General features: G+C 48.6%; 7 protein-coding genes and 2 long non-coding RNA genes across 13 annotated transcripts in view; 4 read left to right on the top strand and 5 right to left on the bottom strand.

Annotated features, from left to right (window-relative positions):
• HNRNPUL1 (heterogeneous nuclear ribonucleoprotein U like 1) overlaps nucleotides 1–11,225 on the top strand; it is a 23,731-nt gene extending 12,506 nt beyond the window's left edge. The window contains exons 10-15 of the mRNA XM_081019546.1: nucleotides 890–1,018; nucleotides 3,696–3,864; nucleotides 5,114–5,452; nucleotides 6,124–6,359; nucleotides 8,205–8,402; nucleotides 10,088–11,225. Of these exons, the coding sequence (XP_080875672.1) occupies nucleotides 890–1,018; nucleotides 3,696–3,864; nucleotides 5,114–5,452; nucleotides 6,124–6,359; nucleotides 8,205–8,402; nucleotides 10,088–10,210 (1,194 nt within the window). The 3' untranslated portion in view covers nucleotides 10,211–11,225. The remainder of the gene's footprint in view (nucleotides 1–889; nucleotides 1,019–3,695; nucleotides 3,865–5,113; nucleotides 5,453–6,123; nucleotides 6,360–8,204; nucleotides 8,403–10,087) is intronic.
• Nucleotides 11,226–16,974: 5,749 nt separating this feature from the next.
• Nucleotides 16,975–27,983, top strand: CCDC97 (coiled-coil domain containing 97). Its single transcript, XM_081018983.1, has 5 exons — nucleotides 16,975–17,133; nucleotides 18,284–19,237; nucleotides 22,505–22,753; nucleotides 25,817–25,946; nucleotides 27,307–27,983. Exons 1-5 carry the CDS (start codon nucleotides 17,091–17,093, stop codon nucleotides 27,419–27,421), a joined length of 1,491 nt encoding a protein of 496 aa, XP_080875109.1. The 5' UTR covers nucleotides 16,975–17,090; the 3' UTR covers nucleotides 27,422–27,983.
• Nucleotides 27,984–102,770: 74,787 nt separating this feature from the next.
• TGFB1 (transforming growth factor beta 1) lies at nucleotides 102,771–128,701 on the bottom strand. The gene is made up of 7 exons (XM_081019075.1): nucleotides 127,491–128,701; nucleotides 113,337–113,491; nucleotides 112,191–112,317; nucleotides 109,539–109,616; nucleotides 106,141–106,291; nucleotides 103,895–104,051; nucleotides 102,771–103,105 (listed from the first exon to the last, which is right to left on the bottom strand). The coding sequence occupies exons 1-7, from the start codon at nucleotides 127,876–127,878 to the stop codon at nucleotides 102,947–102,949; spliced, it is 1,215 nt and encodes a 404-aa protein (XP_080875201.1). The 5' UTR covers nucleotides 127,879–128,701; the 3' UTR covers nucleotides 102,771–102,946.
• A 21,375-nt stretch (nucleotides 128,702–150,076) lies between these two features.
• Nucleotides 150,077–163,852, bottom strand: B9D2 (B9 domain containing 2). Of its 3 annotated transcripts, none has more exons than XM_081019463.1 (4): nucleotides 163,832–163,852; nucleotides 160,740–160,848; nucleotides 159,670–159,795; nucleotides 150,077–150,879 (listed from the first exon to the last, which is right to left on the bottom strand). In XM_081019463.1, exons 2-4 carry the CDS (start codon nucleotides 160,825–160,827, stop codon nucleotides 150,566–150,568), a joined length of 528 nt encoding a protein of 175 aa, XP_080875589.1. In that variant the 5' UTR covers nucleotides 160,828–160,848; nucleotides 163,832–163,852; the 3' UTR covers nucleotides 150,077–150,565. The 3 variants fall into 3 exon arrangements, with proteins under 3 accessions (XP_080875589.1, XP_080875587.1, XP_080875588.1); XM_081019461.1 differs by having other exon boundaries at nucleotides 163,761–163,845; XM_081019462.1 differs by lacking the exon at nucleotides 163,832–163,852 and adding an exon at nucleotides 162,262–162,561.
• Nucleotides 163,853–171,812: 7,960 nt separating this feature from the next.
• Nucleotides 171,813–176,857, bottom strand: LOC308482632. Its single transcript, XR_013989367.1, has 2 exons — nucleotides 176,155–176,857; nucleotides 171,813–173,707 (listed from the first exon to the last, which is right to left on the bottom strand). It is a non-coding gene; the product is annotated as an uncharacterized lncRNA (long non-coding RNA).
• Nucleotides 176,858–193,108: 16,251 nt separating this feature from the next.
• TMEM91 (transmembrane protein 91) lies at nucleotides 193,109–219,226 on the top strand. 2 transcript variants are annotated; one of them, XM_081019323.1, is made up of 4 exons: nucleotides 193,109–193,710; nucleotides 210,247–210,741; nucleotides 216,769–216,912; nucleotides 218,448–219,226. In XM_081019323.1, the coding sequence occupies exons 2-4, from the start codon at nucleotides 210,328–210,330 to the stop codon at nucleotides 218,604–218,606; spliced, it is 717 nt and encodes a 238-aa protein (XP_080875449.1). In that variant the 5' UTR covers nucleotides 193,109–193,710; nucleotides 210,247–210,327; the 3' UTR covers nucleotides 218,607–219,226. The 2 variants fall into 2 exon arrangements, with proteins under 2 accessions (XP_080875449.1, XP_080875450.1); XM_081019324.1 differs by lacking the exon at nucleotides 193,109–193,710 and adding an exon at nucleotides 195,208–195,429.
• Nucleotides 219,227–221,517: 2,291 nt separating this feature from the next.
• Nucleotides 221,518–223,777, bottom strand: LOC308484632. The gene is made up of 2 exons (XR_013990060.1): nucleotides 222,543–223,777; nucleotides 221,518–222,510 (listed from the first exon to the last, which is right to left on the bottom strand). It is a non-coding gene; the product is annotated as an uncharacterized lncRNA (long non-coding RNA).
• Nucleotides 223,778–227,777: 4,000 nt separating this feature from the next.
• Nucleotides 227,778–268,178, bottom strand: EXOSC5 (exosome component 5). Of its 2 annotated transcripts, none has more exons than XM_081019356.1 (6): nucleotides 267,402–268,178; nucleotides 265,263–265,376; nucleotides 260,977–261,098; nucleotides 251,026–251,166; nucleotides 246,845–246,934; nucleotides 227,778–228,367 (listed from the first exon to the last, which is right to left on the bottom strand). In XM_081019356.1, exons 1-6 carry the CDS (start codon nucleotides 267,511–267,513, stop codon nucleotides 228,275–228,277), a joined length of 672 nt encoding a protein of 223 aa, XP_080875482.1. In that variant the 5' UTR covers nucleotides 267,514–268,178; the 3' UTR covers nucleotides 227,778–228,274. The 2 variants fall into 2 exon arrangements, with proteins under 2 accessions (XP_080875482.1, XP_080875483.1); XM_081019357.1 differs by having other exon boundaries at nucleotides 267,453–267,577.
• A 1,698-nt stretch (nucleotides 268,179–269,876) lies between these two features.
• On the top strand, nucleotides 269,877–281,819 carry BCKDHA (branched chain keto acid dehydrogenase E1 subunit alpha). Its single transcript, XM_081019031.1, has 9 exons — nucleotides 269,877–270,032; nucleotides 274,369–274,548; nucleotides 274,712–274,798; nucleotides 276,328–276,436; nucleotides 277,038–277,199; nucleotides 277,614–277,820; nucleotides 278,511–278,652; nucleotides 278,781–278,952; nucleotides 280,668–281,819. The coding sequence occupies exons 1-9, from the start codon at nucleotides 269,922–269,924 to the stop codon at nucleotides 280,836–280,838; spliced, it is 1,341 nt and encodes a 446-aa protein (XP_080875157.1). The 5' UTR covers nucleotides 269,877–269,921; the 3' UTR covers nucleotides 280,839–281,819.
• Nucleotides 281,820–283,885: the final 2,066 nt, after the last annotated feature.

Here is a 283,885-nt window from a genome sequence, read left to right as displayed (position 1 = left end):
AGGTTTAAACTGGTTCCCATCTCTTTCTGTGAAGGTCATGCTGACTATAAAATTAGGGCCAGAAGGAGCCTGGACTTCCCTTTCTCTTTTACTTCTGGTGTGGTGTTCTGTATGCTTAGTGTTAAGCTTTAGACTTATTATAAGTTATTTTAAGTTTTAAGTTTAATTTAAATCTGCGGCAACTGGATTTCTTATGGACAGAGCCAATCCTGAATGTACCGGATATGTAACCATTGTGCTCATTTGCCTTCAATAGCAGTAAAGCTCTGCTGGATGAAATATTAATTGCCCCTGGTCTATTGGGGGGGGGGGAGAATCCTGCAACGTGTTTTAAGTTTTTACTCCGCTAACTATATGTTGGAGTTCTGCTCTAGATCATTATTGAATAGAATTTCATGACACCCATTGTATCATTCATTCCTTTTCCTGCAGTGACAGTATTGCTGTCAGACCTTGGGCGCGCTAGGCGGATCAGATCTTTCTGATTTATAGTAGCTAATATATATGTACAGTATATATCTTTAGAAAAAGAAAAAAGCAGTGGAACGCTAGCAGTATGCGATCACAAAAATGCCCCATCTACATTCCATTTGCAGGGCACTTTCATTATTTCAGATATGTTATATGCGTGCCAAGTATTGCTATATCTACAGCTACTCCGTCCATTTCCAAGATTTTGAACAGAAGCCTCCCAGACCCATTGAATGGCTCTTTTCTCCTTTCGGGACTCTGTAAGCTTTCGTGGACAAAACATTTGAGTGTGATGCATACGTCATGCCGGTCCTGCAGTGGCTAGGGCTTATGGGAGTTGTAGTCCAAAACAGCCAGAGAGCTGAGCCCAATCATTTGAGGCCGCCCCAGAGATATTAACCAGCCTGCTTTCCCTCAGGTAATGGGACTCCGACGCCAACGCAACTACGCTGGCCGCTGGGACGTGCTCATCCAACAAGCGACACAGTGCCTGAATCGCCTGATCCAAATTGCGGCACGGAAGAAGCGAAATTACATCCTGGATCAGGTACGGAGCTATTCTTCCCTTGAGCAGTTTCTCTGTCCACGTCTTTTGAAGACGCCCCACTACTCCAAGCAGGGCAGCAAACGGGTCGTCTTCTATTCACCGCTGGAGCTGTTTAACAAGCATTGTGCACATGTGTGTGTATTGCACCAGGAATTTTAAAGGCACGTACCCCTGCCTCTCTTCCCCTCCAAACCTGTCACATGAAAACGGACCTATATAGTAAGCAGCAGCTGTTAACCACATTAAGCAAGACGGCAGACTGCTTTAAAATGGATGCAGGTAAGACGGGAGTTCAGCTGTGGGGTTTGGGGCTTCTGAATATAAGCTAAGGTAAGTGCATGAGAACCAGGTGGGTGACTTTCGGGAAGACCCCAAAGAGCCTGGTTCTGAGAAGCAAATGGCTACATTGCTTTTGCACAACATGCAAACAGTTGGGTCAAATCAGGCTTAAAAGGAAGAAGACAAACTTTGGGTTAAAGTGCTTCTGCCTCCCCACCCTAGTCTTTGTTTCGAATTCTGAGCAGCAACGTGTTCTAAGTAGCACAGCGAAGAAATCTTAAAAAAAAACAAAAAAACCTTTCACTAGTGGTACAGTACTAGAGTTTACACTTATCAGTCTGCGGCAGCTTCTCGCACTTTGTCATGGTGCTTGGGTTTAAAATAGGGATGAGGATGATTTTGATAATATATTATTTATATGACGCCCATCTCACTGGGTTCCCCCAACCACTCTGGACAGCTTCCAGCAAATTAAAACACAATACGACATCAAACATTAAAAGCTTTCCTGAACAGATAGCAGTTCAAAGATGCCCAAAGCCACGTATACGTAATACTCCATATAGCTACCATGTAGCTGAAATATATTTAGAAAAGGAATTAAAATTGGCCTGTGCTGAGGCTGATGGTAGTTATAATCCAAAGCATCTATAGGGCACCAGGTTGGGGAAGGCTGGTTTAATCCTTTCATATGAAAATCACTAAGGCAGAAGAAGGCAGTGGGGAGGTCAGCCTCAGTTTTAAAAAATCTTATTGTGTAGGACCCTGCTGCAGTCAAGTGGTCTTTTCTCCTTTTGTGATAAAGGGATTTGATAAAGGGCTTTGATTTCATTTCACAAGTGGCTTCAAAAAGAGATGGCAGATATTCATGGAGGCTAGGTCTGTTGACAGCTATTAGCTGCGATAGCTAAACTAAACCTCTGTGTTGGCATTCAGCCCCTCCCTAAGTGTCAGATTCTGGTACAAACAGGAGAGGGCTGCCGCCTTCACCCACTGCTAGTGAACTTTTTGGAAACATCTGGCGGGGGGAGGGGTTTGCCATCATTGGAAACAGTGCTGGATAGTGGGGTAGGGGAGCTGAAAATAATGTCAACTTATATCACGTCTGGCAACCAATGCATCCCTTTGGTTTCAGATAATACATAGGTAGTAAAGGTAAAGGGACCCCTGACCACTAGGTCCAGTCGTGGCCGACTCTGGGGTTGCGGCGCTCATCTCGCTTTATTGGCCGAGGGAGCCGGCGTACAGCTTCCAGGTCATGTGGCCAGCATGACTAAGCCGCTTCTGGCGAACCAGAGCAGCGCACGGAAACGCCGTTTACCTTCCTGCCAGAGCAGTACCTATTTGTCTACTTGCACTTTGATGTGCTTTCGAACTGCTAGGTTGGCAGGAGCAGGGACCGAACAACGGGAGCTCACCCCGTCGCGGGGATTCAAACCGCTGACCTTCTGATAAGCAAGCCCTAGGCTCTGTGGTTTAACCCACAGCGCCACCTGCGTCCTGATAATACATAAGTAAGCGAGTCTAAAAAGCCTGGGACTCTGGCAGCTATGGTGGCTCATTTACCAGAAATAATGTATTTAGCATTATCTCTGGAAGTGTATGCTGGATTCTCGACTAGACCAAACTTCCTGGTGTATGTTGTGCTTTAGGGGGTCTTAGTTTGGTCGGAATTGAGCACACACTTCCAGAGTTAACACTAAATACATTGCTTGAATTTGTGTCCTGGGCTTTTTAGATTCATCTACCCAGGTAATACCTGAAACCAAAGGGGCACATTGGTTGCCAGATGTGAAATTTTGTTCAGCTCTCTCACCCCTCTAGGAATAGATGGGCCTTTTGATTTGATTCAGCAGGACAGTTAATGTGTGCCCCCCACCCAAAAGGACCTAGAGGTCAGAATTGAAATGTGTGGGGGTTTTTTAACCAGCCTGCTAGGCTTTATTAACTCTAGCGCTTGGGTGACTGTACCTCAGAGGCTTAAATAACACATCTAAATGGATGGGTCCGAACACTCCTTTTTTGCCACTTGTGTTTAAGCTGTCCAAATCTGTGTTTTTAAGCTTGTAAATTGCCCCCTTTCCCCCCTGAACAAAGCAGACTCTGTTCTGTTAGCCTGGCACCCCAGGAGATCTCATTTGAATTGCAAACGGCTGCAAATTACTGGTGTGCATTGCTGTTTTTATCCTTTAAAACTGGGGAGGAAAGCCTTAAAGGTAGGTTAGTAGTCAGGGGATGACTCCCAATCGGGTGTCACACACAGCCAGTGATCCACACACATCCTTCTGTATCCATAGGTGGGTGGGGGGTCGTTTAAAAACACTGACGGACATCGCAACAGACTTTGACAAGTAACGACCCGATTTTATTTTTGCCTCTTCTTTTTTGCCGTTGCTAGACAAACGTTTATGGATCTGCCCAGAGACGAAAAATGCGCCCTTTTGAAGGTTTCCAGCGCAAGGCTATTGTAATTTGTCCCACGGATGAGGATTTAAAAGATCGAACAGTAAAACGCACGGATGAGGAGGGGAAGGATGTGCCGGATCACGCAGTGTTAGAAATGAAAGGTAGGATCCTAGAGGGGGGGACCCCCATCGCTTTCCTCCGCAGGACCCAGGTGATAAGGGGAGATACCCAGCATGACCGTGCGCATCGTTTGAGGATTTCTTTAAAGTGATCCCTTAGATCTTTCCCTTTTGGCTCCCTTCCACCTGCTCTATCTACCCCATAGTTATCGCTTCATCTTCTCTGCCCACCCAGAGATGCCGCAGATGCCCACGCACACGGCTGCTGTGGGAGAGGATAGATGCAGAAGGCAGATCACGCCTCGAGGCAGTGTTTATCTTGTTAGGCTCACCCCCTTCAAAATCGGTCAAAACCAGCACACACAAAACCCCCAAACGAGACAGCCTGCGCCACAACTGCTGCCTTTGAATCGCTGGAACTCCAGGGTCAGGGGTTTTGCACATTTTCTTGGAGGCAAGTCCCCGTATGTTCAGTGGGACTCGGCTCCCCAAGGAAATGCGATTAGAAATGTAAGATTTGGCGCTTTTCCGGTGGAAAGCCTTTACCTGCTACACCGTAGCTGGGTAGCCTTTGCCAGAGTGCAGCAGGCCTTGACATAAAGGCAGCCAAAATCTCAATGGAGCAATATTCACTGAGAATATTGTGTGACAGATGGGTAAAGCCCCTGCTCAATGGTTGCCCCGGAACGGGAAAACCGATCCTCGCAGCAATCCTGTGTTGCAAGATAGGCAGAAATGGGCTGTTGAGCCAAGTGGGAGGTTTGATCCTGGCTCTCCAATTTCTAAGGATGAGACACGCAGCACTGGCAGCTGGTCTCCCCAACTCCCAGCAGGTTGGATTAATGTAAGGGGGTGTTTATAAAGTAGCGTGTGGGACGGAGGGGGGGCATAACTTCTCATTCTCTCATGCAATCAGATATGAGGTCCTGCACCAATGCGATCCTCTGCACGAGACCAGTGGGGCACCCCCCTGACCGTAGCCTGGCAGGAAGGGAGGAGCTAATCTCTCTCATGCCATTCAGTTGGGATTCTTGCTTTGCCGGGGTTTGGACTAGATATCCCTCGAGTTCCCTCCCAGCTCTACGATTCTATGCATCAATGCTTTTGGCTTATTGCTTCTGCTTCCTCAGCGTTTCCCACTTGTTCCTTTTTTCCCTCCCATTCTTCTCTCCTGGAGCCCCGGGACGCAGCTCCCGCTCCCTCCCTCTTGCCCCCCTCTCCTCTTCCACTCGGCTTTTCTCCACCGGGGACTGACGCGCGCGTGTGTGTCTGTCTTCTCCCTCTGCGCCAGCCAACTTCACGCTGCCGGAAGCCGGCGACTTCCTGGATGCGGTGGTCTACATCGAGCTGCAGCGGGACGAAGCGGAGAAGCTGGTGAGGCAGTACAACGAGGAAGGCAAGAAAGCTGGCCCGCCACCCGAAAAACGCTTTGACAACCGCGGGGGAGGCTTCCGTGGCCGTGGAGGAGGCGGCGGCGGAGGAGGAGGTGGCGGCGGCGGAGGTGGCTTTCAGCGCTTCGAGAACCGAGGTCCGCCTATGGGCAACCGGGGTGGCTTCCAGAATCGAGGTGGCGGTGGTGGTGGAGGAGGGTTCAGAGGTAGTGGCGGCGGCGGCGGCAGTGGAGGAGGAGGTAAGCTGACACCAGTGGACCCATTGCATGTGGGAATGTTTGTTATTCTGTGCTAGATACACGGAAAAGGATTCTGAGAGTCGGGAACGCTGTTTCGGGTCTCGCCTTTGTCATAAACCTGGTCCCTGTGCAGACATACAGTGAGGGGGGTGGAAAGTATTTGATCCCCTGCTAACTTTGCCCGTTTGCCCTGTGACGAAGAAATGACCGGTCCATAATTTTAATGGTAGGTTTATTGTAGCTGTGAGAGACAGAATAACAACAGGAAAACCCCCAGAAACCCAGAAGACAAAAGCCAGAGAAAGTTAGCAGGGGATCAAATACTTTCCCCCCTCACTGTACCTCTGAGCCATGAATGAATGAATGAATGATTGATTGATTGATTGAATAAATAAAATAAAATTAAATAAATAAATAAATTTTTACACCACCCTATACCCGTAGCTCTCAGGGCAGTTCACAACATAAAATCACAATATAAAAAAGACAAAAGACATCTTTTGACTAAGGTTGATATATAAATCCTGTAATGATGAAAATAGTAAACGTTGTTGCAGGACGCTAGCTCTGGCGCCTGCTTGAGAATATTCCCGATCCAGTCGTTCACCACAAGGCAGGGCTGTAAAATACTGGCTTTAGCTTGACCTCCCACCTGTGGCTTCTTCATCCAGGCTTCAACAGGGGCGGTGGTGGCGGTGGCGGCTACAACCAGAACCGCTGGGGAGGCGGAAACCGAGACAGCAACAACAACAACCGGGGCAACTACAACCGGAGCAACCAGCAGCAGAGCAGCTACAGCCCGGCGCGAAACCAGAATACGTACAAGAGCAGCAGCAATATGCCCCCCGCCCCTGCGCCCGCCCCGGCCCCAGCTGCACCTCCCAGTACATACAACCCAGGACCACAGGTGAGGCGGGGGGGGGTGCCTTCTGTTTTGGGAAACACAGAAACCTTCCTTGGGAGGCCAAAGAGGAGGGGAAAGTTCTTCAGTCCAAACTGTCCTATAAGATACTTCTCTATTCATTTTATGTACAATCTTTACAACAGAATACTTCACACCCAAGACAAAACAGTATATAACAAAACCTTGAGTCTCATATTTTCGTTTGTACTGATTCTTCTCAGATTGCCTTTTTTTACTATTCCTTAATATTTGTCTCCTTCTTTTGGTTCCTTATCCTTCATCTCTTAGGTCCCATATATATCTTTAACAATTTTTCAGTTAATGCCCTCACCTCCCTCCCCCTAAACCTGTTGCTTCCCTTCACCCATGTGCGATCTACTTTACGTACTGTTGTTGTTGTTTTTTCTTGCGTTAACAGCTGTTTATAATTGTTGCTCCATATTCGTTTTAATAACATCCTATAACCTTGCGCCCTTTAAACTATTGCATATTAATTTTAGGCTCCGAAGCCAACTCTCTTTTCATGTAATGCTTGACGCATTCCCACTCTGTATAAATTTTTTGATTAGAACAGCCTCTAATTGATGCTGTTAACTGTCTGCCCCTCTTCTTTTTTCTTCTGCTTGTGCCATCGCAAACAAGTCATTTTCTTCCTCCCATATCTCTGGGGCAGGGGCAGCCAATGTGGTCCCCTCCACAGACCGTGGACTACAACTCCCATCGCCTGCAACTGTTGGTCATGCTGGCTGGGGCTCTCTCCCCCCCCCCCCCATTCTAGTGCAAGGGATGGCCAAGCTTCTAGGCTCCTTAGTCCACGAAACCTTCTGCTTGTTAGCAGCTCCTCCTCTGATGGGGATTCAAGGAAGGAGCAGCGCATCAGGCATGTCCTTTGGGCTGCACAAGAAAAGGCATAGGAACAGTGGCTGAGACCAGGGCGGGTGGGACCCATCTACCAGTCTAGTTTAACTGCACAGTCCTGTGCATGTTTACTTCGAAGTAAGTGCCATTGGTTTTCAGTGGGGCTTGCTCCCATGTAAGTACACCTAAGACCAGAGGTCAGCAAACTTTTTCAGCAGGGGGCCGGTCCACTGTCCCTCAGATGTTGTGGGGGCCTGACATTATTTCGGGGGGAAAAAACATTAATGAATTCTTATGCCCCACAAATAACCCAGAGAAGCATTTTAAATAAAGCACACATTCTACTCATGTAAAAACATACTGGTTCCTGGACCATCCGCGGGCCAGATTTAGAAGGCGATTGGGCCGGATCCAGGCCCCAGGCCTTAATTTGCCTACCCGTGCCTAAGACGGTAGCCTTAAATAGGCTTGTGTTCCCTCCCTGAGAATCATAGTCCTGGGCGTGCGAACTCGGGGTGCTTTGGCAGGGAGTTTACTGGCTGCATTTCTCAAGAACTGCATTTTGGTGGAAGGCACGGTAGTGAAACTGGGAAAGCAACAGAGTTTTAGAATCGCTTTCCGTGGTGAGGAGGGAGCCCCTCCTCAGGTGGGGTTGGACATTGTCATGGAAGAAGTTTGTAGGTGTGTCGTGGTGCCCTGTGGAGGAAAGGGGCAGACAGGGTGTGCCAGTGTCAAGAGTATTGTGGGGGACTTTTTAAAGCGAGGTGCCTGCCATGGTGGTGGATTTTGCAGGTGCAAAAAAGAATGTCGGAGCCCTTGAAACGAAAACAACCTTTTCCCCATAATGAAAGCTCCGGGACAGGAGGGTGTCATTTATCCCAGGGTATTCTGCATTCACTGGGTCTTCGCTTGCTTCTCTCTGTGGTTTTTTTGGTGTGTTTGCATGGGTAGAGCACAATGCGTAAAAGGATTCCTTTGTACCCTCTGCAGCAGAGCTACAGCCAACCCTACAACCCCCCATCCAGCTACAGCCAAGGGGGATATGCCCCTAGCTACAACTATGGGAGCTACAGTGGTTACAGCCAAAGCTACAGCCAGCCCCCGCCTGCACCAGCTCCGGCCCCAGCCCCAGCCCCAGCCCCCACCCCACCAGCCTACAATCAACCCAACTACAACCAGTACCAACAGGTGAGTGAGAAGGAAAATCTGGGAGCAAGTTCCGTTCAGCTCAGCGGGGCATACCTCTGTGATGCTATCTATAGGATTGCACTGTTACCTGTCTCGGCCTCGCAGCCTCACTTCCATAAGCTCCTCTGGGAGCCTTTTTGGCTTAAAGAGCAGGGCGAAAACGCTGTTAGATCATAATAACAATGAGGCAGGTTAGGCGCCGGAGTTTCAGATTTTATAGCTCCTACCCCGATTGTGGAGAAGGGATGAATTTGTTGCCTTCATGTTTCTGGGGAACTGCTCAGGGCATTGTGGCATCAGGTGTATTGGACTGGGAAGACCTGAGGCTCCAAGCTCTTGCTCAGCTAGGAAGTATTTCATTTATTGAAGCTTCGCAGAATCGCCAGGTTGGAATGTTGCTCCATACCCCTGGCTGGGAGGTGGGAAAGAAGAGAGGGACCCAGAGGTCAGAAATGAAAAACATGGCGCAAGGGGTGTTTAGTGCAGTGGTGGAAGTCTTCCACACTTAAACCAAGAGAAATTCTGTGGCCTGTATATTTTAGATGAAGCTGCTCAATTCTGCTTTTGTATAGTTCTGTATAAGTTTTGTATAAGTTCCCTGGTGGATTAGCGGGATACAAGTGGTGCTGTGTCTAAACCACTGAGTTTGAATCCCCCCAACAGAGTGAGCGCCCGTTGCTCTGTCCCAGCTCCTGCCAACCTAGCAGTTTGAAAGCACACCAGTGCAAGTAGATAAATAGGTACTGCTGCGGTGGGAAGGTAAACAGCATTTCCATGTGCTCTGGCTTCCATCACTGTGTTCTGTTGCGCCAGAAGCAGTTGTCCTGCTGGCCACATGACGTGGAAAGCTGTCTGTCGACAAACCCCGGCTCCCTCGGCCTGAAAGTGAGATGAGCACCACAACCCCATAGTCGCCTTTGTCTGGACTTAACAATCCAGTGGTCCTTTACCTTTTTTTTTTTTTACCTAGTGGGCTGCAGTATCTGGTATACCCCCCCTCCCCCTCCCCCGAACTTTCAGAGCCAGATTAAATTGTGCTTCATCTGCCTTACTTTGGACAGGTTGACAGCTCAGAACCTTGGCTCCCCGAAATGCGGAAGTCTTCCCTCTCGTTCCTCACCCCATAGCGATGGAGTACACATAGGAGCGAGCATACCCTTTTGGTTCTGCTTTAAGCAGAGAAGGGTTCGTTTAGCAGCCCTCCTTAAAAAGAGAGCTTGCAAGGGAAAGATCAACCTTGTGTAATTTGAGATGCATCGACAGGGATTCTCCAACCACCCATTTATTTTAAATCGGGGCCTGGAGGCTTTTTTCCCACATATCCCAGTGGTGGGCAGAGACAGAAACGCAAGTGGGCGCAGAGGGCTGCTAGCCTTGTACAGAAGGCTGTATTCCAGCCATTCAGAAGCCAGAGGTTTCTGCACACCCACCAGTGCATTTTTATGGTTCCAGGATCTATTCCAGACGGCCACAGCACCCTGGCAGGATTCACACCAGGGGGTGAGGGGCAGTCTGGGGAGAGAGGGCTGGCTATAGAGGCTTGGAAGGCTGCATTCACCCCGGGGTTCTCTGCCTCTGTTTTAAGTCATGCATAAGAAATACCGGTTGGCGCATTGGATTGGAATCTTTCAGTTCTCCGGTGTCAGGATATCTGCATTGACAAGCCTTCTTCCTTCTCCCTGCAGTACGCCCAGCAGTGGAACCAGTACTATCAGAACCAGAACCAGAACCAGTGGCCCCCGTACTACGGCAGCTACGACTACGGGAGCTACACGGGCACCTCGCAGGGAGGCTCCAGCACTCAGTGATGGCAGCGTGCCATCCTCGGAGGGGGGGGGCGCGAGCAGCTTGGCTGCGCTGCTTTTGGCAAGTTTTTAAACTTGGCAGTGGGCATTTCTGTCTCGGGAAACCCAGGAGGGAAGGAGCCTCTTCCCATGTTTCCTCTCTGTAGTTTAGCCTTCCTCAACTTATTGTGGGAGGAAGGGGGGCTCCAGGGGTTTGAGACTACAACTCCCATCAGCCCCAGCCCATCAGCTGGGGCTGATGGGACTTGTAGTCCAAAACCCCTGGAGGGTTTCCCCCAGTTGGGGAAGACTGCTGTCGTTTCGGAAGGTGGCTGCGTTTTTACCTGTACAGCTAGAGGCATGCTTCCTTTCCTTTGTACCATCCCTCACGAGGAAGTTGCATTTATCCCTTTTCTCTCCTTGTTGAAGACAATTCTTTTTTCTCCTTTTTAAAAAAACGATTCTGGACAAAGAAAAAGCTAGAATGTTCAGCCTTACATCCTTGTATTTTTGTAGGCCCAGATCCACCTTAGCACACTAGCCTTTCTACAGTAGTTGGGTGGGTGGGTGGAGCTGTGCAAGGGGCCCCTCTTAGGATTTTACCACCATCCTCTCTCTCTTCACCCCCACCTCGCACAAGTCTGCTAGTGATCATAAATTCCAAGCATTTTGGAAACTCTTCCTGCAGTTCAGTGTCACCCGTCTTTGAGGTGTTTTTATCTTGTCTTTTTCTGCAAATAACTATTAAAACTGGAGGGAGAAGAGATGGCTGTCTTATGGTAATTATGAACTTTTTTTTTTAGACTTTTATGTAACTTTTTACCGTGGGTCAGCAGCTGTTAATATTTTCATCAAGGTAACAATTCCTTTTTGCTCAATACAGGAGAGAAGAAAACAAAAAGAGGGGGAAATCATCTTAAATGTGTAACTTTTTATACAATGTCTCAGTTTCTGTAACTTTGCACATGCTTTGTGTTGAGTTGAATTGTAACAGCTTTTTGTATTTGGAAGAAAAAAAGAGTGAATATTGAACTTTAAATCTTTGTTTGGCGTCTTGTGTTACCTACACCCCACCCCCTCTTCTCATTGAAACATTTAAAAGCTATAACCTGCACACGGAATTCCTCTCTTTAAATTTAAAAACTTTTAAACTGAAGTCGTCCATTGATGCAGCAGTCTCTCATTTGGGGTCCCTCATTGATGTCATTCTCCATTTCAATATCACCTTGGATATTTTGGTCAGAGGACAATATTAGGGCCCCAGTCCTAAATTGCTCTTAGTGACCCCCCAAATAGTATAGTTCTCCGGCCTTAATATTGTCCCTGTCAGGAGCAGGTCAGCAATAAATCACACAGATCAAGTGACCTTAACTCTTTATTAGAAGATATGGTGTAATGTGAAAGCAGGGTGAATCTTGGATTTGGCTGGCTTCCCTAGGGCCCAGGGGAGCGAGCTCAGATCTCGGAGGATCTAAACTATACAGTCACCAAACAATTAGTGAAATATACCTCACGGCATTGCTTTTCTATGGAAATCCACAATTCATAGAATCATAGAATTGGAAGAGACCACAAGGGCCATCGAGTCCAACCCCCTGCCAAGCAGGAAACACCATCAGAGCACTCCTGACATATGGTTGTCAAGCCTCTGCTTAAAGACCTCCAAAGAAGGAGACTCCACCACACTCCTTGGCAGCAAATTCCACTGTTGAACAGCTCTTACTGTCAGGAAGTTCTTCCTAATGTTTAGGTGGAATCTTCTTTCTTGTAGTTTGGATCCATTGCTCCGTGTCCGCTTCTCTGGAGCAGCAGAAAACAACCTTTCTCCCTCCTCTATGTGACATCCTTTTATATATTTGAACATGGCTATCATATCACCCCTTAACCTCCTCTTCTCCAGGCTAAACATGCCCAGCTCCCTTAGCCGTTCCTCATAAGGCATCGTTTCCAGGCCTTTGACCTTTTTGGTTGCCCTCCTCTGGACACGTTCCAGTTTGTCAGTGTCCTTCTTGAACTGTGGAATGCTGACTTGGAACATTAATTTGGAACACTATGGAACAGTAACTTATTAGAAGAAGAGAAAGAGGAGGAAGAAGAAGAGGAGGAGGAGGAGCAGTTTGGATTTGATATCCCACTTTATCACTACCCGAAGGAGTCTCAAAGCGGCTCACATTCTCCTTTCCCTTCCTCCCCCACAACAAACACTCTGTGAGGTGAGTGGGGCTGAGAGACTTCAAAGAAGTGTGACTAGCCCAAGGTCACCCAGCAGCTGCATGTGGAGGAGCGGAGACACGAACCCGGTTCACCAGATTAGGAGTCTACTGCTCTTAACCACTACACGACACTGGCTCTCTAGAAGACTGAAAGACTGCTGCGCCATAAATCTTATCAAAAGAAGGAGCGTTGGCGTGTGTTGAAGGACTTTATTAGAAGAAACAAGGTCCACTCGGGAGTGCCAGGTCTAATGAACACACCAACTCTTCTTGGCAGGTAATGCCCCTATGAGGCAGTTGTGGAGACTGAAGGTGCCCGTCTTCCCACAGCTGCCTAAGCTGCCTCCTTTCCTGGGTCCGTCCCAAGCAATCTGAGACTATACTGGTGTGTCTGTCTTTGCTCCTCCCGCGTCATACCTCTCTTAGTTCTGGGAGACCAGGAGGGAAGGAGAGCTTATTCCAGCAAGAGGGGGAGAAACCCTGTCTTTCTTCTTCAGCCCAACTCAACTCTGCCTTCATGGCCTCTCTCCTCCTGCTTCTGATTCTGGACTTTTCTCTGCCACAGACTCTCCTCACTCACCAAGCCCTGTCACCTCTCCAGTTTCTGACACCTCCCTTTCTTCTCCCTGTGACCACTCATCATCGTCCCACCACCACTCCCCGGGCTCTGAGCCTTCTTCCTTTGGGGTTTCCCAGTTTGTTCCTCCCACCATCGCTCTGCATCCGTCCATGACAGCCCCCCTGTCCAAAATACCCAGGGTGATCTTGAGATGGAGAATGAAATCAAGGATGCACCTGAAGGAGGAAGTGTTGCAGTTACGGGTGATTTCAGTTCCCCTCACATCACTGGGGACAATTGTGTTCCAGTCACAACGTAGAGGTAAAAATTCTAGATAGCCTGAGCTGCTGTTATTAAGCAAAGGTATGAATTGCTACACAGCAGGAAGCCAAAGTGGAATACAGTGGTACCTTGGGTTACATACACTTCAGATTACATACACTTCAGGTTACAGACTCCGCTAACCCAGAAATAGTGCTTCAGGTTAAGAACTTTGCTTCAGAGGTGGAGACCCATTGAAATCACAAGCGGGAGAAGCTTGTGAATCTGGGATTCGGCTGGCACCTTTTGCGCCTCCCCTACTCACAGGGAAACCCTGTTTTGGGGATCCGGAGCGACGTGGGGTGAGTGGCGCGGTGCTTTGAATCGACTGCTTCTTTCACGGAGTGAAGCCGCATTGCCGTTGCCGGAGAGCGCTGACTTTTTCCTGTAGACAATTGGATTTTAAACAACTACGCGTGAGTAAAACGGAAAATTGGATTTTTAAATACTTTAATTTGGCATTGAAATGGGAAGGTTGTAAACAGGAAGTCCGCCTCCCGTTTTTGTAAATAGACTGAAGCAAAGATGTTACAAGTTAAAGCCTTTGAAAGCTTTTGGCAAAGGATTAAATTTCCACCAGTTTAAAGTACAAAACCCCCCTTGGAAGCAGGAGAAGAGGGGGGAATTTTGGATCTAGTGAGCCTGCAGGAGAGAGTGAAAAATCAAATTACCACTGCTCTGAACCTGGGAACGGGCTGCCAGATGACGTTTGGAGAGAGTGCATTTGACAGAACGGATTTGACAGCTAGCTAAATAAGAGTAAGATACTGTTTCCATTGTCCTTTTCTGCGCTTAAAAAAGAGGAAAAGTAACTGAAAATTTATCTTTAATGCTTGAGTTGTGCCTGAAAGAACTGATACAAGAGGAGACTGTTTCCCTCTAGAGGGAGCTTTTGAAACTGTAACAGGAGTGTAACTGGGGGATTCCCAGCTGCAGATAAGGATTCTGAGAACCAGAGAGCGATCTTGGACCATTTAAAAATGTTGACAGGAGAGGCCATTGTGACTGTTTTATGTAAGATAAGCTGTTCGCTGGGACAACTTCACAAGAAGATGGATGACATGACTTTTAAAGTTGATAATTTGGAACAGAAAGTGACCAATTTGAGTCAAAAAGCGAACACCAACACAGAAATAATTCAGGACTTGGTACAGGAATCCATTTTGGCAGGACAAATGGTGGAGGAGAAGGAGGAGAAGGAGAATGCTGCTGTTGTTGAACATAAAATAATACAAGTGAGATCTGTGGCTTTACAGAAGCAAATTGAGGACTATAAGTCGAGGCCTTTTATGATTGAATCTAGGAAAAGTCAGACTCTGAGGAATGGATCCCGGTTTGGATTAAAGAAGGAAAGTTGGAAAGAGCCCTCTATGCAGGGATTAACTGACTTTTGGGACATGGACTCGGGCCTGGAGGAGATTGAAGTTTGGGGGCCTTTGGACTTGGAGGAATCCTGAAATATGCCCTGAAATACTTTATGGACTGTAGCTTTAACTATGGAAATTTAGCTGATTTGTTCAGAAGGAAGAAAAGGATTGACAGGTTGGAGTTTCCCCGAGATTTGCTCTTTAGCATTAAAGAAAATGAAGAAGACCTGCAGAAGGGATTTGGAAAAGAGTTAAGAGCCTCGGACATAAGATCACCAGGTTGATGGACTTTATGGAGCTGACGGAAAGGACTGGCAGAATCCGAAACCTGGGAGAGGAGGTGGTGGAAGAAGATTGGAAAATTTAAAGTTTATATATAGACTTATGGTAAAACTAATGAGTGATAGAAAAATGGTGGAATTATTTTTTATGGGCTTAGCAGAAATGTTATAAGGAGTTAAGCATATATAAGTATTTTAGTTTTAATGGAAAATAAGGTTAAAAAATACGTTATTTACAATATTACAGAAAATGGAGAAAGATGGAAAGGATTTGCTGAAACAATTAATAGAAGTGGAATACAAAAAGGGAGGTGAGAGGAGGTCGAGGAAACAAGGGAATGAAAGATAGAGTATGGAAAAGAGATGATGTATGTTTTTAAACTGTTTTTGTTTTGTTTCATTTAGGGTTAAGGTTAGGGAGTGGGATTTGTTTAGTTTAGTTTAATGTGTTTAGTTTTGAGTTTAGGGTGTGCTTTGTATTGTCTATATATTGTATTGTATTGTTTTTTTCTTTTTGCTTTTCTCTTGTTTTTTTTCCTGTTTTTTCTTTCTTGTTCTTTTTCTCTTTTTGTAATCTATAAAAGTAATAAATATTATTTAAGAAAAAAAAAAAGAACTTTGCTTCAGGATGAGAACAGAAATCGTGCGGCGGCAGCGAGAGGCCCCATTAGCTAAAGTGGTGCTTCAGGTTAAGAACAGTTTCAGGTACGGACCTCCGGAACGAATTAAGTACTTAACCCGAGGTACCACTGTACCAGACAAAAAGAGACTACAATTGTACCCTGGATCCCGAATGCCTTGTTACTTGGACGTTTGGGCTCCTAAACGCTGCAAACCCAGAAGTGAGTGTTCTGGTTTGTGAACGGTCTTTGGAACCTGAACAAGGCTTCTGGGGCTTCCGATTGGCTGCGGGAGCTTCCTGCAGCCAACCAGAAGCCGTGCTTTGGTTTCTGAACGTTTCGGAAGTTGAACGGACTTCCGGAACGGATTTCGTTCGACTTCCAAGGTACAACTGTACTGTAAAATGCAAGCTCTAAAAACAATAAAAGCAATTCAATGAACTAAATCCCTACAAACTCCAAAACAGCAAAACAGTTTCTTCAGATGTAAAATTGATATTCTGTAAACGGCTGGGTCCTACTCCTCAGAGGAAGCCTTCTGAAACAAAAATGTATTCCGTAGGTGCCTAAACATCACGAAGGTCGACACCTGCCTGATTTTGTTGGTAACAGATTCTAGAGAGCTGGAGCTGCAGCACTAAAAACTTGGTTTCTAGTATAGACTCAGTGCACCCCTGGCTCATATGGTTCTCTCAGCACTGCCCCATCTGAGTAGTGCAGCGGCAGGGCAGGGAAATAATTTCCCAGCCAGTGGGCAAACCTGGGACCTGCTGCATGCAATCACATGCTCTACCTCCAAGCTAAGACCGTTCACAGCTTCCTGCCATAGAAATTGTCTTGCTGACGGGGGGCATTGAAGCCCAATATTTCCTCAATTTCCTATTATTTTTTTTGAAAAGTTGCGGCTCCCCTTCCCTTATTTAATTTATTAAATTTGTTAGTTTATCTTGCAACCCAAAAGCATCTGGCGGCTCCCTCACTGCGAGAAGTGAGGTTACAGGGAACCAGGCAGAGGGCCTTCTCGGTGGTGGTGCCCGCCCTGTGGGATGCTCTCCCATCAGATGTCAAGGAAATAAATACTATCTGACTTCTAGAAAACATCTGAAGGCAGCCCTGTTTAGGGAAGTTTTTAATGTCGGGTGTTTCATCGCTTTTTAAAAATTATTAATTCTGTTGGGAGCTGCCCAGAGTGGCTGGGGAAACCCAGCCAGCTGGGTGAGGTATAAATTATTAGTATTATTAATATTATTATTATTTTCTAAGCTGACCAGAGTGGCTGGGACAACCCAGTCAGATGGGCAGGGCAAAACTAACCTAATCTAACCTAACAAACAACACAGCCCGCTATTGCGAGGGTTCTTCTCCCCTTAAATGCGCTTCCAACCCTCGCCCTGTGGGGTGGAATTCTCCCCGGAACCAAAGCCTCTCGGCGCCGCGGAGGAGGATCCCGTTCTCTGGCGCACCGCCGGAACCGGAAGTTCCCGCTAGCTGGTGTTTAGGCATCGGTTCGCCTTCCCCCGCGATCGGAGACGGGTGTCGCGGCATGGAGGCAGGAGGGGCCGAGCCCCCAGAGCCGCCTTCTCCAGGTGAGCGCCCCCGTTCCAGCGTACTGAGGACGAGGCGGTGTTGCACTCAAATGGGCCCCCACGCCCCTTGCCTTCCTCTTCTTGCTCCCTGATTCCCCCACCCGCCTCAGTTCTTCTTTCTCCCCACTTTTCTGTCTTCTCTTCTTCCCTGAGTGGCGGGGGAGAGTCCTAGTCTCTGGAGAGAAGGGAGGAGAAAGTGCGGGAAGGCGGTGATTTGGAGGAGAACTTCATCTGGGCAAAGGTGAATTCGCAGAGGTGCAGAAAGCTTATTCTCCACGTGAAACGACAGTGTGCACGAGCCTTTGGGCTGCCATCCTTTTTATTGTGCGATCCTTATGAGAGAGAGAGAGAGAGAAGGGTCTTTATTTGCATCATCCACTAGCCATAGCAATGAAATGAAATGCTTGGGCTGTAAGACACCGTTCACCCCCTTCAGTGATCTTGCATGCCCTCCAACTTTTCTCTGATGAAAACAGGGACATCCTGTTCCAGGGGTCAGCAAACTTTTTCAGCAGGAGGCCGGTCCATTGTCCCTCAGACCTTTTGGGAGGCCTGACTATATTTGCGGGGGGGAATTGAACGAATTCCTATGCCCCACAAAAACCCGGAGATGCATTTTAAATGAAAGCACACATTCTACTCATGTAAAAACACGCTGATTCCCGGACTGTCCGCAGGCCGGATTGAGAATGTAATTGGGCCAGATCCGGCCCCCGGGCCTTAGTTTGCCTACCCCTGTGGACCTATTCCATCATAATGACAATGATGATGGTAGTAATTTTATTATTTGTACCTCTGCCCATCTGACTTTGTTGCCCCAGCCACTCTGGGCGGCTTCCAACATATAGATAAAAAACAAAACATTAAACGTTAAAAAACTTCTTCAGGGCTGCCTTCAGATGTCTTCTAAAGGTTGTATAGTGACCTATCTCCTTGGCTCGGGGGTCGCGTAACTCCACATCCTCTAACATTTCTCCGCTGAAAATAGGGACATCGTAAGGAAAAGCGGGGCATTCTGGGGTCAAATCAGAAACCAGGACGGCTTCAGTAAATCCGGGACTGTCCCTGGAAAATAGGGACACTTGGAGGGTCTGAATGATGTGTGGTAGCAGTTTCACTGGTACTAATTGGAATTTCTCTGTCTTTCCAGTCGTCGGCTCCCGAGCTGATGTAGAGGAAGGCAGCCCAGACAGAGGGATGCTTGAAAGCGGTCTTCCGGACAACATTGAGGCTGCAAAGCCACTGGACTCTGCAGAAGAGATGGTGGGAATCCTAGCACCCGCAGACTGCCTCCCAAAGGACAGCGGTGCTCCCAGTGAGGCTTTACAAATGGTCCACAGGGGGGAACAGAAGCCAGATGCTTCAGGTGCTAGTGGCTGTAGGGTGACTAAGAGCTCTCCGCTGCGCCGACCTCTCTGGGGAGAAGAGATGTCAGGGGTCCCAAACCCACAAAGCTCCCCGTTGAACTGGAATGGGGCATCTAAAGCACCAGGAAGTCGGGAAGAGCACTCGTGGAACCCTGGTTCCAGCCTTCCTAGTGGGACGCACGAGGCCATCAGTGCCTTTATTTCCTCCTGCTGGAGTGAGTTGAAGACTGACCCCTCATCTGCAAATAACCCGAGCAAGCCGTCTCAGCAGGGCAGCGGAGAATCAGAGGTTATGGCTACTGAAGACATGTCCCCTAATGGCGGGGAGGCCTCTGACACCAAACAGCCCCACTGGGGCGGCGGAAAGCCGGAGTCTGTTGGCTCCAATTCGTCGCCTGCTGGACCCGCAGAGGACGATGACCCTGCTGTCCTAGCCATGTTCCATGCCGTGGCCAACAGTCGCTTGCCTGTGCGGAGCCAGCAGAAGGACGAGCCGGATTTCACGCCCGCGCAGAAGCTGGCTATCTTGCGGGATTTGTATCACAGCAAGCCGCTGGTGTTTCTGGAGCGGTTCCGGACGGTCCTGCGAGAGGAACACCTGCCTTGCTTCCGCCACCTCTCCGGCAGCTACGAGGCAGACTTCTACTGTGCCGAAGTGCGCAGGGCCGGCCTGGGCAAGACGCGCCACACCCGGGTGCGGAACAAGCGCTACGCAGCCCTGCAGCAGCTCATCCAAGGTACTGGGCCTTCAGATCCTGGTTCCATTCTGGAAGGGATTAGATTACAGGGGTCAGCAAACTTTTTCAGCAGGGGGCCGGTCCGCTGTCCCTCAGACCTTGTGGGGGGGCCGGACTATACAGTGGTACCTCAAGTTAAGAACTTAATTCGTTCTGGAGGTCCGTTCTTAACATGAAACTGTTCTTAACTGAGGTACCACTTTAGCTAATGGGGCCTCCCGCTGCCACCGCGCCACCGCTGCGCGATTTCTGTTCTCATCCTGAAGCATCCTGAAGTTCTTAACCCGAGGTACTATTTCTGGGTTAGCGGAATCTGTAACCCAAGGTACCACTGTATTTTGAAAAAAATATATAAATGTATTCCTATGCCCCACAAATAATCCAGGCATGCATTTTAAATAAAAGCACACATTCTACTCATGTAAAAACATGCTGATTCCCGAACCTCCACGGGCCGGATTTAGAAGGCGATTAGGCTGGATCCAGCCCACGGGTCTTAGTTTGCCTACCCATGGATTAGAATCATAGCATTGTGGACGGGAACACAGAGCTCCTCTAGTCCAGCCCACTGCAATGCAGGAATCTTTTTGCTCAAACCCACAACCCTGAGATGAAGAGGCTCATGCTCTGCTGAACAAGCTCTCCCAGTTGTGCTCATGCTTAGAGTGTCTCTTGAGTAGCATGACGTTGGCGGTGGGCAAGATAGAGCCAGGATCCCTGGTTTGGCCACTGATCTGTGGAACCCTTTCATCCTCTTCTTTCTCTCCCCCCTTTGGTTGCCTGGCTGCCAAAGAGCAGAGGAGGAGGATGGGCAGCATCTATGTTAGCCTAGCGGAGAAACAAGGGAAGTTGAGGCAGGAGCTGTGAGAGGGAGAAGAGAGGCTCTCAGAGGAGCTGCTACTTCCCTGAGGCCCAGAGTTCGGCCTTTGCTCCCGTCCCGCACCCAGCATCCCAAAATCCAGGAGAGGCCTTTGATGGAGCTTGGCACACTTTGCTCTGAGCCAAGTGGAAGACCCCCTTCCCATACCTTCTTAGGCAGGAGTGGGAAACCCAACTTCCACCATCCTCAGCCTGCATGAGGGAAGATGGGGGAATTGTGATCATTCTTATTATTTATTAAATATCTTCATCTGAAGATCTCACACAGAATAAAAATAACAAATAAATAAAAACATGCTGTAGAAACAAGAAAAAGGGAAACCCATAACCCCCTCTCCCACAAGCACTTTTTCTTGTTAGATCATTTTTATTAATTTTTCCAATAAAAGACATCCAATTAACATATCAAATCATAATCCAATAAAGAAACTAAAATAAAAAAGGTCAAATTATCTTCCGAATTGTAATTTTAATTTTTACGACTTCCCGCAGTCTGAACCTTGAAGCATGTCCAAATCTCAACTCTGCCTCGCGTCGATATTTCTACATCTTGATTTTAACTCTCCAAACTTCTTTGTCTCTGGCTCTGCGATCCTCAATCACGTCAGAAAACATATAACCTTTCATCCGTCGAATACAGCTTTATTGTGTAATATACTTTTCCAACTGTCTTTTTGCTGGCATAGCTGCATCTGGCTCCATTCCAATCCGGGCTGTTATCCACCCACAAGCACATTTTAATAGGAATCGGCCCTCCGGATATTCCTAGAACTGTAGAATTGGAAGGGACCCCGAGGGTCATCTAGCCCAACCCCCTGCAATGCAGGAATCTCAGCTAAAGCATCCATGGCTGATGTTGTTGGACTACAAGTCCCATCATCCCTGACCACTAGCCATGCTGGCTGGGGCCAATGGTAGTTGGGATTCCAACAGGACCTGGAGGGCCACAGCCTCTCCACCCCTGCTCTAAGGTCTTGCAGGAGTAAAAAAAGTGGAAGGGGGAGATGGATGCTTTGGCGGCCATTATTTTGCAGGGGGGATGGGGTGTACATCACACAAACCTGTTAAGCAATGGATCCCTGACCTCTCCCATGCCCTTACCGCACATGATGGGCTGGTGCCCTCTGCCCCAGTTGTCATTCTCCCCACAGGAGGCTGCAGTAGCCTTGATCCCCTGAGCTCTGGCCTGCAGTTGTTGTTGTAGTTGTCCTATACCCTGCCAATCAGACTGGGTTGCCCCATTGACTCTGGGTGGGCTTCCAACAAAAAACAGGGAATTCCACAACAGCTCTTGGCAGAATTAGACTGATCCCTGTATTGTATAAATATAGGTTCGTAGGGAGGTAAAAAGAAATTATATAAGAAATATGTAATTGTGCGGTATAAAGTACAGTGGTACCTCGGGTTACAGACGCTTCAGGTTACAGACGCTTCAGGTTACAGACACCGCTAACCCAGAAATAGTACCTCGGGTTAAGAACTTTGCTTCAGGATGAGAACAGAAATCGCGCGGTGGCGGGAGGCCCTATTAGCTAAAGTGGTGCTTCAGGTTAAGAACAGTTTCAGGTTAAGAGTGGACCACCGGAACGAATTAAGTTCTTAACCCAAGGTACCACTGTAATGGATAGATTACGTACAGTGAGATTAATTGGAAGTCAGTATTAAATTTCTTCTATATAAGTTTTATAATTGTGTTCAGTATCAGGAGTATATATGATGATAATTATACAGTGGTACCTCTGGTTATGTACTTAATTCGTTCCGGAGGTCTGTTCTTAACCTGAAACTGTTCTTAACCTGAGGTACCACTTTAGCTAATGGGGCCTCCCGCCACGTGATTTCTGTTCTCATCCTGAAGCAAAGTTCTTAACCTAAGGTACTATTTCTGGGTTAGCGGAGCCTTTTAACCCGAAGCGTATGTAACCCGAGGTACCACTGTATTAATCTTATTGTATCTTATAGTATGGTGGTTTGTTTGATTCTTCTGTTATTTGTTTGTTTGTTTGATTGATTGTATGTATGTTTCTTTACTTGTATGTACGTCTGTTCTTTCATAAATGTATTTACAGTGGTACCTCTGGTTACGTACTTAATTCGTTCCGGTGGTCTGTTCTTAACCTGAAGCACCACTTTAGCTAATGGGGCCTCCTACTACCGCTGCGCCGCCAGAGCACGATTTCTGTTCTCATCCAGAAGCAAAGTTCTTAACCTGAGGTACTATTTCTGGGTTAGCGGAGTCTGTAACCTGAAGCATATGTAATCCAAGGTACCACCGTATATTTTAAATTAATAAAGCTATATTATATAAAAAAAGGAAATTCCACAACACCAAGTATGGAAAGCTTCTCGAAACAAGCCCCATGCCTGCTTCTCTCTTGTTGCCCGCAGGTGGGGAGTACTTCAGCGACGAGCAGATGCGCTGCCGGGAGCCCCTTCTTTACGAGCAGTACATCGGGCAGTACCTGAGCGACGAGGAGATGCAAGCCCTGGGCAGCGGCAAGCTGGAGGCCTCCTGCTCTCTCTCGGGCGTCCTCCTGGACTCCTACCAGGAGCAGGTCATCCAGCGGCGGCTGCAGGTCCAGCAGGAGCAGGAGGAGGCCTGCGAAGAGGAGGAAGAGGAAGACAGCGATGATGAAGGTTGGTCAAGAAGAGGGGTGGGATCTAGCAGAGGGCGGGGAGACCTTCCCAGCCTGGGGGAATACAGTGGCGCCCCGCAAGACGAATGCCTCGCAAGACGGAAAACCCGCTAGACGAAAGTGTTTTCCGTTTTTGAGTTGCTTCGCAGGATGAATTTCCCTATGGGCTTGCTTCGCAAGACGAAAATGTCTTGCGAGTCTTGAGATTTTTTTTTCGCTTTCCCCCCCCTTTATCTAAGCCGCTAAGCCTTTAATAGCCTTTTAGCAGCTAATCCGCTAAGCTGATAAGCCTTTAATAGCCGCTAAACCGCTAATAGCGCTAATCCGTTAAGCCGCTAATAGGGTTGCTTCGCAAGACGAAAAAACCGCTAGACGAAGACACTCACGGAACGGATTAATTTCGTCTTGCGAGGCACCACTGTAGTTAAGACTATGAAACTCATGGCTCCAGGAGGTAGCGATGGCCTCCAAACTGGATGGCTTTAAAAGACGACTGGACACATTCTTATTTTTTCCTTTTTTTTTTTACAAATTTATTTATTAGATTTTCCAAATTAAAATTTACATTCACATAACAACATACTATGGGGACATGGGCGGCGCTGTGGGTTAAACCACAGAGCCTAGGACTTGCCGTTCAGATGGTCGGCGGTTCGAATCCCCGCGACGGGGTGAGCTCCTGTTGCTCAGTCCCTGCTCCTGCCAACTTAGCAGTTCGAAAGCACCTCAAAGTGCAAGTAGATAAATAGGTACTGCTCCGGCAGGAAGGTAAATGGCTTTTCCCTGCGCTGCTCTGGTTCGCCAAAAGCGGCTTAGTCATGCTGGCCACATGACCCAGAAGCTGTACGCCGGCTCCCTCGGCCAATAAAGCAAGATGAGCGCCGCAACCCTAGAGTCGGCTACGACTGGATCTAATGGTCAAGGGTTCCCTTACCTTTAGCTAACAACATACTATATAGACACAAGATTCCTGAGAGTCTCCTAGACTTCCCTCCTCCCCTTTGTGGGTCTTTTTGTTAGTCCTTTCCTTCTTCATCTTTTATAATGATCCAAATTTTTGTAGCTCCATTATGTCCATAGCTACACTGCAAGTGTTATTGCAATCCCACTAACGATTTTAACCATTTGCAGTTGTTTTTAAGATAAATTGTGGATATCCCCCATTCCCTATTAAAGTTTTGGTCCTTCTGATTTCTGATTCTTCCGGTCATTTTTGCCATTTTGGCATAGTTCATCAACTTGATCTGCCGTTCTTCTCTGGCAGGGACAGTATCTTCTTTCAACCTCTAGGCTAGTAATAATAATAATAATAAATTTTATTCCCCCCCCCCGGCCAGAGCCAGTAAAATTACAGTAAAAACATAATGGGGGGGGGGGGACCAATTTAAAATACAGGTTAAAATGCAGTTTAAAATACAGCCTCATTTTAAAAGTAGCCCATAGATCAAAACCATAAGGGGAGGGAAACATAAGGGTCAGACTGAGTCCAAACCAAAGGCCAGGCAGAACTGCTTTGTCTTGCAGGCCCTGCAGAAAGATGTTAAGTCCCACAGGGCCCTAGTCTCTTGTGACAGAGCATTCCACCAAGTCGGGGCCAATACTGAAAAGGACCTGGCCCTAGTTGAGACCAATCTTGCGACTTGGGACCTCTAAAATGTTGTCATTTGTGGACCTTAAGATCCTCCGCGGGGCATACCAGGAGAGGCGGTCCCGTAAGTATGAGGGTCCTAGGCCATATAGGGCTTTAAAGGTCAAAACCAGCACCTTAAACCTGACCCTGTACTCCACCGGGAGCCAGTGGAGCTGGTATAGCACCGGGTGAATGTGGTCCCGCGGCAAAGACCCCGTAAGGAGCCTCGCTGTGGCATTCTGCACCCGCTGGAGTTTCTGGGTCAGCTTCAAGGGAGCCCCACGTAGAGCCAGTTACAATAATCAAGCCTGGAGGTGACCATCGCATGGATCACTGTAGCACCCTCGCAGCCGTAGTTGCATACATAAATTGTCTTTTCTGCTCCCTTGGGATTTCGGCTGGACAAATTCATGGAGGAGGGAGGCTATCGATGGCAACTGGCCCTGATGGCTATGCCCTGGCCTCACAGTCAAAAGGCAGCAAAGCTTCTGAACATTGCTGGAAATCACAGGGCGGGGGGGAGAGATCTCGGGTCCTGCTTGCGGGTTTCCCACAGCCATCTATCGTGAGACCGGGATGCTGGACTAGATTGGACAGTGGCCTGATCCAGCAAAGCTATTCTTATGTTTGTATGGGGGCAGCATGCCAGGGGTGGGTGCCCGAGGCTAACGGGTGCCAGGGGTGGGAGCCACTCACCTTTAATAATAATAATAATAATAATAATAATTTATTATTTATACCCTGCCCATCTGGCTGGGTTTCCCCAGCCACTCTGGGCGGCTTCCAACAGAATATTAAAATACAATAACCTATTAAAGATTAAAAGCTTCCCTAAACAGGGCTGCCTTCAGATGTCTTCTAAAGGTCTGGTAGTTGTTTTTTATTTGACATCTGTTGGGAGGACATTCCACAGGGCGGGTGCCACTACTGAGAAGGCCCCCTGCCTGGTTCCCTGGTTTCCTTTCTCCAAGGAAAGTCACAGGTTTCTGTATGCGCTCGCCCTGCCCCTTGCGAACATCTCTCCTTCCTCCCTTCGGGCAAGGAAGAGGCATCAGCGCTGTCCAGGGACCCTTGCCAGCCTGAAAATGCATCTGAGGAAGGCCACTGAGGAGCATAGATAGGGATTGTGGCCTTGGGAGGCGTCTCAGGGGCCCTAGAGCAGGAGAGGCCTGGAGGTCTCATCCGGTGATTTGAGCAGCAGAGCATGAAATCCAGGTCTTTGAGAGGAAGAGCAAAAGCGCCTTTGATATGAGCATGAGGACTGGAGGACCGGTCTCTTGGGCTCATTTGGGTTCCTGAGAGATGGAGGTAGAAGACCTGGGACTGTGGCATCGTCTGGACTGGGAATGTTGCTGTTTTTTTAAGGGTGCGGGGAGGAAGGGTAGCTTATCTCCAGCTCCAGAAGGCTCACTGATCCTGCTCTCACCTCTCTAGACAAGGCCTCTGACCTAGACATGGAGGATTGGGTCCCTGAACAGGAGGAGAAGGCCTACCTGCGGGAAGAGTTCACCAGCCGCATGTACCAGCGCTTCCTCGACGGCAAGGATAGGGACTTCAACTACAGGTGAGGAATCAGGGCGGGACATCAGTGGATAGGTCCTTTCACTCTTTGCTGTGGGCGTTTCTCTGTATCACTTTGGTGACAAGCCGTCATTAGATTATCCTCCACCAGGGCCAGGGCCTTCTCAGTGATTGCTCCGACTTGGTGGAATGCTCTGTCCCATGAGACCAGGGCCCTGCAGGATTTAACTTCCTTCTGCAGGGCCTGTAAGACGGAGCTATTCCACCTGGATTTCAATTTGAACTTAGCCTGATCTTTTATTCCCCTTCCTTCCCTCCCCCTCCCCTTTTTATGAAGATTACCCGCTCTGGGATCCCACAGCTAATTCTCCCCTGGTCTCCTCGCTGGCCCAAATAGAACTAATTTAGCCAGCTAGCCCTGGTGATCATCTAATGTTTATTGGATGGATTTCCCCCCTAAATTGATTTTTGATTTTATTCACGTTTTATACCGTATTGAATGCTGGTTTTTTTGTAGCATCAATTAAGTGTTTTAAATTTGTTGTTAGCCGCCCTGAGCCCGGTTTTCTGAACCGGGAAGGGCGGGGTATAAATTAAAAAAAAATATTATTATTAGTATTGTTACACTGGTTCAGTGATTTCTGCCTGCGAAGCAGTTTATAAATGGACAAATAAAGAAACGAGACCATTCGTGGCCCAGCCAGCATCTCATGTCTCGCATTGCACAGAACTCAGAGGTGGAGAGGGTCCCTCACTTCCACGCTGGATGAGACAGAGAGACCCAGGTCCCTCTTCCGTTACCCTGAACAACATTCCTGCCCCACCCCAGTCCTGTGCCCTCCAATTGTTGCTGGACTCAAGCTCCCCATTCGGCACAACCAAGATGGCCACAGGTCAGGTGCGATGGGAGTCGTCGTCCAAAACATCTGATGGGCTCCAGAACACGGAAGGGCGATCTAGAACATGCAGAGAGTGTGGGGCAAGGGAGAGGGGCATTCTCTTCTTGCTAGGTTTGGAGCAGGAGCAGCCAATGTTGCGAGACTCCAAATCCCATCAAGCCCCTGTGGTCAGGGATGATGGGATCTGTAGTCCAACAATGGGTGGAGAGCACAGATTGGCCACCCCTGCTTTGGAAGCTCCCACCGCTCTGGGCTTTGGAGACTCTGAGGAGCAGTGGAGATCTTGCATTGCTTCCCCTCTGCCTTACACTCTCTGGACATGCCAGGGGGCTTGTGGGGGCATGCTGAGCAGCAGCCACAGATTGTGGCTGGCTCTGTGGGTCAGCCAAAACTTGCGGACCCCTCTCCCTCCCACAGAGCAAGCTGGTTCCTCGGTGCCAGCTCCGCAGACCTGAAGCCGCTTCCGGGTTTGTGAGCGTAAACCCGTACCTTTCCTCCCTCCAGCGAGGTTGACGAGAACCCCGACTTTGACAACCTGGACATCGTGTCGCGGGATGAGGAGGAGCGCTACTTTGATGGGGAGGAGCCGGAAGACGCAGACGCTATGGAAGCAGAGTAGATGGGGCTGAGATCCTGACCCCCCAAGGTGCCAGGATGCAGCAGCAAGAAGGATGTGTTGGCTATTTCCTTCCCACCTTGTGCAACCTCTCTCCTGCTGGACTGGGCGGCTCCGCCGATAGGGATCAGAATGGCACTGGAGTGTAGGGTGAGTTGTCTTGGAGGTCTATGGCAATGGACGGTCTGTGATGCCTGCAGCATCTTCTGCACCCCACCACTCCTGAGCTCCCCACTTCCCAGTTGCTAAAGAGGGGTAAGGAAGGGAATGTCGCTCTCTGGGACTGGTCATCGGCCGTTTGGATCGGAAGCACCTGGGCAGATCTTGGCTTCCCTTCTGTGGCGCCGCCTTTGCTTTTGGACATTCCTGTTGTAGAGATGTGTCTCTGTCTCTTTCCTGTAAGAAATGGGTCTTCTGTGTTGGAGATGGGGCTGGCCTGAAGCCCAGACCCTCCCGTGCGAGGGACATTGCTGGCTGGCAAGTTGGCTTTTTGCAGTATCTATGTCCGATTGATCATTATTTTTTGCAGCGTTGGACAGCTGAAAATAAACAACCTTTTAAGTAATTTGTTGGGTGGTCTCTTAAAAGCGAGAAGGACCTTCGCCCCATCTTGATTTTGTTTTGCGTTTCCTTAACTGACTTGCTCACCGTTCCCAGTGGATCGAGGCCACATTTATCTCTGCACCATATCAAAAGTCCATTATTATTATTTGGTTTCCCCAGCCACTCTGGGCAGCTTACAGCGTATGTAAAATAAGATGCCCCTAAGCCAGGGATGAGGAACTTGTAGCTCAAGTGTTGCCAGACTGCAACTCCCATCGTCACTATTCCTTTGTCCTCATCAGCTGGAGCTGGTGGGAGTGGAGCCCAGCACCAGTTTCCCATCAATGCCCTGAAGGGTTAGGAAAAGGGAGGTGGGAATAGGGAGCAAGTGATCCTTGGAATCAGAGCTTTCCTTCTGCTGGATGGGCTCCCTTCCCAGGTGGATGAGTCCCCTCTGCCCATCACTTCTCTCTACAGCATGCACAGAAGCCGCCTTCTTGACCATGGGCCCCACTATTGGTCTTGTCCGCTCCATCAGCCAGAGTCTGTGAGTCCCTAAGTCACTGAGGGTTTGAGACCCATCGGCTACCCTCACCTGGTTTAGCCACAACTCGAAGACTTCTCATGGTGTTGCTGTCACATGCTGACAGCTTTTAGGAGCCCCAGGTGAGAGCTGAGTGCAGGATGGGGACCAAAGATGGACAAACTACCCCTAAAGGAGTATGACGTGTCCCCCACCAGAAGTACCACCCCTCCCCTAACACCCAAGATATACTCCTCCAAAGGCACACTTCTCCATTGCCTCCTGAGACAGACAGGTGTCAGCCATGATCTTTGTAACTCGTTCTTTACTTCTAGCTGTGGAACTCGGCATTCTCATAGCCTCCTCCTTGTAACATTCCCCTCGTTGATAGACAAGCGTTGCTTGACTCTTTGCTGTGTTTTCTGCCCAACCCAGCCACTGCGTTGGCGTCATTCTTCTATGCTGCAGCAGCTGAAGGGCCCTCCGTCTCCCTGACAGGGAAATCTTTGAAGACTCCTTTTTTCCCCACCTGGCAGGCTCCTTCCAACAAAAGCTCAGGAGCCAGGCTGTTTGAAAAATTGGCGATCCTGGTTTGATCAGAAGGACAGGGGATTTAATAATGATAAACCACAGAGTCTAGGACTTGCCGATCAGAAGGTCGGCAGTTCGAATCCCCACGAAGGGGTGAGCTCCCGTTGCTCGGTCCCTGCTCCTGCCCACCTAGCAGTTCGAAAGCACATCAAAGTGCAAGTAGATAAATAGGTACCGCTCTGGCGGGATGGTAAACGGCGTTTCCGTGTGCTGCTCTGGTTCGCCAGAAGCGGCTTAGTCATGCTGGCCACATGACCCGGAAGCTGTACGCCGGTTCCCTCGGCCAATAAAGCAAGATGAGCGCTGCAACCCCAGAGTCAGCCACGACTGGACCTAATGGTCAGGGGTCCCTTTACCTTTACCTTTACTAATACTAATAATTTATTATTTATACCCCACCCATCTGTCTGGGCTTCCCCAGCCACTCTGGGCAGCTTCCAACAAAATATTAAAATACTATAGTCAAACATTAAAAGCTTCCCTAAACAGGATGTCTTCAGATGTCTTCTAAAAGTCTGGTAGTTGTTTTTCTCTTTGACATCTGACAGGAGGGCGTTCCACAGGGCGGGCGCCACTACCGAGAAGGCCCTCTGCCTGGTTCCCTGTAGCTTTGCTTTTCACAATGAGGGAACCGCCAGAAGGCCCTCGGAGCTGGACCTCAGTGTCCGGGTAGAACGATGGGGGTGGAGACGCTCCTTCAGGTACATTGGACCACGGTTGTTTAAGCCTCTTAGGTGCTGCCTTCAGTTGCAGCAGTGGAATAAGACCTGGTTAGAAGAGGGCAGAACGAAGGCTGGAATCCCTGGGTGGCGTTTCTTACTCTGAGGACGAGGGGTGCTAGTGATGTCTGTTGAGCTGGGAGCTGAGAATGTGCTCAACGCTCCCCTTTTGAAAGCAAATGACAGGAACTCAACCTCGACCAGCTGTGGCCAGCAGGGGGCAGCAACAACTAAGTAATTCAGCGCCAGGATTCCTGGGTTCTCTCCCCTGCTACTGGCGTAAGTGCTGAGAGATGGTTTGGGAGATCAGTCTTACAACAACCCAGGCCGAGTCGATCGTCGCATCTCAGTTCCATAATAGTCAGCGTTCCTCCTTTAGCTATCGTAAAAATAATTCAGTGCCGTGTTTCCAGGGCAGTTTGCAAAAACAAAATAGCAAAATCACAACGGTGAACTAAAATGATGTATGCATGACAGTAGGGAACAGCAAAGAACTGGAGATTAAATTACAGCAGTTTAAAGGATATAACTTGAGAAGCCTGGGTCAAATAACCACTGGAAATAAAACGTGGTAGCTCCAGGCCTACCTTCCAGGGTTGGCGTGGAGAGAATTCCATTTCCCCAGTTGCTCCTTGCCTCAGCTCAGGCTGGGCTGCGTCTGTGGCAATCTTAGAGCACAGGAAGTTTGATGATGAGAGCCTCCCATCGTCTTCCTCACTTCCAGGAAATCCAACTTTTATGACCTGATATCATAACTCATGGACTGCAAGAAGATCAAACCTATCCATTCTTAGGGAAATCAGCCCTGAGTGCTCACTGGAAGAACAGATCCTGAAGCTGAGGCTCCAATACTTTGGCTGCCTCAGAAGAGAAGACTCCCTGGAAAAGACCCTGATGTTGGGAAAGATGGAGGGCACAAGGAGAAGGGGACGACAGAGGACGAGGTAGTTGGACAGTGTTCTCGAAGCTACCAGCATGAGTTTGACCAAACTGCAGGAGGCAGTGGAAGACAGGGATCATGAGGAGCTGGACACAACTAAACGCCTAAACAACAACAACAATCCTAACTTTAGGACATGGGTGGGGGAGCCTGTCTGACCCTGTGGGCCGGATTTTTATCTACCCCCCACAGTCCAACCCAAGTGCTGGGGACTTCAGTTCTGCCTTCTCCAGGCTCCACATGTCCCAGGAAGCTCACATCTGGGGACCTTGTTCATGCACCTGAGTCAAGCAGGAATGAACTCCCATCAGCTGATGTGCAAGGAGTTTGATCCTGCTTTCTGCAGGCCTTTGGCCGCATCTCTGCATGCCCGACAACCTTATTTAAGGGGACACGGGTGGCACTGTGGGTTAAACCACAGAGCCTAGGACTTGCCGATCAGAAGGTCGGCGGTTCTAATCCCGCGACGGGGTAAGCTCCTGTTGCTCGGTTCCTGTTCCTGCCAACCTAGCAGTTCGAAAGCACGTCAAAGTGCAAGTAGATAAATAGGTACAGCTCCAGCGGGAAGGTAAACGGCATTTCCGTGCACTGCTCTGGTTCGCCAGAAGCGGCTTAGTCATGCTGGCCACATGACTGTACGCCGGCTCCCTCAGCCAATAAAGCGAGATGAGCACCGCAACCCCAGAGTCGGACACGACTGGACCTAATGGTCAGGGGTCCCTTTACCTTTTACACCCTTATTTCAGGCATTATGATATATCAGTAATGTTTAGCTGGTGATATATTGCGATGTTGAAAACCAGATATTGCCCAGCCCTAGTGTCTTCTTCTTTGGTGATCCCTCGTAGCCGAGTAAGATTGTCTTCCATAAACACGGTATTAACAATGAGTCTGTAAGTTACTGTGGAGGCCAGTTCTGGATCCACACGTCCTTCTACGGTGGGGACATTGGTTTCCGAGCGGGAACTGATCACGGTGAGGGGTTTGCCAAACATGCCTTCCTCTTAGCACCTTTCTCCCTTGCGTCCTGAGTTCGAATGTCTTCAAAGCCCATGACACCTTTGGTAAAGGCTGTTCTCCAACTGGAGCGCTTGCAGGCCACTGTTTCCCAGTTGTCGGTGTTTATACTACATTTTTTTAAATTTAGTGTGGAGCCCACTTGACATAGGCTGTGCGACTGCCCTGTCATGTCATGTTTATGAATAGATTTACTGCTGCAACTAAAGAGGTCCTGTGCCGAATATTGAGAAATAGCAAGGAGGCAGAGTGTTGCTGCACTTGACACTTGGACATGACTGTAGGTCTCTAGGCTCTGCATAAACTGTCCCCCCACCCCATAATATCTCCGTAAAATCCTCCTCCTGCTGCTGCTATTGATGCCAGTCCCTACAGAGTTTTCCGATGGCAGAAAAAGGGCATTGCAAGGGATTTCGGGTGGCGAGAACCAAGCGTGTCCAGATGCCAGTGGCTGACTGAATGACATCCGTCACAGCAGTCAGGAGCTCCCACTCTGTTTTGTCTTTCCGCCCTTTCCCGCTTGGCTCAGCTCTGCTTTTTCCATTTTCCAAACGACTCACAAACGTCTGACTCAGCTCCACCTACAGCATGGGGATTTCCATCGAAATCCTGGCTACGTTTTCCTTGTTGGCAGGAGCCATGGGCTCTTCTTTCCTTCCCCAGACTCCTGCCTCTGTTGATCCTGCCCACTCCAAATTAATAGCTTGGCTGGGAAGCAGCTGGACCCAGCAGGAGGAAGGATCCCCCAAACTGGGGCGTTATAGTGTAACGCAGATGGGCTGCCGTTTACAGAGTTGCCACTAGGTGGCTCCCTTCTACTATCAAATCACGGGAACGGGATTCAGTATCCCTGCATATGGAAAGCATATGCATATGAAGGCTGAAACTCATCTGCTTGGCGTACTACCTTTCCACATGCAGGAGACTTTGTTTAAACTTGTGCTTTTTCACACGGGCAGTGCCCCTTTTGCATCCTAAAGCGGTACATTCAAGTCCCACATTCAAATTTCAACTTACTCTGGGTGTGTAACAGATGTACATAAAAAACAGCGGCGGCTGTACACTTGCTACGTTGTTGACAGACATATTTATCGCTATTCAGGAACCATTTAGGGAAAATCACGTCTGTATGTTTTGCACAGTAGGCAGCTTTGCACAGCTCTGATTGCCTGGCGGCTGTGACGTCAGAAGCTCTCTTCTCTCTGGGACCATTTTACAACATCTTAAAAAGCAGAGACATCACCTTGCCAACAAAGGTCCGTATAGTTCAAGCTCTGGTTTTCCCAGTAGTGATGTATGGAAGTGAGAGCTGGACCATAAAGAAGGCTGATCGCCGAAGAATGGATGCTTTTGAGTTATGGTGCTGGAGGAGACTCTTGAGAGTCCCATGGACTTTAAGAAGATCAAACCTCTCCATTCAGAAGGAAATCAGCCCTGAGTGCTCACTGGAAGGACAGATCGTGAAGCTGAGGCTCCAGTAGTTTGGCCACCTCATGAGAAGAGAAGACTCCCAGGAAAAGCCCCTGATGTTGGGCAAGATGGAGGGCACAAGGAGAAGGGGACGGCAGAGGGCGAGATGGTTGGACAGTGTTCTCGAAGCTACCAGCATGAGTTTGACCAAACTGCGGGAGGCAGTGGAAGACAGGAGTGCCTGGCGTGCTCTGGTCCATGGGGTCATGAAGAGTCGGACATGACTAAACGACCAAACAACAAACATGTTTTGCACAGTAGGCAGCTTTGCACAGCTCTGATTGCCTGGCGGCTGTGACGTCACAACCTCTCTTCTCCCTGGGACCATTTTACAACATATTAAGTAGCTGGATTTTCTTTTTAAAATAAATAAGGGATGTTTGAATATGCTCTCTGCCTTCGCCTTCCTTTGGACCAAAAGAGTTGCTCTGCTTTTAGGGTGGGGGGTTTCTAACATAATACATGTACACCCCCCCCCCAAAAAAATACTGTTTTACGAGCTGGCTCCTGTTTATGAGAGTTAAGGTGGTGTGAAAGGCAGCGTTAGTGGAGTTTCAGCAGTTTGATTTAATGAGTTGCACACTTCAAATCTTCTCAACAGGCCATTCCAGGAATCACAGAATTGTAGAGTTGGAAGGGACCTCCTGGGTCATCTAGTCCAACCCCTGGCAATGTAGGAATCTCAACTAAAGCATCGAAGACAGATGGCCAACAAACTCTGCTTAAAAACCTCCAAGGAAGGAGAGTCCCCAACCTCCTGAGGGAGAGCCGTTCCACTGTCAAACATCTCTTACTGCCATAAAGTTCTTCCTCATGTTCAGTAGTCAGAATCTCCTTTCCTGTACTTTGAAGCCATGGGTTCGAGTCCTACCCTCAGGAGAAGGAGAAGACAAGCCTGCTCCATCTTCCACGTGACAGCACTCTGGATATCTGAAGATCAAACTACCGTATTTTTCGCTCTATAGGACGCACCCAAGCAAAGGACGCACCTAGTTTTTAGAGGAGGAAAACAAGCAAAAAATATTCTGAATCAAATCAGTGTCGGGGCTGAAGGGGGAAGCCTGGGGTTCCCCCATAAAGCGAGGTCCCGCTGCGCTCCAAATGCTTCAGGCGGCTATCCCTGAAGCCTGGAGAGCGAGAGGGGTCGGTGCGCACCAACCCCTCTCGCTCTCCAGGCTTCAGCGAAAGCAACGCGTAGCCTCCGGAGCGTGGAGGGAGCGCTCCTTCTGCGCTTTGGAGGCTTCGCATTGCTTTCGCTGAAGCCAAGGAGCCTGCATTCGCTCCATAGGACGCACAAACATTTCCCCTTCATTTTTGGAGGGGGAAAAGTGCGTCCTATAGAGCGAAAAATACGGTAACTTCCATTCTCGGAGGAATCCAGCCCCTTCCCTACTTTGTTGCCTAATAGATTACCATAGCTCAGTTGGCAGAGCATGAGACTCTTAACCTCCAGGTTGTGGGTTCGAGTCCCACGCTGGGCAAAAGATTTCCACATTGCAGGTTGTTGGACTAGATGATACTCGAGGTCCCTCCCAGCTCTACAGTTCTATGAAAAAGACTTGTTAGGCCCCCTTTCCTAGGCACAAAACTTCAGGCTCTTCCATAGGTACCATGTGGCTGGACTTAAATGCAACTACTTGGGAGTATAGACAGCTCTCAGTGTGTGTGTGGCTTTTCCCCCTAAGCACTCTCTCACATTTTGTGAAAGACTCTCTTCCACGATGATTCTCCCGCCCACAGTGCGATTAGTAAGGGAGATTAGTTCTTTCTTGGTATCAATGAGGCTTCTTTGAAATAGATGTCAGTTTGTACCAGCTTTAACGTCTTCTCAGAATATGTCTCTCTTGCGTGTAATATAGATGCACCGCCCCATTATTATTATTTTGGGTTGCCTTTTACATCTTCAAAACAAGAACGCCCGTAGCTTATTTGGCGTGGTACTGTTGAAAAGTTGCAATGGTGAGGGAGCTTTGCCAACGTGCCCCTAGGCCACGAAACTTTGTGTGAAAGGAAATGCTTGGGCGTTTAATTATATTGTTAAAGTCAGCAGCCCAGGGGTGGAGCATTTTTCGGTTCGTGTAAGCTGTGCGTCGCCGAAAGCCGGAATTCTGCAATGTGTAAAAATCCAGCAAATTTAGCAAGCAAGGGGCTTGATTCATGTATCTTGAACTCAAACGCCTGCAATGGGGAGAGAATTCAGAGAAGATCTCTTGAAATTAATGGTCGTGCCTAACCTAGGCCTATTAATTTCAGCCCAGTCTACTCTGACAAAAAGTTAGCTGAAGGTAATCCTTTGCTGTTATTAATTTCAGTAGGTCTACTCTGAGTAAGGCCAGCATTGTGTACATCCCACACCTTTTAGTACCCCAGTCCACAGGTCCTTGTGATTTCATACCTTCGAACAATGACAAACCTAGACAGCATCTTAAAAAGCAGAGACATCACCTTGCCAATAAAGATCTGTATAGTTAAAGCTATGGTTTTCCCAGTAGTGATGTATGGAAGTGAGAGCTGGACCATAAAGAAGGCTGTCTGCCAAAGAATGGATGCTTTTGAATTATGGTGCTGGAGGAGACTCTTGAGAGTCCCATGGACTGCAAGAAGATCAAACCTCTCCATTCAGAAGGAAATCAGCCCTGAGTGCTCACTGGAAGGACAGATCCTGAAGCTGAGGCTCCAAGACTTTGGCCACCTCATGAGAAGAGAAGACTTCCTGGAAAAGACCCTGATGTTTGGAAAGATGGAGGGCACAAGGAGAAGCGGACAACAGAGGACGAGATGGTTGGACAGTGTTCTCGAAGATACCAACATGAGTTTGACCAAACTGCAGGAGGCAGTGCAAGACAGGAGTGCCTGGCGTGCTCTGGTCCATGGGGTCACGAAGAGTCGGACACGACTAAACAACAACAACAACAACAACAACAAACATTTCTCCCATGAAAATAGGGACATCCTATTCCATAATAATTTTATTATTTATACCCTGCCCATCTGACTGGGTTGCCCCAGCGACTCTGGGTGGCTTCCAACACATATAAAAATATAATAAAACATATATTTATTTATTTTTAAACTTCCCTATACAGGGCTGCCTTCAGATGTCTTCTAAAGGTTGCATAGTGACTTATCTCCTTGGCTCGGGTCGAATAACTCCATACCCTCCAACATTTCTCTGATGAAAATAGGAAAAGTGGGATGTTCCGGAATCAAATCAGAAACTGGGATGGCTTCTGTAAATCCGGGACTGTCCCTGGAAAATAGGGACACTTGGGAGATTTTAACACACTTTCCTATGAACTAGAGCATGGGTAGGCAAACTAAGGCCCGGGGGCCGGATCCGGCCCAATCGCCTTCTAAATCCGGCCCGCAGACAGTCTGGGAATCAGCGTGTTTTTACATGAGTAGAATGTATCCTTTTATTTAAAATGCATCTCTGGGTTATTTGTGGGGCCTGCCTGGTGTTTTTACATGAGTAGAATGTGTCCCTTTATTTAAAATGCATCTCTGGGTTATTTGTGGGGCATAGGAATTTCGTTAATATTATTTCTTTCCAAAATATAGTCTGGCCCACCACAAGATCTGAGGGACAGTGGACCGGCCCCCTGCTGAAAAAGTTTGCTGAACTAGAGAGTTAAATTCAGGCAGGCGGCAGTTTTTTTAAAAAAGCGCAGTGTCTCTCTTTTTAACGGCATGTGGAGTTTTCCAAGTGGTTTGTGTCTGTGGCAGCAACCTGGATGTGCATATGCTCCCGGCCCCCCAGGGATGAGCTTCCACATGCTTGGCTTGCAGAACGCTGCCTGCCAGTAGTGATGATTCCCATGTGCGGATGAGCCCTGGCAGCTGCTACACCACTGGCCAGAAGGCTCCTATCACAGGGACGCAGTCATTGGGGGCAGCTCACGCCCCGAGCAGGAAGTCGAAGTGACGGGGTGTTGACTGATGGCCCCGTAGCGTGTGAATCAGCGTCCTCTGGTGTACGTGTGAATCAGCCTGAAGTTCGAGTGAAATGGGAGTCTTCAAAGAACCTTCTTTCCTATTCCTGAACTGCTTCCCCCTTTCTCAGCGTGACTCGTATGGCCTCATCTGCATTGCGGAACAGAACCACTTTATTTTTATTTTGTATATAATTTCTATTAAATTTTCTGTATTACAATTTAAGATGTTCACCTAAACAACCTTAAAAGGTCTGTGACTTCTCTTTCCATGGTTGAATTTGCATATCATAAATCCCTGCATATTTTACATAAACTACTGTATTTTTCGCTCTATAGGACGCACCTTTCCCTCTCCAAAAATTAAGGGGAAATGTGTGTGCATCCTATAGAGTGAATGCAGGCTGCGCGGCTAAGCCCAAAGCCAGAACAGGGAGACAGAGCACTGCGCAGTGCTCCGTCTCGCTGTTCTAGCTTGGGGATGGCTGCGCATAGCCTCCGCAGGGCAGTGGGGTAAAGGCATCCCGCTGCCCTGCAGAGGCTTCGAAGGCTGTCCCCGAAGGCTGCACAGCGCTCCGTCTCCCTGTTCTGGATTTGGGCTTAGCCACGCAGCCTGCATTCACTCTATAGGACGCAATGCTGTTCATTGAAAGAAAATTATATGAAAATGGTGCACCCCTGGTAAAATTGCACCTAGTAAAATTCCAAAAATGTACAGAACCAGTTCAAACGTGTGCTGGAAAAGTAAAAGGAAAGAGGGTATGTTTTATCACATGTGGTGGTCATGTGGGGTGGTAAAAGCTTTTCTGGGAAATGATATATAATGAGTTGAAAAAAATGTTTAAGATAACTTTTGTTTAAAAAGAGAGAGGCTTTTTTGTTAGGCATTATAGGTGCAGAACTACCAAAAGAGAACAAAAGACTGCTTATGTATGCAACGACAGCAGCAAGGATGCTTCTTGCCCAGAGATGGAAAGAAGACAAAGACCTGACCAGAGAAGAGTAGCAGACCAAGCTGATGGAATATGCAGGAAGACCAAGTATTCTTAAAAGACTGGAATAACTTTCCAGCATATTTAAGAGACCACTGTAAACAGCTGAAATCATTGGCAGGAATACAACGACGCTTGCAATGTAACATGGATTTTGGAAACTATGATTATATAACAGATAGATGACAGTGAAAGATGCAGGAATAAAATTTATAATTGGAACCCCTGGAGGGAAGGAAGGAGGTCTCACGGTTCGAAAGAACCCCCTTTTTTAATGTGTGAAAATGTTACGTTTATGGTGTATCGCTTTTATGTAAAACCAATATATATATATATATATATATATATATATATATATATATAAAGAAACATCACTCCTCGCTTATCCATGATGGATAAGTATCAGCCAGATGTGTCTTTTGCAATGCTGCTTTGTATATCAGAGCTTCCCCAAAAGCCCTGGGGTCCAAGCAGGCACGTTTATCTGCCCAGGAATGCCCGCCCAGATGCCAGGGGCACCGGAACCCAGGAGTCCTGGCATTCAGCCATGCATTCCTGCTTCCTGCATGCCAGCTAGCGCCATGCCAGCTTCCAGTTGTTGTTCTTCTGCAAATCCCACAGACGCAGGGCACCGGGCCGACTCTGCTGGCAAGCTGGAGCCGCGCACCGTGGGTGCGAAAGCCCAGCCCCATCCTGCCGCCTCGGGGGCAGAGCGGAGGGCGCTGCCAGCTCCCTTCTCGATCCCTCGCCACTTTCCCTCTCTAGACAGAGAGACCTGGGGAAACCCCCTAGTGATTAATCTGCTGCTAGGCAACCGTCAGGCCTCGGCCTGCTGCTAGGCCCGGACTGAACCTGCCATCGTAGGCATTTTCCTTCAGAGAAGACGTCGTTTATTCATTCATTTGTTGAACAGGATGCAGCCCGGGCCCAAACAGAGGGCGTCCCCCTAAGGCTTTGAGCTCTTTCCTGACTCACAGAGTTTTGGCAGAACCAGGCGCACTTTCAAGTTTGTATCTGCGGCCATGAGGGCTAGAAACCTGCTGTTTCCAACGTGAAATATAGGGCACGATTTTCAGGGTGCTAAGTTCTGCACCCCTGAACGCATGCTGCAACTTTAGGAACAGAGAATACGGCAGAAGTCCTTCCGGAGGCCAAAGGAGGCGTGCAGAACCGTAGCAAAGCATGGAGGTTGCTGTGTCTACTCTTCCAGGGCTTTGCATGCCAGGGATCCTGGGAGCGGGAAGACGTTTTAGCCCGCTGAGGTCACAGCTAGGAAGATTGCAGGGTGCAATTGGCCTGGAAGACGCTTGCGGTTTGACACAACTGTTTGTGTTTCTCCGCTTGTCGCCCTGGGCCCTGTTTCCCGGGAGCTTGTGGGAGGTTGGTTTGGCTCCTGTACAATTTCCAAGGCCCAATAAACTTTCCCAACGGATGGTCTCTCTGTGCGTGAGGATCGAAAAATGAGACTGAGCAATCCACCTACGTAATTTGAGAGAGTCTTCTCTCTGTCATCTTTTCAGGAGCCAGGAGCCAGGGCTTTTATTATTAATAATAGCTGCGTCCTGAGCCTCTTAACAGGTCGTTTATCTTGTAATCTTTATGGCGAGTGGAGAACTTGTGGTACTGATCATCTTCCATGTTGGTTGCTGCTGATGTGTGTTGGAGATTAACGACATTTGGAGGGTCACAGGACCCCTATTCCTGCTTTATGACAATCCTAAAGGGAGGTCAGCACTATTATACCCATTTTACAGATAGGAGTAGCTTGGGTAAAGCTGCTTGGATGGCCAAGGTGACACTTGAGCTCGTGACTTTCCAGCTCACAAATCCTGCTCTTAACTGCAATGCCGGCTCCTGAGTTTTGAAGGACCCTCTCTACTGAAAGGTTCTGGGTCAGTAAGTAGTTCTTAAGTGGACAGTAGTGATTAAAAGTAGAGAGGGTGATAGTTGCTTTAAGTTATCACAACGCATAATCTTAAAATACCCTCTCCTCTTCCTCTTTTTCCCCCGCAAGTGGGTCTTTAAGGCTTGCTAAGAGTCAGCTGTCATTAACAACAGTAAAGAATGTCTCTATTCCTTATGACTGCAATTTAACTGTGCATGGGCAATGTCTGCTAAATTCTCAAAAGCCAGAATGGTTGTTGGAATAAGGTTTCTAGCAGCTTAGATGCCCTGGGTAGCACCTTGCCAGACCTCCAGGGCTGACCTGAAGTCTCCACGTTGGCCTGGCCCCTTCCAGGCGACAGGTGGAGGTTTTGATTCCCCAGCTGGGCAGTATTTAATAAAATAAAACAAATGTTGCTAATAAAGCTGTACATGCAACTTGCAAGCTTCAGTCCGGCAGGAGCTGACTGCAGATTCTAGCAGTCACTTGGCAGGAGATCTGTGCTCCTCCTCTCCCTTCTCCCAATTAACTTCTGTCTCCAGGGCTTGTCCCATCACATCACCAGGAATTGCCACTGTGATATCATTTGGAACCACCCTTAGGTCTCAGGTTTGGGCCCTGAAATCCCATCTGGGATGCTCTTGACCAGCCAACCCACAGCTAGCAAGACCAAAATTCACAAAGCACCCACAACTGCGAAACAAATTACGCAGAATTGTTTCATTTGCCATAACCCGCTAGTCGCGGAATTCACCTTTTCTGTGTTTGAATGCTTGTATATACTAGAGCCTGGGACGCGGGTGGCGCTGTGGGTTAAACCACAGAGCCTAGGACTTGTTGATCAGAAGGTTGGCGGTACGAATCCCCGCGACGGGGTGAGCTCCCGTTGCTCGGCCCCTGCTCCTGCCAACCTAGCGGTTTGAAAGCACGTCAAAGTGCAAGTAGATAAATAGGTACCGCTCCAGCAGGAAGGTAAACGGTGTTTCCGTGTGCTGCTCTGGTTCGCCAGAAGCGACTTAGTCATGCTGGCCCCATGACCCGGAAGCTGTATGTCGGCTCCCTCGGCCAATAAAGTGAGATGAGCGCCGCAACCCCAGAGTCGGTCACAACTGGACCTAATGGTCAGGGGTCCCTTTACCTTTATATACTAGAGCACACACTACCTTCAGAGTTTCATCATCCAAAATGTGAAGTCCCCGCCCCAAAGAGCTTACAAACGAACTCTTACCTGTAGCAGGATAGAACAGAAAGAAGAAAGGGAAAGGAGAAGTCTGGCCAATAAGTGAGAGCATTAGGGCATTCCCCATATAGTCAGAATTTTAGGTGCTGGGTTATCTGAGGCCGGCTTCTCTATCATGATCCTGCCCCTTTTGTTTAGGCCCTGTCGTGTGGCTGGCACGAGGTCAGGAAGGCCCTGGGGCTATTTCGATCTTCCGTGGGCCGTTTTAATGATACCTCTCTGCGGCCTGAAATTACACGGCAGGCCCTGAGTCACCTGTCCCATCGCTAAGTCTTCCCAGCCCCTCTCTCGGCCAGTCTGAGCCCCCACCCGGGCTGTGAATCACGCCTCGGTGAGTGGGTGCCATGCCACACTTTGAGCAACCTTCCCTGGGCAGCTGTGTAAACACTGGTGCCAGGGCCGTTCCTTTGGGGGACAGACGGAAAAGGATCTCTCCCAAGCAAGGCTGCCTTTCTCCAAAAAGGCCCTTTCTGCGGCTGACTCAGAGGTGCAGAAACCTAGCTCCCGTTTCAAATGCAGTCATCCAAGCTGGGGGTCAAGTACACAAACTGTTGCCAGCGCTCTCCAGAATCCCGTGTTCTTCAGAGAGGAAGACATTAAACGTTAAAAGCTCTTGATGGGATTACGGTCCATAGCCGTCAACCGTCCCTTATTTGGCGGGAAAGTCCCTTACCCCAGCGCTGTGTCCCGCTGCTGTCCCTTATTGATGATGTCCCTTAAATGTCCTGGGTTTCAAAAGAAGTAGCTCCTCTCCCTCCCTCCCTGCCGGCCAGGGAGGAGGGAGGCTCCAACTGGGTTGCTTGGCTGCGTTGCTCACCCAATAAGGAGTCTAAGAACGACTGGGGGGAGAAGCTTGCAAGCCTTGTGCTGATCAAATCGGCCACGTTGCCTGGGGACTCGCCTTTGCTCAGCGCTTCCCAGCGGAGAGGTGACGGTGGTTTCCCTTGCTGCATCCCCTTTGCTGGGTTGCTGCGCTGTGGGAACCACCACTTGAGGCTTCGTTTGGCTGCTGGCTGGGTTTTCTGCCTTTGGCTGGGAGGGGCTCAGAAGTTGAACATACCTGTGCTTGGAAAATCCCTTATTTTGGCTGCTGATCCCTTATTTTCGAGGCTGCTGGTCCCTTATTTTCAAATCTGTAAGTTGACAGCTATGTTACAGTCCCTCTGAAGGAGCGGCTACCTTGGGGATAGCACCGCATCCTTTGCTGTCACACGAGTCCCAGGTGGCCTCGGTGGCGCAGAGACACTTCCATCAGCTTCAGCTGGTGGCCCAGCTGCCCCCCTATCTGGGCAGAGATAGCCTGGCTTCTATCCTCTATGCTCTGGTAACCTCAGGGTTAGGTTCCTGCAACACGTTATACGTGGGGCTGCCTCTGAAGGCTGTTTGGAAACTTCAGCTGGGGCAGAATTTGGCGGCCAGGTTTCTCACCAGGGCAAAATAGGTTTGAGCATATTACGCTGATCCTGGCTCGACTGCACTGGCTGCCAGTTCATTTCCAGGTCGGAATTGGTTTTGACCTCTAAAGCCTTAAGAGTCCTACAGACTGTCTCGCCAGAGTGGTGCATGCTCTAGTTATCTCCCGCTTGGACTACTACAATGCGCTCTACGTGGGGCTACCTTTGAAGGTGACCTGGAAACTACAACTAATCCAGAATGCGGCAGCTAGATTGGTGACTGGGGGCGGCCGCCGAGACCACATAACACAGGTCCTGAAAGACCTACATTGGCTCCCAGTATGTTTCCAAGCACAATTCAAACTGTTGGTGTTGAACTAAACGGCCTCGGCCCAGTATACCTGAAGGAGCATCTCCACCACCATCATTCTGCCTGGATGCTGAGGTCCAGCGCTGAGGGCCTTCTGGTGGTTCCCTCATTGCGAGAAGCAAAGCTACAGGGAAGCAGGCAGAGGGCCTTCTTGGTAGTGGCACCCGCCCTGTGGAACGCCCTCCCATCAGATGTCAAAGAGATAAACAACTACCTGACATTTAGAAGACATCTGAAGGCAGCCCTCTTCAGGGAAGTTTTTAATGTGTGACATTTTAATGTATTTTTAATCTATGTTGGAAGCTGCCCAGAGTGGCTGGGGAAATCCAGCCAGATGGGCGGGGTACAAATAATTATTATTATTATTATTATTATTATTATTATTATTATTAATGGCTCAGGGCCACAATACGTCAAGGACCGCCTCTCCATATGAACTGACCTGAGATCATCATCAGAGCCCCTTTCTTGTGTTCCTCCTTTGCAAGAGGTCTGGAGGGTGGCAACTCGAGAGCGGGCCTTTTCTGTGGCTTGTGGGATACTCTCCCCAAGGAAGCTCACCTGGTGCCTTCATTACCTGAGATTTTACCTTCTTGGGCTCCATGATCACTGCAGATGGTGACAGTAGTCACAAAATTAAAAGACGCCTGCTTCTTGGGAGAAAAGCAACAGAAAACCTAGACAGCATCTTAAAATGCAGAGACATCACCTTGCCAACAAAGGTCTGTATAGTTAAAGACATGGATTTCCCTGTAGTGATGTATGGGAGTGAGAGCTGGACCATAAAGAAGACTGATCGCCGAAGAATGAATGCTTTTGAATTCTGGTGCTGGAGGAGACTCTTGAGAGTCCCATGGACTGCAAGAAGATCAAACCTATCCATTCTGAAGGAAATCAGCCCTGAGTGCTCACTGGAAGGACAGATCCTGAAGCTGAGGCTCCAGTACTTTGGCCACCTCATGAGAAGAGAAGACTCCCTGGAAAAGCCCCTGATGTTGGGAAAGATGGAGGGCACAAGGAGAAGGGGACGACAGAGGACGAGATGGTTGGACAGTGTTCTCGAAGCTACCAGCATGAGTTTGACCAAACTGCGGGAGGCAGTGGAAGACAGGAGTGCCTGGCGTGCTCTGGTCCGGGGGTCATGAAGAGTCGGACACGACTAAACAACTAAACAACAACAAAATGCACCAGGCAAAAAATATCCTCGATAACCAGGCCTTTGGCTGATTAACATTTCTATGGCCGTTTCAATGGGTTTGTGGGTGGGTGGGTTATTGTTTTGTTTTAGTTTTATTATGTATTTTGTGTTCTCATTTTGTATTTTCACGTTACTTAACAACAAAACAAAAAAAAACCCTCCTCCCATCATTATGGCGGCCCACATGCCACACTTCTGGGGTCACTGTGCATGTGCAAAATTTTAATATGAAAACCATATGTGGAATGACAGATGTTTTGCACACACACGAGTTTATAGACCTGAGGGCTATAGAGATGAGTTGGCCTGAAGGAGCCCTTTGAAGCTTCTGTGTCATTAGCCGAAACAGAATTAATTATGGAAAATAAGGAAATACCATAGTTAGATGCACTCAGTTTGCGTGTTTTTTACAAGCTGCAGAATTTACATCTTTTAGGTCAGGGATGGGTATCCTGTGGCCATCCAGATGTTGAGCCCCGGCCCCCATCTTCCCCTTCCATTGGCCATGCTGCCTGGGGCTGATGGGAGTTGGAGTCCATCAACATCTGGAGGACCAAAGTTCCCCATCCCTGTTCTTTGTACAGGACACAGATTAATGTTGGCCTGTTTTTTAATCGGACAAAAAACTGTGCTCATAATCATGCTAGCGAGGAAGCAACCTGGGCAAACTTACTTCTTGGGGCTTATATCAGACCCTTTCCAAGGTCTGATTTGAGCCTTGGGGTAGCTCAGTTGGTAGAGCATGAGACTCTTAATCTTAGGGTTGTGAGTTCAAGTCCCACGTTGGGCTAAAGATTCCTGCATTCCTGGATGGTCCTTTCCAACATTACAATTCTTCAATTTTTAATGTTTGATGTTTTACTGTGTTTGCTGTTTAGCTGCCCAGAGTGGCTGGGGCAAGCCAGTCATATGGGCGGCATATAAATAATCACATTATTATTATTATTATTATTATTATTATTATTATTATTATTTGATTCTACAGCACCAGAACATCAGTTTGGTGCCCGCAGGTCTCAGTGCTGGAACATGTACAGAAATAACGGAGTCCCTTGGAGCATGTACAGAGTGTTTTCCTACCAATGGGCAACCATGGTTGACTATCTCACAAGGGTGGGACACAGAAAACACACTCCTCGGCCCCCGAGTCAGGCAAACCTAACTTTTCATGCCTAAGAGATGGCTGTTCAGACTCACACCCTCTGAGGAACGGTGTGTTCTGCATGCCAGGAATCTCAGCTATTCTAAACAAAGCAAGCAAGGAACCTCGGAAGGGATGGGTGCGCATGTGTGCCCATCTGTGAGGGCAAGCGCATGGCAGGGTGATGCTCGCTGCACCTTGAGCTCCTGGTTTCTGAGGCCCACTGGCATGGCACGTGGTCCCCCTCAGAGGCCAGTGAGGGGAGGTACCGTTACTAAAGAGTTGTTGCTTGAGGACATGGATTGCTGTGCAGTGCCTAACCATAATCGTTTTCTTAAAAAAAGTTTTCTTAAGTCTTTAAATTGTCCCAGAGACCCCCAAAACACATGATGCAAAAGCTGTATTCCTGCCCATACATGCCAGAGCTCATAACATCTGCAAAACACATCCTTATTACGTGATCCTCAAGTTAGTTACAAACCTTTGGAACTGGCCTTTGGTTTTCTGGAGAATTTGTGGACGAAATTACTCAACAAGGGGGAAGCATCCATAAGTTTGGAAGGTGGCGTGTTGATGCTTAGCAGAGGAGAAGATTTGCACAGATTTAGACTCCTGGTACTGCTGGTAAGATCTTTGCCAGAAGTCTTGGCGATGCCTTATCCAACCCGGTGCCCTCCAGGTGTGTTGAACTACAACTCCCACCATCCCCCTGCCAGCATGGAGGGCACCAGCTTGGCGAAGATTGCTTCAGAAAGCCTCTGAGAACTCAGCGTGGATGTAACTGACCAGCAGTCCACCTCTGTATACACCAACTGAAACAAGGAAAAGACCTGACAAGTTCAAGCTGTTACCATTACTATATAAACTTGAGACCAGTTTACCTATAAAATTGCCTTACCCCCGCGCATGTCCCATTCCTCCGCTTTGATTGGCGGGATTGGCACTATGACACCTGCCCCATAATACCCGTTCCACATTTGCAACAACTCAATCGTTTAGTGCTGCGGGGTTAAACCTTGGAACTCCCTGCCTCATGATACCAACCAGACGCCTTCCCTGTACTCTTCTCGGTGCCTGCTAAAACATTCTTGTTCAGGCAAGCCCACCCCATACGCTTAGAAAGTCAAGGCGATTCCAGTCTGTTTGGGCATTTGAGCTTTTCGTACATTTTTAAAGTACAGTGGTACCTCAGGTTACATACGCTTCAGGTTACAGACTCCGCCAACCCAGAAACAGTACCTCGGGTTAAGAATTTTGCTTCAGGATGAGAACAGAAATTGTGCTCCGGCGGTGTGGCAGCAGCAGGAGGCCCCATTAGCTAAAGTGGTGCTTCAGGTTAAGAACAGTTTCAGGTTAAGAACAGACCTCCGGAACGAATTAAGCACTTAACCTGAGGTACCACTTTACTGCACTGTGAACTTTGCTTGGTTTTATTATCTTTCTGTAAACCCAGGGTTATTTTTTACGACCGAGCGGTGTATAAATTTTCTGGAAGTAAGGAAGGAAGGAAGGAAAAGAAATGGGGCCCAGAAGCCAAATGCAGGGGGGAGTTTTAGCTGGTGGGGGGCCTTCAACATGGGGGGGGGGCCTTGCCAGAGTGCGTTCAGTGAGCAGCGATGAGCTGTGCAGGAAGCTGCCATGACTCTATGAGCGAATGCATCACCTCCACCCCTCAGGCGGCCAGCTTCTTCCCATTCAGCATTTACAAGTCACCTGCACCCCCTTCCGAATCTCGAGGGGCCTGCCTCACTTTGATGTGGCTTGGCCTGCGAAGGATCCCGGCTTTGCTGACTCCCCACTGGCCCATGTCGCCCCCACTCCCACCCCCTCACACACTCTCCAAGGGGGGTCTCTGATGTGGTCGGTCCAAGCAGCTGGTCTGGGATACCCCCGGTCTTGCTCCTGCAGCCTGTTCCAGGAATTCCATCGCTGGCACCCCTCCCAGTTAAGAGCAACCGTTCCTTGTACAAGTATAAACTTCTCCGGACAAACAAGGGGTCAATAGGGGGCAGGAATTCAGGGGAGGGAGTGTGTCTCTGCATTAGGCTGGGCGATAGAGTGAGGGTTTTTTTTTTTTTTGCTGACCAAACTCCTCGCTAGGACAGGGCAGGCCTGGAAAGAGGTTAAAAACAAGAGAATTATTTTGGGGGGGGGGACCCCCGTTCCCATATCTGGATTCAACTGGGGCAGAACGCAGCAGAGAAGGCTCTTTTTAAAACAACCCTGCATCTAAAACAGGGGTCAGCAAACTTTTTCAGCAGGGGGCCGGTCCACTGTCCCTCAGACCTTGTGGGGGCCAGACTATATTTTGGAAAGAAAAAAAAGGAACGAATTCCTATGCCCCACAAATAACCCAGAGGTGCATTTTAAATAAAAGCACACATTCTACTCATGTAAAAACACCAGGCAGGCCCCACAAATAGCCCAGAGATGCATTTTAAATAAAAGGACACATTCTACTCATGTAAAAACACACTGATTCTCGGACCATCCGCGGGCTGGATTTAGAAGGCGATTGGGCCTACCCATGATTTAAAATACAGTGGTACCTCGGGTTACATACGCTTCCGGTTACATACACTTCAGGTTACAGCCTCCGCTAACCCAGAAATAATACCTCAGTTTAAGAACTTTGCTTCAGGATGAGAACAGAAGTTGTGCTCCGGTGGCACGGCAGCAGCAGGAGGCCCCATTGGCTAAAGTGGTGCTTCAAGTTAAGAACAGCTTCAGGTTAAGAACGGACCTGCAGAACGAATTAAGCACTTAACCCGAGGTACCACTGTATAGCTCGTTCCCAGGCTTCAAATCGCCTCGGATGCATTTTCTCAATAATTCTCACAGCAGTCCTGTAAGGTAGGCTGGCATTAATAATCAAGGCCAAGATGAGATTTGGTCCCTGCTCTCTTGCATCTCACATTCTCAGCTGCTGGGGTCATCAGCTCTTGCAGCCGAACTGTTTTTTCTCAGCCAGTGCAGTGAGGAAGGTTGGAAGGTTAACTTCCCAGCTCAGGAGAAGGGGAAATTCTTGCTTGCTAGGACAGGGAGCCAGAACCCTTCCTCTCCTCTTTTTAACTCTTAGCAGGGCCATTGTGCAGCTTCACCCTCGTCGCTACACCTTGGGAAAAGATGTAAGGATATATAACAAGAGCCCTGCCGGATCAGGCCCAAAGGCCTGTCTCATCCAGCCTCCTTTCTGTCACATTGGCTGTTATGTACTGAGTTCAATAGGATACAAAATGCAGCAGTCTGATTGGTTCTAGAACAATAGGATTCAGAATGCAGCAGTCTGATTGGTCCTAGAACAATTGGAATCAGAATGCAGCAGTCTGATTGGTCCTAGAACAATAGGCTCCAGAATGCAGCAGTCTGATTGGTCTGCTGGAGCCACCCAATCCAGCTCCAGGTGGAAGTGAATCCGCGACCCGATTGGCCTACAGGAGAATCCTGGAATGAGCCAATCACGTGGGGCCCATTGTGTAAATAATGTATATAAAGCAGACATTCTGGGGGAACTGCCATTCCTCCTCACCACTATGAGCTGAATAAAGAGCATGAAATCCACACTCAACTCCGAGTATATTTCATTGGCTTAACCCCAGATGCCTCTGCAAAGCTTGCAAGCAGAACACAAAGGGGAGAGCCATCGTCTGGGGTTGCTTCCAGTATTTGAAGCCCTCGGGTATAGCCGGCATCGCTGACTGCAGACACACAGTACATGTTAAGCACACTTAAAGCAACTGGCTTTCCCTCAAAGAATACTGGGAACTGTAGTTTTCCCTTGACCAGCCCCAGGTGGAAGCTGTAGTGCAAAAGATCCGAAGAGCCCCAGTTTGGCAAAAGCAGCTCCCCAGCCTTTTAATTTGCGACCAGCTGCCAGCCAGATGTTTTCGGGAGTACCACGAGGGCAACAGCCCTCTCTTATCACATCCCTAACAACTGGCACGAACGAATTAACGGATTGATAACTCGATTGGTTGCGGCACTTGATATCCTGCCCTTCGCTCCGAAGTTCGCCCAGAACGGCTAAAAACGAGAAATGGAGCGAAGCGATGTCAAGAAATCAAAACCAAAAAGTAAATCCAAACTTCGAAGGGGTGCTGGAGACACCAAAGCAGGGGGTCAGAGGCACTTCCAGGCTGTCTTGTAGAAAGCGGTTTTCTGGGGGTGTCGTTGGGGGTGGCGCAAAGCTTATTGTGGGGGCCACGCCTCCAGTTCCATACTTGTAATTTTTCGCCGGGGTAAGGTGTGTCAACGATGCACTGATTAGCTCAATAGTTTTTATCAAAATAAAAATATTCCTTCCAGTAGCACCTTAGAGACCAACTAAGTTTGTTATTGGTATGAGCTTTCGTGTGCATGAACACTTCTTCAGATACCTGTAACTAGTTTTTATCAGAGAGACTTATCTCAGAAGGGACTGTCGCCCAGACGCATGTCATGAGATGGGATTATTTTGGGGCTCGGGAATAGCTCCTTACCAGTTATGGTTGGAAAATAGCCGCTGAGATAGCTAGGGAAGCAACTGGGAACCTCAAGACTGGGTTACTGCAATGTACTTTATCTGGTGGGAATCCTGGTAGAAATTCCTGCCTTTTTGGTCCAGGTAAGAGGACTATTGGGACGCGGGTGGCGCTGTGGGTTAAACCACAGAGCTTAGGACTTGCTGATCAGAAGGTCGGCGGTTCAAATCCCTGCGACGGGGTGAGCTCCCATTGCTGGGTCCCTGCTCCTGCCAACCTAGCAGTTCAAAAGCACCTCAAAGTGCAAGTAGATAAATAGGTACCGCTCCAGCGGGAAGGTAAACGGCGTTTCCGTGTGCTGCTCTGGTTTGCCAGAAGCAGCTTAGTCATGCTGGCCACATGACCTGGAAGCTGTACGCCAATAAAGCGAGATGAGCGCTGCAACCCCAGAGTCAGCCACGACTGGACCTAATGGTCAGGGGTCCCTTTACCTTCAGGTCCCGAATAGCATGCCAAACAACACAACTCTGTGTCCATACAAGCCCTGGGAACCTTCAAGGTGCTGTGACGGAAGGATGGAGCAAAGTTTAGCTCTTCTTTCCTGCCCCCAAATAGTGAATCTCTCTCGCTCTCTCCGTCTGCTCCACCCTGTCATATAATCCGTCACTGTCTGACCCACAGCAGAATCCATTCAGGCCTGTGGGGCGCTGGGTGTCTGGTCTTCTGGGTGTGTGGAGGGGGGAAACACCCAGGCATTGGGGAACCCCACCCAAGGCAGACAGGGCAAGGGGTGCGAGGGGTGGTGGTGGAAGCAGGTGCCCACCTCGGTTGCCAGGCTGTGGGATTGGCGTGAAAAGGGCCAGACATCTGAAGAGGCAGGCTGGTTTTGCTCAGCCGGGGTTTTAAAATATCCCAGCAGCGAGGCCTGTCCACCCACACTAGGCTGTATGAAAACACACACATGGAGCAAATGTTAGAGAGGGCCAGAAAGCATTAAAAAGAGGGAGGGAGAAAGGAGGTGTATTTAGAGGATACAATTTCGTGGGGAGGTGATTTCCCCCTCCCTGAGTGACACCTCATAGGTATGTCTAGGCCAGGAGTAGGGAGCCTAAGGCCCGGGGGCCAAATGTGGTCCAATCGCCTTCTCAATCTGGCCCGTGGATCCAATCCAGAGTGTTTTTACATGATTAGAATGTGTGCTTTTATTTAAAATGCATCTCTGGGTCATTAGTGGGGCATAGGAAGTCATTCATTTTTTCCCTTCAAAATATAGTCCGGCCCCCCACAAGGTCTGAGGGACAGTGGACCGGCCCCCTGCTGAAAAAGGTTGCTGACCCCTGGTCTAGGCCATAGCTGTCAACTTGCCCCCTTTTTTTGCGAGGAATCCTATTTGGAATAAGGGAATTTCCCTTTAAAAAAGGGAACAGTTGACAGCTATGGTTAGGCTGTGCACACACCATCCATTTAAAGCACATACATACACCCCAGAAGAATTCTGGGAACTGTAGTTTTCCCTATGCAGACCTACAATTCCCTTAGCACCAGTAACAAACTACAGTTCCCAGGACTCTTTGGGGTGTGTGCTTTAAATACATGTGGCGTGTACGCAGCTGATACTGGCAGTAGTTGTGCAGATCAGCGACCCACATCCAAGACCTCTTTTCCAATTTCACTCGTCGCAACTGGCAAAGAGGCAAGCCAGAGCCACGACTCACGCAGAGACACAACAGGCAGCCTCTTCTGAGAGCGTTTAAATCACCTGTATCGGCATCAGGGATGACTAAGCGATGCAGCCGCAGCTGCTACTGATTCGGACCATCGGCAAAAGCCAGTTACGGGAGTCATACAGAGAAGCAACGGGCAGCCTCCTCTGGGATAAGTGCTTTGGGCTCCATCCATTCACTCATGTGCTCTGGCATTTGGGAAGCAGGGTGCAAAAAGTTCAGGTTAAATGGCTCATAGTGTCCCTTTCCAAGACTTACAATTTCGAAAGGAGGTTTGGAGAGTCAGCAAGTCCTGGAAATGCCCAAGACTTTACTTAGGTCGCTTCTCTAAATTCTTGCCTCCCCACACAGGAGCCGCCGCACTCTAGACTAAACAGACAACTCAAGCATTTTAGTAGCAGCTTGGAAATCCGAGCTATTTACTACCTGGTTCGTTTTCTCTGCTGGCAATGGGTTTCGTTTCACTTACAGATTCTCTTCTTTAAAAGGGTACTTCTCTCTGAGGAAACTCCCGTGTACCTTTCCTGATATAAAAGGGGAAAAGAAGCATTATTTTTCCCTCTTGAGGAGATCGATCAAGTTTTGTCACTTGATGTAGCTAATAAATTGGTTTATTCTATATCCCCCATAGATCATGCTAAACGAGTGTTCTCCAAAGACACCATACATTTAAAGCGCACGTGCCATAAAATCCTGAGAGACGTAGTGTACCCCTCTCTGAGCTACAATTCCCAGGACCCTTAATAAACTACACTTCCCAGGGCGTGCTTCAAATGTATGGTGTGTACACAGCTGACTGTCTTGTCTTGCTTTAAATCAGGGATTATTGACCTTCAGGTTCCAAATTAAGCCTCAGCTGAACACAGCAGAAAGACGTACCAATACATTAACTTATTTGGCATCAAAACTGCACACTGTGGTCAGGGAAGATGGGAATTGTAGTCCCAAAACATCTGGAGGGCCGAGTTTGGCCATGCCTGGACTAGATTATCCGCAGGGTCCCTTCCGACTCCACAATCTTATGCTTCCATGTGCTTATGTCAGTCTGTGTTCAATGATCTTGAGCATATGTGGTTTCCTGGTAATTCTGAAGCTTTCCTGCCTCCCGCCGTTGATAACCTTCTCCTCCGTGAATTTGTCCAGCCCTCTTCTGAAGCCGTCCAAGTTGACTCTTGTGGGAAAACGTTCCCCGTCGTTTAATGAGAAGATTCATTCGCAGAGCAGGCATGCCCTCATTCTGCCAGAGAGGATGACCCACACCGATAAGGCCTCCTGTGGGGACACTCATGCTGCAATCGCAGAATTACTCCCTTGCCACGGGCATGAGTGTCTCCTCCTTTGAGTCACTGCTCTTTGGGGTTACTCGCATCCTGCAGGGAGAAAGCACCAGACGGTGTCTGCGCCCCAAGGTTGAGGGCATGAACCCAGGAGTCCTGGCTCCCGCAGATCCGTTTTCGGGAGTGAAAGTGGAGCTGGAGAGGATTGTCTCCTGCCATTCCGACAAGCTGGGATTATCTGAAACTTGAATCAGCTTTGAGAAGAGCTCTCTTCCTGGTTTAGACCCACCTGAGTCACAGACATTTCAAGCCCTGTGGTCCCACTTTAAACAGTCATGGCGTCCCCCTAGGAATTCTGGGAGCTGTAGTTTAAAGGTGCCGAGAGTTGCTAGGAGATCCCATTCCCCTCACAGAACTACAGTTCCCAGAGTGGTTTAACCATCAGTCCCTCTTCCCAGGGATACCTGGGACTTGTAGTTCTGGGAGGGGAATGGGGGGTCTCCTAATCTCGGCACCTGTAACAAACTACAGCTCCCAGGATTCTTTGGGGGTGGCCATGTTTCCTCTTCTTTTGTATAATATTTTTTATTGATTTTTTTAAAAAGTATAAACATGTAACAAAAAACAATTCCAAATCCAAATATCGAGATTACTCTGAATCTTCTGATTTCCATGGGTCTACCGACAACATTTACAACTGCATATCAATACTTAACCAAATTTTTATCCTTCTAAATTATCCATACTTTCTGTTACTTTACAAGTGTGATTAAAATCCTGCTATTGTTTTGACATGCTTACAGTAGTCTCATAAATAAATTATTAACTTTTCCCATTCTTTCTTAAAGTTCTTGTCTTCTTGATTTCTGAGTTTCCCTGTTAATTTTGCTATTTCGGCATAGTCCATCAACTTAATTTGCCATTCTTCTCTGGTCGGGGTTATCTCTTCCTTCCATCTCTGGGTTAGTAGCATCCATGCAGCTGTTGTCGCATACATAAACAATCTTTTCTGGTCCTTAGGTATCTCGGTACCTATAATTCCTAATTAAAACGCTTCTGGTTTTTTAGCAGAAGTTATTTTAAACATTTTTTTTCATTTCATCATATATCATCTCCCAATTTTTTTGTTACTTTACATGTCCACCGCATATGATAAAAGGTACCTTCTTTTTCTTTACATTTCCAACAGATATTTGAGCTTGTTCTATACATTTTTGCTAACTTAACGGGCGTCAAATACCACCAGTACATCATTTTTATGTAGCTTTCTTTCAGTGAACAACATGCCGTAAATTTCAGTTCAGTTTTCCATAACCTCTCCCAGTCTGCAGTGTGTATATTATGTCCAAAGTCTTTTGCCCAGTGTATCATCGCTGATTTGACCTGTTCATCTTTTGTATACCATTCCAGGAGCAAATTATACATTTTCGGGGGAGGGCATGCTTAAAGTGGTAGCACAGTGCTTTAAATGTACGGCATGAGTGTGGCCCCAGTTTGGCATCCCGTTTAAGAAAAACCTGCTGGATCAAAAGCAGAGACATCACCTTGCCAACAAAGGTCCGTATAGTTAAAGCTATGGTTTTCCCAGTAGTGATGTACGGAAGTGAGAGCTGGACCATAAAGGCTGATCGCCGAATAATTGATGCTTTTGAATTATGGTGCTGGAGGAGACTCTTGAGAGTCCCATGGACTGCAAGAAGATCAAACCTCTCCATTCTTAAGGAAATCAGCCCTGAGTGCTCACTGGAAGGACAGATCCTGAAGCTGAGGCTCCAATACTTTGGCCACCTCATGAGAAGAGAAGACTCCCTGGAAAAGACCCAGATGTTGGGAAAGATGGAGGGCACAAGGAGAAGGGGACGACAGAGGACGAGATGGTTGGATAGTGTTCTCGAAGCTACCAGCATGAGTTTGACCAAACTGCAGGAGGCAGTGGAAGACAGGAGTGCCTGGCGTGCTCTGGTCCAGGGGGTCACGAAGAGTCGGACATGACTAAACGACAAAACAACAACAGCTGGATCAATGCACCGTTGAGTCCTGTTTCCCATAGCCGTGGGCATCCGCAGGAATCCCCTAAGGAGCAAGTCATAGAAGCAACAGCCCTCTCTAGCTATCCTGTCCCATCCCAGCACCCGAAACCCAGAGTTAAACTGCTTCTGAGCCTGGGCAGCACCTATTTAGTCGACACCAGTAGGCCTCTCCTTGCCCGGAGTCATGGGTGCTATGCTTGGCCCTGGCACTGAAATCTGTGGGTGCCAAGCCCCTTAATGGGGAATTTTGTGGGTGCCCAAGGCCCCAGGGAGTTGGCCCCTATGCTGGTGTGTGAGGTCTGTTGGTGTGTGTGCCCAGTCTACATGTAGAACCCTACTTCCATTTCCTCAGGCTGAAATCTGCTTCCCTCCCTGCTCCAACCAAACCTGCACATCTAGCACTGCGACTGAAACAGAGGCCACATCCTCACTTTTCCTTTGCCCCTTAATTTCTAGTCAAGGGTCTGAGACGTCGTGTTTTGTCCCACAGCTCTGGGGGATGCTCACCCCGATTCAGCAGTTCTTACATACTGAGTTGAATAGGATCCAAATTGCAGCAGTCTGATTGGCCCTAGAACAATAGGATTCAGAATGCAGCAGTCTGATTGGTCCTAGAACAATAGGCTCCAGAATGCAGCAGTCTGATTGGTCCTCAGGAGCCACCCAATCCAGCTCCAGGTGGAAGTGAATCCGCAACCTGATTGGCCGACAGGAGAATCCCGGAATTAGCCAATCACGTGGGGCCCATTGTGTAAATAATGTATATAAAGCAGACATTTTGGGGGAACTTCCATTCCTCACTACTATGAGCTGAATAAAGAGCATGAAATCCACACTTGACTCCGAGTATAATTCAGCAATAAACAGCAAGTTTTCCTGGGGAAAGCGGCCCGACAAAAACAAAACGTTCCCTCTCGCACCCATGGCGTACAAACGGTCAACGGCGGATGGGCCCAGAATGTGGGGCGGCAGGGGTTCCTTTTGCAGTGGGGCAAAAGGCCCAGCCATCCTCTTCCCTCCTCTCAACCACTGTCCCACGATGCCCTCCCAGGGAACCCAGGAGTCCTGGAACCTGTACTGCCCTGTTGGTCTTCCGTCTGATTCCATATACAGCCTTGCTCCCCCTCAGCAACGTTATTGTGTGTGTGTGTGAAACCACATTTCTTCCCGGTGACCTCACTGCCTTCGGGTGCGTTAGTTAACAGCTTCCCTCCATCTCTCCTGGTGGGCCCCCACCAAGTGAGCCTGGCCCTCCCAGGCCTGAGCTGGGCTTGCATCATAGGAGTCTGTGGCCGGGCCTGGATTCTAGCTTACCCCCCTTCTGTTTTGCCCTTGACAGCTCCGTGGAGAGCAGCCAGGAACCCGTTCCCTGACCCGGCTCTCTAACTTCTTGGGTGGTGACGCCTCAGGAGCGTGACTCCCGAGGAGTCGTGCTCCCCCGGAGCTCGTGCATGTTCGAGAGACGGGCCTCACCAGCGCAGGGCTAAAGGGGGAGATCTGCTCGGGCCCCATCCACACTACAGATTTAAAGCAGTGTAATACAGTGGCACCTTGGGTTACATACGCTTCAGGTTACAGACTCTGCTAACCCAGAAATAGTACCTCGGGTTAGGAACTTTGCTTCAGGATGAGATCAGAAATTTTGCTCCGGTGGCGCAGTGGCAGCAGGAGGCCCCATTAGCTAAAGTGGCGCTTCAGGTTAAGAACAGTTTCAGGTTAAGAGCGGACCTCTGGAACGAATTAAGTACTTAACCGGAGGTACCACTTTACCAGTTATGAGCAGCCGTGGTTTCTCCCAGAGAATCCTGGGAAGTGTAGTTTGTTAAGGGTGCTGAGAATTTTCAACAGGCCCTTTGCTCCCCACCCAAAGCTACAACTCTCAGAGCGGTTTTAACAATCTGCCCCACTTCCCAGGGAGCCCTCCGAATCATAGCTCTGTAAAGGGGATTCAGGGCCCCCCCAATAACTCTCATTGGACTTAAGAAACTACACTTCCCAGGATTCCTTGGGGGAAGCCATGACTGTTCAAAGTGGTAAAGGTAAAGGGACCCCGGACCATTAGGTCCAGTCGTGACCGACTCTGGGGTTGCGGCGCTCATCTCGCTTTACTGGCTGAGGGAGCCGGCGTACAGCTTCCAGGTCATGTGGCTAGCATGACTAAGCCGCTTCTGGCAAACCAGAGCAGCGCACGGAAACGCTGTTTACCTTCCCGCCGAAGCGTTACCTATTTATCTACTTGCACTTTGAGGTGCTTTCGAACTGCTAGGTTGGCAGGAGCAGGGACCGAGCAACGGGAGCTCACCCCGTCGTGGGGATTCGAACCGCCGACCTTCTGATCGGCAAGTCCTAGGCTCTGTGGTTTAACCCACAGCGCCACCCGCGTCCCATTCGAAGTGGTACGATGCTGCTTTAAATGCATTTTGCAGATGGGGGTCTCTGGACCCAAATCTCTCATCTTCAAAAGTTTCCGGGGGCTCTCCAGAGTTACAACCTCTTTGTTTAGCATTCTTCCTGATCTGTTTGCGCTAACTCTTACATGGAGGTTAGATTATATTTGGTCGTTAATGAGTGCTCACTCTGATTTGAGAGGACTTTATAGGACAATGAGCGTTTGTCCTGGTTTGCTTACGTTGCATGTTGCCTTATAAATAATTGGTTCATTCCACTCTTTCCCGCATCACTTTCCCAACCACAGAAAGTCTGTCTTTTGTTTAAAAGTGGATTGGTTGCGCTAGGGCAACAGAGCGTTGTAATCCAGTTTAATTGTGCAAGAGAACGCCAAAAGCCACTTTAATTGTGCAGGCCCTAAATCCCCCCAGTATGTGCCGAAATCCCTCCTGCAAAATACTGACAGTCTCTGGAGACGCTTTTGGCAGAAGTCAAAGAAAAGGGATGTGCTGGACTCAGCCCTAGGCAAGTCTCTCGGTAGTGTTGTCATGTCATGTGGGGACAAGTGCATGGATTTATTTGGGTGGCAATTTCGGCCACCTCCATTTCACCATTCACTGCTAGGCAAAAAAACAGGAGAGAGGAATCTTTGCGGCCTCCAGATGTTGCTGAACTACAACTCCCATCAGCCCCAGCAAGCACAGCCAATGGCTGGGAATGATGGGTAATGTAGTTCAGCAACATGCAGCTAGCTCAGCTGGTACAGCATGAGACCCCTTAATCTCAGGGTTGTGGATTCGAGGCCCACGTTGGGAGAAAGATGTCTGCCTTGCAGAGAGCGTTGGATGAGAAGGCCCTTGTGGCCCCTTCTAAAACTACAATTCTGTGATTCTAGGAACACCTGTAGGGCCACAATTTCCCCACACTTGGCATAAAGGCCGTGGAAGGGAGAAGGGCCTTGACGGGGTGGCCCCACGGCCATTTCCAAAACATCCTGTTTCTTCTCCCACAGCAGGATCAGTATGATTTCATTTTCATTCTTAGATTCCTATGCTGCCCTTTTTTCCAAAGGAGCCCCAGGGGAGCAAATAGCAAAGCCGGTAGACAACACTGTCATGAGTACAATAAAAACATTTATTTTTATTTTAATCTAGAAACATTAAAAATGGTGCAGTCCTCTTTTAAAGCCGTCCCAGTCGGTGGCCATCCCTGCCTCATGTGGCAGCAAGTTCCACAGGTTAACTAGGCGCTGTGTGAAGAGATATTTTCTTTTATCTGTCCCGGACCTTCCCCCGTTCGACTTTCTTGGATGTTCCTGATTTGGTAGGGAGAAACGCGCTTCTCTCTCCCCTTTCTTCATGGCATGCGTAATTTTTAAAGTTCTATCATGGCGCCGCTTACTCACTTTTGCTCTCAATTAAAAAAATCCCCAAATGCTTACGGGCTTTCCTCATAGCTCCTCCACCCCCTTGACCATTTGAGTCGCCCTTTTCTGAACCTCCCTGAAAGCTCTTTGGGTGGCCCTGGAGTCAGTCACCATATTTCAGCCTCAACCTACCTCACAAAGTTGTTGTGAGGACAAAAATTGGAGAAAAAATAATCTGCTCAGCCTTTTCTTATCTCTGGGAGACAGGGAGGAGCTAGTGCATTTGTACTATCTATCTCCTGTACCATCTATCTCCTTGGACAGGGAGCGGCATAAACAAAATTGTGGTGCATGTTTTGCCCCCTGATGCTATTTTATTACATTAAAAAAAAAAAACACCACACAATTCTGCCCTTCCTGCATGCAAGTATCATTTGTTGCTCCGCCTCAGGCAGGCTGGGTGCAAACCATACATTCGAAGCGCATTTCCCTCCCCCAAATAATCCTGGGAACTGTAGTTTGCCCTCACACAGCACCCTTAACAAACTGCATTTCCCAAAATTCTTTTGGGGAAGTCACAGTTAGATTAAAGCACTATCACAGGGCTTTATGTCAAAATCTCAGATGGGATTCTAGAAATATATATAAAAAGTAAAAAAAAAAATTGTCCAGTAGCACCTTAGAGGAGAGCAGCACACATCCCAGTGAGTAGCCCAGTTGGCAGAGTATAAGACCCTTAATCTCAAGGTCGTGGGTTCGAGCCCCATATCGGGCACCGCAGGGGGTTGGACTAGATGACCCTCGGGAACCCCTTACCAATTCTACGATTCCTGCCTCCTCCTTTAACCCCCCATGCAGTCAATTAGGCGAAGAAATGGTGAGTGGATGAGTCTGGTGGCTGAGCAAGGAATGTGACCCCAGGCCTAGCCTGGTGCAGACCTCGCTGAGGTCTAGCCCCTTGCAATGCCTCCGGAGGCCTTCCTTGCTCTCTGCTTGGGGTAGCCAGGCCAGATGGAGGGGGGGCTTTCTCGATATCCCAGCCGTTGTGCATGACAGAGGCTTCCACCAGCAAGCCCTCTCCCTTGTGCATCATCCTCAGCTAGGCCTCTCCTCAGCCTGGGAAAGTTGAATTGTGGTTTCCAGGCGGCTATGAACTTCTCCAACTTTCACCCCCTCGTCGCTGGCGAGAGCAGGAAATGCCTTCTGGATGGGTCAGCAAAAACAGACAGTAAGCACACTCACTCTCACACGTGTACACACACACCCGGAGGAGAGGCAGAAAAAGAGGGTGTCGTATGTTACAAGCCGCAACACACCATCCCGTAGGGCCTGTCAGCGCCGGGAGTGACCCTACCATTAGGCAAAGGGAAGAGAGATAATTTGGGGCATCACTAAAGGGCTGCAAATTGTTAGTTTAAGATCTGAACGCTCTTGAGAGCTTGCATTCAGAGCCTCAAAATGTCCCTGTTTTCCAGGGACAGCCCTGGATTCACAGAAGCCGTTCCAGTTTCTGATTTGATCCCAGAATGTCCTGCTTTTTCTTAGGACGTCCCTATTTTCATCAGAGAAATATTGGAGGGCGTGGAGTTATTTGACTCCTGGGCCGTCTGAAGGCAGCCCTGTATAGGGAAGTTTTTTAAAAAATATATTTAATGTTTTAGTATGTTTTTACATATGTTGGAAGCCACCCGAAGTGGCTGGGGCAACCCAGTCAGATGGGCGGGGTGTAAATAGTAAAATTATGATTATAGAATTGGATGTCCCTGTTTTCATCGAAGAAATGGGGTAGGGAGAGGGTGTTTGTGGGATTTCTGAGGAGATTTCACCCCTCCCATACCCAAGAATCTCCTGATCATCTCCTGATGGTCTCTGCTGACTCTCCAGAGAGGAGGAGGCGTGTCCTGCCTATCTACTTATTCTGCCCAGCAACATATCTGAGTGTGTGAGAGAGAGTCAGTCAGTCAGTGTATCGGAGAGAGTGAGAGTGTTAGAGATCTTAGAGATAAGATTGCTGCTAAGTGCAGCTGCAGACTCTCAGTGTAGCATTGATTTATGCTTAGAATATTCAGCTCTGTATATAGTTTTGTATCATAGTTGTAGTTACAGAATAAAAGGAAGATATTCTACAGAGCTGCTCTCCGAGTGGTTTATACTCTGCAAGACTCTGCAAAACTCTGCTGCGCAACGACTGTATTATTGAGACAGTGAATCCGGTGCTCTCAGCTCTAAGCTGTGAGTCCACAGCACTGTGACCTGTTCCTGTGAGAAAGGAGGTCTCTGGCGGTGCTACCCAGCTCGCCTAGCCCAGTCGGGGTTGAGGTGCATGAGTCCAGTTGGTGCACTGGCTCTAGGGCGATGCTGACATCGGTTATGGGCCCAGTCGTTGTTCCAGTCGTCTGACCTGGCGTTGTTCCAGTCATCCCAGGCGTCCCAGTCGTCCCAGTCGCCAGAGGTTTCTGTTGCTGATTGCCGGACGGTGGAACGGACGCTGCATGCTGGACTGATTTGCGGTGCCCAGAAGCAGAGCTGTTTTGGAGCAGAGTGTTCAAGCTGCCGCTGTTGCTGTTGCTGCTGCTTGATTTATGGAGGTATGTTGCTGACTGCCAAAGGAAGAAGATAGCATCCCTGTTTGCCTGTTAATTGCGCTCTGAGTGGGAGAGAGAGTGGCTGAGGGAGTCAAGGCTTTATCTGTGTTGCACGAGGGAAGTGTCTTGCTCTAAGTAATAGCAGACATGGCCTGTGCACATTCTGGCCAGATGGCTCTGTCCTTTCCTCTCCTCACGCCTGAAACCTATGCAGTTTGGCAAGTAAAGATGAAAGCGCTTTTACAGAGGGAGAAGCTATTTCACACGATAGAAGATGACCCTCCAGATAAGGATGATGATGATTGGGCTGAGTGGCATGCTGCAGATATGAAAGCCCGAGGGACAATTGTTTTGAGTGTTTCAGACCACTTGCTGGTGAACTTAGAGGGTCAAGAGACTGCACAAGCTGTTTGGCATAAGTTGAGAGATATGCATCTGAGGCAGAATGCTGGTTCCAGTGTGATTTTCTTTAAGAAGCTGTGCAGGCTGCAGTTGGAGAAAGGTGGTGATTTGCCTAGCCATCTATCTCAATTAAAGCGTCTCAGACAGGACCTTGTTCAGCGAGACCTGGCTATTTCAGAGGCTGTGTTTGCAATGCTGATGATCAATAGCCTAGATGAGTCTTATGATGGAGTAGCTGCCCAGATTTCCACAATGCCTTCTGACCGGCTAACAGAAGATTATGTGTCTAGCGTGCTCTTGAATGAGTGGGATCGCAGACAGGCTGTTAAAGAAAGCCGGGACTGTGCTGTTAAAAATATGCTTGAAAATGTGCCTGAGTCTTCAGCAGGGGAAAGTGAAAGTGAAACTGCTGCTGTTAAAGCTTTGAAATTGAAGCGGTGCTTTTCGTGTGGAGCACAAGGCCATTTGAGTTTCCAGTGTAAGAAGTCTTCAAAGAAGAAGGGAAACTTCAGAGGCAGAGGGGGAGGAGGAAGAAATCCCCAAGCACCTGCTACTTCAAAGGCCTTGATCTCTCGCTGTTCCAGTCAACGTGGGCGGAGTTTCTTCGTGGTCGACTCTGGCTGTTCAAACCACATGGCCAAAGATAAGAATCTCTTTGTTCAGCTTGAGAAGCAAGAGAAAGAAATTCATCAAGCAGATGGGACAGTTCTCACGAGTGTGGCTCAGGGAACTGTGTTCTTAAAGAGCCTGAATGCAACTATTAAGAATGTCCTGTATGCACCTGATATTCAGGACAATTTGTTGAGTGTTTCCCAGCTTGATCGTCAAGGGTTTAAGGTGGTGTTTGCTAAATCTCGCTGTGAAATTCTTAGAGGTGGCAAGCTCATTCTGTATGCAAAATGTGTAAATGGATTGTACCAATTGCCTTTTGTTTCAGGTACAGGCACTGCAGAAGCAACTGAGAAAGAGTGTTGCAATTTATCTGTGGATAAGAATGAGAAGTTGCATGACCAATGTATTCATTATTACCATCGCGTTTATGGTCATCTGAATTTCCAGGCTGTGGCAAAAATGCCTGATATGGTTCAGGGTATGAAGTTGAAAGAATGTCCCTACCACATGAAATGTGTTTCTTGTGCTGAGAGTAAGGCAAGGCAAGCTCCCAAAGGTACAGAGTCTGGGAGAGAGGCCAAGAAACCATATGAAGTCATTCATGCAGACTTAGTAGGGCCTCTAGCGCTCTCTAGAGGCAATTCAAGGTTTTTCATGGTTCTGATAGACTCCTATTCAAAATATGTTTGGATCTATATGCTGCAGAAAAAGTCTGAAGCCTTTACCAAGTTTCGCCAGTTTTGTAAATGGCTCAGAAATGTACATAATGAGAATGTACGTTTTCTTTTCACAGACAAGGGTGGAGAGTTTTGTTCAGAAGAGTTTGAGAGTTTTCTTTCTGAACAGGGCATTGAGCATAGGACGGCCACGCCCAGATCACCCTGGCAGAATGGTTTATGTGAGAGAGTAAACCAGACCCTGCAGCAAGGAATCAGAACGCTGTTACATGACTCGGGGCTACCCAATCCTTTTTGGGCTGAAGCTCTTTCGTTTTTCTGTCATGTGTATAACAGGAGATACCAGTCTAGTGTAAATTGCACCCCATATGAGATGCTTCACGGAAGAAAGCCATGTGTAAAGCATTTTAAAATTTTTGGTTCGGAGGTTTGGGTGCACACCTCGCAGGGTGACAAACTGAGCAAGCGTGGAGAACATGGTGTTTTCCTAGGATATGAGAAAGGGTCTTATCGTGTTCTGATCACAGACACGAAAACCATAAGGCTGACCAGGAGTATTGATGACAATCCACAATGGGACAGAGTTGGCGTTTTTCAGTATCATCCCATTTGTGATGATGGTGCAAAAGGGGCAAAGAAAGTTAAGAGGGAGGCAAGTGTTGTTGGTGGTGATAATCCTGATGCCAATGTAGTTCCAGATGATGGCACAGATTATCAGAGCCCAAAAGCCTCAGGTGAGTCTGACGCTGACTCAGACTTAGCAGCTTCATATACTTTAGCTCCCCATTCTCCCAAAGAGGAGGAAGCACCAGAACTAGAGGATCAAAGAGTTCTGCGCAGGTCCGAGAGAACAACCAAGGGTGTACCACCGAAAAGGTTTTCTGAAGAGTTTGCAAAGACTGCGGTCACGAGCAACTCTGGTGGGGTTTTCAAACCTAGCATGAAGTGTGCTGAGAGTAGTAGCACAAAACGCTTTATTTATTTCCTTACCTGATATTTGAAGGAAAGCGTGTATTTGAGTTCTGAAAGATTGTTCAAATCTGCCTAATTAGAGATGTCAATTTGCATTTGAGAGGAAGAAATGTGTGTGAAGATTTTTCCAGAAGCTGCTTATTCATTTGTATTGTCACAATGTGTAGTGTGTGTAAGTTGCAGTTATGTTAAAGATTCTTGAATGGTCGGATGAAATGGGGGAGGATGAGGAGATTTCACCCCTCCCATACCCAAGAATCTCCTGATCATCTCCTGATGGTCTCTGCTGACTCTCCAGAGAGGAGGAGGCGTGTCCTGCCTATCTACTTATTCTGCCCAGCAACATATCTGAGTGTGTGAGAGAGAGTCAGTCAGTCAGTGTATCGGAGAGAGTGAGAGTGTTAGAGATCTTAGAGATAAGATTGCTGCTAAGTGCAGCTGCAGACTCTCAGTGTAGCATTGATTTATGCTTAGAATATTCAGCTCTGTATATAGTTTTGTATCATAGTTGTAGTTACAGAATAAAAGGAAGATATTCTACAGAGCTGCTCTCCGAGTGGTTTATACTCTGCAAGACTCTGCAAAACTCTGCTGCGCAACGACTGTATTATTGAGACAGTGAATCCGGTGCTCTCAGCTCTAAGCTGTGAGTCCACAGCACTGTGACCTGTTCCTGTGAGAAAGGAGGTCTCTGGCGGTGCTACCCAGCTCGCCTAGCCCAGTCGGGGTTGAGGTGCATGAGTCCAGTTGGTGCACTGGCTCTAGGGCGATGCTGACAATTTCTGCCTTGGGTGCTACGCTACTTGATTTTGGCAATGCCGTACGTGCAAGTATCATTTCTCGCTCCCCCTCAGGCAGGCGGGGTGCGAACCACACATTCGAATCGCATTTCCCTCTCCCCAAATAATCCTGGGAACTGTAGTTTGCCCTCACACAGCACCCTTAACAAACCGCATTTCCCCAAATAATTTTGGGGAAGCCACGGTTAGATTAAAGCGCTGTCCCAGGGCTTTACAGTGGTACCTCAGGTTAAGTACTTAATTTGTTCCGGAGGTCCGTTCTTAACCTGAAACTGTTCTTAACCTGAAGCAACACTTTAGCTAATGGGGCCTCTTGCTGCTGCTGCCGCGCCGCCGGAGCACGATTTCTGTTCTCATCCTGAAGCAAGGTTCTTAACCAGAGGTACTATTTCTGGGTTAGTGGAGTCTGTAACCTGGAGCGTATGTAACCCGAGGTTCCACTGTATGTCAAAATCTCAGATGGGATTCTAGAAATATAAATATAAAATAAAAAAATTGTCCAGTAGCACCTTAGAGACCAACTAAGTTTGTACCAACAACAAACTTAGTTGGTTTCTAAGGTGCTATTGGACATATATATATATATATATATATATATATATATATAGTTTCTACTGCGTCAGACCAACACGGCTACCTACCTGAATCTCAGATGGGATTTGTGAGTCCCAGCATCTAGAGCAGTTTTTGCCAACCTGGTACCCCCCCCCACGTGTTTGGGGAAAGCAGATTTCGCCTCTTCTTTGTCTCCACTCTAACCACTAGGCCCTACAGCCCTCAAAGATCTGCGTAGCGTAGTCTGCTGCTGGCTGGCAGCAGCCTTTGGGGTGCCTGCCAGATGTTGGAGGGGAGAATCCCTCAGGCCAGTGGGCATGCATGGGAGAACGAGAGGTCCACCCAGCCCCGGTGTGGGAAATGCTTACAAAGATGTGTCATTTCCTGAGGAGAGAGTGAGCAGCCCTGAGCCCAAAATCTGCAGCTGTCCTCACCACAGAAGAGAACATCTTTCTGAGCCAGCAGCAGGCTGACCAGGAGGAGAGCTGGCTCCAACGTGGGCCCCAGAAACCCCTGGTGCAAAGCCCATCCAGCTAGATTTCTCTCCCCTTAAACGGCGAGCCACACGCCTCTTGTGCAAGCCAGGCATTAAAAACGACCCCCTGTCATTTGTCCCTGGCGTCTACTACTATGAGAGATAGACTGCCCTTGAACGTGGAGGTTCTCCTTAGGTAACGAGCGAGCCTCCATTCATCTATCCGGCCCGTTTTTTTAAAAGTCGCCTGAGTTCATGGCCATTGCTATACCCCTGTTGCTATGAATTCCTCAAGTTAATTATGTTTACGTCCCTCACCGCTGAGTAACCACAGCCCATTAAAGCACTTTGAGGAGAGAAAGGGGTGGGAGAGAGACTCCCAAAAGATGCAATTTGAAGAGAGCATCAGTGCTGGCCTATTTTCTGACAGCAAGAGCCATTCGGCAGTGGAGTGGACCCCCTCAGGAGTTTGGGGACTCTCCGTCCTTGGTTTGACTATCGCTTCCATAGGGTTCTTGGCTCACATAATCACTCTCACCAAATTATATTTCCTGGGATTTTGGGGGGAAGCCATTATAGTTATACTGCAGTAAAACCAATACAGCCTTGGAAGTACAGTGGTACCTCGGGTTACATACGTTTCAGGTTACATACGCTTCAGGTTACAGACTTCGCTAACCCAGAAATAGTGCTTCAGGATAAGAACAGAAATCGTGCTCCGGTGGTGCGGTGGCAGCAGGAGGCCCCATTGGCTAAAGTGGTGCTTCAGGTTAAGAACAGTTTCAGGTTAAGAACGGACCTCCGGAACGAATTAAGTACTTAACCCGAGGTACCACTGCATAGACTCAGGGCCCGGGTCATCATAACCACCTTAAACGACGAAAGGTAAACATTAAAAATTTCCAGATCACCTGCGGACAAAAAATCTACCAGCTTAAATATCCCCAATCTCTTTTTTTAACCTGTTTGTTTTAAAGTCTTGTATCACCTCTGGAAAAAATCCCATGCTTTCCTCCTGCCAGAGAGGAACAAACATATCCCTATCATTTAACACCTAAGATTTGCTACGAGACCATTTTTAGCCATGTGTAATCGGGGATCTAATTACCCAGAAATTCCACATATGCTTTTGTAAAAGGATTCTTCTCCTGGTGTTTACCTGTGCAGCTGTGAGGCATGTAGTTCCCCTGGTACTTACCAGCACTCTCAGCTCTGGATTTCACTCCTGATACCTATCCAAGCAGATGACTCAAATTTCCACATTTCCTGGGAATTTACCTGTGTATTCTGTTGACATATCCCTGGACCATTAATCTTAGCGTGGTGAATGCTCAATTGTTAAAATTAATAAAACCCACATTCCTCCCCAGGGCAACTGGAAAGCTGTGCTAAGAAAAGCACATTCCGGTATTTGAATTAAGCGTATTTATTTACCTATCTCCCCATGTAAAGTTCGCCAGTTCCTGTCGCCACCTTCTTGCCCTGTGTCTTTAAAGGTCAGGCTGCTGGTGAGCGATACTCATGCCAACAAAAGTGTGGTGTGTGTGTGAGATTCCTGCACACCACACTGTTGTTAAAACAGACCAAGGGCCGAATTCCCTCCTGAACAATTTTCTGAGGGCCGCATGCCACTGGTGGGAGGGGCCAGAGGAAAAAGTGGGCGGAGCAGCCGCTGCGAATTCTGTACACTCCTGCGCCCCTCTCTATCCTCAAACCCAAAGGCATGGTCAGAGTTTGAGGGCAAATCCCAGCCAGGCAAAAACCCTCAAGAGTGCAAAGAAGGGCTAGTGAGGGATGGTGTCTGGCGTGCGGCTGACAGGAGTGAGCCAGCAGTAAATCACACTGAACAAGTGGGGGCTAACTCTTTCTTAGCCAAAAATGGATCTGCACGGGAGTGTCAGGCTTACTGAGCAGAGCAACTCGTCTCTGCAGGACTTGCCCCCATGAAGCAGTTGCCGACACTGAAGGTTCCTGCTTCCCACAACTGCCTAAGTGCACTTCTCTCCAGGGTTTCCCCCAAGCAATCAGAGACTGCGCCTGCATGCAGCCGATCTCTCCTCCGCCCTTTTCATCCCTCCTCTGGTTCTGGGAGACCAGAGGGGAGGGGAGATTGTCGCAGCAAGAGAGGGAGACACCCCTGACTCTTCTCTGCCTCTTGGCATCCCTCCTCTCCTGATTCAGCTTCTGCCGCTGATTCTGGACTGCTCTCTGCCACAGACTCTCCCTGCTCACTAAGCCCTGTTACCGCTCCAGCTTCCGACACCTCCTCTTCCCAGTCTTCTCCCTCTTCTCCCTCTAACCCAGTGCTTTCTAAACTGTGTGTGGCGACACATTAGAGTGTCAGCTGCAGTGTGTAGGTGCGTCGTGCGAACGCTCCCCACACTCCTCCAGGGGGTTGGAAAGGGGTTAGTTTAACCTTCGGTTTGCTAGTAAAGCTGAATTACTGTGTCGTGAAATGATGCATGTAAGCATGATGCCAACATGAAAAGTTTGGAAAGCTCTGCTCTGACCGCTCATTGTCAACCCACCACCAATCCCCGGGCTCTGAGCCTTCATCCTTTGGGGGTCCCTCAGCTTCATCCTTTGGGAGTCCTCCCACCATCCCTCTGTGTTCAACTGGCCCATGACTGTGGCTTGGGGAAAATTCAGAGGGCCAGCCAGACAGGTACCTCCACAAAGGCCTACCTTAAGAAATATGGCAGCGGGTGGCGCTGTGGTCTAAAAACCACAGAGCCTAGGGCTTGCCGATCAGAAGGGCAGCGGTTCGAATCCCCGCGATGGGCTGAGCTCCCGTTGCTCGGTCCCAGCTCCTGCCCACCTAGCAGTTCGAAAGCCCGTCAAAGTGCAAGTAGATAAATAGGTACCGCTCCGGCAGGAAGGTAAACAGCAACCGCTAGACTGGTGACTGGGAGCAGCCGCTAACACCATATAACACCGGTCTTGAAAGACCTACACTGGCTCCCAGTATGTTTCTGACCACAATTCAAGGTGTTGGTGCTGACCTTTAAAGCCCTAAACGGCCTCAAAGGCCCAGTATACCTGAAGGAGCGTCTCCACCTCCATCGTTCTGCCCGGACACTGAGGTCCAGCACCGAGGGCCTTCTGGTAGTTCCCTCACTGTGAGAAGCCAAGTTACAGGGAACCAGGCAGAGGGCCTTCTCGGTGGTGGCACCCGCCCTGTGGAACGCCCTCCCACCAGATGTCAAAGAGAAAAATAAATACCAAACTTTTAGAAGACATCTGAAGGCAGCCCTGTTTAGGGAAGCTTTTAATGTTTGATAGGTTATTGTATTTTAGTGTTCTGTTGGAAGCAGCCCAGAGTGGCTGGGGAAACACAGCCAGATGGGTGGGGTATAAATAATAAATTATTATTATTATTATTATTATTATTATTATTATTATTTCCATGCGCTGCTCTGGTTCACCAGAAGCGGCTTACTCATGCCGGCCACATGAACCAGAAGCTGTACGCTGGCTCCCTTGGCCAGTAAAGTGAGATGAGTACCGCAACCCCAGAGTCGTCTGTGACTGGACCTAACAGTCAGGGGTCCCTTTACCTTTACCTAACAAGGAAGGCTGGCCATAGGGCTGCCCCAGACAGAGGCAGATTGATCCCCTAAGCCTACCTTTGCTTATTACTAAATGCTCTGGGCGTTGGTAAGCTCTGCTACAACTTCCTGCTCCCCTTTCTTGCTAAGTTTCCACGGAGGGCAAGAAACCTTTTTCTTTCATTCTTTTGCAACAGAGGGTTTTCTCCCGCCTGGACGCGGAATTTGCACTTGTCTAAGTTTACACCCACGGCACGGAATAATATGTTTGCGGCTCTTTCAGGTTATTATTTTGTTTTCTGCAGTGAGTCATCCCGGCGCTGCTACAAGGACCCACGCGAGCCTGTACCTAAGACCCAGACACATCCAGACTTTGAAACTTATAATCCGACGCACATTTATTTTTATTCTTCAGAGGGGAGAAAGGGGGGAAGCCTAGCAAATCAGAAGAGCGGTCTTCTCCTGCGCATATTGCTCAACATCTGGATCCAATCGCAGCGCAGGCTTTGGTGGTTAAACGGGCCGCGCGGGGGAACAGTCACCCCAGACAGTGACCCCCATCTATGATTAGGTCCCAGGACTCTTCTGGGCATAAGGCGAGAGAGATCTTATTTCTTGGCATGAAACGGGCATAGTTTTGAATTAGTTTGCTGGGGGTGTTAGTCACTTTCCACCCTTCGTGCACATCAAAGGAGACCCCCCCAAAGGAGCCGATTTTGGCCAGAGTCCTGCAGGGGAGCGGAGGAGTGGGGGAACTTAGGGAGAGTTGTTACACAGCAGGTGACTCAGTTTTTTATTCCCCCAGCAGAGCAGCCTGGCTGGTCCGTGGCCAAGGCTACGCAGCCAAATTGCTTTTTTAGGTTGCGAACATTGCAATGTTAAGTCTGGGTCAAATCGTAGCTACGTTTTAATCGGGTGCAATTGTTGGTTGGAAGCTGCCAGAGTGGCTGGGGCAACCCAGGCAGATGAGCAGGGTATAAATAATAAATGTTTATTATTATTATTATTATTATTATTATTGCATAGGATGTCCCTATTTTCATCAGAGAAATGTTGGAGGGAAGGCATTCAATTCCATCATTTAGCTACGCACTATGGGGAGAATGTGCTTCCTTTTGATCACCTCAGAAGATAAAAGAGCCCCGCTAGATCATTTATTTCATTGGACGGCTGTAGCTGGATATTATTTTTATTTAATTATTAGATGTATATACTTCCCTTCCTCATAGGCTCTCAGGGCGGTTCACAGAATAAAACACAGGATAAAAACAAAGTAAACAAGTAAAACAAAACAGCAATACCACCACCCTCTTCCTACAGACACCTTTAAAAGGCCACAGAATGATAGGACTCAGCTGCAAATATAAAGTTTCAAGTGCATTCTACAAATGCAACACTAGATGGCGACGGTGAGCTAATGGCAAATTCAATGTATATTTTAAAAATTGCTTTTATGTGTCTAGATTCCACCTTAATCAGCTTAATGCCCGGTTGAAGAGGAACATTTTTGCTGGCTCCTAAAGATATGTAACGAAGGTGTCCGGCAAGCCTTCCTGGGGAGAGCACTCCACAAATGGGGAGCCACTGCAGAGAAGGCCATGGTCATGTTGCCACCCTCCAGACCTCTTGCAAAGGAGGCACACAAAGAATCACCTCAGAGGATGAACGCAAGAGTCAGGGACAGTTCATACGGGCAGAGGCGGTCCTTGAGATATTGCGGTCCTGAGCTGTTGAAGGCTTTATAGGTCCAAACCAGCCCTTTGAACGGTGCCCGGAAACTAATTGGCAGCCAGTGCAGTCGGACCAGGATCGGAGCAATATGCATTATGATAGCGGGAGATAAACCTCTCCCCCTGAATCACATAATTCCCACCTCATCTTTTTTTCCCCTAAACCAAATAGCCCCAAATGTTTAAACCATGGGTAGGCAAACTAAGGCCCGGGGGCCGGATCCGGCCCAATGGCCTTCTAAATCCAGCCCGCGGATGGTCCAGGAATCAGCGTGTTTTTACATGAGTAGAATGTGTGCTTTTATTTAAAATGCATCTCTGGCTTATTTGTGGGGCATAGGAATTCGTTCATTCCCCCCCCCTGCAAAAAATATATAGTGCGGCCCCCCACAAGGTCTGAGGGACAATAGACTGGCCTCCTGCTGAAAAAGTTTGCTGACTCCTGGTTTAAACCGTTCCTTGTAGGGGAATTTATTCCCCCCGCCCACCGCCTTGATCATTTTGGCTGCCTCTGACTCTTGAACGCATAAAAAGCCGCTTTATAGGATGAGTAGCCCATGGGTGTAAGCCACACGCTGCGTCTGCGATGCCTCAAGGCAGCAGGAAGAGAGCGGCCGCCCCGTGGGAGATGTGGTCGAAGGCGATCGAGCGGGGTGGCGATGGGGCTCGCTGACCCATGGTTTATGGAGGCTGTTGCGAAAGACAGTGACACACAGTTTGGAAGAAAGGGGAGAAGGCCTCTGTGCGGACGGGATCGCTTTTAGGAGGGAAACAAAGTTCAGAGCGCATGAGTTGAAGACTGCGCAGAGGCTGCAGATATGCTCTCTTGGGAACTGGTTGTTCGCAGCCGCAGTGGTGCTGATTTGGGGCAGAAGTCCAGGGCAAAATGGACAGGAGGACCCCCCCAAAAGGCAGCTGGCCTCTCTTGCCCCATGTTGAGAGTCTGTGAGGTGTTACCCACGGGCCTCAGAATGGAGCCAGGAGCAGTCGGTCCGAGGGGATCGTGTCCTTTCCTAGAGGCCAGATTCCGACAGCTCCTCCGGACTGGTATCATATCCTGCAACGTGAACCGCAGTCAGACCATACATTTGAAGCCCAGCGACCCCACTTTAAACTGCCATGGCTCCTCCTGAATAATTCTGGGAGCTGTAGTTTGTGGAATTGTTGTTGTTGTTTAGTCGTTTAGTCGTGTCCGACTCTTCGTGACCCCAGGGACCAGAGCACGCCAGGCACTCCTGTCTTCCACTGCCTCCCGCAGTTTGGTCAAACTCATGCTGGTAGCTTCGAGAACACTGTCCCACCATCTCGTCCTCTGTTGCCCCCTTCTCCTTGTGCCCTCCATCTTTCCCAACATCAGGGTCTTTTCCAGGGAGTCTTCTCTTCTCATGAGGTGGCCAAAGTATTGGAGCCTCAGCTTCAGGATCTGTCCTTCCAGTGAGCACTCAGGGCTGATCTGAGAATTGTAGTTTTGTGAGGGGAATAGGAGGGGGGCGGGTTTCTCCTAACAAATCTCAGCATCGTTAAACTACAGGCCCCAGAATTCTTTGGAGTAAAGACATGACTGCTTAAAGCAGTATCCCAGTTGTCAGGAGCGAACCGGCATTAAATCACACCATCCCCAATAGGTCTGGCCCCATGGATCAGTTGCCGAGACTGAAAGTCCCCACCTCCCCACAGCTGCCCCCTCCTCTGCAGAGTTTCCACCCCCAAAAGCAATCAGAGACTGTGCCTGCATGAAGCCAACCTCGCCTCCACCCTTTTCATGCCTCTTCTGGTTCTGGGAGACAAGGGGAAAGGAGAGAGGGAGACAACTCTTTCTCTTCACCAGCCTGACTCATCTCTGCCTCTTGACCTCCCTCCTCTCCTGTTTCAGCTTCTGCCTCCGTTTTTGGATTTCTCTCTCTGCCATGGTCTCTCCCAGCTCACTAAACCCTGCTTCGGTTTGTTCTGCAATGCTTCTCCAATGCCACCTCATCGTTGCTGACCCCTCTGGCACAGCGCCATGAAAGCAGGACACAAATGCGGTAGAACATTTCCATGTATTAAAAAGTTATTTCTGCGAGAGGTCATGGGATAGGCACTATTTGGACACGAAACAGTATGGAAAGGAGGATCACATATAGCACCTTGAGCACAAATCATTACAAATGCAGAATGGTGATGATGATGTCTGACGGGGCCCTGAAATGACCTCAGTGCACAGGGTGTTATGTACTGAGTTGAATAGGATCCAAAAGGCAGCAGTCTGATTGGTCCTAGAACAATAGGATTCAGAATGCAGCAGTCTGATTGGTCCTAGAACAATAGGATTCAGAATGCAGCAGTCTGATTGGTCCTAGAACAATAGGATTTAGAATCCAGCAGTCTGATTGGTCCTAGAACAATAGGATTCAGAATCCAGCAGTCTGATTGGTCCACAGGAGCCAACCAATCCAGCTCCAGGTGGAAGTGAATCCTCACTCTGATTGGCCTACTGGTGATTCCCGGAATTAGCCAATCACGTGGGGCCCATTGTGTAAATAATGTATATAAAGCAGACATTCTGGGGGAACTCCCATTCCTCCTCACCACTATGAGCTGAATAAAGAGCATGAAATCCACTCTTGATTCCGAGTATATTTCACAGACTTAGGGGAGGGATCCTGGTCTTTTGCTCAGGGCAGTTTTCAGACAGAGATCGCAATGAGCGGCTAAGGATGGGGTGTCTCAAAACTGCTCTGTCTTATTAAGTAAGGCCAGCTTGCTTCAAAGAGAATAAAGCACAGAGTGAGAGAAAAGTTGATAAAACGAAGAGGAAGGCATGTGGGAGATAACGAAGAGGAAACAAGCAGATGTGTCTAAAAATATGGGGTCAAATGTGGTAGATCAGAAAAGTGGGGAGAGGAGAGGGAGGGAGAGGGAGATGTTTGATACGCAGATGTAAGATCTGGAGGAAGTGAGAGCTGGACCATAAAGAAGGCTGATCGCCGAAGAATTGATGCTTTTGAATTATGGTGCTGGAGGAGACTCTTGAGAGTCCCATGGACTGCAAGAAGATCAAACCTCTCCATTCTGAAGGAAATCAGCCCTGAGTGCTCACTGGAAGGACAGATCCTGAAGCTGAGGCTCCAAGACTTTGGCCACCTCATGAGAAGAGAAGACTCCCTGGAAAAGACCCTGATGTTGGGAAAGATGGAGGGCACAAGGAGAAGGGGACGACAGAGGACGAGATGGTGGGACAGTGTTCTTGAAGCTACCAGCATGACCAAACTGCAGGAGGCAGTGGAAGACAGGAGTGCCTGGCGTGCTCTGGTCCCTGGGGTCACGAAGAGTCAGGCACGACTAAACGACTAAACAACAACAACAAGATCTGGAAAGCAGAGTGACCGAGAACGGGTGGGGAAGGGCTAACACAACTGGTCCCTGTGTAGGTCTACTCATATTGAGTTCAGTGGGGCTTGTTCCCAGCCTGGTCCGGGTGCAAAGGGTGGCAGTTTAAGCAGAAAAGCTGTGCACCAGGGAGAATTACTTCTGAACTGCCTCCTTTAACAGCAGTTTGATTTTCTTCTGCAGTGAGCTAGCAGCTGGTGTTGTTCACTTGCATCCTGTGGCTCAGTCCTGCAGATCCCAGCTTTATTAAAGGCAGAAGAGTTACTCAGGCTGTTGCTGCTGTTGTTTTTGTGTCCGCCTGGCCACCTGGGAAGTCCCTGCTCAGGTCATCGGACTGCTGTGATGTAATACTCTTGCTAGACATAGCCTTAGGCTGCCTGCTGTAGTTGTACTAGAATGTAGCTTTCACATGATGCCGAATTCATTTTCTCAGTTTTCATGTTGTTGTTTTAAAAATCAAGTTTCTAGACCTTATGGTTGTGTGGGGGCAATGCCCAGAGCAGTCTCGGAAGACGTAGGTATGGTTGAATAAGATTTCCAGTGGATGGGGAACTTTCGCCACTCCTTGACTAGCAAAGCTTGATATCACCATGGTGAATTACAGTGGTACCTCAGGTTAAATACTTAATTCGTTCTGGATGTCTGTACTTAACCTGAAACTGCTCTTAACCTGAAGCACCACTTTAGCTAATGGGGCCTCCTGCTGCTGCTGTGCCGCCGGAGCACGATTTCTGCTCTCATCCTGAAGCAAAGTTCTTAACCCGAGGTACTATTTCTGGGTTAGTGGAGGCTGTAACCTGAAGCGTATGTAACTTGAAGCGTATGTAACCTGAGGTACCACTGTATACAAATTGTACAGAGAATATACACACACATGCACACACCAATTTTGTGGAGCACATATGATCCTTTAGTTAGGGATAGGATTTGAATAAATTCATATTGAAAGGTGGACCTACCTAAACCACGCTTTCTGAAGCAACGCAAGATCCGAAGCCTTCAGAATTTGCACTTCTCCGAATTTTGTGATTGGGGTAATGTGTCCCTTTTTTAAAAAATAAAATAAAATTTAATGCATGTATTAGTGAAAACAAACATGCAAAAGGGCCTGTTTTTATGGGGCATTGCTTTGCAGAGATTTGTATGATAGACATAAATTTTACGCAACATGTGTGTATTTGGAGAAATTTGACTGGAAAAACGAGAAACTGATAGAAACCAGAATGGACAGATTTGCCGATGACTACCTTTGGCAAGCCAGTATTTTCTCAGCCTCTGTGTAGAATTTAAATAAATAAATAAATAAATGTAATTAATAATAATAATAATAATAATAATACGGGCCTACCTTCCATGGTAGTTGTAAAGATAGCTGAGGTAATAACTCACTTGGTAGAGCAGGAAACTCTGAATCTCAGGGTTGCGGGTTCGAGTCCCGCGTTGGGCAAAAGATTCCTGTACTTCAGGGGGTTGGACTAGATGACCCTTGTGGTCCCTTCCAGCTCTACAGTTTTATGATTTTGTGTGACTGAATGCACATCAATTGCTCTGAACACAGAGAAGTGCTATATAAATGCTAAGGAGTCTTTCCGGTTGCCCAACACCTCCTCCCTGCCCCCACTGTATGTGGGAGCTTCCTCTCCCCATATCTCTGTTCCCCATTGACAGACATCCTTCTAGCAAACCGAGAGCTGTATTTGTGGGAAGGCTGGACTGGGCTTTTCTACCAACCGGCTCAGCATCATTTAGTTTGGATGCTGGCTGATGGAGACGGCCACATTTTTTAAAAATAAGAAAAAAGCAAGTACAACTCCCTGCAATAGGAAAGCCAGGGCATCAAGTACTAATCCTGCTGTGCTAGATTTCTACCTGAAGGGAGATTTAAACCCAGGGCAGCATTTAAAAGGAGTGATTCTCTGCCAACACACCCGAATTCTGCAACCTGGCGTGGTAAAGCCTTCTCCTGCCACCTCCTTCTGTCGCAGGCCCCAGTTAAACCCACACATGAATTTCAGGTCAGGTGTATCTTGTTGTGGTTGTCGTTTAGTCGTGTCCAACTCTTCGTGACCCCATGGACCAGAGCACGCCAGGCACTCCTGTCTTCCACTGCCTCCCGCAGGTTGGTCAAGCTCATGCTGGTAGCTTCGCGAACACTGTCCAACCATCTCGTCCTCTGTCGTCCCCTTCTCCTTGTGCCCTCCATCTTTCCCAACATCAGGGTCTTTTCCAGGGAGTCTTCTCTTCTCATGAGGTGGCCAAAGTATTGGAGCCTCAGCTTCAGGATCTGTCCTTCCAGTGAGCACTCAGGGCTGATTTCCTTAAGAATGGATCGGTTTGATCTTCTTGCAGTCCATGGGACTCTCAAGAGTCTCCTCCAGCACCATAATTCAAAAGCATCAATTCTTCAGCGATCAGCCTTCTTTATGGTCCAACTCTCACTTCCAGGTGTATCTTACAATGGTATATAAAGCTAGCAGTGCATACTTTGTGCCCAAAAGCCCAGACTTTCCTGCATCAGAGGGGAAGCTCAGATTCTGCACTCAGATTAAATTGTGCAAATCCGGACGTTTTGGGGTTATTTTACTCAAAAGCAGGCCTTTTGCCTCCGGCTCTACAGGAGATCAAGGGCCTTGTTTCCAAACCCAGCTCTTGAGATTCCACAGACATTCTCTCCCCCTGCTCACCTGAAATCTCTTCCGGGCCATCAGAAGTCAAATAAATTACAGTGTGGTAGAGATGGAATAAGGAGGGGAAATGGGCTCAATCTGCATAATTGACACAAACGCTGTGGTTTTCTTTGGCGCAGCGTTCCGATTACCTTGGCAAATAATACTTTTATCCCCCCCCCCCCCTTTTTAGAGCAGGGTACATAACCACCCGCCATAGCTCAGCGGATGAGTGAAGGCTTTGTGTATAGAAAGGTCCCATTTCAGACTTTTGGTGAAAGATCTGAGGCGTCAAAACTGGCCTCCGGCTGAGATCCTGCGCAGCAGCCTTCCCCAGGCTGGATCCTGTTGTGGTTCTCTCCAATGCCCCTCAAGCTGGCAGCGCTGGCTGGGGCTGATGGGAGTTGTAGTCCGGAAACATCTGGAGGGCCACCAGATGTTGGGGAAGTCCTGTCTCAGGGCAGGCCCAAGACATTTTGGCACCTGAGGCGGACTCCAAAATGGCGCCCTCTCTCCCTGACAGGGAGGTGAGGGAATATCTATATCGGGGACAAGAGGGGGAAGAACGGTTGACATGGGAGTCTCGTGTCCCAGTGAAACTTGCCGCCCGAGGCAGTTGTCTCACCTTGCCTCATGGGTGTGCCGGCCCTGACCTGCCAGTGCAGAGCTTCAGGAAGCAAAGGCTGTGTACACACAAACTCCCGTTTACTCTGCAGCGCCCAGGGTGCTCCTGTTGCTGGTGTAGACGTTAGCCACGATCCAGATCAATCCTGCTGTTTCTTGACTGCCCTTTGATGCATTCCATCCACCTCAAACCAGCTTCAATTCAGATTGAGAATAATAATAATAATAATAATAATAATAATAATAATAATAATTATTTATTATTTGTACCCCGCCCATTTGGCTGGGTTTCCCCAGCCACTCTGGGCAGCTTCCAACACAGATTAAAAATACATTAAAATGTCACACATTAAAAACTTCCCTGAACAGGGCTGCCTTCAGATGTCTTCTAAATGTCAGGTAGTTGTTTATCTCTTTGACATCTGATGGGAGGGTGTTCCACAGGGCGGGCACCACTACCGAAAAGGCCCTCTGCCTGGTTCCCTGTAACTTGGCTTCTCGCAGTGAGGGAACCGCCAGAAGGCCCTCGACGCTGGACCTCAGCGTCAGGGCTGAACGATGGGGGTGGAGACGCTCCTTCAGGTATACTGCTCCTGTGGACATGGCCAAAGTTCTAGATTTCATGATAGTGTGGCCCCTGCCAAGACAGCTTCGGAAATTCCCCAGGCACATTTTGCGACTGGCGCGGGTCCCATTGCGACCACGACGTGGAGATCTCTGGAGGCCAGGTTAGCAACAGTCATCTCCATCTGGCTGACCCCTCCAGCTCTCCTAAGCAGGTCAGCAGAAGAGCTTATTCATCGCATTTTCATCCCACCTTTTTCTGCAGTAAATTCATGGTTCCTCCACCCTCTCCTCAGTTAATCCCTACAACGACCCTGTGAGGTAGATTAAGAGGCCGGGCCTGACTCTAAGGTCACCCAGTGAGTGCCATGACTGAGTGCGGATTTGAACGTTGATCACCCAAGTCTGACACTCTAACCACTACCTCACACTGCTTTCTTAGAGTCCTTCCGCCCGGCCTTTGGCTTAGAATCAATTTGATTCCCTGCCCCTCTTTCTTTTTTCCTTTCTCCTCCTGTGACAAGGCTGCCTTTTAATGTTTTAATGTTGCATTTTAATCTTGTTTTTTATTTCAATCAACTTGTTTTTATTATTGGTTGTTAGCCACCCTGAGCCTGGTCTTGGCTGGGGAGAGCGGGGTATAAATAAAATTATTTATTAATTATTATTATTATTTATTTTTATTATTATGCAGTTCTATAAGCAAAGTAGTTAAATAAATAGGGAGAAAGCAACATGTCACTTAGAGAAGGATCTGAAACATTTTCCTTGAAGCTTGAATTTGTTTTTTCTCTCCTGGATTTTTGGTTTTGATGTTTTAATGTGCTGTAAGCGCCTTTGAGATTCTTTAAAATATAAAGTGGTATAGAAATTAAATGAACAACGATAATAAAGTTGGTGCCCTCCAGATGTGCCGCCGGGGGCTGATGGGAACTGTTGCTTCCAACATCTGGAGGGCATTGGCTGGGCAAAGGCCTTGCTGGACCCCTGAGCTGTGCCCTGCTGCAAGGCTGGTCCTTCTGTCTGTGAGAAGGCAGGCAGAGGTTTTTCCCAGGCGATGGCACTGCCCGGCCCTAGCTTGCTCTCCTCCCAGTGGCTTTTTTCTCTGCTTGGTGCCCGTGCCCACGCCCTGGGCCTGCCCACTTGCCCGTCACTGTTTTGCCACTTGTTATTCTTTCCCTTGACTCAGCTCTTCCTTGCGGCCACCCAGCCTCTCGTCCCGGGGACCCCGCCTTGGCTCCCTCCTCGGTCTCGCAAGAAGCGACAGAAGGAAGTTGCTAAAAATCCCAAGACTGGTGCCAGGGATCTGGGTGGAGATGCTGGAATCAGGTGGTAGTTGCCGGAGGGTGGTCCTGGGTTTGGGGATGCATTCTCGTCCCCACTAAACAGAGTGGTCTTCTTCTCTTCCTCCTCTTTGAACATCCTCAACCCAAATCCCTCACTGGCTGCGAGTCTTAAAAATGTATATGTGTAGGGGGTGCAGAGTCGGGGATTTGAACCCTGCTGTCTCCCAGGTCCTAGTCCGACTCTCTAACCACTGCACCACACTGCCTCTCTGGATGAAATTTGCATGTGCATAGATTGCAGGGTTGCCGTATTTCAGAAAGTGAAAATCCGCACACAAAAGTTGTGTGAATCCCGGATATGTCCAGGAAATCCCATGCGTATGGCAGACCTAATAATATATTGTTGGCATCTGTCTGTCTTGTGAGACAATGGAGGAGTGCGGCTTGGGGAGAGAAATGTTTTGTTGCAGCTGAGGCAGAGGAAGGCGTCCGGTTGCGCTGCTGCAGATGCACCATGGCGTTACTTCTCTCTGAGCTCTTCCTGGTGGTCATTCCTCCTCTGGTCACTAGAGGGGATGCACAACTGAACATCTATCCCCACACTGCGAGGTTGATGTTGGCAGTCTTCATGTCACGTTTGGAGACATTATTGTAACTCAGAGTTGGTCTGCCAGTGAGCCTGGTGCTTGAAGGTAGTTCCCCATAGGCCACATCCTTGGGGATCCCGCAATCCGTTCCGGAAGTCCATTCGACTTCCAAAACGTTCGGAAACCAAAGCGCGGCTTCTGATTGGCTGCAGGAAGCTCCAGCAGCCAATCGGAAGCCGCGGAAGCCCCGTCGGCCGTTCGGCTTCCAAAAATAGTTCGCAAACTGGAACACTCACTTCTGGGTTTGCGGCGTTCAGGATCCAAAACGTTCAAGAGCTAACCTATTCAAAAACCAAGGTACGACTGTCCAGTGGTTCCTAATTAGCTAAATACTGCGGACCCCCTACTTTTGAAAATGTTGATAGCTCTACGGTAGTTTTTGTCATGTGAATGGTGCTACAGACCCCTGGGTGGGTTACGTGAACCACCCATTGAAAACCACTTATACAGCTGACTATTATAAGTGTGTACAGTGGTACCTCGGGTTAAGAACTTAATTCATTCTGGAGGTCCGTTCTTAACCTGAAACTGTTCTTAACCTGAAGCACCACTTTAGCTAATGGGGCCTCCTGCTGCTGCCACGCCGCTGGAGCACAATTTCTGTTCTCATCCTGAAGCAAAGTTCTTAACCCGAGGTACTATTTCTGGGTTAGCGGAGTCTGTAACCTGAAGCGTCTGTAACCTGAAACGTATGTAACCTGAGGTACCACTGTATTAGGCAAGCAGGCCAGAAAAAGATTTTTCATGAAAATGAGAATCGAACTTTTATATTTTGTTTTTGTATTTTGTATTATGCAAATTAATAAAAATTATGCATGAAAAAAGAAAAGAAAAAGATTTTTCAGGCTAGTAACCTTTGCAGGACGCGGGTGGCGCTGTGGGTTAAACCACAGAGCCTCGGACTTGCCGATCAGAAGGTCAGTAGTTCGAATCCCCACAACGGGGTGAGCTCCCGTTGTTCGGTCCCTGCTCCTGCCAACCTAGCAGTTCGAAAGCACGTCAAAGTGCAAGTAGATAAATAGGTACCATTCCGGCGGGAAGGTAAACGGCGTTTCCGTGCGCTGCTCTGGTTCGCCAGAAGTGGCTTAGTCATGCTGGCCACATGACCCGGAAGCTGTATGCTGGCTCCCTCGGCCAATAAAGCAAGATGAGCACCGCAACCCCAGAGTCGGTCATGATTGGACCTAATGGTCAGGGGTCCCTTTACCTTTACTTAACCTTTGCAGATTTATTTGCACTTTCATCCAACTGAGATGGTCTCTCTTCTCTCTCTTTCCCCGACACTAAGCGAAATGAGAACTAGAAACATGTCCCTTTCTCTTTACCGAAAAGGGAGATTCTCTTGTGGTCGGTGGGTGCGGCTGACTCACCCGACAAACCAAGGAGGTCCCTTTTTCTGGGGAGAAAGCTATGCCAGTGCAATATGGGAGAGACCTCTGCAAGCGCTACTCCTCGCCTTCTCAGCATGGCAAATGAACCTGTCTGCTCCCTCCAATATAGGCAACCTGTGTGGAGAGCCAGCCAGGGCCAGCCCCTCTTCCCTCCGGCCCTTCAGGCCAAGCCTCTGGGCGCACACAGAGATGGGCTTTTGCCCCAGGGCCTGTGACTGGAACAGCAGCAGCAGCAAACCAGCTGTGGCAAAGCCATTGGAAAAAGTCTGTCAGAGGCCGAGGACTTAAGTATGGCAGCATGCTTGCTCACACACACAAACACATTTACATGTTAGCGGGCACAGATTTAACCCATTATGGTTGTCTCTGCAGCAGAGGCAAGAGCCAGAATTTCTGTGGGAATGGAAGAGGAACCAAGATAAATGAGAATCATAGAGTTGGAAGGGACCCCAATCTAGGCTTCTAGCTGTACAGGCTTTAAAGTTATAAATATATCAAGATTAAGGATTAGGATTAAAAAGGTTAAAAGAATGGAAAAATTGGTTTTTAATAGGCAAAAACTTAATGTTATACTATATTAAGATTAAGGATTGGGACTAAAAAGGAGGGAAAGGAATTGCTGGACTAACAAACTGAATTGGAATACAAAAGAGGGAGGTATGAGGAGGTCCGGGAAACAAGTAAATGTAAAAGTAGTGATGAAAAGAGGGAATTGTTTTTAACTGTTTTTTCTTTTTTCCTTTTGTATTTTCTATTGTGTATTTTTCTTTTTATTCTTGAATTTTTCTTTTTTTGTTGATGTGATTCTTTCTTTGTGAAACTTTAATAAATATCATTTAAAAAAAAAAAAAGGAAGGGACCCCAATCTAGTCCAACCTCCTGCAATGCAGGAATCTCAGCTAAAAGCGTCCATGACAGATGGCCGTCCAACCTCTGCCTTCTCAGGTTTGGGGAGGCGTGCCTCCCAGCTCCCCGCCAAGTCCCTGCTCTAACCAGTAGTCCCAGCTACCCAACGGTTCATTTTTGCTTGAGTTTCCAGCTCAGCCATGAAGCTTGTTAGGGGACCTTGTGTTTTACCTCACAGGGTTGTTGCCGTGAGCACAGATGGCAGGGAAGAGGGATACTGTATTGTGCCCTGCCCTGAATTCCTTGGAGGGCAAATGGAACAAGCACGTGACAAAGCCCATTACATAATGCCCATATTATAACGGCAGATACATGAGGGACTAGGATAGTTCAGTGACGCAGGGAAAGCGCTCTGCACGTGATCAGAGGAACTGGTCTCGGCAACGGCTTCCTGTCTTCTGGGGCTCAGCCTTTTCTTTTCGAATCTTGCCTCTCTTGCGATAACCACTAGTCAGCGCACGGATCCCATCCCCCATTTCCCACAGATACAACCTTATTCGAGCATCCTTGGTTTGGTAAGGCTCTGGGAAGCTGTTCTGCCCGCCAGTCACACCCTCTTCCTTTGCAGCGGCAATGTCTAATGATCCCAGATGCGTGTCCAGCTGGTTGCGATTACTCAAACGGGCGAGAGAAAGTCACTTCATCCATGTTCAAAGACACTTTTCTCCCCTTTAATCTGCTTTGAAGAGCAAAAAATGACCCGTCCTCGGATGAGTCACCCGTTCAGAGGGTGCCAAGGCTCACAGAGACTGAAGTGGTAACTTTGCTACATCGGGAGGGAGGGAACTGGCCGAAGATGATCGGGAGGAAGCAACCCCCGAAACAGCAACTCAGGCAGAGACACAACAGGCACCTGCTATATCTTTGAATGGGGAACAACGGAATGGCAGAACAACTTTCCTGAAGCAGCAGAAGCAGCAGGTTGGGGAGAAAGTCAGCCAAGCGGGAGTGACTCACACAGAGTTGCAACGTGCAGACTCTTCTATGGACAAATGCTTCAGGCTCACAGGCACTGCAAATTATTTTGTTTGCTTCTTTGCAACGTTGCAAGAGTAGAACTTCCCAGCTCCGCCTTCTGCCGTTGCTTGAACCCAGTTTCACCAACCTGGGTGTTTCAGGGACTACAACTCCTGGTGGCTGGCGCTGATGGGAGTTGTAGTTCAAAGCACCCACAAGGCACCAGGTTGGCTAAGGCTGCTTTAACTTCAGGCTACAGTGGTACCTCAGGTTACATACGCTTCAGGTTACAGACTCCGCTAACCCAGAAATAGTACCTCAGGTTAAGAACTTTGCTTCAGGATAAGAACAGAAATCGGGCTCTGGCGGCGCGGCGGCAGCAGGAGGCCCCATTAGCTAAAGTGGTGCTTCAGGTTAAGAACAGTTTCAGGTTAAGAACGGACCTCCGGAACGAATTAAGTACTTAACCCAAGGTACCACTGTATTTATTTCCAACCCCAAATGGTTTTGAGGCAGAAAGAATCTGTGTGTGTGTGTGTTGTGTGTGTGAGAGAGAGAGAGAGAGAGAAAGGGAGAGGGGGAGAGAGAGGAAAGAAGGGAGTTGTAGTCCAATTTTGGGGTGAGTAATTCCCAGAGCCTTCCCCACCCTGGCCCTGGGAGGATTACGTCAGTGTTTGTTTGCAATCTTGCTCAGAGCCCAAGGAAGGATTTATAGCAGGGACAGGAACACAGGCCACAGAGGGAGGGAGGGAAGACAGCCGCAAACTTTTGCAACCCGGCTGCAGGCGCCTGGCCGGACCGTGCCGGCCTCTCCTCCCACTACCTCTGGGGAGCCTTTCGACGGGGTAGGAAAATGGTTAGAGTGTTGGACTGGGAGATCAGGGTTCAAATCCCTACTCGGCCAAGAAGCTCGGGCCAATCTTTCTGCCTCTAACTCTCCACCCTCTAGTCTAAATCTACCTCACAGGGTTGTTGTATGGGGAACTGAGCGAGGAAGAGGGGGGAAGCCCATGCACACCAATTCTATTTCCTTGGACAAGGAAAAGGATAGAAATGCAGAGAATAAATTGCTGCCATTATTATTATTATTATTATTATCATCAGTGCTTTTTTTCTTAAAAAAAATGTTTAGGGGTGCTCTCGTTTTCCTGCTCATATTGAAATACTGACCCTCAATGAGGCCAAACTTAGATTCACAAAATGTTTAGGGGTATGCGTACCCCTGCGTCCGCCCAGAAAAAGAGCACTGATTATTATTAATTAAATTTGCATGCCGCCCTGTACCTGTAGATCTCAGGGTGTTTCATGACAAATCTCGACCGCGGTCATTAAGACAACACGGACGAGACAGGGCGATCCTGTGACTCTGGAACGTAGTCGCACGATCTTCTGCGCTTGACAGAATCAAAGGATGAAAAAAGGTAACGACACCAACTTAAAGAAGAGCATACTGATAAGACATACCACGCCTGCCAGGTTCTGTACAAAGGGTGCCGGGTCCTGAGATTTTAGGGCCCAAACCCGAGTCCCACGGGACAGCCTCTGGTGAAGTCACAGGCTGAGTCCTGGAGACGGAAGTTAATTGGGAGAGGGGAGGGGAGAAGAACAGACCCGCCCACCGTGTGTCTATGGTATAATTTTCATCCATCTCCTGCCCGACTGAAGCTTGCAGTCTTCTTAATGATGATGATGATGTGGTGGCACTCTGGCCCACCTGGAGACTTCAGGACTGTTATGTACTGAGTTGAATAGGATCCAAATTGCAGCAGTCTGATTGGTCCTAGAACAATAGGATCCAAATTGCAGCAGTCTGATTGGTCCGCAGGAGCCACCCAATCCAACTCCAGGTGGAAGTGAATCTGCAACCTGATTGGCCTACAGGAGAATCCCGGAATTAGCCAATCACGTGGGGCCCACTGTGTAAGTAATGTATATAAAGCAGACATCTCGGGAGAACTTCCATTCCTCACTAGTATGAGCTGAATAAAGAGCATGAAATCCACACTCAAATCCAAATATATTTCAAGGACAGACCTGGAGGCCTGACAACTCTCTTCTGCAAGGACTCCCCTACACGACTCATGTGCAGAAGTCTCCAAACAGCAAATGGCGAACTGGAAGTATGACCTCATGGGTTCGTCCTAACCAGGAAGCACCCCCAGAGATTATGTGGGGAAGGCACAATAGCCCCCCCAGCACCGTCCCGCCCCCAGCACAGTTCACCATGGCACAGCGTGAGAGCAGAAGGGGACATATCTAGTCCCGTGGGATTCTCCCCGGACAGGGCGCCCGTCCTCTGTGCCCCCCAACAAAGGTAGGAGCAAGGCTCCAGTTTGCCATCTCCACAGTTTAGCGCATTGGGTGCGCCTGGAGAACATGCACGGGGAGCGTGCATGGGCAATGCTCCCACGCAGGCGTTCATCGCAGCACCCCACGCGATCCCAGTTGTTTCATCAGTTCCTCCTCTTGCAAGGGAAGAGAGGGCCGCGTGCTCAAGGAAGATCAGAGACCACAACAGGAAGCTCCTGGGGAGAGAAGCTCAGCTCCGACAGTTTTGGTGGCGGCGGGGGGCACGTTTCCTTGAAAAACAGGAAGGTGTGTGTTCGAGTCCTGCCATGAGGGAACATTGTGGTTTGGTAAGGATTGTAGTTTCCAAGTTGTCAGGACGCCAGTGTCCCATTCCCCACTGCCCCACCCCACAGAGTTACAATTTGCAGACTTCGCTGTGAAGAGATTGTCAAACCATTCTGGAAACAGCAGCTCTCTGAGGGGAATCGGGGGGCTCCTAGGTCCATTTAGTTAAAGCTATGGTTTTCCCAGTAGTGATGTATGGAAGTGAGAGCTGGACCATAAAGAAGGCTGGTCGCCAAAGAATTGATGCTTTTGAATTATGGTGCTGGAGGAGACTCTTGAGAGTCCCATGGACTGCAAGAAGATCAAACCTATCCATTCTGAAGGAAATCAGCCCTGAGTGCTCACTGGAAGGACAGATCCTGAAGCTGAGGCTCCAATACTTTGGCCACCTCATGAGAAGAGAAGACTCCCTGGAAAAGACCCTGATGTTGGGAAAGATGGAGGGCACAAGGAGAAGGGGATGACAGAGGACGAGATGGTTAGACAGAGTTCTTGAAGCTGCCAGCATGAGTTTGACCAAACTGCGGGAGGCAGTGGAAGACAGGAGTGCCTGGTGTGCTCTGGTCCATGGGGTCACGAAGAGTCGGACACGACTAAACGACTAAACAACAACAACAATCTCTTCAGAAAAAAGCACAGCTCCCAGAATTCTTTGCGGGGAAGCCATGACTGTTGTGGGTGGCATCGTAGTTCTGAACGTGTTTGGTGTGGACGTGGCCTAGCAGCAGTTGAAATAAAATAGATATAACACCTCTCCTCATTCCTTTCAGCCGCTCCCTCTTCTAACCCTTCTTCCCTAGACCTCTCTGCTCCCCTTGGCCAGAATTCCCTTTTTTTTTTTTTTTGCTGGCAGCTGGTCCTGCACTCCATCAGCAGACATTTAACAGGTAATGCACTGGTATCTTCACACGAAGTGAAGCTTTCTCAGGCTAGCTGAGGCGTAGGGTCAAGCCGGGCTGACCAACGATGCAGTCCAAGAAAAGCCCTCTGTCCGCCAGCTGCTTTTTGGTTGCCAGGATAGTTAGCAGATGTGCTCTCTCTCTCTGCCCCCCTCCATCACAGCCTTACCTTAGCTGGCTTCAAAATGGGAAGAGAGTAGGGGAAAGGCTCCGCTCTTTCAAACAAAGCAGGCCTGGCCCCAAACAGCCTGAAATTCAGAAATCGGGAAGCCACAACAAACTGGCAGGGCCGCTCCACAATTTCAGACACCGCAAGCCTTACTAGAGATGCAAGGGACCCTCTGCATGCAAAGGAAACTGTGCTGGTCCCATGGGTTATCCGAGAGGCAAGGTCCAAGTCCGGTCCGTGGTCTAAGGTGCAACGTGGAGGCAGTCCATAATAGCTGAAGCTGGGTGCAGGGCAGGAAGTCGGGTGAAGTCAGGAACAGGCAAGCAAGCAGGGAGCTAGGGCAGGTCAGGAGCTCTGGCAGAAAAGCAGGACAGGGTTCAGGCAGGAACTAGCAACCAACAATGTTGCTCCCGCAACTTGGGACTGGGGCTGACCGGCTTTTATCTGCCCCGAGGCATGGGGCAGCCCCGGTCCACAGGTGACTCGCCTCTCCTGGCCTGGAGGCGAGCACTCCTCCTGTGGGAACTTAGTTCCCTCCGCCTCTCTGACCTGAGCCTCTGCAGCTCAGGAGAGGCTGGAGGGTTACCGGACCCAGAGGCAACCTCAGCTTCCTCTGACAGGGCTGAGAGTGGAGCACCTGCAGGCAATGGGTCCTCCATCACCTCAGGAGCCAGAGCAGACTCAGCTGATGCCTGCACCTGAGGATCCAGCACAGCTGAGGACCCTTCAGGCTCAGGCCCCAGCCCCGGCTCAGCTGGTTCTGGAGGCGGGGAATCCTGTGCAGGCTGGGATCCCTCAGGGTCAGCATCTGAGTCTGAATCCCAGGCCATCACAGAAACCCTCTCCCTTTGAGTCACAGCCCTTTCTCAGGGCTGGCCTGGCAAATTAAGCAGGTGAAGCTTCCCCCCCTCACTTTAGGTCCTTGCCAGGAAAAGCTTCACCTGCCTGCTTTCCTGTGTGTTGTGGTTCTCCGAAAGGCAAAATAGCACAGCTAGTTAAGAGAAGCAACGCTAGGGGTTATAAACAGAGTTGCCGTAATTTCTGGCAGGCCTTTTGTGTTTCTAACAGCAGTATCTGGGGAAAAAACCCCACAGAAGGCTGGGATGCAACAGGTACAGCCTTCCTCATTGCCTCATCTCCACGCCAGGGGAATCCACGCTCGCTGAATTTCCACTTGCTACCGCAGAACCTTTCATCGGGAATAAAAGTGGCAAGGCTAGCTGCAAAAATGAAGCGACGGCAGTTGCAAAGGAAGTCAGCGAACTTTCTTTTCTTTCCCAACACACACACAAAAGGACGTTTCTGCCCTAAGTCTAATCCCAAGAGCAAGATCTCATTCCCATTTTACAGAGGGGGAAACTGAGACACCGCGTCTCTCCCACAGGCCTTGGCAACGGAACATGTCGCTGAATGGACGCACTCATCCCCACGCACTTGTCTGCCTTCTGGCTGCATCTCTGCAGGGGCTGTTTACGCCTCACGGCTGCACCGCATGAAAGTGTGCCGATGTGGTTTATGCAGCGAAGGCCCGGAGCTTTTTTTGGAAGCTGGTTTTTGGCTCCCGCCTCCCTGTCCGGACGCTCGGCTTGGATGGGCCCGGGGAAAGGTTTGCACACCAACGTGGCGAAGAAATGGCAGGGGGATTGCTAATTGGGGTGGGAGGGATGGAAAACACAACCTACAGTAAGCCGTGGAGGGAGGGATGTTGTGGCAATGGAGGTGAAGACAAGCTGGAACCCACACGGTTTGCATGGTGTTTTTGTACCATCGGCTATCTTGGAATAACCAGGCCTTTCAGCTGCTGATGGAAAACAGGCCTTCTTGGCAGCACCGGCTCTACCATGAGGCAAAAGGGGGCGGCTGCCTCAGGCTTCTGGGCTTGGGTGTCCTTAGGGGACGGCAAGCAATTATTCAATTTAGTTTAACATATTTCAGCAGGGAAGGTCCAGGATTTGAAAGGTCTGGGCATTCCTGGATTTCACCAGCGTATGGTACTCTTTAGAGCCTCTGTGCCACACGCGCTCATGCACCATTGTAAATAGTCATGGCTTCCCCCAAAGAATCCTGGGAGCTGTAGTATGTTAAGGGTGCTGGGCGTTGTTAGGAGAACGCTATTCCCCTCAGAGAGCTACCGTACCCAGAGTTCCCTGGGAAGAGGCGTCGACTTGTTGAATTGCTGCTGAGGGGAATAGGGACTCTCCTGACAACTCTCAGCACCTTTTGCAAACTACAGTTCCCGTGGTTCTTTCGTAATAGTGCTTTAAATGCTCCAGGTGTTGGCCAGGTCAGGCCCAAGGCATTCTGCTGCCTTGGACAAAATCGACCTCAATTCCAGATAAGACACTGTCCTGACTGAACTGCCGTTGAATCTTACTTCGGCACCTAGGAAAAGGAGGGGACATTTTACCATATGTGGTGGGATTGTAATGAAATCATCAAGTTTTGGGAAATGATATACAATGAACTGAAGAAAATGTTCCATCTAACATTTGTTAAGAAACCTGAAGCATTTCTGTTAGGGATTGTAGGAAAAGACCTGCCAAGGAAGTTGAAAAATATCTTCATGTACGCGACAACGGCGGCAAGAGTCTTAATAGCACAAGGATGGAAGAACGAGGAAATCCCGACTAAAGAACTATGGCAAGAGAAACTGATGGACTACGCAGAACTGGCAAAATTGACACATAAACTACGGGACGAGGATAACTGTGACTTTAAAGATGAATGGGAACCCTTTACAAAGTATTTAAAGATGCAACAAGGTGAACTGGACTCCTTAGCAGGCTTTGAATAAACACTCACAAACTTTTTATTGATAATAACCAGTCAGATAAATTAAAGATTTATACAATCTTGTAACATGCGGAGAATAGCATTTATAGAGAAACCAGAGATTGGAACTGAGGGAAGTCAGGGGGGGAGGGGTGGGTTGTTTTATGGGGGGGGCGGATTAAGGATGATATGTTTTAAGATAATATGTTTTGTTTAAATTCCTAATTAAAAATACTTTTACTTTGGCACCTAAAACCACAAATTCACAGGGATCTCTGGGAACTGTAGCTCTTGAAGGGGACTGGCACGCTTAACAAACCTCTGCTCCCATAATCCTTTGGGGGAAGCCATGACGGTTTACTGAGGCATCATATTGCTTTGAAGGTCTGGTGTGAACCCTAGTCAGAGATGCTGTGGGAAACAGCTGTGACTCCGTGGCAAGGCACACGTACTGAGGTCGCAGGTTCAATTCTCGGCACGTAGGAATGGAAATGGCTTGTCTGTGAGCTGCTACTGGTCAGGTAGACTGCCCTGAGCAGATGAACCAACGGTATGATTCAGTACACAGCAGCTTCCTGCCTTCATACCGATATCCTTTCTGGTGTTTTTTTTTTTAATAGCTGCTTCGCGTCAGAAGGAAAGAGCAAATGCACTCTGCACGTGGCTTGAGGCGCTGTGGCCATAGGCCTATTATACCAACGACACAGAAGGTTCTCTTCACAAAGGAAAGACACTCTCTTTTTAGGTTCTTGGCTATTCCCACACTGTCTACAAGTGGTTGCAAGCATGTGGCGACGGGGGGTAGGAAGGAACTCTGCACATGCACAGAGGCGCTCAGCCGGGAGTTTTCAAAAACAGCAGATTGGCAGTTCCGGGGGCCTAAATTGTTTGGGGCACAGCAAGGGGCCTGTTTGCAGCTGCCCAAGGCCTGCGAACAGGAATCCCGGGCCTTTGTACTTTGCACAAAAAAGCCATTTCTGCTGGTGTCACTTCCTGCACCAGGATGGGGGGGGGCGGCGGTTGTTGTTGGGGGGGGATACGAAGCTGTGTCATTTCCTCTCCCCATGATACAGCTATTTCTCCTTTTTAGAATTCCTTTCCGGAAATATATATTTATCTGCCATCTGGGGGCCTTCCCCTCTTCACCCCCCCGCCCCCATTTCTGACGGGTTTCCGGTTCCATGCTCTGTTTTTATCACACCAGGGAGCCACAAGCCAAACAGTCGAGGCGGCTTTTTCCTTGTGTCCCCTGCCCTCCAACGCTCCCCCCCAAATAAGAGCTATAAAGGAGAAACTAGACATTCAGGTATCAGAATTTAAGAGGGACTTCGGCCACGCTTCGAGGATCGGGGTTTGCACCCTCGCTGTTAACTTTCAAAACCTTTTTGATGCTGACAGGCCAGTTCAGTTTGAATTTAGCCACTTCAGGGATTGTTTTGTATTGCTTTTATGGCATTTCATGCCTGTGTATGTTGTTGCAAACTTGAGGGGCTTAGTCTTGATGATGCCCCATGGGCCCTGAAATACACTTGGAGTCAAGAGTGGATTTCATGCTCTTTATTCAGCTCATAGTGGTGAGGAGGAATGGACGTTCCCCCAGAATGTCTGCTTTATATACATTATTTACACAATGGGCCCCACGTGATTGGCTAATTCTGAGATTCTCCTGTAGGCCAATCAGGTTGTGGATTCACTTCCACCTGGAGCTGGATTGGGTGGCTCCTGTGGACCAATCATACTGCTGCATTGTTCTAGGACCAATCAGACTGCTGCATTCTGAATCCAATTGCTCTAGGACCAATCAGACTGCTGCATTTTGGATCCTATTCAACTCAGTACATAACAGGCCCCTTCCTTAGTTGCGATCCTGAGAGGCTGTTTCTCAAACGCGGGTCTCCAGCTGTTGTTGGACTACAACTCCCATCATCCCTGGCCACTGGTCCTTCTAGCTAAGGATTATGGGATTTGTAGTCCAACAAGAGCTAGAGACCTACGTTTTGAGAAACACAACAGGAAACCTGTCAAACCACAGCAACATTTCATCCTAGGATGGAGAACAGTCGCATACTCTCCAATATTTCTCCGATGAAAATAGGGACGTCCTATTCCATAATAATAATAATAATAAATAATAATTGTATTATTTATACCTCACCCATCTGACTTGGTTGCCCCAGCCACTCTGGGCAGCTTACAACATATTTAAAGCACAATAAAACATTAAACATTTTAAAAAACAAAAAAAACTTCCCTATCCAGGGCTGCCTTCAGATGTCTTCTAAAGGTTGTACAGTTCCAATATCACCAGTTATTTGAAAAATTTAAATCTGACAAACAAAAGGGGTTCTCAACAGAAATTTCCCGATTTGAATCCGGTCTTGTAAATTCTAAAAGAAAAGCTCTTTCCAAAACTTATCGAGGAGGTAACAGGTAACAGTGGCAATGGTGAGGTGGTCACAAGATTTTGGCCATTCAAGAACCATGGCCCAATGGAAAAACTTATGGAAGATCAGTTGGAAATTCACAAATTGCTATACGATTAGAGAGAACTTTCAAAAAATGCAACATTTCTCCGATGAAAATAGGGACACCCAAAGGAAAAGTGGGACATTCCATGATCAAATCAGACACCGGAAACTATGGGAACGGCAGATCTCTTTTAAAGTTTTTTTTTAAGCTTCAGTATTCATTGCACAGCAGCAGCCTATGCAAACATTATTATTTCCCTGCTGTAATAAATTGGATGTTTCTTGATTTATTTTTCAAAAAATGCCTGTATGGTATTAGTGCTCCCTGCTGCAGCATCACAGCGTGTGCTCATGTTGCTGCTGCAAGTTATTATGACCCTTGCAAGTCGCTTATTTGGGGGGGGAAAGATTTCCCATCTGTGGATTGGAATGCAAGCAGAGTAGTGTGATTCATACATTCTGTGTATGATTTTCCTCTGTCAATGCTCCCATCCACTTACGTCTGTCAGGGTCAAAGATGTGAAGCTCCCGTCTTAGCCTCTTCTTGGCTCCAGAGGAAGAAGGAACAACATGAGGCTATTTTGGGCCCAGAAATAATTGTTGATGTTGTTTATTTTTCTGGAAATATATATATACTGTTGCTTCACAACAGCTCACAATGCTGAGCGCCACTTTCACAATAGGTGAACTGCTGGGCGTCCCGATACACCCTCCCTTCTTCCAGATGTTACTGAGAATATATCCCACTTCTAAGATCTCTGCCTGCTGCTACCGGTCCCACAATCTGACCGGGAAACTCTCCTGGAGGGAGCGAAGGAACTAGACTCTTTTCACTGAATCTGCAATTGTTGTTTTAAAAAGCTATTTAGCCCAGGCCTTCCCCCCCATCCCAGACCACCAGTACAAACTAAAGCCAAACAAGGCATTTTAGAATATTCCTTTAAACAACCTTAAATGCCAGTGACTTCCATTCTTCTCTTTCCATGCCATAAATCCCTGCATATTTTATATAAACTAAACCATTCAGTATTCCCTTATTACACCCATCAAAACTTATTTACACTGCTGAAGTTATCTTAATGCTGCCCACGTTTTCAAATATACACAATTTCCCCCCATTTACTCAATAAACATTTTCCAATCTTCTTTAAACGTATGTTCTTCTTGTTCTCTTATTCTATATGTTAGGTCCACAAGCTGCCCATATTCCATCAGTTTAAGTTGCCATTCTTCTTTAGTTGGGACTTTGCTGATTTTCCATTTTTGGGCTGGCAAAACACAGGCGGCAGTAGAGGCAAATATAAACAACCTTTTTTGACACCTGGGAATTTCCGTCTCGATTATTCCCAACGAAAAGGACTCTGGGTTGTTGTTGTTTTTTTTGGGGGGGGGGGTTCTTTATAAACATTTTTTTCAATTCATTATGAATTATGTCCCAATACTCTTTTACCCTTTTGCAGGTCCACCACATATGATAGAACATAAAGGTAAAGGTAAAGGGACCCCTGACCATTAGGTCCAGTCGTGGCCGACTCTGGGGTTGCGGCGCTCATCTCGCTTTACTAGCCAAGGGAGCTGGCGTACAGCTTCCGGGGCATGTGGCCAGCATGACTAAGCCGCTTCTGGCAAACCAGAGCAGCGCACGGAAACACCGTTTACCTTCCCGCCAGAGCAGTACCTATTTATCTACTTGCACTTTGACGTGCTTTTGAACTGCTAGGTTGGCAGGAGCTGGGACCGAACAACGGGAGCTCATCCCGTCGCAGGGGTTCGAACCGCCGACCTTCTGATCGGCAACTCCTAGTCTCTGTGGTTTAAACCACAGCGCCACTCGCGTCCCATGATAGAACATACCCTCTGTCTAATTGCATCTCCAGCACTTATCTGATGCACACAAGCATACTTTCTTTTGCTCTGGAGTGTTCCCTGCAAAAACCTGCTCTTTAAAGTAGAATCGGAGCAAAGGACAACCGACCGAAAACCTAATTCGCCATTTGTTGCATTTCAGCTATAAAGAGTAAGTTTTTGTGGGGAAAGCTCCAGGGTGGAGGGGTGGGGGTAGGGAGTGTGGCTCCTGTGGCTGAAAAGAGCAGGGCAAAAGATATGTGTAGATAAGCCCTAAGTCATCCCCCAGCAGTGGGCCAGAGAAGCGAATGAGAATAATAGAATCGTAGAGTTAGAAGGGACCCCTGTGGTCATCTAGTCCAACCCCCTGCAATGCAGGAATCTCAGCCAAAACATCCATGGCAGATGGCCATGCAACTTCTGCTTAAAAATTTTCAAGGAAGGAGAGTCCACAACTGCCTGAGAGAGACCATTCCACTGCCAAACAGCTCTTACAGTCAGAAAGTTTTTCCTGATGTTTAGTCGGAATCTCCTTTCTTGTAATTTGAAGCCACGGGTTCGAGTCCTACCCTCCAGAGCGGGAGAAAAGAACTTTGCTTCACCTTCCATGTGGCAGCCCTTGAGATATTTGAAGATGGCTCTTCTATCTCCCCTCGTTCTCCTCTTTTCCAGGCTAAACATCCCCAGCTCCTTCAACATAGCTGTCAACGTTTCCCTTTTTTTAAGGGAAATTCCCTTATTCCGAATAGGATTCCTGGCAAGAAAAGGGAAAAGTTGACAGCTATGTCCTACAACAGTTCCTCATTTGGCTTAGTTTCCAGACCCTTGATCATCTCCATCGCCCTCCTCTGCCCACCTTCCAGCTTGTCAACACCCTTCTTAAACTATGGCGCCCAGAACTGGACACAGTATTCAGGTGTGGTCATATGATTCTATGAGTCTATGAAAGGTGCCAACCCTAGGAATTTGATTTGAAGCAGGAAGAAGGAGTCGCTGAACAGCAGTTAGGAATGGCCACCTCTCCTTGCAGAACGCAAGCCCAATTTAGCAGCGTAAATAGACTGCGCCTTCTTGGCACCTGCTGCAGATGTGCCTGTCGAGAAGGTCAGCAGGTGGAGGTGGGGCCACGGCCTTGAACCTGCTCCCTCCGGGTCCCAGCCAGATGCCCAGGGCTCCACTGGCAACGTGGTGATGCCACAGGCGGCAGCCTTTCAGAAATAGCCCACGTTCCCCCTCCGCTGCCTCCTTGCCTCTTCGTTTACCACGAACCTCCCCAGAACCAAAAACTAAAAATAAAATAAAATTCAAAAGCTTCTGAATTCACCCGGCTGCTCCTTGCAGCCAAGCTTCTGTTTACAGTTCAGATGCTTGAACCGAAATCCGGCCCTGGCAACGGAAGGAAACTCCCCTCGTGTGTTTACAACGAGGGATATTGGCAAGAGCTGCAGGAGCCTGGGATTTTTCAGCCAGGAGGGGGGCACATTGCGCATGAATGAAGGCGAAAAGGCTCCGAGGCTTGGAGGCTTGCGCACTTGAAATGCTGCGTCCAGTTTCTGGCTGCCGCACCTCCGAAAGGATATCGCAGAGCTGAAGAAAGAAGGCTCCGGAAAGGGCTGCCAAAAAGTTCCAGGGGATGGAGCAGCTCCCCTGTGAGTCAAGGCTGCAACATTTCACAGAATCACTTGTGGAGTTGGAAGGGACCACGAGGGTCATCTAGCCCAACCCCATGCAATGCAGGAGTCATTTGCCCAGTGTAGGACTCGAATCCATGACCCCGAGATGAAGAGTCTTCTGCTCTGCCGACGGAGCTATCCAAATACTGTGCTCTCCAATTCTAAAGCTTGGGTCCACGCAGTGACACTGAGGGCTCAGCCACACTGCCACTTGTCCCTTGATTTCTAGGCACACATCTCATTGCCAAATCGAAATAATAATACCCCGTCCATCTGGCTGGGTTTCCCCAGTCACTCTGGGTGGCTTCCAGCAAAATATTAAAATACAATAATTCATCAAATATTAAAAGCTTCCCTAAACAAGGCTGCCTTCAGATGTCTTCTAAGAGTCAGATAGTTGTTTATTTCCTTGACATCTGATGGGAGGGTGTTCCACAGGGTGGGTGCCACCACTGAGAAGGCTCTCTGCCTGGTTCCCTGTAACCTCACTTCTCGCAATGAGGGTACCACCGGAAGGCCCTCAGCGCTGGACCTCAGTGTCCGGGCTGAACGATGGGGGTGGAGATGCTCCTTCAGGTATACTGGGCCTTTGAGGCTGTTTAGGGCTTTCAAGGTCAGCACCAACACTTTGAATTGTGCTCGGAAACATACTGGGAGCCAATGTAGGTCTTTCAGGACCGGTGTTATGTGGACAAATGTCAACTCACAGAAAAACCGATTGCTGGTGGTTCCAATTCAGGAGCCAGCAGCAACTTTTCCTGGGGAAAGTGGTGGGACAAAGCAAAAACCTCTTTGACCTGCACCTAGAAAGCAGGGAACAAGCAGGAGTGTGGATTACCAAGTGCCGGGAGATTCAGGACAGACCCCCAAAAGCACTTCTTCCTACAGTGCATTGTTTCTTCCCACGAGATGCAGTGGCCGCCAACTTCGAAAGGTGTTTGGAGAAATGAATGGAGGACGAGGCTACTAGCATGATGCTCCAGATACCCGTGGATGGGACTCGCTAAAGGAGGACTGCTGTGCTCAGGTCCTGCTTTCACCTGTTTGTCCACAGGATGCTGGACCAGGTGAGCCTTTGGTCCGATGCAGAGGGGCTCTTTGTATGTACTTCCCAGGTGCAGAAGGAGATTGCCTCTGAGCGTGTGCAGAGTGCATCCCTCATTCCTGCCATCATGAGCCCTGTCCGATTCCCACCTATTAAGGAGGCACGGATTCCGGTGAGACCGAAAGCCTGGGATTTAACCAATTGTCTCTCCGCTCTTTGGACAGATTAGTGCAGATTCTCTGAGTTGCTTCCTTTCCCCACTGAGAGCTGCGGTGCATGGACTACATCATGGATCTGATGAAAATAGGAACGTCCTGACATACCCTTCCAACATTTCTCCAATGAAAATAGGGACGTCCTAAGGAAAAGCAAGGGACACGGGCGGCGCTGTGGGTTAAACCACAGAGCCTAGGGCTTGCTGATCAGAAGGTCAGCGCTTCGAATCCCCACAACAGGGTGAGCTCCTGTTCTTCCGTCTCAGCTCCTGCCCACCTAGCAGTTTGAAAGCATGTCAAAGTGCAAGTAGATAAATAGGTACCACTCCGGTGGGAAGGTAAACGGCGTTTCAGTGTGCTGCTCTGGTTCGCCAGAAGCGGCTTAGTTATGCTGGCCACATAACCCGGAAGCTGTACGCCAGCTCCCTCGGCCAGTAAAGCGAGATGAGCGCCGCAACCCCAGAGTCGGTCATGACTGGACCTAATGTTCAGGGGTCCCTTTACCTTTAAGGAAAAGTGGGACATTCTGGGATCAAGTCAAGAACCGGGACGGCTTCTGTAAACCTGGTAAACCTGGTGTTCTGAAAGGACTGCCTTTGGGACTGTGTTTTCAGTAGGAAATGTGCCTTTTCTGGCTTCTGCCTCGGTGTCCCGTCCTCGAGAGCATGGAGGCAGCATGGAAAGGGACAGGCTTGCTGGCTACCCCCTCTGACCCACTGACCCTATCGTTCCAGCTGACCTGTTGCAGGCCTGCTGAGCCCAGCTGCCTGACTAAGCCACGAAGGGAGCAAGATCTGCATCCAGGCGTTTGCTGCTGGCAGCAGAGGGAAGGCAGTGAACTCTCCTTGCTCTGTCTGCTGAGCATCCTGTGCGGGGGCTGGTACCACAGAGCGCTTGGAAATTGCCTCCGCGAAGGCAAACAGCCCTGGCTCCGGAGGCCGAGGAGAAGTCCGGGGAATCTGGCTCCGAACATCTCTGCTGCTCTCGGTGCCCAGCCAAACTCTGGCTGTGTGCACACCCAATATTTAAAGTGCATTTGCCCCCCACATGCCCCCAAAAGAAGAATCCTGGGAACTGTAGTGTCTTGAGGGTGCTGGGAACCGTAGCTCGGCGAGGAGTAAACTGCCGTTCTCAAAATTCTTTGCAAGGGGGAGGAGATGTGCTTTGAATTTATAATGTGCTCTCTTGGGTGTATACAAGCAAGGAGGGGAGTTTCCTCTGCTGTGGATGACCCATAATTGCCAACTTTCATTCTTTTAAAAAGAAAGTTTCTGGCATTTGTAGAACCTGAGAAACGAGGGAAAAATGCACAGGCAGTGTTCTTCCCCTATCTAGCCCCTATCCATTTCTTTTCTGTAAAGTCTCCCCCTCCACCGGCACCCCTTTTATTTTAGCAAATGTCCATCCGTCGGTCCTCCCCTTGGTCTTTCTCCTTGACCACTTAGGTTTCCATCTTTCTCTCTGGCTATCCACCTACCACAGTGGTTTGCAAACCAGGTTAAAAGGTTTCTGGAGTTACTCAGAAGCTGGTCGGGGGTTTCCTTGAGGAGATGGCGGGCAGGCAGACCTCCCTGAAAGTCTGCTAGCTGCTGGGTGCCTTGCAGGACTTAATTCTCAGCTCACACATAGTTCTGACCAATAGTTAGCCCTGTGTAAGAACTGTTTGTATGCCTTCTACAACTGGTGGAGATTTCTCTGTAGATAAGCTGACATGGAAAGCGTGCAATTTAAGCTAACCTAATCCAATTATGTAGTGATGTATGGAAGTGAGAGCTGGACCATAAAGAAGGCTGATCGCCGAAGAATTGATGCTTTTGAATTCTGGTGCTGGAGGAGACTCTTGAGAGTCCCATGGACTGCAAGAAGATCAAACCGATCCATTCTGAAGGAAATCAGCCCTGAGTGCTCACTGGAAGGACAAATCCTGAAGCTGAGGCTCCAAGACTTTGGCTACCTCATGAGAAGAGAAGACTCCCTGGAAAAGACCCTGATGGTGGGAAAGATGGAGGGCACAAGGAGAAGGGGACGACAGAGGACGAGATGGTTGGACAGTGTTTTCGAAGCTACCAGCATGAGTTTGACCAAACTGCGGGAGGCAGTGGAAGACAGGAGTGCCTGGTGTGCTCTGGTCCATGGGGTCAGGAAGAGTCGGACAGGACTAAACGACTAAACAACAACAATAGGTTGGAAGGGAACCCAATAATCATCTAGCTCAACCCCTGGCAATGCAGGAATAAGCAGGTTGATCGATCCTGCGACCTTGACATTATCAGCACCATGCTCTAACCAACCAAGCGAAGCAGGCTGGATGTTCAAAGGGCTTCACATATATCATTTTGTTAAGGAGACAGTTCAGTCAGTAGAGCATGAGACACTTAATCCCAGGGTCATGGGTTCGAGATGCATGTTGAGCAAAAAGATTCCTGCATCGCAGGGGGTTGGACTAGATGACCCTCACGGTCCCTTCCAACTGTACAATTCTATGGTTCTAAGGTAGATCGGCACTCCCACATTGTCCGATGCTTGTGGAGCTCCAGTGTAGAGGCAGGGCACACATTCAGGGTCTTCAGAAGTTGAATGACCAAGTTATAAACAGCTGGTGCCGGCGCTTCTCACCAGAGCCAGCTGCATCCCACAACTGGCCTAGGCTCCCTGCTTTGTGCTGTTGTTGTAGTGTATAGTAACAAACAGGAAGCTTCCATAAGGTCACCACAGAGCAGCTCCGGTCTCCATGGTCTCCGGCCAAGAACGTGACACTCGTAAATATTTACGCTACGGCATCAGGGGAATGCAACCCCATCCATTGGGCTTGGAGCCACGGAGCCTGGGAGGCTGTAAGCTGGGAATGGTGGGTGGGATGGCGAGGCAACCGTGCAAGATGCAGAAGGCTCTGGGTCCACCTGAGAAAAGCTTTGGTGGAACCTCTACAAATGCTAAGAACTGCCCTGTTGGATCAGGCAAAAGATCTGTCCCCCAAAACTCTGCTTTGATCCAGAGCCATCTCCACCTCCATCGTTCTGCCCAGACACTGAGGTGCAGCCTTCTGGTGGTTCCCTCACTGCAAGAAGCCAAGTTACAGGGAACCAGGCAGAGGGCCTTCTTGGTGGTGGCGCCCGCCCTGTGGAACGCCCTCCCACCAGATGTCAAGAGAACAACAACTACCAGACTTTTAGAAGACATCTGAAGGCAGCCCTGTTTAGGGAAGCTTTTAATGTTTAATAGACTGTTGTATTTTAATATTCGGTTGGAAGCCACTCAGAGTGGCTGGGGAAACCCAGCCAGATGGGCGGGGTATAAATAATAAATTAATATTACCATTATCATTATCTATCTGCCCCTGGGAACCTCGCAGGCAGGGCCCGAAAGGCAAAGCCTCCATTTCATTTGTCCCAATACTGGGTAAGAAAAGGGTTTACTGCCTCTGTATTATACAGTTTCGCGCAGCTAAATAGCCTTAGAATTTGTCCAGTTCTCTTTGTTCAAAGGTGTCAAAGACAGTGGCTGTGTCTCTCTTGGGACAACGTTCTGTAAGACTGATAGACCCACAGAATTGTAGAGTTGGAGGGGACCACGAGGGTCATCTAGTCCAACCCCCTGCAATGCAGGAATCTTTTGCTCGAACCCACGACCCTGCGATTAAGAGCCTCACACTCTACCAACTGAGCTATACTTGTGTGCTTGCGAAGCACCTAGTTTCCTCCGAAGCTGCGGCTGCTCTACTTTATTAGTTTATTAATCCACATTCTGGAATTTTTTTGGGGGGGGGCAATTGATCTCGGTCCCCTCTCTTCCCCCTGACCCTAAAACCCCCTTCTTAACTGAAATATACTCAGAGTCGTAAAGTGATTTCATGCTCTTTATTCAGCTCATAGTGGTGAGGAGGAATGAATGAAAGTCCCCTCAAAGTATCTGCTTTATATACATTATTTACACAATGGGCGCCACATGATTGGCTAATTCCGGAATTCTACTGTAAGCCAATCAGGTTGTGGCTTCACTTCTATCTGGAGCATGATTGGGTGGTTCCTGCCAACCAATCATACTGCTGCATTGTTCTAGGACCAATCAGACTGCTGCATTCTGAATCCTATTGTTCTAGGACCAATCAGACTGCTGCATTTTGGATCCTATTGTTCTAGGACCAATCAGACTGCTGCAGTTTGGATCCTATTCAACTCAGTACATAACATTAACTCTAAGATACCAGGAGGAACAGTCTAGCTGCTTAAAACTGGAAGGAAGGAGAATGGAGCAGCTGGATTTTAGCTACAGCTGTAGGAAAGCAACAAACATTCCTCGCAGAACAAATCTTTGCAGTCTGGAGATCCAGGTGAGAAAAATCTTATTTAATATAACACTCAGAAATGACAGTGACATCCAATTTCTCCCCTCTGGCCCTGCAACAGCCCCCTCCCTCCCTCCACCCCCATGGCTGACTTGGCACAGAATGAGTACATACATACCCCCCCCAAAAAACCAAGAAATCCAGGAACCCCCTGAACATCCTCGTTCCTTGTGCAATCCTGAGGTGGTATCTGGGTAGCAGTTATATGCGATTCTTGCTTTCCATGCTGTTTTGTGTCTGCAAATGTTTCAGGGCAGTCACACTGCATCGTTTTCCATCTGTGCATGTCCTGTAACTTCCTGCCGAAATCTTGTAACTTTTTAAGACCCCTTTTTCATCCCGCTTCTGTTGCTCTAGAGATACCTAGCAGAACAGCTAATAAAAGTGGGAGGGTTTGTGGACGGCCCAGTCTAAATTCACTATTATTGTTCCAAAGACATGTTGCAGAATACAGTGAACCACAAAAAAAAACAAAAAAACACCTGTCTGGAGGTGCCTGCAGACTGTGTCGCCCATTTCTGTGCCATCCCCCCTTTCTTTCAGCTGGTAAGCCAGCAGTTGGCTGAGGAGCGAAGTAGCCAAAAGGCAGAGACCAGCAGCTAGAGGGAGAATTCACTCCCCATCGCCTGGCTATTCCTTGCCTGCTCCCACCTGTTGCAAATATCTCTGTGCAGAACACATGAGGAAGGACACAGAGATCAGAGTCACAGCTGAGCAGGGAAGAGGCCTACCAATCGGCAGCCAGCGGTCAGGTGGAGGGAGGCGGGGTCGACCGATATGTGGGCGGGGCTCTCTGAGAGTGGGCGGAGTTCCGCTCTGCCATCTTCCTGGGCATCCTTCAGGTGAGCCGGGCGTTGTCCAGCGACCCTGGCATTGTGCACTTTCGTACCGTCTGGAGGGCAGCAGTTCTGACCGACTGAAATCTTAACCCTGGCACCCTGCGCCCTTCGCTGCTTTTGACTCACTTTGCATTCCTCGACCAGAGCTAGAGAGTGTTTCAGATGCCCTGCCACGCCTCTCCTCCTGCCAGTGTTGGAAATTCAAGGGCCAGCTCATTTTTTCAACACATTCTTTATGGCAGGAAAATGTGGCTCTCTTTTTTTTCTTCTTCCTCCCCCACCGCAACTCCCATAAAATCGCAAATTATTGATTTGGGTACAGGGCAAGCCGGGTAGGGCAGCAGGGCAAGGAAGAGATAACCTCTTTAAATAATTCTCTCTTAATACACAAAGCAAAATAATTAAAAGGAATTGAAAGATTCTCAACGCCTGCCCCCGCAAAAACAAAAACACCCCATAAATTCACAAAATAATAATAAATTTCACCAAATGAGGGTTTTTATTGTTTTTGTTTTTTTGTTTTGGAAAAAGATTTTGTTAGAGGGGAAGGGGAGTCTGTGTCCCTCTCCAGTCCTGACTCCTTCCCCGCTCAGATTGATTTATTTTTTAATTCCAACTCGCCCAGAAGAGACATCCCAAGTCCACAAGTACTTTTCTCTCAGCTGCATTGACAGGATTTGACCACCATGTTGGAAAGCTGCTCCACCTTGGCTTGGCGGCCGACGTAGTACACAATCCCCAATGGCTCGAGCTCGTATGGGACACAGCAGGGCGTGGCTGAGGCAGATGGGTTGTGTTGGGTGTACAGAGACAGGACCTATCGAAACAAAATAAGAAAATACGTCTCTGGAAAGGTAACAAGGCGGATTGATCACCCTAGGGAGCGGGAGGCCAAGTTTTCAGGAAAGCAGAGGTCACGTTTATAATGGCTGCCAAGTTTCACTCATGGCACTGCACGAGTACCGTATTTTTCGCTCTATAAGACGCACCAGACCACAAGACGCACCTAGTTTTTGGAGGAGGAAAGCAAGAAAAAAAATATTCTGAAAGTCAGAAGCCAGAACAGCAAGAGGGATCGCTGCGCAGTGAAAGCAGCAATCCCTCTTGCTGTTCTGGCTTCTGGGATAGCTGCGCAGCCTGCATTCGCTCCATAAGACGCACACACATTTCCCCTTACTTTTTAGGAGGGAAAAAGTGAGTCTTATAGAGCAAAAAATACGGTCATTTTTATTGCAGCAAAGCACATCACAGGACAGTGGCATTTTCTGTCGTTGCTCCCGGCCTATCGAATGCCCTTCCCACCTGCCGTCCTCAAAGAATTGGCTACCAGTTGCTTCCAGATGCCTTGTAGACAGTTATATTTTTCCCCCAGGCTTTCTCTGACCCAGAAGAACAGTTCATTGCCGAATTCTGTCTTTGCATCTGTTTCTATGAAACCGTTCTGTTGCTTTCCTTTTGTATCCTGCTTTTGAGATTTTTTTAAAGCAGTTTTTGGAATGCTTCAGAACAAACCCCAAAGGAGGGTTGTGTGTGAGGAAGTGGGGTGAGATGCAAGAGTCAGAAGCCTTTTGGGAGAGGGGGGCTGAGGAGCTTTTTACGTCCTCACCTGGCTGTACTGAGTGTCCATGCTCCAGAGATAAGGGCAGGCACCCATGCATAAGTTGGCATAGTAGCCCTTGGGTTGGGAGATCCATCGCCACTTTAAGTCCTTGCGGAAGTCGATGTACAAGGGCCTCACGCAACATTTCTTCTCCTCTGGTGACCTGGAGCAGAAGAACCCAATAAGAGTTGAGAGAATAATAATAATAATTACAGTGGCACCTCAGGTTAAGTACTTAAATCGTTCCGGAGGTCCGTTCTTAACCTGAAACTGTTCTTAACCTGAAGCACCACTTCAGCTAATGGGGCCTCCCGCTGCTGCCGCGCCGCCGGAGCCCGATTTCTGTTCCTGAAGCAAAGTTCTTTTTATTTTTTTATTTATTTTAAGACTGGCAAACTGCCACATGCAGCGCCTTACTTGGATGTGTCTGGAGTCTTGGAAGCTTGACTACCCTACGTTCTCCTACAAATGGACCTTGAGCTTGTTTGGAGGTTCTAGCAGGGGAGCGCAGCTATCGTATACCCTTGACCGAAGAACGGTACACTCCTTCTATCTGGGATGGTCGTCCTCTTCCACCGAGCGCGCAGCTTCGGGAGGGACGCACATGGAGCGGTGAGGGAGGAAGGGGACACCCACCTAGCCAGCCAGATCAGCCGAATCAACCCTGGCGATCAATGGGGTGACAGATGTCGCAGCCAGATCGCCCTCACATCCCTGAAGCAAAGTTCTTAACCTGAGGTAATATTTCTGGGTTAGCAGAGTCTGTAACCTGAAGCGTATGTAACCTGAAGCGTATGTAACCCGAGGTACCACTGTATTATTATTATTATTTATTTATACCCCACCCATCTGGCTGGGTTTCCCCAGCCACTCTAATATTCCAACAGAATATTAAAAAACACGATAAAACATCAAACATTAAAAACTTCCCTAAACAGGACTGCCTTCAGATGTCTTCTAAAAATCAGATAGTTGTTTATTTCCTTGACATCTGGTGGGAGGGCGTTACACAGGGAGGGCGCCACTACCAAGAAGGCCCTCTGCTTGGTTCCCTGTAGCCTCACTTCTCGCAAGGAGGGAACTGCCAGAAGGCCCTCGGAGCTGGACCAAAGTGTCCGGGCAGAACGATGGGGGTGGAGACCTTTCTTTGGGTATACTGGGCCAAGGCTGTTTAGGAGTAAGGTTACCAAACGTCCTCGTTTCTACGGGACAGTCCCCGGATTTATAAATCAGTCTCCTATCATTTCCACTATCATTCCGACTGAAGTTGAAAAGTGTCCCTGGATTCATTGAAAAAAATCTGGTATCCTTAGTTTAGGGCTTTAAAGGTCAGCACCAACACTTTGAATTGTGCTCGGAAACGTACTGGGAGCCAATGTAGGTCTTTCAGGACCGGTGTTATATGGTTTCGGCGGCCACTCCCAGTCACCAGTCTAGCTGCCGCAAAACCACAGATCCTGAAACCCAGCCAGGAGCGCAGTGGGAAATTGATTCTGCTCCATGGCCCTTCTTCGTGTGCCTCCTCCTCCACAAGCGATCTGGAGCGTGGCAACACGAGAATGGGCCTTTTCTGTGGTGGCCCCATATGTGGGATTCTCTCTCCAGGTAGTCTCGCCTGGCACCTTACATATATTTAGGTGCCAGGCAAAAACATTCCTCTTCTCCCAGGCTAATTAAACTACCCATGGCCTTTTAAACTATGGACGCATTGTTGTTTTGGTTTGTTATTATGGTATTCATTTTTGTGTTTTTATATTGTAAACCACCCTGTGATCTTAGGATGAAGGACGGTCTCTAAATTTAATAAATATTGCTTTTGTTTGTTATCATGGTATTCATTTTTGTTTTGTTCATATTTTAAACCACCCTGTAAACTTAGGATGAAGGGCGGCCGATAAATTTAATAAATAATGATGACGAGGAGGATGTGTTTTTAGATTGTAAGCCTTAGGGCGGGGACTGCCTTAACGCTGATTTTTGTAAGAAGTCTTTTTGGCTAAAGAGCTGCATAGAAGTGCATTCATCCACTCATTCATGGAAGCATAGAGCTGTAGAGTTAGAAGGGACCTCAGCGGCCATCTAGTCCAACCCCCTGCAATGCAGGAATCTTTTTGCCTAACGTGGGGCTCAAACCCATGAACATCAGATTAAGAATCTCATGCTTTACCAGCTGAGCTGTCACCCCACTTTATAGCCCCAGAGGCTCTCAACAGCGAAAGAGTCCCCCACAAAAAACCCCAGAAGCCACTCACTGGCTGCAATACTCCATGCCTGCCGCTCGCTTTTGCCGGCGGTTTTGCAGGTGGTCTGCCCGCTCGGGGGGCATCGCCATCACCAGAAGATAGGGGGGCTGCTGTTTCGCCTGGCTGATCCCTTGCTGATCACCCCTCCTTAATTTGGTGCCTGGAAACAGACAAGAATTCGTTAGACGTGTCACACGGGCTTTATTTTGTTTTAAACCATCTGGATGCTGCCATATGTGAAACACCTTGTGGTGGCACCTTTAGTAAAGGACCCCTGACTATTAGGTCCAGTTGTGGCCGACTCTGGGGTTGCGGCGCTCATCTCGCTTTATCGGCCGAGGGAGCCGGCGTATAGCTTCCGGGTCCTGTGGCCAGCATGACTAAGCCGCTTCTGGCGAACCAGAGAACGCACGGAAACGCTGTTTACCTTCCCGCCGGAGCGGTACCTATTTATCTACTTGCACTTTGACGTGCTTTTGAACTGCTAGGTTGGCAGGAGCAGGGACCGAGCAACGGGAGCTCACCCCGTTGCGGGGATTCAAACTACCAATCTTCTGATCGGCAAGTCCTAGGCTCTGTGGTTTAACCCACAGCGCCACCCTTTAGAAGCGCATGAATAAAATAATAATAAGGGTGAAGGCGCTTTATAAATCACATCGATCAAATGTTTCCCCGAGTACCAGCTTCCGACGGCGTGGCTGGGGAACGGGAACTGGGCAGGCAGGGAAAATACCCTCCAGCGGCACTGACTGGAATGCCATTTACCACACCAGACTCTTCCTAGGCCAAAGCCCTCACTGACGCTGTTCCCATCCCCTAACCCTCCTTTTGGGAAGCGTTCTTGGTCTCCTGATCATTCCTCTTCCTTGTCTGGGTGGGGGCAGAGCTCTCAATGAACCGTTAAGCAAAATAAGCATGTGCTCAGGGCATCACAGAAATTTCCCATGGCCAGTTTTTCCCCCCCACATTAATGGCCACAAGCTGCTCAGCCGAGCGCTGGGTTTCTCAACGGAAGTCAATTAGAAATGCCAACAGGACGACTATGCAACAAAGCAAGCTGGGTGCCTTCTCTCTACTAAGTATAGATGCAGACGTGTTGCGCAAGATTAGCTTTGAGGATCTGACTGTGCCATTAGAAAAAGTCAGAGAGAGAAAAATTCAAATTTAAAGGAAGTGGAAGTCCACAAAAATAAACATTGTTTTCCATCTTACTGTGGGTTACTTGTTTCATCTCGGAAAATGAAATTTTACTTTGTGCTTTATTGTTGTTTATATTTCGAATTAGGTATATATGGGGGCACTAAAATCAGGAGGGCAGCTGCAGGTTGGGCGAAGGCTGTGCTGCCCGACCGACTTGGCTTGTTTCTTTCTGCCAGCAACCTTATGTGGTGCCCACCGGGATCAGGAATGTGTGGGGTTATGGGTGCGATTGTGGAGGAAGAGGGCATCCGAGGACCTTCAGATGCGCTGACTTCTCCGTTCCTTCCCACTCTGCTGCCCATGCTAGGATAGGTGATGGGAATTAAATGCTGAGGAGCAGGAAGTTAGCCTATCCCATCGGCCCACAAGTGGGAAGGCAGTCGTTCCTAAACTGCGCTGGAGGCTCCTGGGGGCCAAAAAGCAGCCATTTGCCAAAGAGGCTGCCCACCGCACCCCTGTGTGAGCCATAGAATCATAGAGTTGGAAGGGACCCCGGGGTCATCTAGCCCAACCCCCTGCAATGAAGGAATCTCAGCTAAAGCATCCATGACAGATGGCCATCCAACCTCTGAGAGTCCACAACCTTCCAATGGAGTCCGTTCCCCTGCCAAACAGCTCTTACTGTCAGAAAGTTCTTTCCTGATGTTTAGTTGGAATCTCCCTTCTTGTGACATGAAGCCATTGGTCCGAGTCCTACCCTCCAGAGCAGGGGTCGGCAAGGCTTACCGGCCATGGGCCGGATCACTCCCGCGGAGATCGTCTGTGGGCTGGACCGGCACAGCGCGACATCAGAAATCGCATCTGCGCATGCGCAGACACTGAAAATCGTGCCTGCGCAGATTTCTGGTACCTGCGAATGCGCAGATTCGATTTCCAGCATAATTCGGTGAGTCCCTGTGCCGTGCTCCACTGGTTTAGCGCAGCACGGGGGGGGGGACTCGCTGAGCAGGCAGCTCAGTTCAGGGGCAGCTCGTGGGGCGGTAAAACGGTCTTCGTGGGCCACATCTGGCCCATGGGCCGCATGCTGCCGACCCCTGCTCCAGAGTTACCCCTGTGCTTGCCTCCCTACAGCCAGATGCGTCCCCACAGCCCCAAAAACATGGGCACGGCAGGGATATGAGGCACCCTGAGAGAGGGGAAAAGGCCAACTCTTATGTTTGCTGTAAGTAAAGTGAGTCAGGTGCGCAGGTGTGAAACAACAGTGTTGCAGGGGAAAGTGCATTGAGGGAGGGAAGCGTTCTGAAATTCTGGAGCGTGCCAGCCGCCAGAAGCACGACAGAACCACCCTTTCTGCGATCCGATGGTGAAGCTGTTTGCTGTCAGCACGGCAGCCTATTTTTAGCTGACGAAACGCAGCGGGTGTGTGCTAGTTTGCGTGTGCAAGGGGTGTGTGTGTGTGTGTGTTGCGGGTGCTCGTGTTTCACGCTGCCCCCTAGAGGAGGTTCCCATCGAGCTGAATCATGTGACGAAAGTGTCGCCAGAACTGGCACGGCGCCCCCCCCACAACCCCACCCTGGGCAGAAGGTATGGCAGGTATGTGCGTCAGGAGGATGAGGAAGTTCTCTAGGCCCGATTCCCAGAAGGAGGCAAGTCTCATCCTGAAGGCGGAATCTGCCGAGCCTGCGCTTACCAGTTGTTGACAGGCAAGTGACGAGGGAGATGCCAGACAGGGACCGAAGACAGCCTTTGGCGGGGCCTGAGAGCATAAGAAAAGCCTGAAAGATCTGGCCTTGTTTCCCACCTCGTCCAGCAGCCTCCTGTTCTCATAGTGGCCGGACGGATGCCCGCAGGATCCGAGCGCAGGAGATCTCTCCCCTTCTGCGATTCACAACGACTGGTATTCAGAAACACTGCTGCCTCAAAGCGTGGAGGCAATTTATAGCCATCAGGGCTAGGAGCCATGGATCGCCTTCAAGGGTGAAGGATGGGCCATGAATTTAAATCAATAAATAAAGCTGGCACCACAGGCATTAGATGTAAACCCTACAACATAAGGACATTTCCTATTTCCCTGCATTTCAGGGGGTTGGGCTGGATGACCCCTGGGGTCCCTTCCAACTCTGCCCATTCTACGATTCTCACTTCCCTCCACAACTGACCCTCCATTTTTTGTCCCCCATTTTTCACTGGCAGCGCTGGCAGGGGAAACAGGGATGGAGAGCCGTCCCTGGAAAACCAGGACACTGACCCCATTCCTTAGCCCTTACCTTCAACTTCCACTTTCAGTTCCTCCACGCCGCTTTCACAGGTACAGTGGGAGCTGAGGCGAAATCTTCCCAGAGGCTCTGAAATACAAACAACGTGGATTTTGGGGTGCCGTGCTCATAGGCCCCAGCAGGAGCGGGGTAAGGATTTGAACCCGCAACCCTGGAGGCACACGCAACAGGGGCCCAAAGGTGAAGGCAGCTGTTTGCCACATTAAATCCAAGTGCGCCTTTCTTCTCCGGACGCCAGCCCATGTGTGTACGGAAGTTGGCTGCAGACAACGTCTGTTGGTTGCTCCTCCCCGACCCCCAATCTTTACACAAAGTTTTGGGTGTGTGATTAAGGAGGCTGCCTTTAAAAAAAAAAAGTGGCAAACACATAGATAGGAACATTAACATCTGTGACAGGAATCCAATCTGAAATTCCGTTCTAATGAGACTTCATTAGCATTTTAATACAAAATTCTCCCAATACACACAATTCCATGTGCAATTTTGTCCGACGTGCTTATTTCTGCCGAACGATTTCCACCTAATACGACACACTTTTTCCCCAAGCTGTTTTCAGCAATGTACCCACGCACTACGTCACACGAGCATATCAATCTATTTCTGCGATTGTTACTTGGCTGGGGAAACTGCCCTGCGAAATCTGGAGGAGTGCAAAATTTAAAACGACGGCGGCTGTGTTTTGGTCTGCGTGTTGTTTCTGAAAGCGCGAGGTTTTTTTTAATTATTTATTTGCATTCTGCCCTTTATCCCAAGAACTCAGGGTGGTAGGTGTGCCTTAATGCGAGCTCATCCTCCCCAAACATAAAGGCACTTACATAAAACTTCCGTGTGGTATCTTTAAGAAATATAGAGAATGGCGCTTGAAGCATGGCAAGATCTGAGCCTGTCTTTGATCTGTGGGCAGCCCAGCCCAACATGGAAGCTGGGCAGTGAGGCTGGCCCTCTCTTCAATATGACCCCCACCTTTCCTCTAAATCACCACACCCCCAATATTTCTCTACCCATTCCTGTCGTCACCTCTTCAACTTACTAAGGCAAAAAGGGGTTTGAGATCAGAGAGGGTGAGTTGCAGGTAGACGGCCACCCGGATGCAAGAAATTTAGTGCTTGCAGCATCACAATCCTTGCGTTCCTCTCCTCTCCTTTCAGTAGCAACCTGTGCAAAGAATGCAGCCGAGGAGTGGCGCATGGCAAGTGTGCCTGACGCATGTGCACTTTTGATCTGGCTCCTTCCAAAACACTGTGGCAGCGTGCCCAGGGCGTGGTGTGCCGACTCAGCGGATAGCGGCATTGTTTTGTTTTTTTCCACCCCCTTTTCTCCCCCTCTCACCTCCGGCACAAAGGCAAAGCAGGGAGAGGTTGCCCCACAATTCTAGTCCCTGGCACTGCCTTGGAGGAGCAGCTAGGACTTAGAGGCAACTAAGTTTGTTCTGGGTATAAGCTTTCGTGTGCATGCACACTGCACACAAAAGCTTATACCCAGAACAAACTTAGTTGGTCTCTAAGGTCTACTGGACAATTTTTTAATTTATTTCGACTACGTCAGACCAACACGGCTACCTACCTGAATCTGGAAGAAGAGATGTCTATCAGTGGATGAGCTTGCACATAACGTTCAACCCACGGTTTCCTTCCACCATGGTTTGTTCAACAAATCACACGTCATCTAACAGGCTAGTTTGTGTGAAAGCTGGCTGCTACTGCCAGACATGTGCTATACCAGGGATAGTCAATGTGGGGCCTTCCAGATGTCGTTAGACTACAACTCCCATCAGCCACACCAGCATTGTCAGTGGTCATGGATGATGGGACTTGTAGCCCTACAACGCTTGGCGTCTTTTTCTGTTGCTCTTAAAAGCAGAGACATCACCTGGCCGACAAAGGTCCGTACAGTTAAAGCTATGGTTTTCCCAGTAGTGATGTATGGAAATGAGAGCTGGACCATAACGAAGGCTGATCGCCGAAGAATTGATGCTTTTGAATTATGGTGCTGGAGGAGACTCTTGAGAGTCCCATGGACTGCAAGAAGATCAAACCTATCCATTCTGAAGGAAATCAGCCCTGAGTGCTCACTGGAAGGACAGATCCTGAAGCTGAGGCTCCAAGACTTTGGCCACCTCATGAGAGGAGAAGACTCCCTGGAAAAGACCCTGATGGTGGGAAAGATTGAGGGCACAAGGAGAAGGGGACGGCAGAGGACGAGATGGCTGGACAGAGTTCTTGAAGCTGCCAGCATGAGTTTGACCAAACTGCAGGAGGCAGTGGAAGACAGGAGTGCCTGGCATGCTCTGGTCCATGGGGTCACAAAGAGTCGGACACGGCTAAACGACTAAACAACAACAATGCCTTTGTAACCCGGCAGGTGTCTGGGATCGAGGGTCCAAACAAACCATAGTTCAGCAAGGCTGTTGTTTGGACGTGCTAAAGGTGGCATGGTTTGCGAGTCAACAACAAACTTGGCAGAGAACTAACTGTGGTTATTCCGGCGGGCTAGGCTCAGTTCTTCCAACAAACCCCTAGTTAACCATTGTCCTCTTTTGTCACACATCCTGTTCTTCCTCTCCCCCAAGCGAATTACTCTTTCCAGCTGCCATCAACTCTCGGACCCTGCCCCGCTCACACCTTTAGGTACTTCCTGGCTTACCTGTGCTTCCAAGCCACTGCCGGAGGACGGAGGTGACGTCAAACGAAAGCCACTCCTTCTCGTTCTTCACCTTCACCATACGCCCATCCATGTAGTACCAAGTGCTGTTGATCGAGTGGATCTGCTCCTGGACGGAAAGGGTAAGTGTAAACAAGGCAGTCTCTCCATCTCCGACATAAGACCCAGAGTGGTTCATTGTCCGACAGAACGATGTGCTGAAGCACTTCGCAGTCAAATGCTACGCTTAATTCTTAGTTCAAGGTTCCAGTTATTGGGGCAGAACTGGAAAACAGGGGCAACATCTGCAGAAGACCTAGGGGAACCATGAAGTGGGCATTCAGTCCCTCCAAATTCTATGTCAATATTAGAAGGCAAACAATCCTGTCCTGGATCCTGTTTGGGACTTAATATGAATAAAGGATCCTTAGAAATAATCCACAGAAGCTGTCCTCTAAATCAAGGATCGTCCCTGGGTGTGAATACGAGAATGCCTCTGAGCATATGCCAAGAGATTAATAATAATAATAATAATAATAATAATAATAATAATAATAATAATTTATTTATACCCCGCCCAGCTGGCTGGGTTTCCCCAGCCACTCTGGGCGGCTTCCAACAGAATATTAAAATACAATAACCTTTTAAACATTAAAAGCTTCCCTAAACATTCCTAGATTCCTGTTCCCTCGCTACAGACACCTCTTCCCCACAATATTTTGATTTCTGCAGCTGAAATACTCCAGACTAATGCAGGCAAACAAATACATACTTTTTCTTTTCTTTTCTTGGCAAATGAACATAATTTGCATAAATGTGCCTTCGTTTTGATTTCAAAATCAGAAATTTCAATTTCTTCCCACCCCGCCACCCTCATTCTCAGGGATAGAATGCAAGCAATATTGTCCCTGCTCTTGTTTGGGGTTTAATACGAATGAATGATCGTTAGCAATGATCCAGGGGCTTGTCTTTGAAATCAGCTGTTGTCCCTGGGTGCAAATAAAATAATGCCTCTGAGCATATGCCGAGAAATTTCCTCTTTCCACCCACGAATAACCATAAGCATCTCCAAACAGTCTGAACAGTTTCCAGGCGAGAGGGTACAACTTGTGGGCATCTTTGAACTCCGATAGCATTTTCCCATCGTACCTGGTAAAGCTCCAATCGCTGATCCTGAACCGTTCCAGAGATGCGCATTCTCAGTTCAGCACGGTACAGCAGACTGGAGTCATGAAGGGTTTTCCGGATTTGTGATAAGTTGAACCCAAAGAAGACAGAGTAGGGTGTCTTTGGTATGTAGCCTTCTGCATAAAGAGAATAGGAGAGGAGTCTTGAGTTGTTTTGTGTTTGTTTGTGCTGGTTCTATTTCAAACACGACCAAATTATGTATTTCTTCCTTTGGAAGGTGTCAAGAGAATATAAGCTTTGCAAGAGCTTCAGGCGACGTCTGAACTCCCCGGCAACCCGATTAATGTCCCAGCAAGAGTTGAGCTGCAAATCGCTGAATGTTAGGAATTTACAAACGAAATGAAAAACAGAACTTACAATTGGAATGGAAAACAAAACTGAGCTTTGGAGGGTCACAGGGCTGCTGGATTCGGACACCATAAACACACTTGCTCAGAGAGTAAGTCCCAATGAAGACAACAAAACTGACTCCTCAGTAGGGATGCGCAATTATGTCCGTTTTGGTTCCTCTCAGTTTTATAATCTTTGGTTTTCCACATTTCCACAGGGATTTGCGATATATATCTATCTATATATACCGTATTTTTCTGTGTATAAGACTAGGTTTTTTTAACCAAAAAATTAGGTTTAAAATTGGGACTAGTCTTATACACGGGTAGTGCTGAGGGATGTTTTCTTAATTTGGAGTCCCCCAAAATAGGAGCCGTCTTATACACGGGGCGTCTTATAGAAAGATAAATACGGTACGTCCCCATGGAAATTCACCAGCATTTCCCTCCGGATACACGTACTTTTGTGTGCAGTTTTGCCTAACGCTCACATTTTTGCAAAGCAATTTTCACAGACGTAGGCGTTTGATATGCAAACTCCACCTCTGTATATGCATTTTTTGTTCCGATTACTCAGGTGGAGAACTGCACCGCAAAATTCAGAGCACTGCGAATTTCAAAGGACAGCTGAATTTCGATGCAGGTATTGTTTCAGAAGGGGACACGGGTGGCGCTGTGGTCTAAACCACAGAGCCTAGGGCTTGCCAATCAGAAGGTCAGCGGTTTGAATCCCCGCGATGCAGTGAGCTCCTGTTGCTCGGTCCCTGCTCCTGCCAACCTAGCAGTTTGAAAGCACATAAAAGTGCAAGTAGATAAATAGGTACCGCTCCAGCGGGAAGGTAAACGGTGTTTCCGTGCGCTGCTCTGGTTCACCAGAAGCGGCTTAGTCATGCTGGCCACATGACCCAGAAGCTGTACGCCGGCTCCCTCGGCCAATAAAGCGAGATGAGCGCTGCAACCCCAGAGTTGGTCACGACTGGACCGAACGGTCAGGGGTCCCTTTACCTATTGTTTCAGAAAGTGTGGATTAGGGAAGTTCACCTTTAAATGCAGACTGAACAGACTTCAGAGTAAACATGCACCAAATCCTGCTGTACCCCTATTTCTGTGGGAGAAAGTTTCTTTGCGTATATGTTCAACTTATATGTCTGTGCAATGTGTAAGGATACAGGCACTCATCTTGCGTTAGGGTTTAAGGACTCTGACGCAAGCCATTTTCTTTTTCTTTTACTTTTAATGCTTCATTGAGATTAAAAAGCAAACAAACAGTCATCAAATGAATACAGTGGTACCTCGGGTTAAGTACTTATTTCGTTCTGGAGGTCCGTTCTTAACCTGAAACTGTTCTCAACCTGAAGCACCATTTTACCTAATGAGGCCTCCTGCTGCTGCCGAGGTACTATTTCTGGGTTAGTGGAGTTTGTAACCTGAAGCGTATGTAACCTGAAGCATATGTAACCTGAGGTACAACTGTAATACACCTTGCGAAAAATTAACTTACTTTCTTCTTACGTAATTTCTATAGAGACTTCTATAGAAGTCTTTCTATAGAGACTATCCGCAACGTATTTGATATACCGCACTCTTCATTTTCAATCATAAGGTAAAGGAACCCCTGACCGTTAGGTCCAGTCGTGACCGACTCTGGGGTTGCGGCGCTCATCTCGCTTTACTGGCCGAGGGAGCCGGTGTACAGCTTCAGGGTCATGTGGCCAGCATGACTAAGCCACTTCTGGCGAACCAGAGCAGCGTACGGAAACGCCGTTCACCTTCCCGCTGGAGCGGTACCTATTTATCTACTTGCACTTTGACGTGCTTTCGAACTGCTAGGTTGGCAGGAGCAGGGACCGAACAACGGGAGCTCACCCCGTCGCGGGCATCTGCAGTCCCCTACATTTTCAATCGTAGTATATCACAATTGTCTTATTTCCCTAAGGTTTCCTACTATTCCGCAAACCATTTTCAAATGCTCCCACATTCAACAGAAACCTACCTGCAAGTAAAGCAAAGGAAGAGGAAGCTGGATCCAGAAACATTCTAATCCAGCCCTCTGGAAGTTCTCCTTTATGAAGAGGAGCAATTGAAACTAATGACATTTTAATTTATTTATTTTTGCTGGCTGGCATTGACTTTTGATGCCTCTCATTTGGCGCGTCCTCACCCCTCAGGCTATAGGACCTTCTGCCCTTGCCTGTTCCAATGACATGTAGATATCCTAAGTTATCACATGGTTGCCAACTGACCAGGGGAGAGAGAAAAACCAAGATTAGACTGCTTCTATGCCCTTATAAATCACTTGATGCATGGAAATCAGCAGGGACAAGCTTTTTTGCCTCATGCAGATAAGCATCAGCACCTGCCGACACCTGCGAAGCAAGTGGCAAGTTAAAAAGCACAGGAGCATGGGCTGGATAAAAAAGTTGGCAACCTCATCCTCCACACCCTACCACTCTTCTTTGCAGCTATGCCAAACTCCAGCCCAGGTTCCCTGGCAGGATTCTGTTGCCTCTGGAGGGTCAAATTTCGGAAGTATGTGAGAGTGGAGTCAATTAATAGCGATGGGCAATCCGAAACGCCAGAGGGGACTGCTTGGGTGGATCCCAGGTTTCTCCTTCCAGATCTCCAGGAAGACGCCACATCCTAATGCGTACATCAATAACAGAAACAAAAGCCAAACAGGAGCTCTGGAAACCTGCTTGTAAATGCATTTCTTATTTAAATCCCACACCAGCCTTTGTCAACTTCATAAGTTTTGGACTACAATTCTCATTCACCCAAGCCTTAGGAGTTATAGGCAAAAACATCTGCAGTGGCGAAGGCTGCCCTATGACCACTGCCTCTGTAAGGGCCTCCTCATGCTTTGCCATGACTCAGGAATGGCTAACTGCATATTTCCGCGTCAAGTGCAACTTCAGAAACAATTTCAGCCTGCTACGTAGAATTATCCTTCTCCCCATTTCACAGATCCTGGGACTGAGGGGGAGCAAGGTTGCTACACTGCAAGGAGACCTTGCTCCTTTATACATAGGAATCCGGTCCTCTGTGTGTTTAAAACAGTAAAGGGACCCCTGACCGTTAGGTCCAGTCGCAGACGACTCTGGGGTTGCGGCGCTCATCTCGCTTTACTGGCCGAGGGAGCCGGCGTACAGCTTCCGGGTCATGTGGCCAGCAAGACTAAGCCGCTTCTGGCGAACCAGAGCAGCGCACGGAAACACCGTTTACCTTCCCACCGGAGTGGTACCTATTTATCTACTTGCATTTTGACGTGCTTTTGAACTGCTAGGTGGGCAGGAGCAGGGACCGAGTAATGGGAGCTCACCCTGTTGCGGGGATTCGAACCGCCAACCTTCTGATCGGCAAGCCCTAGGCTCTGTGGTTTAGACCACAGCGCCACCCGCATCCCTCTGTGTGTTTAGTCAGAAGTAAATTCTGCGCTAAATTGACTGGGACTTCCATTCCAGAGTTTAAAAGCAAAGGGATGTAAAGTGCTGCTTTTAATTTCCTTAGGGGCTTCCTAACTTTCTTCCCATAACCTGGCCGCGGCTTTCCTAGTAAGGTCGGTTAAGAGAGAGAAAAGGATGCTTTGGCCATCTAGCGAGTTTCCATCCGAGAACCAGGGCTCTCTGGTTCAGCTCCAGCCCTCTGCAGGCTTTCTCTCTCTCTCTCTGAAAGCGAACGGCCACAGGCCACAGACACACCCCAAAACGAAGCCCCATATTTGCAGCCGTCTGACACTGACACAGCATCTATTTATGGTACAGGAAGAGTCTATTTTTAAGCTTCTCTTCCTCGCAGGATCAAAGAAGCTTTGACTCCAGCTCCTCATCCCATCTTGTCCCACATACATGGTCAAATCAGCTGCCCTGCATGTTCCCATCTCCAGGACAAAGACTGTGATGTTTAAGGGGAACACTCCCTTTCTTCTTCATCATTCCACCCCCTTAAAAAAATAGAGAGAGAGCATGCAGTGCTTGGCAAAGGAGAATGCCCAGGGTATGCCCATTGTGCATTTAAGTGAACGTGGAGTTCAGAGCAAGAGTTGGGGGAAGGAGAGAGACGTTTGATAGCTGCATGGCAAGCAGAAATTCTTGTTTTGGGGAAACTTTTCCCAGGCGCCCTGTCTCACGGTTTCTCCTGGTTCTACGGCCCGCATCTCTTTCTTGCGCCATTAACAGCAGGCTGGCAAGCAGAAATTTAGTTAATTTAGCAAACAGAAATGTTAAGATTTTCCTGGCCTGGAAATGCAAGTAGGGAGGGAAAGTTTCGCTTGCTTAATTCCTGTCTGCATGTTAGGATGATGCTTTCTTTAATTTTTAAATATCTGCTGGTATGGCTGTGTACGCAGCATCTTTTTAAAGCACATTCAAAGACCATTCCTCCCCCTGAAAAATAAAAATAAAAATCATGGGAACTGTAGTTTACCTCTGCACAGGGTTCCAATTCCAAGCACCCTTAGCAAACTATAACTCCCAGGATTATTTGGGGGGGGAGGTATATGCTTTGAATGTGCTTTAAAGGTATGGTGCATATGCTACTACTCATTTGCTGTTTCCCATTTGAAAGGGTAAGAATTAAATGTTATTATTTAAAATTTATCAGCAACAAAGGCAAAGGAGGAGGGGCCTAAGCTTCCGAAGAAGAAATGAAGGTAGTCTTCTCTGTTTCTATCCCACCTCCTGATCAAATAAGCACTCATAGCAGATCACAAAACATTAAACATACAGCGAAGAACTTGCGATTCTCTATCACTAGCCATCATTGCTGGGTTGTCAACCGACTAGGGGGGTGGAAAAGCTTAGTGGCAGACCTGTAGCAATCTGTAGAAATCGACAGCCGAATCTTTTCACTGGTGTGGAGATAAAATAGTACTACCTGATAAGGTCTGAAAATCAAGGTGCCCTGAAAAGTCCAAGAGTTTTAGGGTGGCAAAGAGAAAGGAGGCAGCTGATGATGCTATTAAAAGTAAAAACCTGGTCCTAGTTCTTTCGAAAGACGTATACACACCCTAAACTTGACTCATCTTGAAGAACCAGGAATCAAACCTGGCTATCGTCGGCCATAATTTTTGCATCTCCCTGCCATTTCGCTCCCCACCTCCTCAAAGTTTTCTCTTTTCTGCACCTTCCAGCTAAGATTTCATTTCACGCACCTGAGGAAGTGGGCTTGAGTCCACAAAACCTCGTGCCACAGTACATTGTATGATAGTCTTTAAGATGGCCCAAGACCCTTCGAGTCTAACTTGGGGTACCTCAGTGGAAAGTCCTCAGCACCCCCCCCCCGAGTCTCAGCGCTACTCCAACAGCAGTATTCAGAAGAAACCTGACTGTCAGACTTCCACTTCCCTTCTTCAAAGTTTGGTGCAGTCAACGCTTTTCGTTTCCACATGACTCTTGCGGAGGGAGGCTGTGGTCTCTTGTAAATTGAGGATTTATGTTTTACAGCTGCAAAGACAGAGATAAGGCTGTCTCCATTGAACAGCCCCAGCTTATCGGGCTAAGGAAATTCCCAAGCTATTTTGGGACTTTTCAGTGTTACATCTCCAGAGATAAGAGGATGAGATCGGTTTCTATCTACTGTCCTTGTGACCTTGTGAGTGGTTCATGGTGTCTGTCAGCCTCAGTTTCCCTCAGCTGTAAAATGGGGATAAGACTATGGAGCCCTGAATGGCGTTCCTAGGCAGCCTCCTCCCATAAAAACCAGCAAACTCACCAAGATAATCAATAGAGACTGGGTGGCTATCAGAAATGGCCTCCTCTGTCATCTTTTGGATTTATCCATATTTAATCTCTGCCTGTAGGGTTTATAGCTCTGTGGCTACTGCTGTTGATCTCTTGCAGTGCATTCCTAACCATTTCTACTCCGAATGTGTGCTGCTGAACTCAGTTCATTTGCACTGGCTTAGGTTTGTTTGTTAAGCCACTTTGGAGGCGAAGCACTAAAAGGCTGCATATAGGTTTCTCATGTAAACAGGGAGGCAAGGGTTTCGCATTCCATAAATCCAGATACTCCCGGTGCTTCTGTATCCGGAAGAAGGATCTGGCAATAGGAACATAATAAGAGCTATTCTAGATCAGGCCATAGACCATCTGTTCCAGCATCTTCCAAGCAGGGCCTACTTGTGCTATCCTGCAACTGAATGAATGAATTTACTTTATTACGGTCACAGGCCAGCATAATTCCTGCAGCTGGTCTTCTGCTTCTGTCTAATCTTCTGTTAAAGCCAGCCATGTTGATGCCCACTGTAACATCACATGGGAGCAAATTCCTCGTGGCGTTTTCATTCTCGGGGCACTTTCTTTATAACTTATTTAGAATTTGGGGTCGGTGCAGGATTTCAAGCCTATTTCATCATTGCAAAGTGGCAGAGTGGGTGCAATTTTCTATCCTGCAAGCATTTTCTGCAGCCCGCAATTCCTGACCTCCATGAAGTCTTCCCCTGGGTTTTGACTGACGCATGGGCACCCAGGAAGGGGGCAGACCATGGGACCAGCAATATATAGAATGAAAAGACACTCATGAACCCCTCTGTGCCACCTCAGAAGGAAAAGTCCTTGCATCGAGAACCCTGCACCACACCTGAGAGTTTCACTGGGAGCCTTCTCTCCCCTCTGATAATTTTAAAGCGTCGTTCCTCGTTAACTGATGCAGAATGGTTGGGGGAAATAAAGAGGTGTTTGCATTGAATTTTCAGCACAATTCTAGTGTTAGGCCGCTGCCACAGGCCAGGAAGCGGCAGGACCAGGAAAGAAGCAGACCACAGAAGGGAGTAAGCCGGACCGCTAGCAGAAGTTGGTTACTTAGGGGGCCATTCTTCCCGTAGGGAAAGGCCCCGGGGGAGCCAGGCTCCAGTCTGCCCACCTGCTTAAACTTTCCACGTGGATCAACTGTTCAGTCACGCTGGGGAAATGTGGGTGGCTTGACTTCTGTCGAAACAGGGAAGTCAGGCTACCTCTCCACCCGCCCCCAGAGCCTTCTGCCGTTGTTTGTTTTGCCAACTGCCCTGGTCGGAAACTAGCAATTCCCCCTGTTCCAAGGGGCTGTTTGAAGGACAGATACTCTGCAGAAACTTCCAGGCGTGCTATTTTATCATCACACCAGGCTCTTTCGGGGGGGAGGGGGCAGAGGGGAGGACGCAATTCACCAGAAACGGATCCCTAGCATAGGAATCGGCAGCTGGCAGCCTCTGAACCAAATGAGGTGCTCAGAGCACACGACGTGCCAACCAAATGGGCAGAGGAAGGGCACGGAATGGCCCCTGTGTCCACAGGTGGGAGGTGGGTCAGGATCTCCGCACTGCAGAAAAAAAATCCAGGGCATGATGATACTGGGATGGGGAAGCTGCAGCATCCGAAGAAGTGTGCATGCACACAATAGCTCACACCAATAACAAGCATAGTTGGTCTCTAAGGTGCTACTGGAAGGAATTTTTTTATACTGTGGTCCTCTAGTTGTTGGTGAGCTCCAGTCCCCATCAGTGCCAGCCAGCATATCTGACAGTGAAGAATGATGGGAGTTGCAGGGCAACAGATTCCTGGCCACTTTTCTAAACCATGTTCATAGTATGATGGGTGACATGCAACAGGAGTTCAGTGGGGGCTCGTTCCCGCTTTCTGTCTACTGGAGGATGGGGTAGAAATAGATTCAAATAAATATATCAAATAGACAAAACACATCTGGGATAGCTCCGTCAGTGGAGCATGAGACCCTTAATCTCAGGGTCGTGGGTTCAAGCCCTACGTGGGGCAAAAAGATCCCTGCATGGCAGGGGGTTGGACTAGATGACCGCTGAGGTCCCTTCCAACTCTACCATTCTATGCTTCTGTGAATATATGAATGAATGAATGCACTTCTATGCAGCTCTGTAGCAGACTCTTCCAACTCTATGATTCTCTGATTTCCAGTGAAAAGAGGGTTGAATCCAAAGTAGTGTTAAGTCACTCGTTTCCTTAGCACAAGGCTTTCTGCTTGTACAGTGGGGACCGTCTCCCCTCTCCTCCCCGTGTCGTCCCCCCCAATAAATCTGCGTGGGATTCCCCCCACCTTCTGAAGCTGGTTTTGGGAGGGCGTGCCTGTGTTCAGTTGCACCAGCGTAAATCCTCGTGCTAACGGAACAAGGACACTTGTATGCCACTCTCAGTCTTGAGATGGAAAACCCACAAGTTCTCACAACCAACGCCAGCTATCCTGCGAGTGCCGCAGCCAAAAGCAGCCCCCCCCCCGCAAAAATGCCATATGTCCTTGGTCAGCAACTACAAAAGAAGTTCAGAATTGCCACACCAGATCAGACCAAAGGTTCATTGAGTCTTGCACCCAGCGGTTGCATCAGCAGACAGACAGCTGTTTCTCGGAAGACTGCGGGACATGCAAGCCATAGTCCTCCCTGGCACCCAGCATTTAGAGATATACTGAATCTGAACTGGAGGTTCTATGGAGCTATCGGGGCTCATAACCACCGAGAGACCTATGTTCCATAAATCTAATTCCCTTTTAAAAGTGTTCGAACCTGCAGCCATCACCACACCTTATGGATTCCATAAACAGAACTGTCCCAGATCTATTGCAAATTCAGTCACTGGGTGAACTTGAGTTCCAACATGCATAATCTCCCAAGCCTCTGTTGCTGGGGCAGGAAACCTGCAGCCCTACAGATCTTGTCAGACTACAACTCCCATCATCCCTGACCGTGACTGGCCAGAGTTTACTATGAGATGGATTCCCAAAACATCTGGAGGGCCACCCCTGGTTTAAAACACTGCAGAAGCTGAACTGAACTGGAGCTTCTACTCTTACTCCAGAAAAGGCTCCTTCACCTTTAAGATTTATGTGAAAGAAACCCCAAATAGGTTCAGCTTCTCCCATCACTGCAGAACAACAAGAAAAGCTTCTACGCAAATCTAAAACATGCAGGAGTCTTCTTACAGCCTCAGATGCTAAGCGGGTAGGCATGAACCTCCATATACTTCTGGTTAAGATACAATGGTACCTCGGGTTAAGTACTTAATTCGTTCTGGAGGTCCATTCTTAACCTGAAACTGTTCTTAACCTGAAGCACCACTTTAGCCAATGGGGCCTCCTGCTGCCGCCGCGCTGCCGGACCATGATTTCTGTTCTCATCCTGAAGCGAAGATCTTAACCTGAAGCACTATTTCTGGGTTAGCGGAGGCTGTAACCTGAAGCGTATGTAACCTGAAGCGTATGTAACCCGAGGTACCACTGTACAAAGAATAAATAAAAGGGGAAAGGCCATAATTTTCATGCCTCAGAGCTTTTGCTTCCACCCAAATGACAGAAAGCTGGGCAGGATTTATCCAGCAACATAACACGACCATTTGCATCGGTGGATTTTGGAATGAACTTGTTAAAACCTTTTTTTCCGACTGGCTTGTGCTTTCAACAGCGGCCCGACCTGAGCAGCTGCGCTGGGGAAGAGGCAGCAATTACCCTGTTCCGAGGAAAGGGGATTTTGCGTTGGCCAGGCAAGGAGGTCCCAAACGCCTCCTTGCCAAGAACGACTGGCACGTTCTGGCACTATCCTGGGCTGCCATCTTATCTCCCAGAGACTACACAAAACGTACAAGTTCCCGCCTCTGCCTGCGGGCCCAAGTTCCGTTTCGGCAGCGTGCCAGCCACTCCCAGGCACGTAATTACACCCCAAACAAGCTTGAGACGGCTGCTCCCTGGGTGGATGCGGGATCCTCTGATCCAAGGGAAAGATCCGATCTTTGCAGATTCGGGCCTCTTCAGACCTGCTGCCAACACCACCACCCCTCCTGGGCCTGCGCATCTCCCTACATTTTTTTTTTCTTTTAAAGCATATATCTTTTGTCTCCTGTCTCCCCCCCCCCCCAAAAAAAGACCCCACCCAGCTTCAGGCATCTGTTGGTGCGTTCAGGTGGCTCATTTTTTCCACACGAGGAGCAAACTTCTGTAAAAGGTAGGAAGGAAAGAAACAAGAGTTCTGCTCTTCCCAGCAAGGGTTGCGGAAATCCCAGTATAGCTAGGAGTTAGGGCTTCCTGGGTGCAAATGCCCAGTTTGCCAACTTTTTCCTGCTGGTCCTGCCTCTGCGCCCTTAACAACAGCTGTTGGATGCTAAGAGCTGTTTGACAGCGAAAAGGACTCCCTCAAAAGGTGGTTTCTCCTTCCCTGGAGAAGGAAGAGTAATATTACCACTCTATTCTGCCTTGGTCAGACCACAGGCTGAGACCCTCCCTGCCCGCGGACTGTCTCGCCAGAGTGGTGCATGCTCTGGTTATCTCCCGCCTGGACTACTGCAATGCGCTCTACGTGGGGCTACCATTGAAGGTGACCCGGAAACTACAACTAATCCAGAATGTGGCAGCTAGACTGGTGACTGGGAGCGGCCGCCGAGACCACATAACACCGGTCTTGAAAGACCTACATTGGCTCCCAGTATGTTTCCGAGCACAATTCAAAGTGCTGGTGTTGACCTTTAAAGCCCTAAACGGCCTCAGTACAGTATACCTTAAGAAGCGTCTCCACCCCCATTGTTCAGCCTGGACACTGAGATCCAGTGCTGAAGACCTTCTGGTGGTTCCCTCCCTGCGAGAAGCTAAGCTACAGGGAACCAGGCAGAGGGCCTTCTCAGTAGTGGCGTCCTCCCTGTGGAACGCCCTCCCACCAGATGTTAAGGAAATAAACAACTACCTGACATTTAGAAGACATCTGAAGGCAGCCCTTCAGGGAAGTTTTTAATGTGTGACATTTTAATGTATTTTTAATCTTTGTTGGAAGTTGCCCAGAGTGGCTGGGGAAACCCAGCCAGATGGGCAGGGTACAAATAATAAATTACTATTACTATTACACTTGGGAGTACTGTGTCCAATTCTGGGCACCACACTTTAAGAGGGATGTTGACAAGCTGGAAAGTGGGCAGAGGAGGGCAACCAAGATGATCAAAGGTCTGGAAACCAGGCCTTATGAGGAATGGTTGAAGGAGCTGGGTATGTTTAGCCTGGAAAAGAGGAGACTGAGAGGAGATATGATAGCCATCGTCAAATATCTTAAGGGCTGCCACATAGAAGATGGAGCATGCTTGTTTTCTCCTGCTCTGGAGGGTAGGACTCGAACCAGTGGCTTCAAGCTACAAGAAAGGAGATTCCGACTAAACATTCAGAAAAATACTTTCTGACAGTAAGAGCTGTTCGGCCGGGGAACAGACTCCCACGAGAGGCGGTGGACTCGCCTTCCTTGGAGATATTTTTAAACAGAGGTTGGGTGGCCATCTATCATGCTTTAGCTGAGATTCCCGCATTGCAGGGGGTCAGACTAGATGACCCTCGGGTCCCTTCGAACTCTTAAGATTCTACGATTCCATGAGTTGACCAGGCGAAAACTTTTCTGGCGTGGAGGCAGTGATGCGAGAAAACTGCTTCCTGCTGTATGTTTGTGTGTGTGTGGAGTCAAGCTTGCTGTGGAAGTCCCAGGAGCGGGGGCGGGGGGGGGGGAGTAGCAGCCAATCCCGAGGTGAAAGCAAAGGACCCCTGCTTGAATTTTCGAAACGGAATTTGCAAACTTTGACCTGTCCGCAGCTGTGCGGTAGCATTGCAACACGTTGACCAGCAAGGGGCCTTCAGGGAGAAGTGGCGAAGGCAACTCTGAAACCGGGGGGGTTGCTGGGTCGTTTTTGCCGGAAATCGCAAGATCCGATTGACCAAACTCCTTTTTCACTGCCCCCTCCCCGCCAACTCCATCCCCACCCCCCCAGGGGGAAAGCTGATTTTTGCACACACACATACAATTTCCTCCCATCCTCAGAGGACTTCTCACGGGTGCCTGGCTTCACAGAGCGCCTGCCGACACAGCTATAACATGACAGCCTGGATCCTCGTGCAAAGAGAAAGGAAGTGGAAACTAGAGGCAATGGCTTTCTCTCTCTCTCTCTCTCTCTCTCTCTCTCTCTCTCTCTCTCTCAGAAGCCAACAACAGCAGCTAAGAGGCAGAAACGATACAACCTTAATCCGCATTAAGACCATACCGGTTCTAATCACGACACTACTCACCTGCCTTAAACCTGCTCCTAAAAAATCCTAATTGAGTCCTCTCTTTTTTTAACACCAAAGTTCCCATCTGGGAGAATGGCTTATTTATAACTTCCGAGTATGTACAGAGTCCACTTCTCGTGTGGCCAAATGCCGGCAGCTTTCCCGTCCCCTCCCTACCCTCCACCCCAAACTTCTGGAATTAAAAGCATGGATGTAAACCTAGGCTGTTTAAGAATAAGTTTATAGTTTATAGAGTGGGTCTGTCCAACCCCAGTGTTGTCTGGCTGCAGACTGTAGGAGCTGCAGTTCCGGGTCTCAGTTAGAGGTCAGTTCCCAGTCTGGTTTCCTGGGGTCCAGTGGGGGGGGGGCGGCTTCTCTGCCTTTTCCCCACTGAACTAGGTGCCCCTCTTCTGTCCCTGATGAAACTGTGCTCTGGCTAGCAGCCAGTACTGTCAGCTCAAAAGGCAGCAAATTCTGGATCCTGCCTGGTCCCACTGCCCCAGACTGACTGACCGAGTTCTGCCCGCCCCAGTTTCCTGAAATAATAATATATTTTTAAAAAAATGCCAACCCCGTATCAAGGGCCGGTCCTCATCATGGATACCTTGGCATGTGGTGGTTGCAATGATCAGATCAACGCATGCCAACTTCCAGCGGCTGCTGCCGCTGCCTCCCTGGGACCAGGCAGCTGGGTAAGCATCTCCTGCCATGTCCAGAACTAGTAACAGCTTCTCTGCTCTTGGTTTTATTTCCTTTGTGCAATTTCCTTGCACCCTTTGTCACATTAGGTTTGCGCCCAGCTCTGTGCCTTTAAGAGCCTGGCCTGCAGAACTTTTAAGAGGCAAAACACTTCCCACTGTTTTTCAGGAAAAGCTTCACCTTTTGAATTTCCACCTGCCGGGATGCTGCACAGGAGCAGGGCTGGAATAAAAAGGTGGCCACCTTAGGGGAAATCCCTTTGCCACAAGGCATTGGTGGTAAGTCCTGAAGAATTAAATAAGCTTCCAGGTTTTAGGGTCAAAGGTAAAATTATCCCATTAGAGGCGCTGCTTATCCTTTTCCAGTTTGTATCAACATCTTAGGAACGCGCGAACCTCTCACCCCTCTTCCCAAACCCCTTCTTCATCTCATATTCTCTGGAGATATTTATTGCCATTTTACACATGGAACGCTTAAAAAAAAAAAGGGTCTTGCTTAAACTCTGGGTGCGAATCCTGCTCCAATGCATCGCTAAACCTAAGTGCAAAGTAACAAACATTTCCTTCTCTCTCTCTCGTTCTTTAAATTAACCTTTTTACTATAAATCAATATTAGGAGGCCTGGGAAACAGCAGTGGGTGGCCTGGGGCAAGCCACTGCCCCAAGGCCATCCATCAGTGCCTCTCAGCCCTTTATAGCAGCTTGCAAGGTGCTCAGCGACCCCCGCCCCCCGCTATTTTTGAAGTCTCAGGCAATGAAATACCTGGCAGGTGCCCCGAGTTTGCCAGCGGGTCGCACCTTACCCCGGCCTAACCTTTGAGTCGGTTGCCAGCTTCCTAAATTGGCCCTGCGCCTCTGCCTAACAGCTGAGAAATCAAAGGGCTGAGGACTTTCCCTTTGAGTGGGGGGAGATTTCCCCCCACTGAATTTCTGTATGTCACCCTGTTCCTAAAGGAATAGGAGCAGGGTCGGGGGGTGTGTGTGTGACACCAACCTAGCCCTGGTTCCTCGGCCTGCTCTAACCAGTAGACCTCATGGCCTGCCCTCCTAGATACAAACACCCCCTTTCTCTCCCATGGTCTCACCGTGGTTCGGGGGAAGCATGTTGAACCTGTGCACCTCCTTGGCGTAGTACTCTTCCTGGGGGGTCTCCTTGGGGTCTTCCGCCGTCATTTCCCGGATGACTTCCAGGGTGCTGTTGTACAGAGCCACAATGTCTTCGGGCAGCACCCGCGAGTCGGGGTCTTCCACCTCGGGCGGGCTGGTCAGCTTGAGCTTGCTGAGGATCTGGCCCCGGATGGCCTCGATCCGCTTGCGCTTCATCATATCCATGTCCAGAGTTTTGCAAGTGGAGAAGGCAAGAGCCACGCAGAGGTGCTCCAGCGCCAGGAGCAGGAGGAAGAGCCAGCCAGCGGCCCGCGAACACCCAGAAAGACTCTGCCAGCCGCAGGCTCTCAAAACCAACATCTTCATGATTTCTCCACCCCCTTGTCGCTTCTGCTCTCGGTGCCAAAAAGGAGCGGTGGGGAAAGCAAGACGAAGGGCGGAAGAAGAAGAGCCGCACTAGTTTCTTGCAGTTTTCTCAGTACTTTCCCTGCATCTGACAAAGTAGGCTGTTTCCTACAGAAGCCCCACTCACCGTCGAGTCCCTCAAGTATAAAGAGACGGTTTCAGATTCGAACCGGTTTCAGATCTGCGAACCGTCTCCAAAGTCTGCCGGTTTTCAAAAGTGGAGGAGACTCACCTTGCGCTTGGCAGAGCCTCGAAGCAGCCCATGTGCCTGGCAATTCGGAGGGTGCCCACGTTCAGCCTTGGCGCCCGGCCGTGGCAGCCCGAATGCCCATTGCCGGGGAGGTTGAGGCTCTGTCTGCAACCGGTTTTTGGCAGGGCGAGCCACTCAAGAGGTTGCCAAGAAGTGCTTGGATCTGCCCGGGATGTGGCTGGCTGCAAAAGACGTGGGCCAAATCCGGTGTCACGACTGGGGCATCCCGAGGCGATTGCGCTCCTCCGTCAAGATCGCTGCTGCCGCCGCCGCTCTCCCTGGAGCCAGCTGGCCTTTCTGTCTTCCTTGCCAGGAAAGGCTGTAATTTCACCACTCCTGTTGGGACTTGCTGGCTGCAGGGCTTGGAGGTTTTTAAAGCCGTCTTTTTGCCTCTCCCCAGCGACAGCTCCACCCAGGAAGTGAAGGAGGGGGTGTGCACTGCTGTATATATAACTCCTTCGCTGGGGAGCAAGGCAGCTGGACAGCTACTGTGGCAAAAGCCGGAGAACTTTTCTTTTATTCTGCCTTGCTCCTCCGCTTCTCTTTCCTCCTTCCCCTTGCGGCTGAGGCAACTGCCTCTCCCTGGAAAAGAGAAGAGCGGCAAAAACATTTATTCACACACGCACAGGACTAAAGTAAAGACTAAACACACCACCCACAGCCTCACACTGTCATTTCTTATTTTATTTTTATTTTTCTTATTTTATTTTTTATATAAAAATTTTCTTTTCATTTCATTTCTTATTTTATTTTTAATATAAATTTTTATTAGTTTTTTAACATATCATTTTCAACAGTAATTAAACATACTTTTACATCCTATTCAATTTTTTTATTTTATAAAAGGGTATTACAGAAGATTCGGCGGCCACATTCGTGGCTCCTTACTCCTTGCTTCGGTTCCCAAGACCCTTGTCTGGAACTTATACTTTCAAAGATAGCTCAGTGAGGAGAGCACAAGACTCTTAAACTCAGGGTCATGGGTTCGAATCCCATGTGGGCAAAATGATGCCTGCATTGCAGGGGGTTGGACTAGATGACCCCTGGGACCCGAAATCTACAGTTTGGGGAAGTGTCCTCCTCTTTATTCCTCTGGCAGGTGAGGACTATTTGTGGCTCCTCAGGTTCTGAGGGGAATGAGTCCTTTTCTTAATTGCTGGAAGCCCCTAAAAAATCCAACTCCAGTCATTTATACATTATCACGGAGGAGCCTTTTAGGTTCTTATTTTCTTCCTGTTTCTATATCTGGGTTTAATGTTTGTTCCTGTAAGTTACTTTGAGTCATTGCCACAGAAATTTACATAGCCAAAGCTAAGCAGGTCTCGGCCTACGTAGGGCCTGATCAGGAGACTGACACCAATGCCTTAAGTTTCCTGAATCAAGAGTGAAATGATAATAATTGCAAAAACAAAGATTGGTCCGTGACAGGGGAGGAGTCATAGCATCCTAGAATCGTAGGGTTGGGACCCCGAGGGTCATCCAGTCCAACCCCCTGCAATGCAGGAATCGTTTTGCCCAACGTGGGGCCTGAACCCACAACCCTGAGATTAAGAGTCTCGTGCTCCACTGACGGAGCTATCCCAGATGCGTTTTGTCTATTTGATATATTTATTTGAATCTATTTCTACCCCATCCTCCAGTAGACAGAAAGTGGGAAAGACCCCCCACTGAACTCCTGTTGCATATCACCCATCATACTATGAACATGGTTTAGAAAAGTGGCCAGGAATCTGTTGCCCTGCAGGTCCCATCATTCTTCACTGTCAGATATGCTGGCTGGCACTGATGGGGACTGGAGCTCACCAACAACTAGAGGACCACAGTATAAAAAATTCCTTCCAGTAGCACCTTAGAGACCAACTATGCTTGTTATTGGTGTGAGCTATTGTGTGCATGCACACTTCTTCGGATGTTGCAGCTTCCCCATCCCAGTATCATCATGCCCTGGATTTTTTTTCTGCAGTGCTGAGATCCTGACCCACCTCCCACCTGTGGACACAGGGGCCATTCCATCCTGACCCACCTCCCACCTGTGGACACAGGGGCCATTCCGTGCCCTTCCTCTGCCCATTTGGTTGGCACGTCGTGTGCTCAGAGCACCTCATTTGGTTCAGAGGCTGCCAGCTGCCGATTCCTATGCTAGGGATCCGTTTCTGGTGAATTGCATCCTCCCCTCTTTCCTGGTCCTGCCGCTTCCTGGCCTGCGGCAGCAGCCTGACGCTAGAACTGTGCTGAAAATTCAACGCAAACACCCCTGCATTTCCCCCAACCATTCTGCATCAGTTAACGAGGAAAGAAATGGCGCTTTAAAATTATCAGAGGGCAGAGAAGGCTCCCAGTGAAACTCTCAGGTGTGCGGTGCAGGGTTCTCGATGCAAGGACTTTTCCTTCTGAGGTGGCACAGAGGGGTTCATGAGTGTCTTTTCATTCTATAAATTGCTGGTCCCATGGTCTGCCCCCTTCCTGGGTGCCCATGCGTCAGTCAAAACCCAGGGGAAGACTGCATGGAGGTCAGGAAGTGTGGGCTGCAGAAAATGCTTGCAGGATAGAAAATTGCACCCACTCTGCCACTTTGCAATGATGAAATAGGCTTGAAATCCTGCACCAACCCCAAATTCTAAATAAGTTATAAAGAAAGTGCCCCGAGAATGAAAATGCCACGAGGAATTTGCTCCCGTGAGATGTTACAGTGGGCATCAACATGGCCACTTATTCTGTTAATGACTGAGCTGCCCTGCTGTCCTAAGAGCAATAACTTTATCAGGACCACCCAAATTGTCACAAAATAGCAGCAAAGTTTTTTCCCCATTCACTCAGACCTCATAATCAGGCAACGTGTTACACAAAGTAGGGGATGGAGAGATGGGGAGTTTAAAAACAATAACGCTATCACCGTTCCCTCACCACAAAATATGGTTAACAGGAAGCTGGCTTGACAAGGCTCTTCTTGTGAGGGCTAGTACGTTAAAGTCTGCAGAGCACACCGCACTGCTGCTGATAATTATTAACAACGCTGTTTAGCACAGAACCATAGAATTGTAAACTTGGAAGGGACCCCACGGGTCATCTAGTCCAACCCCCTGCAATGCAGGAATCTCGAACTCGCAACCCTGAGATTAAGAATCTCATACTCTACTGACTGAGCTAACCCAGTTCCATGCATTTATACAGTGTATGAGTCCTTCACACGCACATTCTTCAGCTAACCCTGTCAGGCAGGCCACTGCCACTATCTCCGTATTACCGAGAGAAAAGTGGCTCGCCCAATAACACCTCCCAAATTCCTAGCTGAGGTAAAATGTCAACCTCCTCCACCCTTGGCCCACAATGCCACATCCACAGTGTACGTTTATAGCACTGTTATACCATGGCTTTCCCGCAAATTAATCTTGGGAGTTGTAGTTTGGCCAAGGCTGGGGAGCCCAGTCGGGAGTCCGCTATTCCCCTCGCAGAACTACAGTTCCCCAGAGTTCCCTGGCAAGAGACATTGGTTGTTAAACCGCTCTGGGAATTGTAGCTTTGTGGGGGGGGGTGCCTCTGGGCAACTACAGTTCCCGGGATTTCTTTGAGGGAAACCCTGGCTGCTACAAGTGACGTAATAGTGCTTTTTGTGTGTGCATGGTGCAAACATGGCCTCAGGGTTGCAAATAATAATAATAATAATAATAATAATAATAATAATAATAACAATAATTTATTTATACCCCGCCCTTCCCAGCCAAGACCGGGCCCAGGGCAGCTAACACCAAATATAAAACAAATTGACTGAAATACAACTACAAACAAGATCGAAACACAACATGAAAATGCAGCCTCATTTCAGCAGAAACTCAAAAACTTTGGGGGGATCCCAAATCCCCCATCGGCCATGAATCACTGAGCCGAAACTACCTCACAGGGTTGCTGTGAGGGTAAAATGGGGCGGGAGAGCCCTTCCTAAAAAATAAATAAAAATAAATAAACCAGGAGGAATAAGTTCAGGGCTGTGACGATAGCTCTCAGCCCTTGCCCACCATAGATCCAGGATTCCTTTTTGCGGCTTCGGCCTGTAACCAGATACCAGAGGGCTGGCTTCTCATCTTAGCCCTCCTGGGGTGGGTGGGTGGGTGGGTGTTCAGACACGCCACCCCCCATATTTCCCGATTCAAGACGCCCCACCGCATGCCAAGCCGTGGCAGCTCGTGAGCTATTTCGGAGCAGCTGCGTCGGACAGAGGGAGGCTGGCATTGTATTACGCCCAGAACGAACCCAAGCCACGTTACATGTGGCCAGATCCCATTTTGGGCTGCAGATTCACGGCGCTTTTGCGGGGCACCGGCTATAAAAGGATAGCTCCTCTCTCTTTCCTCATCCTGGACCTGCAATCGCCTATTTCTAGCCCGGCTCCATCGCTCCTCATTCTCATTCAGAAACGGAGGAGTCTCCGCTGCAGAATACCTCAGTTGGTTTTGTGCCACTGCCTTTTGCATTTCTTCCCTGTTTGTAAAAATAAAAAAATTTAAAAATCGAGACGCGGCGAGGGCCTGCGTCCGTTTTGCACATTGCACTATGCTGCGGAAGTGTTGCTATCAGCTCGGTCCTTTCGCCTTAAAAATCGACGTCCTGTCCCGTTTCCAACCTGCTGCTCTGAGAGACTCAGAGAAAAGCACCTTAAAATCCAAAGAGAACCTGGGAAAGCATTGTTAAAAAATGAAATAAAAAAGTCCCAAGGGAGAAAGAGATTGCAGAGAGGGAAGCTCAAAAAGAAAAGATCGTTTCCGGTTTGCATGTGGGGTGAGAGATGGACCTCAGGGCCTGGCCTGAGTCCAGTGGGCCAAGAGGAAGATTTTGAAAGAAGAGTCAACTAAGTCTCCCTTTAAAGCACATTCAAAGCGCATTTCACCCCTCAAAGAATTCTGGGTTTTGTCATTTGCCCCTCACAGAGCTGCAATTCCCAGTAATCCTGAAACTACAAATCGCAGAATTCTTTGAGGGGGGGAAATGTGCTTCGAATGTGCTTTATAGCGCGTACACAGCCTGAGTCATGATCCCCGAGGTTTGGGAGGGCAGTATGGGCTAGTGGTGAGATCACAGGATGGAGATGGAAGCTTAGTTGCTTTATTGTGGAGATGGGGGAACCTCGGGCTAAATGTGGCCCTCTGGAAGGCCATAACTCTCGCCGCCACCACCACCACACACTGTTGTTCCCCAGGAGTTAGCGTTCGAAGCCATTCCTGCATTGCCAGGGGTTGGACTAAATGACTCTTAAGGGCCCTTTCCAGCCCTACAATTCTATGCCATCTCTGAAGTTAATCTATAGCCGTCACAATTAGTTGCAGCTTACAGCTTTAGTCTCCACACCATTTTGTCTAAACCCCTTTTAAAGTAACCCTTTGTGGAATGTAAGAAAGTAAAAAAAACTTCTGGGAAATGATATATAATGAGATGAAAAAGATGTTGAAATATACATTCTTAAAAAAAACCAGAAGCATTTTTACTTGGTATTATAAGTGAGGATACTAATACACAGGATGTTAAATTGTTTTTATACGCAACAACAGCGGCAAGAGAATTGTTGGCCCAGAAATGGAAGCAAGAAGAAATACTGACGAAAGAAGAATGGCAGACGAAATTAATGTACTACACAGAATTGGATAAAATGAGAGGAAGGATTTGAAACCTGCGGGACCAGAGATTTACAGAAGACTGGAAGAAGTATACGAACTATTTGAAGAGCAACTGTAGTCAACAAATTACGCTAGTAGGACTACAAGAAGTTTTGTAAGGAGAAATATATGAAATATTGCAAAGAAGAGAGATATTAGTTATGATGCTTTAACAGTGAAAGTAAGAAATGTAAATTAAATGAAAAGATTGGAAAATTTTCAGATGTGATTGGTGAAAGTCAAAAAAAATTGTATAAGATATAAAAGTATGTTTAATAATTGTTGAAAATGTTATGTTAAAACACACACACACACACACACACCCTTTGTGGTAGCAAATTCAATAGTTTCCAACAGCTACTTGCTGGGAAAGGAAGAATTCCTGGCTTTGGGACTAAGGCCTCCATTTTTCCTCCTTTTTACTCTGGAGAGGCAAGACTTCAGAAGCAAAATTAAGAAAAGGAAAGTGGCCAGTCAAATTGGGATGCAGTTAAGAGGACTGTCGGAAGAATCGTAGAATCGCAGCTGGAAGGGAGCACGAGGGTCATCTAGCCCAACCCCCTGCCAATGAAGGAATCCTTTGCCCAACATGGGACTCGAACACAGGACCCTGAGATTAAGGGTTTCGTGTTCTACAGACAGAGCTAACTCAGAGAACACCGACGCTGGGATGGAAATAAATACGCAGCGGGTCCGAGCAGAAAGGTGCTGACTGCCAGGCTTTCAAGGTAGAAACCGGGACTGGCCTCTACTCCATGGGGAGTGAATTTGATGTCCGAGGGCAAAAGGGTTTGATGGCAGTGCCATGGCGAGAAAATGCCATTCAACAGCCATTAGCTTTTCCAAACCTGTGGCTTTGGTGACCCCTGCTGGGCAGAGCCAGAACAGCAACACTCTTTTAATAATAATTTGACATTTTTACATTTTGTATATTTTAATATCAGACAGCGCTTAAAGGGGTCCCTGGGGAAAGAAAATTCTGCCTTCAAAATATTCAGGTCTCTTTACTTGCATTGCCGTGTGTGTGTGTATACATATACATATACATATACTGTATATATATATATATATATATATGTGTGTGTGTGTGTATATATATATGTGTGTGTGTGTATATATGTGTGTGTGTGTGTGTGTGTGTGAATAATTTTTACAAATTGAGATCAGCTTTTTAAAAATAATTCACCGCTATTGCCTCTGTTGAAAGGATAATGTAGTTTAAGAAGTAAAGCTGAATCTATAGCAAAATATGTTAAGGCTTTCACTTCAGAGATTGTAAAACCAAATTAAGACCATTGAAGGCTGCTTTTCCATATAAAACAGAGACATGGGGGAAATATAGCCAACTTCTGAAGTTAAGCTTTGTAAATGATGTAGGGAGGCTTGAAATCCAATATACATTTCCCAGGGAGCACTCTCCATTGAACTCAGTAGGGCTTACTTCTAAGTAGACATGCATAGGATCTCATGACCCACTGTGCATTAATTTTTATTGTAGAGGAGCAACATATCACTGTCTTAAGGAAGGTCATGTTTCGGTTCTCCAAGTTTCTCATTTTCCCCATCTTAAATTCAGTAAGTTTCCCCAACAATCTGCAAAAAGAATGAAAAAATCCTCATGAAAATTCATCAGAATTTTTGTACAAATTTATCCTAATAACCATATTTTTGGATGTAGTTTTGACTAATATGAACATTTCTGCAAGCAATTTCCCCCAATAGATACATTTTTGCGAGCAATTTCCCCAAATATAGCACATTTTTGTATGTTCTTTTCACTAATAAATGCATTTCCAACTTCCCCTTTTTCCCTGGCATATGTATCTTTGAACACACTACTTGGCCAGAGAACTGCACTGAAAAATTTGGAGAAGAGCAAATTTTGAAGATTGGCTGTTTTGAATTGTATTGTGAATGTGGTAGGGTTCACCATTAAATGCGAACGGAATCAAACATCTTCCCCACCCATAAATTTGTAGGTGATCGGACCCTGAAGAAGTTAGGTCTTTATGTAGATCATCAGAGATCACCCACAGAACCTAGCAGGGAACTTATATCCTCTTGTTTCATGCTTCCAACCAGCTGAGCTCTGCAATAGGCTTAAATTATGAATATGTATGAATCCACTAACCAAACACCATGAATATTTACCTATACTTTCCATCTCATAGACAAACACTGTTTTTACCCGGCGATTTATGGCCTTTGCTTTCGGAAAGCTTTGGACATTTGCAGCCCAGTTCTGTGCATGTTTACTCAGAAGTAATTCTGACTTCAAAATATGTGTGCATAGGATTATAGACCCGGGATCCTTTCCAATATCAGTAGACAGAGAGGCGCACGTAACCCTCAGACCGTAGAGTCAGAATACCCTCCCAAGATAGTGCAAAGGCTAGAGATTTTTTATTACTGCTGTGCACTGTTTGACGATTGGATCTCGCTGGAGTTTGAGTTTCCAAAAATCAGAGCGTTGTAGAACAAGGTTTGGATGACAAGTAGCTGAATGTCAAGGAGGCCGGGGCGTGGGTCTCCAACGAGGTTCTACTCAAGAGTAGGTCTACTGAACTGAATGAACCTCAGTTAGTTGTGTCCCTAAATTTCAACGAATCTACTCTGAGTAAGAACAACATTAGCTACAACCCAATATTATTGCGATAGGGACATGGGTGGCGCTGTGGGTTAAACCACAGAGCCTAGGACTTGCCGATCAGAAGGTTGGCGGTTCGAATCCCCGTGACGGGGTGAGCTCCCACTGCACAGTCCCCGCTCCTGCCAACCTAGCAGTTCGAAAGCACGTCAAAGTGCAAGTAGATAAATAGGTACCGCTCCGGCGGGAAGGTAAACGGTGTTTCCGTGCGCTGCTCTGGTTCGCCAGAAGCGGCTTAGTCATGCTGGCCACATGACCCGGAAGCTGTACGCCGGCTCCCTCGGCCAATAAAGCGAGATGAGCGCCACAACCCCAGAGTCGGCCTCGACTGGACCTAATGGTCAGGGGTCCCTTTACCTTTAATATTATTGCCTGGTGAAATGAATTTTTAAAGTTGTGCAGTGTGATCCTATGTGAAAGCAAGTTCTTTGGCTTACCCACCAAAATAGAGTGGAAGAATCCTAGAATCGGAAGCAACCACTAAGGAGCATCTAGTCCATGGGTAGGCAAACTAAGGCCCGGGGGCTGGATCCAGCCCAATCACCTTCTAAATCTGGCCCGCAGATGGTCCAGGAATCGGCGTGTTTTTACAGGAGTAGAATATGCCCTTTTATTTAAAATGCATCTCTGGAGTATTTGTGGGGCATAGGAATTCCTTCATTCCCCACACCCCAAATATAGTCCGGCCCCCCACAAGGTCTGAGGGACAGTGGACTGGCCCCCTGCTGAAAAAATTTGCTGATCTAGTCCAACTCCGAGTGATGCAGGAATCTCAACTAAAGCATCCAAGACAGATGGCCGTGCAACCTCTGCTTAAAAACCTCCAATATACGTGTTTTGTAGTCTTAGTCCATTAATTAAATCTGCATCTATTTGAATATTTTTTAAAGGGAAGTTTCTCGATTTTGAAATTTGAAAATTTTAATAGCACTTAAGTTTCTCCTCTTTTCACCCCTCAACCCCTCTCCACCCAATCCTAAGGAAACATGGACATAACCAGTTGATACCAACATTTACGAAGAAAAAAGGAGTGAAGGTCACCTTGGTTACAAAACAAAAACATCTCCCCACAGATCCCCATAAGCTTTTGGTGGTTTACATGCACATTCCTTTTTTGGTGTGTACGTGATGAAGTCTAACCAAGTGTTGGAAAAACCATTGAGTTTATTGTGTTTTCTTCTTTCACATACTTTGCTGGTTAGTTTTTCTATTAGAATCAAGTCCCAAACATATACAAACCAGAGTTCGAACAAATTCAAGTCCAAAGATCTCCTCGTAAATTCGAATATGAGAATATAAATGGTTTCTTACTCGCTTTTATTTGCTTTTAAATAATGCGTGTCTGCGTCACAGCATCATCATCTTTAGAGAGTGCATCGTCCTTCCCTGCAGTTGTTACAAGAAAAACAAGGATATGTATTAAAAGTCATTTTAATGTGTAATTAGTTGGGTTGTATCTGACTAAATCATACTCCAAGTAAAATCTCTGATATGATCTCAAGTCTGTTAATTTCAGTGGGTCGACTCAGACCTAAGTTGGCTATAAAAAACCCCACCCAAATCTTCTGCACAATGAATTGTATTTTTGTCGATCAAAATATTATTATTTTTTGCTTGATTAACACTAAACCTTGCCACGCTTAAGATCACAAGAATTGTCCTGTTGGATCAGATCAATGGCCCTTCTAGTTTGGCATCCTTTTTCTCACAGTGGCCAACCAGATCCCTTTGGGAAAGCCACAAACAGGATCCGAGCACAGATCCAGATCCCCTCCTGCGATTCCCGGCGACTGACATTCGAAAGCACTGCTGCCTCCAGCTCTGGCACAATTTCTGTTTGATTTAATGATCCTGAGTAACATCAGCAAAAGTGGGCCACTTCATTGCTTGCCTCTAGAGAATTTATGAACAAATTAAAAAGCACAGGTCCCCGTACTGAACCGTGGGAGATTCCCACTTTCCCTCTCTCTCCGAGGTGGTCAGGGATCTGTTGGCAAGCATCTGTCTTGAAAGACAATGGAGTGTGCCTCCAGGGGTGAAGTCAAACTGCTGTGTCAACAGCACCAAAGAGACTTCCCTGGGGTGCAAGCCTGGGCAGTGGGTATGGGCTGCCCAGATGACAAGATTCCCCCCCCCCGGCCTCGCTGATGTGGTCCAAAAGAAAGCAGAGCAAGACATCTGGCAAGGCAGCAGAGGTTTAGGATCTGTTATGTACTGAGCTGAATCCTAGAACAATAGGATCCAGAATGCAGCAGTCTGATTGGTTCGCAGGAGCCACCCAATCCAGCCTGAGGTGGAAGTGAATCAGCGACCTGATTGGCTTGCAGGAGTACCCAATCAGGCTCCTGGATGAAGCGAATCAGCAACCTGATTGGCCTACAGGAGCAGCCCAGTATTAGCCAATCACACGTGGCCCATTGTGTAAATAATGTATACAGTGGTACCCCGCAAGACGAACGCCTCGCAAGACGAAAAACTCGCAAAACGAAAGGTTTTTTCGTTTTGGAGTTGCCTCGCAAGACGAATTTCCCTATGGGCTTGCTTCGCAAAACGAAGCTTGCCCCGGGGACAGCGGGTCTTCTCTTTTGAAGCAAGGGGCGGCGGGGAGAAGCGATCTTCTCCCTGCCGCCCCAGGTCCGGGGACAGCGGGAAGCGCTTCCCGCTGCCCCCGGACCTCTTTTGAAGCAAGGGTTTGCGGGGAGAAGCGATCTCCCCGCAGCCCCTTGCTTCAAAAGAGGTCCGGGGGCAGCGGGAAGCGCAGCGCTTCTTCCCCGCTGCCCCCGGACCTCTTTTGAAGCAAGGGGCTGCGGGGAGATCGCTTCTCCCAGTGCTCTGAAGCGGGGCGGGGGGGCGGGAACACCTGCCCCAGCCGCCCCACTTTGGAACGCTGTTCCGAAGCGGGGCGGGGGGCGGGAACACCTTCTGAAGGCGGGCGGGGGGCGAAAGTCTTTGTCCCCCCTGCCTGCCTTCCCAGGGGCTTTTAAATCGCCCCGGACAGCGGAGAAGTCCTCCGCTGTCCCGGGGCGATTTTAAAATGCCGCTCGCCAGCATTTTAAGATCGCCCGGACAGCGGAGAAGTCCTCCGCTGTCCCGGGGTTTTTTAAAATGCTGGGGGTGGGAAGAAAAGCCCTTGTCCCCCCCCCCCCAGCCTTCAGAAGAGGTCCGGGGACAGACTGTCCCCGGACCTGGTCTGAAGGCGGTTTCCCTAGGAACGCATTAATTGATTTTCAATGCATTCCTATGGGAAACCGTGCATCGCAAGACGAAAAACTCGCAAGACGAAGAGACTTGTGGAACGAATTAATTTCGTCTTGCGAGGCACCACTGTATATAGCTAGACGTTTTGGGGAAAAGTTTCATTCATTGCTACTATGAGCTGAATAAAGAGCATGAAATTCACACTCAACTCCGAGTGTATTTCAGGATCAGAGTTTTCCTTCTCCTAAATGCGCTCCCTTCCCAGGTGGGCGAGCCCCATCTGCCCCACCTGTCCCTCGACAGCACGTGCGGAAACTGCCTCCTTGACCGTTGGACCCACTTTTGGTCTCGTCTGCTCAATCCACCGGAGCCTGTCTTCACACTCAGGGGAAGACCCTAACGCATTGAAACCCATCGGCTCCCCTCACCTGGTTTAGCCAGCCAGTCAGACCGTTCCTCGGTTGTGGCTGCTGTCGCCTGCTGACAGCTTCTAGGAGCCCCAGGTGAGAGCTGAATGCAGGGTGTGGACCAAAGGGGGGCAAACTACCCCAGAAAGAGCGTGATGTGTCCCCCACCAGAGGTACTAACTCTTCCCTGACACCCTCTATACTCTGGCCAGCTATCCGAACCCACAGAAGCAGCTGGTTGCTGCAGAAGGAAAGGCAAAATCTGTGAAATATTGGATGGTACACCTTGAACGAACCAAGTGGCCCGCTTCTCCGCTCTGTTGAAATTTTGCCACCTCCCCCCCCCCAAAAAAGAGAGGTTCATCTGCTTTTAAGAACACAGCAGGCCCAAAATCTATTTGTTGTGTTTCCTTTTTTTTAAATTTAAATTTTATTAACATATAAAACACATCCATATACATTTACACAATACACATACACAACACACTACCTTATTTTCATAGCATAAAACATACCTACATTACTCTATATAATACCTACCTATACTGTACATATCAACATACCTACACACCTACCCCACACGGACACCCACCAAGTGACTTGAATTCCAGCCGTTTTTGTTACACTACTTTATTTTTCCAACTAGCTTAAACACATTTCATTATTTCTTTAATCCCTTCTTCTATCTTGGCTTTACTCTCCTTTCACTCTAATCCTTTTCTGAATTCACTCAGTATCTGTCAGAAATTCTACTTTTCCCACATAAATTTTGATGTATTCCTTGAAGATAGCCCACTCCTTATTCACTTTTTGCACCATATCTCCTCTTATCCTCCCGGTTAGTTTGGCAATATGGAAATATTCCATCATTTTAGATAACCAGTCTGTTTTAGTTGGGACGCTGCTACTTTTCCAATTTTTGGCAATCAATAACCTGAGGGTTAAACCACAGAGCCTAGGACTTGCCGATCAGAAGGTCGGCGGTTCGAATCCCCGCAATGGGGTGAGCTCCCGTTGCCTGGTCCCTGCTCCTGCCAACCTAGCAGTTCGAAAGTACAAGTAGATAAATAGGTACCGCTCTGGCGGGAAGGTAAACGGTGTTTCCGTGCGCTGCTCTGGTTCGCCAGAAGCGGCTTGGTCATGCTGGCCACATGACTCGGAAGCTGTACGCCGGCTCCCTCGGCCAGTAAAGCGAGATGAGCGCCGCAACCTCAGAGTCGTCCGCAACTGGACCTAATGGTCAGGGGCCCCTTTACCTTTACCTCACCTTGCTGCTGTAGTTGCATACATAAATATTGGTCTGACCGTTCTTTTTATTTTTATTTTGTTTTTAAGTTGTAATCATTCAACTTGTTTTTATTATTGCTTGTAAGCCGCTCTGAGCCCAGCCTTGGCTGGGGAGGGCGGGGTATAAATAAAAAATTATTATTATTATTATTATTATTATTATTATTATTATTATTATTTCCTCTGACATGATACCTAGGAGAAAAGATTCTGGTTTTTTTTTCAAATGAAAATATTTTGTGCGTTTTCATTGCTGGCAGAAGCTGTACACATTGAGGGAATCCTACCCTCCAGGAAACTCCATCTTTGAATGTGAAACACGGCACAGGGATGCAGTTTTCAGCACCGGCTCTCTGCACCCCGCTGAACACCTGGCTCCACCTGGGATGTGCACCACTTGCGAGTTGGTGATGCCACACAGCTGCGCTGCCCTCCTCTACCCAACACCTCCACCCTTTAGGGGCCACAACCAGGTGGTCCCGTCGCTGGCATCCTTCCTGGGTCAGGAGGATGCTGGGAAACGGACATGCTTTCCGGGATCCGGAGCAGGCCGAGGAATCCGGGAAGGTTCCGCAGTTCCTGTACTTTCACCCTCGATTAGGCCGAGCGGAGGCAAGCGCCCCTGGGCAGCCAGCCAGCCAGCCAGCCCAGCAAAGCAAGACAGCCGCTTTGGGGGAGGAGGGCAGTGACCTGGAAAAGGCCTTCCAGGTAGGGGCCGGCTTTCAGCCAAGCCAAGATCCGAAGCAGCCAAGCCAGGAGGCAGCTGCAAAAGCCGCAGTGATGGAAAAGCTCTAGAAAACGGAAACACACACACACACGGTCAAGGGTTTGGAGAAACGTCGGCCCAAGAAAAGGCTATGTGGGGGTCTTCGCCCCTGAATCCAAGCAGCTGGGAATCCCAAGTGGGAAGAGTGATGACGTACCGCCAAGTGCCCTGATTTTCCTGGGACAATTCCGGAATTGCAAAAGCCAACCCGGTTTCTGATTTGATCCCGGAACGTCCCTATTTCCCCCGCCCCTGCTGCTGCCGCCAAGCTCAGGAAGGAGGAGCCAGGATTTGTCCCGAGTAGCAGTGGCGGCTACGGCTGCGAGGGAGCATCCTTTTGCCTCCCTATGGCCTTTCCTGTCGGCCTCCTTCCTTGGGCAGCTCATAGCATCTGCTGGAGAGCAGGCAACGAGGAGAGGCCTATATTCTCTGTCTGATGAGGGGCAGGCAGAGAGCAGGAAGAAAGGGGAGCAAAGAAGATCACAAGGAGTCTTGATTTTTTAAAAAAAATAATGTTTTGTGCATCCATGTGTAATCTTGCCCCTTTCTAAAATTTATTTATTGGTGTGTGTGTGCTTTTCTTCTTGCAAACCTAAGGTAAAGGTAAAGGGACCCCTGACCATTAGGTCCAATCGTGACCGACTCTGGGGTTGCGGCGCTCATCTCGCTTTATTGGCCGACGGAGCCAGCATACAGCTTTCGGGTCATGTGGCCAGCATGACTAAGCCGCTTCTGGCGAACCAGAGCAGCGCATGGAAACGCTGTTTACCTTCCTGCCAGAGCGGTACCTATTTATCTACTTGAACTTTGACGTGCTTTTGAACTGCTTGGTTGGCAGAAGCAGGGACTGAGCAACAGGAGCTCACCCTGTCGTGGGGATTCGAACTGCCGACCTTCTGATCGGCAAGTCCTAGGCTCTGTGGTTTAACCCACAGCGCCACCCGCATCCCACCTACCAAAGAATAAATTAAAATAAAATTGGGATTATGGGGTTTTCTCGAGACAGTGAAGGACGTTTGTGCTTTGTCCTACTTGTGTTGTGGTGACAGCACTCTCCCTTCTTCTGTGGCAGCAGGACCAAAAATATGGGGGCTTGAGGAGGGTCAGTTCGGGTGTGGTGCAAGAGAAATGTCCCTATTTTCATGAGGAATATTGGAGGGTATGCACTGTTGAGTTCTGGTCCGGCTCACAGCCTTCCCAGAGAGGTATCTTGTTGGCCACAATGAGAACAGGATGCTGGACCAGGTGGGATTTTGGCTTGACCTATCCGGGCTGTTGTAATGTCCTTAAAAGACATGTGAAGACAGGAAAAGGCTGATAAAACGATGAACAAAGCGGGAAGGGAACCAATTCCCTCTCAAAACACATGAGTAGCGGTGATAACAGGAGTTGTAGTGTGGCCCAAGAACATTTGAAAAGTCCTTCTGCATGGATCACGCCTGTGGCTCATCCAGTCTAGCATCCCATTCTCACAGAAGAAGAAGAGTTTGGATTTGATATCCCGCTTTATCACTACCCGAAGGAGTCTCAAAGCGGCTCACATTCTCCTTTCCCTTCCTCCCCCACAACAAACACTCTGTGAGGTGAGTGGGGCTGAGAGACTTCAAAGAAGTGTGACTGGCCCAAGGTCACCCAGCAGCTGCATGTGGAGGAGTGGAGACACGAACCCGGTTCACCAGATTATGAGTCTACCGCTCTTAACCACTACACCACACTGGCTCTCGGTGGCCAACCAGGTGGGAAACCCCCCAAACAAGACCGGAATACAACATCTGGAAGGCTGCAGGTTCTCCAACCCTCATTAGAACTGAGGGTCACCTAACGAAAGGTTAGCAATATATTCAGGGACAACGAAAAGAAGCAGGTCTTCACTCAATGTGGAGTGCAAACGTATGGGATACACTGCCCCAGATGTGTTGAAGGTCACTGGTTTTTACGGTTCCCTACCCTGACCCACCTCCCACCTGTGGACACAGGGGCCATTCCATCCTGACCCACCTCCCACCTGTGGACACAGGGGCCATTCCGTGCCCTTCCTCTGCCCATTTGGTTGGCACGTCGTGTGCTCTGAGCACCTCATTTGGTTCAGAGGCTGCCAGCTGCCGATTCCTATGCTAGGGATCCATTTCTGGTGAATTGCGTCCTCCCCTCTGCCCCCTCCCCCCCGAAAGAGCCTGGTGTGATGATAAAATAGCACGCCTGGAAGTTTCTGCAGAGTATCCGTCCTTCAAACAGCCCCTTGGAACAGGGGGAATTGCTAGTTTCCGACCAGGGCAGTTGGCAAAACAAACAACGGCAGAAGGCTCTGGGGGCGGGTGGAGAGGTAGCCTGACTTCCCTGTTTCGACAGAAGTCAAGCCACCCACATTTCCCCAGCGTGACTGAACAGTTGATCCACGTGGAAAGTTTAAGCAGGTGGGCAGACTGGAGCCTGGCTCCCCCGGGGCCTTTCCCTACGGGAAGAATGGCCCCCTAAGTAACCAACTTCTGCTAGCGGCCCAGCTTACTCCCTTCTGTGGTCTGCTTCTTTCCTGGTCCTGCCGCTTTCTGGCCTGCGGCAGCGGCCTAACACTAGAATTGTGCTGAAAATTCAACGCAAACACCCCTGCATTTCCCCCCAACCATTCTGCATCAGTTAACGAGGAAATAAATGGCGCTTTAAAATTATCAGAGGGCAGAGAAGGCTCCCAGTGAAACTCTCAGGTGTGGTGCAGGGTTCTCGATGCAAGGACTTTTCCTTCTGAGGTGGCACAGAGGGGTTCATGAGTGTCTTTTTATTCTATAAATTGCTGGTCCCATGGTCTGCCCCCTTCCTGGGTGCCCATGCGTCAGTCAAAACCCAGGGGAAGACTTCATGGAGGTCAGGAAGTGCGGGCTGCAGAAAATGCTTGCAAGATAGAAAATTGCACCCACTCTTCCACTTTGCAATGATGAAATAGGCTTGAAATCCTGCACCGACCCCAAATTCTAAAGAAGTTATAAAGAAAGTGCCCCCAGAATGAAAACGCCACAAGGAATTTGCTCCCATGTGATGTTACAGTGGGCATCAACATGGCTGGCTTTAATAGAAGATTAGACAGAAGCAGAAGACCAGCTGCAGGAATTATGCTGGTCTGTGACCGTAATAAAGTAAATTCATTCATTCAGTTGCAGGAAAGCATAAGTAGGCCCTGCTTGCAAGATGCTGGAGCAGATGGTGTATGGCCTGATCCAGAATAGCTCTTATTATGTTCCTATTGCCAGATCCTTCTTCCGGATACAGAAGCACCGGGAGTATCTGGATCTATGGAATGCGAAACCCTTGCCTCCCTGTTTACATGAGAAACCTATACGCAGCCTTTTAGTACTTCACCTCCAAAGTGGCTTAACAAACATACCTAAGCCAGTGCAAATGAACTGAGTTCAGCAGCACACATTCGGAGTAGAAATGGTTAGGAATGCACTGCAAGAGATCAACAGCAGTAGCCACAGAGCTATAAACCCTACAGGCAGAGATTAAATATGGATAAATCCAAAAGATGACAGAGGAGGCCATTTCTGATAGCCACCCAGTCTCTATTGATTATCTTGGTGAGTTTGCTGGTTTTTATGGGAGGAGGCTGCCTAGGAACGCCATTCAGGGCTCCATAGTCTTATCCCCATTTTACAGCTGAGGGAAACTGAGGCTGACAGACACCATGAACCACTCACAAGGTCACAAGGACAGTAGATAGAAACCGATCTCATCCTCTTATCTCTGGAGATGTAACACTGGAAAGTCCCAAAATAGCTTGGGAATTTCCTTAGCCCGATAAGCTGGGGCTGTTCAATGGAGACAGCCTTATCTCTGTCTTTGCAGCTGTAAAACATAAATCCTCAATTTACAAGAGACCACAGCCTCCCTCCGCAAGAGTCATGTGGAAACGAAAAGCGTTGACTGCACCAAACTTTGAAGAAGGGAAGTGGAAGTCTGACAGTCAGGTTTCTTCTGAATACTGCTGTTGGAGTAGCGCTGAGACTCGGGGGGGGGGTGCTGAGGACTTTCCACTGAGGTACCAGCTGCCTCCTTTCTCCTTGCCACCCTAAAACTCTTGGACTTTTCAGGGCCCTTGATTTGCAGACCATACCAGGAAGTACTATTTTATCTCCACACCAGTGAAAAGATTCGGCTGTCGATTTCTACAGATTGCTACTGGTCTGCCACTAAGCTTTTCCACCCCCCTAGTCGGTTGACAACCCAGCAATGATGGCTAGTGATAGAGAATCGCAAGTTCTTCGCTGTATGTTTAATGTTTTGTGATCTGCTATGAGAGCTTATTTGATCGGGATAGAAACAGAGAAGACTACCTTCATTTCTTCTTGGGCAGTACCAGCAGATTTTTAAAAATTAAAGAAAGCATCATCCTAACATGCAGACAGGAATTAAGCAAGCGAAACTTTCCCTCCCTACTTGCATTTCCAGGCCAGGAAAATCTTAACATTTCTGTTTGCTAAATTAACTAAATTTCTGCTTGCCAGCCTGCTGTTAATGGCGCAAGAAAGAGATGCGGGCCGTAGAACCAGGAGAAACCGTGAGACAGGGCGCCTGGGAAAAGTTTCCCCAAAACAAGAATTTCTGCTTGCCATGCAGCTATCAAACGTCTCTCTCCTTCCCCCGACTCTTGCTCTGAACTCCACGTTCACTTGAATGCACAATGGGCATACCCTGGGCATTCTCCTTTGCCAAGCACTGCATGCTCTCTCTCTATATTTTTAAGGGGGTGGAATGATGAAGAAGAAAGGGAGCGTTCCCCTTAAACATCACAGTCTTTGTCCTGGAGATGGGAACATGCAGGGCAGCTGATTTGACCATGTATGTGGGACGAGATGGGATGAGGAGCTGGAGTCAAAGCTTCTTTGATCCTGCGAGGAAGAGAAGCTTAAAAATAGACTCTTCCTGTACCATAAATAGATGCTGTGTCAGTGTCAGACGGCTGCAAATATGGGGCTTCGTTTTGGGGTGTGTCTGTGGCCGTTCGCTTTCAGAGAGAGAGAGAGAAAGCCTGCAGAGGGCTGGAGCTGAACCAGAGAGCCCTGGTTCTCGGATGGAAACTCGCTAGATGGCCAAAGCATCCTTTTCTCTCTCTTAACCGACCTTACTAGGAAAGCCGCGGCCAGGTTATGGGAAGAAAGTTAGGAAGCCCCTAAGGAAATTAAAAGCAACACTTTACATCCCATTGCTTTTAAACTCTGGAATGGAAGTCCCAATCAATTTAGCGCAGAATTTACTTCTGACTAAACACACAGAGGGACGCGGGTGGCAGAGCCTAGGGCTTGCCGATCAGAAGGTTGGCGGTTCGAATCCCCATGACGGGGTGAGCTTCCGTTGCTCGGTCCCTGCTCCTGCCAACCTAGCAGTTTGAAAGCACTTCAAAGTGCAAGTAGATAAATAGGTACCACTCTGGCGGGAAGGTAAACGGCGTTTCCGTGTGCTGCTCTGGTCCGCCAGAAGCGGCTTAGTCATGCTGGCCACATGACCCGGAATCTGTCTGCAGACAAATGCCGGCTCCCTCGGCCTATAGAGCGAGATGAGCGCCGCAACCCCAGAGTCATCCGCGACTGGACCTAATGGTCAGGGGTCCCTTTCCCTTTACCCTGGGAGACCAGGCCCAATAATGGTATTAGACATGGCTGCTTTGAGTACCAGGGACTGAGGATAAAGTCTGGGGGATGTGGCCATCATGCCTTGCTTGTACCTCTCAATCTTTAGGCTGCTGCTTTTGGACGATTCTTGAAGCCCCTCTACACTGGTGTTGTTTTTGCGGGCAAATTCTGCAACATGCCATTGACCCAAGAATAGTGCATTAGTGGTGAACTTCCCCCTGGACCATACACACACAGCATTCCACTTGAATAGTTGTTCTGCAATGCTATCCGAATGGTCTCGCTGCCCAGAGGGGCATTTTTAGGCTACGGCACAACCAATGCAAGACACATGGAGAACTCGCCGCATGAAAAGTTACAGGGTTTCAGCCGGAAGCTCTGGGAACATGCATGGATTGGAAACAAAGCATGCGTCTCCATCCTGAAAAAAACTGCTGTCGCGAGCAGAACTGAAAGTGGGATCGCGTGCAACTGCCTAGACACCAGCAAAACGTCATGAATGCACAATAAAAAGACCGTCTACAGGCAGGGGACGCGGGTGGCGCTGTGGGTAAAACCTCAGCGCCTAGGACTTGCCGATCGCATGGTCGGCGGTTCGAATCCCCGTGGCGGGGTGAGCGCCCGTCGTTCGGTCCCAGCGCCTGCCAACCTAGCAGTTCGAAAGCACCTCCGGGTGCAAGTAGATAAATAGGGACCGCTTACCAGCGGGAAGGTAAACGGCGTTCCGTGTGCTGCGCTGGCTCGCCAGATGCAGCTTGTCACGCTGGCCATGTGACCCGGAAGTGTCTGCGGACAGCACTGGCTCCCGGCCTATAGAGTGAGATGAGCACACAACCCTAGAGTCTGTCAAGACTGGCCCGTACTGGGTACCTTTACCTTTACCTTTTACAGGCAGTTCTTAAACTCAGTGGTTGAAGCTGGAGTTTCTTGCTGTGAGCTCAACTCTACTCCCCCAATTTCTCTTCTACATCTCCCCATTCTGAGCACCAAGCTAACACTTGATGCCAAGGATTCTTCCAGGCAGAATCCATGGTGGATCACGGTTGTGTACCATATTCTTCGCTCTATAAGACGCACCAGACCACAAGATGCACCTAGTTTTTGGAGGAGGAAAACAAGAAAAAAAATATTCTGAATCCCAGAAGCCAGAACAGCAAGAGAGATCACTGCGCAGTGAAAGCAGCAATCCCTCTTGCTGTTCTGGCTTCTGGGATAGCTGCGCAGCCTGCATTCACTTCATAAGACGCACACACATTTCCTCTTACTTTTTAGGAGGGAAAAAGTGAGTCTTATAGATCAAAAAATACGGTAATTTTAAGGAAAGGGACTATGGAATTGCTGGTTGCTGCAAGATGTTACACATGCAAACTGGAGAGGGGTCTGGCGCATTTTTGGAAAGATTCAATGCATTCCTCTGCCGGCCACAAGGAAGGTGAACCCCCCCTCTCCCCCAAAACTATTTGCAGGTGGCTTTAATCCGAAACTTCCTTCTGACCAGGCATTCCTGCCGCCTCTTACAGCCAGCTCTCCAGCTGAGGCAGGAATGGCACTGGAGCCAGAACAAAGGCCTGCTATTTTTACATCCACAGCTTTGAAAATACCTGTCAGATGCACCAAGTGCAGGAACCACAGCCAGGGCAGCACAGAGGCTCGATTGCTCACTGGGAGAACTAGTCATTGTGGGAAATCAAAATGGCGGCTCCCAGGTCCAGCTGGCTGGTGAAGATTTAGCCCACCGGGGTGTGGTGAAAAGGCTCTTTGCTTAAAGTCTTGTCAGATGTCGGGTCAGCTATCCCAGTTTGAAGCATCAATTGCTTCAATTTTTCTCAGGCAGAGCATTACCCAAGAGGTACTGGAAGGAAATGATTTAAAATTATCAATTAGTGATTATTATAGATAGATAAAAGAGGATTTACTTATTTTGTGGATAGGCTACAGCAATATATAAAAGTCTTAGGAGAAATTGGTGCTTGTACAGTCAATGTGAAGGAGAAAGGATGAAATATTGCAATATCATTTTTAAAAATTGAATATTGAAATGAAAGTTGGGAAAGCTAACATACTTGGAGCAGCAATGGACGGAGAGAAAAAGAAGGAACACCTGGGGGTGCGAAGTCAGCTTTTATATTTGTATTAAATGTGGTGACAATTTGTTAAAAATTATGGAAAATCAATAAAAAATAATTGGCAAAAAAAGCACCTATTGCCCAGCGTACCGCCTCACTCTGATATGTGCCCAGACTCGGCCTACTATGATGGTGTGTTTGCGCAGCTGGGATAGCCACCAAGCAACCCGGGTGCCACGTTCTCGTTCCCACAAGCACTACGCAAAACCTCGTGGAGGAAAAAAGAAAACCATTTAATGCAAACGGGAAAAAGAATACCTTTATAGAAATAAAGTTGTACACTGCCAGAGATTCAGGAGCGCTGGGAACAGAGGTCCTGTCTGCGACATGGGCAAACTCCTCCAGACAAAAAAATCTGACCGAGAAAGAGATTTTACAGCGCCCCCCCAAAAAGGGGTCGCAACGGATCTTGCTTGCGAGGTGCTCCGCTTAGACGAGGACCCACAAGGTCTGCCTCCTGACCCATCCGGGCTAAGCGCCAATCGCTCGTCCTCTTTCCTCTCCCCGAACTGGAGATGCTAAACTCGGGACATTTGGCTCATAGGTTCCGCACTTTGGCTGCCAGTGGAATGGAGCTTTCCTTCTGCTCCCGACCGCAGAAGTCTTCCCTTCCCAAGCGGCGAGGGTCCCGGTCTTTGGAACGAATGGGAAGGAGCCGTAACGGCGGCAAGGGGGCGGCCCTGGCCGGGGTGGGGAGGACCTCAGCACTCAACGCCATAGCGGTCGAAGTTCCGGAGGATGACGGCCAGTTGGAGGTGGACGGTGCCCATGGCACAGGTCTGCAGGCGGTAGCGGTCGGCCCCCGTGTAGATCAGGTCGGTGTTGAGCAGCTGGGGGCCCCCTCCCACAAAAAGCTGGGAGAGCTGTTCCTGCCACGAGCCCAGGGGGCGCCAGGTGACGCAGTCCAGCTGGTGGGAGCCGGGGGTGGAAGGCACGTGGCAGAAGCCGTACCCGTACAGCTCCGTGCGCCCAAAGGAGTCCTGGTGCCACACCTGAACGTGCAGCTTGGGCCAGCCTGGCAGGGAAAAAGAGAAAGGAAGGGTCGTTTCTCTACGCAGCCATGGCAGCCCGAATGGTATGTCGTATTTGTCACTCTATAAGACGCACCAGACCACAAGAAGCGCCTAGTTTTTGGAGGAGGAAAACAAGGAAAAAAATATTCTGAATCTCATAAGCCAGAACAGCAAGAGGGATCGCTGCGCAGTGAAAGCAGCAATCCCTCTTGCTGTTCTGGCTTCTGGGATAGCTGCACAGCCTGCATTCGCTCCATAAGACGCACACACATTTCCCCTTACTTTTTAGGAGGGAAAAAGTGAGTCTTATAGAGCAAAAAATACGGTATGTACCAGAAACGGAGGGAAGGGAGCAGGACCAACAAAGGAGGAGTGGCAGACGGAAACGGTGGAAGGTGCACAATCGCCCAGTTTAACCAGCAGGATAGGAGAGCCAGAGGAAAGGGTATTTAAGGAAGACTGGAAAATGTTTGTAGAATACTCGAAGAATCATTGCAAACAGGTTAGGGCGTTAGCAGGATGGGAGTAAATTCAGCAGTGAAAATTGCATTGAGATAAAATGAGAAAGGGGAAATATGGAGTACCGTATTTTTCTGTGTATAAGACGCCCCCGTGTGTAAGACGACCCCAATTTTTTGGGACTCCTAATTGAGAAAATGGGACGCGGGTGGCGCTGTGGGTTAAACCACAGAGCCTAGGACTTGCCGATCAGAAGGTTGGCGGTTTGAATCCCCGCGACGGGGTGAGCTCCCGTTGCTCAGTCCCGGCTCCTGCCAACCTAGCAGTTCGAAAGCACGTCAAAGTGCAAGTAGATAAATAGGTACCGCTCCGGCGGGAAGGTGAACAGTGTTTCTGTGCGCTGCTCTGGTTCGCCAGAAGCGGCTTAGTCATGCTGGCCACATGACCCAGAAGCTGTACGCCGGCTCCCTCGGCTCCCGCCGGCTCCCTTGTTGAGCTTTTTTGGGGAGGGATTGTCGACAATCACTCACCCACCTGACCCCGCTGCCAACTGCACACATCAGCGAAGCCACCAATCGCCCGTCCCACCTCTGCGCTATCTGTGTATAAGACAATCCCCATTTTTTAGCATTTCTATTGAATAAAAAAACCTCATCTTGTACACAGAAAAATATGGTAATTAGAATATGCAGCAGTAAGGGGGAATCAGAAGGAAGAATGGAAGGTGGGAAGGGAAGTCTTATGTTTAATTCAATATAGTCGTACCTTGGAAGTTGAACGGAATCCGTTCCAGAAGTCTTTTCAACTTCCAAAACGTTTGGAAACCAAAGCGCAGCTTCTGATTGGTTGCAGGAGGCTTCAGCTTCCAAAAATAGTTCACAAACCGGGAACACTCACTTCTGGGTTTGCGGCGTTCAGGAGCCAAAACGTTTGAGAACTAAGCTGTTCAAAAACCAAGGTATGACTGTATTGTGTTTGGTTTATGTGATTGTGAAAAATTATAAATAAAAGTTGTTTTGGAAAAAGGAAAAAGGAAGGAAGGATAGCAATTTAAGTTTCCGAAGCATCCCACCATTTCCTCTCGGTAGCGATGTTGGGAGGATTTAGATGGAAGCAGACACTACTGATGTTCACTACTCGTACCATGTAGAGGCAGTATGGTGTAGTGGTTAGAGTGCTGCACTAAGACCTGAGACTCCGGGGTTCAAATCCCCACTCGGCCCTGAAGCTCACAGGGTGACCTTGGGCCAGTCATTCATTCTCAGCCCAACCTACCTCTCAGGGCTGTTGTTGTGAGGATAACACGGGGAGGCGGAGAACGAGGCATGCCGCCTTGAGCTCCTTGAAGGAAAGTTGGGATATATAAAAGCTAAATAAGATGAAATAAATAAATGCCCGTGCACTGAAATGGTGCAGAACAATGTAATCAATTATATGAGATTCTGCTACAGCAGACAGCAGGACCAGCGATGTAGTTTTTGTTGGAAGCTGAACTGCAGTGGCGCAGAAACAGCGCTGCGTGCGATGAAGATGGCTTGGACGAGAAATCAATGCCTTTGTATATTTTCTCTGCCTCCTGGTGACCCTTACAACAGCTTGGAAGGGATTACACGGGTATAACATTCCTGCCCCCTCTGGTGGGGGCAGAGAGGACAGTGGCTTTTCTCAGGTTGCCCAGCAAGTTCCCAGCCAAGTCGAGATTTGAATCAGAAGCTTCCTGGATCGCGATCCCAACCACTCTGCTACACCGGGTTCGGGAACAAGGTTGCCGCATCAGCCAGAGGACACAGCTAGCACTCCTTAGAAGCAAAAAGAGCTCCGCCCCCAGAGATGGAGGTTCTGTGCTATATTTTCTGTAATCTTAGGGTTGGAGTCTACCATTAAAACTGAAACCTAAAATTCGTCTGAGCATTACGGAAGTACCACGGAGTTAAAGTGGCATCTTATCTCCCTATAAAAAAATCACAACGTAGAGGAATAGCATTTCTCAAGTTTCAACTGAACCATTTTTGAAAGGATGTTACAGAATGGTTTATCTGAATTAAGGGAATACAGGCAGGCTGTTGTTATTTAACGCAAAGAATACAGTGGTACCTCTGGTTGTGAATGGGATCCGTTCCGGAGCCTCGTTCGCAACCTGAAAGGAACGCAACCCGCGTCTGTGCGTGCGCAGGTCGCGATTCGCCGCTTCGGCGCATGCGCGTCATGTCATTTTGCTCGTCTGCGCATGCGCGAGCGGCGAAACCTGGAAGTAACCCTTTCCGGTACTTCTGGGTCGCTGCGGGACGCAACCTGAAAAGACGTAACCTAAACCGAACATAACAAGAGGTACGACTGTAGTTAATAATCAGGGTAAAGGCTCTGGGGTTGTGTGCTCATCTCGCTCTATAGGCAGAGGGAGCGGGCGTTTGTCCGCAGACAGCTTCCAGGTCATGTGGCCAGCATGACTAAGCCGCTTCTGGCGAACCAGAGCAGAGCACGGAAACGGCATTTACCTTCCCACCGGAGTGGTACCTATTTATCTACTTGCACTTTGACATGCTTTCGAATTGCTAGGTGGGCAGGAGCTGGGACCGAGCAACAGGAGCTCACCCCGTCGCAGGGATTCGAACCACCGGCCTTCTGATCGACAAGCCCTAGGCTTAGTGGTTTAGACCACAGCACCACCCGCGTCCCATCTAATATTCTGGGTATTTCTTTCTTAATATAATAGCATCCATGCACACAGATTGTGGAGGGAATACCACACTATTTCTGCCACAGCAAAAACAGAATCTTTAAAGATATGTGTGTTTGTGTGTGTGTGTGGCATCAACATTTGAGGACCAGGGTCCCGTTAGGACAGAGGCATGAAGACTTCTCAGTTGACAGATATATAAATGGAGAAAAGGAAGTCTGGAACACTGGGGCCCCAAAGGACACAAACGGCAGGAGGCCTGTCGGATTGCTACGTGGTGTCCAAATGTATATGAGACAAGACCAGAGTGACAAAGCCATAACCAGTGAGTGTGGCACTTCACCGCAGAATAGAATAGCTTGATCTAAAAGGACAAGCCTCTGCCCCAAGGAGCTTGCAAACCACGACACTGAATACTTGGACATAGAAAAAAAAGATTTTGACACTCCTATTGTGGATGAGGAACTGTTAAAGAAACAGGAAGAAGAGCAGGGGAAAAATGGACAGTTCTCACGATGGAAGGATACAGAATGAGGAGTCCTGCAAGGGTCAGTATCTGGACTTGTGCTTTCCAACCATCTAAAGTTGGGGGTGGCAGTGAGGTGGCCATTGATACTAAATCATTCACGGTAGTTTAAACAGGAGAGATGGTGAAGAGGTCCAAAACGACTTCCCCAAACTCAGGGCTTATTCACACCCACACTTTTCCTCCACTCTTTCCAGGCGCGGTCCGTGATTTAAAGCTCTGAACACCTTTTTTCCCTTTTGCTTCAGAGCTTTCCCTGTGAAAATCTGCTCTTTAAAGCTCAATCAGAGCAAACGGCCATCTGTGGGGAACCCAAACTGATGTTTGCTCCGATGGAGCACTGAAGATTGGGAAACTGGTGTATCTGACTAGGCACTGTGGAGTGCAGGATGCTGGCCTGATCTGGCAGGTTCTTAATAATTCAGTGTGCGGATAACAATGCTGATTTACCATAAAGAGCTGTTTGGCGGCGTCTGTGAAGTGACATGAGCTTGCAGAAAGCACTCAACCGATGCTAAATATTAAGGTTATTATTATTAAGTCAGAGTCTGGCTCCTCCAAGCACTCGTTAGGCTCCATCCTCCTCCTCTCTTTCTTTCTTTCTTTCTTTTTTCTTTCTCTCTCTCTCTCTCTCTCTCTCTCTCTCTCTCTCTCCTGCTCCCGCCACCATCTCCCCCTGTCAATTCGGAGTTCGTATTTCAACATTAGCCAAGGTCTGGCTGGCCGTGGGTGGCGGTGGGGTTATATATATATGTGTGTGTGTATTTTTTATCTCTTCGCCTGAGCACTGTGTTCCCAGCAATAAAGGGAACCGGGGAAGCATGATTTATTAATTATGTGGAGTCTCGTCAGCCGGGAAGAAAAGGAAGCGGCGGGAGACTTTCGGCAGCTTTTCCGCATCAATCCATTCCTCTGTCCCCCCCGCTTGGTCCTTCCTTGCCCCCATCTTTCCGGTCCAGCTCAGCTCAGCTGAAGCACAGCCTTGAAAAGGCAGCAAAGAGAAGCCCACGCAAATCAAACCGGCTTTGCGGCACGCACACAAAAAAAGCCGGCCGCTCCGACAATTAATCCCCTGCCATTCCAAACGGCTTCCCTTCACTGGCTGGCTTCTGAGCTCTTTTGTCTGATGGAGCAGTTTACCGTAGCCACGGATTAATTTCCTTTCAGGTAGCCAATTATATCAAACGTACGCGGGTGGCGCTGTGGATTAAACCACAGAGCCTAGGACTTGCTGATCAGAAGGTCGGCGGTTCGAATCCCCGCAACAGGGTGAGCTCCCGTTGTTCGGTCCCTGCTCCTGCCAACCTAGCAGTTCGAAAGCACATCAAAGTGCAAGTAGATAAATAGGTACCGCTCCGGCGGGAAGGTAAACGGCGTTTCTGTGTGCTGCTCTGGTTCGCCAGAAGCGGCTTAGTCATGCTGGCCACATGAGCTGTACAGCCGGCTCCCTCAGCCAGGAAAGCGAGATGAGCACTGCAACCCCAGAGTCGTCCGCAACTGGACCTAATGGTCAGGGGTCTCTTTACCTACTTTATTCTTGGAGGGGGTGGGGAGGGAAAGAAAGGGTGAAATATAAAATAAACTATGGTTACCAGATGTCCCCATTTCCCGGGGACGGTCCCCGGATTTACAAATCAGTCCCCATACAAAACCCATTGAAGTTGAAAAATGTCCCCGGATTTATTGAAAAAAATCTGGTAACCTTAAAATAAACCGAGCCCAAAAGTATTGCCGTCACACACCCACACACCCGGCACCCTCTGTGGCTGGGAATCCCAGAAGTCAAGAGCAGGCATCAAGGCCTCCCCTCAATTGTCCCATGTTAGGAGGGGAACTGGTACCCCTAACCCACCAAATCTAGGGGGCTTCTGTTGAAAACAGAAGACAGGGCTGAAGATTCCAAGTTCCAAGGGGGGAAAATGTCATGGGCTGGTTGGATGCAGGAACGGTGAGAGGAACCAGCAGGGGAATCACCAAGGGAAGAAGGCTCGGAGCTCGGGGATTGGTGGTTGGAGAGCAAGCATGGTCAGAGGGAGGAGAGGGAAGAGGAGGTGTCAGAAGCTGAAGGGGTAACAGGGTTTAGTGAGCTGGGAGAGTCCGTGGCAGAGAGAAGTCCAGAAGCAGAAGCAGAAGCAGAGGAGGGAGGCCAAGAGGCAGAGAGGAGTCCGGCTGGTGAAGAGTCACGGGCGTCTGCCTCTCCTGCTGCAACGAGTTCCCCCGCCCCTTGTCTCCCAGAGCCAGGAGAGGCATGAAGAGAGCAGAGGGGAAGTTTGTTTAACGCAGGCGCAGTCTCCGATTGCTTGGGGAAAACCCTGGAGAGGAAGGGGACTTAGGCAGCCGTGGGGACCTTCAGTCTCAGCAACTGCTTCATGGGAACAAGACCTGCCAGAGATCGAGTTGTTGTGCTCACTACTAAGCCTGATGTTCCTGCGCATATCCTGTTTTTGCTAATAGTTACCTCCAAGTTAAAGGGATGCGGGTGGCGCTGTGGGTTAAACCACAGAGCCTAGGACTTGCCGATCTGGAGGTCGGCGGTTCGAATCCCCGCAACGGGGTGAGCTCCCGTTGCTCGGTCCTTCTCCTGCCAACCTAGCAGTTCAAAAGCACGTCAAAGTGCAAGTAGATAAATAGGTACCGCTCCGGCGGGAAGGTAAACGGCGTTTCCGTGCGCTGCTCTGGTTCGCCAGAAGCGGCTTAGTCATGCTGGCCACATGACCCGGAAGCTGTACGCCGGCTCCCTCGGCCAATAAAGCGAGATGAGCGCCGCAACCCCAGAGTCGGTCATGACTGGACCTAATGGTCAGGGGTCCCTTTACCTTTACCTCCAAGTTCCTCAGTGCAGTTTACTGCTGGCTCGCTCCTGTCAGGCAGGTTCATAATGAGAGGCGAGACACAGTGCCTGATTCAAGCCGGATTGTGCAATTTGCTTAAACACCCCTCCGCATTTCATGGCTGGAGAGAATGGGGGCCTCTGAGTCTACGCAGAGTACCTTTCCTCAACCCCTGAGCAACTGCTGGGGACAAGGAACCATTTCAAGCCAAGGGCCCGCACTCTCTTCTGAGCAACTTCCAAGGGGCCAATGGTGGGTGGAGCCAGAGGCAACAGTGGGAGGAGCAACAGATGCACTAGGCTAGCTGCCACACACAGCCCTCTTCGTCCTCCATCCTGAGCCACTGAGTTCTTGTGGGAATACAGTCCAGCTGGGATGCAGAGAATTCTCCACCATAAATCCCCAGCCCCACCTTTCAAGCCAGAATCCCCTGAAGAGAGGGGGCTTCCAAAGGCCACAGCTCTACAATGCAGCTGGCTGGGCACCACTGGTAGGGTGGAAGGCAGGGAGGCGAACAGCAGGTGGCGCCAGAGGCAACGAAAGCCAACTATTTGCCTCTATCCTCCTCCTCCCTGCTGAGTTGTACAACAGCAAAACTAAGGAGGGGGAAGCCAACCTGCTCCTAAATCCCCCTATTTGTTGTTTTCTGAGATCCCTGGACTGGATTTATCTCAGGAGAAGGCTGGATGATGGCAGACTGAGCTTTGTGGAGCAGGGTCCCATTTGCCCTAATAGACATTGCCTCAATGCCAATTTTTGCTTGGACTTGGGCCAAAGTCCCAATGGGGAAGACGGGAGATCAGGCTGGTTGGGGGCGAGTGGGTGGGTTCAACAGCCTCCGTAAGTGGGGCAGATTCTTGGCCAGCAATGCATGTGTTATGAAGCATCATTCACACTGATAGAGCCAAGATTTGGGGCATCGTAGCCAGCTAAATTCCCGGCGAAGGTTGGCCGGCAGCCACACTGCAGAACTGTCGCACCAGTTATAAGATGCGGCTTAGCTATTTAAGAGCATCGTTGTTCAGTGGGTTGCCTTTTAAATTGGTTAAATTGCCACTCAGGAAGAGTGCTCATTGCTCATACTCATTTTTCATATCTCCCAAAAGCGACTGTTCAATTTTTGAAGATTTTGTCCTTATTATCCAAAAGCTTTCAGTTTAGAATGACATTGCTAACCACTTGGGAAGGGAGAACATCTAAGAGAAGGAAAACTGATTCCAAACCTCTGCTGCCTTGCCGAATATCTTCGGGAGAAGAAAAGCCTAAGGCGTAAACCCTACACAAATGCGGTTGGAGGGCGCCTTGTACGCCTCCTTCCGGCAACTCCTGCAGCCCAGCTGGTGCCAAACGTCTTGCTCTGCTTTCCTTTGGACCACATCAATGAGGCCGAGAAAGGGAGTCTTGTCCTTTGGACTGCCCAGGATCTCCAGACACACACGCTTGGGCCCCAGGGAGGTCACTTTGATGCTGCTAACATAGCCAACAAGGCGAGTGTTCTGCTTTGTTTGCTCAAGCCACCAACGTCCCAGCAGAAATCTGGGACCTCTACAGACTGATTTATTTATTTTTGTGCATCTATTCTGCAATATGTTATTGATGCAATTACATCTACGCTGCAGCACCCAGCAACTATTCTGCTTTATTAGATGGATGCGGGTGGCGCTGTGGGTTGAACCACAGAGCCTAGGACTTGCCGACCAGAAGGTCGGCGGTTCAAATCCCTGCGATGGGGTGAGCTCCCGTTGCTCGGTCCCTGCTCCTGCCAACCTAGCAGTTCAAAAGCACGTCAAAGTGCAAGTAGATAAATAGGTACCGCTCCGGCAGGAAGGTAAACGGCATTTCCGTGAGCTGCTCTGGTTCGCCAGAAGCGGCTTAGTCATGCTGGCCACATGACCCGAAAGCTGTACGCCGGCTCCCTCGGCCAATAAAGCAAGATGAGCGCTACAACCCCAGAATCGGCCACGACTGGACCTAATGGTCAGGGGTCCTTTTACCTTTTATGTGAGGCCTAGATGGGGGGGGGGGGCATATGCCCTGATGGCCTAGCTAGCTTCCACTGCATTATCAGGATGCTACCAAAGAAAATGGCCCTCTGCAAATCAGCAACCTCAGCCAGCTCAAAACATTAGCAAGCGGTCACTGGGTGACTTGCCTGCAATGTGTTAGGCGTTTCTCTGTCCAGCTGCAGCTGTGTATTGCAAGACACACACAAATATTATTTAAAAGGATCTCATGTTTTTAATGTGGCAATAGCCAAGAACTGCGGAGGAGGAAGGGAAAGGCAACTGATATCTCTTACCCTGCAAGCCTTTAGTGGCAAAGTGGACGTCGATGGGGTGGGACCAATAAGCCACATCATCCAGCTGGGGGTGGTCGACTTGGGTCTGCCCTTCCCGGAATCCCGACAGCAACTTCCAGGCACCACCTGGGAAGAGGAGAAAACCCAGATGTCTCGGTTATGAATACACAAAGCTCTGCCTCTCGTATCAAGTCTAAAAATGTGGGGTGGGGGGGTGGAGAGCGCCAGGGGAACTGACTTCCTCTCACCTCCCCCTTTAGTAGCGTCACTTAAATAACACAGATGGCGTTTAGAGAGAAGAGAAGCTTGATAACACTTGACGAAGCAAACTGAACAAGAACAGCGTATAAATCTGAGGAGAAATTCTTTTTCTTTTATTAAATTTTATTGTTACCGTTCACATTAACACACCATACAGAAAAGGAAAATAAATCTCCATCGCCACCAAAGAAAAAAAGAGAATTAGTACATCAACTAGTAACCTTCAAAACATAAAAGTGGTCTTTTTCTATCTACCAGACTTCCCGTCTATTCCTTATTACAGATTCTGTATTAATTGTTCGCTGCCATTGCATAACGAGTTTTGTTCAGTTTCAATATCCCTTGATCCATTCATTGGTTTTTCCACATTTTTAACACTGCTACTGAAATTATTCGAACGCTGTGTATGACTTTAAACTACTATTATTATTATTTTTCAAATATATTTTAAAAACTTCCCATTTTGAAATAAATACCCATTTTGGTTTATTTTTTTATCTTTTCTGACATGCTATCTAAATCCGCGTATTCGGAGAAGAAATTCAACCGAGAGGCTTTCTGTCTTTCTTAGCTCAGGCCTTCAACACAGCAGGAAAACACTCAACTAAACATACAGAGGAAAACTCCCTCGGAACTACGCAGCCAATGAGAGCTGATGCTACCTCGGCAAAGATCCTGCTCCTCTGATTGGTCGCTAAGCAACACCTGCCAGCTGACTTTAACCGAACAGAATTAACCCATAAATCACACGCTGAATTATCTCTGCCTTTTCCTTTCCCGTGATCTCCAGACCATAATGCTCCACCAACCTGTGTGAATCCCCCATTTGCAAAAAAGGCTGCTGCTAGGAAATCCGCTGGCTCCCACGATCTGACCAATCACGTGCACTTCAGCCATGGGCCTGCAGTGGGAAAGGACCTTAAAGAGAAAGGAGACACGCAGTCAAGGGCCATCATCATATTCCAGACCACTTCTGAGATTTCACATGTGTTTTAAGGTTACCTTGGTGGTTGGAGGATGGATGGCAGCTAATAGATTGAGGTTGAATCCTGACAAGACAGAAGTACTGTTTTGGGGGGACAGGGGGCGGGCTGGTGTGGGGGACTCCCTGGTCCTGAATGGGGTAACTGTACCCCTGAAGGACTAGGTGCGCAGCCTGGGAGTCATTTTGGACTCACAGCTATCCATGGAGGCGCAGGTCAATTCTGTGTCCAGGGCAGCTGTCTCCCAGCTCCATCTGGTGCGCAGGCTGAGACCCTACCTGCCCATAGACTGTCTCGCCAGAGTGGTGCATGCTCTGGTTATCTCTCGCTTGGACTACTGCAACGCGCTCTACGTGGGGCTACCTTTGAAGGTGACCCGGAAACTACAACTAATCCAGAATGCGGCAGCTGGACTGGTGACTGGGAGTGGCCACCGAGACCATATAACACCGGTCTTGAAAGACCTACACTGGCTCCCAGTACGTTTCCGAGCACAATTCAAAGTGTTGCTGCTGACCTTTAAAGCCCTAAACGGCCTCAAAGGCCCAGTGAGGTCCAGCGCCGAGGGCCTTCTGGCAGTTCCCTCCCTGCGAGAAGCCAAGTTACAGGGAACCAGGCAGAGGGCCTTCTCGGTAGTGGCACCCGCCCTGTGGAACGCCCTCCCACCAGATGTCAAAGAGAAAAATAACTACCAAACTTTTAGAAGAAAGCAGCCCTGTTTAGGGAAGCTTTTAATGTTTAATAGGTTATTGTTTGTTATAGTTCTGTTGGAAGCCGCCCAGAGTGGCTGGGGAAGCCCAGCCAGATGGGCGTGGTATAAATAATAAATTATTATTATTATTATTATTATTATTATTATTATTATTATTGAGGGCTGGAAACTTGGCTCAAAAGACAAAAGCAAAGTTCTCCAGATTTGGAATTCTCCATCTGCTGCTATACTACACAGGTGAAAACCTGTGCTGGGGTTTTGCAATCTCACCGTTTCTCCAGGTCACGGCAACCCGCCTTGCGACTGAATCAGACGGCTGTTGCTGAAGTAAAATATATTGCTCCTGTCACCCCCAACCTCTCTCTTTTTTTAAAAAATAAATTTATATTATTTTCCTTATACGTATTTTTACAGTACAATACAATGAATCACATAAATTCTTTTAGCTCTAGCCGAGCTTGCGACTTCCCTCCATCTCTTCAGCGAGCATCCCTTATTTTCTTGTACCACGTATTCTATTTTTTAACCCTTATATCTGTCATACAATGTAAGAGCTATTTCAATCCTGCCAGCGTTTTTAAGTTTTTACAATTATCCTTTATATACACCCTAAATTTACTCCAACTTTCTTGATACCTCTGATCATCCTGATCCCGAATTCTTCCCGTCAGTTTGGCTAACTCCGCATAGCTCATCATTTTCGTCTGCCGCTCCACAATAGTAGGAATTTCTTGCAATGTCCAGTTTTGGGCACCCACAACCTCTCAAGTACTTACTTACTCCTTGCTTGAACTATTGAAATCTAAATTTTGTACCAAGATTGTCTGAAGTATTGCTTCCCTAAGGCTATACATTTGTGTGGTTAGATGTATTTATTAATAAAAACAGAAATGAGATTCAAGTTACTCCTGTATGACCAATTACTACAATGCAAAAACCGAACTGAACATTTCCAGGTGTTAACTTTCCTTGTTGGAACTTCTTTTTCAATACACCTAAGCCGGGGTGGGGGGGGGGTGGGGGGTCTTCAGAGAAGTCTGCATGTGAAGATAGCAAAACAAGATGGGGGTTGTAAACTGCGTTGGGAGGGGGGAATGAAATGCAAGGAAAGTACAGGTTGCAATGGTATTTAAAGGATTTAACATTGACCTTCCTATGAATACTGGGGACACGAAGAGCCTAGCATTGGTAAGCAAAGGGAACGTGGTGATGATGATGATGATGACTAAATAAGAAGAAGATCATGGCCACTGGTCCCATCACCTCCTGGCAAATAGAAGGGGAAGAAATGGAGGCAGTGAGAATTTTACTTTCTTGGGCTCCATGATCACTGCAGATGGTGACAGCAGTCACGAAATTAAAAGATGCCTGCTTCTTGGGAGAAAAGCAATGACAAAAAGCAGAGACATCACCTTGCCAGCAAAGGTCCGTATAGTTAAAGCTATGGTTTTCCCACTAGTGATGTATGGAAGTGAGAGCTGGACCATAAAGAAGGCTGATCGCTGAAGAATGGATGCTTTTGAATTCTGGTGCTGGAGGAGACTCTTGAGAGTCCCATGGACTGCAAGAAGATCAAACCGATCCATTCTTAAGGAAATCAGCCCTGAGTGCTCACTGGAAGGACAGATCCTGAAGCTGAGGCTCCAATACTTTGGCCACCTCATGAGAAGAGAGGACTCCCTGGAAAAGACCCTGATGTTGGGAAAGATTGAGGGCACAAGGAGAAGGGGACGACAGAGGACGAGATGGTGGGACAGTGTTCTCGAAGCTACTAGCATGAGTTTGACCAAACTGCGGGAGGCAGTGGAAGACAGGAGGGCCTGGCGTGCTCTGGTCCAGGGGGTCACGAAGAGTCGGACATGACTAAACAACAACAACATTATTATTTAAATCCTTTGTCTCCAAACAATCCTCAAGTCACTTGCAAAGTTGGAAGTTCGATTTTTAGCATCGACCCTTGCGGGCCAAGGTTGCACGCCACCCACCCTCAGTTTTCACGTGTTCTGTTTGAAATCAAGAGGGATAAAGAGAGGTGGCTGGTACGTCACCCGTTCACACGTGCAAAAGACACGCGACTCCTCCGGGTCCCCCTTCCCCCCCGGCGCACGCATACTGCACGCCACGCGTTCCATTACCTGCCAGCCTTGCGAATTTCTCAGAACTCCCCCCCGCCCCCGCCGGCGCCCCGCTACCGTCCTGCCCTCACGGTTTCTGGGCCGCGGTTGCCGCAGCAACTGGGAAGCCACGCCCAGGGTGGGGCTCTGATTGGCTAGTTGGGGAAAAGCCCCGCCAACCCAAGGGGAAAGGGCGGTAGCGCCGCCATCTTGAGAGAGGCAACAACAACAACAACAACAACTAAAACCCGCCATCTTGGACATAGAGATAGGAAAACGTGAAGAGTCGCACATGGTCGCAATTTCTGTCTATAATCAGTTTTATGGACAAAGGCGGTTTCCGATTTTTTTTAGCTGAAGTTTTTGGTTGTGCCACTGTGATTTTGTTTAAGATTATCTTAAACAGTTGCTTTACTGGATAACTGAGGGCAAGGAAGCAGCTGTGATTCAAAGAGCCATGTTGAGTGTGTCATAGGGAAACTTCCCTAGGAAAAGGGTTGGGTTTCCGCTCCTCCCTTGTGCCGCCATCTTGTGTAGGTCTCAGAGAGCCGTCGCAGTGCGGCCATCTTGGGAAGGTGGTTCTTTTCCCTGTTGCCTTGGCAACTGAATTGGTAGTTGGCGAGAGCTGGGTTCAAATGCTACTTCAGCCACAAACAAATGAGCCCTAGTTGCCTTATGAAAAATGGAATATCAGCTTGGTATACTGCCTTCCCCTCTTTGGCAGATACTGTACCTTGTTTCTTTAGATGCAGGCAGAAGCTGAACTAACGCAGCTTTTCATGTTAAATTTCATGGTGTACCTCTTAGACTTCTGCTTCTTCTTTCTTTCGTTTTTTATTTTTATTAATTTTCCAAATTTTTACAAATCAAACCCAATTCCCTCATCTTCTTTTGCAATTACTAAAGGCAGAGGAGCCACATGAAAATCAAAAGGTTTAGTTTCAATAAATGAAAAGGTAGCGATGCTGTTGTCATGATGTGAAATTAGGCACATTTTTTTTTTGCACATTGCGTGGGCTCAGAGAGAAGTCGAGACAGCATGAGCAACCTACTTCCAAAGGGAATAACCTCCACTTCAAATTACATTTTAGATAGCTAGAGATGGTATATTTTTCTTTTCTTTTTTTCTTTTTAAATAATCTATTAATTTCCCACATAGACATATATACCTAAATAACAAATCATACAAAGCAAAAGCAATACAAGTAAAGAAAAAAAAATAGAATAAAAGGAAAAAATACAGTATATTACAATTAAATAACAGGTTAAAATATAAAACTTCCAATAATTCTCATTATACTGCTTATATTGTCTATATTTCCTTGCACAGATTTATGTTATTTCATTATATATATATATATATATATATATATACACCAGTATACTATCTAATACACTTTTTGCTTACAAGTATCTATCTAGTTCTGCAAGTATCTTGCTGTTTGTACAATGCAATTTTAGATATTCTTTTAATATTTTCCATTCTCCATATACTTTCTGGTTTGACACTCTGATTCTTCCCGTCAGTTTCGCTAGTTGCAGGTATTCTATCATAAGAGTCTGCCATTCTGTAATCGCTGGTAGGATTTCATTTTTCCAGTTTCTTGCCACTCTTATTCTGGGTGCCGTGATTGCATACATAAACAATGTTCTTATATTTTTTTAGACAGTATATTTTTCAGTGTATCCCATATACAAAGCTAGCTTCTCACTGCTATCGTGCCTATTTGTGGACTGCAGCTCCTGTTATTCAAAAATAAAGAATTTGCAGGAAATCATTTGGTGAGCACTCGCATATTGAGTCAACAGTTTCCATCCATGCCTGTGGGAAATTTTCTCTAATGCGTTCCTGCCCACAGGATTTTGACCCCAAGATGGGGGGGACCGAGGACCAGGAAAAAATCCCTGAAACCTTGCAAAAGGCAAACAAGGAAGGAGGAAATGCTCTCTTATTTTAAAAAAAACCTTTGCTTCCATGCACAAGAAGGTGGTATCATCAGATTCTCATGGATCCCGAGTTTTGCAGGAGTACAAAATACCGTATTTTTTGCACCATAACACTCACTTTTTCCCTCCTAAAAAGTAAGGGGAAATGTCTGTGCGTGTTATGGAGGGAATGCCTACGGGTGGCATGCCTACGGATTTTCCTCCTCTAAAAACTACGTCCGTGTTATGGTCGGGTGCGTGTTATAGAGCGAAAAATACGGTATGTTTAGGAGGACTCTAAGCAGGGGGAAAGTTATTTTCTCCTACCAATAGGGAACCTACGTAAGGACTCTATATGGGCTCTTGGATACCCCATTAGGGGAAAAGGGCAGTTTATTTGTTTAAAATAATACACACCATGTGTTTAAAGCACACGACATCTCACAAAGAATCCTAGCAGCTTGTGGTTTGTTAAGGGTGCTGGGAGCTGTAGCTCTCTGGCTGGTAAACTGCAGTTCCCAGAATTCTTTGGGGCAACCAATGTGCTTTAAATGTACGATGTGTGAGCAGCCATCGTGATTGGCCCGGGGTCACCCAGTGGGCTTGTTGTCTGAGTGGAGATTTGAGCCCTGGTCTCTCAGGTCCCAGCTGGATATTACCTCACACTGACTGTTATGTACTGAAGTTCTCACCCTGGGCCAGCAGGGGGATACTGTAGATAGTTATGCAAATAGGGGATTGAAAGTGACATTCAGTGATTGGATAGTTTTAGAAAATTGTTACAGTTACGTTGTACTGGAGCTCTATATAAGCAGGCTGACTGAACCCTTCAGTTCAGTTCTGTCCTGGCCTGTGAATAAACAAGAGCTGTTTGAAGAATCGCTGTGTCGTCTGATATGTTCACCCACAACTTAATACTGACAGCCCCACAATGTGCATTACAGCAGGAGTGGGATTTTAGGAACCACTGCAAGATGACAGATTACAATCCCCCTGGTCAAGGGTCGAGAGTCTGCTGGCCTGTTTTACAATCTCATTGCCCATGAGGTGAGACATCCTGCCCCTTGCCTGCGATTTCTCACACCCCCTGGACAAACACGGATTGGGAAGCTGGCCAAATTCCCCTTCCGATTCAATCAACTCCCGTCCCAAGCGTTGGCATCGCTTCTGATTGGGAGCGGCAGCCTTGCAATCAGCAATTTAATCTAAGGACAGGTTCAGGTTTATATTGCAGACAGTTTGACCTTTCCTAAGCCTTCTGCAAACATCATTATAGTCTCTCCTAGTGGGATGTTCTGATTAATTAATTTTAGGTGTTGTACCTTGTGATGAAAAGGTGAACACAAGAGAAATGGCAAGTTATCTCTCCAGTTCAGAGAGTCTTTTTTCACACGCTCCAATGACATTTTTGCTTTTTGCTTTTTTAACAGGTACCGTATCCATTTGCACAAACTTATCAATATATGTTCTTGCTGTCCCTGTTACTGCAGTATATATCCCAAAACATTCCTATAAAACAGAGTGATCCCCCCCCTTCAGTTCCAGCAATATATATTGAGGAAAGTGGGAACTGTGGCAGCAATGTACTGCAGTGTGAAGTTCTCCTGTTCAGAAAAAAACCCAAAAACCCCACAAATGATCAAGGGGATGGAGCAACATCCCTATGATGATAGATTACAGCATGGGGGGGGGGGTTATGTTAGTGAAAAAGCAAGTAAGAGGTGACATTATAGAAATGCATAAAAATTAAACATGGCACGTAGAAAGTAGTTAGAGAAAAGCTTTTAGCTGTCTCTCTCTCTCTTGGATGGCTTCAAATAAAGATTGGAAAAATTCATGGAGGGAAAAATCAGTGCCTACAAGCCATAAAGGCTGTTCTCTCCCTCCACTGTCAGACGCAGTTGTTGAAAACAAAACATCTGCCCTTTTCCCCTAATGGGGTATCCAAGCGCCCATATAGAGTCCTTACGTAGGTTCCCTATTGGTAGAAGAAAATTACAGAGGCCAACCAGAGAATATCGAGAAGCAAAGCAGCTAGTAAGCCTGATCTTTATTGATCTGTTGCAACAGGGTGCTCCCCTCACACGCAGGAGGAGGAGGAGGACCCAGAAACCAGGTGTGTCCGCCCTTATATAGACATTTTAAATTGCCCACCCTGGAGTTCAGGACCACCCCCAGAAACATCATACATACATCACAGAAAGGGCAGTCTACAGCAGAAATCTGAGTGCGTTGTTTCTCTCCTGTCTGGCAGGTTACCTGTTAATGGTTACTTGATTGGATACCCTGGGGAGCCTGGCCAGTCTTTTGTAATGATAAATACTTAGTTCCTGAACCAGGTCACAAGCTCACCCTATTCACACACAAACATACAGTGGTGCCTCGCAAGACGAAATTAATTCGTTCTGCGAGTTTTTTCGTCTTGCGAATTTTTCGTCTTGCAAAGCACGGTTTCCCATAGGAATGCATTGAAAATCCAAAAGGAAACAAACTTGCAAGATGTTTTCGTCTTGCAAAGCAAGCCCATAGGGAAATTCGTCTTGCGAAGCAACTCAAAAAACGAAAAACTCTTTCGTCTTGCGAGTTTTTCGTCTTGTGAGGCATTCGTCTTGCGAGGTACCACTGTACCCTTAAGACAGGATTTGTGAACAAAAAGACAATGGGGAGGCTTTTCCATTTTCCTTCGACCTTGCAGAGAAATATTTGAGGTCAATCTAGGAGGGACAAAATGGTTTCAGGACTTTTTCTGTGGGGTTTCAGACATGTGGTTTATATATGCAGTGATGAACATTTATCTTTTATATCTATATCTATATCTATCTAAGACCTTAAATTTTTTATTTCAGACCCCAGGCCGATCACGATGGTTGCTCACACATTGTACATTTAAAGCACATTTTTTGCCCCAAAGAATTCTAGGAACTGCAGTTTACCAGCCAGAGAGCTACAGCTCCCAGCACCCTTAACAAACCACAAGCTGCTAGGATTCTTTGTGAGATGTTGTGTCCTTTAAACACATGGTGTGTATGCAGCCTTTTTCTCAACCAAACCTACCTCATAAGATTGTTGTGAGGATAAAATAGGGAGTGGAGAAGCCCCCACACCCCACTTTGAACGCCTTGGTGGAAAGGTGGGATAGAAAAAAGATTAAAAAAAAAATCTGAGGACTCACTCAACAGAAGGGCACCACCAATGCAACGGGGCTAATATACCATGTTTTGAAGTAAGTGAAGTGATTTCTATTATCATCTAAAGAGCGGAGCAGGTGATTTTGTCTGTCCAAAGTCTAAAAGTACCTAACTGCTTCGCGGGCTGACCATGTCCACCTGCTGACATGTTCAACATTTTGCATGCAGCCCCCACAGAGGTGCACTGAGCATCTTCCACAGTTTCCTCCATACGCGGAAGATTCACCTCTTTGCCCTTGCCTTGGACAGCTGCAAGTATTTTTGAGGGACCCACGTCTTCTGTTTACTGAGTTGCTCTCGCTTGGAATTGTTTTATTTACCTTTCATAATTGCACTGAAAACGTGTTACTCTTCGTCTTGCTTTTAATTGCATCATTACATTGCTGTAATCTGCCCTGGGACTTTACGGTCTAAGAGGCAAGTACGAAATCTTATAAATAACTAAGCAATGTACTGGAGCTCTTTTCCATCTTTCTCCGTTTTAACAAATGCATTGCGGCATAAGCTTCCACCGGCTACAGTCCACTTAATCAAATGCCATGAAGTGTTATCTTGAGTTACAGTTATACAGTGGTACCTCGGGTTACATACGCTTCAGGTTACAGACTCCACTAACCCAGAAATAGTGCTTCAGGTTAAGAACTTTGCTTCAGATTGAGAACAGAAATCGGGCTCCGGCGGCGCGGCAGCAGCAGGAGGTTCCATTAGCTAAAGTGGTGCTTCAGGTTAAGAACAGTTTCAGGTTAAGAACGGACCTCCAGAACGAATTAAGTACTTAACCCGAAGTACCACTGTATTATATATGGGGGGTGGGGTGGAGACGGTAGCCCATGCTCAGAAAAACCACAGCCACAGGAAGTAATTCAGAGATCCTGGGCATACATTAGAGCAGGGATCAGCAAAAGTTTTCAGCAGGGGGCCGGTCCACTGTGCCTCAGACCTTGTGGGGGGGCCATACTATATTTGGGGGGGAATGAATGAATTCCTATGCCCCACAAATAACCCAGAGATGCATTTTAAATAAAAGGACACATTCTACTCATGTAAAAACACACTGATTTCTGGACCGTCTGCGGGCCGGACTGAGAACGCGATTGGGCCGGCTCCGGCTCCCGGGCCTTAGTTTGCCTACCTATTTATCTACTTGCACTTTGACGTGCTTTCGAACTGCTAGGTGGGCAGGAACAGGGACCAAGCAACGGCCATCGCGGGGATTTGAACCGACGACCTTCTGATCGGCAAGTCCTAGGCTCTGTGGTTTAACCCACAGCGCCACCCGCGTCCCTCTTTATATGCAGCCTGTAATGCTGCTCTCTCCAGGAAAACCGTGCATGTCCGTTGTGTCTCCTGGATGAAACGAGGAAGAAGAAGCAAAAACACCCCAAACAGCCCTAAGGAACAGATCATTAAATATTATTGAGGCAGATTCAGGAAAACAACAACAGAGGACAGCCTTAATGAAACTGCAGTATGCCAAGGAACTGTTAACAAGCATCATAAGTTTTAGATGTCTCCCTTCACTCCTCACAGGAAAACACAAGGCCCACCTGCCATGCCTTTTCTGTGAGAGAAATCATGTTGGCATCCTTCAGAAAGCACGGCAGATCATAGTGTCTCAAATAGATAATGTTGTGTGGCATAGCAGTTAGAATCTGGGGGGGGGGGGGCAGTGTTCAAATACCCCCTTTTTTCCACCAGAAAGCACGCTGGGTGACTTTAGTCCAGTCACAGTCCCTGAGCCTAACCTCCCTCGCAAGGTTGTTGTGAGGATCAAATGGAAATGGGTGTGTGAGGAACCATATGTATGTCATCTTAAGCATCTTGGCGGAAAGGGGTACACAGAAAGAAAGAAAGAAAGAAAGAAAGAAAGAAAGAAAGAAAGAAAAAGAGAGGGAGGAATAATGGAGAGGTTTTGAATCTCTACAGCACTGTCAAGTCAAATCAGTTTAAAGTGGTACCTCGGGTTACAGATGCTTCAGGTTACAGACGCTTCAGGTTACAGACTCCGCTAACCCAGAAATAGTACCTCGGATTAAGAACTTTGCTTCAGGATGAGAACAGAAATCATGCGGTGGCAGCGGGAGGCCCCATTAGCTAAGGTGGTACCTCAGGTTAAGAACAGTTTCAGGTTAAGAACTTAATTCGTTCTTGAAAAATGACAACAAAAATAATAATAGAGATTTACATTTCCGCTCCTTAACCTTAATTACCCTTGAAGTTTAATAGCATGGATATGTAGTCTTGGCTGGAAATTTAGATATTCTGAAAGATTTTGCAGACTCAGTAGACCTGAATACCCTCTAACATTTCTGCGATGAAAATAGGGATGCCCTATTCCATAATATTAATAATAATAATTTATGCCACACCCTTCTGACTGGCTTGCCCCAGCCACTCTGTTCCGCTTCCAACATATATAAAAACATAATAAAACATTAAACATTAAAAAAAACCCTTCCCTATACAGGGCTGCCTTCAGATGGCTTGGGAGTCGAATAACTCCACACTCTCCAAGATTTCTCCGATGGAAATAGGGACGTCCTAAGAAAAAGTGGGACATTCCGATATTGAATCAGAAACCGGGACGGTGTAGGCTGAGCCTAGTCCATGCCAGGGAATCGTTGGCCCGCGTCCTCAGATCCAGAGAGAGAGCAAAAGAAAGCACCAGGAAAGATCCTTCTTTGGAGGAAAGCAGTTTATTCTCTGTGCACAGCAGACAGCCAGCAGAATAATTTCTGGAAGACTGGCTGCCCCGAAATACGCCTCTGCAAACTTTCTTATACCTTGAGAAAGCTCTCTCCCTCCTCCCGTCTCCCTCCTCCCGTCTCCCTCGTCTCGTATGTGTCTTTCTTATCTTGCATTCCTAAAGTAAGAAAGCGAGGGGCCTCTGGTTATTTCTAGCTTACAGTCTCCTTCATATGTGTCTTTCTTATCTTACATTCCTAAAGCGAGGGGCCTCTTTTGCAGAAGTCAAATTAGCTCAGAAATTTACTTAGATCCAAAGTACAGAGAATATAGAAGATCCTTCTTAGGTACAAGGTACAAGGTATAGAAAGCATATAGAAAGCAATCCTTCCCTCTCCCTTCACTCCCTCCTCTTCTTATGAACAACCTAATACTTAGGTTCGTTCTGGGGTAGGGGTCTATAATCTCTCATGAAAGCAAGCACACGAGGTCCCATCATGCGAGACATCATCTTCTCCATCATATTTTGCATACATTGCATCAAGCAGGGCATACAGAAGCAGAAAAGCAATAGAAGCATTATTGGACTTATCACCATAATAAATATCCTCCCCATCCATCCACCTGGGAAGATGCCGTCCAACCAAGACATATCCCAGCCCTCCCAGGTTTGTACAGGGACATGTGCTACCTTTTCAATGCTTGCTGCCAGATCACGGATAGCCTCGCCGTGGTCTGAAATGTTGAAGCAACATGCTCCACCTGTGAGATTTAACGCTGCACAAAAGCCTCCATGTTGCGCCAGGAGAAAGTCCAATGCTAATTGGACTGAGAGAAACACATTGCATGTCTCATCCAATTGCGTAGCAATTAGCCTAAGGGCCGTGGCTGTCGTGTTAGCAACAATCTCTACCACTGCCTGGAGTCTGATTACGCGGTTCAAGTTATAGATCGGCCCCCTTGCCCCAGAGATTTTCTCTCCCTGATTCCATGAGGCTGGAGCATAATGGGCCAGTATCCTTTCCGGAGGCCACTGATTTTTGCCCCAATTCTGGGAGCTGCCACCTGCAAGTGTTGCCAGGTCAGCCGAACGCCTCCTTCTACGGGGTGCAGAGGCAATCTGGTCAGGAATCCACATGGGGGGTATTAAGTAGGCTGGAAAACAGACCCCATACCATCCTCTTGGGAGGGCATGATAGGCCTTCCTGCCACACACCCAGTAAACGTCCTGACCATGGGCAGATATGGTGCCTCTCAGCAAGCGGGCCAGGCATGCAATCAAATTGGAACCAGAAAAGGTTCCTGTCTCGGACTCAAACATGTTAGTCGGGGCTGGGAAGGTACGATCACAGTGGGAAGTGCCCACATAGGTCTGAGCGTCACTTATGTCATTTGATTTGTTGACACAAAGGCAGCCAGTGATCCTGTGAACCTGGAAAGGGACGGAATGATTCCATAAAGAAGAATGGTTGCCCAGAGGCTGGAAGGCAACAAGTGGAGTTGTAACCAAGGATTCATTCCAAGGCACAGGGAGGAGTGGCATTCCTCCCAGAGCATCTACAGGGGCCAGAGTGCAGACGGCACAATTGGTCCGATTTGCAGAGAACGCAACCATCTCAGCAACCTGAATCCACTTATTATATGTGTGGTGGGCCCCCCACAATTGCAGCAGTTGTCTGGTCACTGTGAGTGGTATTGGCATTTCAAAGGTCAAAGGCAGCAGAAATACCAGCATGGGGACCCACAGTCGTATTTGAGCCATTGTATGCACGGGGAGGGGCTTAGGTAAGTGCTAGAGAGTGGGCTGGGGTGTAATTACGCTGAAAGAAAAGACCCACTAGACACCCTCCTCTGCAGGGGTGGCGTAAAGCAAACGAGGCCCAGGTACCTTCAATAAAGTTCAGTTATGCGAAAGGAAAGAAAAGAAAATGTGAAAATGTTCTCTTTCAATCCATGCTGGATCCTGGAGCCGTGCCAAACGTCAGCGTCCGGAGTGACGTAGGCAGGGCTGTAGTCTGGCGGGTGTCGGGTCGTCTGGTGGGCGTTGGGCATCTTGGGTCCCTTCCAACAAGGCTGGAGCGATGTCTGGGCGTCTGGGTCCAATCTGGGTCCTCATCATAGGGATGCAGAGGCTCGACCAAGGCACAAGGCGTTCCAGCAAAAGCTCACCTGTTAAGAGAAGAGATAACAAAGACGGCAGCGATTGCACAGAACAAATTGATAGGTAACATTTGCACATAAGGTATAGGCCTAGCAAACATTAATTCAAAAGGGTATGCTTGGCAGGAAACTTCGCAAGGGGTTAACAGTTCTGTTCCTTGGGTTAAATTTTGCCAGCTGAGATTTTTAAAAGTCTCATTTGTGTGCTCTAGGTTTCAGAGCTTTAAGCCATGTTGCAAATTTCAGTTCATTTGCCAGTGTCTGTAGAAAGAACAATGCGCTCCTTGCTTCTGGCAAAGTTTCAAATTCCTCAAAATATCAATTCCTATGTTATGCTGCGGCTCCTTTTTCAGAATAAAATTGCACCTTAAAAAGAAAAACTTGACAAAGTTCACAGAAAGCATTCACTTGCTTTTAAGAAAGTCACTTCTTCAGGTTAATACTTTGGGGCAGGGGGGTGGGTAACTCTTGGCCTTCTGGGTTTATATGGCTGAACTGTAAATCCAGAAAGTGTGAGGTTCAGGGTAACTGGCTGAATGCAGCAGTGTCCTTGGAATAGCTGCCAAGAGATAACGCTCTGAAGCTACCTCCAAGCGCCTGGCACAAAAGGGGGGGAGAGCTGATGTCCTGTGACTTGCATGATTTTTTTTTTTTAAAAAACAGTCTGTTCAATTGCTTTTTTGCTGCAACAGTCTTTTTGAGCAAGAACAGAGATGAAAAGAAATAATTTTTGAGAAATCTTGTTGTTCCCAGCCTGTGGGGAGTGGGGCCTGTGGGCATTCCATTTCCCAATGACTCCCTTGCCTGCAGATGGCGCACTGGCTTCTTCCCTAGGCGTCTTCTGACCCTCCCGTGGACACCCTCGCTTGCTCCAGGATTGCGTTTTTGGCTTTCTGGCTGCTGGCTGTTTGAAGACAAACCCCTAATTATTTTGGCCATGTCCTCTTCGAAAGAAGGATTCTGATTTAAGGTGCTTGGAGGTCTGTGGTCCTGGGCATCGGATGACTCCAGGGGGTCGTACACTCAGTGGAGTGGGGCCATCAAAGTGGAGTTTTAGCTGCCTCAATTGCAACTATTAGCTGCCTCAATTGCAACATCAGTATTGTCCGCTGCCCTGAGGGCATTTTTCTTGCGGATTTCCTCAATGGTCAGTAATTGTAATTCTAGGGTTTTAAATCCCTTGGGTTTTAATTGTCTCTTTTTTAACAGTTCTGTCCTATGCGGCTCTCAAAGCCTTCCCTTCTGTTTCTTTCTGCCAGTTCACATCCTTGCATTGTGCTGCTTCTAGAACCAAGAAGCCACATCCAGCTCTGTTTTAAACAGTTCTACATACTGGAACACTCTGTCAAACTGCTTACTAGTCCATCTTATCTCTTTATCTAGAGTTTTTCTGAAGTCTTCATCATCATCATCATCAACAACACCTTTCTCTTCACCTTCCTTGCTAACTCAACCAATCCCTTTACAAATTCCTCATCATCCTCTTCTTCCTCTTCTGATTCATCAGCCTTGGGGGGTTCAGGCTGGGGGCCAACTCCTCCCGGTGCCTGGGGGCCTGGGTCCAGGGGAGGGGCAGTTGGTGGAGCATAGGGTGGAGGTGGTTTAATGACTTCCCCCTCCTCTTCTTCTGGGTCTGGTATCACTGGGGGCTTTTCTGACTTCCCTGTCGGTCGAACTGCACAAACTGTACTTTGTGGGGCGTCGCCTCGGCAGGCTTTCAACCATGATGGGTTCTTTTCTACATTGGTTTTCCAAGTAGAAATGTAGGGGATCTGGTCTGGGTGGACGTTCAAGATATTTTGATACAGTGGGTTGATTAGTTGCAAATCAAAGCTCCCCTCCGAGGGCCAATTAGTTTGTTGCGAGGGCCAATCAACCTCACATAATGTTCTCATCCTCCGTTGCCTCAATTTGATTCCCTAATCATCATGCTTTGTGGCTGCTTTCCAGTTGTTTAAAAAGCATTCCAGAGGGCTACATTGGCTTGCCCCAGACCCCATTTTCAGATACTCTGCTGCTAACAGGTTGTAAATTCTCTCACTCTACACACACTACAGCCCTACAATCGCTCGGCCAAGGGGGACACTAAGCCCTGGCCCACACTTGACAATTCAGTCACTAGAGTATCTGACATGCAACATACAACATACAAAACACATCAATATAATTTCAACATGTAACACACTAAACACACCAAAATAATTTCAGCATGCAATACACAAAACACACCAAAATAATTTCAACATGTAATACACAAAACACACCAAAATAATTTTCCCCTCTGTTCCCCCCCCCTTTTTTTTTTTTTTTTTTAACCAAACCTTACCGGTGGCACACCACTGCCACGCCCCTTTTTTTCCCTTCCTGGCTGCACTCTACTGCATAACCAGGTGAGGCTGATCAGGCCTCCCTTTTTTCCCTTGGGCTCACGCCCACGCCCTTTCCCTTGGGCTTACCTTTTCCGCTGCGGACCTGTCCCCTCGGCGCCGTCCTCTTTCCTCCCTCGACCTGGGTCCTTGCTCCGGAGCGGTGTGGCTGGCTCCCCCCACAAATTGGCAGGGTGCGCGTGGAGTCTGCAATTGCCGATCCGAGCTGTCCACCAAGGTCGAGCCTGGCTCTCCCCAGCCCTCTGAGGTGGGGCAGATTCCCGGTCAGGGAACCAAGATGTAGGCTGAGCCTAGTCCATGCCAGGGAATCGTTGGCCCGCGTCCTCAGATCCAGAGAGAGAGCAAAAGAAAGCACCAGGAAAGATCCTTCTTTGGAGGAAAGCAGTTTATTCTCTGTGCACAGCAGACAGCCAGCAGAATAATTTCTGGAAGACTGGCTGCCCCGAAATACGCCTCTGCAAACTTTCTTATACCTTGAGAAAGCTCTCTCCCTCCTCCCGTCTCCCTCCTCCCGTCTCCCTCGTCTCGTATGTGTCTTTCTTATCTTGCATTCCTAAAGTAAGAAAGCGAGGGGCCTCTGGTTATTTCTAGCTTACAGTCTCCTTCATATGTGTCTTTCTTATCTTACATTCCTAAAGCGAGGGGCCTCTTTTGCAGAAGTCAAATTAGCTCAGAAATTTACTTAGATCCAAAGTACAGAGAATATAGAAGATCCTTCTTAGGTACAAGGTACAAGGTATAGAAAGCATATAGAAAGCAATCCTTCCCTCTCCCTTCAACGGCTTCTGTAAATCCTGGACTGTCCCTGGAAAATAGGGAAATTTGGAGGGTCTGCAGGCCATCTGTACGCCTGCAACCGCAGTGCAGTACAGTTTGAAAACTTGCATATATTTAAATCAAATCCCGTTGGCAGGAGAGGAATAAATAAACGGCTGTGGTTTGGTGTGTCTCCCAAAATTTGGCCACATACCGCCATCCGCTTCTTCTGTTAAAAATAATAATAATGTCACACTGCCTACAGCTGGAAGGAACGGCATCAACTCAGATAATAAAAAGAGAGAGGAGAGGAGGAAAGCAGCAAAGAAGCAGCCCATCATCTGAATTAAAAGCCCCCTGGTGTTGATTAAACTTTCCTCCTGCTGTAGCTTTCCAGCTCTCCTCACCTGTCTGGAAACGGCTGGCTGCTGGCTGCTTTGATAAATGGCTCCGTAAGTGTTTCTCTCATCTCCTGCTAAAATGCTGCCAGGGGCGCTTTCCTGCAGAGCAGAACTGAACAGACAGGATGAAAAAGAAGAGGAGAAATGAATGGAAGGAAGGAAGGAGCAAGAGAGGTGTCTTTTCTTTTCTTGTGCCTAGGGAAACCTCTGAAAGCAAGGGGAAGGTGTGGGGCCAGGACAAGCCGCCCCCAGGACCAGCCTGGCAGCACAGAAAACCTAAGCTGTTTTTTTTTGGGGTGGTAACATATCGACGGGCACCAACAAACCGGCCTGCCTCCCCAGCAGCGGATCGGAAGACATTCCTACCCAAGAAGAATGGATAATCAAAGTGATATACTATGCGGAATCAGCAAACAGCTAAAATAAGAGAACCTAAGGATGATTGTTTTGCGGAAGAACGAAGCCTTTTTGGACTATTTAAAGAAATATTATAGTATGGTGAATTTGTGAGTAGGATTCGAACTGAGAGCAACAGAAGGAATTAGGGATTGTTGTATTATTGCCATGATATATAAAAGAGAGAAGATAGGGTGCAGCAAGGGGGAGATATTAAAAAAAAAAACACTATGGGAAATGGGATAGGAAGTTGACAAAACAAAAGAAAAATCTATTATGTGTTGGAATGTAGAGGTGATTTGTTTATTTATTGAAAATATAATTGAAAGAAGAAGAAGTGTATTTCTGGCACCCTGTGCATAGTTGCAAAGGATTCTGGGAAATAGCCATCAGAAGACCCCCAAATAGCCATCAGAAGACCCCAAAGCAGTCCAATGCCCTGGAGCTAGTTTGTCCAATTCCCAGGCACCCTTGATAACCAGGTGTGGCGGCCCTGTTGCATGAATGTGTTTTATTCAAAACTTTCGTTGCTCCTGTGGTGCAATGGGTTAGTGCATCTGGCTGTTAACCAGAAGGTTGATGGTTCTAGCCCACTCGAGGATGGCCGTGGGGAGAATTCCTGCATTGTAGGGGGTTAGACTAGATTACGCTTAGGGACCCTTCCAACTTTATACAGTGGTACCTCGGGTTAAGTACTTAATTCGTTCCGGAGGTCTGTTCTTAACCTGAAACTGTTTTTAACCTGAAGCACCACTTTAGCTAATGGGGCCTCCCGCTGCCGCTGTGCTGCCGGGGCACGATTTCTGTTCTCATCCTGAAGCAAAGTTCTTAACCTGAAGCACTATTTCTGGGTTAGCGGAGTCTGTAACCTGAAGCGTATGTAACCTGAAGCATATTTAACCCAAGGTACCACTGTGGTACCTCAGGTTACAGACGCTTCAGGTTACAAACTTCGCTAACCCAGATATAGTAACTCGGGTTAAGAACTTTGCTTGAGGATGAGAACAGTTTCAGGTTAAGAACGGACCTCCAGAACGAATTAAGTTCTTAACCCAAGGTACCACTGTAATCCTACGATTCTGCATTCATGCAGCTGCGTTCTGTCCACACCAGTGAGCGTGACGTGGGTGGTGTGGGTGGGGGAGGGCCCCATTCACCACAGCGGCCGGAAAAAAAAATATATCTATTCAGAGCGGCCCTTCACAGAAAAATTATTTAGCACCAAGCACTTATCTCTTTAAGCACGACTGCCCCATTACTACTCATTCAATGTCAAAAAAAAGGCAAAGTGCTTAATGTTTGTTTTGGATGGGAAGCAAGTGTTTAATTAGGGGGAAAGCACATCGTTATAATGACGGCAAATGGACAGGGTTCCCCCCCCCCTTCATTAAAAAAAAATGTACAATGTGTTTTTACAGAGCAACACAAGAAGAAGATGAAAAATACTGGTCTGTGCCCCATTAAGCTTACAGTCAATCAGCATAAGGGGGCAGGGAGTCCAGGGACAGTTGGGTGGGCAGGTGGGGAAGTGGGATATTGGTGGGGGGTCAGATGTGGGGAGTGGGCTTTCTTGTTGTTGTTTAGTCGTTTAGTCGTGTCCGACCCTTCGTGACCCCCTGGACCAGAGCATGCCAGGCACTCCTGTCTTCCACTGCCTCCCGCAGTTTGGTCAAACTCATGCTGGTAACTTCGAGAACACTGTCCAACCATCTCGTCCTCTGTTGTCCCCTTCTCCTTGTGCCTTCAATATTTCCCAACATCAGGGCCTTTTCCAGGGAGTCCTCTCTTCTCATGAGGTGGCCAAAGTATTGGAGCCTCAGTTTCAGGATCTGTCCTTCCAGTGAGCACTCAGGGCTGATTTCCTTCAGAATGGATAGGTTGGATCTTCTTGCAGTCCATGGGACTCTCAAGAGTCTCCTCCAGCACCAGAATTCAAAAGCATCAATTCTTCGGCCATCAGCCTTCTTTATGGTCCAGCTCTCACTTCCATACATCACTACTGGGAAAACCATAGCTTGAACTATACGGACCTTTGTTGGCAAGGTGATGTCTCTGCTTTTTAAGGGCTTTCTTAGGTGCCCAGAAAAGTAAGAGAAGTATTTGAGGCGGCTGGATCCGCTGGATGTGTACAGGAGGGGGTTGGCCCACCAAAAGCCTCCTCCTCATCACCACTGCCATCCAACAGTTCATCAGCTCCAAGGGACTATTAAACCTTACGGCGTGTAGGTTATGTACACAATCCCAGAGGGCAATCAATTTTTATCCGGTACATGGAAGGTAACAGATGGAGACATGCATACTTAATCTCTTTTCTAGGTGGGCAGTGATAGGACTTAATCACCTTGGGTTCTTAACAATGTGCGCTTAATTTTGAGCTGGCTTTGCTCCAGCCGCCAGTCCGTGCGCCACCTGATGCTACCCTGGCGAACACCTACGCAGTCACCTTTAGCCAGCGGAGTCTGGAATGAATGGGTCTGTGCCATGCAGGAGGCAGGGGGAGTTTGGGCACGGTGGGGGCGGCGGTGGCTGCCCCTTTCCCCAGATGAACCATAACCCCATTTTCCATTTTAAAGGGCAAGTTCCTAGCATTTGCAGTGCCTGAAATGTGACAAAGCACAGGCACTATTTTTCGTGTGAGAAATTAGCGTGCTTTCAGTGTTTGCTTTGGGGAGGCTCGGAAAATTCTTGCAGGTGCCCAGGGACATCATCCCACCGACTTCAGTCTGCCCTTAAGCTAGCAGCCACCTGCCTGCTTTCTGACGTTCATCCAGCCCAGAGGGTGGCTGTCAGTTTCCTCCTCCTCCTTAGTCTCAGTGTTGCTCCTTGTAGAACTCAGCAGGCAGGAGGATGGGGGCAAAAGCAGATTTCATTTGGCTCTGGCGCCACCTGCTGTTAGGCTCCTTCCCATCCGCCCTACCAGTCCCAATGGGCACTCAATGCAGCTGCTTTTTGCCAACCTTTGCAATGACCCGACTGTTCCCTTTATGAGTGAAATATACTCGGAGTCGAGAGTGGATTTCATGCTCTTTATTCAGCTCATAGTGGTGTGGAGGAATGGAAGTTCCCCCAGAATGTCTTCTTTATATACATTATTTACACAATGGGCCCCACATGATTGGCTCATTCCGGGATTCACCTGTAGGCCAATCAGGTTGCGGATTCACTTCCACCTGGAGCTGGATTGGGTGGCTCCTGTGGACCAATCAGACTGCTGCATTCTGGGCCCTATTGTTCTAGGACCAATCAGACTGCTGCCTTTGGATCCTATTCAACTCAGTACATAACAATGAGTTTGGGTGCAATGCAATATTTTGGGCTCCACAGGCCAGGCAGGATCAGCCTCGTGGGGCAAACTGGACAGGTTTGTGTGAAATCTCTTGCTAAAATGTTGTGGGAAACCTGCCTTTCAGCGAGGGATTCTGACACACAAGCCTCCTTGAATCGGGAAGGGGCAGGCATTAAAACAGGGGCCAGCAAGCTTTTTCAGCAGGGGGCCGGTCCCCTGTCCCTCAGACCTTGTGGGGGGCCGGACTATATGGGGGGGGGGCTGCACGAATTCCTATGCCCCACAAATAACCCAGAGATGCATTTTAAATAAAAGGACACATTCTACTCGTGTAAAAACACACTGATTCCCGGACCGTCCGCGGGCCGGATTGAGAAGGTGATTGGGCCGGATCCGGCCCCCGGGCCTTAGTTTGCCTACCCATGCTTTAGAAACTCCTGCTAAAAGACGGGTCCTCCCCCCATCATTTTAGCAAATCCCCTGCTAATACGATGGGAGGAAACCTTTTCTCAGCAGCACCTTGAAAGGGGCATTGCATTCTCAGGGATGGGGCTGCAACAGCCTCCCCCCATATGCTGAGTTCAGGGTGAGCCCTGGTTGCTATGCAGAGAAAGGCTCTGTCATTTGCATCTTTGTGCACAGGTGTCCAGCTGTTGATTATCAGGGTGTTGTGGAAAATGCACTCCAAACATGTAAATGGTGCCTTTTTTTTGAACCGTTTCATAAAGTTCCAAGGTTAAAACCAGTAGCAGCAGTAAAACCAGTAAAAGCAGCTATTGCCACCCTCTCGCCTGCTTCTGACCAAGAGCTCTGTGTTGCTTCAAAGCTTGTTCCCAACCTCGATTGATCTCATCCGGCTCGCTTTATGCGTCTTATTCTTTCGGAGCCATCACCCCGGCGATTCCAATTTCTCTTTATAGTTAGTAAAAATCATTAACAGCGCCGGAGTTGTGATGACTCCACGTATTTCTGGATGACAACCTCCCCAACGGCTGCTTTGCCAGCCCAGCTGCCGCAGTGGCAAAACACAGACAGCTTCGTCAGCAGATTCACACCGAAAACATTACTGTTTTAAATTTAAATCCCCTTTTAACGACAGCTTGGGGGAATGGTCTGCAGTAGCCCCTGGATGCCTTCAGGGGGCAGTGTGCTGGCAATAAGAGCAGATTCTTAGAATCATCGCTTCGTAGAGCTGGAAAGGGACCCTGAGGGTCATCTAGCCCCACCCCAACGTATGACTCGAACCCACAACCCTGAGATTTAAGAGTCTCATGCTCTGCCAACTGAGCTGGTTGGAAATGTGGAGGTCTTGGAGATGATATAAACAGAAAGGATTGTAAGTTGTTTTTATATGCAGTGACGGCAGCAAGAATATTATTGGCACAAAAATGGAAGCAAGAAGAATTACCGACAAAAGAAGAATGGAGGATGAAATTGATGGACTATGCAGAATCGGATAAACTAACCGGAAGAATTTGAAACCTGCGGGACCAGAGATTCACAGAAGACTGGTGTAAATTTACGGACTATTTGAAAAGTAATTGTGATGACCAGATTACGTTTGTAGGTTTGCAAGAAGTTTTGTGAGGTAAATTATTTGAATTATTGCAAAAATGGTTAAAGAGGTGGATTGTGAGGTAAGATAATTAAAGGCAATAGGAATTTAAGAAATGCAGAAGAAATGATAAAAATGCTGGATCATCAGAGGTGCTGATGGAAGTCCAAAAAGATTGTATAAGATGTGAAGCTCTGTGGAATGTATAATAATTGGTATGTTGAAATTAATAAAAATTATATAGGAATTAAAGAACCTTTTAATGAGGGTGGAATTAAAGAACCTTTTAATGAGGGTGAAAGAGGAGAGCGCAAAATATGGTCTGAAACTCAACATCAAAAAAACGAAGATCATGGCCACTGGGCCCATCACCTCCTGGCAAATAGAAGGGGAAGAAATGGAGGCAGTGAGAGATTTTACTTTCTTGGGCTCCATGATCACTGCAGATGGTGACAGCAGACACGAAATTAAAAGACGCCTGCTCCTTGGGAGAAAGGCGATGGCAAACCTAGACAGCATCTTAAAAAGCAGAGACATCACCTTGCTGACAAAGATCCGTATAGTTAAAGCCATGGTTTTCCCAGTAGTGATGTATGGAAGTGAGAGCTGGACCATAAGGAAGGCTGATCGCTAAAGAATTGATGCTTTTGAATTATGGTGCTGGAGGAGACTCTTGAGAGTCCCATGGACTGCAAGAAGATCAAACCTATCCATTCTTAAGGAAATCAGCCCTGAGTGCTCACTGGAAGGACAGATCGTGAAGCTGAGGCTCCAATACTTTGGCCACCTCATGAGAAGAGAAGACTCCCTGGAAAAGACCCTGATGTTGGGAAAGATGGAGGGCACAAGAAGAAGGGGACGACAGAGGACGAGATGGTTGGACAGTGTTCTTGAAGCTGCCAGCATGAGTCTGACCAAACTGTGGGAGGCAGTGGAAGACAGGAGTGCCTGGCGTGCTCTGGTCCAGGGGGTCACGAAGAGTCGGACACGACTAAACGACTAAACAACATATATAAGAAATGTGAAGGTCTTTTGTTTTTTTCGTGGAAAGTGAGGCCTTGGGCTCCTATGGGGAGGAAGGGGGGTGTAAAATTAATTCATGAATGATGTAGCTCTCTGAGCTCCTTGGAAGATGGGTGCGCTATAAAACGTCTCAGACAAACAAATACCAGTGGCGTGGCGTGCCTCACCTTTCCCACAAATTAAAACCCGCTGCTCAGTTCTTCTCCAGCTGCAAGTCAGCTCGTTTGGTGCTTGTTGGCGGGCTGAAATTTCCCAGCGGGGCCCTTGGAAAAGCTGCCGTCGCAATTAGCAGTAATTGGGCTGCTTTTCTGACAGTCTCTCTGCAGAAAGAAGAACGAAGGCCTGGGTCAGGATTGATTGGCAGGACACAGAAGGGGCACAGGGGGTGGGAGCAGATTGAGGGGGACAAAGGTTGGCAGGAGCGGAGAGAATTTGCCCACCTTGGGACAGAAGGGCATCAAAGGCACCGAAAGTCTAAACATCACCTCCTTTAGCCACTTTGCTCAGGAAGAATCACTTAATTAGGTCGGCAGATGAGACTCTTTCGTTTGGAAGTCTTGGGTTCAAGTTCCGCCTCGGACAAAGGCCACGTTCACATCAGACATTTAAATCACTGTGATACGACTTCAAGCCGTCATGGCTTCCCCCAAAGAATTCTGGGAGGTGTGGTTTGTTAGGAGACCCCCCCCCCATTTCCCTCCCAGAACTACAGTTCCCAGAGCAAGTTAAATATCAATTCCCTTTCACAGAGAACTCTGGGTATTATAGTTCCGGGGAGAGGCATAGGGGTCTCCTATCGATGCTCAGAACCATTAACAAACTCCAGCTCATACCATTCTTTGGTGGGGAAGGCCTTTCTCTTTAAAGTGACCAGGGTTCAAATCTCCCCCCTCGGCCAGGAAGCTCTCTCGGGTGACCTTGCGTCCGTCACTGCATCTCTCAGCCCCACCTACCTAGAATCATAGAATCATAGAGTTGGAAGAGACCACAAGGGCCATCGAGTCCAACCCCCTGCCAAGCAGGAAACACCATCAGAGCACTCCTGACATATGGTTGTCAAGCCTCTGCTTAAAGACCTCCAAAGAAGGAGACTCCACCACACTCCTTGGCAGCAAATTCCACTGTCGAACAGCTCTTACTGTCAGGAAGTTCTTCCTAATGTTTAGGTGGAATCTTCTTTCTTGTAGTTTGGCTCCATTGCTCCGTGTCCGCTTCTCTGGAGCAGCAGAAAACAACCTTTCTCCCTCCTCTATGTGACATCCTTTTCTATATTTGAACATGGCTATCATATCACCCCTTAACCTCCTCTTCTCCAGGCTAAACATGCCCAGCTCCCTTAGCCGTTCCTCATAAGGCATCGTTTCCAGGCCTTTGACCATTTTCGTCACAGGGCTGTTGTGGGCACTGGTGGAGGAAGGGGGGCAGGGGGAGTGCACCTCCCCTGGCACCATCGGGGAGGGGGGTACCATTGTGGCCGCCACCCCCGGACATGCGCTGCGCACCCTCCCACTGCGCCAGGTGCCATGCCCCCATGGATGGTGCGCCATGCCCCCGGGACACACTCCACACTCCCACAGATGACATTCCACACCCCCAGGACACATGTCACTCCCCCCAGGATGCGCACCAGCCACGCCCCCGCCTGTTCTCTGCCCCCGGTGCTAGAGCATGCAACTTTGCCACTGGTTGTGGGAATGAAATGAGGAAGATCAGGGGAGAGCCATGTATGCCATCTTGAGCTCCTTGGAGGAAAAAAGTGGGATATAATATGCCACAAATGAATAAACAGGAATCCAGTAGGAAGAGCAAACGGCCAAATTGTGCCAAATTGTGGATTTTTGAGGGTATTCAGTGCTACCTCAGGTTAAGACCTTAATTTGTTCTGGAGGTCCGTTCTTAACCTGAAATTGTTCTTAACCTGAAGCACCACTTTAGCTGATGGGGCTTCCCGCTGCCACTCCACGATTTCTGTTCTCATCCTGAAGCAAAGTTCTTAACCCGAGGTACAGTCATACCTCGAGTTGAATGTGCTTCGGGTTGAGCGCGTTCGAGTTGTGCTCCGTGGCAACCCGGAAGTAACGGACCACGTTACTTCCAGGTTTCGCCGCTCGCGCATGTGCAGACGCTCAAAATGACGTCACACGCATGTGCGGAAGCGGCAAAATGTGACCCGCGTATGTGCCATCACGTCTTGCATTCCATTCGGGATGTGAACGGGGCTCCAGAACGGATCCCGTTTGCATCCTGAGGTACCACTGTACTATTTCTGGGTTAGCGGAGTCTGTAACCTGAAGCGTCTGTAACCTGAAGCATCTGTAACCCGAGGTACCACTGTATTTACTTCCAAGAGCGCCGTAATGGACATTGGAGGGCAAGCTGCGACTCACAGGCACCATGCTGGACAACATTTCAGTCAGGCAGTTCCTTATTTCTGCCGTATTTGTGGAGTATCAGTGGCTCCTGGGCCTGATGGTTCTGCTCTGCCCCCACAGTCCTGCTTGCGATTTTCCCACAGGTATCTGGGCGGCTGCTGTGAGAAAATAATGTTGGCATTGATGCGCCATTTACCGGATCCGGAAGGTTCTTCTGTTGTCCTCATGCTCGCCAGTCTCTTGGTTTTTTCTTTATCCCATAGCCTTCACATAAATTTGAAGGCATGCACATTTCTGAATGCTGAAGGTGAAAGCAGAAGGAAATATTGCAGTACAGGAGCAAAGACCATTTGTTTCTTTTTTAAAAAAAGAAACCGAGATCTTAATATGTGGGGCACAGCTCTCCCACCTAGAAATATATTTTGCCCTTTCCCTGAAATCTTCTTTCTGGTGCTGCCGCTGCTTATTCCCAAGCTTTCTGCAACCTTTCCACAGACCATGTGAGTGTGTTTTACGGCTCACCTGTAGCCCTCAAATAAATAATAATAATAATAATAATAATAATAATAATAATAATAATAATAATTTATTATTTGTACCCCCCCCCCCATCTGGCTAGACTTCCCCAGCCACTCTGGGCGGCTTCCAACAAAGATAAAAAATGCATTAAAATGTCACACATTAAAAACTTCCCTAAAGAGAGCTGCCTTCAGATGTCTTCTAAATGTCAGGTAGTTGTTTATCTCTTTGACATCTGATGGAAGGGTGCTCCACAGGGTGGGTGCCACCACCGAGAAGGCCCTCTGCCTGGTTCCCCGTAGCTTTGCTTCTCGCAGGGAAGGAACCACCAGAAGGCCCTCGGCGCTGGACCTCAGCGTCCGGGCACAATGATGGGGGTGGAGACACTGCTTCAGGTATACTGGGCTGAGGCCATTTAGGGCTTTAAAGATCAACAGCAACACTTTGAATTGTGCTCGGAAACGTATGAGCTTAAGGATCTCTGGCCTACAGAATTCACTTTTAGGGGGCCTTCGAAAGCACATCAAAGTGCAAGTACATAAATAGGTACCGCTCTGGCGGGAAGGCAAACGGCGTTTCCGTGCGCTGCTCTGGTTCGCCAGAAGCGGCTTAGTCATGCTGGCCACGTGACCCGGAAGCTGTACGCCGGCTCCCTCGGCCAATAAAGCGAGATGAGCGCCGCAACCCCAGAGTCGGCCATGACTGCACCTAATGGTCAGGGGTCCCTTTATTTTCAGAAAACACCCTTTTGGGATTTCACATCTGCAATTTCACATTCTGAGCGACAACAATTGCAACATCGCCAGATTCCACCCGCTCCCCCAAAATTACTTTTAGTTCTGACAACCACACCACCCATTTAAAGCACTTTTAATCCAACCAGGCCCCTTTGCTCTCCTGCTTTGCTCCTTTAATGCGATACAGTCCCTCCCCACCACCACTGACAATGTCCTCGCCTTAACAACGTCCTCGGAGACCCGAACGCTGCCTTACAAGTTGGCCGTTATTATTTCCGCAGAATATTCTCACTTGCTGCCAAATTTTCATTCACGGCTTTCGTCCCCGGAGGCCTTGCGGAACCCGAGTTCTCTGAGCGAGGCCAAATGATTTGTAATCTAATTAATGGTGTTGCTACCGTGGGAACCTCGGATGCTGCTGTCGGGCTATTGGTGCGCCTAACACTGTGTTGTCCACACAGTCTGGCAGAAGCTCGCCAGGGTTTCAGACGGAGGAGATTTCTTCCCCCAGCCCAACCTGGAGATGCTGTTGTGGATCGAATCCGACACATTCTGCATGCCAAGCAGGTGTTCTACCTCCTGGGCCCCACCAGCCCTCGATTCCCATTCTCTAGAACAGTTTCAGGTTAACTACAGACCTTCGGAATGAATTAAGTACTTAACCTGTGGTACCATTGTAAACATACTTTTACATCTTATTCATTTTTTTTTTTTACTTCCATCAATCCTATCTGAAAATTCTCACCCTGGGCCAGCAGGGGGATGCTGTAGATAGTTTTCACTCAGGTCCGCATATGCAAATGAGGAATCGAAAGTGACGTTCAGTGATTGGATAGTTACAGAAAGTTGTTACTGTTGCTTTGTAGTTGAGCTCTATATAAGCAGGTTGGCTGAACCCTTCAGTTCTGTTCTGTTCTGGCCTGTGAATAAACAAGAGCTGTCTGTTGAATCGCTGTGTCGTCTGATATGTTCACCCACAACAAATTTCGTCTGCCATTCTTCTTTTGTCGGAATTTCTTCTTGTTTCCATTTCTGGGCTAACAATACTCTTGCCGCAGTTGTGGCATATAAAAACAATTTAACATCTTGCTTATTAATGTCCTGGCCGATAATACCAGACTCCTGCCCTCTATCTCATCCACCTTCAGATCTTGCGCTGCCCCTTCTGCCCACCTAGATGCCCATGCAACTCCAGGCCTCCGCTCCTCCCTCTCCAGCGACGGTTTTGAATGATTAATCGCCTCAGATGACACAAACACACCACCGTTCACAGCCAGTAAGTGCTGACTCCCGACTCCCAAAGGCACCTCTTTGCTATCCTGTGTTCCTGAATCTTTCATGGGTCTCAGAGAGCTGCAAAAGAGGCTATCGGACAGCCGAGGGAACCTGAAATATACTCGGAGTCGAGAGTGGATTTCATGCTCTTTATTCAGCTCATAGTGGTGAGGAGGAATGAAAGTTCCCCCAAAATATCTGCTTTATATACATTATTTACACAGTGGGCTGCACGTGATTGGCTAATTCCGGGATTCTCCTATAGGCCAATCAGGTTGTGGATTCACTTCCACCGGGAGCTGGATTGGGTGGCTCCTGCGGACCAATCATACTGCTGCATTGTTCTAGGACCAATCAGACTGCTGCATTCTGAATCCTATTGTTCTAGGACCAATATCAGACTGCTGCATTTTGGATCCTATTCAACTCAGTACATAACAGAACCCCTGGGATTCTGGCGCACAGAACCAGGGACTCTGAAACCCAGGCAGGAGAGGGTCCTTCGGTGACACCCATGACGTCTTTGTCGGCCTGGGTTTTCTGGGTCTTAGCCGAAGGAAGCAGTGGACACATGGGTCGGGTTTTCACTCATCCTCCTGAAAAGCATCCCTGCACTGCATTGACATATAAGTAATGAAGGCAGCAAGAATATTATTGGCACAAAAATGGAAGCAAGAAGAACTTCCGATGAAAGAAGAATGGAGGATGACATTGATGGACTATGCAGAATTAGATAAATTAACAGGAAGGATTTGAAACCTGCGGGACCAGAGATTCTTTTCCAAAAATTTTTTTAGTAAATTTTCCACAATTATAAACAAATGTAACATAGAAAAAAGAAAAGAAAACACACAAAAGAAAACACAATACAGTACTAAACAAGAAAAACAAAAACAACCAGAGATTCTTAGAAGACGAGTAAATATATGAACTATTTGAAAAGTAATAGTAATGAAAAGATTACGCTAGTAGGATTGCAGTGTTGTAAGGAGGACTATTTGAAATATTACAAGTAAGACAATGAGGAGAATTATTAGTTAATGATAATTAAGAGTAACAGAGAAATTAAGAAATGCAGAATAGGTGATAAAGAACGGAAAATTGTCAGAGGTGTTGACGGAAGTCAAAAATATTGTATGAGATAAGAAGTTATGTTGTATGAACGTTGGAAATGATATGTTAAAAAACTAATAAAAATATATTTTAAAAAGAGAAGAAAGAAAAGCTTGCATCACACTTATAAATCTCCTCGCTCAGGTAAAAGCCACACAGCAGTTCTGCAGTGTGGCTCCTGGCCAAGCACTGCCAAGAATTAGCTGGCAACTGTGCCCCAAATCTTGGTTATAATGTCCATGCGAGGGACATTTTATTTCATAACACATATCTTGCTCGCCTTCATTCACGAAGGCTCCTTCCACCCACCTGATTTCTTTCTGTCTCCTCCACATGCTTCTGCCCAGGTCTGAAGCAAAACTGGCTATAATAAGAATCATATTCAGAAGCCGGGGGGCGGGGGGGCGGGCAGGGTAAGGCCGTCCCAGCTAAACCAAGAAGGGCACAGGCAGCCAACCATTTGGGTGATTTGGGCAGTTCTGAAAGTATTATTTCTGAGGTTGCCTTGGAATGAATAAATTGATTTAAACTCTGTATTGCTGTAAACTGAGTTGCCCTGAACAAATCTGGGAGGAGGTGGGAGGAGGGGAATCTAATTGGCAATAATTGGCAATTTCATTAACGATGTTAATGCTTGCTTCTGTTTTTTGTTTTGTAAATTGTTTAGAGGTCCTGTTTGTAACTGAGCAGTGTGTACATTTTGTTAAATAAATTTTAAAAAGTATCAGATGGACAGCTCAGCTGGCTAGAGGGCGGTGGTGATGATAACGCCAAGGTTGTGGGTTCGATCCCTGTACGGGACAGCTGCATATTCCTGCATTGGAGGGGGTTGGACTAGATGATCCTATAGGTCCCTTCCAACTCTATTCTATTCTAATAATAGCAGCAGATTGTCCCAGTCGGACTTTTGATCCATCTAGATTAGTATTGTCTACACAGACCACCAGTGGAGAGTTAATTGTGAACATTCTGTGACATCACAGCAATCCAGCCAGTAGCTACAGAGATGCACTGACAGGCAAAAATCTGGATACTATGGAGAGAGAGAGAGCCCAGATTGTTGACCCAATCAATCACAAGACGCATCGCATGCACACTATCTGAATGGCAAAACCCATCAACTTTGGGGTCCCCCGGCCCCCTCAAATATTTTATTGGGGGCGAAGGGACCTTGGCCCCTAGGAGTTGGTTCCTATTCACACAAACTGACCCTGACACACACAAAAAACCACATATACAGGAACCACATCTCAATGAAACAACAGCCCGAATTGGAGTGGCGGCTTACAAAACGAAGCAAGCAAGCAAACTCCGCGAGTTTGGCTGCAGCTAAAGTGACCTCCCTCTGTATCTACACAGAACACAAGACAGATCTGAAACACTGTGGGCATCAGCGCAGGCGGGAAAGTAGGTCAGGATGCGAGGATTAGGAAGTCAACGGAGCCCAGGAAGAAGGAAGGATGGGAGAGAGTGGGATTTGGGCAAGAAGGCAAAACAGTTTTCCTGGCGATAGCCCTCACTTGTTTTGCCAGCAACCCTTAACAGAGGGTATGCTACCATTAGCTGTGTCCCTTGAAGAAACAGGGATGTTGTCCTGATTATCTACGCCATGGGTAGGCAAGCTAAGGCCCAGGGGCCGGATCCAACCCAATTGCCTTCTCAATCTGGCCCGCAGACGGTCCGGGAATCAGCATGTTTTTACATGAATAGAATGTGTGCTTTTCTTTAAAATGCATCTCTGGGTTATTTGTGGGGCATAGGAATTCGTTCATTCCCCCCCCCCAAAAAAAAATAGTCCGGCCCCCCACAAGGTCTGAAGGACAGTGGACCGGCCCCCTGCTGAAAAAGTTTGCTGACCCCTGATCTATGCCATGGCAAATATTGGTACAGTGGTATCTCGGGTTACATACGCTTCAGGTTACAGACTCCGCTAACCCAGAAATAGTACCTCGGGTTAAGAACTTTGCTTCAGGATGGGAACAGAAATCGTGCTCCAGCGGCGTGGCGGCAGCAGGAGGCCCCATTAGCTAAAGTGGTGCTTCAGGTTAAGAACAGTTTCAGATTAAGAACGGACCTCTGGAACGAATTAAGTACATAACCAGAGGTACCACTGTATTGGGAAGACCCCTTTTTTCTGTACCTGCTCCAAATATTTCCCTGTGGTCCGTGTTTCCCAAACGTGGGTCTCCAGCTGTTTTTAGACTACAACTCCCATCATCCCTAGCTAGCAAGACCAGTGCTCAGGGATGATGGGAATTGTAGTCCGAAAACAGTTGGAGACCCAAGTTTGGGAAACACTGGCGGATGGGGGAGGGCATGCCCGCCCCCAGAAGTATGTTGGACTCTAGTTCCCATCATCACTGGCTTTGCTAGTTGGGGCTGATGGGAGCTGGAGTCTAACATACCTCTGGAATCACAGAATTGCAGAATTGAGCTGTAAAATAATTTTGTACCAGCTGCGTACACGCCATGCACTGAAATCTCACTGAAAGCACATGTCGTCCTCCGCCTCCCTCTAAGAATCCTGGGAACTGTAGTCCACCTCTAACAGAGCTACATTTCCCAGCACCCTTCACGAACTACAGTTCCCAGAATTCTTTGGGGAGTGGGTGGTGGTGGTGGTGGAATGTACTTTTAATGTATGGTGCATAGGCTTCTCAGGACTTATAGAGACAAGGATATCAGCTTTCCTTACCGGATTGCTGCAGAGATTACAGCACAATAATGCACTCGAAGCTGTTGGAAAGCTCAAGAGGCCGCTACAGAAACATAAAACGTTATAATTATTATAATCGCCGCTGGCGCGATCAGAGGCCTGCTGGAGATTTGAAAGAAACGTGCATTTATTTGGGTGGCGGATAGGCAGCAAATTTATGCTCTGGGTGCAAAGGAGGGGGCGGCAGTTTGATTTGACTGGGGTCTTTCGGTGTTATTTTGTGGGGCCGTTCAATTTCTGTACCGCCCTTCAGTCCAGGGTGGCAGACAACAACATCCATTAAATAATTTTGAAAATAGTTATTTTTTAATCGATTAAAGCCATTTCAGAAGATCTGCAAGCATTGAAAAGCAACGAAAGATACAGCTAATCATTCCCAGGTTGCAGGTGGCCCAGCAAACTCTTTTGTGAGAGGAGGTTGACTCCGTGAGTAAAAATATAGCTTGGGAGGGCGGGGGGAGCTGTTGAAGTCAAAGGCTACAAGTGACCCCCACCCAAAAATATAAATAAATCTGGGCTGCGTGTAAGCCCAAGATCAGAGTCTGAAAGCTAGCGCCCCCCGGCCCCCCCTTCCAGGAGACTAAAGGGAGCCAGGAGCATCCTGCCCCCCCCCCACATTTATGAGACCTCACCCCCTTCCAACCCTGGGGGCACCTATGTGGGGAGGAAAAGGGTGCTTGTTGGGGGTGCCAGAGTCCTAAAATCAATTCCCCCTTCTTGCATCTGGTCTCTCTTCCTTATATCAGCCAGCTTGGCGTGGAGGGGGGGGTCTTAAATTGCAAAGACGTGCCCACAGGGAGGGGTGTGTTTTTAAAAGGGGGGTGTCTTCCTTATTATTATTTTGCCACGCAATCCATCTCTGCGAGGAGGCGAGGCATCTGCCTGTGTGTGGCTGTCAGCTCGCAGACAACCCCTCCCCTCCTCCTCCCCCCTCCTCCATCCAGATCTGGGGGTGGGAAGGAGGGAGAGGAGGGGGGCTCCGCTCATGCCACCACATCTTGGCAGCAGGCGCACAGCTGCTCCCGGAGCGCTGGATGGCAGCCTTGCTGTAGGCGACTGGGCAGCTGCCTTGGCACCGCGCAGAAGAAGGCAGAGGAGCCGGCCAGCCACCACGTTGGAGGGGACTTTCTGCCTCTCTCCTCCGCCTCCTCCTCATGCCACGGGTCCTTCTTCGTGGCAAGCCTTGGGGAAGCCGCCGATTGCCACAGATTGGCAAACCTAACCCTTAGCGCCGAGGGTGGCAAAGGGCATCGTGCCAGGCTCACCGCAGGAGTTCTTGAAGGGACCCTGGCATTTTTTGGAGAGGAGGGTCTGCGTGTTCTGGCTGGCACCCAAGCCGAGCAACTTTCTCCCTGACCGGGCATCATCGTGTCTGGGCCGGGCAGAGATGGGCACCCTTTTGCAGAGGATGCAGCCCGCGGAGGTCTGGAGGGTGGCAAACAGGTGCTTGCCACGGGGACGCTGGCAGTGAGCACGGTAAGGGTCTCTTTTTCTCTCTCTCTGTTTCCCATGTGGACTTTGCCAAACCCAAGACCCCCTCAGCCTGGGCTGCCCGGGTGGTGCCAACCTCCCTGGCTGCAAGTCTTCATCGGATCGTAGAATAGAATGGGACCCCAAGGGCCATCTAGTCCAACCCCCCCTAAGGAGAAGCCCAAAGCCAATCCTCTTGCCCACTCCTATCCATCCCAGACTTGGAGTGCCCCATTGGCCCTGGATTTTGCCCCCCACCCCCCAAAAAACAACTTGGGTCTCCCTGCCCTCCTCGCTGCTCTCAGTTCTAAATCTGGCACATGCAAGTTGAAGAGAGATTCTCTCTGACTCTCGACAGCCGAGCCGGCGAGATGGTGGAATTAATGAGATTAAGCTTGGCGGCGAAGTGAGGGGGTAATTGGGTGAAGCCGGAGTCCCTCTGGACCAGGGCAGGGCTTCTTAGGGTGAGCCTTGGGTACCCAAGAGGATGAGCGTCCTAGGGCGATGGGCAGGGAGGCAGGCATGTGGCTCCTGCTCCACTTAACGCCCCTGAAACGGCACAACCCCCAGAGAGGTCACTGAGCCCCCTAACCCTAGCCCCTGTCTTACTGTTGTGGCGGGGGGGCGAGAGAGAGGGGTCGGGCCAGGAGCGCGGGGAGCCGAGCGCATCTTTGGAGTCTCGGGGAAGCGTGCAAAGGATTTGTGAAACAGAGTTGGCCAGAGGGTGGGTTTCTTGTGTGTGTGTTTTAAAAGGTTGCCAGCCCCTGGTGGCAAGAGGATGCCCCCTTTCCTGGCTCCCAGCTTGGGGACATTCTCCTACTCGCCAGCCCAGGGATGGAGAAGGGATACATTATCCCCGAGTCCTGTCTTTACACAGCAGGTGTGTGGGCTGGAAAACCGAGGGCAAAGGAACCAGAGCTCTCTTTCTCAAACACACACACACACAGAGTTTCTTTCGTGTGGGAGCTCTGAGCAGGAAGGAGGAAGGAGATCGATAGAGACCGTCAATGTGCAAGGAAAGACTGCTGGGGATTTAGCTCCTTTGTGGGGGCTGACCCATCACTCCTCCTGTGTCTGTGGCTCTCTGGAAAGAGGGGTCCCCCCCCCCGGGCTACCTCTCCAGATCCTCTTTGGATTCTTGAGAGAAAGGGCCCAGGGAACAAAACAAGGTGCAAGGATATTGAAAGGGATCAATATGGAGAGAGAAGTGGAGATCTAATCTAGTGTTTTGCTGGCCAGCTGGTGCCTCTCTGAACCTCACAGGCCCAAAGACCCAGCCCTTCCTTGCTTGTCCCCCGCCCCCTGGCAGTTAGGGGTATACTGCCCTTGTACATTGAGGTTTCTCTAAGCCATCACGCCTTATATAATTACAGCTGCAGATCAACTGCTGTGTTCTGAATTATTATCTTTTCCATTCTCATTTAAAGGCATCTGAAATAGCTGCCATATTCAGACTCTGGGGCGACGACTTTCTTAAAGATAACAGTGCATTGCATTATTTACTTCTTTTTTGTCCGTTTTGGGGAAACAGCACCTCAAAATAAGCTTGTTTTTCTCATGCGAGGGTTGAGGAACTCAGTCCCGGTACAGCTTCCCTTGCCCCCAATGTACACTCAGTTTCCCTTTCGCACGTAACGCCATCCCCACGTGGCAAGCATCAAAAGTGTCATCGGGCTGAGTCACAAACGGATGTCTTTGATTAACCCCAAGTTGATCTGATGCAAAGTAAGCTTTCTCCACTCTCTTGTGACTTACTGTATAGCTTAATGTGTTAGGGGAACTACTCTGTGGTATCATGTTCCCATTTGAACCCAGGAAGAACAAACGAGTGAATTTCTCGCCCCCGTGCGTGTGAAAATGGAGGTTCTCGTGGGGTCCCCATTATGTAATGTGCGGTTGTGACGAAAACAAGTGCATTATCTAAGCACGCTCCTTTCAGATCCAGGGTCGATTATGACTCCCTGCCGGCTAGGAGTGTGTCCAGAATGCAGCAAACCTGGGTTGGTTTCCGCACAATGTGTGAAATCCTACATTGGGATTGATGGCCCTACAGTTCCATCAATAATTTTTTTTTGGGGGGGGGGGGCCCTGATCTCTGGTGAGTGCCAAAACGGAACGCCCAGTTTATATGCTAATTCTGGAGCTCTGCCCGGTTAATTAAAACGCTTGTTTTATTTGCTTCCCCCTCACCAGCAACAGGCAGTGAAAGAGAGAGAGAGAAAGAGATGCTTTGGCTGGGAAGGAATAATAGAACCCTGCTGGTTTTTATGACGTCGCTGATTTTCCCATTTTTGCTCTATTTTAACATTTGCCACCGCAGCTCTGATAATTGCGTCTCGAAGGGTGGTATGGAAATCCGAAAAACACATTAAGTGGTCAGTGATGCCTTCGGGCAAGCGCTGGACGCCATGAGCAAGCCCAGAAATTCGGCAATCGCATTTAATCTCCCTGGGGAGCGAAAATGGGTCTTTATGACTCATTGATCCCCTACCCCAAACCCCTTCACTCCTTGGCACACACGGCTGAAGATGGATTACGGGATGTCTATGGCGGCTTGGACACCCAACCCACCCAAACTTAACTCAATCTAGCCCATCACCTGGGTATCATGGCACAACAGGTGCTGAACCACCTTGGGTACCCAGGAAGGCTAGTTTTACCCCCCCTCCCAACAGCCCCAAAGAATCCATATCTAGGAGGACACTATCCCTTCAGGCTCACCTTTGCTCCATGCGCAAAACCTGTGCGCAGCAACAGCACAAGAAGAAGAGAAATGTATGCATGAAATCCGACAGGGAGGGCTGAACATGTGTGTCTATTTTGCTTGCACATAACGAAGCATCGTTTTGGCTTCAGCTTTGGACCGGAGGGAATCTGTCCAATTAGGCCCCTCACCACCCCCTCGCATATTGCTGTCAATTTCAGCCATATGTGCATGTCATCGGGGAGAGGGGGGGGGCGCGTTTCCATGAAACCCGGAATGCGTTTTTTTATCGATCGATGAGTATATTTCTCATTCGGCTGAAACATATGGTGAAAATCAGGCTTTGCAAATTCAGCAGCCCGGTCAGGATTTGAACCCATGGCTCCTCGCGTTTGGAATGAGTGCTCCAGTCACTTGGCCACCTCCGGCCTGGGGCAGAGCCACCAGTTTTTGCTCTGTGCATGAGGAATCCAGAAAGTCACAACCTCCTAGGCCTGTGGCTCACCCTTGACCATTGGACATGCTAGCTGAGACTGATGGTCTGCAATAAATGGAATAATTGGCCGAAGTGTTTCATTTCCGAGATGCCTGTGGCTGGTGTTAAATGCCAACGCTTTTATAATAGTTGCCCTGTGACCCGAAGCCTTTTGCCAAAATTCTAAGGGACGTAGGAGCTATGTCCGATTATTCGGCAGCAAAGGGAAGGCACTCTGCACATGCTCAGATGCCACAGCTCAGCAGCAGAGCACGATTTCCATGTGCAATGTTCCAAATTCAATCCCTGGCACTCCCCGGTGGGAGAACTGTGACCCTCCTGGCTCCCAGCATGGCCAATGGTTAGGAAGTGCTCGAGGCAGTGCAGTGCAATGGTTAGAGTGTTGGACTAGGACATGGGAGGCTGGGATTAAAATCCTGCCACTCAACCACGTAGCTCAAGGGGTGATCTAGGGCTAATCGCTGCCTCTCAGCCTCACCTACCTCACAGGGTTTGTTGTGGGGATTAAATCAGGGGAGAACCACGCACACCGATTTGAGCTCTTGGGAGAAAAAGGGGGATATAAAAGCAATAAATTATAATAAGGATGGGAGACCGAGTCTAGCAGATATCTGGAGGGGAACAGGTATTTCACACACAGAGCCTAAGGTCCAAACTTTGGTGTCTTCTGTGAGAGCCAGCATGGGGAAGGGGTGGGAAGACCTCTGATTAAACCTCACTTTAGGCTCAGCCCCAAAGTTAGGCAAACCCTATTCCCTCAGCTTCTCCACTCTCCGCCCCACTGAGCTGCACTTTGGGGTGGAGGTCGTATAACAACGCCAGCCTCCTTTATTGAGCAGCTTGATATAATGCAGGTTAATGGCTTGGTGGAAGCTAGCGGCTAAATGGAGCCTCTCTCTTCAGAGGCACTCTACCTGTGATTTACCAGGTGTTGGGGACAAACAAGAGGGCTGTAGGGCTGTAACTCTCATGACTGAATAAACCAGAGCTCTTTTTGGATGCCTTCTCTCAACGGCCCCAGCCGTAACCTCCGGACGTTTTTGGATTCCTAACCCATCCAGCATGACCAATGATCAGGGATGATGGGACTTGTAGTCCATCAATATCTGGAGGTTCAAAGGCCATCCAGCCTTGCTATAAGCTATGATCCTCCCTTACACGGAGTCAAAGTCTTGCTCCATCTAGCCCAACATTGCCAACTTGGGCTGGCAACTGCTCTCCAGCAGAAACCTCCCCTTTCACGTGGACCCTGTTCCCTGTTATTTAAGTGGAGGTACCAGGACGCGGGTGGCACTGTGGGTTAAACCACAGAGCCTAGGGCTTGCCGATCAGAAGGTCGGCGGTTGGAATCCCCGCGACAGGGTGAGCTCCCGTTGCTCGGTGCCTGCTCCTGCCCACCTAGCCGTTCGAAAGCACGTCAAAGTGCATGTAGGCGTTTCCGTGCGCTGTTCTGGTTCGCCAGAAGCGGCTTAGTCATGCTGGCCACATGACCCAGAAGCTGTACGCCAGCTCCCTCGGCCAGTAAAGCGAGATGAGCGCCACAACCCCAGAGTCGGCCACGACTGGACCTAATGGCCAGGGGTCCCTTTACCTTTTTTACCAGGGGCTGAACCTGCCGGGACTCTTCTGTCCCCGAAAGCATGTGCTCTGCTGCTGAGCGAGGCTTTCACACCCTTCTGGGCTTCCCAGAAAGCGTGTGGCTGCCCTCTGTTGGAAACAGGACACTGGGGCTTCGCTGGATGCTTAACTGAAACCCAGCCGGGCTCTTCGGCCCTTCCTAGGAGCGCTTGGAAACATGTTCTGCAAATGCTTAAGGCCTCAGAACTGTTGTTTCAGTTACTCTGATCCTGACCCCGCTGTGTGGCTCAGGAGACTGTAGCTTGCCTACCTCCGTGTGTGGGGTTAGGAAGACGGGGAGCATTCTGCCAATTTTTTCCCCCGCCATCCAAGCCGGGGAAGAAGATAAAAAGCTGAATCTCTTCTCCTCGCTTTCTCTGTGCCGCCTCTGCTTTGGTGAAGTGGCAGTGATTCATGGGCATTCGCTGGCACAGCCGTCCAAGTACAGTCAGGACCAAGATCTCCAGGGACTTGCTTTCATCCTCCTCCTCCTCTCCATCCCAAAATAATTTCCGTTGCTGTACGGTTTCCCAAGAGAGCGAGGCAGTGCAGATGCGTGAAGGCACTCCGATTTAATTTAACCGGGAACTCGGGACGTTGGCAGGAGATTCAGAGCAGGAATGTGGCCAGGGTTGGGAGTTCGATTCCAACTCCTAGGAGGAGAAGGGATGCTCAGTGGTTAGCGCAAGAGGGGGCCGTCATGTGACGGGAGCCTTGGGTTCAAAGCCCAGCGAGTGGGAAGGGAAGATCAGTTTAAGAGGCTGGCGAGGTGGCAGAGCAGGCAAACTATTTTGCTTTAGAAGATTAATTTCCTGCATTGCTTCCCACCTCCTGCAAAAAAATATGGTCCCAAGTTATGGTCTGAAGGCGGATGAGGTATCCACCTCCCTGGTTGTGGGTCTGGTTCATGCCTAAATGGGAGGTGACCATCTTGGAGACTGCATTTATATTATATTTTACAACCCACCTTTTTCTCCAAAACAATCATGGTTCTCCCCCTCCTCATTCAACCCCCCACAACAACCCTGTGAGGTAGGTTGAGGTGAGAGGCAGTGTGACTGGCCCAAAGGTCACCCTGTGAGCTTCATGGCGATTCAAACCCTGCTCTCCCAGGTCCTCTAACCACTTCACCACACAGAGGACGTGTGTGGTGACTTGGGGTCCCGTAATGGAAAGCAGCAGGTTACAAACACAATGAATGAATTTGCTAGTTACCATGTGATGTTGTGGGACGCGGGTGGCGCTGTGGGTTAAACCGCAGAGCCTAGGACTTGCCGATCAGAAGGTCGGCGGTTCAAATCCCCTCATCGGGGTGAGCTCCCATTGCTGGGTCCCTGTTCCTGCCAACCTAGCAGTTCGAAAGCACGTCAAAGTGCAAGTAGATAAATAGGTACTGCTCCAACGGGAAGGTAAATGGCGTTTCCGTGTGCTGCTCTGGTTCGCCAGAAGTGGCTTAGTCATGCTGGCCACATGACCTGGAAGCTGTCCTCCGGCTCCCTCAGCCAATAAAGCGAGATGAGCGCCGCAACCCCAGAGTCGGCCACGACTGGACCTAATGGTCAGGGGTCCCTTTACCTTTACGTGATGTTGTGCCTGGGAAGACGGAGGGTGTCTTTCCTGCTTTTGGGTCCCGTCCCCCCCAATTTCTCCTTGGCCCTGTCTTCCATACAACTGAATGGAGAGAAGTCTGTGCAACTGGGAATGGGAAACTTCGATCCTTGGCATAAGAAACTGAGATTGGGTAGGAACTTCATTACGTCTAATGCTATTTTCAAAGTGTTGGTGCTGACCTTTAAAGCCCTAAACGGCCTCGGTCCTGTATACCTGAAGGTGCGTCTCCACCCCCATCGTTCAGCCCGAACACTGAGGTCCAGCACCGAGGGCCTTCTACCGGTTCCCTCAGTGCGAGGTTACAGGAAACCAGGCAGAGGACCTTCTCGGTGGTGGCACCCGCCCTGTGGAACGCCCTCCCATCAGATGTGAAGAAAGTAAACAACTACAGTAGAGCCTCGGGTTATGTTACCTTCAGGTAACGTAACTTTCGGGTTGCGAACGCAGCAAACCCGGAAGTGTATTCTTCCTGGTTTCGCCGTGCGCGCATGCACAGAAGCGCTCTATCGCGCCGCGCGCATGCACAGAAGCAGCGCCTCTACTTGCGGATTTTTCGGGGTATGTACAGACTCCTAGAACAAATTACATTCATATCCAGAGGGTCCAGTGTACCTGACTTTTAGAAGACATCTGAGGACGGCCCTGTTTAGGGAAGTTTTTAATGTTTGATCTTTTATTGCTATTATTATTATTCTGTTGGGAGCCGCCCAGAGTGGCTGGGGAAAATTCGCCATATCAGACTCTGTTGCCCAAGAGAGAGAAGGGGAGATTCCGTTAACCTCTTGAAGGATTTCCCAGTTAGGATGGAGGCCCAATAACACAACTGCCCTAGACAGCTGCTCTGTGCCGCCTGCTTAGTGGGTTAGGTGATACTGAGAACCAGAACATAGGAGCACAGAGACCGCCTGCACTGGCCGGCAGCGGCTATTCAGCGTTTGAGGCAGGAGCTCTGTCTAGCCCTTCTTGGAGACTGCAGGGATCGAACCCAGACCTTCTGGGTGCTCTGCCACTGAGCTGCAGTCCTCCTTCCGGCGGAAGTGACTCTTGCGAGTTCTGGGCTTTTAATACCCTGTTTTCCCTTTTCAGTTTTAAAGAAACCAAACAAACAAGCTCGACAGATCTTAGCAAGGCTGTGGCGCACTGCAGGTTCCCCACGTCAGAGCCAATGTTGCCAAACAGAGCCGAGATCTTTCGATGCCAACATGCGCTTGTTTGAGCACCGAAGGAAAGGTTTCGTTCCCTCTCTTCAGAAACACTCTCTCTCCTCAGAAGGCATTCCCTGGGTTGCGTGTCATGTGGGAACTGTCTCCGAATCCTGCAGTCCCTGTGCAAGTGAGCCGGCAGCATCCCTTGTAGCAATCTTCTCTTGTAGAGGGTCCCCCCCCCCCCCCGTTTTATTTTAATATTTTGTTGGAAGCTGCCCAGAGTGGCTGCGGCAACCCAGTCAGATGGGAAGCGTATAAATAATAAAATCATTATTAAATATTAAACGTAATCTGTTCCGGAAGACCGTTCAAGTTCCGAAATGTTCGAAAACCAAGGCACAAAGGGCGGTCTGCAAATTTAATAGAGAAAATTGAGAAAAAGAACACATACACTCAGCGGAAGCTGTTCAACTTCCGAGGCATGTTCAAAAACGGAAGCATTTACTTCTGGGTTTGCGGTGTTCAAAAACCGAAACATTCATCAACAGGAATGTTCAGAAACCGAGGTACCACTATATTATTATTATTACAGTGGTACCTCAGGTTACATACGCTTCAGGTTACATACGCTTCAGGTTACAGACTCCGCTAACCCAGAAATAGTGCTTCAGGTTAAGAACTTTGCTTCAGGATGAGAACAGAAATCGTGCTCCGGCGGCAGGAGGGCCCATTAGCTAAAGTGGTGCTTCAGGTTAAGAACAGTTTCAGCTTAAGAACGGACCTCCAGAACGAATTAAGTACTTAACCCGAGGTACCACTGTATTATATGAAAAAGCAGGCAGGTCGAAGCAGAATGCAAAATAAAGCCGGAGCCGTGGCTCTAAAACTGAACCAATCCTAGTCTAGTCGCTACTCTTGATTGTTCAGGTTTACGCACAAAGATTTAGCCAGGCTGGTCAGTTTCATAGAAAGTCTGGCTTTGAACCCTGATGTTGAGAGAGCACAAGGAAACTGGATCCCCATCTCAGAGTCACCATGTTGGGCAAAAGATTCCTGCGTTGCAGAGGGGTTGGGCTGGATGACCCTGCAACTGCCATCCTATGATTCCCGTGGAATGAGAAAGATTTCCTCAGAAACCTCAGATGAGGGAGGAAACCCTTAATGGAATACAAGACAAGGGACTCTGAGGGGGAGATAAATCAGGCAACAGGAGGGTTTAGAGGAACAGAAGGTAAAGTAATTTGTCAAGCTTCACAGTAGCCGTCATAATGGCTATAAACCATACAACTGAAGCAGATTTACTATTCAATAAATTTTGGTACAGTGCTTCATAAAACCCTGTACAATTATGTACAGTGGTACCTCTGGTTAAGAACTTAATTCGTTCTGGAGGTCCGTTCTTAACCTGAAACTGTTCTTAACCTGAGGTACCATTTTAGCTAATGGGGCCTCCCGCTGCTGCACAAATTCTTTTCTCATCCTGAAGCAAAGTTCTTAACCCGAGGTACTATTTCTGGGTTAGCGGAGTCTGTAACCTGAAGCGTCTGTAACCTGAGGTACCACTGTATTCTGCTTCAGTTTTCTTGCTGCTCTGTATGTCACTCTCAGTACACTGTCCATATTTCTGCCAGTAAGTTGGGATGAAGATATACAAAGGACCTGCCCTGGTCTCCTTAAATCCAGAATGAATTCTGACTCCATCCCTATCCCCCAATTCTCTCTCTCTCTCTCTTTCTCTCTCACGCATGCACACACACACACAGTCTGGGTTCAGGGTCCTGGCTAGATCAGGGTACAGTCCCATCAGCCCATTTTCCTTCTGACTGGTGACCTGACACAAATTATCAAGATAAATTTGACCCATCGTTTGTGCAAGTCATGTAGACCAAAGATGCCATTTAATGGAGCCAGGGCTGGAGAGCAGCTCAGTTTGGTGCCGCTGACTGATCTCCAGCTGCGCGAGATCTGGTCGAGTGTGTGTGTGTGTGTCGGGGTATGCGAAGCAGCGTGCCAGCTTCTGAGTCACACACAGCTCTTTGTCAGGCAAAAGCGCATGGGAGGAGCTGAGCTCAGATGGGATCAAAAACATACAAAAACAAAACATGCGGAAACATGTGTAGATAATGCCCTTTCCATGTGGACGACGTCTCCGCTTACCTGCAAATTTCCAGAATTGTGGTGCAGTGCCTAAGAGGCCGAGGTACCATTCAGGAAGCCCTCAGTGCGAAACTCGCCTCTGTCGTGTGCGCAGTAGTTGGTTTCAAGCCAGCCACTCTTAACTCTCTCAGCCTCAGTCTGCAACCTAGGGCATAATACTACCGGTCTGCCTTACAGAGTTCTTGTAAGGATTATAACTGAAACAGCTATGGAAATGTTTAACATTATTAAGACCAAGTCTCCCTCCAGACGTTCATTCATGGTTATTTAATAATAATAATAATTTATTATTTATACCCCGCCCATCTGGCTGAGTTTCCCCAGCCACTCTGGGCAGCTCCCAATCAAGTGTTAAAAACAGTACAGCGTTAAATATTAAAAACTTCCCTGAACAGGGCTGCCTTCAGATGTCTTTTAAAGATAGGATAGCTGCTTATTTCCTTCACATCTGAAGGGAGGGTGTTCCAAAGGGCGGGTGCCACTACCAAGAAGGCCCTGTGCCTGGTTTCCTGTAACCTCACTTCTCGCAATGAGGGAACCACCAGAAGGCCCTCAGCGCTGGATCTCAGTGTCTGGGCAGAACGATGGGGGTGGAGACGCTCCTTCAGGTATATAGGACCGAGGCCGTTTAGGGCTTTAAAGGTCAGCACCAACACTATTTGTGCTGTTGATGGCATCAGGGCCTGTTCTACACGATCCTGCTTTCACGCAAAGGTGTTTTTTTTTTGTGGAGCGGGCAGCTTGTCTCGTTCACAATCATTTAAAAGAGCGATTTGGGGTTCTGCATTACGCATCTGTGCAGTGCATGAACCTCTGCGCATGTTTGGCTGAGCAATCTGTTCCTGCTACGGAAATCCCATGTGCCTGCACCGGATTTCACGGTGCGTGGATTTCTGAGTTGGTGGGAGCCCTGACAGGAATTAAAAAAGGACAAACTCTGAATGTCCCTTCCCATCCAGAGACTACAATTGCGTGATGGCAGTGTGCCACCGGAAAGTGCCAAACGCTGTTCTTTTTCTGGAACAGTCGACTGCTGTAGGGGTTGTGTAAAGGTTGCAGATGGGAGGGTAGGGGGGGTGGAGGGATGAAACACCAGCCAATTCTAATGAGCCACAATAAGCAGAGGAATATAGCCTGCATACTTCCCAGGCCTCCTCCGATTTAAGCCGATGTTACTTACGAATAATCCCTCATCACCATTTCAATATTCCCACTTTTTGTCGTCCAAATTTGCCTGCCACTGCGTCTGAAGTCTCGGGGCTTAACTTAAACCTTTTAAAAACGGCATTCTTATTTATTGCGTTCATCGGTTGCCTTATACAAAAGAAAGAGCCTCAAAGCAACTTGGCAAGACAAACTGCGACGAATAAAAGCAATTTTTAAAACAAAAAACCAGGAAAAAGTAAAGCTGCAAACAATACACGATACATAAAATGCTCACCCTGCAACTTATCAATAAAGTGGATTGTTTGGTCGATAAAGCAGACTCCCAGTGCAATGTGGTAAAAAACACAGCATATGGATTGACATCTTCAAGGTATTTATCGTCGCAGCTCATAAACAAGTTTTCAATAGACTTTCCCGCCTGCTCTCTCTCTTCCAAAGGTGATGGTATAAGTCTATTTCCAATGGCACCATCAGGGCAGGACTTTGGGGGCAGAGGCCCCCACTCAGCAGAATGACCAGGTTGTCCCCCAAACACTGCAGGGCTGCCTTCCCACATTTCAAAGTAAACAAAGGAAGACCCATTGCTATTGAAAAAGAGGGGCTCTCCATTTCAGACCATTAAGTCCAGAAACTGGGCCGTATCCAATGATCTGTGTGCTAATGTGTGACAAAGTTTTGTGCTGGGCCCGGGAGTAACCCGTGAAATGTGGTCCAGGACCAGTCCAGAATCCGAAGGTCGTTGGGAGACAGTCCAACAGGGCCAAGGCAGGACACAAGGCAGGAAACCAGGCAAGGATAGGTACAGGATCTCAGGCAGGATCTAGCATACAACAACATTGCTCCCACAACCTGGGGCAGGGTCCGACAGCCTTTTATCTTTGTTGGGGTAGCGGCTGGTCCTGATCCCCTGGTGACTCACCTCCCTGTTTCGCCCGAAGGCAAACACTCCTCCTGCAAGTACTCAGGTCTCTCCTTCTCTCAGACCTTTGTCTCTGCAGCTCGGGAGACGTCGGTGGGTTACTAGACCCAGAGGCTGCCTCAGTCTCCCCTGACCCAACCAGTAGCAAAGCAGCTGTAAGTGATGGCCCAGCTGAAGACAACGAAGTAATCCCCGCATCTGGAGCCAGGGCAGGCTCAGGCCCCCTGACACGGCCCAGCTGGTGTTTGTTGCAAGGGAACCTGTGCAGACTGAGTCTCCTCTGGTTCCGAGTATGAGGATCAGGCCCCAGACTTGGTTCAGGTGATGCCTGAGGCAAAGGATCCGATGCAGACTGAGTCTCCTCTGGTTCCGAGTCCGAGCCCGAGTCCCAGGCCATCACAAGTTTAAAGGGAGGGCGACAAAAGAATCCAACACAAAGGTTGTGCCAGCAGAAGTTTGTAGCACAACAGACAATTCTTGGTGCGCAGCAGCTGGTTTTTGCTGTGCAATCAGTTGCACGACAATCTTGGGCAATGTACCTGTGTTTTTCCTTCAGCAAGAACTTTCTGCCATCACAATTCAGATACCGCTTAGTGACGTTAATTTAGCACCGCATTCGCTAACAGCTCTCTGTCCCCTAAGTCCATCGCTGCCTATTTCACCCAAACAGCAGATGAGACAATATCGCTGTTTCTGAATTGCTGCCATCTCAGACTGCCGGTGCGGGCTGACACGTGAGAACGTTGTACAAAAATAAAATATAATCTGCACATTTAAGAATACAGATGGTGTCAGGGGGGCAAGATTAGGGTAACCTTCACTGCGACAGGCTGGTTTTTTTATGTGCAGGGATTGAAAAATAATCGTACGGAGCACTCAAGTGAACCCCACCTACAAGCCAAATGGCACATCCCAGAAATTTATGTATTTTCTCAGCTTCCGTTTATGAGAGCCGAACCCAGCCATAAATAAAAGGGACTATATGAAAGCAATCTAGAAAGTCTGGAGCATTCATTTTAAATTCCACTTCACACCGATAAAGCATTTTTTTCTGTCGCCGCCAAACTTAGTGTTATCTCTACATCCTTTGACAAAATGTCCCTTTGTAGTATTCCAGCAATTCCTTCAACAAGGCTTCTTGTGAATCCGTTCCAAAAGATGCAGATAAAATTAGCAGGAAAACAGCCTTGGCATCTCTAAAAGTCACTATCTCGCATCAGCCTGCATGTACGTTTTCAGCCAGAGGGATATCAGATGCCAGTGAAGTGGAACTTTAAACAGATTTTCAGAACCAGCAACTTCTGCAAAGCACTGCGTTGGCTACCTCTGATATATATCTATACAGACAGATAGGTTTGGAAATATAGAGATACAAATGGAGTGGCTCCAAGTTTTCTGTCCCAACTAACTGGTTCACAAAGAGTGGGGTGGGTTTTGTGTCAGGAAAGGAGTCTTGCAGGCTGCTGAGAGGAGCGGCTGGCTCTCTAAACCAGGGGTCAGCAAACTTTTTCATCAGGGGGCCAGTCCACTGTCCCTCAGACCTTGTGGGGGGCTGGACTATATTTTGGGGGGAAAATATGAAAAAATTCCTATGCCCCACAAATAACCCAGAGATTCATTTTAAATAAAAGGACACATTTTACTCAAGTAAAAACACGCTGATTCCCGGACTGTCCGCAGGCCAGATTGAGAAGGCGATTGGGCCGCATCCAGCCCTCAGGCCTTAGTTTGCGTAAAGGTAAAGGGACCCCTGACCATTAGGTCCAGTCATGACCGACTCTGGGGTTGCAGCGCTCATCTTGCTTTACTGGCCGAGGGAGCCGGCGTACAGCTTCCGGGTCATGTGGCCAGCATGGCGAACCAGAGCAGCGCACAGAAACGCCGTTTACCTTCCCGCCAGAGCGGTACCTATTTATCTACTTGCACTTTGACATGCTTTCGAACTGCTAGGTTGGCAGGAGCAGGGACCGAACAACGGGAGCTCATCCCATCGCGGGGATTCGAACCGCCGACCTTCTGATTGGCAAGTCCTAGGCTCTGTGCTTTAACCCACAGCGCCACCCGCATCCCTTAGTCTGCCTACCCACGCAAGTCTAAACAAAGAGATTTCCTAAGCCTCAGGGCGGTGGAAGAGAAAGTTCTCTAACTTACAGGGACTCAGTTTCACACAAATTCAAGGGGCTTGATTTGGGTTCGGAAAACAGCAGAAGGAGGAGGAGAAATTGCTCGTGAACAATGACAACTCCTATTATCTTTGCACAGTATTTTGAAGTTTTCAGAGCATTTAATGTAAACCATCTTCTGCAAGCCAGTGTAGCATAGTGGTTCGTGTGTCAGGCTAGGACCTGGGAGTCCAGGGTTCGAATCCCCACTCAGCCATGAAGCTCCCTGGGTGACCTTGGACCAGTCACGGCCTTTCGGCCTCACTTACCTCTCAGGGTTGTTGTGATGATTAAATAAGGACGGGGAGAACTATGTTTGCCACCTTGAACTTGGAGAACGAAGTGGGATAGAAATGAAATAATTAAGACATTAGTGCATCCTCCCTTATTGTTTTAGACACCTCCTGATGAAAACGTACCTGTTTCAGCCAGCCTATCTCGATTCATTATTTAGTTGCCTGTATTTGTTGCCTGTATTTGTTTTAAAGGGGATGCGGGTGGCGCTGTGGGTTAAACCACTGAGCCTAGGACTTGCCGATCAGAAGGTTGGCGGTTCGAGTCCCCGCGACGGGGTGAGCTCCGGTTGCTCGGTCCCTGCTCCTGCCAACCTAGCAGTTCGAAAGCACGTCAAAGGGCAAGTAGATAAATAGGTACCGCTCTGGCGGGAAGGTAAACGGCGTTTCCGTGCGCTGCTCTGGTTCGCCAGAAGCGGCTTAGTCATCCTGGCCACATGACCCGGAAGCTGTACACCGGTTCCCTCGGCCAATAACGCAAGATGAGCGCCACAACCCCAGAGTCGGCCACGACTGGACCTAATGGTCAGGGGTCCCTTTACCTTTACCTTATTTGTTTTAAAAGTTTTACTGATTTTTATCTTTGTTTTATGGTTTTAAGCCAGTGGTTTCCTAATCTCTCTCCCCAACACCCATGAGCGTAACCAGGATTTTTTTTGCGGTGGGGGCAGCCAAAATCGTTGAGCTTTCTTTAGGAGATCACCCCCTCCAAATTGTTGAGCTTTTTTGGTGAAATCATGGGTGACTGTACCCCCCAAAAGCGGACATTACAGAGGGCAGACTTTGGTTCAGGGGGAGGCTTCTCCTGGGGGGGGGGGGGCAGAACCTCAGTTAATTGAGTACTGTCAATGCTTTTCAAAAAAAATTGTGTCTGCCCCCCTCACCGGCCTGCCTTGGCTACGCCTATGCCGTCCCCCCTTAAAAACCACTAAGGGTCTTAACAGATCCATCATTACTGTTGCAGCAATCGTAATACACTGCAGTAGACGCGGTATAATCCTTAATCTTCTTTTCACTGCTTCTTTTATTTTGTTTCTCATAGGTTCTATTCATTGTATTCCAATTTGGATTCCGTCAAATCCACATCACAATACAATAGAACACAATCTGTAAGAAATAAAAGCAGCAATTAAAATACAATTTAAAAATCAATACAAATATTGAACAAGACAGATGTTTTCTCTCCAGCCTTCAGCCACAGACATGATGCAGGCCTCCTGAACGAAGGATGTGGATCACAAGTTTGGTATCCCTTAACTATACAGTGGTACCTTGGTTCTCAAACTTAATCCATTCCGGAAGTCCGTTCCAAAACCAAAGCGCACTTTCCCATAGAAAGTAATGGAAATGAATTAATCCGTTCCAAACTTTTAAAAACAACCCCAAAAACAGCAATTTAGCATGAATTTTACTATCTAACGAGACCATTGATCCATAAAATGAAAGCAATAAGCAATGTACTGCAGTCACACAATCAATCAATCCGTAGCTGAACTGGGTTCCACACAGTCACAAAAACAAAAGAAAAAGGCCTCAAAAACTAAAGCGCAAAATAAATAGCGAAAACAGACCTCGGCGTAACACTCAAAACAGAAGCTTAACACTCAAAACGGAAGGGTATCACTCAATACGGAGCACGTTCGGCATCCGAAAAAAGTTCGCAAACCGGAACACTCACTTCTGGGTTTGCGGTGTTTGGGTTCCAAGTTGTTTGAGTGCCAAGGCATTTGAGAACCAAGGTACCACTGCAGTTGTTTGGGAACGGGCTGTGGATCTTGGCTTTATCTGTTATTAAGGTAAAGGGACTCCTGACCGTTAGGTCCAGTCGTGACCGACTCTGGGGTTGCGGCGCCCATCTCGCTTTATTGGCTGATGGAGCCGGTGTACAGCTTCCGGCTCATGTGGCCAGCATGACTAAGCCACTTCTGGCGAACCAGAGCAGTGCACAGAAACGGCATTTACCTTCCCGCCGGAGCGGTACCTATTTATCTACTTGCACTTTGACGTGCTTTCGAACTGCTAGGTTGGCAGGAGCAGGGACCGAGCAACGGGAGCTCACCCCGTCGCAGGGATTCGAACCGCTGACCTTCTGATCGGCAAGTCCTAGGCTCTGTGGTTTAACCCACAGTGCCACCTGCATCCCTATCTGTTATTAGTGTGCCTCTTAAGAGAGCTTTTTGGTGGAGCGATGTGTACATTTTTCCCCTATGTAAAAGGCGCTAAACGCTTTGCTGTTTTTTTTGCTTCTTTGTTTTGCAATCGCTCCCCAAGCTAACTGAAGCGAGAGACTCACTCGGCCTTAACTGACAGCGAGGAGAAGAGGGCAGCCAGCACCTTCCGCCTAGGGGTGCTATGGAGAACATCCATGAACTTCAGCACCCACTTCTGGCAAAGTCCCCTGGGAGAGCCACCCTCCGGGGCGGAATGCTGAGTCGGGTCGCCCCCCAGGACCACTCTGGACTGCTGTCCCATCACATGCCCCCTAACCTCTCCTGGCTCCAGCCCGGACCCCACATCCTTCCCAGTCAGCTCCTGGACCCTAGCAGCCTGCAGAGGACAGTCGAGCCCTTCTGCACCCCGGAACCGACCCTGTACCCCGAGCTGTGGAAATCCAGCAACCCCCAAGGCTGGAAGAAGAAAGATTATATCGAAACCGCCTTTGGAGACAGCAAGGAGGCCGGGGAGTTGCCCAGGAAGGTGCCTCTGGAAAAGGACATCCACACCGTCTGCTACGAAGTGGGCGACACAGAGTCTCCGGACCTCGAGGTAAGGGCTGGGGCTCGAGGGGGGCTTGGCCGAGGGGCCTCAAACGCAGGGAGTAGAAGCTTGTGGCTCACCTCTTGCGGAAGGAGGCGTCAGACCCGTTCCTGAACTGCCACTGCTGTCAGTAGCAAAAGGCACAAATTGTACCGTGGCCAATCAGCATAGCTGTCAGCTTTTCCCTTTTCTTGCGAGGAATTCTATTCGGAATAAGGGAATTTCCCTTTAAAAAGGGGAAACGTTGACAGCTATGCCAATCGGATGCCCAAATGGGAAGCCCAAGTAATAATAATAATAATAATAATAATAATAATAATAATAATAATTTATTATTTATACCCCACCCATCTGGCTGGGTTTCCCCAGCCACTCTGGGTGGCTTCCAACAAAACACTAAAATACAATAACCTATTAAACATTAAAAGCTTCCCTAAACAGGGCTGCCTTCAGATGTCTTCTAAAAGTCTGGTAGTTGTTGTTCTCTTTGACATCTGGTTGGAGGGCGTTCCACAGGGCGGGCGCCACTACCGAGAAGGCCCTCTGTCTGGTTCCCTGTAACATGGCTTCTCGCAGTGAGGGAACCGCCAGAAGGCCCTCGGCGCTGGACCTCAGTGTCCGGGCAGAACAATGGGGGTGGAGACGCTCCTTCAGGTATACTGGGCCAAGGCCGTTTAGGGCTTTAAAGGTCAGCACCAACACTTTGAATTGTGCTCGGAAACGTACTGGGAGCCAATGTAGGTCTTTCAAGACCGGTGTTATATGGTCTCGGCGGCCGCCCCCAGTCACCAGTCTAGCTGCCGCATTCTGGATTAGTTGTAGTTTCCGGGCCACCTTCAAAGGTAGCCCCACGTAGAATGCATTGCAGTCTGAGCAGGTAGTATCAGGAGGAGAGCTTGGGTATGGATAGCATTGGCTGGTGTCCATTGGGACTGGTGGAGCAGGAGGCCCAATGTCAGCCACAAACGACAACCGAAGGTAGACAAGAGCCAACTCATTCCCTGCTGAATTCTGCAAGGGTGTCGCTGAGACGACCAAATTCTGGACCCTCCAATCTCTCATGGTGCCAATAAATAAACAAACAAACAAAGGACCTCTCCACATGACCCTGACTCAAACACCCTGCACAAGCACTTTGCAATACAGTGGTTGCCTCAGGTTACATAGGCTTCAGGTTACATACGCTTCAGGTTACAGACTCCGCTAACCCAGAAATAGTACCTCGGGTTAAGAGCTTTGCTTCAGGATGAGAACAGAAATCGTGCTCCAGCAGCACAGCAGCAGCGGGAGGCCCCATTAGCTAAAGTGGTGCTTCAGGTTAAGAACAGTTTCAGGTTAAGAACAGACCTCCAGAACGAATTAAGTACTTAACACGAGGTACCACTGTAGAACCAAAGTTAATTTCCCTTCCCATCTCTCTTTCCCCACAATGACAATAGCGTCTCATACCGAATGTATGAAAAAGACTATAGGAATTGAAAATGGAGGTGCTATATGTACACACGTACACACACACACACAGTTTAATAAAAACTAATTTAAGGAGAAGGAAGCTGGGAAGTATCATCACCACCTGGACAGGTTATAAGGAAGAAGGTAGACTGGGCTCCCCTCGGACCAGAACAGAAGCAGACAGTTGGCGGTGCTTACTATTAAAAAGTTTGCAAGGTGTTTTTTTAGATAGGGGGAAGTTGAGAGAAGGTAAGGGGCATCCAGCTGAGGGGGTGGGTAGTTATTCAAAGCCACGATAACAGAAGCTCAGCTGCTGAGCATAGGAAGCAGCAAATCCACACCTTGGGCCGGCCCTCCCATTAGGTAGGGTGAGGCATTGGCACCGATTTCCAACGAGATCTCGCAAGATCTCGCCGAAATCACACGAGATGGTTAATGAGCGAGCCAGGTTAATGAGTGAACCAGGGATCTGTTAGAAGCAAAGGAGCTCCCTTCTAAAAAATGGAAGTATTTTTTCTTTTCATTTTTTCCGTTTTCCTTTTTTTTTTTTTTTAAACCAACAACCAAAACACAAACAGTGAAAACCCCCAGGCGGCTGATACATTGGGTATACATAATCAATAATAACATATTCAAATCAGCCATATGTACAATTCTATATACCTTAACACTCCTCCCTCCACAAGGTTTATTTAACTTTTAACATTTTAATTGCCCCAAATTGTTCAAACCTGCCCAAATAATTCAGTACCAATAATTCAAACCAATCCTCCTCCTTCTCAGTGACCTTAAACCCTTTCACTAAAAATGGAAGTTTTATCCAAATGAGAACAAAACAGAACGTAAATTTTCACGAAGCAGACAGACAGATGGGCCATAGGAGAAGCGAAAAAATAATTTCAGGAGCATATTGCTAAAACATGAAGGCTACATTCAGGTGACATTTTATTCTGTCTTCCTGATACTTCCTTACCTGTACAGTAGATTTTTGCATTACATGTCTGATGACCTTTCCTGTCATGTTCTGCTAAGCCTACTGGTGCGAACAATATTTAGCCTGACATGGCAGTATATAGGTTCAAAGACCCAACAGGTACTGTATTGCAAACGGAATATTAGAAATTGGGTCAGAAATGCTAGCATAATAACCAGCAAAACTAATTTTGGAAAATATTTAAGTGCATCAGAAACAGCAAACCAGCTAGGAAGGGAAGTTGGACCGTTAGACGACAAGAGAGGTAAAGGTGCGAAAGCAGGATAAGGAGATTACAGGAGAGCTGAATGACTTCTCTGCTTCTCACTATGGAAGATTTAGGTCAGATACCTGTGCCCGGACTGATCCCCCCCCCCCCCCCCAGGTCTGAAGAACTAAGGAAAATAGCGGTGACAAGAAATGCCATTCTAGGCTTTAACTGACAAGTTAAAAAATAAACAAATCAACAGGTGTGAATGGTGTCCGCCCAAGAGATTGTGAAGAGCTGAAATGCGAAATTGCGGATCTCCGAAAGGGGAATATTTGACTTGCCATTAAAATCAACCCCATTCCTTCAGTGCACCCTTTTACTCTCTCCTAAATATGGGTCCTGGGATGCGGGTGGCACTGTGGGTTAAACCACAGAGCCTAGGACTTGCCGATCAGAAGGTCGGCGGTTCGAATCCCCGCGACGGGGTGAGCTCCCGTTGCTCGGTCCTTGCTCCTGCTAACCTAGCAGTTCGAAAGCACATCAAAGTGCATGTAGATAAATAGGTACCACTCTGGAGGGAAGGTAAAAGGCGTTTCCGTGCGCTGCTCTAGTTTGCCAGAAGCGGCTTAGTCATGCTGGCCACATGACCCAGAAGCTGTCTGTGGACAAATGCCGGCTCTCTCAGCCTCTAGAGTGAGATGAGCACAGCAACCCCAGAGTCGTCCACGACTGGACCTAATTGTCAGGGGTTCCTTTACCTTTACGCTGGGAGACTAGGTCCAATAATGGTATTAGACATGGCTGCTCTGAGTACTAGGGACTGAGGATAAAGTCTGAGGGATGTGGCCATCATGCCTTGCTCGTACCTCTCAATCTTTAGGATGCCGCTTTTGGATGATTCTTGAAGCCCCTCTACACTGGTGTTGTTTTTGCGGGCAAATTCTGCAACATGCCATTGACCCGGAAGCTGTACGCCAGCTCCCTCGGCCAATAAAGCGAGATGAGCGCCGCAACCCCAGAGTCGGTCACGACTGGACCTAATGGTCAGGGGTCCTTTTACCTTTACCTTAAATATGGATCCTATTGCATTTCATATAATGAGAGGGAGAAAAAACCCTCTGTCCATTCTCTGCACAGCAAGCATGATTTTAGTAGCTACTCCACAAGCAGAGAGCCAGAGCAGGATGTTATGAGCAGGTGTGGAACAAATGCATCCATTTGGATCAGCAACTGGTTAAGAGTAGGAATAAATGGACAGTTACCTCAATGGAGGGGAGTAGAATACCTTCAGATTGGTATTGGGACTTTTTCATAAACCATCTAGAGCTAGGAGTGGCCGATTTTGCTGATGGCGAGAAAATAGTTCGGAGTCATTAAAACGAAAGGGATTGCAGACGGCTATAGAAAGGATCTCTCCAAACTGAGCGAACGGGCAGTAAAATGGCAAATGCAACTCGGCGAGTCAAACAAGCTGGATTCTTTGTTTGTTGGCAGGCAACGATAAGCAGTTACGTCAAGCAGCATTAAACCATCGAGAAGTTTAAAAGGTTAAAAAGTCGTTAGAAAGGAATTAAAAACCTATAAAGACCAAAATAACACACACACAAAAGGCACCAGACCTGCAGGTGCTGATCCTGCGGCTGCAAACGCAATTCAGTGTAAAGTGTTGCACGTATATATGTTGGGGCTATCTATCTACCGTATTTTCCGCTCTATAAGATGCACCCGACAATAAGACGCACCTAGTTTTAGAGGAGGAGAACAAGAAAAAAAATATTCTCTCCCTCTCTGCACAGAGCCCCTTCAGCGAAGCGAAGCCAGGAGAGCAAGAGGGATCGGTGTGCACTGACCCCTCTTGCTCTCCTGGCTTCAGCGAAAGCAACGCGAAGCCATGGAGCCTGCATTCGCTCCTTAAGATGCACACACATTTCCCCTTACTTTTTAGGAGGGGAAAAGTGTGTCTTATACAGCAAAAAATACGGTATCTAATCTATCTAATCTTAATTTCACATATACGCTCATGGGTTCTGAACTGGCAATGCCTGACCTTGGGGTTGTGGTGGATGGCTTGTTGAAGATGCTGGCCCAGTGCTCAGCAGCTGTGAAAGAGGTTAATACCACACTAGGGATCATTAGGAAAGGAATTGAAAACAAAACTGCTGAAACCGCAATGCCATTGAACAGATCTATGGTGTGGCTGCATTTGGAATACTGTGTTGCCTGACCTCAGAAAGGGCATTGCAGAGTTGGGAAAGGTTCAGAAAGGGGCAGTCGAAATGATCAAGGGGAGGCAGCATTCGGGACTTTTTAGTGTAGAGAAAAAGTGAGCTAGAGGGGACAGGAAGGAAGTTTATAAGATGATGGAGGAAGCAGATGGAGAAAAGCCTTTTCTCCCTCTCTCATAACACCAGAATTCGTGGACATCCAATGAAACTGTAGTAGTAGTAGTAGAACAGTGGTACCTCAGGTTAAGAACTTAATTCGTTCTGGAGGTCCGTTCTTAACTTGAAACTGTTCTTAACCTGAGGTACCACTTTAGCTAATGGGGCCTGCTGCTGCCGCCGCGCCATTTCTGTTCTCATCCTGAGGTAAAGTTCTTAACCCGAGGTACTATTTCTGGGTTAGCGGAGTCTGTAACCTGAAGCGTCTGTAACCCGAGGTACCACTGTAGTAATATATTATTTATACCCCGCCCATCTGGCTGGGTTTCCACAACCACTCTGGGTGGCTCCTAACAGAATATTAAAAACACGATAAAACATCAAACATTAAAACTTCCCTAAACAGGGTTGCCTTCAGATGTCTTCTAAACGCTGGATAGTTGTTCATTTCTTTGACATCTGGTGGGAGGGCGTTCCACAGGGCGGGCGCCACCACCGAGAAGGCCCTCTGCCTGGTTTCCTGTAGCTTCACTTCTCACAGTGAGGGAACCACCAGAAGGCCCTCGGCGCTGGACCTCAGTGTCCGGGCTGAACGATGGGGGTGGAGATGCTCCTTCAGGTATACTGGGCCGAGGCCGTTTAGGGCTTTAAAGGCCAGCACCAACACTTTGAATTGTGCTCGGATGGACAAAACAAAGCACATCCTTACAGAGCACATAAACTATGGAACTCCCTCCCACTAGAGACAGCCTCATGGAGGCTAATCAACATCTATGAACCACACTGCGTGGCCTCAGCAGTTGGAAGCAGCAATGGTTCTGACTACCCGTTGCTGAAAATGGCAGGAAGGGAGAGTGCAGTTGCTCGCAGGCTTCCCAGAAGAGGCATCTGGTTGGCCACTGTGAGAGCAGGATCGGCCGTTGACCGGATCCAGCCGGGCTCTCCTCCTATTATTGGCGTTCTTTCACCAGACCTCAGAATGAACGAAGCCAACGCTTGCTCTCCCCTTCCCTCCCTAGAATGACTCCTCAAGCGACAGCGATACTGAGAGCGAGAGCAGCTTCTCCATGCTGCTGCCACAAGATTACCTGGGCCTGGCGGTCTTCTCCATGCTGTGCTGCTTCTGGCCACTGGGCATCGCTGCTTTCTACCTGTCCCAAAAGGTGGGTGTCGCTGAGCAGGGAAAAGCTCGCAAAGGGGGCAGGTTTAGGATAGATGCTATACTGGAGTGGATGAAGTGAATGAAGTTTATATATAGCTGATGGACAAAAAGTTCTTTAGCATCTTAACCTGTCTCCTCTTTTCTCTCCAATTCTTTTTCTACTCCTTTTTCTTTATCCCTTCCTCTTTCTTTTCCCTCTTTTCTCTCTCTCTCTTTGCCTCTGGATTAATGTTTTAGTTCGGACAAAAGAAAGCATTTGACAATACTCTTTGCATTTTTCTTTTTAAACCCTAAAAAATGTATTAGATGGAGAACAGGGCTGGTTGCAAGGTGTAGAAATCAACTTGCCACCAAACACTTGGTTTGAGAGATGTCATTTGTCTAAGGCAGGGGTCAGCAAACTTTTCCAGCAGGGGGCCACTCCACTGTCCCTCAGACCTTGTGGAAGGCCGGAGTATTTTTTTTTGGGGGGGGGGAATGAACGAATTCCAATGCTCCACAAATAACCCAGAGATGCATTTTAAATAAAAGGGCACATTCTACTCATGAAAAAACACGCTGATTCCTGGACCGTCCGCAGGCCGGATTTAGAAGGCGATTGAGCCAGATCTGGCCCCTGGGCCTTAGTTTGCCTACCCATGGTCTTGTTGGGATACTGCCAGGGAGACAAAGGCCATCATGCCTCCACGTCGATTCCGGACGATCCATCGATCTCCCGTAGATACAGTATCAGTCAATTAGCGACACGAGCCTCAGAAATAGCTTGCCACATTCCAGGGCTCGTGCACGCCCTTTCAGCAGAGTTCGCACAACGAAAGATGCACTCAGGAGAGCATTATTTACAACTTGATTCAGCGTTGGTCAGAACAAAGGAAAAACATGACTGCCTGTCTGCGTGTCCAGGCACAGAGAGAAAAACAACAGCTATATACAAAACAGAAACATCCTGTGAACAGGAAATACGCAGGCTGTGACACAACAACCTGCTCCCTTTTTAAGGTGGAACGGAAATATCCTAACAGGTCTAAGGTCACTGAATTGAACAACAGCAAGGAAGGGGTGTGTTGGGAATGGGAGATGGCATCTTTTCCACAAGGAGCCGAGACACAGCAGTCAAGAGCAGGGGTCAGCAAACTTACCATGCCTCGGGCTGGTGTCTCCAGTGCCGACCACACCACAGGCTGGAGCGAGGGGGAGAGCGTGTCCATACGCATGCGCTCAAGCTATTTCCGGTGCTCCTCCGACCCAGAAGTGGGCAGCCACGCAGCGTAGCGCCGGTAAGAGTGGACGGCGGCAGTGGGGATCGCTGCGAGCCGGATAAACGAGTCCCTCAGGCCTTATCCAGTCCATGGGCCTTAGTTTGGGGACCCCTGGTCAAGAGCCTGCAGAGTCTGCACATGCCATTTGATGCATCATGTATCCCAGGCCACGTTAGCTTAAAACAATAGCTACAGCCATTGCCAAGTTCTAGGCTCAGGAACTTGAGCCCGTGCACCTACCTTTCCTGACATTAAATCCGCTGCCTTTTCTCCCCAGACCAACAAGGCGTCCGCCAAGGGCGACTACCCGGGAGCGTGGACGGCCTCTCGCCAAACCTTCGCCTTGGCTGTCTTGTCCATCATCCTCGGCATCTGCACCTACATCGGAGCGGTGGTGGCGCTCATCGCTTACCTGTCCAACAAGGCCCCGACCTAGGTCTTCCTGCCCCACCGAAGCCACGCCCTCGCCCCCCCTCCACCCCCAGTTGGGAGTTGGAAAGGCGTGTGCCGACATGATGGGGCGAGCACCGGTTTCCTGACGTTGATTTCGTGAACCAACCAACCAACCCACCCCAGCAAAGGTGTGTGTGGAAGAACTCCACCCTTTCAACTCTCAACTCAGCAAGCCCTGGGAGCAAAGAGGATATACGGTTGCAAGAAGCAGGAAACCCAGGCTGGGAAACGGGGTCTCTGCAATCGGCCCCTCCTGGCATCAGGAGTGATGGACGGGTAGCAGCTATCCCTGCCAGTTTGGGGAGAAACCAGTCCCGTCGCGGGAGAAGAGGAGACAGGCCCATTCACCCAGACTGGGACAGAATTTGGGGAGGGGATTTGAGCTTCTGCTTCCAGGAAACGGGAGGCGAGGGGATTAGGTTACCTACGGACACTGGGGCACCTCTCTCTCATACCCACGCCCACCCAGGCTTCCCTTAGCTGGCTGTGTCTCTTGGTCACTTCTCCTTTTCTACAGAGGCCCTGGCCTCCACACCCAAAGGTCATGCTCTCCTTACCCCGCCCTCAATAAACTGCCAAGGCACCTCTGCCTCGTGAGCCACCCGTACGACTCGTGTGCCGTCTATATTGTGGCAACGCCGATACATCTTGCCTGAGAAAGGAGCCGCGGGGCGCCAAGGCGACTACCCACCTTGGGCGGCATGACCCATAAGGCAGTGGCCTCTGTGGGTCAAGTCAAATCGACCAGGAAGCGGGAGGGAGGGGAGAGTTTAACTGGCCCACCAAGGTCCTTCCCTACCCCCTCCAAGTCCTGCGCCGTTCTCTGCCACAGGCGTGGAGAAGCCTTGCCAGCCCAAGGGCCGTATTTCCTCCTGGGTAGCCTTCCGAAGTCCGCATTCCAGCAGGGGAGGGGCCAAAGGCAAAAGTGGGCGGGGCAACACATAACTTTCACCCTTTGTACAGTAGACTTTCTACATACAAGCACATGCGTGCGCACACACACCCTATACAGGCAAGCAGGCATCATTATTAAAGAGCAAGGAGACATTCCAGCCAGGCAAACGATCTCAAGGAATGGAGCAGCGCCTAGGAGGGGCGTACCTTGGGGAAGAGTTGTTGGGGGCCAGAAGAGAGAGGGCCGGAGGGCCTCATTGTCACCCCAGGGTTGTGGAGATTCTTGGTTCCCAGCAGTGACTCTTGGTTCCCAGCCCTGAGGCCCGCCTGCTCTTGCAGATGGGCTCCAGCTCTTTTGCTACGAAACACGGGTGTCAGAAGCAACTTCTGCCACAGAGGCAAGAAACCCCAGACTATAGGCTGGTGAGCCTGTCATCCCTCATATACGCCACAGGAGGGATAGGGAACCTGCAGCCCTCCAGGAGCTCTCGGACTCCCAACTCCCATCATCCCTGACTGTTGGTCTTGCTGGTTGGGGCTAATGGGAGCTGCAGTCCAAGGCACACAGATGTCCCTCTTCCCTGCACTACAAGGTCCTGTTCTGGCCTCACTCAGGCCCTATTCATACGTGCAAAAAATAAATGAAAACCAAAAATCGCGGCAATTAGCCATGGTGGCAGAAGGAAACCTCCAGCTGCAGAGGCAGTCTACCTCTGCATATCAGGACGACAAGAGGACCTTCACGCTTTGCCTGCAGGGCTTCCTGGAGGGTGCCCCTGGCTGTCCACTGTTGGAAACAAGACACTGGGCTACATGCCACCCAGCAAAGCTAGGCTTTGGGTTCAGGTGGTAAAGCGCTCAAGGTCTGGGGGAGAAAGGAGATGAAATATACACACCCCCTCGGCATGTCCTCAAATGCTACAGCAGCCTTTAACCTGGCGGCCTCCAGATGTTTTAGACCAGGCAGGTTGATGAAGGCCGAGATACAGTCTGGGAAGAGCTTCATCCTCCTCTTGGCCTGCAGAACGGGGTGGGGGTGCTGTTTTTGTGCCTCTCCCCTTTCCTGTCCTTTCCCTCCCGCCCCTCCATCCATTACGTTCCCTCCCTCTCCTTCTTCCCTTGTTCTCTCTCGCTGTCCCCCAAAGCGCCCATGAATTATTGAGTGTGCTTGGTGCGCCATCACATATTTATGTGCGGTCCCTGGCCTGCTTCTTTCTAAAGCATTAACCATCATCTCAAGCTCAGCTCAGGTGGAAAAAAAAAAAGAATTGAGCTCAGACGGTCTGGGGCCCTACTCTGGTGCATGTTGTTAAATGTCAGGAGCAGAGATTTCGTAGGAAGGAAGAGCACACGGCCTAGCAGACTCAGGCAGCTCAGCCAACTGTCAGGGGTGATGGGAATTGTGATCTCGCAACATCTAGAAGACCACAAGCACCCCATATCCCTGTTGTTGGCATCCATCTGTCTCAAGAGACAATGAAGTGCGCCTCCAGGGATGAAGTCGACCAACACTGAAATAACCTCCATGGGGTGCAAGCCTGGGCAGTGTGCATGGAGGTCCTGGGCTGCCCAGATGACAAACCCCCCCTCTCAGCCTCGCAAGACATTTGGCACCAGCTGGGCTGCAGGAGTTGCCGGAAGGAGGCGAACGAGGGAGGGAGGGGGTGTGCGTCTTGATTTTTGGATCGGCTACAGGCCATTATTGACAGCCTGATGCAGAGGCGGCTGACCTGGAAATGGCTCACCTCATCCCCGCAGATCTGTATCCGCAGCAGTGGTGTAGCTGAGTTGCGGCTGGGTCCCATTGGGACAGATAGGGCAGAAGGAAGGGAGCCTAGCAGTAGGGGGCGCCGGAGGACAATGACCTGCAAAGCCAACTAATCCTCAGTTTGCCCTTCTACCTGCTATGTTCTAACCAGCAGCAACACTGAGACTGAGGAGGAGGAGGGAGCGAACTAGGGTTGCCATATTTCAAAAAGTGAGACTCTGGACACAAAATGTGTTGAGCTTTTTTGACCCAAAGTTATTGATGCTCCGTTAGGTTCCCCTCCCTCGCTTCTTCACTTCTTGGCATAGAAACAAAGCCTGCCGCCACCTGCTGCCCTCAGCACTTCTGAGACACCTAGAAAGGCGCCTGTTCCTTATCCTCATCTGTTGACACAGATACAGTGCATCTGTACATGCAGGTTCCAATCAGCTATTCTGACCAGATTCCTGACGTCCAGGTGTGGCTATCGCCTCTTATGACGTCAAAACAGCGCTCCTGTTGAAAGGGAGTCTTTCCACTGTCACAGGCAGCGTATCTCTGTATGCCAGCCGCTTTTGTAGTGATCAGCATTCCCACGGGCAGCTGGGTGGCTTCTGTGAGAACAGGATGCGGGATTCAATGGGCCTTTGGCCTGATCCAGCGGGGCTTTTCTTTTGGGGAAACACAAGCTTTGCAGAAACACATAAAGACATATATAGGGGGGGAACTGAAGTGGGGTGGAAGGAGAGGCAAAACAGCTCAGTGGCAGCAGAATTATGATTACGGAAGGGACAGAAACTTGCTGGTAGGTGGAACGGAATGGAGTATCCTGAAGGAAGGTCAGCTAGCTAGCTAGCTGGCCAGCACAGTGAACAGGAACACTCCAAACGCTGCAACATTTTGATGCAAACCCCACTAGTTATGAGCATCTGCTACTGAATTTCTCTCTAAATGCCACTTAAAGCCAGCACCCCACCATCTTTTTGCCAATGAATTCCCCCCAGCTAACTGACCCTTGGCCCATGAACCTCAACTGCTCATTCCAGGGCTAGAAACAAGATTGCTTTGGTAAAAGGAAAACTAGGATTCTCTGAAAACGGCTGAGTGCTTGGTTCTGGGCCTGTGTAACCAAGATGGTAGGACGTAAAAAATATACATTTACTGCTTGGATCCTCCGCTGGACCCCCAAATCACTCGGGCACTCAGGATTTCGCCCTCAGCAGAGCCTGCAAGGGGGGCCTGCCCCCTTGCAACGCTGGCATCTCTGGGAGACAGAACCACCGTGGGCTGGCACAGTCGACGGTCTGACTCAAAGCATGCGGCAGATTTTAAAGAGAGTGGGTGGAATTTATCGCTCTCAGCCTCTTCCCCGCTCCAGAAGTCAGGAGGAGCCGAGCGAGCAGTAACAAGCCTCTAGGCTGGATCGCAGGGTGGCAAGCCAAGGTCCATTTTTGTGAAGGGGGGGGAGGCAGCAGCCGTGGCTGTGCCCAGGCAAGACCAGAGGTGGTTTTGGTTGCTCTTGCATTTGCTGCCTAATGAGTAAGAGGCAGATCAGAAGGCATCGAAACCCAAGAGCGCGAGGAAGCCTTGGGCGGGGGGAGAGGAAACCGATTCAGACGAAGCCTGCCTAATTGAAAAGAGAGCAAAGAAGGACGTGTGTCTGGCCTCCATCGCCTCTCTCCAAATGGAGGAAGCTGAGTGACAGCGCTCTCACTTTGATCCCTTCCATCTGTCACACACAGACACCCCTGCACACCTGCCCCACGGAGCCTGCAAATTAAAATCTCAGTGTTTTTTCCCCAAGGAGGCCGCGGTGGGGCAGAAAGAGCGGGAAATAATACATAGCACAGCCTTGATTGAATATTCATTGCGGAGAGCAGGAGGCAGAGAGTGCAGCGGTTGGGAACAGAGTCTTGCTTTGTACTGGGGAAAGGGGAGACGAGGTCGCCCCGTCCTTTACGGAGGAGGAGGAGATGGAGAAGGAGGAAGAGGAGGAGTTGGTGGTTGAGGGTGTTTAGGCCAGGGGGGGAGAAACACGAGGAGGATGCTTGCGCATGCATGCGTGGTGATGCTATCCTGCCGTTTCGAAGCCAGAGGGGATTTTTCCAGAGGGACAGCTGGTTTAAATAAGGAAACGATGAAGACCTCAGAAAGCACCGGTGGGGGAAATTAAAAAAAAGATCATTTCATCAACTCAATTAGGCTCATTAATCAAAGCAGGCCGTTTGCCTCTTCCCAGGGCAGCTGGTGAAGGTTAAGAGAGCGGCTGGATCTCTGGAAGGAGGGAAGAGTTTGGGGAAAGAAACCAGGGAGGGGGGTAGTAGGCTTTGCCAGGAACTTAACCCAAGGACAGCCCCATCGTTCGTCATTTACAGTGACCTGATGGAGATGGATGATACGGCTTAGCAACCACACTGTGGGAGCTGCCTCCTGAAGCACAGGAGCCAACACCTCATACGATGCGAGTACAAGTTGGTTGGCTCTGTTCCACAGGCACATAACTGGGAAACCAATCTATAAAAAAGGGACCCCTGACCATTAGGTCCAGTCGTGGCCGACTCTGGGGTTGCGGCACTCATCTCGCTTTACTGGCCGAGGGAGCCGGCGTACAGCTTCCGGGTCATGTGGCCAGCAGGACTAAGCCGCTTCTGGCGAACCAGAGCAGCACACGGAAACGCCGTTTACCTTCCAGCCGGAGCGGGACCTATTTATCTACTTGCACTTTGACGCACTTTCGAACTGCTAGGTTGGGCAGGAGCAGGGACTGAGCAACGGGAGCTCACCCCGTCGAGGGGATTCGAACCGCTGACCTTCTGATCGGCAAGTCCTAGGCTCTGTGGTTTAACCCACAGCGCCACCTGCATTCCTACATATCCACACACACACACACACACACGTGACGAGATGCAAACAGTAATGCTAAGGTTGCAAACAGAGTTTTCAGCTAACTAGGGCATTTCAAAGGGATAATAATAATATAATAATAATAATAATTTATTATTTATACCCCGCCCATCTGGCTGGGTTTCCCCAGCCACTCTGGGCGGCTTCCAAAAGAATATTAAAATACTATGATACATCAAACATTAAAAGCTTCCCTAAACAGGGCTGCCTTCAGATGTCTTCTAAAAGTCTGGTAGTTGTTGTTCTCTTTGACATCTGGTGGGAGGGCGTTCCACAGGGAGGGCGCCACTACCGAGAAGGCCCTCTGCCTGGTTCCCTGTAACTTGGCTTCTCGCAGTGAGGGAACCGCCAGAAGGCCCTCGGTGCTGGACCTCAGTGTCCGGGTAGAACGATGGAGGTGGAGACGCTCCTTCAGGTATACTGGACCGAGGCCGTTTAGGGCTTTAAAGGTCAGCACCAACACTTTGAATTGTGCTCGGAAACGTACTGGGAGCCAATGTAGGTCTTTCAAGACCGGTGTTATATGGTCTCGGCGGCTGTTCCCAGTCACCAGTCTGGCTGCTGCATTCTGGATTAGTTGTAGTTTCCGGGTCACCTTCAAAGGTAGCCCCACGTAGAGCGCATTGCAGTAGTCCAAGCGGGAGATAACCAGAGCATGCACCACTCTGGCGAGGCAGTCCGCGGGCAGATAGGGTCTCAACCTACGTACCAGATGGAGCTGGTACACAGCTGCCCTGGACACGGATTTAACCTGTGCCTCCATGGACAGCTGTGAGTCCAAAATGACTCCCAGGCTGCGCACCTGGTCCTTCAGGGGCACGGTTACCCCATTCAGGACCAGGGAATCCCCCACACCTGCCCGCCTCCTGTCCCCCAGAAACAGTACTTCTGTCTTGTCAGGATTCAACCTCAATCTGTTTGCCGCCATCCATCCTCCAACCGCCTCCAGACACTCACACAGGACCTTCACCGCCTTCACTGGTTCTGATTTAAAGGAGAGGTAGAGCTGGGTGTCATCTGCATACTGATGAACACCCAGTCCAAACCCCCTGATGATCTCTCCCAGCGGCTTCATATAGATATTAAAAAGCATGGGGGAGAGGACAGAACCCTGAGGCACCCCACAAGTGAGAGCCCAAGGGTCTGAACACTCATCCCCCACCACCACTTTCTGAACACGGCCCAGGAGGAAGGAGCGGAACCACTGTATGACAGTGCCCCCAGCTCCCAGCCCCTCAAGACGGTCCAGAAGGATGTTATGGTCGATGGTATCAAACGCCGCTGAGAGATCCAGCAGAACTAGGAAACAGCTCTCACCTTTGTCCCTAGCCCGCCGGAGATCATCAACCAGTGCGACCAAGGCAGTTTCAGTCCCGTGATGAGGCCTGAATCCCGATTGGAAGGGATCCAAATGGTCCGCTTCTTCCAGGCGTGCCTGGGTTGGGAGGGAGAGGTCAAACCCCAGCCTGCAATTTCCCTAAGCCACCCTACTTTTCCCCATTATTGCTTTTTCTTCTTGCCCTTCTATGTTCCGCAGCTCCCCCTGCTTCTCTTGCCAGTTGTCTGAAGGGAAGGATGAGGGAGAGGAACTTGAAGTGGCAAACAGTGGGATCTGACCCTCCCCCAGAAAACTAGATTTTGGCTGAGAAGCTGTGAAGTAAATCTGCAAAACACCCACCCACACACCCAGCTCCAAAGTTCAGGAGCCAGCAACATGGGACTCTGTTCTCCTAAGAATGTGCTGTAACCTTGCAATCTCTTTGCAAGGACAAAGTGGGGGTGATTAAAAGACTAAGTGCCATATTAAAATGGTTATTAAGCAGTATCTGCCAGCTCTGGGAGGAAAGGTCGGCTGGGTTCACGCCAATAAAGAACGCTTCTGTGCCCCAAGATTTGGGAACAACCCTTTGAGGGCAGGAAGGCTATCCAACCGCAATGAAAGTCTCTCTCTACTTTTGCAGTGCCGATCTGAGCCCAGGATCCCCCTTGGAAGGGGGCAGGAGGCCTTTCCCAAACCAGACCCCGCTCCCCGACCTTAACCAATACGTTGCTGCGTTCCGAGGCAGAGGAAGGCAATGAAGAAGTATCAGCCAAGCTCCGATTTGGCAGGGGCTGCGCTCTCCCCACCGGCGGCTGCCAAACTGCAAAATTAAAAACAAGCAGGGAAGTTCCGCAGAATATTAATGAGCACGGGGACTGCGTGGAGCTCTACATCTCCATCATATGCCAGGTTCAAGGCATGTATGAGAATGGCAAGGGGTGGGTGCATCTCGGTGTACTGGGCAGGGGTGGGCCATCCAAGGCAGGCTGTCCCCATGGATTACGCAGCGGGAGCAGCAAGGGTGTGCCAGGATCCAATGGAGAACGGTGGGGGCAAATCCAGGCATTGTCTCACGCACAGACACCATCCCAGTCTGGATGGGAGCAATGAAATCCGGAGATCGCAAGGCTTGGGCAATGACGGAGGTGCACAGAGTGCTTGAAAGATGGTTGCAATGAAGGGGTTCTATCTCCAAACCTCAAGGGCATTATGCAGGGAAGCAGAAGGTGGTTTTCAGAAGCACGGCTGCCTCCAGATAGTCATCAATGGCTTGAAGCCATCGGTGGCAATTCCTTTCTCCACCCAAGGCCCCAATTGCTCATCCCAGCTGTTGTGCTTTGAAAGCAGCTAGGCTACGTTTTCCTATTTTCATCACCATTCGTATTATTATGAATTAAAAATGCTCACAGCAGCACACACGCCTCGCCCCAATTTTATCACTGACCACAAATGATATAGGGACGCGGGTGGCGCTGTGGGTTAAACCACAGAGCCTAGGACTTGCCAATCGGAAGGTCAGCGGTTCGAATCCCTGCGCCAAGGTGAGCTCCTATTGCTCGGTCCCTGCTCCCGCCAACCTAGAAGTTTGAAAGCACGTCAAAGTGCTGGTAGATAAATAGGTATCACTCCAGCGGAAAGGTAAACGACGTTTCTGTGCGCTGCTCTGGTTTGCCAGAAGCGGCTTAGTCATGCTGGCCACATGACCCAGAAGCTGTACGCCGGCTCTCTCAGCCAATAAAGTGAGATGAGCGCCGCAACCCCAGAGTCGGCCACGACTGGACCTAATGGTCAGGGGTCCCTTTACCTTTACCTTACAAATGATATAGTCCAGTTTCCCACATTCGGGGAAACTGCAGGGGTCAGCACACCTGGAGTGCAAAGGGCGAGCCTCACTCTGGGAAAATGCTGGGTAGGCAAGGCAGAGAAAGTGCGCGACCGTGAGCTTGGTGGCTGAGTGGGGATTCGAACCAGAGTCCGATGCTCTAACCACTGCTCGTCCCTGGCTCAAAAGGGAATGCTCGAGCTCGGTCAGTACAGCACGAGGCTCTTAATCTCAGGGTCACGGGTTCGAGCCCCACGTTGGGCGAAAGATTCCTGTCTCTGTGTTGCAGGGGTTGGACTAGATGACCCCCTGTGGTCCCTTCCAACTTTTCTATGAACTGCTTGAGGGAAACATCAGACAGCAGGCAACACAGGTGCCTGCAGATTTCAAACAGGAGAGGTTTTTCTCCGCTGCTTCATTAGGGTAGGTAAAGACAGTTTATAGCACAGTCGGGGGGGAACAAAAGAAAAGGAAAACATGTTCTTTAATGTCCACACAGACAAAAAAAAAACTATTTTAGGCAAAGCGGAGAGCAGAGGATCCAAAAGGAAGAACTTGGCTTCACAACTAGGCCAAGCTGAGAGACAGCCACCTAGCAATCTGTGCGGAAACAATGTCTTTCATTGGGGAGTGTGGGGGGGAGACACGTGCTTACCAAAATGTGAGAGAGCTGGAAGCCCATGTGCTTGGGGACAGCAGATATGGAGCGCCACAGCGCACAGCCCGTGGCAATGAAGGCCCAGCTTTTTCAGGATCCTGCCATCTTAAACCACAGCCCGTTCCACAATCTCTGTTAACGGCAGCCTGATCAAACGGCACCTCTCCTTTCGGAGCAAAGGATGCGGGAGAATGAAGGCTGGAGGTGCGTGGGGAGGCAGCACTGATCCAGCCAACGCTACGTAGCGTCATTTTTAAGCGATCAAGTCTCTGCTCTGTTCCACTTGGGGGGGGGGGTGTGAAGAGTCACCACTTGGAGTATTTCCTGTGAGCCGAATCGCGATAAAACTGGAAGATGGCGTCAGAAGCTAGCTGGGAAGCGGCAATACATTTCTGGAGCTGTGGAGAGGAAGAGAGGTGGTTATGCTGGAAGGGGAAAGGGTCCCTAAAGATCTGGGGGAGGGGAAAAGGGTCCTCCCCCCCCAAAAAAAGCCATAGTAGCACACTCGAGGGCAACAGCATTGTTGAAGGTGGCATATGGCGGAGATTTTGGCAGGCAGTTCTCCTCTGCGAGGGAACCTGTAGTCAGTTTCAGATTCCCCAGCTCCTACGATTTTGGTTTGCCCTTGGAATCGACCATCGCCATCGTTTGTGTGTAGGCCACTTTTCCATGGCAGAACTGTGCTCAAAACGGCTCACAAGAACGCCACAACACAAGGTACGACAACATTTCAAGACGATGCGTTAACAGCTATGAAACTAAACGTCACACTGGTAGGCCAAAGAAACAACTCAAGTTAACAGATGCTGAAATAATGCTTGACGATAAATTACAAAGCACCTAAATAGCAGCAAAAGCAATCCCTGCCCATCTCCCAGACGTGTGTGTGTGGCAAGGCGAGTGGCAATGCTTGCCCTTGATGCTTCCAACAGACTCTCCCTTGCGGCAATGCACCAGAGCCCCATGTTCGTTACTATGGCTTTATTACTTATGATTAGGCTGGTTACCCAAAGGTTTCCGAATGTTTTGTGCCCATTTAAAAACATGCATCTTAAAAAGCAGAGACATCACCTTCCCAACAAAGGTCTGTATAGTTAAAGCTATGGTTTTCCCAGTAGTGATGTATGGAAGTGAGAGAAGGCTGATCGCCGAAGAATTGATGCTTTTGAATGATGGCGCTGGAGGAGACTCTTGAGAGTCCCATGGACTGCAAGAAGATCAAACCTATTCATTCTGAAGGAAATCAGCCCTGAGTGCTCACTGGAAGGACAGATCCTGAAGCTGAGGCTCCAAGACTTTGGCCATGAGAAGAGAAGACTCCCTGGAAAAGACCCTGATGTTGGGAAAAATGGAAGGCACAAGCAGAAGGGGACGAAGATGGTCGGACAGTGTTTTCGAAGCTACCTGCATGAGTTTGACCAAACTGCGGGAGGCAGTGGAAGACAGGAGTGCCTGGCGTGCTCTGGTCCAGGGGGTCACAAAGAGTCGGACACGACTAAACGACTAAACAACAACAACAAAAACCTGCAGCAGCCACACAAACAAAACAGTGCCACCTCGGAGTGGGAAGCTAAGTCTATACAGTGGTACCTCAGGTTAAGAACTTAATTCGTTCCAGAGGTCCGTTCTTAACCTGAAACTGTTCTTAACCTGAAGCACCACTTTAGCTTATGGGGCCTCCTGCTGCTGCTGCACAATTTTTGTTCTCATCCTGAAGCAAAGTTCTTAACCCGAGGTACTATTTCTGGGTTAGCGGAGTCTGTAACCTGAAGGGTCTGTAACCCAAGTTACCACTGTACCTGGGGCCAGAAAGATGTCACCGGAGGCACAGATTTAAAAGAGTACCAGTAGCTCCCGAACAGGTTACTAAGAAGACTCTTCTGCAGCCTCAGGATCACAGGGAGCTGTCCTCAGATATGCATCAATCCACCTAAAAGCTTCCTCCCACCTTCGGGGATATAATTCAAGTAAGCTCATTGACTATTCTTTATGCCTACACTTTTGCAGGGAGTCCAGAGTGACCTCTGAATCACAGCTTCCCAAGGAAGGAAGGAGAGCCCTGGTGGGCCAGACCAAAAGCCCATCTGGTCCAGCCCCTGCCTTCCCACAGGCCCTTGAAGGGGGCCCACAAGCAAGGGCAGGAGCGCAGCAGGCTTCTCTCGCTGTTCTCCCCCAGTGACTGGCCTTGAGAGGCATGTTGCCTCTGAGCCCGGAGCCAGGATGCAGCCATCATTAGCAGTAGCCATCAGTGGGTTAGGCCATGGGTAGGCAAACTAAGGCCCGGGGGCCGGATCCGGCCCAATCACCTTCTAAATCCAGCCCGTGGAAGGTCCAGGAATCAGCGTGTTTTTACATTAGTAGAAGGTGCCCTATTATTTTAAATGCATCTCTGGGTTATTTGTGGGACCTGCCTGGTATTTTTACATGAGTAGAATGTGTGCTTTTATTTAAAATGCATCTCTGGGTTATTTGTGGGACCTGCCTGGTGTTTTTACATGAGTAGAATGTGTGCTTTTATTTAAAATGCATCTCTGGGTTATTTGTGGGGCACAGGAATTCGTTCATATTTTTTTTCCAAAATATAGTCCGGCCCCCCACAAGGTCTGAGCGACAGTGGACCAGTCCCCTGCTGAAAAAGTTTGCTGACCCCTGGGTTAGGCTGACAGACAGAGCAACATGTTTCAAAAGCTCCTCTCCTTTTTTGTACTCATCCTATAATGGGGTGGGCAGGATTTGTTCTCCAAAGTACGTACTTTGGACGAATGTTTTAGCTTTCGCTCACTCCTGGTTTTATTGTCTTTGTTACCTCTGGATTTGTTGTTGTTTTTTTAATGTAAGTTGCTTTCGTTGACAGGTGAATATAAGTAATGGTTATCACCTTCATGGTAGGAAAAAGATCTGGACCTGGATCTTTCGACAAGCAAGCCCACTGCGACACCAGCAGCTTGGAATGATGCAAAGATGATTTGGAGAGGCAAGAAGCTGATCGGATCTGCTGCAGCCACCTGAATGGGTGGCCCCACTCTACCCACTGCCCCACACTACCTGGTATGAACCCTGAGCCTGGCCTCATGCCTGGGAGGCATCAATTGCATCTAGGGCTGGCCGATTATCTGGTTTTCAACACTGTGATCTATCACTGCCATATACCAATATATCATGTCTGGAATAAGGATGGAGCTATGTAGGAACACTGGCTGGCTTCATGGTTTTCCCTGCCTTGTGATTTCTGCATAGCACACACACACATCATGATTTGCAATATATGGCCAGGTCAAAAATTATGAAACCGAGATCACAATACAGATTCCAAACCAGTTTGTGATGATGTATCAATATATTGCCCAGCCCTAATTACATCCCAAGGCTGCTGCTGATCAAAAGCAGGGAAACTAGATTTGGCTTTGAGGGGAATCCCCCTGGCAATCAGGTCGATGCTGGAGGACCAACCCTGTACTAGCACATGTTTTATGTGCATATAGCTCCGGGCTAGGGACGCAGGTGGCGCAGTTGGTTAAACCACAGAGCCTAGGGCTTGCCAATCAGAAGGTCGACAGTTCGAATCCCCGCAACGGGGTGAGCTCCCATTGCTCAGTCCCTGCTCCTGCCAACCTAGCAGTTCAAAAGCACTTCAAAGTGCAAGTAGATAAATAGGTACCACTCCAGCGGGAAGGTAAATGGCGTTTCCATGCGCTGCTCTGGTTTGCCAGAAGCGGCTTAGTCATGCTGGCCACATGACCCAGAAGCTGTACGCCGGCTCCCTCGGCCAGTAAAGCGAGATGAGCGCCGCAACCCCAGAGTTGGTCACGACTGGACCTAATGGTCAGGGGTCCCTTTACCTTTACTAGCTCTGGGCTGGGCTGGGCTCCCTCTGTCAGGGCAGAGTCTTGACACCTGTGCATGCTGTTTTTCTGCCTACCTCCTGCTCTGCAGCGATGGGAACTGGTCCTGGGCAGCCTGCAGGGCCCAGCTCCTGACAGAATGAATCAAAGCCTGCTCTTGCAAAGCCCACCACTGGCTTCCCGCAGCCGGCTTGCCAATTCCAGCCCCAGGCAGATGGAAAGCAAACCAAGGATAGAGGGGAAAGGAAGAGAACAAAAGTTACGCCGAGAAGAAAGCGAGGGGTTTTTTTTTTATATGGGGGAGAAAGGGTGCAGAGAGAGAATGAGAGGAAGGATCTCAGTAGGGAGACGAAAGGCAGGGAGCTATCAAAGGGCTGAGCAACAAAAGGCCTTTCCCCGGGGGCGGGGGGAGAAGAAGAAGAAGAAATCAGATGCAAGAAATGAAAAAATCCTGCCTTGCTACCCATCTCCCACCAGCTCCCTGAGGCCAATTAAACCTCAGGGCTGCTTCGCTGACACCCCCCCAGCAACCTCTGTGAAGAATGGGGGGTCAAAAGCCGCCGCCGCCACGCTCCCCACCGACGTTCCTTGCGTCTTAATTAGTCCATTTATATGCGAGGGGGAAAGTGTCCAAACCTCAAAACACACAAAAACAAGGATAGAGATCTCAGCTCCCTCTCTTCCCCTACTTGACATGGCAGACAAGCTGCCCGCCAGGACTGTCAGGTCCCTCGCGAGGACTTCCCAACTCAATTACCAGCCCTGGCACACATGTGGCAGGGCCAGGGTGGCAGCGGCAGCGGCTCCTGCTTCGGCGTCTTAACCCGCCTGTCGGCAAAGGCGTGCGCTGGGAGGCAGCTGCATCTGGCAAGTGATTTACGGACACGGCGAGCTGGAACGTGGACAAACGGCTACAAATAAGGGAACCGGCTCGGTCCTCCCGCTCAATACGACGTCGCATCAATCTTCCGGCGCGTTCCACAAGCGGGCACGCTCGCCACACGAAGCGCAGCGCTGGGAGAGGGAAGTGAGCGCGCCCTCCTGCTCTTTTCTCTGAAGCGTCTCGGCTGCCACGGTAACGCACAGGGGCAGGCCTCAAAGTGCCAGGAAGGCCTCTCTGAGGAGGGAGAGGCGAAGGATTCGCAAAGAATTCGTTTTGCTTCTTTCGCCCACTATGCATGGCGCCCATTTTGACACTGCAATGATCCACGCCGAACCCTTAATGTACGTTCAGCGCTGGTTTTAAAAGCACAAGAACTTCCCCAGAGGAATCCCCAAAGCTGTAGTTTCCCCCTCACACAGCTGTTCAAGCTGCACTGGCTCCCGCTGGAGTACAGGGTCAGATTTAAGGTGCTGCTTTTGACCTTTAAAGCCCTTCACGGCCTAGGACCCTCGTACCTACGGGACCGCCTCTCCTGGTATGCCCCACGGAGAGCCTCAAGGTCCATAAATAGCAACACCCTAGTGGTCCCGGGCCCTAAGGAAGTTAGATTAGCTTCAGCCAGAGCCAGGGCCTTTTCAACTCTGGCCCCGGCCTGGTGGAACGCTCTCTCTCATGAGACCAGGGCCCTGCAGGATCTGATTTCTTTCCGCAGGGCCTGTAAGACAGAGTTGTTCCGCCTGGCCTTTGGCTTGGAGCCAATTTGATTCCCTCCCTCCCTCTCTTTCTTTTTTCTTTTCCTTCTCCTCCTGCGATGAGGCTACATTTTAATATTTTAATGTTTCAATATTTTAATGTTGTATTTTAATTTTGTTTTTAAGTTGTAATCATTCAACTTGTTTTTATTATTGCTTGTAAGCCGCCCTGAGCCCGGCCTTGGCTGGGGAGGGCGGGGTATAAATAAAAATTATTATTATATTATTCTAAAACCGTGTCTGGTGTGCTTTAAGCAATGGAGTGGAAACCAGCAGCCATGATGGCTATGTTCTGCCTCCACGGTCAGAGGCAGCAATACCAGCTGCTGAAAACCGCAGGAGGGGGAGAGTCTGCTCTTGAGGTCGGGTCCCGCTTACGGGTTTCCCACGGGCATCTGGTTGGCCGCTGGGAGAAGAGGGAGCAGGATTAGGTGGGCCTTTGGCCTGATCCAGCAGAGAGCCAGTGTGGTGTAGTGGTTAAGAGCGGTGGACTTGTAATCTGGGGAACCGGGTTCGCGTCTCCGCTCCTCCACATGCAGCTGCTGGGTGACCTTGGGCCAGTCACACTTCTCTGAAGTCTCAGCCCCACTCACCTCACAGAGTATTTCATAGAATCATAGAGTTGGAAGAGACCACAAGGGCCATCGAGTCCAACCCCCTGCCAAGCAGGAAACACCATCAGAGCACTCCTAACATATGGTTGTCAAGCCTCTGCTTAAAGACCTCCAAAGAAGGAGACTCCACCACACTCCTTGGCAGCAAATTCCACTGTCAAACAGCTCTTACTGTCAGGAAGTTCTTCCTAATGTTTAGGTGGAATCTTCTTTCTTGTAGTTTGGATCCATTGCTCCGTGTCCGCTTCTCTGGAGCAGCAGAAAACAACCTTTCTCCCTCCTCTATGTGACATCCTTTTATATATTTGAACATGGCTATCATATCACCCCTTAACCTCCGTTCCTCATAAGGCATTGTTTCCAGGCCTTTGACCATTTTGGTTGCCCTCCTCTGGACACGTTCCAGTTTGTCAGTGTCCTTCTTGAACTGCGGTGCCCAGAACTGGACACAGTACTCCAGGTGAGGTCTGACCAGAGCAGAATACAGTGGCACTATTACTTCCCTAAGTAAATTTCTTGTGGGGAAGGAAGGGAAAGGAGAACATTAGCTGCTTTGAGACTCCTTCGGGTAGTAATAAAGCGGGATCACAAATCCAAGCTCCTCCTCCTCTTCTTCTTCTTCTTCTGTGTCAAAGCCACCCGAATCCTGCGTCAAGGAAACCCGAATAACGTGACTCGTCTTCACTCATTTTCTGCCACAGTTTCCACAATTCTGTGTGATTTATTCCTGCTTCTGCCTGGATGCTGAAGCCCTGTTTCCCACTGGCATTCATGGCTGGAAATCTCAAGACATTGGCCCACATACTCTCAAGCCTATCTTCACAACGGCAAGGAATAGAAACGTCCTTATTTCTTCCCTTGCAATGTGAAGGGAGGGCTCACTTTTGCAAAGGTGGAAGAGTGGGGGGAAATGGGAGAAGGGTCCTTTATAAAGTAGCAGGGAACGGGGAACCTTTCACATTAGGCCAGGAGTCGGCAACGTGTGGCCCATGGGCCGGATGTGGCCCATGAAGACTGTTGCACCGTCCCACAAGCCGCCCGCAAACCGAGCCGCCCACTTGGCAAGTCCCCCGTGCACTGTGCTAAAGCAGCGCAGCACGGAGACTCGTCGAGTGGCGCCGGAAATGGCGTCTGCGCATGCGCAGATACCAGAAATCGCATCTGCGCATGTCCAGACGCCAAAAAATGCTTCTGTGCAGGTGCGATTTTTGGCATCTGGGCATGTGCAGAAGCGATTTCCGGTGCCATGGACACGCGCAGATGTGATTTCTGGCATTGCGCTGTGCAAGTCCGGCCCACAGACAATCTCCATGGGAGTGATCCAGCCCATGGCCAGTAAAGCTTGCCGACCCCTGCACTAGGCAATACAAGATGTGCCCTTCTGCCCTCTGCCCTCAGCACCCAAGACTACCTCTCTCTTCCCACTCAGCTCCTGTGCTCCTTCCAGGAGCTGGTCTAAATCCAGACAGGCCTCCGGGTAGGTCAAGCTCGCAGCCTGCTAGCCAGCTGAAACTGGAGGGCTGAGAAAAAGCTGTGCTGAAAACGGGGGTCCCCGAGAGCTTGTCCCCCTCAAATTATGGGGTGGGGGACGAGGAGTGATTTTCCTTAGCAGGGGGGAGAACATAGTGGGAGAGAGGGGAAGGCCACAGAGGAAAGCTGATGGGCAGAGGGCAAAGGTGAAAAAGCGAGATAGGAGACAGAGACAGACACACAGACACCAAGTGATGAAGAGTTTTATTAAAGCATGATGGAGGGCAGTGCTTAAGGGAAAGGGTGATGCAATCAGAGCAACAGGAGATGAAAAGATGAATCTTCCAGGCCACCCAACCAACGCACTTGGACCTCTGTTCTGCCACCCCAAATCTAGCTGTTGTGCCGTTTGCTAAAATGCAAGGAAATTTGATGGAAATCTGCCACGGCGTCGTTCAGCAGCTGTTATCAGGAGAGTTCAAAGGGGTTGTTTTAATTTCCTCCCTGGCCTTCTTCCGCTGGACTGACAGGCATCTCTGAGCGGAGCGTTCTGAAGCACCCAAGTCTCAGCGGGTGGAAGAAATGCAGTCATGGCTCTGTGCTGGACCACAGACAGTACAGCCAACCGCAAAGAGCTAGTTGTTTCAAACTGGATTAGCCACCCATTATTTAGCTAGCTAAAAACATGGGGTGGGGGGAATCCACACTTAAACATTGATATAATTAATGGCATGCCTTTGATTCATTTTTAACCAATTCTAATAAAAACAGCACAGCACCAGTCCTTTAACTTAAAAAAAAAAAGTCAATTTCCAAAAGCCTGCACTGGAACAAGAAGGTGGAAGGACAGCAAAGAGGGAGCCAGTCTAGCTTTTCCAAGGAGGGAGTTCTAAAGTCTGGGAGCAACCACCAAGGCGGCCCTGTCTTGTGTGTCTGTGAGGGTGGTGGGACCGAGATAAGGGCCTCCCCAGAAGATCTCAGAACCAAGGCAGGATCATATGAGGGAATACGGGCCCCATAAAGGGCTTTATAGGTCTGAATTGTGCAAGGAAACAAACTGGTAGCCAATTGAGTTGTTGTGTTGTTGTTGTTTAGTCATGTCCGACTCTTCATGACCCCATGGACCAGAGCACGCCAGGCACTCCTGTCTTCCACTGCCTCCCGCAGTTTGGTCAAACTCATGCTGGGAGCTTCGAGAACACTGTCCAACCATCTCGTCCTCTGTCATCCCCTTCTCCTTATGCCCTCCATCTTCCCCAACATCTCCTCTCATGAGGTGGCCAAAGTATTGGAGCCTCAGCTTCACGATCTGTCCTTCCAGTGAGCACTCAGGGCTGATTTCCTTAAGAATGGAGAGGTTTGATCTTCTTGCAGTCCATGGGACTCTCAAGAGTCTCCTCCAGCACCATAATTCAAAAGCATCAATTCTTCGGCGATCAGCCTTCTTGATGGTCCAGCTCTCACTTCCATACATCACTACTGGGAAAACCATAGCTTTAACTATACGGACCTTTGTTGGCAAGGTGATGTCTCTGCTTTTTAAGATGCTGTCTAGTTGAGTTGTTGTAACAGCTCCCTATAACCAGCCCTGGTCAACATTCTGGCTGTAGCTCTCTGAGCCAGCTGAAGTTTCTGAGCAGTTGCATGTAGGGCACATTACAGCAATCCAAACAGAATGTAACTAAGGGGTGTGTCACTGTGATATGTAGTGGAACTAGACCATGAGAAATAGAAATAAGGACAGCTTACGGATATCACAGCATGCCACGAAGCATGCAATTCTAGGAATATCATTAGAAGACAGAAAAACTAATAATTGGATAGGACCAAGATGGAAAGCTACAGATGTAGTGGGAAAGGCCACAAAGTTAAAATGGACACATGCAGGACACGTGGCAAGAGGTGATCTGGGCCGATGGAATAAGGCTGGGTTCGCATGGAGACCCTACAAGTTCAAAAGACCAAGGGGGTGACCACCCTATATGCTGGGTGGGCAATCTAAAACTAACAACAAAGCTTGTGTAGAGGCAACAGATGTTTGACAGTGGAAGGGGCTCCCACTGGTGGGCTCTCCTTCTCTGGAGGTTTTTAAGCAGATGTTGTGTGGCCATCTGTCATGAATGATCTAGGTAAGATTCCTGCGTTGCAGGGGGTTGGACTGGATGACCCTCGGGGTCCCTTCCAACTCTACCAAGACAGGCAGCAGCTAGACTGGTGAGTGGGAGCGGCCACCGAGACCACATAACACTGGTCTTGAAAGACCTACATTGGCTCCAAGTACATTTCTGAGCACAATTCAAAGGGTTGGTGCTGACCTTTAAAGCCCTAAACAGCCTCGGTCCTGTATACCTGAAGGAGCGTCTCCACCCCCATCGTTCTACCTGGACACTGAGGTCTGGCGCCGAGGGCCTTCTGGTGGCTCCCTCACGGCGAGAAGCCAAGTTACAGGGAACCAGGCAGAATGCCCTCCCACCGGATGTCAAAGAGAACAACTACCAGACTTTTGGAAGACATCTGAAGGCAGCCCTGTTTAAGGAAGCTTTTAATGTTTGATGTATTATGGTATTTTGATATTTTGTTGGAAGCCGCCCAGAGTGGCTGGGGAAGCCCAGCCAGATGGGCGGGGTATAAATAATAAATAAAGAAATAAATTATTAATTATTATTATTATTATTATTATTATTATTATTATTATTATTTTCCACAAATGGTAAAGAACAATGGAGAGAACTTGAAGGGGAGTATGGCCAAAGACGGATGTGAGAGGCTGCAAAAGAAAAAGATACGCACACACCCCACATTAAATGCAACCTCACAAATCTATTTACATAGAAATATGAAGACAACAGCCGTCAATTAAAGCTATACAACACAACAACTAAGATGAAGTATAATTGGGGGGGGTGACTTTTTGAAGCTAGATGGTGGACTGTTCTGCTTTCTCTGTCTCTCACCCCCTGCGCCCAAACCTGGCCACAGCTTAAGGGCTTATCACCTCCTTGTCCTTTTGTGGGCAGAGGGCCAGGTTTTTTCCAGACAGCCACCTATGAAGTAGATTTAAAGCGCTGCTGCAGAAGCCAGCCAAGCAAAACCCGCCCGGCTCAGGAGCCGCAGGGAAGGAGGAGGCAGAACAAGAACACTGTGGGGACCAGGCAGCTCTCGGCTGCGGCTGAAAATGATGGGAAACGTTGTCCTCCCTTCCTTCTCATCCTCTACACAGCACGGTTTCCAAGCCAGCAGCGTTAGCATGCGGCTGGTGTCTCCGAGCTCATGCCGGCGATGGAAGGTAAATCATAATTATTTATTGCCTGCGCTCTTGCCGCCTGTTGCTCTTGCGAGAGGCAAAACTTTCCCCCAGCAGAGGATTCGGCAGCTGCTGATGGATGCTGGCTCTGTGTGCTGTTCGCCGCCGACACCCCAGCTCCTGGGGCTCTGGAGTGGCTCCCAGGAAGGAGGAGGAGTAACGTAGAGACCATGGCTCTCTTCGTACCATAGGGCTCTTTGTGGCAGAAGGCAAGAGCTTCCTAAAAACCCCTCTTCTCTCCCTTTTGGGGAAGCAAAAGGCATGAACGAGCACAGTTCAATTCCACCTTCCTGCCAGGCTTGTAAAGGGTTGCAGAAGGGCTCGCAGGAGGGGTGCTCAGGGAGATGGGGTACGGCTTGGGCACAGTCCCATCGGTCAGCTGGTGAGGCTTGGAGGGCCACATTCAAGCCATGGGCCAGAGGGCCCTCCCTGTCCCTCAAGTCAATACACAGTTGTACCTTGGATCCTGAACGCCTTGCGAGTCGAACGTTTTGGCTCCCGAATGCCGCAAACCCAGAAGGGAGTGTCCCAGTTTGCGTACGTTCTTTGGAACCCGAACGTCCGACACGACTTCCTCGGCTTCTGATTGGCTGCATTCTAAAGTTTTAATTGGGGGGTCAATGTTCTTTTAAATATTGCCCATAAATCTCCCATTCCTTTTTAAACTTTTCGGTCAATCTATCCCTGATCTTTTCCATCATATTCGCTAGTTCCATATATTCAAGCAGTTTAACTTGTCACTCCTCTTTTGAAGAAGAAGAAGAAGAAGAAGAAGAGGAGGAGGAGTTTGGATTTGATATCCTGCTTTATCACTACCCTAAGGTAAAAGTAAAGGTAAAGGGACCCCTGACCATTAGGTCCAGTCGTAGCCAACTCTGGGGTTGCGGCGCTCATCTCGCTTTATTGGCCGAGGGAGCCGGCGTACAGCTTCAGGGTCATGTGGCCAGCATGACTAAGCTTCTTCTGGCGAACCAGTGCAGCGCCCGGAAATGCCGTTTACCTTCCTGCCGGAGCGGTACCTATTTATCTACTTGCACTTTGACGTGCTCTCGAACTGCTAGGTTGGCAGGAGCAGGGACTGAGCAACGGGAGCTCACCCCGTCGCGAGGATTCGAACCGCCAACCTTCTGATCTACAAGTCCTAGGCTCTGTGGTTTAACCCACAGCGCCACCCACGTCCCATATATCACTACCCTAAGGAGTCTCAAAGCGGCTAACATTCTCCTTTCTCTTCCTCCCCCACAACAAACACTCTGTGAGGTGAATGAGGCTGAGAGACTTCAGAGAAGTGTGACTAGCCCAAGGTCACCTGCCAGTTCATGTGGAGGAGCAGAGATGCGAACCCGGTTCACCAGATTATGAGTCTACTGCTCTTAACCACTACACTACACTGGCTCTCCAGTGATGGGATTTTATCTCCTTTCCACCCCTTGCCAACCAGCATCCTCGCTGCTGTTGTTGCTACAAAAAAATCCTCCTTTTCTCTCTTGGAATGTCTGATGCCATAATACCTAAGACAGGGGTAGGCAACCTAAGGCCCATAGGCCACAAGCGGCCCACGGGGGTTGTTTAACTGGCCCACGAGCCGCCCCTGAACCAAGCCACCCGCTCGGCGAGTCCCCGCACACTGAGCTAAACCGGCGCAGCACGGCGCGGAGACTCGCTTCTGTGGCGCTGGAAATCGCATCTGGCCCACAGATGCATCTCCACTGGAGTGAACCAGCCCAGTGTGAGGTAAACCTTGCCAACTCCTGACCTAAGAGGAAGGCTTCCGGTTTTCTGATAAACGTTGTTTTAAACATTTTAAAAAATTCATTATATCTAAGTTCCCAAAAGCTATTTAGATTTTTTTGTAACCCCACCACATGTGGTACATTGTTCCCTCTAGCTCTCTACACCTCCAGCCTAAATTTGAGTTGGTTTTGTACATTTTGGCCAATTTGCTGGGGGTGATGTACCATCTTCATAAAGTTTTCTTTTGTCGTAAATTTCAGTTCCCTTCTCCATAAATTTTCCCATTCCGCCATCTGTATGTTATATCGATAGTCCTTCGCCCACTGCACCATAACCAATTTTACTTCTTCATTTACAGGAAGAACTTCCTGGCAGTAAGAGTTGCTTGACAGTGGAACGGACCACCTCAGAAGGTTCATTGGAGGCTGTCAGGGATGCTTTAGCTGTAATTCCTGCATTACAGGGGGTTGGACTAGATGACCCTTGGGGTCCCTTCCAACTCTATGAGACCTTCTTCTCAGGTGTTAAAATAAGCAGAGGTGACCCTCTTGGTAGTTCTGCCACCCTCAGAAGCTGGGGGGGGGGCAGGGGCGGGCAGAGAGTGGCAGCCCAGGAAAGTCCATTATTTGTGGCAGCCCCTAAATCAGTGGTTCTTAAACTTTTTGCTCTGGGCCACACTTTCAGAATAAATATTTGCTTGCATCACAACAATTTTTTTTATTGATAGCAAATATACTGGAAAACACAACTGGGATTATCCTCAGTATCACCTGATGCTCTTGTTCTCATTTTGAAAAGGTACCTATCCATATTATGCAATTTTTTTAAAAAAAATACTATTATAGTAATACCATACCACTCTGAAATATTTAAATGTTTCTTTGATCATCCTTGAATCTTCCTGCCACTCTTGCCGTCCTCTCCAGTGTGACGGGCCACAACTCCGAGAATCACTTCCCTAAGTTATGGAATTCCTTCGCCACAGAAGTGCACCTGGCAGCTTTGCTATGAACCCTTTGGAGAATGCCAAACACATATTTCTTTACCCTAGTTTTTGATAATATATATATATCCCAAGTTGCAATCATCATTTGTTTTTAGTGTTGTTTTTCGGTCTGACCTGCCTTGGAACCTCCTGGTGAAGGTTCCTGGTGAATAATAAATATTATTCTGGTGGCTTATATGGATATAATTTGTGGGGGGGGCATGTATAAGGAACTCCATTGCAACCACTTTCCGCTTCCTCGACTCTCACCATAAAAGATGCCTCACAATATGTTAGATGAACCTCGGAGAGAAGGAAATAACAGTTTGCATTTTTCTGTTTCAGCATCTTCCTCTCTCTCTCTCTCTCTTTTTAAAAAAAGCACTAAACTGATTAGAATTCACCCCAAAACAAAAGCAATTTCTGCTCCCCCCCTTTCTCTCGACAGAAACACTTGTCTAATTAATGGCGCCTGGCTGCCACCTCCGTTCAATAGCACATTAGCGTTCATAATTGTTCCTTTAGAGCAGGACGGGCTGGCGTTCCAAGCCGTTTGGCAGGGCCGAGGCAACAGTAATGAGAAACGACTCTGCGGCCCACGACCGGAATACTAAGCGGCTTCCGAAATGTCTTCTGAGGGGAGGAAGAGAGGAAGCAATTCACACAGGCCCCGCTTCGCAGGCCCTGCCTACCTGACGCAGATACCTGTATCGTCCCCCCCCCATGAATAAATCCCCCCTCCCCTCACTTTTCTGCCTTGAGAGAGCAAACAAGAGGTGATGGATGAGGAGGGACAGATGGCCCGGCCAATTCAGACGGATACATCCAATAAACGTGACTGGCGGACGGCTTTCCAAGGCTCCCGCCAAAACAGGCTGTCAAGAGCAATTTAAGGAGACTGGAGCAGGAGCTCCAGATGTTCGGCGACCGAGACAGCGACCGGCCGCCGGCCTGCTCAAACAGGCTCCATGCCTGTGGTCCGCTGGTCTTCAGCGGTCAAGACCTGAGGGCAGCTACAACCCCATACATCCCAAAATGAGAGAGCAGATGCGGAGCACGATCCTGAAATGAATTCAGACACAATAAAGAGCAACGAGAGAACCAGTTCTAGCCTCGGCAGTGGCACTGATATTCTTTCTTACTACCACGGCAGCCATTACCGTATTTTTCGCTCCATAAGACGCACTTTTTTCCTCCTAAAAAGTAAGGGGAAATGTCTGTGCGTCTTAGGGAGCAAATGCGTGGTCCCTGGAGCCGAACTGCCCAGGGGCAAAAAACAAATTGTGCTTTTTTTTTTTTCTTAGAAAGAGGGAAGGGGGTGTTGAAACAAAGCTGCTGAGCAGCTGATCAGCAAGCGATAGGGAGGGAGATAAGGGGCTCTAGAGATAAAGGAGGCTGCCTGGGAGGGAGGAGGTAAAAGCACATGGATCCTCAGGATTTTTGCATTGGGTCACCCCAAATTCACCATCAGATCACATAGCATGTCCATGGCTATAGCCTGCACCAAAAAAATCATGCATCGACTGTTTCGTGGGGCTGCAATGGTGCAAAAACGTGGTTACAAAGCACGGATCCACATGGATTCTCAGGATTTTTTGCATAGGGCTACCCCAAACTCACCGTCAAATCACATATCATGTCTGTGGCCACAGCATGAACCACAAAAATCACACACCCACTGTTTCGTTCAGAATATATTTTTTTCTTGTTTTCCTCCGCTAAAAACTAGGTGCATCTTATGGAGTGAAAAATATGGTAGTTTCCTAGGGAAGCAACCATTTGCCGCCGCGGGTCCTGCAGGCTGCATTTTCCCCTTTCGAAGCACCATAAAACCCCACAGAGAGGAACTGGCAAAAACGGCACAGCAAAGGGGCGAGAGGGAAGCAGGGCCCGGGACTCCAGGCAATCTATCACCTGAGCCACAGTTTCCATGGTAACAGACCACCTCCATCGTGCCATGGACACACACACACCGCCACAAGGTGAGGCACGGCAAAGCCATCGCCCGAATGTTAATGAGTAAAGAACAGAATGGCACCCAAGGGCTGCGAGGAGAAAGCAGTCAAACGTCAATCCAGTGTAAGCTGGTCTCCGACCGTAATAATAAAAAATTATTATTATTATTATTATTATCAACCCAGTGTACAGAATCCAGGCCAAGCGATGGCCAGAGTCCCACGAACGATCAGAATGGGGCTCTACGGGGTCTGGTGGTTTTAACTTAATACCACAATTCTTTCCTTGTTTTATTTATTACATTTAAATACCGCCTTTATATTCCAAGGATCTCGAGGCGGTACTGTACATGCTTCTCCTCTTCCTCCCCATTTCATCCTCACAACAACACTGTGCAATAGGTTAGGCTAAGAGATGGTGACTAGCCCAAAGTCACCCAGTGAGTTTCATGGTGGAGAGGAGACTCGAACCCTGCTCTTCCAGGTGCTAGTCCAACACTCTAACCCAGGGGTCAGCAAACTTTTTCAGCAGGGGGCTGGTCCATTGTCCCTCAGACCTTGTGGGGGGCCAGACTATAATTTTGGGGGGGAAATAAATGAATTCCTATGTCCCACAAATAACCCAGAGATGCATTTTAAATAAAAGGACACATTCTACTCATGTAAAAACACCAGGCAGGCCTCACAAATAACCCAGAGATGCATTTTAAATAAAACGACACATTCTACTCATGTAAAAACACACTGATTCCCGGACCATCGGCGGGCTGGATTTAGAAGGCGATTGGGCCGGATCCGGCCCCCAGGCCTTAGTTTGCCTACCCATGCTCTAACCATTATGCAGCATAGTCTCTCTCTCTCTCTATCTCTCTCCCCACTTGTTATTTTGAGCCAGAGGAACTGTATAGAGAAGACAGCTTAACAAAGAGAGAAAGGGCACCAAGGTTTAACTACAGCCACAATTAAACAGGCCAGGGTGATCTCTTTTTCCCCCCTTTTAAGTCTTTACCTGGCACTGAAAAGGTGTAGAAATCCCAGGCTGCTAAGTGCTCCCAGTGCAGGATAGCAGCAGAATCCCATAAACTCAGGTCTGCTCAATATGCCCTGAGAGGAGGCAGAAGAGGACAGCCCAAGTCTGGGTTCCCATGCCATCAGCTCTTGAAATGCACACACACACACACACACACACACACACACACACACACACCAGCATTTTATTCTTTAAGTTGCCTTGGGCGCCTTATCTGAAAAGCAGTATATAAATGCAATCCATCAATATCACCCCCCAAGCAAGCAGCTGCTAAAAATATTTCTGCAAGTGCCTAAGAGCGCAGGATAAATAAAGCAACGTAATCAGGGTTGGATCAAAGAAGGCAGAAGAATGAGAAATTAACTCTGAACCAAGAACGAATGGGAATGGAACCGAGAAGCCGTTTACAGCAGAGAGGTCACCTGAAAGCCTCAGCAAAGCAATTCCGCACAGAAAGCCTGCTTGTCTGCAGCCCAGAGAAGCAACTTGTTGTCCTGGAGGAACCAGTCTTAAAAGTTTAAAGGCAGCCTCCTCCTTCAACCTGAACCCCCTGTTTGAACTACAATTCCTATTATTTACTTCGGGGTTTTGCTTTGCTCATATTAAAGGTAAAGGTAAAGGGACCCCTGACCATTAGAGTCGTGACCGACTCTGGGGTTGCGGCGTTCATCTCGCTTTATTGGCTGAGGGAGCCGGCGTTTGTCCGCAGACAGCTTCTGGGTCATGTGGCCAGCATGACCAAGCTGCTTCTGGCGAACCAGAGCAGCGCACGGAAACGCCGTTTACCTTCCCGCCAGAGCGGTACCTATTTATCTACTTGCACTCTGATGTGCTTTCGAACTGCTAGGTTGGCAGGAGCAGGGACTGAGCAACGGGAGCTCACCCCGTTGCGGGGATTCAAACCGCCGACCTTCTGATCAGCAAGTCCCAGGCTCTGTGGTTTAACCCACAGTGCTACCCACATCCCTTTTGCTCATATTATCTGAGGGCAAATCAGCCAAGCTGTTGCTTTCAGAAGGATGTTAAGAAGAGCCCAGGCGAGGCCCTTAAAGGATGCCTACCTAGGCTAGCATCCTGGTCTCACAGGAGCCAATCAGATGCCCAAAATCAGGTCATAGAATCATAGAGGGACCCCCAAGGGAATTCCCAATGCAGGAATCTCAACTGAATAATCCATGACAGATGGCCATCCAACCTCTGCTTAAAAACATCCAATGAAGGAGAGTCCACCACTTCCCGAAGGAGACTGTTCCATTGTTGGATAGCTCTTAGTGTCCTGATGTTTAGCCAGAATCTCCCTTCTTGAACATAAAGCCTACTTGAGTCCTACCCTCCAGAGCAGGAGAAAGCAAGCATGCTCCTTCTTCCATCTGACAGCCCGTAAGATATTTGAAGATGGCTGTCATATCTCCTCTCAGTCTCCTCTCTTCCAGGCTAAACATACCCAGCTCCTTCAAGTGCTCCTTGTAAGGGTTAGTTTCCAAACCCCTACTTTGGCCACCTCATGAGAAGAGAAGACTCCCTGGAAAAGACCCTGATGTTGGGAAAGATGGAGGGCCCAAGGAGAAGGGGACGACAGAGGACGAGATGTTTGGACAGTGTTCTCGAAGCTACCAGCATGAGTTTGACCAAACTGCGGGAGGCAGTGGAAGACAGGAGTGCCTGGCGTGCTCTGGTCCATGGGGTCACGAAGAGTCAGACACGACTAAACGACTAAACAACAACAATCATCTTGGTTGCCCTTTGCACACCTTCCAGCTCAGGGGTCAGCAAACGTTTTCAACAGGGGGCCAGTCCACTGTCCCTCAGACCTTGTGTGGGGCCGGACTATATTTTTTTTGGGGGGGAACGAATTCCTATGCCCCACAAATAACCCAGAGATGCATTTTAAATAAAAGCACACATTTTACTCAAGTAAAAGCACCAGGCAGGCCCCACAAATAACCCAGAGATGCCTTTTAAATAAAAGGACACATTTTACTCATGTAAAAACTCTCTGATTCCTGGACTGTGCGCGCGCCAGATTTAGAATGCAATTGGGCCGGATCCGGCCCCCGAGCCTTAGTTTGCCTACCCATGTTCCAGCTTATCAACACCCTTCTTCAATTGTGTTCTGCCCACCTGTGATTCCCAGCGACTGACATTCCTTGTGAGTTTGCAACTGCAGTGAGTGGTCCTGAAAGATTATTCAAAGTGGACTCTGACAAACAGATGCCACAAGTAAATACACAGAGAACCTTTGGCGTGGAATCTGAACTCGCTGAGGTTCAATGCAACTGGCCCGGGCCAGGCCATTATAGACTCACCTGCTCCACTGAACACGTCCCCTTTGTGCTTGACATCAACACCTTCTTCTCAGTGCTGTCAATGGCAAACGTCAGGACCGACTGGGCTTCCTGCAAGAAGAAAAAAAGGCCCTGAGGTTTGCAGATCTACAATCAAGATCCAGAGGCGGTAAGCCAGGATGGGTAAACCTAACTGACTCTCCAAGTATTGCGGGACCAGCGGTCTTTGCCTACATGGCCAGTGGTTAGATGTGATAAGAGCCACAATATACCCGGGTGGTGCTGTGGGTTAAACCACAGAGCCGAGGACTTGCCGATCAGAAGGTCAGCGGTTTGAATCCCCACGACGGGGTGAGCTCCCGTTGCTCGGTCCCTGCTCCTGCCAACCTAGCGGTTTGAAAGCACGTCAAAGTGCAAGTAGAAGGTAAACGGTAGCAACTGTGACTGTACAAAAATGTCCCAAAAATGTCCACTTGGTGACTTAGTTGTTACTGTTAAGGCAACTAGGAAGGCTATTTTAATTCTCTTGAGCTTTCTGCTCAACGTTCTGCTGTCATCTGGCTGATTAAATCAGACCTGGCCTATTTAAGTTTTGCTGTTTTCCTGCTGCTGTTTAAATGTTCAGCAATTTAATTCAGTTTAGTTTCTACTGCTGAATTGATTTACTTATGTGAATTGTTCTTGTGACTGCTTATAATTTGTAACCAACTTTTAGCGCTAGTCAGTTTACAGATATATAATGGTGGAGAAGTGAAAAAAATAACAAAGCATAATCTGGGTCAGTTAACCATCTGGTTGTCCTCAGAATTAGGGTGACAGAGGATGGGATTCCCCCCCCCCTTAAAAAGAACAAACATTCAGTGCTTGCCTAAGGATAAAGTTAGGGTGCTGTTCTGGATTACTGCAGAATATAAAAATATAATCTTCTGCAGATACTGTGTGAGACACAGCACAGTTTCAAGACTGGATTGGTCATCAGTTATGCCTGGAGACACTCTTCCCCCTGCAAACGAAATTCTAGAAGGAGATGCAACTTTGCATCTATTTAAATGTGGAATAAATTTCCCCTGATAAAGATATTTGAAACACACTGGGAATTATTCATTAAATTGTTCTTGCACCTAATTGGCTTCACCTTCTGAATTTCCCCCAAGGCATTACTGGAATGAGAAATGGAGAAAATGTCCTTTGGTTATACGGCAGAAAACTGGAAGGTGCATTTTTTTTTAAAAAAAAATGGCTTGCATGATTCATCCAGGTAGAGAATGCTACGGTACATGGATCTGCAAGCCTCCTCCCTGCTCTTAACCGTCTCCAAGCCAAACAGGCCATCTTTGGGCTGGCAATGCACAGAACTAAATTACGTGCTATGTTAAGAATTGGGGGCCCATCCCAATCTTTCTGGGGAAAGCTTTCAAGAGAGAGCAGGCAGCAGACAGAGCCAAACTGCAGTTGATTAAGGGGAGCCCTGGGTAGAGAAGGCAGCTGGCGATGGATGGAATCCGCTGGCCGATAAAAAGGAGCAAAGCCATTAGGAAAGGCAGCGAGGGCCAGGCAGCAGGGGACAGGGAGGCAGAGAGAGAGAGAGAAAGAGAGAGCTATTGACCTGTCAGGTCACCATAAGCAATTACCCACCCGAGCAGATAAAGGAGCGAACGATAGGTCTGCATCCCTTCTGTGGCACGTGGCACTGGGCCAACTGTGCGCCTGCTGGAGGGCAAGCGGGGAGTGAAGGCAACCTGGGTGAATGGGAGCCTAGCCAAAAGCCAGAGATCCCCAACGACCTACGACCTTCTCCCCTGCTGCCGCTGCGGGTGGGATCCCAGAAGCCCCCAGGGTTAGAGACTTCACGGCTAACCTCATATCCCTGCCAATGGTGGGGAAACCAGAACCCAAAACGTCTGGCTCTCACGGCTTTTGCATTCCCCCTTTCTTCAACCACTCTCAATTCCAACCTGATAATTGCCACCTGCCCAGATTTTAACTTGTCTGAATTAATTTTAAGATGTATTTTAATTAACTGATGTCTGTTTTTATGCATATTGTGTTGTTTTTTTGTTAGCCGCTCTGAGCTCGGCCTTGGCCAGGGCAGGCGGGATGCAAATAAAATTATTATTATTATTATTATTATTATTATTATTATTACAAAGAAACGCAGGTGCTCTGTTTTTCTGTCTCTCCTCAACTGGGTTCCCTCTCCCCTGATGCTTTGGACTACAGCTCCCATTAACCCCAGCCAGAGCAGTAGGTTATCTTATACCATGACACGTGCAGGTAAGTCTCAAAACTCTCTTCCCCAAAGAGGAGGTGCAAGGGTGCCAGCTGCCTGGCTAGATCTCCAGAACATGCTTGGAGCCAGCTGCCCGCAAGTACTGGACCCACCTGTGGGAGCCTGTAGGAGCACAAATATCCAGAGTGTGGAGTCAGGTGGGATTACTATGAGGAATTATAAAATATGCATCAAGCCATTGTGTCCACGATGAATGCATTGTGTTGACTGGGATTGATACATTGACAATAATTTCTGATCAAATCCCACAACCCTCTGCATCTCTGGCCATTTCCTCTACTGCCCATTTCTCTTTCTTCACAAGTCACATACCCACTTAGACAGGCAGGCATCCTGGGTCATCAAAGACAGTGGGCAGCTTCTTTGAAGTAGCCTTTCTGATATGTTAATCCCAGGATGTTAATCTTAGAGCCAGGAAACAGATCTCACATAAAGGTGATAATGATCGCGGTCCTCCTGGCCATCCTTCTTATCATGTATATTGCTTGTTTATCACCTTCGGGGTTGCTTACCCCAGAAATATGTGTGCTTAATTAGTTTTGGTAGTTTAACTTTTCCCCACTTGGGGTTTGTTGAAATGCTCAGAAGAAATCTGATTGGTTCTTTCGAACACTCTGTAAAAAGTTCTTTTGTGAATAAAACGACCTGGGCCAGGGGGTGGAGAGAGAGATTATTATACGCACCCTTCCCAGAGTCTTGCTGGTTCAAGCCTCTGTGTGTATTCTTATTAATCAGAGTTCAATCCTTCCTTTACTTTGTGAACGCCTCAGGAGCCCACAGTCCTCCTTCCCCTTAGTAGGCAGCACTCACCTGGAGGGATGCTGTGGCCCAGGGGTCAGTCGCATGCATCCAGTCCCACCTACCATCCAGCCCAATTTCAGGAGCAGAGGAGACTGCCTTATACTGAACCAGACCATTGGTCTATCCAGTTCAGTATTGTCTACACCAGCTGGCAGCAATTCTCCAGTTCCAGGCAGGAATCTCTCCCAGCCCTATCTAGGATTGATCCTGGGACCTCCTGCCTGCGAGGCAGCTGCTCTGCCACTGAGTTACGTCCTTCCCCTGATCTTTCAGAGGGGTGACTTGTTGCCCTGCAGCAATACAGGCGCCATAGCTGTCAACCGTCCCTTATTTGGCAGGAAAGTCCCTTATCCCAGCGCCGTGTCCCGCTGCTGTCCCTTATTGATGATGTCCCTTAAATTTCCCGGGTTTCAAAGGAAGCAGCTCCTCTCCCTCCCTCCCTGCCAGCCAGGGAGGAGGGAGGCTCCAGCTGCGTTGCTAGGCTGCATTGCTCACCCAATAAGGAGTCTAAGAACGACTGGGGGGTGGAGCTTGCATGCCTTGTGCTGATCAAATCAGCCGCGTTGCCTGGGGACTCGCCTTTGCTCAGCGCTTCCCAGCGGAGAGGTGACGGTGGTTTTCCTTGCTGCATCCCCTTTGCGCTGTGGGAACCACTGCTTGAGGTTTCGTTTGGCTGCTGGCTGCTGGCTGGGCTTTCTGCTTTGGATCGGAGGGGCTCAGAAGTTGAACATATCTGTGCTCTGAAAATCCCTTACTCTGGCTGCTGGTCCCCTATTTTCTAGGCTACTGGTCCCTTATTTTCAAATCTGTAAGTTGACAGCTATGACAGGCGCTTGAAAAGATGCATCTATCAAAAACCTCCTCTTCTACCCAATTAATGCAGGAGCCCAAATACAGATAGCATTGGCCCATCTTTTTTACTAGACCGTACTGAATCCTGCCAGGATAAGGTGACTAAGCCCAGCAAATTTCACCTTCTTTATTTCAAGCTGAAGGCACGTTTCCTCCTCCCACCTCTCCTCAAATCAGTGCACCGTTGATTTCTGGAACTCCCTGCCACCAGAAAGAACAAAGGCATTCCACCCCCTTGCTGAGACATCAGGATACCCACCTTTTCCTGCTTCGCTGTGGGGTCCAGGGTGATGTTGCCATCCGCGTCCAAAGCACACGTCACTCCGCAGAACAAGGACTTCATGGGTAGCCCAGCGTCCATCAGACCCACGCAGGTGGCATTCAAGCAGCTTGCTAGCAGCTACAGCGGAAGAGGTTTCATTAAGGAAAAAAACATGACCCTTTGAGGCAGGAACAAGCTTGCATCAGCAACGGCACACAGCACAACACAGAAGAACGTAAGAAGGGCAGGAATGTAAAAAAGTAAAGAACTTCAGGGAAATTATATATAATGAGATGAAAAAGATGTTGAAATATACATTTTTTTTAAAAACAGAAGCATTTTGACTTGGTATTATAGGTCAGGACATTAACAAGCAAGATGTTAAATTGTTTTTATATGCAACAACTGCGGCAAGAGTATTGTTAGCCCAGAAATGGAAACAAGAAGAAATTCCGACAAAAGAAGAATGGCAGACGAAATTAATGGACTATGCAGAATTGGACAAAATGACAGGAAGGATTCGAAACCTGCAGGACCAGAGATTTACAGAAGATTGGAAGAAGTAGATGAATTATTTGAAGAGCAACTGTAATCAACAAATTACGCTAGTAGGACTACAATAAGTTTTGTATGGAGAAATATACAAAGTGTTACAAAGTAGAAAAAGATAAGAGATATTGGTTATGAGTTTGAAATGTAATAGGGAAGATAAGAAATGCATACTAAGAGATTAGACTGGAAAATTTTCAGACAGGATTGACGGAAGTCAAAAAAATTGAATAAGGTGTAAAAGTATGTTTAATTACTGCTGAAAATGATATGTTAAAAAACTAATAAAAATTTTATATATAAACAAGAGCCTCCTCTCCTCTCCTTTGCTTTCCAGAAACTGGTATTCAGAAGTGTTTCTGTCTCCAGCTGCGGAAACAGAGAACAGCCATCATGGCTAGAAACCATCAACAGCCTTCACCCTGAATCGGTCCAATCCTCTTTTAAAGCCACATACATCAGTGGCCATCACTGCCTCCTGGGGAAGTGAGATCAACAGTTTAATGATGCGCTGCGTTAAGAATATATCCTTTTGTCTGCCTTGAATCTTCCAACATTCATTTTCATTCTATGTCCCCGAATCCTTGTGTTAGGAGAGAGAGAGAAAAAAACAGCTTTCCTGTATCCTATTTCTCCACCCTGTGCATAATTTTATAAGCTTCTATCATGTCAACTATCACTTGCCTTTTCTCTAAACTGAAAAGACCCATATGCTACAACCTTTCCACATAGGAGAGTCGCTTCATCCCCTTGATCATTTCGGTCGATTTTTTTCCTGAACCTTTTCCAACTCTGCCGTGTCCATTTTGAGGCGAGGCAACCAGAACAGCACACAGTATTCCAAATGCACTTGCACCATACGATACGATAATCTTTACTGTCATTGTCCCATACAGAACAACGAAATTGAAAATCTACATCAGACATTCAGAAACCAACAAGCCTGCTATCCCAGCTATCCCAGCCTGGTTAGCCCCTAAAAACTCTGATACCCCATAATTAAATACAATATACTCCCATAGAGACTACCTTACACTGCATTTAAAACCATAGATCTGTATAATGGCATTACGGTATCAGCAGTAAATATTTTTCACAAATTGCTAGGGCAAGCCTTCTTCTGTAGCTTGGTGCCTTCCAGATGTTCTGGACTATCAGTTCCACTAACCCAGCCAGCAAACATCTGGAGGGCAAAAGGTTGGGAAAGGCACTGCTAAGAAATCGAGGAAGGCCACAGGCAACCTCCAATTATCAAAGAACCAAGGAGTGGATCCACTTCAACAGTGGAACGGACTCCCTTGGAGGCCTTTAAACAGAGGTTGGGTGGCCATCTGTTATGGATGCATTAGTTGAGATTCCTGCACTGCAGGGGGTTGGTCTAGATGACCACAGGGGTCCCTTCCAACTCTACAATTCTATGAAACCAGAGACAGGATATTCCACCAGCATGGAGAAGAAGCGCAGATAAACCAGTCAAACACAATGATTGATTGTATTCAAGTTTCTTCTTTCTGGACCTAACAAGGTTGGGGTGGAGGGAGGCGAAGCAGCTTGGAAGAATGCAGAAAATGTCAACTCTCCAAGCCCAGTCAAGCATGGTGGGAGCAACGAAAACACATCCTACCATTGCCTCTGTCCTTGTTTCAGGGTAAGCAGGGTCTCAGATGCACATTTCAGCATTACACGTGTGCTTGCGGGTGGTAGAAAACATTTCGTGACCTCTATGGCCCGTTTGGTTTCATAAATGCCTGCTTCTCCTCCTGTGATCACAACCTGGTTCCAACCCGCGGCTTATCGGCTGCGGAAAAGGGTAGAGAGACCAGGAGGAATTTGCTTGCTGTGTCCCATCAACACAAGGATATCCACCTGCACAACAGGCCTTTCCTCTTCCCTCCCCAAATCCGCTCCGAAGGGTTAGGAGAACCCCTAGGACAGGTTCAGAGGGGGAGAATTTTCCATTGCGCAGGCTGAAATCCTCATGCTGACCTAATGATCTCCTTAGCGCCAGACTGGATTCTGCCCACGGCACCCAAGTAACCAGTAACGGGTTCCATCCGTTTCCTGCTTCTGCCTTTCCCCAACCCCATTTTCAGCCGGGCCCAGGTTCGGTAGCTCCTTTGGTTTTCTCCTCCCCCTAGAAACCAAATGATGGCTTAATCCAGGCTGCAAAAGGATAGAGGCGCCTTTCTGCAATATTATCCTCCCTGCAAGGTCTCAAGGTTATCCTCCCTGTATGGCCCCAACGAACAGTGGTGTTTTTTTGTGTGTGTGTTTGCTTTTTCTTTTTTTTTTTTTTAATGGCTGAGCTATGGGGGAAGTCCAAAGCATCTCTCACTCCTGGCATCCTGCATTTCCAGGTTAATCAGCCGGCATCGTATGGGATGCTCAGTGGCAGATGGAAACGAGGGCTGGCAGCTCTTGTTATCCAGCGCTGACTAACTGAGATGGCAAAAGCCTTGGGAGGAAAGAGACTAATCAGAGGCCGGATCTGGGAGCTCGGGGAGGAGAAAGGAGGAGGCTGCAAGGCCGGGCTCTCGAAATAGCTACCCGCAGTATGAGGGGGCGGGGAAGGAGGACACAAGCACAGGCCACACAGAATTGTCCCATTAAGCCATGGGGCAAACCAACCTACTCCCTGGGGGATATTGCCTATCCTGTGTCAAAAGTGTCTTGCTGGATCACACCAAAGATCTACCTCGAGGCTGGCTCACCTGCAGCCCTCCAGACTTATTTATCTATTTATTTGATTTATATACAGTGGTACCTCTGGTTGCGAAGGGGATCCGTTCCAGAGGCCCGTTCGCAACCTGAAAGGAACGCAACCCGCTTCTGCGCAGGTCGCGATTCGCCACTTCTGCGCATGCGCGTGACGTCATTTTGCGCGTCTGCGCATGCGCGAGCGGCAAAACCCGGAAGTAACCCTTTCCGGTACTTCTGGGTCGCTGCGGGACGCAACCTGAAGCAAACGTAACATGATGTATGCCTGTACTTCCCTTCATCGCAAGATTTCAGGGTGGTTCACAATACAAGGTAAAAACACAAGGAAACAGTTACAACAAGGAAACAATAATGCCCCTCCCCCCCAAAAAAAACACATATAAAAGGCTGTAGAATATTAATCAGCCAAAGGCCTGGTTGAGGAGGAATGTTTTTGCCTGGTACCGAAAGATATGTAAGGAAGGCACCAGGCGAGCCTCCTTGGGGAGAGAATCCCACAAACAGGGAGCCACCGCAGAAAAGGCCCCGTTCTCGTGCTGCCACCCTTGTGTGGAGGAGGCACACAGAAAAGGGCCTCAGATGATGAATGCAGAGTCCAGAACAGTTTATATGGGGAGAGGCGGCCCTTGAGGTTGCTGGTCTCCCATTATCCCTGACGATTTGCCAGGGATGATGGAGTCCAAGGGCATCCAGAGGGCCACAGATTAGCCACCTGTGCTCCCAACCAAATGCCCCGCTGGGAAAGCCCGCAAGCAGGGCACCACAGGCTTTTCCCTGCGGTTTGTCCTCAGCATTTGGTACATGGATGTAAACTTTCTCTGAACACGAAGGATTAAGTTAGCTGCCATGGCTAAGAACTAGCCGTCAGGGCAGGGAGGACTTTTAATACACGCACATATGGAAATCGGAGACCAAGCTGATACCGAAAGATATGTAAGGAAGGCACCAGGCGAGCTTCCCTGGGGAGAGAATCCGACAAACAGGGAGCCACCGCAGAAAAGGCCCTGTTCTTGTGCTGCCATCCTCGTGTGGAGGAGGCACACGGAGAAGGGCCTCATGAAACTGGCAGCCGTCACGCACCACAAGAGAAGGCCTAGGAAATCAAGAACACCCCTGCAGGATCATACCAAAGGCTCATCTAGTCTAGCATCCTGTTCTTTCAGAGGGGCGTAGGAAAAACAGCAGCGAATAGGAAAGAGGCAGAGGGTCAGCAAGCCTGCTAGAAAAATCCCTGTTCCTCAGTAGGTAAACAGAACAGGTAGGAGGTAAGCTTGGGCTCCAGGGGAAGGATGCTCTACGAATAGCTATGGAAGGGCACTGCCATGTGCTGCAGCTTTCCTGGGTGCCAGGAGATCCACCTCCCAAGCTGCACCCACAAGCGGTCTCATTTAGCTCTCAGGTGTGAAACAGCTCCATAACAGCGGCAGGACATTTACAAGAGGGTTAACTGGCAAGCGGTGGGACGCAGTTGGTGCTTGCCAATCAGAAGGTAGGTGGTTCGAATCCCCGCGACGGGGTGAGCTCCTGTTGCTCGGTCCCAGCTCCTGCCAACCTAGCAGTTCGAAAGCACGTCAAAGTGCAAGTAGATAAATAGGCACCGCTCCAGCCGGAAGGTAAATGGCATTTCCGTGCACTGCTGTGGTTCGCCAGAAGCGGCTTAGTCATGCTGGCCACATGACCCGGAAGCTGTACGCTGGCTCCCTCGGCCAGTAAAGCGAGATGAGCGCCGCAACCCCAGAGTCGGTCACGACTGGACCTAATGGTCAGGGGTCCCTTTACCTTTTTAACTGGCAAGCAGTTTCTGGCAAGACTCTGGAGACCTCAGAGATACCCTACAGAGTTACTGCAACCCCAAGGACTGAGCATCAGACATCTCTGTGCTTTACTCAACTTCCATCTTCGCTGCAGGATGGCTCGGGGCAAGTCAGCCTTCCTCACAAGTCCTGCTTCCCAGGGCTCCCCTCCTGCCTCACAGGATTTCTCAAAGCCAATGCGATGAGGAAATTAGCCTCCATCTCAAATGTTAGGGTACAGAGCCAGTCGGGAATCTTAATTACCGTATTTTTCGCTCTATAAGGCGCACAAGACGCACCTAGTTTTTGGAGGAGGAAAACAAGAAAAAAAATATTCTGAATCCCAGAAGCCAGAACAGCAAGAGGGATCGCTACGCAGTGAAAGCAGCAATCCCTCTTGCTGTTCTGGCTTCTGGGATAGCTGCGCAGCCTGCATTCGCTCCATAAGACGCACACACATTTCCCCTTACTTTTTAGGAGGGAAAAAGCGAGTCTTATGGAGCAAAAAATACGGTAATGAAACCTGATTAAGTTTGCAGGGAAGAAGGTTCTGTGTTTCTCCACCCCACCACTGCCAGGCTGGAGGGGCCATGGAACCAGGCAGACAACCTCAGCGCAGGCGAAATGAAAGCACTCACCGCTCTCCAAACGAAACTGCATTAATTCCCTCCGAGCCACTGTATATTCAGATTTGATAAAACACCGCGGCACCCGGAGTTAATCTCTCCCGCACCACATTTGAGGCCCCGTCACAAACGCCAGCGCTGTCATTTGTCACCGGAAGAAACAAACAGATAAACTGCGCCACTTTGGAAACAGGTGGAAATCTGCCAATTACGACCCCGTGGCCTAGCTGCCCTGGGACACTGATATCTGGGATGCAGCCGATAATCCTAGACTGAATCCTAGATATCCCTCAAATATCTGACACAGCAGCAAGCAGCCGGATAGGTTTACTGATCAGGATTACTTATCTGCAGAGCTGGGACGACCTCCTGGTTCTCAAGGCAGGATATAAATTATGAAACTTGGGGGGGGGGGGGAGAACAGGCCCCCAAATCACAGCAACTCCCTCCCTAACCTACTTCCAACAGAACTTTCTGGACCTTTGGATATATATTTTTATGTAACTATATGTAAGGAAAGGGCATCCTATTGATGTCACAAGATTTTGCAAAAATTAAAATCCAAGATTTTTAAAGTGGGCTAGGTTTGAGCTGTATAAGACGATTAAGCGCCCTGCTGATGAGAGGCAGGAGTGTCAGGAAAAGGTGTTGAAGCAAATGCTGTTATATATGCCACAGGGATTTTTATTTTTATTTTTGGATTGGGGGGGGGATACAAAGATTTTCCTGCATTTGGCCAAAGTCTGCACTCGTTCCCTAATTCAAAATGCCTGCATCCCAAGAAGAATTGCTGTGATCAGCCAGAAAACAGCCCCATTTCTCCTTTCCGCAGAACACCTGGCAGAAGCTAATATTTCTCTCCCTCCCGCAAGCTTTTATTAATGGCTCTGGGTTGGCTGGAATGCTATTAGGCTGAACACCAGTGGCAGCCACAAACCCAGTTGGCAGATACATCCAGCAAAGACAACCGATTTAATGTGCCACAGAGAAGCCCTTCCTTCCTTAACCCATTTCTGCCTGGCGCCTATGACTTCCATTGTCTGCTTAATTGCAGTTTTTCTCCACATTCACCATCCTTATTATGCCAGAAGCAGATTAGCACAAGGAACCACCTCAACCAGAGACTCCACTTAAGTTAATGGCATCTGAGACGTATGACCTATAGATTTTTGTTTAAACTGAGCTGGGGAAAAGATTACAGTGGTACCTCGGGTTAAGTACTTAACCGTTCTTAACCTGAAACTGTTCTTAACCTGAAGAACTACTTTAGCTAATGGGGCTTCCTGCTGCTGCTGCGCTGCCGGAGCATGATTTCTGTTCTCATCCTGAAGCAAAGTTCTTAACCCGAGGTAATATTTCTGGGTTAGCGGAGTCTGTAACCTGAAGCGTACGTAACCTGAAGCGTATGTAACCCAAGGTACCACTGTACTTGTAATTATATGGTAGAATGTGCAATATCATAATATTTATTGGCTTTTGCTCACATAAAATACCATCATCTGTGATCAGGAATCAGCAACCAGCAATCCTGGGCTAGATCTGACCACTGTCCTCCTCGTTATTCATTCTCAGTCTTCCTCCAATCCATCCATAAAATGGGTAGATGGATGTGGCGGGTGGAGCGGAAGAGGAACAGGGGAGCATGCAAGCAAGTTGAACGGCTCTCCACAACCCCCACCCCACCCATTTTCAAAAAGGGCTTCCAAAGAAGAGAAGGGTGGATTCCCCCCCCCCCATTCCTAAATCATCTCTTTCTTCCTTGTATACAGCAGTTTGGGAGAAAGAGGGAGCTCCATCAGCCACCACCAACCCGCTTTCAAGTTGGATGCTTGCAAAATGAGTTGCTGACCAGGATGTTGACATTACAGAATTTTGCATGAATATGGCTGCAGGTCAGTGGGGAGGAATCTGTGGATGCTAAGGAACCTTTGGCTCCAGAATTGTTAATTGGCCCACCCCTGCCCTTCGTAGAGAAATGAGCTGTATAGCCTAAAACAGCCGTGTTTCAATAATACTTTTTTTTTTTAAAGTGCTTCTGCCACCTGCTGGCCTTAACATCTGCATGTTTACTTTTATTTCCCTCACCAGCGCGAACCCTTGCAAGCTGCCTTCGCCAACCTGGTGCCCTCCAGATGTTGTTGGACATCTGGTGAAGGGCTTTCAGACGTCGGGGAAGAGCAAGGTTCCTCCAGAAGAGGAAAAATGCTTCTAAGGAGCAGCACAGGACTTAAACCACTTCACGCTTCCTCCAACGTATGAGTGGCTGAAAGAATCAGGACTGTCCCTGCCACTGCCTTAAAATCCTTCCCCGCAGGCAGGCCAGAGGTTGGATCCTGCCCTAAGCCTCATCCACCTTTTCGCTGGCCAGAATGCTACACACCAGAAGAGGACATTTCCCCCAAAACGATGAGGTCTTGCGCAGGGAAAGGCCCCAGGGGAACCCTTATTTTATAGAAACAGGACTAAGGAGAAGGTGGGGAGTCCATCAAAGATCACATTGTGGTGCAGTTGGCAATCATCTCTGACTGTTGGCAGGGCTGGTGGAAGTGGAGAGTCCAACGTTTGGAGGCCCACAGGTCCCCCAGCCCTCACAAAAGGGAATAGTCTCAGAAAGAGTAATTGCAAGTTCAAGGACACCTTGGCCCGGTTTGACTCAGAGGTGCAATATTGGCACGTCTCTGCTGAAGGGCAACTGCCCTGGAATCGTGGCTTCAGGACTTTCCTCCCCAGGAACTGCTTCTCTATCCCCACGATTGAAAAACAATCCAACATCTGAGCCCATCTGTATCTCAGATGCTTTAGCAATAAAGACTTCCTGATCGCTTGCAGCAATTTGCACTCATTACCTCCGTAACTGCTAGAACAATCTGACAAGGTGCCCCGGTACAAAGTCTATCTTTAATCGCCGTCAGATGGGAGCCTGAGCAGAGGTGTGTGTGCGTGTGTGTGTGCTTGCCCTTGATGGTTCCAGCAAACTCTCCCCTTCAGCAATGCACCAGAGCCCCATGTTCCTTACCATGGCTTTATTACTTATGACTCGACTTGTTACCCAAGGGTTTCCAAGTGTTTTGTGCCCATTTAAAAACAGGCAGTAGCCACACAAACCAAACAGTGCCACCTCGGAGTGGGAAGGTAAGTCTATACAGTGGTACCTTGGGTTAAGAACTTAATTCGTTCTGGAGGTCCGTTCTTAGCCTGAAACTGTTCTTAACCTGAGGTACCACTTTAGCTAATGGGGCCTTCTGCTGATGCTGCACGATTTCTGTTCTCATCCTGAAGCAAAGTTCTTAACCCGAGGTACTATTTCTGGGTTAGCGGAGTCTGTAACCTGAAGCATCTGTAATACAAGGTACCACTGTATTTGTAGGAGCCACTATATTTCGGTAATTTTCGGTTGCTTCAAACCATTTTGAATGTTGTATTTTAAATTACCATTGTTAGGGTCATTTACTATTATTATATTGCCCGTCTAAGGCCTCAAAGTGAGTTGCAACACAATATTAATATCCTCCACAGTATTACACAACATTAAAAACAGTTGGAAGTGACTTGCCATCACAGATATATGGTGGGTCCTGAAAACATGTGTCTTCCGTGTTAAAGGTCAGAGCTAAGAGGTGGGTCTTCAGCATTTGCTGAAAGATGTATTGTAATGAAGGTGTCAGGTGCACCTCTGCGGGGTGGGAGTTCCACAACTTAGGGGGCGCCACCCTCCAACAAACAAAAGGGCCCTCTCTCTCAGGGGTCAGCAAACTTTTTCAGCAGGGGGCCGGTCCACTGTCCCTCAGACCATGTGGTGGGCCAGGCTATATTTCGACGGGGTGTGTGTGTGAACGAATTCCTATGCCCCCCACAAATAACCCAGAGATGCATTTTAAATAAAAGCACACATTCTACTCGTGTAAAAACACACTGATTCCCGGACCGTCTGCGGGCCAGATTGAGAAGGTGATTGGGCCAGATCCTGCCCCCGGGCCTTAGTTTGCCTACCCATGGTTGATCTCATCACCTAAGAGGGAAGGAGGTGGCTTTTCAGGTATTTGGAGCCTGAGTCATTTACAGCTTTAAACACTAATATGAGCATCTTTAATTGGGCCTAGAAATGAACCGGCAACTGGTACAGATGTTTTAAAACTGGGGTTGCATGTGATCTCAAGGGAATCCCAGCCAGCAATCTAGCTGTTATCACTGTCCTTGGGACCTCAGGGTGAAGGGCAGGTAATAATAATAATAATAATAATAATAATAGACAGAAAGGATACAGAGCCGGCATCTGTGACTACCTGAAGCACAACCGTAATAGAGGAACGGGGATGAAGGGTTCCCAGGACCACTGCCTCGCACGTCTTCTTGATCATCTGCTCTCGGCTTCTCTCATAGACACCTGGGCGGGAGGAAAGCAAAGAGCACTGCAGGTGAGCCACAGAGAAACAGGAGGCTCAAAGCAATCATCTTCTGAAAGGTCACACTGCCGAGGCTCAAGCGCCAGGGCTGCCTTCTCGGATCAGACCAATAGTCATCCAAGTCCCTAACAGCAGCTTGCTGGATGTTTCTAGGCAACGCAGAAGCAGGGTACGGAAAATGATGGCCTTTTACCTTGATGTGGCCTCGGCGGCAGACTGCCACTGCATATGGAGGTTCTATTTATCCATGATGCACCATTTTTGAGGGAAGCCGGAAAATTCTCCAGCGTCCATGGGGCTAGGAATCCAAAGCACTATGTTCTACTGTGCCTTAAGGTTTATATTGGCCCTGAGCAACAGGGAGTCTTAAGTGGGGTTTATACATTCAGCAGAACGCAATGTGAAGGCTTTTCCTTCAGCTGGCAGGTGCTGGTGACCTGCCTAAATGCTCTACAACAAAAGAATAGCGCTCAGATGGATTACTGCCTCCAACTATGGAACCAGAGTGCAGTCATTATGGCTGGTAGTCACTGACAAGAGTTATCTCCCATGTCCAATCCTCTCCCCCAATCCACTTTTAAATATCCACATTGGTGGCTCCTGTGGGAGTGAGTTCCATAGTTTTAACTAGCCACTGTATGAAGCAGCCCTGCAAATGTTGAGACATGCATTCTGTCACCTGAAATGATTAAATCCAGGAAATTCCCCACCCCACCCCAGGTCCTACAGCACGACACAAATCACTTGAAGAAACAGCCGCCCACATCACAAATTCTATTAATGGCTGCTGTCTTGATCCCAAAGGGCAGGTACATACGCAGATAAAATTCTATTTTTTATTGGATGCTTTGTTGTTGCTTAGTCGTTTAGTCGTGTCCGACTCTTCGTGACCCCGTGGACCAGAGCACGCCAGGCACTCCTGTCTTCCACTGCCTCCCGCAGGTTGGTCAAACTCATGTTGGTATCTTCGAGAACACTGTCCAACCATCTCGTCCTCTGCCGTCCCCTTCTCCTTGTGCCCTCCATCTTTCCCAGCATCAGGGTCTTTTCCAGGGAGTCTTCTCTTCTCGTGAGGTGGCCAAAGTATTGGAGCCTCAGCTTCAGGATCTGACCTTCCAGTGAGCACTCAGGGCTGATTTCCTTAAGAATGGATAGGTCTGATCTTCTTGCAGTCCATGGGACTCTCAAGAGTCTCCTCCAGCACCATAATTCAAAGCATCAATTCTTCGGTGATCAGCCTTCTTTATGGTCCAGCTCTCACTTCCATACATCACTAGTGGGAAAACCATAGCTTGAACTATACAGACCTTTGTTGGCAAGGTGGATAGTTTCAGATAAAGTCAGGAGCATGGGAAGGACCCCAGCTCATTGGCAGAGTATCTGCTTTGCATGCAGAATGTTCCCAGTTCAATTCTCAGCATCACCAGATAGTTTCTGGGAGCGGCTGTCTGTCTGAAATCCTGGAGAGAGCAGATGTCAGTCAGTGTGTACATAACACTGAGCTAGATGGAGCTAGTGGTGTGACTCTGTATAAGGTAGCTTCTTATGTTCCTACACAGGCTTTCAGGTTCCACAGAACCTTTCATGCCCAACAAAGATTTCTGTGAAACTCAAAATCTTGCACATCAGAAGCTACTCTCCTTAAGTATGCAGGACCTAAAGGCACGCACATGTCCAGACACACTTCTCTTCCTCTTTTCCCATTAATACCGTCAAGTCTGCAAATAGGATCAGCAGGATTTGATTTTTTTTAAAGCTCTTCTGTTTCCACAGAAAAGGAAACAAATTCTTTTGTTTCTTAATTTAATTATTCACAGCAAAGCCAGCCCCCTCTGGAGGTTTCACATGCACTGAAAGTCTCAGCGGGTGGAAAAAAAAAAAGGGAGAAATTCTTTTTTTTCCTCTGATGCCAGCAATTTTCTTTTGTGAGCTCCCTGTGGAGGGAACAAGATATCCAGATGGTATCACTGCAGGATACCAGATGGCCCAGTTGGTTATGAAGATAACAGCTCATCTCACCTTTTGATTATGCTAGTTCCTGGGGGTGGGGGAAGGAGATGAATGGTGAGCACACATGCTAAATTTAAATTAGAACAACATGGGGACGCGTTTTGAGTTTTCACTTGCTAACACTGCCATGCAGAGACATTTTGGAAATGGATATAATGAAAGATTTAACAATGGTGACACACGTCGAGCTTCCCACTCAGGGGACACGCGGAGCAGTTTTAACTCAATGACATCACACTAAGGCATAGTTTATTGTGACAAAAACAAGTCATTTCCCCAAGCATTCCCCAAACCCTTCCGGCATGGCCACAAGGAGAAAACGTTCACTTCCATTTTGATTACCCACCACTGGTCTGAACCAACAAGCTGTCATTAATGCAGATGATGAGTTGGGTTTGAACCGTGCCATCTTCAAAGCAGCTGTTATGAAGCTAGCTTCTTTAAACAAGCCATAGTGGACATTTAACCTCCGTTGTGATGTATATGGAAGTGAGAGCTGGACCATAAAGAAGGCTGATCGCTGAAGAATGGATGCTTTTGAATTATGGTGCTGGAGGAGACTCTTGAGAGTCCCGTGGACTGCAAGAAGATCAAACCTATCCATTCTTAAGGAGCCCCATGTTCGTTACTATGGCTTTATTACTTATGATTAGACTTGTTACCCAAAGGTTTCCAAGTGTTTTGTGCCCATTTAAAAACATGCATCTTAAAAAGCAGAGACATCACCTTGCCAACAAAGGTCTGTATAGTTAAAGCTATGGTTTTCCCAGTAGTGATGTATGGAAGTGAGAACTGGGCTATAAAGAAGGCTGATCGCCGAAGAATTGATGCTTTTGAATTATGGTGCTGGAGGAGACTCTTGAGAGTCCCGTGGACTGCAAGAAGATCAAACCATCCATTCTTAAGGAAATCAGCCCTGAGTGCTCACTGGAAGGTCAGATCCTGAAGCTGAGGCTCCAATACTTTGGCCACCTCACGAGAAGAGAAGACTCCCTGGAAAAGACCCTGATGTTGGGAAAGATGGAGGGCACAAGGAGAAGGGGACGACAGAGGATGAGATAGTTGGACAGTGTTCTCGAAGCTACCAACATGAGTCTGACCAAACTGTGGGAGGCAGTGGAAGACAGGTTTAAGCGACACACTAAACTGTGATCAAGTGAAATCAGAAGTTTCTAATCTCTTCCTTGCGGTCACACCAGTGGAGAGGGGAGGAGGGAGTTTATGACCCCCCAAGGCTCACTGTAGCTTGTTGAATACAGAAGGTAAACACTTTCATCTTCTGTTGAAGAATCTCAGCAGCAGAGCTGGGAAATCAAGCACCTATGACTGTCTTACTGGGTTAGAAATACAGCTAACTGTACCTTTCACCCAGACACTGCAAGTAATCAGTTGTGTCCACCCTTCTGGACACTGGCCCCCAATGCCAACCCAGTAACAAGTGATTTACTGAATTCCCATCCCATTCCACCTTTGTTCTCAGATCGAGGATGGTTTACACGATGGCAGATTTAGGTCCAGATGTTTGAGACTACAATTCCCATCATCCCTAGCTAACAGGACCAGTGGTCAGGGATGATGGGAATTGTAGTCCCAAACATCTGGGGGGGGGGGTTTGCCTATGCCTTATTTAGGTGAACAGGGATGGGGTGGGGGGCATCATAGGGCTGTGCAAACTAGCTCCACCTGCTGGCCACAAACCCCACCAGCTATGCATTTCACAAATGAATTAGTTCAGCATGCATACCAATATACAAACGTGCATTGGCTGAGGACCTCCCCTAGCATGGAGTTGGTATAAACATGGGGGTCTCTCGTTGAACATGCAATTAGTGCAGGGAACAACTAGCCTGCCTGTCAATATTATAGCGAGCCCACATAGCCCTGTGCCTCCCACAAATGCTTCACTCGATGCCTCCTTTTGTATTTTTAACGCCCTCCACGAAAGAAATTCCCAAATTGCAGCATGCAAATACAGTATTAGAACGCGACACCTATTCATTTAAACGAACACCAACATTAGCAAGTAGGCCTGCATGCCCCAACTTTGCCCCGATTATGCAAATTCTAGGGGCAAGCACCTGGGTCAAAGCAACTCCCAAAAGGGGATATATGAGTCGGTTTGCAATACTTCTCACCTGGTAGACCCACTTTGGGCCTCAGAAGCACTTCCAGGGTAGCTTTATCATAGATCTCTTTGCTGACCTTGACTTCAGTTGGCCCGTACACTCCAACTAGTACTGAAGTGTCCCCTGGAAAAAAGCAGGGGAAGGGGGGCATGAACAATTTGGCCTAATTTGGTGATGAAACAGTCACCATCCAGCTCCCCCCTCCCTTAACTGCTACCAAAGAAGCGAGGGTCCCCTTGAAGGGAGGAGAGAAGAAAGAAGTCTGAGGAACGTTCACAATCCAGCTGCCCTGGGGTGAGGGGAAAGAAGCAGTCACAGCTTTTTTCTAAATCAAACAAGTTGCCTTTTCCATTCTGTTTATTTCTTTTTTCCAGCACAAGGTGGTTCATTAGGGCAAATGAGGCCCTGCCCCAGCAACTGCAGTCTGCCCTTACCCAGCCCCCTCCAGCCTGCTTTCTTATTTACCAGCAGTTCTGACCATAGCACTGCCTCCCAGTTTCATAGAAGGGACCCCAGAGGGTCATCTAGCCCAACCCCCTGAAATGGAGGAATCTCAACTAGTAAGCACCCATGACAGATCCAACCTCTGCTTAAATTCCTCCAAGAAAGGAGAGTCCACCACCTCCTAAGGGAGTCTGTTCCACTATCAAACTGCTCTTACTATCAGAAAGTTCTTCATGACTTTTAAGTCATAATCTCCTTTCTTGTAACTTGAATCCATTTGGTGTGGGTCCTAGCATCCAGAGCAGGGGTCAGCAAACTTTTTCAGTAGGGGGCCGGTCCACTGTCCCTCACATCTTGTGGGGGGCCGAATTATTATTTTTTTTGGGGGGGGGGAGAATGAATGAATTCCTATGCCCCACAAATAACCCAGAGATGCATTTTAAATAAAAGGGCACATTCTACTCATGTAAAAACACGCTGATTCCCAGACCATCCGTGGGCCGGATTTAGAAGGCGATTGGGCCGGATCCGGCCCCCGGGCCTTAGTTTGCCTACCCATGGTCCAGAGCAAGAGAAAGCAAGCTTGCGCCATCTTCCAAGTGACAGGCCTTCACATATTTGAAAATGGCTATCCTATCTCCTTTCAGTCTCCTCTTTTCCAGGCTAAACATCTCCCTCAACCATTCCTAATAAGACTTGGTTTCAAGACCCTTGATCCTCCCCCTTAGCTTTGGCATTGTCATTACAGAACTCAGTTAAGGACGTGGACAGGGGCCAAACTAGCTTTAGTAGGCTGTGCTTGTCATTGGCTCTGGAAGCCTAACTGCTGGATTCTCTGCCTTCCACCCTATCCTTCTCAATGGGCACCAGCCACCAGGGACAGGTGCCCATGGGAATCCCACAAGCGAGACATGGGAGTAACACGCTCTCCTGCTTGTGATCCCTGGCAAGTTGCATACAGAGGCACACTGCCTTTGATACACAAGGCCAACATGACAAGCAGCCAGTGATACCCTATCCATCCTGAATGTGCCTAATTCCCTTTTTAAGCTATACAAGTTGGTGGTGTACCACCAAACCATGGGGTAGCAAACTCTGTAATTTAACCATAACCTACCAGGGTTAACTTGCGGGGAGTTACAATAAAGGCGATTCTGATTAAATACTGTACAGTATCAGGAAAAACTTTCTGACAGTAGGGGTTGTTGCTCAGTAGAATGGACTCCCTTGGGAGGTTCTGGATTCTATTTCACTGGAGCAGAGATTGCGTGGCCATCTGTCATGGATGTTTTAGCTGAGATTCCTGCATTGCAGGGGTTTGGAGTAGATTTCACCCTTGGGACCCCTTCCAACTTTACAGTTCTATGATCTATAAGCTCTGTTTTGGAGAGGGGTTAGGAAAGCAAAGGGTATTAAGTATTAAGCATCTGGTACTCGGGCTAAGAAAGGAGCCGGGGAGATATGAGACTAAAGACCAGACACCCATCCCAAACAGTAGGAGCAACAGGGCGATATCGAGGGAATAAAGACCCCGAGCCAAAGAGAACCTTAAAAGCTCTCAGGAGCTGGAAAGGGGAGACCTGAGAAACGCCCGTCTGCACCCCACACCTACGGAGTATCAATAGCGCTAGTTAAGAGGATATAATCCAGAGATGGAGGAGCACGAAAGGGGGAGGAGGTGAGGGAAAGGAAGCCACGGCTGACCCTGCATCCAGGAGGCAGATCCATCAGGACGGGACAGCAGTCCCTGCTCACACAGGATCCGGCGCAGCGCAGGGAGATCCCCAGAATCGAAGCGCTTCTGTTCGGTCTCCATCGCTCCGATCCACCCACGTGGTTTCCCCCTTGATGCTTCCGGATCCGGGGTTTGACGGGGCGGAGCTACGGGAGCCGACACCTCCTTTTTAAAGCAACAAGCCACACCAAACCTTCTTAAGTCTGTCAAGCACTTTCAAAAAAGCACAGCCTTTCCCGCAAAGAATTCTGGGTGCCGCAGTTTGCTAAGGGATGCTGGGAACAGGAGCTGTGTGAGGGGTAAACTACAAGGCCCAGAATCCTTTGAGGGAAAGGATGTGCCTCAAATGTGCTTTAAGAGTACTGTACACACACACAAACACAGAGAGAACTTCATGAATTAGAAATAATGGTTCAGGAAGGGGGAAACTTGGGGTGTCCCTAGGAATCTGTGTCTGAGTGTTTGGGGGGGTCATAATTAAGGGGAGGAGGTTGATTTCCCAGCATTCCCCCCTACGTCCTTACAAATTGCTACCTCACAGGGTAGTTGTAATCAAATAAATAAAATAAACAATTCAGCAACGAATTAACATTTTGTTCCGCTTTAACTATACCAAATGTGACTGACAAACCGTAGCCTAAGTTTCGTTTCATTTGTGCTTATTCTCCTATGGAAAAAAAACCTATATTTTATTTTATTTTTTAATGTCCCTTGGAGACGGGGAAGCAACAGTGTGACGCGGCAGCTAAAAAAGCCAATGCAATTCTGGGCTGCATCAATAGGAGTATAGCATCTAGATCAAGGGAAGTAATAGTGCCACTGTATTCTGCTCTGGTCAGACCTCACCTGGAGTACTGTGTCCAGTTCTGGGCACCACAGTTCAAGAAGGACACTGACAAACTGGAACGTGTCCAGAGGAGGGCAACCAAAATGGTCAAAGGCCTGGAAACGATGCCTTAGGAGGAACGGCTAAGGGAGCTGGGCATGTTTAGCCTGGAGAAGAGGAGGTTAAGGGGTGATATGATAGCCATGTTCAAATATAGAAAAGGATGTCACATAGAGGAGGGAGAAAGGTTGTTTTCTGCTGCTCCAGAGAAGCGGACACGGAGCAATGGAGCCAAACTACAAGAAAGAAGATTCCACCTAAACATTAGGAAGAACTTCCTGACAGTAAGAGCTGTTTGACAGTGGAATTTGCTGCCAAGGAGTGTGGTGGAGTCTCCTTCTTTGGAGGTCTTTAAGCAGAGGCTTGACAACCATATGTCAGGAGTGCTCTGATGGTGTTTCCTGCTTGGCAGGGGGTTGGACTCGATGGCCCTTGTGGTCTCTTCCAACTCTAGGATTCTAATTCATAAACAGAACCAAAGAAAAATTTAAAATTATAATAAAAAATTGGGGGAAGGCCCACTCTCTGGGTTTAGGGCAGTGCACGTGTGTCCCCTGCACAGGTCGCTGAGAAGAGAGGGGGCTCAAAATAACCATCAGCACCACCTATATTTACGCAGGTGCCTGCTGAAAATATCTATAAAAAAGCAACGGCACCCAAAGGAATCATTGTGAAAATGAGAAATATTTAGGTGTGGGCGCCAAACATCCTCGCCAAGGAAAGCCTATTGCCACAGTCCATTCCTGACTAGGTGACCTTCAGATTAATTTCCTCCACAGGTGTTGCTGTGAGGATAAAACGGGGGTCTTGCTTCCACATACACACCCCAAGTCACTTGGGACGGGCGACTTATTCCCCTCTCTCCCTCTCTGCCTAATCTACCTCGCAGGGTCGTTGTGCGAGGTAGAAGTGACAGAACAGGGTCCCAGAGGGAGGGAGAAAAAATCCAGAGGAGGGGAGAAGGATTCATCCCTCGGGATGATGATTAATAATAAATAATATTTTTTTAGTTATACCCTGCCCTTCTCGGTTCAGAAAACCGGGCTCAGGGCAGCTAACAACAAATCTGATGCAACAAAAAAACAGCATAAAATACAGTATAAAACGTGAATAACAATAAATTCAGAATTCAAAAATAAATTTGGGGGGGAAATCCATCCAATAAACATTAGATGATTACTCATTACATTCATAACACCTCCTGTCTGAGGATCTGGGGCGGCTGCGGGGTCCGGATTTTCCCGGACGCAGAATAACACCGGCGGCGGGGACGTCCGTTCGTCCGGGAAAACCCGGGCGCGCGGCATTCCCCGCTGGGGCACCTCAAAAAACGGCATTTTTTAATTTTATTTTGTTTTATTCCGTCTTGCCCAGCTCTACAACTTTTCTGTCAGGATATGGTTTGAAATACGTCAACACACACGAAAAATCACGACCCATTCCTGGGCTCTATTCCCCGGGCCCCGTTCTATTTCGGAGCGGGTTCGAGGGAGGAGCGAGGGCGGCGGCGGCGGCGGCGTCTTTCCCGCCTCCCTCGACGAAGGAGGAGGAGGAGGCGAGGCCTAGTGCCCGGCGCCCGCCTCGCGCTTCCCAGCCGCCCAAAATGGCGGCGTCGGCGAGGCTCCCTTGCGCGGGGCTGCGCTCCCTGAGGCGCCTGCTGCTGGGACGCCCCTCGCACCCCGGGCGGCTGCCGGCGAGGGGGCTCCGCGCAGGAGTGAGTCTCCCGAGGCGGCCCCCCCCGACCCCCTCCCGCAGTCACGACCCGGATATTTGGGCCCCATTTCAAGGGAGGGTTGGATAGACGTGGGCTTTTCCCCACCTCTCAGCGAGAAAGGAAGTCCCTGTGCCCCACTTAGCCGTGGGGGTTTCTTTTCCTTGGGGGGCGTATCAAATAAGGGGTGGAAGGAGAGGTGGGACCCCCTTCCCTGGGGGTCTAGAGGTGGGGTTATGTCTCTCCCCTCCCTCCAGATCTCTTCCTCCCCAACCCTAAAAAACCAAAACAAATCACAGAAACCCACATTTTTCAGGGTTTGGGAGGCAAAGGCTGGATGGGGGTGTGGGGTGCGAGGGAATGTGGAAGTTGCACATCCCCACGTGGCACTTTGCACGTGTATGGGTGCAAACTTTGCGGGGGTGGGGGGGAGTGGAGCATTTTATATTGCGGGTCCATCTGTCCTTGTTGAAAATGCTATATCCGTCTTCTCAGAAATGGGTCTCCTGCAGGGATTTTTAACTGGCATATGTTTACTGAAATCTTTGTTAATGCTGGCCTATTGGGAGTTGTTGGATGGATGGATTTATTTATTTGTTGTGTTTCTTGTGTTCTTTATGTGAACTGCTTCTGAGTGAGCTCTGCCCAAATAATGACATGGGTCATTATAATAGTGCACATTGTTAAACTGCGGAACTCACTGCTGCTGCAGGAGGAAGTGACGGCCACCAGCCCAGATGGTTTTTAAATGGATTTGATTTGATTTTTTTAAACCGGTTTTTATAAGGCAGGTGGGGTTTTGGTTTTGGTTTTTTAAAAAAAGGATTGGACAGATTCATGGAGGACTGGCTGTATCGATGGCTACTGGCCTTGATGGCTGTGCCACAAGGTCAGACACAATAATCCTTCTGAATACCAGTTGCTGGAAACTGCTTGGAGGGGGCGTTGGAGAGTTGCTCTTACGCTTGAATCCTGCTTGCGGCTTTGCCACAAGCATGTGGTTGGCCACTGTGGGAAGAGGATGCTGGATCAGATGGGCGGTTGGCCGGATCCAGAAGGGTCTTCTTACATTCTTGTGGCTATTAATTTGGCTCACTCAAATGGGATGATGGCGGAGGGTGTGTGTATGTGTGTTGAGTTTGAGTTTCTACTGAAATTTTAATGTTGTATTTTCATCTTGTTTTTAAGTTGCATTCTAATCAATTGTTTTTATACAGTGGTACCTCGGGTTACATACGCTTCAGGTTACATACGCTTCAGGTTACACACTCCGCTAACCCAGAAATAGTGCTTCAGGTTAAGAACTTTGCTTCAGGATAAGAACAGAAATCGGGCTCCGGCGGCGCAGCGGCAGCAGGAGGCCCCATTAGCTAAAGTGGTGCTTCAGGTTAAGAACAGTTTCAGGTTAAGAATGGACCTCCAGGACGAATTAAGTACTTAACCCGAGGTACCACTGTACCTGGTGTTAGCCACCCTGAGCCCGGTCTTGGCTGGGGAGGGCGGGGTATAAATAAAATTTATTATTATTATTGTTGTTGTTCGGCAAAATCTAGAAGACCACAACTTCCCTGCACCTTATGAACTGAAGTGGTCTGTGGCCTTGTGGCCAAACACAAACACATAGACACTCATAATGCTAGCCAAAAGTTCATACAACTGGCTGCTTTGCACTGCTGTTCACAAGGAGAGGTGGCCTTTCCTTCACCAGAGGCTTTTAAGCAGAGGTTGGCAGGGATGGTTTACTTGAGATTCCTGCATTGCATGGGGTTGGACTAGATGACCATCAGGGTCCCTTTCCAACTCTTAAATTAGGAGTACGCCCCATTGAATTTGGTAGGACTTACTTTCCCCCCGTGGGATTTAACTCCCAAGTAAACATGTGCAGAACAGATGTGGCTGTGAGAGGGAGTCGATTGCCTTTGCGCCCCAATGAAGGTGGGAGGCTTGTGTTAGAAATGCTGCAAATATCTATTTTCCAAAGCATTCAGCAGGGAACCAGTCTTTTAAAAGGCATCGTCAAATGTGGTTGGTTGGTGTGTGTGTGTTTGTGGCAGGTCACCCTGTGTGTTTTCAGGACTTGGAATACACTTTCTTTCAGAAAGGGAGGGAGAGAATCTGTTTCCCCTGCAACTTTCTCCTGCCTGATTGGGCCATCTCAAGGGGCGTGTGTTTCTGTCTCTCTCTTTTGGGACCGCATCCAGTTTCCCTCACCCTTTCCCCAGTGTTGATTTACTGAAGTCAATTAGCTTTCTTGTCACAGCTTTACAGGCCCAAGATCTGTGGAGATAATTTTCCTTCTCTCCCTGGCAGCAGCCAAGGACGTGGTATTTGTTTAACAAACATGTCCGTCTTGGATTTAAAGGCTTATTCCACTGTTGTTTTCGACAGCTCATATAGCCTGAATAGGGAACCTCATCTGTCCAGATGTTGTTGAACCATACAGGGACGGCCTCTAAAGTGTATAATCCAAGAGACACTTTTTCTGGTTCTTCCACCCAGTAATATGTTACAGGCCTAGATTTGCAACTACTTAATTATTATTATTATTATTATTATTATTATTATTATTATTTATTTGTTCCCCAGCCGCTCTGGGCAGCTTCCAACAGAATATTAAAATACAATAGTCTATTAAACATTAAAAGCTTCCCTAAACAGGGCTGCATTCAGATGTCTTCTAAAAGTCTGGTGGTTGTTTTTCTCTTTAACATCTGGTGGGAGGGCATTCCACAGGGCGGGCGCCACTACCCAGAAGGCCCTCTGCCTGGTTCCCTGTAGCTTTGCTTTTCGCAATGAGGGAACCGCCAGAAGGCCCTTGGCACTGGACCTCAGCGTCCAGGCAGAACGATGGGGGTGGAGACATTTTGCATTTTGTTTTACCAAAAAACCCACAACCCTGTAGAAACCAGGCCTGCCCCCCACCATTCTGTCACACTCTTTTCACCAAGAAATGAGAGGCAGTGTGGTGGAGGGAGGGGGTAGAGCAGGGGTGGGCAACCTAAGGCCCATGGGCTGATAGCAGCCCATGAGGCTTGTCTAACCGGCCTATGGCGCCCCCTGCTGCCACCCCTGCTGCCCGCTCTTACCGGTGCGGCGTTGCACAGGGACCAACTTTTGGGTTGATGGCGCCCATGCACATGGGCGCTCCTCCGACCCGGATGTGCGCTGGAAATAGCATGTGCGCGCACATGCGGAACGGAGAAGCACCCGTGCGCATGGGCACACGCTATTTCCAGCGCACTTCTGGGTCGGGGGAGTGCCAGAAATAGCATGTGCGCTTGTGCGCGGGCGCTCCTCCAACCTGGAAGAGCACGCATGTTCACACCGGCCCATCCTCGGATAAGGTTGCCGACCTCTAGGGTGACCTTGGATCACTTAAAATCTCTCAGCATTTCCTACCTCACAGGGGTGTTGTGGGGATTGAATGAGGAGAGGGAGAGCCGTGTATGTCACTCTGAGAAAAAGGTGTAATTGCAGTAAGCACATAATAAATTGAACTGAGGGTGGGGATATCTTGTTAGGGATGTGCTCAGTTCTTCAGCCTGGGGCAGGGAGCAGATTTAGCCCCTACTCCCACTGGATACCCTTACGCTAAAACATTGCATCTGGGGACCATGTTTTATCGCTGTGTTTGTGTTTCTGTCCTACGAAGCCCGGCCTACAGAAGGGCTCCTGCAGCTGCTGGCGGTGTTTCACACAGGGCTGGACTTTACCTACCACCCCTGACAGCCCCGTACTTGCAGAGAGGCAGTCCACTGGAAGGGGAGGCGCACTGCATGCGCAAGCACACCCTGGGATCTTGGCAGTACACGCCACCTCCTTCTACATTGCCAATGGGGATGCAAAGTGAAGTGGGTTAGAGGGTTTGTGGGACCACCTTTTGAAAAGCCAAGGCACATCGCTTGCTGCTGTGATATAGAAGCCGGGGGTGGGGGGAAATACCTATGTGGTGATAGCTTTGCAGAATGACAAGTGTAACTGAAATAAAATAAGTAGCTGTGTTTGTCTGATGCAGTAGAAATATATAAAAAAAATAAAAAAAATTATCCAGTAGCACCTTAGAGACCAACTAAGTTTGTTCTTGGTATGAGCTTTCGTGTGCATGCACACTTCTTCAGTATCTCTGTGGGTATCTGAAGAAGTGTGCTTGCACACGAAAGCTCATACCAAGAACAAACTTAGTTGGTCTCTAAGGTGCTACTGGATAATTTTTATTTCTTTATTTATTATTTCTACTGACATCAAATACATAGCATTTCAGTTGCCTCGTCGCTGTATGGCATGATGCAACTCTGTTCACCTTTTCACAGGTGTGTTGTTCTCTCTTTATCCGTACCAGGTATGCCTTCAACAGCAGGAAGAGTTTACCTCTTTGGAGGAGAAGCCACAATTCCCCGGTGCCTCGGCCGAGTTCGTAGACAAGCTAGAATTCATCCAGCCTAATGTCATTTCAGGGATTCCCATCTACCGAGTTATGGACCGACAGGGGCAGATCACCAACCCCAGCGAGGACCCTGAGGTAAGACGCAGGGGCCTTGTCAGATTGTCCAGTTCAGTGCACTGTGCAGTTCCGAAGAAAAAAAAATCAAGAGGTTCTTGCAGGAGCCAAGGAATTTTGAAATACTTTCCTTCGGCCCTGTTCAAATATTTTTCATCCAGCGGCATTTCTCCCTCCATTGCAGCTTCCCCAAGAGCAGGTGCTGAAATTCTACAAGAGCATGACGCTTCTCAACACCATGGATCGGATTCTGTACGAGTCCCAGAGGCAGGTATGGCCGCATTTCACACACACACGTGCCGTAAGATTCTGCCCCCCTCATTCAAAAAACAAATTGTACTATTGGGAGGGTCACACAAAAGTATCTCCTGACTTGGGGATGTGGATGTAGCCTGGCCTTCTCCAATCTGATGTTTTGGTTGGACTTCCATCACCCCTGAGTGCTGGCCCTGCTAGCTGGGGCTGATGGGAATTGTAGTTAGCCACACCAAACTGGGAGGGGTGGCTAACACCCCAGAGGACAGGATCACACTTCAAAACGACCTTGACAGATTAGAGAACTGGGCAAAAACAAACAAGATGAATTTTAACAGGGAGAAATGTAAAGTATTGCACTTGGGCAAAAAAAATGAGAGGCACAAATACAAGATGGGTGACACCTGGCTTGAGAGCAGTACATGTGAAAAGGATCTAGGAGTCTTGGTTGACCACAAACTTGACATGAGCCAACAGTGTGACGCGGCAGCTAAAAAAGCCAATGCAATTCTGGGCTGCATCAATAGGAGTATAGTATCTAGATCAAGGGAAGTAATAGTGCCACTGTATTCTGCTCTGGTCAGACCTCACCTGGAGTACTGTGTCCAGTTCTGGGCACCACAGTTCAAGAAGGACACTGACAAACTGGAACATGTCCAGAGGAGGGCAACCAAAATGGTCAAAGGCCTGGAAATGGCCTTATGAGGAACGGCTAAGGGAGCTGGGCATGTTTAGCCTGGAGAAGAGGAGGTTAAGGGGTGATATGATAGCCATGTTCAAATATATAAAAGGATGTCACATAGAGGAGGGAGAAAGGTTGTTTTCTGCTGCTCCAGAGAAGCGGACACGGAGCAATGGATCCAAACTACAAGAAAGAAGATTCCACCTAAACATTAGGAAGAACTTCCTGACAGTAAGAGCTGTTTGACAGTGGAATTTGCTGCCAAGGAGTGTGGTGGAGTCTCCTTCTTGGGAGGTCTTTAAGCAGAGGCTTGACAACCATATGTCAGGAGTGCTCTGATGGTGTTTCCTGCTTGGCAGGGGGTTGGACTCGATGGCCCTTGTGGTCTCTTCCAACTCTAGGATTCTAGGATTCTAGTCCAAAACACCTGGCTTACAGCAGGTTGGGGAAAGTTGATCTAATGTAGGACTGTCTGACAGGTCAATTGCGATCTACTGGTCATTCGTGGGATGCCCTTTGTCAGTCATGGTTGATCGTGCCGCACCCCGAAAAAAGCTCAACAACCCTGAGAAGATCACTGTCAGTTTTTTTATAGTGGTTATAGATCGCAGTCTCTTGGAAGTTGGACAGCCCTGATCTAATGAATAGACAGGCACACAAAGCTGGGCCTAGACGCCTTGACCTTCCTTAGAACCATAAAATTGTAGAGTTGGAAGGGACCATGTGAATCCTCTAGTCCAACCCCCTGCAGTGCAGGAATCTTGCCCAACATGGGGCTCGAACCCACAACCCTGAGTCTTTTGCTCTCCTGACTGAGCTATCCCTTCCTCCTTCCATGACTAAGTTCAGTTTGTTTTCCCTAGGGTCGGATCTCCTTCTACATGACCAACTACGGGGAGGAAGGCACCCACGTGGGCAGCGCAGCAGCTCTTAGTGACACCGATCTGGTCTTTGGACAGTACCGTGAAGCAGGTATGGGCCAATTCACTCTCCCTCCTGCTAAAGTGTGGTGTGCTACTAGCTGCTCAGCCACTGGGTGGCAGCACATGACAGCTCAACACTGCATTGCTCTTAACAGCATTAGGCATGTTTGCATCCTCAGCTCTCACCCCTGCAATACTTCTTCTTTCCTGTTATTCCATTTTTTAATCATTTGTTCCCATTTTCCCTTAGGATACACTGTCTCTTGGGCTGGTTAGTTCTGCTCACCGTGTGACTGTTTATAAACAATTAAAGGAGCCGATTAGACAGGCACATGGTACCATGTGCTTTAAAGGTTGATTGATCTGTTTTTATATTCCGTAATAGCAGCCACTGCAATAGGTGTTCTTAATAGGCCTTCTTTTCTGCAGTGTAATCTTGAATTTATTTTATAGTAGGCTTTTGAACCTTGACTGAGATGGCTGCCCCCCCAAATGCTCTCCTCTCATTCATCAAATGACCCCCCTCTGTGGAAGAAGCGTTGCTCCTGAACTCTGTGCATCAACTAGTGCGCTGTTAATACCATTACTGGCTTCTCACTCTGATAAAAGGTGCTTCTGGTTAATCTCATGTTCCCTCTTGCTCCTCTTAGGTGTACTGATGCACAGAGGGTACCCTCTGGACCTGTTCATGGCACAGTGCTACGGCAATGCCAGCGACACTGGGAAAGGCCGTCAAATGCCCGTGCACTACGGCTGCAAAGATTTGCACTTTGTCACCATATCATCCCCACTAGCTACGCAGATCCCACAAGGTGAGACGAAACTGGGTTAAAAAATTTCCAAGACAATAAAGGGTCTGGGAACTAGGCCTTATGAGGAACAGTTGAGGGAACTGGGTATGTTCAGGCTGAATCGGTGGTTTAGCTTGATCTGTGGTAGCTTCAAGTGCACATAGTATCTGATCCTCTTTCCCTCTGGCAGAGTCAGGAGGTGTGAGACACCCCAGGCTGGCAAATCCCCCTTTGGGGTCGTTGCCAGAGGGGTCTGGGAGCTGAGCGGGTCACGACACTGCTTAGTATGGACAGATCCTCCGCTTTATTAATGACAAGGGTTTGATACAACAAAGCAATCCTTTGTTTGAAGACACAGTCACAGTGAATGGCCTGTGCACCCATCTCTTTCCTTTCCGTGCTCTCATTCCCTCTCTTCCCCTCCCCATTTGGCAGCTGTTGGCTCCGCCTACGCCATCAAGAGGGAGAACACCAACCGGATTGTCATCTGCTACTTTGGGGAGGGCGCGGCCAGTGAGGGCGATGCCCACGCAGGCTTCAACTTTGCCGCCACCCTGGAGTGCCCCATCATTTTCTTCTGCCGCAACAACGGCTATGCCATCTCCACCCCGACGTCTGAACAGTACCGGGGCGACGGAATAGGTGAGGGGGGTCAGGCCAGGGTGTGGATGGGGTGGAGAATGCTCTGAGGCTACATGACCTTACCTTCCTGCCCCAGATTCTGGGTGAAGCAAGAATAACATAGAAAGTCCACTTTGGAAGGCTCTGCTGTCACCAGCCACTGCCGTGTAACCAGCACGGAAATATATGTGTCTTTTTTCATCTTTATTTTGGCATAAACTGTCCTGGAAGCATCTGCTGCACCATGAAGCGTGGCTTACCAGAGTAGGGCATGACATTTTGGGGCTGAAAGTTAATTTTTGCAAATTTCTTCAGTCTTAAAATCATGTTTTTGGGGTGTGAGGAATTCAAATCTGCTATTATTTTTGTGATCAGACAACATTTAGCTTTGTAAGCCTGCATTTGATGAAGAAACATGTAAACTGCTTTCAGGAAACCAATTAATTTTAATACTAACTTCTGAAAATGTCGAGTAATGCTAAAGAATAATAATGTATAACTGCAAGTTCTTGGCAGTCATTTTTAATTATTTCTATGCAGTTTTGCACACATTTTACCTATAACTAAATTATATTTATTCAACCAAAATATATTTCAAATTCCCAAATCAATGTTACGACTTCTTAGCCCCTCTCATTTTTGGAATTGGAAAGTTGAACAGTCCAACACTCCCTATTCCCAGAGCGCTTATCCTTTCCTTTCTTCCCACAGCCGCACGTGGTCCCGGCTACGGCATCCAGTCTATCCGGGTGGATGGCAACGACGTCTTTGCCGTGTACAATGCCACCAGGGAGGCCCGTCGCCGGGCTGTTGCCGAGAACCAGCCCTTCCTGATTGAAGCCATGACCTACAGGTAGGTGTGGAGCGAGCAGGGGGGAGTCAATGGAGCACAAGTCCCATAGCCTGAGAAGGAAGTGGCCTGATGTGGGGGGCGGGACCAAAGAACCCACCTGAATCATGAGCTGCCCGTTTCCCTCTCAGGATTGGACATCACAGCACAAGTGACGACAGCTCCGCCTACCGCTCGGTGGACGAAGTCAACTATTGGGACAAGCAAGACCACCCTATCTCTCGTCTCCGTCACTACATGGTGGGCAGAGGCTGGTGGGATGAGGACCAGGAGAAGACGTGGCGGAAGAAATCCCGCAAAAGGGTGAGTGGCTTGGATGTATGGTGTCCACGTTACCCTCCTGAGAGCCAGTGTGGTGTAGTGGTTAAGAGCGGTAGACTCGTAATCTGGTGAACCGGGTTCGCGTCTCTGCTCCTCCGCATGCAGCTGCTGGGTGACCTTAGGCCAGTCACACTTCTCTGAAGTCTCTCAGCCCCACTCACCTCACAGAGTGTTTGTTGTAGGGGAGGAAGGGAAAGGAGAATGTTAGCCGCTTTGAGACTCCTTCGGGGGGTGATAAAGCGGGAATCCAAATCAAATAACACCGGCGGGTGTTAATAAACTCTTATTCTCCGTCTTGGCTGTGTTTCTGTGGGTGCCTGCTTGCGATAAATAGGCAAATGTACAGAACAATGCAAAATATGAGCAAAGGCCAACAATATTGAAGTCTCCTAGGACAAACATAGGGAGCAGCCTTAATGCTGAGCCAGAACATTGCTCCCCCTAGCTTAGTGTCAATGCTCTACCTCTTGAGCTACCTCTTCATTATTTAGGAGGGTGCTCCTTCCATCTGCCCGTGCCCTGGGTACAGGAGTACATACCCCTTTTGAAAAGGAGGAACACGCATGGTGACTTCCACAGGGTGTCAGGGACTGGCTAGGCGAGGAGGAATGGTGGGAGGCTACAGCCGGGGAACCCCCCCAGGGAAGCATCAGAGTGGGAAGGCTCCTAGCCAGGAGATGGATGGTGGGTTGCAGAAGACAAGTCAGAGGAAGAAGTGGGGGCAGATGGGTTGGAGGCTGAGCAAGCAATAGGTTTAAGTGAAAGTGAGGCAGCTGAGGAGAAGGAGGAGGCTGAGGCTGCAACAGATTGCCAGCCCCCTGCCAGTTCCACTGTCTCCTCCTCCCGTCCTCTTCTGTCCCCAAGAACGAGAAGGGTGTTACCTGTAACAGAGCAAAAGTCACAGAGAGCCCCTCCTCAAAAGAGTTTGAGACTGTTACGAAGGCAGCCAGCTGCAGAGGAGCCTTGGAAGGAAGTGGGAGGCTCAGATCCCATGTGCCAGCCCAGTATACCTGAAGGAGCGTCTCCACCCCCATCATTCAGCCCAGACACCAAGGTCCAGCTCCGAGGGCCTTCTGGATGTTCCCTCACTGGGAGAAATGAGGTTACAGGGAACCAGGCAGAGGGCCTTCTCGGTAGTGGCACCCGCCCTGTGGAACGTCCTATCGGATGTCAAGGAAATAAACAACTACCTGACTTTTAGAAAATATCTGAAGGCAGCCCTGTTTAGGGAAGCTTTTAATGTTTGATGTTTTATCGTGTTTTTAATATTCTGTTTGGGAGCTGCCCAGAGCGGCTGGGGAAACCCAGTCAGATGGGTATAAATAAATTACTACTACTACTACTACTACTTCTTCATCATCAGGTTAGTCCTGCCTGTGAAGTTCGCCATTGTGTTTTGTCTCTCTGAATAAAGAATCGACTTTACTGCTCATCTCTGAGTTTCTGTGCTGAACTGCAGCCAAACCAGCCCTGACACAGAGAAATTCCAGTGCTCATCTGATCAGCTTTCTAAAATAAAACCACTTCTTTGTGATGAATAGAAGCATCCTGGCTGAGGTGGGACATAACCGTGGGTGCTCCTTTTCAGAGAAGCCGGGCGCCTGCCCCACCCTCCTTTTCTTCCGCACAGGATTGTAAAGCAAATTGCAGGTCCGGAACGGGGACTCCCATCTCTGCTTTCCTTTTGTATTCCTCAGGTGATGGAGGCCTTTGAGGAGGCGGAGCGCAAGTTGAAGCCCAGCCCTCAGTTCCTCTTCTCCGACGTCTACTGCGAGATGCCCTGGCACATCCAGAAGCAGCAGGAATCCCTGGAACGCCACCTCAAGCAATACGGCGAACACTACCCGCTGGGCCAGTACGAGAAGTGAACCGCTTTCCCCTCGCCTCTCTGCCCTCCAGCACCTGGGATGTGCAGGAGATCTGGCTCAAACCAGCGTGCAGAGAGAGAGAGAGGTTTCGTGTTCTGGGCAGCCCCTTCCTTGTCACAGTGGCGATCGTGTGAAAAGGAAGGATCAGTTGCTAAGAGACTCCACACCGGGGGATCCCTTTTGGATACTTTGGGGTTGAGGGGCTGGCACCTGTAAGCTGTGTCATTGGGCCCCACCCAGGGGCTTCAAACTAGCTTGTGGTAGCAGCCCAGACTGTTACTTTGCCCCCGTTTTTAGAATCTGCTAGTTGCACAGAGCCTGTTCAAAGCACACGAAACATCCACGGCTCTCCTGCTGTGGATGTGAATTGCCTTAGATCTGCTGCTTCCCCGACTCTTGGTACCTTTTCCCTCCACGATTCTGTCATTCAGCCAGAAATTGGGCATAAGCCAGCCGGCAGCACCTTGGTTGCCCCTGTGGGGGGCAAGCATTTTTGCCAAACGGATCCCTAATGCCATCGTAAATGTCTCCGGAACCTAACACCACTTTGGTGGAATCTGCCGCCAGAAGTAAAGATGCGCTGTCTAGAGTGGGAGGCCGCAGCTGGTGTCCTGTCTGGGAAGTAAATCCAGGCCCTCTTTGGATAGTGTCTTTTGGGTGATAAATGGCATTTTTAAGGGATGTGAACCTCAAGCTGTCATTTTAATTTGGGGGGGGGGGGGTTAGCAGCCAGGGAGATTAATGCTGAAAGAAGAAGTTACGGTTGTCTTGCCTGGCCTTCTTTTCCTGAGCCCTTTCCCCGATCTAAACTGGCACCTGGAGGGGGGAGTTCTCTTGGTCTGTTACACTTGAATCAGAAGTTCTTACCACTGAAAAGCAATGGTTCTATTTGGGCTGCTGGGAGTAACAAGTGTCTAAGCAAATGTATGTATGAACAAAGGGGCACATTGGGGAATTAATAAAACTTTCGTGGGCATTTGCCTCTATGCAATCTGCTTTTCAACCAGTGAGAATCTGCAGCCGGGGTGCCACATTCTTGACTGGAATAGTTATCAGAATGGGTGGAACCCGTTTGACAGTCACTTGGGAAGGAAAGAATGGCACTTTGCACGTGCTCAGAGACACACTGCCTTCCCTTCACAGGAGTTAGGGCTTGCGCCCTAAATCGAAGCAGGCTGTTGATACATGTTAGATGAATTCATGTTAGAATGATTAAAACTGTGGTAGAGCAAAGTTAGCTGCTTCATCTCATCTCACCCTGACTGCGATGAATATTCTGCAGTTGCACTACAGCGCCATAGGGTCGCATCCAATGCCAGCCCTCCTCTGAGTAGACCTACTGAAGTTAATGGCCATGACTAATGCAGATTTATTAATTTCAGAGGCTCTTGTCTGAGTAGAACTTGGTTGGAAACAGGTACTAGGTACAGAATCCATCATCTTCAACACCTTACGGCACGTTCCTTAAAATTTTGTATCGGAGTATTTTCCTAGTTTACCTGTTATTTGATCACTGCTTTGTTTTACCACCTGTCAGCCATCATGTGGAAGGACACTATAAAGATTCCTTGGCCATCTGCTTTCCTGTCTACAACCCTGTTCTGTCCCTTTGATACCACCTGTCGCCCTTCCATTTTTTGCCTCGACTGCTTGCCCCAGCCAAAAGGCAGACTTTTTGGTTTATAAAACCCAACACTGAAAACAGCTTGCCTCCCTGCTGCGCCATCGTTTAGGAACCACTGCCTTGCTGTAAAATAATAGTTTGGCACTAGATTACTAGCCTGGTATTTTAAAAGCACTTGCAAATACGTTCCAAAGAGCAGCAACAAGTATAACTTCCAACCACGGCAGACACAAATCACATGATCAATACACAGCACCTGAGGCTTATTTTATTATGATATCTGTACATCATTGCAGCGTGGGAGAAATAGTCTTCCCTGCTCTTTAAATAGATCACATGGAAACATCTGAACCTTCCTCAAATTTCTTTGTAAGATGCAGCCAAAAGGCAGCCACTAATAGCCTGTGATTTCATAGAACACCTCTTTTTTGCCATTGATGAAGGTGGACACTTTTCCTTAAGGTGTATTTAAACACTAGGAGGCCAATAGCACAGACAAGTTTGCTGGGCTCCTTTGTTCACCCAGGTTCTCTGAGTGCCTTGGAGATCAAGCCACAGACCTTAGGGGGGAAATGCTTGCGGTGGGTAAACACGTCAGATAATACAGAACTCTTCAGCAGGATCTGCCCAGCCTGTACCCAGATCCGGCATTGGGGTGATGAAGGTGCAGAACGAGAGTCCAACCCAGACTCAGTACCACTCTTACCTGACCCATCTCCTGAGCCTTTAAAAGCAGCCTGACAGGTGTGAACCAGGCAGAGGTTTATGCACCATTTAAGTCATGGGTAGGCAAACTAAGACCCGGGGGCCGGATCTGGCCCAATTGCCTACTAAATCCGGCCCGCAGAGGGTCCGGGAATCAGCGTGTTTTTACATGAGTAGAATGTGTCCTTTTTATTTAAAATGCATCTCTGGGTAATTTGTGGGGCATAGGAATTCAATCATTTCCCTCCCCAAAATATAGTCCGGCCCCCCACAAGGTCTGAGGGACAGTGGACCGGCCCCTGCTGAAAAAGTTTGCTGACCCCTGACTTAAGTCTTTCTGCAGCGAATGTCGTAAAAGCTGCACCCGCTTCTTTTCAACTTGTCCAAGTACTAACCTGCTAAAGGCCAGGACAAAAAGAAGGCAGCCTTAGGATCCTGAGTGATTGTGCATGTCTGCATCCCTCCTTGCTTCAGCAGGGAGAAAACGGCATTCAGGTTGCGTGTTGGATTTTTAATATTTCTGATTAGCTGAGCCAGCTCTGGTACAAGAGCTGTATAGAATCCCACTGTGTGATCAAAGAGTTTGATTGAAAGCAAATTTGACAAGCACCTAAAATGTACTGGTAAGTACCCAAAGGCCATCTAGTCCAACCCACTTGCCATTGCAGGAAATCTATCAGTGCGACATCCCTGGTAGGGCTGCAGACCTTCACACCAG

The sequence above is a fragment of the Podarcis pityusensis genome (assembly GCF_964106645.2).
Source record: "Podarcis pityusensis genome assembly, chromosome: 8".
NCBI classification, from domain to species: domain Eukaryota; kingdom Metazoa; phylum Chordata; class Lepidosauria; order Squamata; family Lacertidae; genus Podarcis; species Podarcis pityusensis.
The sequence above is the reverse complement of the archived record's forward strand: the minus strand, read 5'-3'. Positions and strand labels throughout refer to the sequence as shown.

What these genes read in the sequence shown, in the direction of transcription:
- CCDC97 (XM_081018983.1), top strand. Translation starts at nt 17,091, where the DNA reads ATGGAGGCAGGAGGGGCCGAGCCCCCAGAGCCGCCTTCTCCAG. An exon ending in CCTGCAGCAGCTCATCCAAG is followed by an intron (nt 19,238 to 22,504) that starts GTACTGGGCCTT and finishes TGTTGCCCGCAG; the next exon opens with GTGGGGAGTACTTCAGCGAC. An exon ending in GGAAGACAGCGATGATGAAG is followed by an intron (nt 22,754 to 25,816) that starts GTTGGTCAAGAA and finishes TCACCTCTCTAG; the next exon opens with ACAAGGCCTCTGACCTAGAC.
- TGFB1 (XM_081019075.1), bottom strand. Translation starts at nt 127,878, where the DNA reads ATGAAGATGTTGGTTTTGAGAGCCTGCGGCTGGCAGAGTCTTTCTGGG. An exon ending in CATGCTTCCCCCGAACCACG is followed by an intron (nt 113,492 to 127,490) that starts GTGAGACCATGG and finishes CTCTTTATGCAG; the next exon opens with AAGGCTACATACCAAAGACA. An exon ending in GGCATGGAGTATTGCAGCCA is followed by an intron (nt 104,052 to 106,140) that starts GTGAGTGGCTTC and finishes CTTCTGCTCCAG; the next exon opens with GTCACCAGAGGAGAAGAAAT.
- B9D2 (XM_081019463.1), bottom strand. Translation starts at nt 160,827, where the DNA reads ATGGCTGAAGTGCACGTGATTGGTCAGATCGTGGGAGCCAGCGGATTT. An exon ending in CAAATGGGGGATTCACACAG is followed by an intron (nt 159,796 to 160,739) that starts GTTGGTGGAGCA and finishes TCCTCTTCCCAG; the next exon opens with GTGGTGCCTGGAAGTTGCTG. An exon ending in TGCCACTAAAGGCTTGCAGG is followed by an intron (nt 150,880 to 159,669) that starts GTAAGAGATATC and finishes TTTCCCTGCCAG; the next exon opens with GCTGGCCCAAGCTGCACGTT.
- TMEM91 (XM_081019323.1), top strand. Translation starts at nt 210,328, where the DNA reads ATGGAGAACATCCATGAACTTCAGCACCCACTTCTGGCAAAGTCCCCT. An exon ending in CAGAGTCTCCGGACCTCGAG is followed by an intron (nt 210,742 to 216,768) that starts GTAAGGGCTGGG and finishes TTCCCTCCCTAG; the next exon opens with AATGACTCCTCAAGCGACAG. An exon ending in CTTTCTACCTGTCCCAAAAG is followed by an intron (nt 216,913 to 218,447) that starts GTGGGTGTCGCT and finishes TTTTCTCCCCAG; the next exon opens with ACCAACAAGGCGTCCGCCAA.
- EXOSC5 (XM_081019356.1), bottom strand. Translation starts at nt 267,513, where the DNA reads ATGGAGACCGAACAGAAGCGCTTCGATTCTGGGGATCTCCCTGCGCTG. An exon ending in GCCCAAAGTGGGTCTACCAG is followed by an intron (nt 261,099 to 265,262) that starts GTGAGAAGTATT and finishes CCTCCCGCCCAG; the next exon opens with GTGTCTATGAGAGAAGCCGA. An exon ending in TAGTCACAGATGCCGGCTCT is followed by an intron (nt 251,167 to 260,976) that starts GTATCCTTTCTG and finishes CTTCCGCTGTAG; the next exon opens with CTGCTAGCAAGCTGCTTGAA.
- BCKDHA (XM_081019031.1), top strand. Translation starts at nt 269,922, where the DNA reads ATGGCGGCGTCGGCGAGGCTCCCTTGCGCGGGGCTGCGCTCCCTGAGG. An exon ending in TGTACGAGTCCCAGAGGCAG is followed by an intron (nt 274,799 to 276,327) that starts GTATGGCCGCAT and finishes TGTTTTCCCTAG; the next exon opens with GGTCGGATCTCCTTCTACAT. An exon ending in ATTGAAGCCATGACCTACAG is followed by an intron (nt 278,653 to 278,780) that starts GTAGGTGTGGAG and finishes TTTCCCTCTCAG; the next exon opens with GATTGGACATCACAGCACAA.